The 275,677-nt window shown below is 45.2% G+C and overlaps 1 protein-coding gene across 1 annotated transcript; it reads left to right on the forward strand.

The window, feature by feature from the left end:
* Positions 1 to 53,747: 53,747 nt before the first annotated feature.
* LOC143924453 (forkhead box protein K1-like) lies at positions 53,748 to 170,764 on the forward strand. The gene is made up of 10 exons (XM_077448778.1): positions 53,748 to 54,201; positions 79,382 to 79,570; positions 83,156 to 83,312; positions 102,143 to 102,289; positions 108,586 to 108,779; positions 113,683 to 113,843; positions 122,368 to 122,637; positions 134,464 to 134,682; positions 137,497 to 137,702; positions 170,119 to 170,764. Exons 1-9 carry the CDS (start codon positions 53,834 to 53,836, stop codon positions 137,685 to 137,687), a joined length of 1,896 nt encoding a protein of 631 aa, XP_077304904.1. The 5' UTR covers positions 53,748 to 53,833; the 3' UTR covers positions 137,688 to 137,702; positions 170,119 to 170,764.
* The last annotated feature ends 104,913 nt before the right edge of the window (positions 170,765 to 275,677 follow it).

Raw genomic sequence — 275,677 nt, forward strand, 5'->3', positions numbered from 1 at the left:
GTCACCTGCCACAAGTTGTGGACTGTCACTTGCCACGTCACCTGTCACTCTTTGCCGATTGTCACTTGCTGCTAAGGTGGGGATTAGGGATGAGCTTCGTGTTCAACTCGAACATACGTTCGACTCGAACATGGGCTGTTCGCCCGTTCGGCGAATTCCGAACGTTATGGGCCGTTCTCGCCAAATTCGTGTGGCGCTCACAGCCCACAATGCACTGCGATGGGGCAATGGGGCAATTGCCCCGTCCGAGAATGCAGGTGAGTGGGCAGGCAGCTGACGCCGCAGGTGAGAGAGCCGGTGGGTGGCTCCACTGCTGAGAGCACGGGCGGCTCTACTGCTGAAAGCACGGCCGGCTCCATTGGTGAGAGACAGCAGGTGGCTCCGCAGGCAGGCCAGGCGACTCGGATGGTAAGCAGCTGTGCGGCTCAGTGACAGTGCATTGCTGGCTCATGATTGGCCAAGCATGCACTGTGACCCCCGCATGCTTGGCCAATCACAGCGCCGGCAGCGAGGAGAGCCATGATTGGCCACAGGCAGGATGCCTGTGGCCAATCATAGCTCAGGCTGTGTAGTACACGTCCCACACTATATAAGGCCGCCAGCGCGGCGGCCTTGTGTAGTGTGTTGGCATCTGTAGCAGTTAGTGGGTGTTCTGTGTAGAGACCTCTCCAGGGAGGAGAAGTTATTCCTGGTCACACAGTCTGAGTTAATGGACTGGACCTGGGCCCAGCCGGGAGAGGGCCCAAGCAAGCTCCAGAAAAGGAGAGAGAGGGTAAAAACCCTAATACAGAAGGCCGCGGCAGCTTATGTACAACGCTCAGAGCGACTGGCCGACCTACGAAATCGCAGGGACCGCTCAGCCAGCAGCAAACGTGGCGAATATAGGGAGACCATAGATGGCCTGAAGCATGAATGCAGGGACCTCTGACGGCTGCTGGGCGGTCTCTGCGAACGTGGAAAGGGTGAGAGAAGGTTTTTGGCAGAGGTAAAGAAAGAACTTCTAAAAGCCAGCCAGGAAGGAACCCAGGCGGTGAGACGAGGAAATACCCCCCTGAAGTCCCCCCTGAAACTCTCACTTGATGCAACAGTGCCACAGACCCCAGTGGAAGTAGCGTTTTCCAGAGACAACCAATCCATGGCCTGTCAGGAAAGTATGGCCCCCGGAGCTGTCAGTGCGGAGGGTCCCTGGATTCCTGTGTTAACACCTGCTATGCCTATGGCCGCAGTCCAGGAGGATCCGGGTAGGGTACCCGATGAAGCACGTAAAAGCTCCGGTGGAGATGCAAGTCACAGTCAGCGGAACAGGAAACTGTTGGTGGTCCTCACCAGAGAGCCGTCGGAGGGGCCAGTGAAGGCCAATAGTCAGAGGTCCCCAGCGGAGAATGCAGTCCGACCCCCCTCCTCCGGGGCCCCCCTGGTGACCTCGACGACTCCCGCCAGACCCATAGCGGTGCGAGGAAAACCGGCCATAATGGCGGCCCCCGCCGCGGCCGCATGGAGAGAGGGGGAGGTGCTGATGGGAACGAACACATGTGCAGTCTCGGATAGACATTGTGGACAAGCATCTTCTGCTGACACTGGGAGGAGTGGTGGGATGGGAGCGGGTGCGTCACTTCCGGTACCGGGAGACGCGACCGGAAGTGACCTCATCGACTTCCGGGAACCGGAAGTGACGCCAGCGGTGACCCCGGAAGTCCCGGGAGGGCCCAAAACGGAAATGGGGACACCTGGGGTTCAACTAGAGGGGCCGTTTGTGTCGCTCGTTGGGGGAGGGGAGGCGGTGGTGTCGGAGACCTCCCTGGAGATAACAGCTTTAGCGTCCTCTGGGGGATTTCTTCCAGCAGGACAAGTATGCTGGGGTGAGTCCCCGATGGGGGATTTAAGGAACGAGTGCTCGGCCCTGGAATTCATACGGGGTTTGGAGGGGTCACAGGAGCGGGGTCCTGAAGAAATGGAGGTGGCTCCCCCCCAGGATCATATAGCTGTAGGGGGTACTGCTCCTTCCCCCGCAGTAAGGAGTGAGATGCCGGTTGGTGGGGATGCGATGGGTAGAGGTACTGAGCCAGGGAGTCCGGTCCGTCAGGGGTCTGGCTCTTCCCCCACAGACCCAGTTTTCATCTTTGGCACACAGGAGGAGGCAAACCTCTTAGGTGCCCTGAAGGCTGGGCGCTCGTTTGCACAGGTGGCAGGTTCCTCTGTCCCCCTGGGTCCCCTGTACGGCCAGTTTGGCGCCCAGAATTTCCGGGCTCCCCCTGGGGATCAGCCCCAGGGTGCGCAGGCCTGGACGAGGGGTACGGGGGGCCCTGAGAGGCGCAGACGGAATGTGGTGCAGCTCAGGTGGGAAGGGACGTCTGCATGTCCCAGCAGGGGTCAGGTCATCGACTATCTGCTGGGGCTGCGCTTTAAAGTTTCGGACTTATTTGCAGTCATACATCCCACAAACTCGAAGGAGTTTGATGTAAGTTTCGTCTCCTTGGACTCCATGGAGCTTTTCCTGACACTGTACGAGCTCGTCAGGAAGTCAGATCCATGGAAAAGTTTCCGGGCGATACCTCTTTCGAGGCAGGAGGAGGTAAAGAATGTGACTGTACTGGTCAGGAACGAGTCCCTCCCACCTGAGGACATCGCGACCTGGCTGGCGCGGTACGGGCAGCTCCAGACAGGGCTGAGGAAAAGTTTGGATGAGTGCGGGGTCTGGACAGGTGCGTGGTTGGTCAGGATCCGGCTCAGGCGCCACAATAATACCATGGCGCATGTACCTGGCAGCGCCTTTATAGGTAGAGACCGGATCCTGGTCTTCTACCCTGGGCAGCCCTGTCGCTGTTTCAAATGCGGCAGTCCCGCGCACCTCAGCGCGGACTACACAATGCCCCGCTGTGTGAGGTGTAATGGTTTCGGCCATTCACCTGAGGGTTGCAGGCTTATTGTCTGCAACCTCTGTGGGGAAATGGGACACCCCTTTAGTCGGTGCCCCAAGGCGTTCAGGGGGTGCCGGGCTGAGGAGGGTGCCCCAAGCCCGGAGGGTGAGGGGGTCCCTAGACGAAGTGGGGATCCCAATCCCTCAGGGTCACAGAGGGAGGGTTCCCCCCTCCCTCAAAGGGTCAGACCCCCCCAGGCGCGGATCAAGGACAGGAACTGGTGTAGTGAGGGAGCCGGCGAGTTCTCCGGCCCTGTCTGACCCTGTGTCAGATGGGGTAACGGCAACAAAAACACCAGGGAAGCCGGCCAAGGCGAAAAAGCCCTCGCCCATAAATCACCCTCCCCCGTTTCCCCCCCGTCCTCCTCTCTCCCCCCCTGGTCTCCCCCCTCCTAGTTTCCCCTTCTCCTTTGCCCCCTTCCCCCTCCCTTCCCTCAGTAATTAAAACTGCAGGTAAGCCGCACCCGCCACTGGATCAGGCGGCTATACTAATGGACATCTCAGGGGCCGGTAAGGGGGTTAATAAGAGAATTAAGGAGATCTCCAGTGGGAGGTCCGATGAAGAAAATGGGAGGGAGCCTCCCAAGGTGGAATGGGAGAAGAAAACCAAAAAGAAGAGGAAGAGTTTGGGGAAGGAGGGTGGTGAGGACCCCCAGCCCAGTACTAGTTCAGGGGCAGGGGGGTGCTCCTCACTGGCCCTATGGAATAGATTCGGGATCCTTTCCTCCTCGGACTCCGAGGAGGATTGATTCTTTTTAGAAATGTAATATAGAGAGGAACGTAAACTTCAATCACTAAGGATGGCGGTACCCGCTCCAATACGCCTTGCGACCATTAATGTCGCAAGTGTGCGTTCTGCGGCGGCTAGATTTTCAGCCTTTGATTTTCTCGGCCGGGTTGAAGCCGACATTTTGTTTTTGCAAGAGACCTGGCTGGCATCTGTGGCAGAGATGCACCTAGCAAAGAGGGAGTGGAGACATGGGCCCTCCCTCTGGTCTCTTGCGGCTGAGCCCTGCAGTGGTGTTTCGGTCCTTTTTAAGACTGGTTCGGTGGCCTGTTGACGAGTGATTGAATTAGAAATCGGTAGGTGTTTGATTGTGGACGCAGTCGTGAGGGGGGAATCCCTCCGCCTCATCAATTTTTATGGACCTCAGTCCCAGAGGGGGAGGAAGGACCTTCTCATCCTGCTGAAACCATACCTGTTTACATCCCAGCAGGTGGTCTTTGGTGATGACTTTAACATGGTCACCAGGTCAAAGGACCGGGCAGGCACCTCAGGCCCTCTGGGATATGATGGTATCTTTTTGAATAGAATAGTGAGGGAAGCTAGGTTGGTGGATGCCACTTCCCCACCTCACTGGTTTTACATATTCCAGAGGTAGTTGTAGGAGTAGGTTAGATAGGTTTTTTTTGAAGGAGGATTCGTCCTTTGCAGCTCCTGCGCTGCATGCGGTTGAATTCTCTGATCACCGTATGGTATCGGTTACTCTGAATGTGGCGGACACCCCTCAGAAAGGAAGGGGTCTGTGGCGACTAAATGGGTCGCTACTTGAGGACCCTGAAATCAGATCGGCCTAGGACTTCTTTTTAGAACAAGCCTCGCTCCTTGAGAGCGGATGCTCCCGCCAGGAATGGTGGGAAGTGGTGAAGAAGAGATCGGAGGTCTTCTTCCGGGAAGTTTCGGGCCTTCGGGCAGCGTCTCAGTATCAGGCCTACCAGAAGTTACGCAGGCAGCTAGATCGCTTGGTTTCTGATGGTGGCCCTCAGGACCAGATCTCGGATCTGAAGCTCCAGATGAAGGAGTGTCAGTATGACCGTCTCGCCTCCCTGGTGCTGGAGAGGGATTACGGGAAGTTCACCAACCCGGATCCCTACAAAAGCTGTGGGGACGCGGTGAGTAGGAAGGTCATACATGGACTGAGCGATCCCTCGGGTTCCCTGGTAAGGTCCAAGCCGGGCATCTTGGGGATCATCAGAGCCCATTTTTCAGACATCCTTCGGAAGAAGCCGTTGGATCTGAGGAGAGCCAAGGAATTTCTTGACGGGACTCCACTTGAAGTGAGGTCTGACCCCCCGGACTCCTTGGTGGAAGAGATCTCAGTGGCCGAAATTGAGCAGGCTATTGACTCGTTGTCTCTAAAAAAGTCGCCAGGGCCTGATGGGCTCACGGCAGAATTTTATAAAGCCTTTAAGAGCCTTTTGGCTCCTTGTCTGAGGGAGGTGTTCAGTGAGTGTTTGGCGTCTGGCCTGCTCCCTCCCTCGATGAGAAGGTCGGCTTTGATCCTTCTGTCCAAGGGGAAGGATCCGTCCGTGGTAGAAAATTGGCGCCCTATCGCCCTCCTCTCCACGGATAGAAAGATTTTGGCAAAGATTTTGTTTACGCGTATGTCTGCTGTTGCAGACGAGCTACTGTCTGCCTCCCAGCACTGCACAGTTCCCGGCCGTAGCACCTTTAGTGCAGTCCTCAACGTCCGGGAGGCTGTGGAGAGGTGCAGGGCAACGGGTGACGGGCGGTATCTGCTGGCATTAGATCAGGCGAAAGCTTTTGATCAGGTAGACCACAAGTACCTCTGGCTTCTCCTGGGTAGATACGGCTTGCCTGATCAATTTATTGATTGGCTCAGGACTTTGTACAGAGGGGCTGAGAGCTTCCCTCTGGTTAATGGTTGGGTGGGTCCTACCTTTCCGGTGGACTCTGGTGTTAGGCAGGGCTGTCCGCTGAGTCCCTTGCTCTATGTCTTCGCAGTTGACCCCTTCGTAAGAAGGCTAGACTGTGGGCAGCTGAGGGGGGTCCTGACGGAGCCCGGCAGTGGCCCGGATAAGGCGGTGAAGGTGGTGGCCTACGCGGACAACGTCTCGGTGGTGGTGGCTAGCCGAGAGGCCCATTTTGTGGAAACACAGATTGGAGGCTACTCCGAGGCATCTGGTTCGTTGGTCAACTGGGACAAGAGTGAAGCTCTCTGGTTGGGAAGGGAGGGTGAGCAGTTCGCCCTCCCGGACGTTTTCCCCCCGCCCCGACCAGAAGTTAAGATCTTAGACATTTATTTCGGCCAGGGTGATTATCCCAAGCTAAATTGGGAGCGCAGGTTGGTAAGTGCCACCCAGAAAGTCAACGCCTGGAAAGGCTGGAAGCTGTCGTTGAGGGAAAGGGTGAGCTTGGTTAAAACCTATTTGCTTCCCGAGTTCCTCTATGTCAGCTACTCATGTCTGTTGCCAGAGTCACTCTATGCGCGGGTCTGCGGTCTGTTTTTTCTGCTTTTGTGGGGAAACAGACTGAACCTGATAAAAAGGGAGGTCACGTATCGACGGAGAGGGGAGGGCGGTTTGGACATGATCAACCCCACGGTTTTCTTTACTGTGGTGTTCCTGAAGTTCAATCTGCAATCCATTTTTGTGGACGAGCCCTCTCTGTGGGAACGTTCGTGTAAGAATTGGTTCCTGGTGTTCCTGAGCAGGTGGGAGGGGGGCGGTCACCCGGGTGACCTTCGGAGGTCCCATGGGTACCTCCCCGCCTATGTCCCAACCGCCCTGAAGGTACTAAGGCGGTGGAGGATAACGGCCTTAGAGGTAGGCTCCCTGGGCCGGCGAGAGCTGTACCAGAGGGTCATGGCCTCGGACGTTTTGAGACCACTGGCCTTAAGGGACTGTCCAGACAGGGTTCTCAGGGAGGGACTAGCCCTCCTGAATTCCAAGAGAATTCCTGCCAAGTTCTGGGATCTCGCATGGAGGGCGTTCCATGGACGACTCTATGTGAGATCGAACTTGAAGTACCGGAGCCCAGAGGACAGAGGCTGTCCTCGCCCTGAGTGTGGTGGGGTACTAGAGACCATGGACCACTTTTTGGTCGAGTGCCCTTTCAACTTGGGGGTTCTGGGGGAGGTTGGAGATGCCATTGGCTATCCCCGTCTCCGGGCCCTTGTCTATTCTGAGAGGGTGTACGGTGACTTTAGAGCCCGGAGGGGTTTTGTGTTATCATCACTGTTTTTAGTTAGTGTCATATGCCTTTACTACACTTGGCACGCTCGGTGTTTAGTGTCCACTAGGGGCAAGTTCCTGCCCATGCATGAGGTGGCGGGTGATATCATTCGGGAATTGGGTAAGGTGAGGTTTCTTGAGGGGGAAAGAATCGGTAGGGAAAGGTGTGCTAGGTTGTGGAGAGGGTTCTCTTTCCGGCCACCTTGATGATCTCCCCCTTCTTTTCCTTAGGTGGGGGTCTGTCTGTCCTTTCACCCCCTTTTTTTTTTAGCTTTTGGGCAACTTAATTTTAAAAACATGGTATGCACCGTCAGTTTCGTTACGTTCCTGCCTATAGGGGGTATGTAATATAAATGTATATAGTTTGAATAATGATTAGGAATTTTTTTTTTTTTCCCAGATGATCATGGGATTAAGGATCGTCTGATATGGGCAGTTTGAATAGATCCTGTCTGTCTAAAAGCATTTATGCAAGTTGTTCTTTAGTTCCTTTTTGCTCAAGTATGAGTTTTTCTTAAGTTCTTGATTATGCAAATCAGTAGCAGTTTTATTTTAATAAAAATTTCCACCTATATAGCTAAATATCTTGCTCGTTTTAAATAGAGCTTTCAGTCAGTGTTAGGAGATTGTGCGTGCTGTCTGCGTGCTCTGAACGCAGTATACACCGCTATATCCACCTATATAGCTAACTATCTTGCTCGTTTTAAATGGAGCTTGCAGTCAGCGGTAGGAGATTGTGCGTGCTGTCTGCTTGCTCTGAAAAATACAGACGGCAAAACAAATTATACAGGGGTGATAACCCTTCCCTATGTTTTCCAAAAAGCTTAAAAATCGTTTTTTTGACTGGAGCTACACTTTAAAAATGTACCAGTTGAAAATTACAAACAGATTCAACTTAACACAACAAACCTACACAGTCCCTGTCTTGTTTGCACCGCCTGTATACTGCTGTTCTGAGTATATAGGGCCTGGGGGCCACACGTATTTTCTTTTCTTAATATAGGTACGGGGTTCCCCTTAATATGCGTACAAGACCCAAAGGGACTGGTAATGGGCAGGGAGGGCTACCCATGCCATTTTTCTCAATGATTTTCAACCATATTGCAGGAACCAGATATAACATTAAAACCGCAAGCAGTTTTAAATGAAGTTATTTCCGTTAAATGTCATTTTGTGCAGGGACTGTTCTAAACACGGGAAACACGTGGCACTTCACAGGCATACTACAGACACCCCCCAGGCACCATATTTAAAGGAATATTTCACTTTTTTTTTTCACTTTAATCATCATTAACCACTTAATAACCGGCCTATAGCCGATTAACGGCTATAGGTCGGTTTGCTATCTCTGAGAGGCCGTTAATTAACGGCCTCCCGGAGAATCGTTCGTGCGCGCCCCCTGGGGCGCGCACGCCGGAACATCCAAGCTCGCCGAGTTCACGGGACCCGGCGCAACACGGATCGCGGTAAAGGACCAATGGCAGCGGTCCTTTACCACGTGATCGCTCCGTCCAATGACGGAGCGATCACAAATGTAAACAATTCGGCTTGCCGGGTCAAGCTAAGGTCATCAGTCTCCTCTCCTCACACCGATGCAGCGTGAGAGGAGAGGAGAACATTCCAGTGAAACTAAAACATAACCGTGAGTGCCCAGCAGTGCCCAGCAGTGCCCAAATAGTGCCACAACAGTGCCAGAACAGTGCCAGACCAGTGCCAGACCAGTGCCATCTATCACCTGTGCCACATCTGTGCCACCTGTGCGACCTGTGCCACCTTTGCCACCTCTGTGCCACCTCTGTGCCACCTATGTGCCACCTCTGTGCCACCTCTGTGCCAGCAGAGCCACCCCAGTGCATACCAGTGCATACCAGTGCCACTACAGTGCATACCAGTGCCATACCAGTGCCACACCAGTGCCACACCAGTGCCACCTGTGCCCAGCAGTGCCACCTGTGCCCATCAGTGCCACCTGTGCCCATCAGTGCCATATGTGCCCATCAGTGCTCATCTGCGCCACTGCAGTGCCACATCAGTGCCGTCTGTGCCCACCAGTGCCGCCTGTGCCCACCAGTGCCGCCTGTGCCCACCAGTGCCGCCTGTGTGCTAATCAGTGCCACCAGAGCCACACCAGTGCCACCAAAGTCACTATAGTGCCCATCAGTGCCACCTGTGCCCATCAGTGCCACCTGCGCCCATCAGTGCCACCTGCGCCCATCAGTGCCACCTGTGCCACTGCAGTGCCCCATCAGTGCCGCCTGTGTCCATCAGTGGCGCCTGTGTCCATCAGTGCCCACCTGTGCCCATCAGTGCCCACCTGTGCCGCCTGTGTCCATCAGTGCCCACCTGTGCCGCCTGTGCCACGACAGTGCTCTGCAGTGCAGCCTCACCAGCCACAAGAATAGCAAAAAAATATTTTACTAGTGAGGAAGCCTACAAGCTTCTAGGTGGTTGAGGTATTAGATGTGTAATTTATGCTCCTAGAACGCCTGAAGTTGCTACTTCAATGTTGGACTTGTGTATGTGGCCAGGCTGTGTAAAAGTCTAACACATGTGGTATCACCGTACTCAGGAGGAGCAGCAGAATGTATTTTGGGGTTTCATTTGTGGAATGTATATGCCGTGTGAGAGAAATAGCCTGGTAAAATGACAATTTGGTGTGAAAAAAAATTAAAATAAAAAAAATCTTTATTTTGCAAAGAATTGTGGGAAAAAATTACAACTTCAAAAAACTAACCGTGCCACGTACTAAATACCTTGGAATGTCTACTTTCCAAAAAGGGGTAATTTGGGGGGTTTTTGTACATTACTGGCTTGTTAGGGTCTCCAGAAATGAGATAGACTGTCAGTACATCAGCTGTGATCAAATTGATACATTTTCAGTGATTGGCACCATAGCTTGTAGACCCTATAACTTTCACGCAGAATAAATAATATCCACTAATTTGGGTTATTTTTACTAAAGACATTTAGCAGTATACATTTTTGGCCAAATTTATGAAGAAAAATTACTTATTTGCAAAAATTTTTAATAGAAATGAAGAAAAATGCTTTTTTTTACAAAATTTTCGGTATTTTTTCATTAATAGCACAAAAAATAAAAAACGCAGAGGTGATCAAATACCACCAAAAGAAAGCTCTATTTGTGGGAAAAAAAGGACGAAAATTTCAGATGGGTACAGTGTTGCATTACCGAGTAATTGTCATTCAAATTGTGAGAGCACTGAAAGCTGAAAATTGGTCTGGTTATTAAGGGTGTTTAAGTGCCCAGTGGTCAAGTGGTTAAAATCAGTGCTCCCGCCAAAACGGCCATTTTTAAAAACATTTTAGGCATTGACCCATGTCTCCTGGGGCAGGAGCCAGGTCCCCAAACCCTTTTTAGGACAGTATCTTGCATATTAGCCGTTAAAATTAGCACTTTTAATTTCGAACGTTCGAGTCTCACAGACGTCAATGGGGTTCTAAAGTTTGTTCGAATTTGGGGTCCGTTCGAAAGTTCTGGTGCGAACCGAACCGGGGGAACTCATCCCTAATCACAACCTTCAAACCATCAGCATAGTGAGTAAATTAAATGAATAAATAATAAATTATTGATTTCCCAAATAATTAAATAAAACTTTTTTGTATATGCTGATGAATTTTTTGGAAAATCAATCATTTATTATTTATTCATTTAATTTACTCACTATGGTGATGGTTTGAAGGTTGTGATAACTCTGATAAGAGTATGTAAAAAGAAAAAGGGAAAACAAGTTTTTAACCACTTCAATTCCAGGTACTTATACACCTTCCTGCCTAAGCCAATTTTCAGCTTTCATCACTGTTGCAATTTGAATGACAATTGCGCGGTCATGCTACACTGTACCCAAACAATTTTTTTTAAATTTTGTTCCCACAGATAGAGCTTACTTTTGGTGGTATTTGATCATCTCTGCGATTTTTTTTATTTTTTGAGCAAAAAAAAAAAAAGACTGAAAATTTTGAAAAAAAAAACGGAAAATTTATATCAAATACTTACCGTAATTTTCCTTTCCTGATAGGCTCCATGGCAGCATACGTGTGGGTAGCCCCGCCTCCACGATTACCCAATAGGACCCAACTCCCATAAATCTTTGCTCCCGGCTACTATCAGTGTTCCGTAACTAGCCAACTTCAGACATTTGGGAGGGAACTCCTGCTGCCATGGAGCCTATCAGGAAAGGAAAATTACGGTAAGTATTTGATATAAATTTTCCGTTTTCCTGAAAGGCTCCATGGCAGCATACGTGTGGGAAATAACTCGCCAAACACACCCGGGTGGGCAAAATGTCGAGCAAAGAACAAAAGTTTATTTTGCATTGTCAACCGACAGAACTTGCAAACCAAAATTAACAGAAGACAGAGCCGCTGGCTCTACACAGTAATGAGAAACAAAGGTATTAATAGAAGACCAAGAGGCTGCTCTACAAATAACTTCAGGCGCCACATGGTGAGAAGCTGCCCACGATGTTGAAATACTCCGTGTTGAATGAGCCGTTAATGCCTCAGGAGGAGCCAAGCCCTTTGCTCTGTATGCCCTCTGAATGATCTGAACGATCCAGGTAGAGATAGATCTAGTCGAAGCTCGCAATCCTTTATTCTTGCCATGAGGGAGAACAAAAAGAAATTTTGTTTGTCTAAAAGGAGCTGTGACTTCCAGATATTGTTTAAGCACGTGTCCTACGTCCAGAGGATGAACATCCTGACTCTGAGTTTTTGAAAGTGGGAAGCACAATTTCCTGATTCTCATGGAAGACCGAGGTTACTTTGGGATTCGATCCCAACATGGGAATCAATACTGCCCTATCTGGAAAGAAAGTCAGAAAAGGTTCCTCCGAACCTAGATTCCTAATCTCAGAAACTCTCTTGGCTGAGGTTATAGCTACCAAGAAGATGGTCTTGAGAGTGAGATCCCTTATGGACAGAGGCTCCGTAGAATCCTTTCCAAGGTTTGAGAGAAAATCCAGCACTAAAGGGAGGTCCCATTTAGGAAACCTTGGTTTTCTTTGGGGTCTGAGCCTGGAAGCTCCCTTGAAGAATTGTCGTACCAGTGCATGGTTTGCCCAGGAAATACCCGTAAAGGCTGAAATAGCCGACACTTGGACTCTCAATGAACTGATAGCTAGAGGTAAATCAAGGCCTGTTTGGAGAAAGCTTAGTATGTCTTGTATTGTTGGAGAACTGCAAGAATTTTCTCTGGAGGACATATGGGCTGAAAACTTGGACCATATGCGCTCATATACCCTATTAGTACTCCCGCGTCTGGAATTGAGAAGGGTTGGAATGACCTCTTCCGGACAACCAAGAGCTTCTAGCCTTTCCCTCTCAAAAACCATACCTTGAGGTTCAGACAAGATGGGCATGGGTGTAACCTTGTGCCTTGAGATAGCAAATCTGACCTGAGAGGCAGGGGAACTGGCTCTTGATAACTGAGGAGCAGCAGTAGAGGGAACCAAGGTCTGTTGGGCCAGAAAGGAATCACTGCGAGAATCTCCACCCTCTCTGTCCTGAGTCTCCGAAGGAATTGCAGGATCACCGGCACTGGAGGGAAGGCGTAAGCTGTCTGAAACTTCCAATGTTCTGTGAGGGCATCTATCCCATATGCCTGAGGATCCATGAACCTTGAGTAATATTTCGGGAGCTTCCGATTGCACGGGGAAGTGAACAAGTCGACTTCCAGGGACAATCCTAAGGTCAGGAGCCAATCGAATACTTCCCCGTGTAGGGACCACTCGTTGTTGTCCAACTCGACACGCGATAGGAAATCCGCCTGAACATTCTGCACCCCTGGGATGTAGACTGCAGAAAGGTTGGACAAATTCTTCTGAGCCCAATTCATTATTGGCTCCATCTCCTGTAACAGGGACCAGCTGCGAGTTCCCCCTTGCTTCTTTACGTAAGCCACCGCGGTTGTGTTGTCCAACCTTAGCATGACCGAGGCATTCGCTGTCAGATGGTGGAATGACCGAAGCGCCTGGAAGGCCGCTCTTAGCTCCAGAACATTGGAGACGACTCTTTGTGATGGAAATGTCCACCTGCCCTGAGCGACCTCCGAAAGACAGTGAGCACCCCATCCTCGGTTGCTGGCATCTGAAGTTACCGTGACCCATGAGATGGGAATGATCGAATGGTGGTTGCGCAGGTTCTTCCCCTGCAGCCACCAAAGAAGAGACGTCCTCATGGCTGGAGTGAGGAATATGCGCTGTGTCTGGCTGGATAAGTCCCACTGTTGTAGAAACCCCTTCTGAAAGGGACGAGTGTGCCACTGGGCCCACTTTACCATGGGAATGGTGGCTGACATTGTGCCAATCACCCTCAGACATTGGAGAGCCAAGAGACGGGATGCTGCAAGGGCTGCATGAATCCTGTCTCCTATGACTCCAACCTTCTCTTCTGGAAGGGCGATAGAACCTTCCACTGTGTTGAACTGCGCCCCTAGGAAAACAAGAGACTGAGTTGGATCTAGGTGACTCTTTTCTAAGTTCAGAAGCCACCCGAACTCCTGTAGAGTGGAGATGACTAAGTCTTTGTGCTCCAAGAGCTGATCTTTGTTCTGGGATAGCAGAAGAAGGTCGTCGAGATAGTGGTGGAGACGAACACCTTTGACTCTGAGAAAGGCCACAACTGCCAAAAGAACTTTGGAGAAGACCCGTGGGGACGTTGTTAACCCAAAGGGAAGACATGTAAATTGAAGATGTTGATTGCCTACTGCAAAGCGGAGGTATTGTTGAAACTCCTTTGCCACGGGAACATGGAAGTAAGCGTCCTTCAAGTCGACTGATATCATCCAGTCCCCCAGATACACTGACTGTTGGATGGTAAGCAGAGATTCCATCTTGAACTTCTCTTTGCGAATGAAGGAATTGAGATGGGTCAAATCTATTACCGGCCTCCATGTGCCGTTTTTCTTTTGAACCAGAAACAAAGGGGAATACATGCCCTCTCCACGTTCTTCTTCTGGAACAGGAACGGCTGCGCCTTGATCCAGTAAAGAGTTCACGTAGGTCAATAGGACTTGTTTCTTCTCTTTTGATTCTGGAAGATTTGTGGGAATAAATCTTAGCCTTGGGGTTCTGATAAAACCCCACTTGTGACCTGAGGAAACTGTTTTCACTGTCCAAAAATCCCGAATTGAGGCCGCCCAAACATGCCCGAAGTGGAGAAGACGAGCCCCCACCTGACAAGTTTGAGCGGGCCCAATTTCAAAAGGATTTCGCGGAATCCTGCTTGCCGGACGAACCCCCTTTTGAGGTATTTTTTCAAGAAGATTGCCTGGATCTCCATGACCTTGAGAATTCTCAACCAGGTCTATAGCTCCGTGCCTCCCTGGCACGATCAGGGCCTTGTCTTCTAGGAAATGGACGCCTTTGATGTTGAAGACGTCTGTCCTGGGGAAGAAACCCAGATTTCTCACCTGTAGCCCGGGATATGGCAGTATCCAGCTTGTTACCAAACAAAGATGACCCCTCAAAAGGAATACGGCACCAGGCCTGTTTGGATGCTGGATCCGCCAGCCATGGACGGAGCCATAACGCACAGCGAGCTGAGACTGCTGCTAACATATCCCGAGATATCAGGCGGATACATCAATAGATGCCTCCCCCAAAAAGGCAGACGCAAACCTGATTTCGTGAATAGGGGAGTCTTTTGCTGTTTCAATAGAAATACCCCTCAGGAATTCTTCTACAGAATCAGCCCAGGATTCTATGGCCTTGGATACCGCTGCCATTGCAAGCACTGGTTTGCAAGCCATCCCAGAAGTCAGGTATATCCTTTTAAGGTCTGAATCGATCCGGCTTTCCAAAGGATCTTTAACCACTTGCCGACCGCCGCACGACGATATACGTCGGCAGAATGGCACGGGCAGGCATATGGGCGTATATATAAGTCCCTGCCTGCCCGCGGGTGGGGGGCCCGATCGGGCCCCCCCCCGGTGCCTGCGGCGGTCGGCATTCCTTCGAGAGCGATCCGGGATGAGGGGGCGGCCATTCATTCATGGCCACCCCCTCGCGATCGCTCTCGACGAATGGAAATCCCCGGTGACATCACTTCCTCTCCTGTAATGTAAACACAGGAGAGGAAGTGATGTATTCTCTCCTCCGTGTCGGTATTTTTCGTTCCGACACGGAGGAGAGCGGATCGGTGAGTTGCACCAACACTCTACACACACAGTAGAACATGCCAGGCACACTCACACCCCCCCTTTACCCCCCGATCACCCCCCCAATTACCCCTGCCCCCCAGTCACAGTGACACCAATGTCATTTTTTTTTTTTTTTTTTTTTTTTTTTTGCATTGGTGTCATTTGTGACTGTAATAACTGTTAGGGCAGTTAGAGTTAGCCCCCTTTAGTTCTAATGTGCCCCCCTAACCCCCCCCAATAAAGGTTTAACCCCGTGATCACCCCCCGTCGCCAGTGTCACTAAGGCTGGGTTCACATTGCAGCGGTTTATGAGAACGAATGTGATTCGCACCGCACTGCAGTGCAAATCACATCCGATCTCTGTGCGATTCGAGTTCAGCCATTCGCCGCACCCGCCGCACCCGCCACACCCGCCGCACCCGCCGCAAATTCGCACGGGACCCTTTTTTTGGTCCGCAGCAGAATCGGATCGCATGGGTGTTCACACCATGCGATCCGAGTTTGCAGATCGCACTGCGATATGCGAACTGATCTGGGGGTGTCAGTAACATTTCACTGACACTCCCAGCAGTTCGCATAGGGCAGTGTGAACTGCCGCCGGGAGGCATGCGATGCGGGAACCCGCCGCGGATTCGCGGCGTTTCCGCATCGCTCCAGTGTGAACCCAGCCTAATAAGCGATCATTTTTCTGATCGCCGTATTAGTGTCACAGGTGACGCTAGTTAGGCAGGTAGGTATTTAGGTTCGCCGCAGCTTTTTATAGCACCAGGGACCCCCATATACTACCGCATAAAGCCCCCTGATTGCCCCCTAGTTAACCCTTTCACCTGTGATCACCATATAACTGTTACAGGTGACGCTGGTTGGTTAGTTATTTTTTTATAGTTTCAGGGCACCCGCCATTTATTACCTAATAAAGGTTTAACCCCCTGATCACCCGGCGGGTGTCATTTGTGACTAATAACTGTTAGGGCAGTTAGGGTTAGCCCCCTTTAGTTCTAAGGTACCCCCCTAACCCCCCCAATAAAGGTTTAACCCCGTGATCACCCCCCGTCGCCAGTGTCACTAAGGCTGGGTTCACATTGCAGCGGTTTGAGAACGGATGTGATTCGCACCGCACTGCAGTGCAAATCACATCCGATCTCTGTGCGATTCGAGTTCAGCCATTCGCCGCACCCGCCGCAAATTCGCACGGGACCCTTTTTTTGGCCCGCAGCAGAATCGGATCGCATGGGTGTTCACACCATGCGATCCGAGTTTGCAGATCGCACTGCGATATGCGAACTGATCTGGGGGTGTCAGTAACATTTCACTGACACTCCCAGCAGTTCGCATAGGGCAGTGTGAACTGCCGCCGGGAGGCATGCGATGCGGGAACCCGCCGCGCATTCGTGGCGTTCCCGCATCGCTCCAGTGTGAACCCAGCCTAATAAGCGATCGTTTTTCTGATCGCTGTATTAGTGTCACAGGTGACGCTAGTTAGGCAGGTAGGTATTTAGGTTCGCCGCAGCTTTTTATAGCGCCAGGGACCCCCATATACTACCGCATAAAGCCCCCTGATTGCCCCCTAGTTAACCCTTTCACCAGTGATCACCATATAACTGTTACAGGTGACGCTGGTTGGTTAGTTATTTTTTTATAGTTTCAGGGCACCCGCCATTTATTACCTAGTCTCACTAGTGTACCCCTAAATTTAGGGGTGTCTACTTTCCAAAATGGGGTCATTTGGGGGGGGTTTGTGCCATCTTGGCATTTTATGGCCTTCAAAACTGTAACGCCCTTAGAAAGCCTGAAGGCGGTGCTTGGTTTTCGGGGCCCCGTACGCGGCTAGGCTCCCAAAAAGTCCCACATATGTGGTATCCCCGTACTCAGGAGAAGCAGCAGAATTTATTTTGGGGTGTCATTTCACATATGCCCATGGCATGCGTGAGCAATATATCATTTAGTGACAACTTTGTGAAAAAAAAAAAAAAAAAGTTTGTAATTTTCCCGCAACTTGTGGCAAAATATAAAATATTCCATGGACTCAACATGCCTCTCAGCAAATAGCTTGGGGTGTCTACTTTCTAAAATGGGGTCATTTGTGGGTGTTTTGTGCCATCTTGGCATTTTATGGCCTTCAAAACTGTAATAGGTAGTGAGAAGTGAACTCAAAAATTTACGCCCTTAGAAAGCCTGAAGGCGGTGCTTGGTTTTCGGGGCCCCGTACGCGGCTAGGCTCCCAAAAAGTCCCACATATGTGGTATCCCCGTACTCAGGAGAAGCAGCAGAATTTATTTTGGGGTGTCATTTCACATATGCCCATGGCATGTGTGAGCAATATATCATTTAGTGACAACTTTGTGAAAAAAAAAAAAAAAAAAAAAAGTTTGTAATTTTCCCGCAACTTGTGGCAAAATATAAAATATTCCATGAACTCAACATGCCTCTCAGCAAATAGCTTGGGGTGTCTACTTTCTAAAATGGGGTCATTTGTGGGGGTTTTGTGCCATCTTGGCATTTTATGGCCTTCAAAACTGTAATAGGTAGTGAGAAGTGAACTCAAAAATTTACGCCCTTAGAAAGCCTGAAGGCGGTGCTTGGTTTTCGGGGCCCCGTACGCGGCTAGGCTCCCAAAAAGTCCCACATATGTGGTATCCCCGTACTCAGGAGAAGCAGCAGAATTTATTTTGGGGTGTCATTTCACATACGCCCATAGCATGTGTGAGCAATATATCATTTAGTGACAACTTTGTGTAAAAAAAAAATAAAAATTTTTTTTTTGTCATTATTCAATCGCTTGAGGCAAAAAAATAAAATATTCAATGGGCTCAACATGCCTCTTATCAATTTCCTTAGGGGGTCTACTTTCCAAAATGGGGTCATTTGGGGGGGTTTTGTACTGCCCTGCCATTTTAGCACCTCAAGAAATGAGATAGGCAGTCGTAAACTAAAAGCTGCGTAAATTCCAGAAAACGTACCTTAGTTTGTAGATGTGACAACTTTTGCGCAAACCAATAAATATACAATTATTGACTTTTTTTTTACCAAAGACATGTGGCTGAATACATTTTGGCCTAAATGTATGACTAAAATTGAGTTTATTGGATTTTTCTAATAACAAAAAGTAGAAAATATCATTTTTTTTCAAAATTTGCGGGCTTTTTACGTTTATATCGCAAAAAATAAAATTCGCAGAGGCAATCAAATACCATCAAAAGAAAGCTCTATTTGTGGGAAGAAAAGGACGCAAATTTTGTTTGGGTACAACATTGCATGACCGCGCAATTACCAGTTAAAGCAGCGCAGTGCCAAAGTGTAAAAAGACCTCTGGTCATTTACCAGCAAAATGGTCCGGTCTGAAAGTGGTTAAAAGATACCGTATCCTCTAAGGGTAGGGTTACATATCTCACCAAACGCATGAGCGCTGCATCCATCAGTGGTGCTGACTCCAGGTGCTTCACATCCTCTTCTTTAAAAGGGTATAACTTCAGGATTTTTGACTGCATGGAACCCTTTTTATCCATCTTGCCCCATTCCTCGGTAATAATGTCACCCAACTCTGAAAGGAAAGGAAAAAATTGTCGCTCCTTATTGAGCTGTTTAAAGAACTTTCTCTGCTTTGGTGGGGAAGTAACAGGGTCTTCCCACTTCAGAGCCTCTCTCACTGCTTTGACCAATGAAGGCACCAGTCCATAGTCAAATCCTAAACCAGGATCCTCACAGTCAGATTCACTGTCTGAGATGGGAGCAGATAGGTGGCTTGGCTGAGAGGATTCCCATGTCTCCTGCAATAGGTTCTCTCCAGGTGGAGGAGCCAATAATTCTGACGGGGATTCACACAGCTGTAGAGCGTCCCTCTCCTGCAAGGACTCCTTCACAACCCGTCTTACTAAAGACTCCAAACGCTGGTCTGCACCATCCCTCTCATCTGCAGCTATGGAGAAGCAATGATCGCATAAGGATTTGTCTGATGGAACAGGCATCCTGCACCCCCAGCATGATTTTTCCGTATGCTTGCTGGAGTGAGCAGCAGGGGGGGTGAGAATAATTCTTATCACGCTGTTCAGACCTTGACCTATGCTGGCTAGATCTTGAGGAGGATTTATGGCGGTGTGATCTTGATGATCCACTGCGTCTAGAGGTGTTAGGCTGTGGATCAGACCCAGAAGGGCTGTAAGGATAAAACAGACAGAGAGAGAAAAAGATACACAGTCAATCCTACCTATGCCAAAAACACTCTCCATTATATAAAAAACATGAATACTAAAGACCTACCTAACATGAGCGGGCTGGCCACTAGGAGGCAGTAAGGTGTCCATATTCAAAATAAACCCACAGTTTAAGAAACACTTAAACCGCCGCACTGACAGCCCCGGGAAGTCGCTGCGACCACTGCAAACATTCCCAGGGTTCTGACAGCTTCCAAAGCCTTTTAAATTTGGCGCCCGTGACGTCATCGCCGACGTCAGACGCGAGGCGCTCGCGCGCATGCGCGGGAACCAAGCCTCTGTCTCATACCGGGTTCGCACATGCGCAGAACGCCTGCATAACCCGGAAGTAGGAGAGAGGTTTGCTGGAACGCGGAAGCGAACGCAAACGGCATGGAGGAGACCGCTAGACAAACAAGAGAAAAACACACAAATACAATGCTGCCATGGATAGACAAAAGGCTCACCACTCGGACTGGAACACACACGCCGCACCTCCAAGCAGATAATGGTCACCCATAGCAACGGGACACAGACCGTGCGCACTCAGGTAGGAAATCCTTTCTTCAGCGCTACTCTGCAAATACACTCCATACCCTGCTTAACAGTCAGGGCCTATCGGAGGAAAAATTCTCAGTCAATCAGCCAATCGATCGTCGTGAAGTTTTGTTTCCAGGAAAGAAACCATCTGGTCCTACTGGGGAGGACAAAAAAGGAACACTGATAGTAGCCAGGAGCAAAGATTTATGGGAGTTGGGTCCTATTGGGTAATCGTGGAGGCGGGGCTACCCACACGTATGCTGCCATGGAGCCTTTCAGGAAAGTACGGTTTTCTTTGTTTCTGTTAAAAAAAATTGTAAATAACTAAGTTTTCTCCTTCAATGATGGGCACTGATATGGCTGCACTAACGGGCACTGATAGGCAGCACTGGTATGTGGCACTGATGGGCACTGATCGGTACTTATGGGTGGCACAGATAGTTACTGATAAGTGGGCACTGAGGGGCATGGATGGGCACTGAGAGGTGGCATTGCTGGTCATTACTTGTTTGATCTGCTGCATTATATTGCCAGTCAGGGCCCATTTGTGGGAACTGATTGGCATATATTTGGCATATTTTTGTATATGTGGATGGCCATGGGGTACGTACCTGGCTATCCACGTGTTGGGGGCTTCCCTGGTGGTCCACTGTGGACATCCAAGGGGGGGCTGCGCTTATTGTTTATCCCCCATCAGGAGAGCCGCCAATCGGCTCTCCTCTACTCGCACCTGTCAGTCGCAAGTGAGGAAAAGCCGATCAACGGCTCTTAGCCCTTGTACACATGGTTGGACATTCTGACAACCAAATCCGTTGGATTTTGTCGGACGGATTTTGTCCGAAACTGTTGCATACACACAGTCGGACAAAGTTGTTAGAAAATCCGATCGTACTTAATGTGATGAAGTTATTTCGTTAGGATGGGACTATGTTCAGGCTAGTAGCCAATAGCTTTGGTCTAGGAATTTGATCTGAGCATGCGTGACACTTTGTCTGATTGGAATTCTCTACACATGATCGGATCATGTTGTCGGAAAATTTTATAGCCCAGCTGGAAAATTTGGTCCGTCGGATACTCTGACGGAAACAGTCCGATGGAGCCCACACACTGTCGGATTATCCGACAACATGATCCTATCGGACATTGTCCATCGGAATGTCCGACCGTGTGTACAAGGGCTTACTATTTACATCGATATCAACTGTGATTGGACATGGCTAATCACGTGGTAAAGAGCCTCTGCCAAAGGCTCTTTACCGAGATCAATGTAGCACTGTGTCAGACTGACACACCGCACCACTGATCGCTGTGATGTGCACCCCCAGGGGCGCACGGCGGCTGTTATCCTGCTGGACATCATATGATGCCCAGTCAGGATAACTGAACCACTGCCCGGCCATCATTTTGCTATAGGCCGGGCGGCAAGTGGTTAAAGCGAGGTTCCCATAAAAAAAAAAAATTCAAAGTCAGCAGCTACAAATACTGCAGATGCTGACTTTTAATAATTACTCTTACACTTACCTCTCCCAGGGTCCAGCGATGCGGGGGATCCAAGCCCCACTCGTCTCCCCCTCCGTTCGTTGGCGCTGACACTGTAACTGTGGGCACCGGGCTGTGGCTTCACAGCTGGGCACCGACTGCTTATGCGTGAGCAGCGCGCAGTGCTGTGATTGGCCGCGCAATCATCTAGGACCTGTCACGTGTCCCAGATGATTGAAAAGAGGAAGGGGGCAGAGCTGAGCCCTTCCTGTGCGCCGAGGGGAAGTGGCGTCAAGAGCCCAGGCACTGAAGGAGGCAAACTACGAGGGACCCCCTAGCAACAGCCATTTAGAGGTGAGTTATTTATTTTTTTATTTTTTTAAGGCACATTCATGATTTTTTTTTTTTTTTTTTGTGTGGAACACCACTTTAAAGACTGAATAAAAAATTATTTACATTTTTTTTTAAATACTGTCACCAGTCAGTATTCCTGATCACTGCCAAACCAGTCATATGATATGATGTTGTACTGCACTGGTGACAGTATGTGAAATGTAAACAAATCTCCCTACATAAATTTTGCATGTGTATCTGCTGCCTTCAGCTTTATATATACTTTAGAAAGTCCACAACGCATCAAAGATTTTCTCTTCCTGTTCAGCACTGGGAGTGGATTATTGGCATAAGGCCAAAACAGCTGATTGGAGAAAAGGCACACACCCCCACTCCACATTGGCAAAGGAAGGAAGTGATGTGCAGAGCTGTGCTCTGAATCAAGCAGAACTTGATTTTTTTTGTATTGTTATTACCAAAAATTACAACAATGTTCAAAATACACAAGTATGGCATTGAGTAATAAAATGAGATAGTGAGTCAGCACAATGGCTATCGCCCCCCAGTTTGACTTGCATCATTAACCACTTGCTGACCACTGCATGCCGATATACGTCGGCACAATCGCAGCAGTGGGCAAATGGGCATACTTTTAAGAGGCGGGGATAGCAGGCACGCGCATATGCCCCCCACGTACATCGCGAGTGGGACCACCGGTCTCCCTACAATCGTTTCACTGAGCCGCAGAATGGGGGAGTGCCTATGTAAGCAAGGCATTTCCCTGTTCTGCCTTGTGGCATAACAGAGATCACTGCTCCCTGTCATTGGGAGCAGTGATCACTGTCATGTGAGTTGAAGCCCACCCCCCACAGTTAGAATCACTCCCTAGGACACACTTAACCCCTTCATCGCCCCCTAGTGGATAACCCCTTCCCTGCCAGTGTCATTTAAACAGTAATCAGTGCATTTTTATAGCACTGATCTCTGTATAAATGACAATAGTCCCAAAATAGCATAAAAAGTGTCCGATGCGTCTGCCATAATGTCACAGTCACTTTAAAAATCGCAGATTGCCACCATTACTAATAAAAAAAAAATAATGCCATAAAACTATCCCCTATTTTGTAGACGCTATAACTTTTGCGCAAACCAATCAATATACATTTATTGCGGGTTTTTTTACCAAAAATATGTAGACAAATACATATCGGCCTAAACGGAGGAAAAAAAATTGTTTTTTTGTATATTTTTGGGGGATATTTATATAGCAAAAAGTAAAAAATATTGCGTTTTTTCAAAATTGTTGCTCTTTTTTTGTTTATAGCACAAAAAATAAAAACTGCAGAGGTAAACAAATGCCACCAAAAGAAAGCTCTATTTGTGGTAAAAAAAAGGATGTCAATTTTGTTTGGGTGCAACGCCACATGACCACGCAAGTGTCAGTTAAAGCGACGCAGTATAATAAAAGTTCTCTGGTCAGGAAGGGGGTAAAATCTTCTGGGGCTGAAGGGGTTAAAGCGGGAGTCCGCCGGGAGTACGTGTTTTTTTTAAAAAGCCAGCAGCTAAAAATACTGCAGCTGCTGACTTTTAAAATAGTGACACTTACCCGCCCAGCGCGCCCGTGATGTCGGCACCCGAAGCCGATCTCTCGATTGTCTCTCGGGTGCTGCCGCCGCCATCTTGGGTATGGGAATCAGGAAGTGGAGCCTTTCGGCTTCATTTCCTGGTTCCCTACTGCGCATGCGCGAGTCGCGCTGCGCAATAAGGATAGTCCCCGCTGTCTCTGGGATCCGTGTGTTTCCCAGCAGGCAGCGGGGGACTTTCGGAAAGGGGCGTAGATTCTGTGGAAAGGGGCGTACCTTCTGCAGAATCTACGCCGGAAGTGGGTGCAGATACCTGTACTGTACAGGTACCTGCACCCCCCTCCCCCCTCCCCCCTGAAAGGTGCCAATTGTGGCGCCGGAGGGGGGGAGGATTCCAATGAGCGGAAGGTGTACTTTAGGATGCACCTCCGCTTTAAACAAGACAATGTAAGAGATATCAACTGTTGCACACTTCAGGAAACATTCTTAATAAAAAGGGGTGGGGGGGGGGGGGGGGTGAAGAAGTGAGCAAATCAAAGAAGAAAAAGGAAAAGAAACCTAAGAAAGGGCATGGACAAGAAAAAAGGGGGAAAAGAAGAGTCATAGAAAGAAGGAAGAGCTGCTGGGAAATCATGCATGTAAAGAGGTAACTAGAGAACAATATATCCGGAAATTGCCGTCTCTGCCAGCACTATATTAAAGTTAAGTTTATTGTGAGGGTAGCTGAAGAGGAGGAGCCGAGCCAAATGGACCACAATACCTTATATTTCTCAAAGGTGACGTCTAACGCCAGCATTTGCTCCATTCTTATAGTATCGTTCACAGTCGAGACCCAGATTTTAAATACCTGAGTCCAGAAAGGGCATATCCTCTCACATTCCCAACACACGTGTAAATATGTGACTAAAGCCGTGCCCAAGCTCCAGCATCGGGATAGGATCTTGTAATTATTTTCTTGTGAAAAACAATATAGTAGATCTGTTAGGGAAGACATCTGCAGACTACAGCTGCCAACCCCGGGTGCATACCAACCAAGAGTGGCCTGAGTGGGCACTGGCACTTCTGTGAACGCGCATGTGCGATCGCGCATCCGTGCACCTGTCGTTAGAACTGGCACCAGTTAGTCTATTTAAACTGAGCTTCAAGAGTGACAAGCTGCTGCTTGGTCTACAGCGTTACCTGAACCCTGATTTCTGTGTGTGTTACTTCTGATACTGAACCAGCTTGCTCCTGACTACCTCTGCCTGCCTCCTGCTCTGATCTCTGGCTTCCCACAGACTGAGCCCTGCCTCCAGTTCCCGTTACATACATCTGTTGCCGAACTTGCTTATGACCCTATTATGCCTCTGCCTGCTGTTTATGCCCGATCTGCCCGTCTGTTGCCGAAGCCTGCCTGTGACCCCACTACACTCCTGTTTGCTGTCTCTGCCTGATCTGCCTGTCTGTTGTCTACCCGGCCTGTCCGACTCTGCTCCCTGCCGCCTGCCTGCTTCCATCTCCAGTTCCCGGTGGTGCACCTCAGCCTGTCTTCTGCCAGTCTGCCAGCCATCTGCCATCTCTTCAGCCTGCTACCTGCTGTGTTCCATCCTCATGTTCGTGAGTTCGCGGTCTCTACTGGTACAGACTTCTGGACTGATCAAAGGCACCCTTACCCCGCTGTGCTCTTGAGCCTGCTGTCTCACTATCAGCTGCTCACGAACTGCAGCTGTACGGGGGCCTTCCTCCGCACGCTAGGCTCACCCACCAGGTACGTGACAGTACCAAGCAGCCATGACTGAGCCTGCGGGAGGAACCTATCTCGCATCTGAGGTCTGCCAGAGCATCGCCAGCCTTACACAAGCAATTAAGACCCTGCAGGAGAAGTTTGGTGAACTTGAGGAACGTGTACTGGTCCTGCCTTCCCCTACCATTCCTGCTGCTGCACCTGCCACAGTGATGTCTGCTCCTGAACCACGTGTACCCTGTCCTGAAAAGTTCTTGGGAGACCGCTCCAGGTTTAGAGCCTTTCGCAACGCCTCCCAGCTCTACTTTTCCTTCCAACCACAGACTTTTTCTGCCAAGACTACCAAGGTGGGGTTCATAATTTCTCTGCTCCAGGGTGAACCCCAAACCTGGGCTCATTGTCTGTTGGAGGTAAAGGACGCACAACTTAATACAATGTTCTCTTTCTTCCAGGCTTCATGTCCCGAATATACTAGGACCCCCTTCGGACTGTTACTGCTGAGTCCTCTCTCCATGCACTCCAGCAAGGCCGCAGAGCGGTCGAGGACTATGTTACGGACTCCAAAGCTGGAGTGAAGAGACGGGTTGGAACAACGCAGCATTGTGACATCAGTTCCGCCTAGGATTAGCAGAGGATCTAAAGGATGAACTAGCTCGTGTGGTGGTGCCAAGTTCTCTGGAGGATTTAATTTCATTGTTGATCCAGATCGACCGACGCCTTCGGGAACGCAGGCGAGAGAGGTCACCAAGGTCTTCTCGGCCTGTGGGGACGATGCCCAAGTTCTCTGTTCGCACCCAGCCAACATCTGCCAAATTGCCCTCTTCTGAGCCAGTAACAGGAACTTTCCCGACTTGGCCTGATCCGCCCTCCTCTCTCCCATGAAGAACGCTCACGACGCTACCAGGCCAACCTCTGTCTCTATTGTGGTGGGACCGGCCACTACGTACAGAATTGCCCAGCTAAGAAACATAAAGGTCTCACCGCCTCTTCAGTTACCCAGGCGGTCCTGCCTGCAACTTCTGCTCACCTAGCACTGCCTATCACGTTCCAGTTCCCAGGAAGAAGCATGTCCACTACAGCAATTGTGGACTCCGGGGCATGCAGTTGCTTCATTGATTTGGTATTTGCAGACCTACAATGTATTCCCCTTCAATCCAAGAAGCAGGGACTTGCTGTATTCTTAGCCGATGGCTCCTGTGTAAAGTCTGGACTGGTGACTAAGGAAACCCCTCCATTGCTAACTGTGACTCTTGCCAATCACAAGGAACTTTTACATTTAGACGCAATTTCCTCTGCCTTGTATCCTGTCATTTTGGGCCTACCATGGCTCCAGGCCTATAACCCGTTGATTGATTTGAGTTCCGGCAACATCAATTACCAGTCCTTATACTATCAGGAACATTGTCTGTCCGAACCTACTATGCCACCCACTGCCCTACTCTGTATGTCGAAGCTGAACTTTACCAAAAGGGTGCCTAGGGCTTATCATTAATTTTTGGACAGTTTTAGTAAGCGGGGAGCAGACACCTTACCCCCACACAGAGCCTATGACTGCCCCATCGAGCTCCTGTCTGGGGCTGCAATTCCATTTGGCCGAATCTTCTCGCTATCCGAAAAGGAACTGTGTGCTCTGAAGGATTACATTGAAATAGAGTCTTCAAAAGGGGTTCATCCACCCTTCTACTTCACCTGCCGAGGCGGGAATATTCTTCGTGAAGAAGAAAGACCATTCACTACGGCCGTGCGTAGATTACCGCAAATGAAATAAGATCACGATGAAGAATTGCTACCCTCTTCCCTTAGTTCCACAACTCTTCCAAAGACTGCGCTCAGCTTCTATCTTAACAAAATTAAACCTAAGAGGAGCCTACAATCTCATCCATATACGAAAGGGAATTGAGTACCTCGTCATGCCCTTTGGTCTGTGCAATGCGCCAGCCACTTTTCAGCACTTCATTAATGACGTTTTTAAGGACTATTTAGACATTTTTGTTATCGTCTACTTAGACGACATACTTGTGTTCTCAATTATAAAAAGCCTTAGCGCTGATATTATAAATATGTAGAGATAAAAAAATATAGAAAAAATCTGAATGATTAGGCTGCGACCGTATCAGTGTTCTGTCACTTTGAGCATAATATTATGTATGATGGTGCACTCAAATCAATTGTCTATTAATTCACTGCTCAAACTATAGGTGCTCCTCATGCAACTACAATTGCTTAAATTCCTCACAAGCATACATCAAGCAATGTTAGCTACTGTGCAAAATCTGCAATAATAATATCAAATATACTGTGCAAAAATTGCTATAAGCGTGCAAACAAATATCTAAAGTGCTTAATGCTGTGCAAATTGTGCAAAAATAATAATGGTATTAAATAATGTTCAAAGAAATTTACAAAGGGATTTGCTATATAAACTCAAATAAATTCCCAATACAAAACAATATACTTATAAGGTCCTTAATAGTACCTATACATTAAAGTGCAAATGAAATGTGCAATAATACTAATTCCTCATCATCACGCCTATAGTACAGCGCAAGATAAATGTGCAAATATTAACTGTGCAAAAATATATGTGCATAGAAATACCTGTGAAAATTGCTTGATTATATCCAAAATCAGCTATTAATTAAAGTGCAGAGTGCCTGGGGTATTGTCTGTGATCAAGTCATACAATCATAATACCACAGATTAACATATACAAAATAGTAACCACAAAGTCCATTTCCATGTATGGCTTCAAATACAGTTATATCACGATCAGAAAGGGTACCCCTTTTATCTATTCAAAGCACCATTTCAGACATTGTTGCTTACAATTATATTTCTCATTGGCATAGGCACTAAACAGAGAGAACTTTCATTGCGCAATGATTACCACTCCGGCGTATCACACACAAGACTGTTTCACTCACATAACCTGGACCGACAACAGCGCATTAAAACAATCAGCTGGAAGGAGGCATTCCCCACACAGTCTTCCCTGCTTGCTGTTTCACAGAGACACTACAGCGAATGACATCACTAGCTCCATCTGACGCGTTGCATCACATGTCACGTGACTTTATCAAGTGTAGCCATGTGATGGATTGTGCTGTTTATATAGATTGCAAACAACGTGCCGGTTGCCATAGTGACTTAAGTATCTCACTTGAAGCATCATATTGTTCAGCTCTTTTCCACATAAAAGTGACTTTTATTAATAACAAACATCAAACTTCTACCATCAATTAAAAACATTTAGTATCTTTCACATTTCCAAATTTAATAGCTGCATACTGCAATACTACTCATTAACTAATGCCCTCTGGTGGATTCCTAATAAATTGCATTAATCTAAAGCCCATTGATAACAAAGGTTAAATTCACTCACTATCTCCATCTAGTGGGCTGACATCTCATTAACATACAGATAATGTCATCTGAAACTAGCTAAGGTAAACAATAATTTATAATATTAATATAATTATTCCTTTCCTCCTCACTCTAATACATCTAATACATTGATAAAACAATATTAAATATCCTTTACATGGGGCGTATCCAAGATGGCGCGGGGAGCGGACGTGTGTTAACAGAGCTCCCGTCTCTGGCTGCTAATCCTCCTATGATCCTGGTGTAAATAGGCTTTCAGTACATCCACCCTGTGGCGGAGACTCTGCAGGGGGACTGGGCAATGCACGGGGGCAGAAAATCTGGCCAAAAGGAAGACCGCCACTACCGCTGTGAGTCCGCGACCTGTACAGAGGCCTAGAGCACATGCAGTGCACCACATGAAGTCCCAGACCGACCCTCCCATCCCTGACGGAGCTATACAGGCTGGCTTGCCGGCCTTTGATGCCCTAATGCAGGCCATAACTACCTGCCAGGCTATGCTCACAACCAAGATAGACCACGTACAGACTGAAACTGCCCTTATTAGAAGAGACATGGACAAGTTCTGAGACCGCATGGCAGAGGTGGAACGGAGGGTCTTTGAGACTGAGGACACCCAGAGGGATCATCGTGCTGACATCCAAGCCCTAAAATTGAAAGTCAAACACCTGGAAAACAGAGCTGAGGATGCCGAGAACCGGAGCAGGCGTAATAACCTGAGGGTGCTCGGCCTCCCTGAGGGTGCAGAGGGGGATGACCCTGTCGCATTCATGGAGGGGCTGTTACCATCCTTACTACCCAGGGTGAAATTCTCCCCGCACTTCTCTATTGAAAGGACCCATCCTATGCCGGCAACTAGGGATCCCCATGGCGCCCCACCCCGCACCTTCATATTCAAATTGCTGCACTACAGAGACCAGGACACGGTACTGCGGGTGGCACGTCTGCAAGGCAAACTAATGTTTGAAAATGCAAAAATACTCATATTCCCGGACTACTCGCTGGAGACCCAGCGCCAACGTAAGTCGTTCGATCATGTGCGGGGCCTGTTGCGCCAGAAGGGAGTGAAGTATAGCATGCTCTTCCCGGCCAGGCTAAGGGTACAGTATGGTGAGAGGATACAGTTCTTCTTTTCACCCAGGGAAGCCACGGTGTGGGCCAAAACACTCCCAAACTGAGCCCCCTATGATAAGCTGTTCCCTGGTACAATGATTTGGTATCCGTATGGGCTACTGCTACAACTCTTTCTCCTGACAAACACTGGAGCAGTCTTTGCTCACTTTTGAGGGGTTGGAGGGTGCTAGACTAGGAGCTGCCTGGATTAACCCCCGGGGGAAAACTGGGGTTCCCTCGTGTCTTTCTTCCCTCCTTGCACACTTTGGACGGGAGCTCCCGGGCGGGGAGGATCTTGTGGGGGTCTGGTGGCCGTTTCTCTCTAGCCTCTTGCAGAGTTTGAGATCTTGGTTTGAGGCAGTGACCAGGAGCGACTCTTAATCACAAGCTCCTCCTGCGCCCGTAGGCAGGTTGGAACACTTAGCTGAACTAAGACTTCTGCATCTATTGACTCGGAACCATACTACTCCTCTTTGCTAATGCTGGTCTGGCAGCACGGTGACCCACGTTTCGCTGCCAAGGCGATACATGATAGGGACGTGGGTGTTCCCTCCAGGTGCTACATGATGCAGCTTCTCCTGGATGGTACACGAGGGGGAGCCCCGCCTGTACCCTCACAAGGTTGGGTTGCAAACTCTCGTCCAGGCCACTGCTGTCCTCTTGGGGCTCGGTGGGGGGATGCAGTGGTGGCCATGGGTGCTCAATCTCCCCCTGTTCCCCCCTCCACCTCTCCCTTGCTGCTCTCCCTGGGGGGTCCCCGGAGGCTGGGGCCAGGGGTTGGGGATGCGGGACATGGGAGATGTCTTTACCCCTTGCACATAAACGCCCGGCCTCATCAACAATGGGACAGGTTGTGCAGCCATATGTCCTGAGATGGGACCAGGGATATGTTGTTATTATTTGTTCTTGTTCTCTCACAACCATAAAGGAACATAACTTTGTGCCCCCAGGGACCCAGGAGATTTACACTGAATATCCTTGCCGGACTGTAGAAGGACTGTATTGTTTTTCAGTTAGGCCTGAAGAAGGAGGCTGAGTACCTCTTGCACACTGCCCTCATGTTAGGCTACAAAGCCAACTTTTTTTCTGGGAGGGAGGCCCTCTTACCAGGTTGGCTATGTGGGACTGCTGTTGCTGTCCCTATGTTACTGTTTATGTCACATTCATTGTATTTCATAGTACTGCTGGTTATTACCCTGGCTGCTATTGCATGTTTGCTAATTACTTTGGGATGCCCATCCGAGTCCAGTTGCCCTGGTGGGGGAGGTCTCGTCTGCATGTTTGATCCTACAGTGTTTCTAAGAGACATTGATGTCTTCCCTTAAGATTATTTCCTTGAACATGCGGGGGCCTAAACTCCCCCATTAAGCATTCTTTAGTATTCCAATTTGTAAAATCTTACCGCCCGCACATATGCATGTTCCAGGAGACCCACCTGGTGGGTAAAAAGACCTTCAGCCTCAAAAAAACGTGGGTAGGCTATCACTATCACTCAACTCACTCTACATATGCGAGAGGGGTAAGCATTTCGATTTCAAAGATGCTCCCCTTCAAACTCCTTGAGCTGGCCCTGGACTCGGAGGGTAGATTTGTGGGGATATATGCTCTGATCCATAACATGCCATGGGTGATTGTGGGCCTGTAACTCCCACCGCTGGCCTCCCTTCAGATGCTAAACCAAATTACGACCAAGATACCTGAGTTCTCCACTGAACCACTGAACCAGGCTACTGGTAACTGGTGCAACCCGCCAGGGACTTGCGGAGCGGGCTGACACGTACGAACTGACTGATATCTGGAGATGGGAACGTCCCCAAGACACATGCCACTCTGCCTCCCACAGAACCTTCTCCTGTATCAACCTAGACTATGTGGGGGGACCGGTCCTCCCTAGAGTCCATGGGTGATTGTGGGCCTGTACCTCCCACCGCCGGCCACCCTTCAGATGCTAAACCAATTTACGACCAAGATACCCGAGTTCTCCACTGAAAATGTACTGTTGATGGGGGACTTTAACCTGGTCCCAGATGCGCGACTGGACAGGCTACTGGTAACTGGTGCAACCCGCCAGGGACTTGCGGAGTGGGCTGACACGTACGAACTGACTGATATCTGGAGATGGGAACGTCCCCAAGACAGGGCGTACACATGCCACTCTGCCTCCCACAGAACCTTCTCCTGTATCAACCTAGAATATGTGGGGGGACCGGTTCTCCCTAGAGTCCGGGACATCAATATCCTTCCCAGGGGTATCTCGGACCATGCCCCTGCTCCTCTTGGACTTTAATTTTTTGATAGCCCCCTCGGACAGACTTTGGGCCTGTCCAGATATTGGGTCTTAGATGTGGGAGTGGAACCGAGATACAGGAACGAGCTAGAAACATATTGGAGTGTGAATACCGACTCAGCTTCGGCCTCCTCGGTCTGGGATGCTTTTAAGGCGTATTTCAGGGGACAGTACCAGACCATTATAGCGGAGATCCTCAGGGATCGTATAAGAGAACTCACATCTCGGGGCTGAGGCGAAGAGGCAGGAGGCCTTATATGTCAGGACCTCAGACCCACAGACTTATGCCCTACTGCAGTCCATATTGCAAGATGTTCTTCTGCTGAGGACTTCTCTGACGCAGAAGAAACTACTCCATCAAACCCAGAGGATATTCAAGCAAGGAGAGAAAATGGGACACTTGCTGGCCTGGCTCTCCAAGGAACAATCTGCGGGTATGACAATATGACAGATTTAGGGGGCAGATGGCTCCCCCCATTACCACTCCGGAGGAAATTAATCGCAAATTCGCTGACTACTACCAAACATTATACCGCTCCCGGGCTGAGTATGACACTGAGGAACTAGCAGCTTACCTAGAGGACGTTGATACTCCCGTCCTCACCCCAACTTATACTAACAAACTAGATGCCCCTATAAAATTGAGGAAATCCAAATGGCTCTTAAAATAATGCAAACTGGCAAGACACCGGGACCGGACGGTTTCCCGGCGGAATTTTACAAAACCTATGCAGAGCAGCTGGCCCCAAGATTTCAAGCCCTTCTAGCTGGGTCCATTGAGGAGGGCCTCCTCCCTGACTCCATGCATGAGGCGGTAATAGTAGTTATTCACAAACCCGGAAGGGACCCGATCCTATGCTCCTCCTATCGCCCCATCTCCCTCCTTAACGTTGACACAAAAATCCTCTCAAAAATACAGGCCAATAGACTAAATATGGTAATCACGGCTCTGATACACCCCGATCAGATGGAGTTAATGCCCGGTAGAGGGACAGACATAAACATCCGTCGACTTCACACCCATATTGCGATTGCCTCGGCCGGTGGTCTGGGGGTGGTTGCCTCACTCGACGCCGAGAAGGCTTTCGACTCTGGCGAGTGGAGCTACCTTTGGGCGACCCTTTCCAAATTTGGGTTCGGGCCTAGGTTCCTAACTTGGCTCCAGCTGATTTATGCACAACCCAGAGCCCGAATCCGCACCAATGGGGTCCTTTCGGGGGCGTTTACTCTGGGAAGGGGAACGAGGCAGGGTTGCCCCCTTTCCCCAGCCTTGTTTGCCCTAGCCCTCGAGCCCCTTGCTATTCTCTTTAGAGCTGACGAGTCGGTTAGAGGGATATGGGTGGGCATGGTGGAAGAGAAACTCTCCCTTTATGCTGACGACTCACTCCTGTATCTAGCTGATGCCACAGACTCCCTTCGAGCTGCTTTAGCTGTGTTCGATAAATTTGGTAGATTTTCAGGCATCCAAATAAACTGGAATAAGTCAGTTATTTTTCCCCTCTCCCAGTCTCCCCTCTCCCTCGCCTCAGCTGGATACGGGCACTCCCTTAAAGTGGGTGGGAGAATTCACCTATCTGGGGGTGAGAGTAGGGAACGAGCTGTCAGGCTACCCGGATAAAAATGTGTACCCGTTACTGACCCAACCCCAACAAAAACGCTCCACCTGAAGATCTCTTCCCCTGACCCCGGTGGGAAGAGGGAATCTTTTAAAAATGATCTACCTACCGAAATTTCAAAACCCAGCTGTTACCCTTGAGGCGGCCCTCCTGGGATCATACGCCGCACTGTCCAATTTACCATATAGAGGGGCCAGGGCTAATCCTGCAGTGACAGGCCCTATGAAGGCAACCATTCAGGTTTGGCGAGCCTCCAGGGCAGCCCTACTGAAACAATCGCACATCTCACCTCACACCCCTCTCTGGGCCAATCCCATGCTCCCTCATCTATCCACCATCCCTGATCCGGCAAGTTGGGCCAAGAAGGGTATCTTGACATTAAAACAGTCATAGCCCCATTCAGGGATTTGCAACAAACACACAATCTACTGAGACATTTCCTTTTCAGATACTGGCAACTCTTAAAGCCCAATTCCCATCCCAAATCACACTCAAGCCAGATCCAATACAGCGCCTCCTGATTTCCGGGATGCTAGAAAAACCTCTTTCCTCCCTATACCTCCACTTAACGGTAGCTCACGAAGTTAAAAACAAAAAATCCATGACTAAATGGCAGGCAAATATTCCCTCTCTGGGATAGGAGAAGTGGGAGGAGTGTGTAGCTACTTTTATCCCGTCCATGATTGCAGCTAAGGATAGATTTGTACAATTAAAATTCATACATAGGGCATATTACACACCACAAAGATTGGCAGGTATCTACCCTGGTTTTAGTCCCAACTGTAATAGAAGCGAGGTAGGAATGGGAACTTTCTTTCACATGGTTTGTTCCTGTCCCAAATTGCTCCTGTTCTGGACTGCGGTGGCGGACAACCTGGGCACGGTAGGTGGTGTCACCATACCACTAGATCCCCAAACTCTGCTACTGAGTCACCTAGAAGACATCGAAGGAGACTACTATGGTAAGCTATGTCTCACCTACTCACTATTCTATGCTAGAAGGGAAATACTCCTCAAGTGGAAGCAAAAGGAGCCCCCATATGTAGAAGCTTGGAAAAAGGCGATAAACAATGTGTTGCCATTATACCGCATTACATATGAGACCAGGAATTGTCCTCAGAAATATGATAAAGTATGGTCAAACTGGGTCGACGCGTGCGGCTAACCCATCCCAGGGGGTGATGCCCTGGATGGACGCTAATGCCAAAGACCTATCTGGTTCTAGGAGAGTGACCGACTCAACTCCCTCCCCCTGGAACCAGGGGCAGTTCTCTGTGTAAAAAGTGGACCGGAGGAGGGGCCTTTCTTTCTTCCCATCCCTCCCCCCCATGCCCCTATGGCAGAGTGGGCGTGTTCTTCTCCTCATGGGTTGGCACACTCCAGACTCTTCCATTTACTTATACTTGTCCTATGACCACCCCAAGGTAATTCTTGACATATACTAGTAACCTAGAGTTGTGTACAGCCTACATCCTGGGGAAAATTAAAAGGTTGAAGAGAGTGACTATCCCCTGCACATGCAATATTGATGTTATGTAATTAATTACCTGATGTCAGCTCCTTTGTAACATACATGTATGTTTGTACTGTCTTGTTTATTGTAAGAAAAAAAAAAATTCTGTTAAAAAATATCATATACATAAATATATGTGATGTCAGCCCACTAGATGGAGATACTGAGTGAACTTAACCTTTGTTATCAATGGGCTTTAGATTGATGCAATTTATTAGGAATCCACCAGAGGGCATTAGTTAATGAGTAGTATTGCAGTATGCAGCTATTCAATTTGGAAATGTGAATGATTAAATGAGATGCTAAATGTTTTTAATCAATGGTTTAAGTTTGATGTTTGTTATTAATAAAAGTCACTTTTATGTGGAAAAGCACTGAACAATATGATGCTTCAAGTGAGATGCTTAAGTCACTGTGGCAACGGGCACGCTGTTTGCAATCTATATAAACATCATGAACGATCACATGGCTACCCTTGATAAAGTCACGTGACATGTGATGCAACGCGTTGGGTGGAGCCAGTGACGTCACTCGTAGTGTCTCTGTGAACACAGCAAGCGGGGAAGACTGTGTGGGGAACGCCTCCTTCCAGCTGATTGTTTTAATGCGCTGTTGTCGGTCCAGGTTATGTGAGTGAAACAGTCTTGTGTGTTATACGCAGGAGTGGTAATCATTGCGCAATGAAAGTTCTCTCTGTTTAGTGCCTATGCCAATGAGAAATACGATTGTGAGCAACAATGTCTGAAATGGTGCTTTGAAGATAAAAGGGGTACCCTTTCTGATCGTGATATAACTGTATTTGAAGCAATACATGGAAATGGACTTTGTGGTTACTATTTTGTATATGTTAATCTGTATATGTTAATTATGATTGTATGAATTGATCACAGACAATACCCCAGGCACTCTGCACTTTAATTAATAGCTGATTTTGGATATAATGAAGCAATTTGCACAGGTATTTCTATGCACACATTATTTAATACTATTATTATTTTTGCACAATTTGCACAGCATTAAGCACTTTAGATGTTTGTTTGCAATCTTATAGCAATTTTTGCACAGTATATTTGATATTATTATTGCATATTTTGCACAGTAGCTAACATTGCTTGATGCATGTTTGTGAGGAATTTAAGCAATTGTAGTTGCATGAGGAGCACCTATAGTTTGAGCAGTGAATTAATAGAAAATTTGAGCGCACCATCATACATAATATTATTCTTAATGTGACAGAACACTGATACGGTCGCATCCTAATCATTCAGGTTTTTTCTATTTTTTCTATATTTTTTTATCTCTACGTATTTATAATATCAGCGCTAAGGCTTTTTATAATTGAGAACACAAGTATGTCGTCTAAGTTGACGATAACAAAAATGTCTAAATAGTCCTTAAAAACGTCATTAATGAAGTGCTGAAAAGTGGCTGGCGCATTGCACAGACCAAAGGGCATGACGAGGTACTCAATTCCCTTTCGTATATGGATGAGATTGTAGGCTCCTCTTAGGTCTAATTTTGTGAAGATAGAAGCTGAGCGTAGTCTTTGGAAGAGGTGTGGAACTAAGGGAAGAGGGTAGCGATTCTTCATCGTCATCTTATTTAATTTGTGGTAATCTATGCACAGCCGTAGCAAATGGTCTTTCTTCTTCACGAAGAATATTCCCGCCCCAGCAGGTGAAGTAGAAGGGCGGATGAACCCTTTTTGAAGACTCTCATCAATGTAATCCTTCAGCGCACCCAGTTCCTTTTCGGATAGCGGGAAGATTCGGCCGAATGGAATTGCAGCCCCAGACAGGAGCTTGATGGGGCAGTCATAGGCTCTGTGTGGGGGTAAGGGGTCTGCTCCCCACTTTCTAAAAATGTCCAAAAATTCATGATAAGCCCTAGGCACCCTTTGGTAAAGTTCAGCTTCTACATACAAAGTAGGGCAGTGGGTGGCATAGTAGGTTCGGGCAGACAATGTTCCTGATAGTATAAGGACTGGTAATTGATGCTGCCGGAACTCCAATCAATGGGTTATGGGCATGGAGCCATGGTAGGCTTAAAATTACAGGATACAAGGCAGAGGAAATTGCGTCTAAACATAAAAGTTCCTTGTGATTGGCAAGAGTCACAGTTAGCAATGGAGGGGTTTCCTTAGTCACCAGTCCAGACTTTACACAGGAGCCATCGGCTAAGAATACAGTAAGTCCCTGCTTCTTGGATTGAAGAGGAATATATTGTAGGTCTGCAAATACCAAATCAATGAAGCAACTGCATGCCCCGGAGTCCACAATTGCTGTAGTGGACACGCTTCTTGCTGGGAGCTGGAACGTGATAGGCAGTGCCAGGTGAGCAGAAGTTGCAGGCAGGATCGCCTGGGTAACTGAAGAGGCGATGAGTCCTTCATGTTTCTTAGCTGGGCAATTCTGTACATAGTGGCCGGTCCCACCACAACAGAGACAGAGGTTGGCCTGGTAGCGTCGTGAGCGTTCTTCATGGGAGAGAGGAGGGCGGATCAGGGCAAGTCGTGTAGAAGTTCCTGTTACTGGCTCAGAAGAGGGCAATTTGGTAGATGTTGGCTGGGTGCGAACAGAGAACTTGGGCATCGTCCCCACAGACCGAGAAGATCCTGCTGACCTCTCTCGCCTGCGTTCCCGAAGGAGACGATCGATCTGGATCGACAATAAAATGAAATCCTCCAGAGAACTTGGCACCACCACATGAGCTAGTTCATCCTTTAGATCCTCTGCTAATCCTAGGCGGAACTGATGTCGCAATGCTGCATTGTTCCAACCCGTGTCTGCACTCCAGCTTTGGAGTTCGTAACATAGTCCTCGACTGCTCTGCGGCCTTGCTGGAGAGTGCATGGAGAGAGGACTCAGCAGTAACAGTGGGAAGGGGGTCCTCGTATAATTGGGACATCGCCTGGTAGAAGGAGGACATTGTATTAAGTTGTGCGTCCTTTACCGCCAACAGACGATGAGCCCAGGTTTGGGGTTCACCCTGGAGAAGAGGAATGATGAACCCCACCTTGGTAGTCTTGGCAGAAAAAGTCTATGGTTGGAAAGAAAAGTAGAGCTGGCAGGCATTGCAGAAGGCTCTAAACCTGGACTAATCTCCCGAGAACTTTTCAGGACAGGGTACATGTGGTTTGGGAGCAGACATCACTGTGGCAGCTGCAGCAGCAGGAGTGGTAGGGGAAGGCAAGACCAGTACACGTTCCTCAAGTTGACCAAACTTCTCCTGCAGGGTCTTAATTGCTTGTGCAAGGCTAGTGATGCTCTGGCAGACCTCAGGTGTGAGATAGGTTCCTCCCGCAGGCTCAGTCATGGCTGCTTGGTAGTGTCACCTACCTGGTGGGTGAGCCTAACGTGCTGAGGAAGGCCCTTGTACAGCTCCAGTTCATGAGCAGCTGATAGTGAAACAGCAGGCTCAAGAGCATGGCAGGGTAAGGGGGCCTTTGATCGGTCCACAAGTCTTTACCAGTAGAGGCCAGGAACTCAGGAACAGGAAGCTGGAACATGCAGGTAGCAGGCTGAAGAGATGGCCGATGGCTGGCAGACTGGCAGAAGACAGGCTGAGGTGCACCACCGTGAATCGGAGATGGAAGCAGGCTGGAGTCGGAAAGGCCGGGTAGACAACAGACAGGCAGATCAGGCAGAGACAGCAAACAGGAGTGTAGTCGGGTCACAGGGAGGCTTTGGCAACAGATGGGCAGATCGGGCATAAACAGCAGGCAGAGGCGTAATCGGGTCACAAGCAAGTTTGGCAACAGATATAGGTAACGGGAACTGGAGGCAGGGATCAGTCCGTGGGAAGCCAGAGATCAGGGCAGGAGGCAGGCAGAGGTAGTCAGGAGCAAGTTGGTTCAGTATCAGAAGTCACACACACAGGAATCAGGGTTCAGGTAATGCTGTAGACCAAGCCAGGGGCGTACCTAGAGCATTTGGCACCCGGGGCGGATCCTATATCTGGCACCCCCCCCCCACCATAAAATGTAAAAACACCCACCGTGTCCCCTGCATACCTCTGCATCCTTCAATATCTTTTTGTCACTACTGTGTACCCCCCCTCTCCACAACTGCACCTCTGGACCCCTTTAAATTACACAGCACCCTGCACCTCTGGACCCCTTTACATTACACAGCCCCCTGCACCTCTGGACCCCTTTACATTACACAGCTCTTGTACCTCTGGACCCCTTTACATAACATAGCACCCTGAACCTCCTGACCCCTTTACATTACACAGCGCCCTGCACCTCTGGACCCCTTTACATTACACAGGACCTTGCGCCTAAGGACCTCTTTACATTACACAGCAGCCTGCACCTCTGGACCCCTTTACATTACACAGCTCTTGTACCTCTGGACCCCTTTACATTACACAGCACCCTGAACCTCTGGACCCCTTTACATTACACAGCACCCTGCACCTCTGCACCCCTTTACATTACACAGCCCCTCACAGCTCTGGACCCTCTGCATGTTACACAGATCCCCTACAGTGCAGACCCCCCTCCCTACCATACAGACCCCCATCTACAGTGTAGACCCCCCTACAGTACAGAATTCTCCCCTACAGTGCAGACCCTCCTACAGTACAGACCCCTCCACCCTATAGCGCAGACCCCCCCCCCCCTACAGTGCAGACCCTCCTACAGTACAGACCCACCCCCCTACAGTACAGACTCCCCTACAGTGCCGAATCTTCCCCTACAGTACAGACCCCCCCTACAGTACAGTTCTACAGTGCAGGAACCCTTCTACAGTGCAGGAACCCTCCTACAGTGCAGACCCCCCCTACAGTGCAGGACCCCTTCTACAGTGCAGGACCCCTTCTACAGTGCAGGACCCCCCTACAGTGCAGGAACCCTTCTACAGTGCAGGACCCCTTCTACAGTGCAGGGCCCCTTCTACAGTGCAGGACCCCTTCTACAGTGCAGGACCCCCCCTACAGTGCAGGACCCCTTCTACAGTGCAGGACCCCCCTACACTGCAGACCCCCTACAGTGCAGGACCCCCCTACAGTGCAGGACCCCCCTACAGTGCAGGACCCTTTCTACAGTGCAGGACCCCCCCTACAGTGCAGGACCCCCCCTACAGTGCAGGACCTCCCTACAGTGCAGGACCACCCCTACAGTGCAGGACCCCTATAGTGCAGGACCCCCGTACAGTGCAGGACCCCCGTACAGTGCAGGACCCCTTCTACAGTGCAGGACCCCCCCTACAGTGCAGGACCCACCACAGTAAAGAACCCCCCTACAGTGCAGGACCCCTTCTACAGTGCAGGACCCCCCCTACAGTGCAGGACCCCCCCTACAGTGCAGGACCCACCACAGTAAAGAACCCCCCTACAGTGCACAGCCTCCCCTAAGGACCCATAGTGTACCTGGAGCCCAAGGCAGCGGCATTGCAGGGTGGAGGTGCGAGCAGCACCCGAGTGGAGTGCCACCTGTTGGCTCAGTGATCCGGGACCCGGCGCAATAATCCCCTTCTCTGTGGTCACGTGACTCACGTCGCGCTGTTCTGATCAGTCTCGGGCAGCGGCTGTCACTCACAGCCGAGCAGAGTGAAGCCGCCTCCCCCTCCTTGTCTACACAGTGCTGTGCATGGAGGAGGGGGAGGCGGCTTCAATCTGCTCGGCTGTGAGTGACAGCCGCTGCCCGAGACTGATCAGAACGGCAGCGCGACGCGACCACAGAGAGAAGGGGAGCCGGGTCACGGATCACTGAGCCAGCAGATGTCACTCCACTTGGGTGCTGCTCGCACCCCCCCCTGCAATGCCGCCCACTGCCAGTGCCTCGGGCTCTCTCTGTGTGGGCTGCGAACCCGAGGCACGGCTGTCTGACACTTCAGTTGCGGAGGGGGGGGGGCGCTGGCCTGACACCCCCCCAGTGTGTGGCACCCGGGGCGGCACGCCCCCCCGCCCCCCCACTTAGTACGCCTCTGGACCAAGCAGCAGCTTGTCACTCTTGAAGCTCAGTTTAAATAGACTAACTGGCGCCAGTTCTAACGACAGGTGCACGCAGGTACGCTGACACGTGCGTGGATGCGCAGTCACACGCGCGTGTTCACAGAAGCGCCAGTGCCCGCTCTGGCCACACTTGGTTGGTGCCTGTGCACAGATATGCGCCCGGGGTCGGCAGCTGTAGTCTGCAGATGTCTTCCCTGACAGATCTACTATCTCTTGTTTTTCACAAGAAAATAATTACAAGATCCTATCCCGATGCTGGCACTGTGGCACGGCTTGGGCACATATTTACATGTTTGTTGGGAATGTGAGCGGATACGCCCTTTCTAGACTCAGGTATTTAAAATCTGGGCCTTGACTGTGAACGATACTATGAGAATGGAGCAAATGCTGGCGATAGACAACGTCACCTTTGAGAAATATAAGGTATTGTGGTCCATTTGGCTCGGCTTCTCCTCTGCAGCTACCCTCACAATAAACTTAGCTTTAAAGCGGAGGTCCACCCTAAAATGGACCTTCCGCTCATCGGATTCCTCCCCCCCTCCGGCGCCACAATTGGCACCTTTCAGGGGGGAGGGGGGTGCAGTTACCTGGATAATCCAGGTAACTGCACCCACTTCCGGGCTAGCTCTCTGCGGAAAGGGGCGTACATTACGCCCCTTTCCGCAAGTGCCCGCCCCCTTCCGCAAGTGCCCCGCTGCCTGCTGGGAAACACACAGATCCCAGAGGCAGCGGGGACCGTCCTCATTGCGCAGCGCAGCTCGCGCATGCGCAGTAGGGAACCGGGAAATGAAGCCGAAAGGCTCCATTTCCTGATTCCCATACCCATGATGGCGGCGGCAGCACTCGAGTGTCGATCTAGAGATCGGCTTCGGGTGCCGACATCGCGGGCGCGCTGGACAGGTAAGTGTCACTATTTTAAAAGTCAGCAGCTGCAGTATTTGTAGCTGCTGACTTAAAAAAAAAAAAAAAAAAAACGCGGAGTCCCGGCGGACTCCCGCTTTAATATAGTCCTGGCAGAGACGGTAATTTCCGGATATATTGTTCTCTAGTTACCGCTTTATATGCATGATTTCCCAGCAGCTCTACCTTCTTTCTATGACTCTTCTTTTTCCCCCTTTTTCTTGTCCATGCCCTTTCTTAGGTTTTTTTTCCTTTTTCTTCTTTGATTTGGTCACTTCTTCACCCCCCCCCCCCCACCCCTTTTTATTAAGAACAACAATGACCTTTGTTTCTGAATGTTTCCTGAAGCGTGCAACAGTTGATATCTCTTACATTGTCTTGTTTAACCCCTTCAGCCCCAGAAGATTTCACCCCCTTCCTGACCAGAGCACTTTTATTTTCCGATTCGGCACTGCGTTGCTTTAACTGACAATTGCATGGTCGTGCGATGTTGCACCCAAACAAAATTGAATTTTTTTTTTTTTTACCACAAATAGAGCTTTCTTTTGTTGGTATTTGATCACCTCTGCAGTTTTTATTTTTTGCGCTATAAACAAAAAAAGAGCAACAATTTAAAAAAAAAACTAAATATCTTTTACTTTTTGCTATATAAATATCCCCCAAAAATGTACAAAAAAAACCCCGCAATAAGTGTATATTGATTGGTTTGCGCAAAAGTTATACCGTCTACAAAATAGGGGATAATTTTATGACATTTTTATTATTATAATTTTTTTATTAGTAATGGCAGTGATCTGCGATTTTTATACTGACTGTGACATTATGGCAGACACAACAAAAACACTTTTGATGCTATTTTTGGACTATTGTCATTTATACAGAGATTAGTGCTATAAAAATGCACTGATTACTGTGTAAATGACACTGATAGGGAAGAGGTTAACCACTAGGGGGCGATGAAGGTGTTAAGTGAGTCCTAGGGAGTGATTCTAACTGTCGGGGGGTGGGCTTCAACTCACATGACAGCGATCACTGCTCCCAATGACAGGGAGCAGTGATCTCTGTCATGCCACAAGGCAGAACAGGGAAATGCCTTGCTTACATAGGCACTTCCCTGTTCTGTGGCTCCGTGAAACGATTGCCGGGAGACCGGTGGTCCGCTCACGCTGTACGTGGCAGGCATGTGCGCGTGCCTGCTATCCCCGCCTCTTAAAGGTATGCCCATTTGCCCACTGCTGCCATTGTGCCGACGTATATCGGCATGCAGCGGTCAACAAGTGGATAATGATGCGAGTCACACTGGGGGGCGATAGCCATTGTACTGACTCACTATCCCATTTTATTACTCAATGCCGTACTTGTGTATTTGGAACATTGTTGTTGTTTTTGATAACAACAATAAAAACATTTTCAACTCTAAATAGATCAGTAGAGTTCTGCTTGATTCAGAGCACAGCTCTGCACATCACTTCCTTCCTTTGCCAATGTGGAGTGGGGGTGTGTGCCTTTTCTCCAATCAGCTGTCTTGGCTGTATGCCAATAATCCACTCCCAGTGCTGAACAGGAAGAGAAAATCTTTGATGCGTTGTGGACTTTCTAAAGTATATATATAAAGCTGAAGGCAGCAGATACACATGTAAAATGTATGTAGGGAGATTTGTTTATATTACACATACTGTTACCAGTGCAGTACAGCATCATATCATATGACTGGTTTGGCAGTGATCAGGAATACTGAATGGGGACAGTATTTAAAAAAAAAAAATGTAAATAATTTTTTATTCAGTCTCTAAAGTGGTGTTCCACCCAAAAAAAAAAAAAAATCATGAATGTGCCTAAAAAATAAATAAATAAATAACTCACCTCTAAATAGCTGTTGCTAGGGGGTCCCTTATAGTCTGCCTCGTTCAGTGCCTGGGCTCTTGACGCCTCTTCCCCTCGGCGAGCGGGAAGGGCTCAGCTCTGCCCCCTCCCTCTTGTCAATAATCTGGGACACGTGACAGGTCCCAGATGATTGCGCAGCCAATCACAGCGTGCGGTGCCGCTCACGCATGAGCAGTGGGTGCCCAGCTGTGAAGCCACAGCTCGGCGCTCACAGTAACAATGTCGGCGCCGCCGAACGGAGGGGGAGATGAGTGGGGCTTCAATCCCCCGCATTGCTGGACCCTGGGACAAGTAAGTGTCTGATTATTAAAAGTCAGCAGCTGTAGTATTTGTAGCTGCTGACTTTTAATTATTATTATTATTTTTTTTTATAGGAACCTCGCTTTAACCACTTGTCGCTCGGCCTATAGCAAAATGACGGCCGGGCGGTGGTTCAGTTATCCTGACTGGGCATCATATGATGTCCAGCAGGATAACAGCCGCCGCGCGCCCCTGGGGGTGCACATCACAGCGATCGATGGTACGGTGTGTCAGTCTGACACAGCGCTACATTGATCTCGGTAAAGAGCCTTTGACGGAAGCCCTTTACCACGTGATCAGCCGTGTCCAATCACAGCTGATCACGATGTAAACAGTAAGAGCCATTGATTGGCTTTTCCTCACTTGCGACTGACAGATGCAAGTAGGGGAGAGCTGATCGGCGGCTCTCCTGACAGGGGATAAACAATCAGCGCATCCCCCCCTTGGATGCCCACACTGGACCACCAGGGAAGCACCCAACACGTGGATGGCCAGGTACGTACCCCATGGCCACCAACATATACAAAAATATGCCAATCAGTTCCCACAAATGGGCCCTGACTGGCAACATAATGCAGCAGATCAGACAAGTAATGCCCAGCAATGGCACTCATCAGTGCCACCTCATCCATGCCCATCATTGAAGGAGAAAACGTAGTTATTTACAATTTTTTTTTAACAGAAACAAAGAAAACTGTAATTTTTTTCAACATTTTCAGTCTTTTTTTTTTTTTGTTAAAAAAATAAAAATTGCAGAGATGATCGAATACCACCAAAAGAAAGCTCTATTTGTGGGAACAAAATTATAAAAAAATTGTTTGGGTACAGTGTAGCATGACCACGCAAGTGACATTCAAATTGCAACAGCGCTGAAAACTGAAAATTGACTTAGGCAGGAAGGTGTATAAGAACCTGGAATTGAAGTGGTTAACTTTTTTTCCCTTTTTCTTTTTACATACTCTTATCAGAGTAGTTTAGTGTCACCATAGTAACACTGTACAACTCTAGAGGGGGTGATCAGAGATTTTTTTTACAGTTTTTTGCTTAATGACAGTGATGATCACTGTTATAAGCAATAGTTTTAACTGTCATGAATTGCTTTTATTCATGTCAGCTTGCTTACTGTGATGCTGTGATTGGCTACAGCTAATCACATTGTACAAAGTGCTGTGACTGGCCAGGTACCATGTGAAAGCCGTGTGCCAATCACAGCATCACAAACGTAAGCAAACAGTCATGAATGGAAGCCAATCACGACTGTATTGCTTACGTGTAATTGCTATGATCGGTCATAGTGATCACGATACCCCAGCCGCTCATAGTGGCTGGGTACCAAGCACCATGATACACTATGTCCACCGGATTGGACAACAGTGCTAACAGAAATACCAGTATGCCTACAGCTGCCGCCCACTCGCAGTAAATGTACTGCCTCTTTATTATCACTTTTGTAACACAAACCTCCCTGATCAAATTTTTTTACAGTTTAGTTTCACGTTAAAGCGGAGGTCCACCCTAAAATGGACCTTCCGCTCATCGGAATCCTCCCCCCCTCCAGCGCCACAATTGGCACCTTTCAGGGGGGAGGGGGGTGCAGTTACCTGGATAATCCAGGTAACTGCACCCACTTCCGGGATAGCTCTCTGCGGAAAGGGGCGTAGATTACGCCCCTTTCCGCAAGTGCCCCGCTGCCTGCTGGGAAACACACAGATCCCAGAGGCAGCGGGGACCGTCCTTATTGCGCAGCGCTACTCGCGCATGCGCAGTAGGGAACCGGGAAATGAAGCCGAAAGGCTCCATTTCCTGATTCCCATACCCAAGATGGCGGCGGCAGCACCCGAGTACCGATCTAGAGATCGGCTTCGGGTGCCGACATCGCGGGCGCGCTGGACAGGTAAGTGTCACTATTTTAAAAGTCAGCAGCTATTTGTAGCTGCTGGCTTTTAAAAAAAAAAAAAAAAACGCGGAGTCCCGGCAGACTCCCGCTTTAAAGTGGAATTAAAACCATAGATTTAACTGCTTTCCAAAACAGTTATGCTGTGAATGATAACTGTCAGTTACTTGATTTCTCAATTAAACTGTCAAACCATCAAGTGGCTTGTGTCAAAACCGATCACATGTGCAGCATGATGGCAACTGCAGGTCAAACAGAAGCCAAGATGGCAGCTTCCTTGGCTGTAAATCATAGGATGGTTTAGTTTTGCTTCATCCACTTAACCTTTGTAAGGTTTTACCCCCTTCTTGGCCAGGACTATTCGGCACTGTGCTATTTTAAGCCTACTTTCACACTGGGGCGTGGGGTGTTAGCGGTAAATCGCCAATAATTTTAGCGGGTGCTTTACCACTGTAATAGCAGGGCTTTTAACCCCCGCTAGAGGCCGAATCTAGTGTTAATAGCACCTGCAAAGAGGCGCTTCAGCAGTGGTGGCCATTGATTTCAATGTGTGCAAACAAGTTGCGCTTATAATGTGAGTAATCCTGTTTGAACAAATGAGAAAAACACGAAAAAATGCACTATTGAAAAAAAAAAAAAAAACTCTGAATAAACAAACTGTAAATAAAGTTTGAATATAAAAGTCTGTATGAAAAAATCTTCATCAATCAATAATACAAATAATAGTAAAAAATGGTAATTGAGTTTGTGAATGAAAAATGGAAAAAAAAAAGTAATCCCAAAAAATATATAGTGATAAAATCCAAAGTCCTTCCGCCTTCACCAACAAAGAAAAAAAGGGGGAGAAGCCAAGAAGGGGAGGAAGATCCTCAAGTCAAAGGGCACAAACACTGTCCCACTCGATGTGTGGGGACCCTTACCGGGACCGGTGGACCCCTTAAAGAGCAAGGTTGTTTGCACGAGCAGATTTACCCCTCTGCAGGGTCTAAAAGACGAACCTCTGTCCTCCTAGGGCACTCTGGACATAGAAAAATTCCCCCACGATATCCTGATTAGGAACAGAGCGTCCGGTCTGTGGAATGCACTGTGACAAAAGTCACCAATGCAAAGGAACAAAAACGCTCCCATAGTGCACTAATGTTAAAAGATCAAATAGCATTTATTGCTTAAAAAGCGGACACAGCCGCATAGGACATAAAAAATAGCTGGCAAGCTTAAAACATACAAATATGACACCTGTACATCCAGGGTCACGTGGGGCGTAATGACATCAGCGCGTAGCACCGCCCAGTGCCATCGATTTCAATGGCAGGGGGCGATGGAGGACCGGTGTATACACTCCCGCACTGCCAGAAAGATGCAATGCTATTTTTAACCCTTTAGCAACTGAAAAAGCTTCAGTGTGAAAGTAGTCTGAGAATTGTGCAGTCATGTAACACTACGCAAATTACATTTTATCATTTTTTTCACACAAATAGAGCTTTCTTTTGGAGGTATTTGATCACCACTGGGATGTTTATTTTTTATTATATAAATGAAAATGTGCAAACATTTTGAAAAAAAAAAAAACAATATTTTCTGTTATACTACATATCCTATAAAATCACATTTCTTCATAAATTTAGGCCAAAATGTATTCTGCTACACGTTGCAAGTGCTGGCAGCGATCGGGGTGGATCCTGCTAACACTGTATTTTTGGGGCCTAGCCAGTATCAGTTACCACCAGTTCTTGTTTGCCCTCTACACCATCACAGTCACACTATAACCACATTACTAGTATAGTTCTGATCATGACCAGTATACTGATTCGTACATACACTATATTAGTAATGTGCTCATAATGTGATTTTGATAGTGTGGTGGGCAAACAGAAACTGATGGTAACTGACCCTGGCTGGGAGGGACTCTAACACTATCAGATGTCACTAGTGACACTAATACAGTGATAATCCTGTACGCTGTCACTGTACTCATGACACTGGCTGGGTGAGAGGGGTGATCAGGAGGGCAATCAAGGGGTTAACTGTGGGCCTAACAAGTGTATGTGTGCTGCTTTCTCTCATGCCGTGTACACACGACTGGACTTTCCGGCAGACTAGGTCCGATGGAATCAGTCAGTTGGACAATCCAATCGTGTGTGGGCTAATCCAATCGTTTTTCACATAAAAAAATCTGACGGACCTAGAAATAGAACAAATCTGTCCGACAGACTCAATTCCTATCAGGAAAACCGTTTGTCTGTATGCTGGTCTGATGGACCAAATACGACGCAAGGGAAACTATTGGCTACTGACCATTGAACTTCCTTTTTTAGTCTCGTCTTATGTCATCACATTCAAAACGAACGGACTTTCGAAAGGACATAGTCCGTTCGTGTGTGGCCAAGTCTGTTCGTGCAGAAGGTCCGTTGGAACTCTGCCGAAAGTCTGTCAGGAAGACCGTCGGACCTAGTCTGCCGGAAAGTCCAGTCGTGTGTACGCGGCATCACAGCTTTGGCTGGATCTTGCTTTGACCTTCTGAATGAAACCGGGGAGAAAGAAGAAGCTAGATCCTGTGTGTTCCATGTACTAACACAAAGATCTCTGTGCTGTGATTGACCACACCGATCTGCAGGTTTACAGCCACAATGATTGGTTGTAGCCTGCTGACAAACTCGCAACCACAGCACAGAGCAGAAGGGGGTATACACGCCTGTAAAACAGGAAGTTCACTGTGATGTATGGGTATGTCGTGGTGCCCAGTGATCCAAACACTGCTGAGCTCATTCCTCCTGTGACTAGGGATGAGCTCAGGTGGTTTTGGACACAAGCCTAAAGCCTCATACACACAATCGGACTTTGTACAAACTTTCCTGTGGATTTTTGTACAAAGGGCGTCGGCCGAGAACTTGTATTGCATACACACAGCAGGACATTTTCAGCCAACTTTCACCAAATCACGTGGGTTTTCTGCTCCTTACCGCCACCTTTGGTCAACTTCTGTATTATTGTCTGATCTTTTGCATTGGTTCTGAGCATGCGTGTTTGTACTTTGTACAAAAGTCCTATGGTTTTCTGTACACACGATCAGACTTTACTCCATCTGACTTTTGTTGCCAGAAAGTTTGTCCGTTCGCACAGCCAACAACATTCCGATGAAAACCGAAAAAGTTTGTCCGATGGAGCATACACACGGTCGGATGTTGTTCCAAAACAGCTAATTTGTATGTTTGTTGTCGAAAAATCTGATCGTGTGTATGGGCCTTTATAGTGGTATTAAACCCCAAACCAAAAATATAATGGAAGAAAGAAAAAAATCCTGGATGGCCGCACACCGCTGAAGGCATCTATCTTGAAAGATTAAAATCCAAAACCGTCATATCTTGTGCATAGATAACACAAATATAACGTGCTGCAGCTTATCAATCATTAGATATGGTGGCTGCATTTGTTTTTTTAGGCGTTTCCCCTGTTTTCACCAATAACACAGCACCTGTATTAGAGTGATCCTACTGTGAATGAATGTGCACAGGAGGCACAGCAGGCAGAGGCTTTTTCAGTTTGGGGGGTGAAGGGGAGGGCAGGGGCAGATCTGGGGGGGGGGTGGAATATGGCAATCCCCCCCCCCCAGAAATTTGATGCGGGTGAGAGTGTGGGTGGGCCAGAGTTGTGCCTAGATTGGTTTCCCCAACAAAATCAGTTTCCCCTGGCTCTCGGCTGAGATCGGAAATCCGCCCCTCCAGCCCTCTGCACTGCTGCTCCTCTTACTCAGTCTCCTCCCAAAATGCTAATCATCCTTCTACCGCCCCAGTGCCCGTCCTCGGTTTTCTGGGGAAACCTATTTCGGTACAGACACAGGAAGTTCTCCCCGCAGTCCCTATTTATGTCATCATTATTATCTGACAATATCACCTGGAAGGTGGACACGCACGAGGGCAGTAGAAGGATGATTAGCATTCGGCGGAGAGTAGGAGGAGCATCAGTGCAGAGTTCCGATCTCAGCCGAGAGCCAGGGGAAACAGATTTTGTAGAGGAAACAGACATCATTTCTCACCACCTGCCCTGCAGTTCCTCCCTTACTGTGCAGGCAGCCGCGGGCAGCAGAGAGATTACATCATCTCTCTGCTGCCTGACTCTGGGAAACAGCAAGAGACAATCGCCAAAGAGTGACAAGTGACGTGGCAAGTGACAGTCCGCAACTTGTGGCAAGTGACAATCAGCAATGTGTGACAAGTGACGTGGCAATTGACAAGCCGCAACTTGAGGCAGGTGACGTAGTATGTGACAATCCGCATCTGGGGGAAGGTGACAGTGGCAAGTGGCTTGGCAAGTGACAATCCGCATCTGGTGGCAGGCGAATGGCAAGTGACATGTTCATGGCTCCCACTGATTCTGCATTATAGTGAGCTTAACTATTTCATATTATAGAACAAGGTAATAATAGAAATAATGCGCTTCAATCATCCTGATGCCATAACAACCATGGTGCTGGGATGATTGAAGCGCCAACACCATCCATTTCCCCAATAAATGGCCAACAAAAGAACGTATTTTCTGGCAGTGCCCCTCCCGAGACTAGACTCTGGATCCGCCCCTGGGGGAGAGTAGTGTTAAATGTATTAGAAAATGTAGAACTACTAACAGATTAAAGCCAAACTCAACCCACACTGTATAATCAGTTACAACAAACAGTTTTTTCTTTCATTTGAGCTAAAGGTTTTACTAGAATGAATAATAGCGGATCATTTTACACACCCCTCAGTAGTGAGCGGTCTGTCCCATCTTTGTAACTGAAGCATTCTACTGGAGAGCTTGTGATTTTAAAAAAAACAACAGACTTGCTGGCTGGATCACCAAATGAAAATATAAGAAAGTCTGAAACAGAAAACCAATGCAGCCATCACATATAAGAACCGAGACTGCAATATAATAAAGGTTTGCTTTTGGGTTTAACCCTTTCACTGCCAAGGCTGTACGGACCTACAGAAGTGCCCACAGGTGGCCAAGTCAGTACGACATACGGACCTCCTTTCTCCCTCTCCTATAAGCTTATGGTCACTTCAATAACCATAAGCTTATATCAGAATTGTTCAGCAGACTCTGCTGAACAATTCTATAATGCTGATCAGTGGATTACAACCTGCTGATCAGAGTTATTAACCCCTAATGTGACTCCCCCCTCATGCCACTGCTTCCCTGCCCCTCCACTCCCGCTGCAACCTTCCATCTAAAACTACCCCCCACTCTCCTCTACTCCTCACCCCCCATCTCCCCTCCCAGCACTGATGACCCCCTCCTCCACCCGATCTGACCCCCCTCCTTCAAACGCTTCCTGCAGCCACAATCATTAGCCAGCATCCCTCCTCTTCCACTCCTGCCAGCATCAGGTGCTGCATGGGGATTGGAGGGGTCCAGATGAGTCCCCCTGCCAGTCAGATCACCCCCCAAATGCCCCCCCATCCATGGCCACTCCGGGCGGCATCTCTCCTTCCCTTCCTCTGCCTACATCTTCTCCCTGCACAGATCTCCTAGGATCTGTCAGGCTGGGGAGCACGGCGGGGGGAGAGTGTTGCAGGTGGGGGTGAAGTAGGGGCTCAGTAAACATGCGTTTACTAAACTACCCTCTGTAGAAGAGAGGGGCGCATGCAGAGATCATTACTGATCACTGCTATGTGCCCACTGACAGCTGATATATTGTAACCGCGAGTGTTACACTGTATCAGACTGTCATTTTGTGAATGAATGGAATCAATACAGATGCTTCATTCTTTCAAGTAAAGTGATACAGAGAAAAGGGACTATCTTCAGTCTTTGTCTCTAAAAAAAGAGATATGGAGGTCTGTTTAGACCTCTGATATCTAACCAAAGAGTTTAGTGTATTTTTTGCAAATATATTGGTTTGATAAATATTTGCACAAATACTACAAGGTCTAAAAAATCACTAGCACCTTCTTTTTATTCTACTGATCGTGTGCTTTCAGAAAATATATGGTTTGGGTGGTCTTTCACAAACTCTGAAAGCTATAAGTGAGAAATAAAAAAGCAAAGGAAAAATTGCAAAATATGCTCTGGCCACCTGAGTGTACAAAATGGAGCACAGGGCCTGGCAGTGAAAGGGTTAAAAGAACGCCATATTTTCATGCACTTTACATAGTTTGTTTGGGCCAAGCTGGCCAAAACAAACCATATCCCTCACTACCATGTGAGTTAGATGTGTGGTTATAAACTGTATGTAGCTGAGGCTGCATACAGCATAGCACACTATGTCCTGGGTGCGAGCCGAGACTTCCTGTCTCATACCGGAAACACACTAGAGCCTACCACAGCGGTACTCAGAGTGAGCAAAGTATTCTATCAATGAACACAAAGCTTCCTCTGATTGGCTGAGTCAGAGGTTGTGACATCATCAGCCCTTCTCTCTGACTCAGCCAGAGGAAGCTTTATATTCATTGATAGAATACATCGCTCCCTTTGAATGGCCGAGTGCGGCTGCTGTAGACAGATCTGTGTTCCGGGTATGAGACAGAAAGTCTCGGCTCGCACGCAGAACACAGTGCAGGATATTGTATGAGGCCGCAGCTACATACAATTTATACTGCACATCCAGCGGCCTCGCAGTTAGTCTGTTTGGGCCAAGTTAGGCAAGGTGTGTGGAAAGATGGCGTTCTTCTTTAACCATTTGTTGACTGCCTACTGCAGATGTACTGCGGCAGGTTGGCTCTACTGTGTAAAACGATGTACCTGTACGTCATTTCATGCAACAGCCACTGGGAGGCACGTGCGTACTGCTCGGAAGCATTATCGCACGCTGATTGGACACAGGGGATGCCAATCAGCAGGTCTGGCAGACTTGATGTCCATTAGCCCCCCATGATCGCTCCCGGGAGAGGCAGAATAGCCATCTTCCTATGTAAACAAGGCAGATCGCTGTTCTGACAGGGGAGAAGATGGAGATCTTGTGTTCCTGGTAAGCAGGACACAGGTCTCTGTCTTCTTCTAGTCGATCCCCCACACAGATAGCAAGCACTCCCAGGGAACATGTAACCCTTTGATCGCCCCTGATGTTAACCCCTTCCCTGCCAGTGTCATTAGTACAGCAACAGTGCATATCTTCAGCACTGATCACTGTATCGGTGTATCGGTGTCACTGGTCCCCAAAAAAGTGTCAGTTAAGTGTCTGATTTGTCTGCCACAATGTTGAAGTCCTGATAAAATGTGATTATCCTCGCCTTTACAATAAATAAAAATATCCCATTTGTAGACACTATAACATTTGTGCAAACCAATCAATATACGGTTATTGGGATTTATTTTTACCAAATATATGTAGCTGAACACATATTCGCCTAAATTGATGAAGAAATTTGATTTTGTAAAAAAAAAAATTTCAAAATTGTTGGCCTTTTTCTATTTATAGCGCAAAAAATAAAAACTGCAGAGGTGACCAAATACCACCAAAAGAAAGCTCTATTTGTGGGAATAAAAGGATATAAATTTTATTTGCGTACAACGTCGCACGACCACGCAATTGTCAGTTAAAGTAACACAGTGCCCCATCGCAAAAAATGGCCTGGTCAGGAAGGAGGGTAAAACCTTCTGGGGCTGAAGTGGCTAATATAGCAAGAACCTCTTGAACTTTCCAACCCGCAAGCTGTCAAAGCCAACAGCCAATCATAGATGGCAAAGGCATTCCCTGCCCATTCCATATGTGTGGCTACAGGTGGAGAATGCCCCTCCTTCCTATGATTAGCTGATGGCTTTGACAGGACATAGGTGGGTTTGGGCTCCTCCCTATTGCTCTCACTTCCTGTTGTGGCTATGGGACAGGAAATGAAAGGAAATCTGCCCAATGGGGACAAAGCTTTTTAAAAAAAATAATAATAATAATAATAAACAAAACAAAAAAAAAACACAACAAAACTTGCCAGGGGTTGTAGGCCTCCCGATGTTGATTGTGCAGAGTGTCCCCCATGCTGTGTGTCCTGTACCTGAGCTCAGATCACACCCCTCCTCTCGGCCAGTCCGTCTCCCTCCGCTCCGCCCGAGTACCCGCCTGCTCTTACTCACTTTCCACAACCAAAACAATCCCACAGAGGAAGCCGCCATGGAGGCGACAGAGGACTCGGGGGTGATCGCCCTCCTGGCTCTACGATCAGCTCCCTGCAGCCCCGTCCATGGCCGGCGGTCTGTCCCTAACCTAGGGGCCCCTCCGAGCGACGGACCCGTGCTAGCCCGCCTGGAGGGCCGAGACTTCGAGTTCTTCATGAGGAACCCTTCGGTCATCATCGGACGGGACTCCAGCCAGGGCTCGGTGGACGTCAATATGGGCCGCTCCAGCTTCATCTCCCGCCGACATCTCCAGCTGAACTTTGTGGAGCCCAACTTCTACCTGAGGTGCCTGGGCAAGAACGGGGTGTTCGTGGACGGGGCCTTCCAGAGGAGGGGGGCGCCCCCGCTACAGCTCTCAAGGCAGTGAGTAGGGGGGCTGCAATGTGTGTGTCCGGGGGGGGATCCTTGTGTGTCCTGGGGGGTCAGCACCCCACATTTCTCCTCTACGCCTCACAACTTCTCAGACAACTCCTACAGTTATTGGCCTTCCTTCCCTCACAGCAACGTGTGCAGCTCAGAGGACGAGTGCTGCCTGCACCCTGCATGGAGTGCTTCCGCCCTGTGCACATGGAGGCTCCTCACCATACACCTCACTCATTGTACATGGAGGCTCCTCACCATACACCTCACTCATTGTACATGGAGGCTCCTCACCATACACCTCCTCACTCATTGTACATGGAGGCTCCTCACCATACACCTCCTCACTCATTGTACATGGAGGCTCCTCACCGTACACATACAGCTCCTCACTCATTGTACATGGAGGCTCCTCACCGTACACATACAGCTCCTCACTCATTGTACATGGAGGCTCCTCACCGTACACATACAGCTCCTCACTCATTGTACATGGAGGCTCCTCACCGTACACATACAGCTCTTCACTCATTGTACATGGAGGCTCCTCACCGTACACATACAGCTCTTCACTCATTGTACACGGAGGCTCCTCACCGTACACATACACCTCCTCACCATACAGCTCCTCACTCATTGTACACGGAGGCTCCTCACCATACAGCTCCTCACTCATTGTACACGGAGGCTCCTCACCATACAGCTCCTCACTCATTGTACACGGAGGCTCCTCACCATACAGCTCCTCACTCATTGTACACGGAGGCTCCTCACCATACACGTACAGCTCCTCACTCATTGTACACGTACAGCTCCTCACCATACACGTACAGCTCCTCACCATACACGTACAGCTCCTCACCATACACGTACACCTCCTCACCATACACGTACACCTCCTCACCCATTGTACACGTACACCTCCTCACCCATTGTACACGTACACCTCCTCACCCATTGTACACGTACACCTCCTCACTCATTGTACACGTACACCTCCTCACTCATTGTACACGTACACCTCCTCACTCATTGTACACGTACACCTCTTCACTCATTGTACACGTACACCTCTTCACTCATTGTACACGTACACCTCTTCACTCATTGTACACGTACACCTCTTCACTCATTGTACACGTACACCTCTTCACTCATTGTACACGTACACCTCTTCACTCATTGTACACGTACACCTCTTCACTCATTGTACACGTACACCTCTTCACTCATTGTACACGTACACCTCTTCACTCATTGTACACGTACACCTCTTCACTCATTGTACACGTACACCTCTTCACTCATTGTACACGTACACCTCTTCACTCATTGTACACGTACACCTCTTCACTCATTGTACACGTACACCTCTTCACTCATTGTACACGTACACCTCTTCACTCATTGTACACGTACACCTCTTCACTCATTGTACACGTACACCTCCTCACCATACACATACAGCTCCTCACTCATTCTACATGGAGGCTCCTCACCATACATGTACACCTCCTCACCATACACGTACACCCCCTCACTCATTGTACACGGAGGCTCCTCACCATACACGTACACCCCCTCACTCATTGTACACGGAGGCTCCTCACCATACACGTACACCCCCTCACTCATTGTACACGGAGGCTCCTCACCATACACGTACACCCCCTCACTCATTGTACACGGAGGCTCCTCACCATACACGTACACCCCCTCACTCATTGTACACGGAGGCTCCTCACCATACACGTACACCTCCTCACTCATTGTACACGGAGGCTCCTCACCATACACGTACACCTCCTCACTCATTGTACACGGAGGCTCCTCACCATACACGTACACCTCCTCACTCATTGTACACGGAGGCTCCTCACCATACACGTACACCTCCTCACTCATTGTACACGGAGGCTCCTCACCATACACGTACACCTCCTCACTCATTGTACACGGAGGCTCCTCACCATACACGTACACCTCCTCACTCATTGTACACGGAGGCTCCTCACTCATTGTACACGGAGGCTCTTCACCATACACGTACACCTCCTCACTCATTGTACATGGCGCCCGGTGCACACGGAGGCTCCTCACTCATTGTACATGGCGGCCGGTGCACACGGAGGCTCCTAGCTACTCCTTGTACATGGAGGCCGGTGCACACGGAGGCTCCTCATTATACACGCAGAGGCTCCTCACTTGTTATTGTACATGGAGGCTCCTCACCACTCCTACATAGAGGCCTGTGTACATGGAGGCTTCTACATAGAGGCCTGTGTACATGGGGGCTCCTCACCCCTCCTTCTACATAAAGGCCTGCGTACATGGAGCCACTTCACCACTCCTACATAGAGGCCTGCGTACATGGAGCCTCTTCACCACTCCTTCTACATAGAGGCCTGTGTACATGGAGCCTCGTCACCACTCCTACATAGAGGCCTGTGTACATGGAGCCTCGTCACCACTCCTTCTACATAGAGGCCTGTGTACATGGAGCCTCGTCACCACTCCTTCTACATAGAGGCCTGTGTACATGGAGCCTCGTCACCACTCCTTCTACATAGAGGCCTGTGTACATGGAGGTAGTGGTCTGTGTACACGGAGGCTCCTCACCACTCCTCCTACGTAGAGGCCTGTGTACATGGAGGCTCCTTCTACATGGAGGCCTGTGTACACGGAGGCTCCTCACCACTCCTCCTACGTAGAGGCCTGTGTACAGTGGAGCCTCTTTGCTACTCCTACATGGAGGCCCCTTACTACCCCTTCTACGTAGAGGCCTGTGTACATGGAGGCTCCTCACCACTCCTTCTACATAGAGGCTCCTCACCATTCCTACAAAGAGGCCTATGTACATGGAGGCTCCTCACTACCCCTTCTACATAGAGGCCTGTGTACAGTGGAGCCTCTTTGCTACTCCTTCTACATGGCAGGGTGTACAGGGTGAATATGATTTAAATCATCATTTTAAAGAGAACCTGTCATCTCTGTCCTGCAGCGGCTCCTCCTCTGACCTGCTGTTGACTCGCCGACAGTCCTATTCACTTTAATGGGACGGCTGGTGACACATCAGTGACATAACAAGGTGAGGGATGTGGTGGCAGCAGGTGAGTGATGCCTGCTAACAGGCACTGCAATGATGAATCAGAAATGACAGGTGCTCTTTAAATGAAGACTTATTCTTGCTGGTAGTTAGTCTTCAATATTTGCAAATAAAATGAAGGTTTCCTATTTAGAATGAGCTGTCAGGTTAGTAAAACGGCGATATCAGAACCGATTCAATCATACAGTTTTTAGTGTACATAGATTTGCAAAACAATGGGATAAAGGAATATTCCTGAACTTTGTTTTATCTCATGGTTACTGTGAAATTGAGTGACTGCATCAATGCAGTGCATGTTATCTCTGCTTGCAGAGCTTGGATTCATTGAATGAGTTTACCAAAAAAATGTAAATATTGCAGAATATACAGCCTTATGCCATATAACCAAGCTCCATTTCATGCTGAATAATTATTACTGTAAATAGAAAACTATATTTAGATGTATTTTAACAAAATGCTTTTAGAGTAAAAATCCATTTGATCTAAAACACTTGGAAAAAAAAAATTCAGTTTGTTTTTTGTTATTTTTTTTTAAAACTCATTTGATTTATATCCACCCTGCCTGTGTATAGTGGAGGCTCCTCGCAACTCCTCCTACATAGAGGCCTGTGTATAGTGGAGGCTCCACGCTACTCCTTCTACGTAAAGGCCTGTGTATAGTGGAGGCTCCTCATCATACATGTAGAGCTCCTCACTACACATTGTACATAGAGGCCTGTGCGCACGGAGGCTCCTCACTACTCCTACATAGAGCCCTGTGTACAGCGGAGGCTCCTCACTACTCCTACATAGAGCCCTGTGTACAGCGGAGGCTCCTCACTACTCCTACATAGAGGCCTGTGTACAGCGGAGGTTCCTCACTACTCCTTCTAAATAGAGGCCTGTGTACAGCGGAGGCTGCTCACTACACCATCTACATAGAGGCCTGTGTACAGCGGAGGCTGCTCACTACACCATCTACATAGAGGCCTGTGTACAGCGGAGGCTGCTCACTACACCATCTACATAGAGGCCTGTGTACAGGGGAGGCTCCTCACTACACCATCTACATAGAGGCCTGTGTACAGGGGAGGCTCCTCACTACACCATCTACATAGAGGCCTGTGCCATTCTTGTGGCTGTCAGAGACTTGCTATGCCTCCATGGGACTTGTAGTTCTGCAACAGCTGGAGGTCTGCTAATTGCATATCCCTGACCTAGAGGCCTGTGTACAGTGGAGGCTCCTCACTACTCCTTCTACATAGAGGCCTGTGTACAGTGGAGGCTGCTCACTACACCTTCTACATAGAGGCCTGTGTACAGTGGAGGCTGCTTACTACACTTTCTACATAGAGGCCTGTGTACAGTGGAGGCTCCTCGCTACTCCTTCTTCATAGAGACCTGTGTACAGTGGAGGCTCCTCGCTACTCCTTCTACATAGAGACCTGTGTACAGTGGAGGCTCCTCGCTACTCCTTCTACATAGAGGCCTGTGTACAGTGGAGGCTCCTCGCTACTCCCTTCTACATAGAGGCCCGTGTACAGTGGAGGCTCCTCGCTACACCTTCTACATTGAGGCCTGTGTACAGTGGAGGCTCCTCGCTACTCCTTCTACATAGAGGCTCGTGTATAGTGGAGGCTCCTCACTACACATTGTACATAGAGGCCTGTGTACAGTGGAGGTTCCTCACTACTCCTACCTAGAGCAGAGATTTGGAATTATCGGCCCTCCAGCTGTTGCAAAACTACAAGTCCCATGATGCCTCTGCCTCTGAGTGCCATTCTTGTTGCTTTCAGTCTTGCTATGCCTCCATGGGACTTGTAGTTCTGCAACAGCTGGAGGTCTGCTAATTGCATATCCCTGACCTAGAGGCCTGTGTACAGTGGAGGCTCCCCACTACTCCTTGTACATAGAGGCCTGTGTACAGTGGAGGCTCCTCACTACCCCACATATCCTCTTACAGGGCCCTGAGTTGACATGCTCCAGGTGTCTGACTGTTGAGGCCTGAGCTGGCCGTGTCCTGGCACATTTCTTGTTGATACAACAGAACAGCCAATATTTGCTCATTCTGCAAACACTCCGGGATGGTTTTCACTAGTGGCAGCCCTTGCTGTCTTTCTAGGAAGCGATCCACGGTGGATTTCTTTTCAGAGGGCAGTGGACCGACGTCTGGGACACAATATGTCACCACCTCCCCGCATGTTTTTACCCTGAAAAGCCAGCTCCACAATCACATGAGCTGCACGGGGGATGTAAAGCAGCCTCATAAGAGTGAATGGGTTGCATTTGGTGGAGTTACCATCTGCTGTATGCAACAGAGGGGTGAATGTGTACTACCCACTCTGGCTACTGTGTTGGGTTAAAAGATAAGTTCACCTTTTTATAGAAAAACATGTAAAAAAAAAGTGCTTTTTTTTTTTTTTTTTTTTTTTTTATAAACTCTGCAGCCTGTAAATCATTGCACCCATGATCACGGGTGCAACGTAGGGATCCTGCAGACCCTCAGCACACTGTCTTGCCCATGTTTGCAATATGGGCAGGCAATTGAATGGCAGAAGGAATCGATGAACTAGAATAGTGCTCCCCAGTTCTCATAATTCATTGATAACTACAAGCCATAGGCCACGGAGGCCAATGGTAGATGCAGACAGAGCTCTGCATGTCCACCATGTGTTTTTTCCCATTAAACATAATCTTTTATTGCGCAAGAAAAAATATAAAAGATATACATCAATAACGCTCTCGAGACAAACGTCCAGAATCATATACAGGATTGCATTAGGTGTTTTACCATGACCTCCCCTATGTTATAGGTGTTAACGCAAGTTATCCTTTATCGTACCATTGATATGCAATTATTCCGTATTGATAGCCAACATCGTTCACAGATTGAGTCAGCTATGCCAGCATAACCGCTGTTACTTCCCACCATACATATTTAGTGTGGAGGTATGTAGGCCCACACGTCTAGTTACGTCCATTTTCCAATCATAAACATGTTTCAGGCACTTTAATCCATCTGTCCCATATTTTTTTGTGCTCTGAAGGGCACCCTCAGTGAGAGTATGTAAGTTTCTTGTAGGGCAAGGTAGTATTAACTTCCGCTATCCAGTGTGTAAGCTCTGGAGGGTTAGGTCTCATCCAGATTTTAGCTATATGAAGAGCATTTCATGTAGAAATATCTTAGTAAATTTATTAATCATTGGGTCAGGGAAGATTCCCAGGAGCCATGTTTTGGTTTGAAGTGTTATAGGGGAGCCCATTGTCATGTAGGAAACATACCACCTGGATTTGAGGGCATTGCCATAGTAGGTGGAAGAAAGTGCCCACAGCTTTGTTGCACATTGGGCACATAGTGGGCTCACTGCGCTTGTATCTGGATATTCTGAGCGGGGTGAGATAAGATCTATGAATCATAAAAATTTGGGTTAAACGATCGGACAGTTTGGGGGAGACTAGTTTGCATGTGTCTAGGGCGTCACTCCATTTTCCAAAGTGCCCACCTCCCCCTCCCATCTAGACTTCAAGGCATATGCTGACGTGGTTCCCTGTGGGAGCGTCGGCATTGTGTAAAATTGAGAGATTTGTTTTGTTGGGGCGTTTTATTGCTTCCATTGGGGGTTGCTTGCTGGGGTGAGGTCATCTAATGGGAACTGTGTGTGAAAAGTGTGACAGAGCTGTATACAGTATACCTGAAAAACATTTGGTTCATTAATGTAAACTCAGATTTTAATTTGTCAAAGGCCTTCAACTTGGCATTATCAGTAATGTGGGACATATAAAATAGTACACCATGTTTTTAAATTCTTCAGTGGGTGTGGGGAGAATAACATTTGGGTGGAACGTGTAACCTGTTTCAAAAGTGAACCTAGCCTTTAAGAAGGGAAGCCAGGGGGCAGTAAAACAGAGGCTCAGTTGCCTACTATTACCCCCCCCCCCCCCCCCCCCAGACTGCGTGCGTGAACTGGCCCCTAGAGCTTGTTTACGCAAGCGGCACTCTCTCCTGCCACTCTGAAAAGGAATCTGCAGTGAATCCTTTGTGTACAGCCCTCTCTGGCTGCTATGTTGGGTAAGGCCCCTTTCAGATGAGCGGAATCTGTCAAGCGGATCTGCCTGCTCAGGGGGGGGTGGGGGGTGGGGGTGGGGGGTGTGGTAGAGATCTATCTGCTGATCCCCTGCTGAGCAGGCGAATGACAGGTCCATGTCGCAGGTTCGCTATGCAGAGTGGACACAGCCTACTGTCCTCTATTCGATGTTTGGATGGAAACTGCTTGTTAATTTCCATCCGACTGTCACCTGATCCGATCCGCTGGACGAATGGCATCTGTTTTTAGTAGATTGGATGCTGACGGGTGTCAGCTGACATCCTCTGCCCCATAGAATACAATGGATGGTCCAATCGGGTCTGCCTGAAAAACAGACAGACGGACCCAATTGAAAAGGGGCCTTAAAGTGGGGTACCCCCTAAAAAAAAAAAAAAAAAAAAAAAAAAAAAAAATTTTTTAAGTCAGTAGCTACAAATACTGCAGCTGCTGACTTTTAATAATCGGACACTTACCTATCCCAGGGTCCAGCGATGCGGGGGAACGAAGCCCCCCCTTGTTCCCCACTCCGCTCGATGCGCCGTCATGCGTACTGTGGGAACCCGGCTGTGGTTTTTTTTTTGTTCGTGGTTATAGCACGGCCTTTTTACTTGAATAGCTTGCAACTGACAGCAGTACTCCCTGCCAACATGACATACTGTTGAGTTTTTGCTGCAAAACAAATTGATGCCACAGCAGTAGTACTTTACCCTCCAGCCAACAGTTGCACAGAATAGGTGGACAGGTGAGGGACGGTAAAAATGCAGATCAGCCGCCTGTTTTTACTGCCTCTAGCTGCTCATGTGAACAAGGCTTTACAATTGCCATGTTGCAGCTTTGATTTTTTTTTTTTCCCTTCCTTTTGTGTTTTATCGAATGGTAGATGGGGTTTCCTCGTAGGTTACATAAGAATTAAAGCTGGTGTGGCAGCACGCAGGTAAAGTCACCTGGTTGTATCCAGGATGGGAAATATGTGTGCCCTAGATTCAGGCTTTATGCAGACTTTTACAATTAGAGGGGAAGAGTTAATGAGCCCGGCTGAAGTAAGTGGGCTCATTAAGACCTCTACAAAAAACCCCAGCATGCTTAGGGAGATGCTCCATCCTGGAACCAGTTTTGTGTTGTATAGACTGGGGAGTGTGATATCTGTTCTGTGCGGTGAGTTAACGCCTGTGTGGCAACCCTCTACAACAGAGACAGGTGCAGCACAAGGCTGCACTCAGTTGTTAGACAGGGAATCTAAGTGTGTAGTTAGAGGTCAAGCTGACCAGGATTTATTTTCATGTTTTATTTTTGTTTGGCTGTTATATGTATCACTGCATGTAGCATAAATAAACCGCATCTTTTGTTTTTTGCACCTACAACGCTGTCTGCTGTGCCTGATTTTGTGTTGTGAACCCATCCAGGGGGTCACACACACCCGCTGCCGAGCTAACCCCTCACACTGGTCATACACTGCTTTAAATTTTTGCAGATTTCTGCTGGCACCATCCAACAAATTTGATTGCACAGTTGACATTTGTTAAAAAAGCCTGTCCAGAGAAGAGTACCTGCAGCCGATCAGGAATCTAAACATGTATGGGCAGCTTAACCACTTCAATACCGAACACTTTCACCCCTTCCTGCCCAGGCCAATTTTTCGCTCTCAGTGCTGTCACACTTGGAATGACAATTCTGTGGTCATGCAACTCAGTACTCAAATTATATTTTTATATATATATATATATAATATATATATATTTTTTTTTCCACACAAAAAGAGCTTTCTTTTGGTGGTATTTAATCACCACTGAGGTTTTTATTTTTTGCTAAACAAACAAAAAAGTAATTATCTTTTTAAAAAATTTAGTAAAAAAGTCATTTATTTTTTCACTCATATGCATTATAGGCACTAAAGTGTAAACAATGTACTCGCTGTGACTCATACGGAGACAGCGTGTGAGGAAAGTAATGCTGATGTATCATCAGATTTGGTGACCCGTCAGAATTTGTAACAGAAGTGAAGTTCCTTCGCTGCCATCTAGCTACACCCCGCACTCTTCCATAGTAAGGATATACTGAGAAGGGGACAGTAGATATCTTGTTACACCCACCGGAGTTTTGCGCTTTACACTTATTTTTAACCATAAAGTGAGTTTATATAGTGAAAGAGTACTTAGAATTCCGTCTGACTGGTTAGATGTTGAATTCTAAAAGCAGCTGCAAGCCTGCTCATCTCATATTTATAAAACTATTTTTCAGATTTGGTTCGTTAGTTTACTTTTTTATATATATATATATATTTTTTTTTTTCTGTAATATTGGAAGGATAAATTATATAACTTACCATAGAAGCCATCATGTAATGTGTTAATAATTTGGATTTATGGAAATGTATGCAAAATGATCCTAACTAGTATGAAATATTAATTTATTAATTCTTAGTATTTCTATCCATGTGTGTATGTATGTATGTATGTATGTGTGTGTGTGTGTGTATGTGTATATATGTGTATATATATATATATATATATATATATATATATAGGCCCAAACTAGGGAATCACTTTGCATTTGCAGTAATTAATAGGTTAAAAGTTTGCAGCTGTGTTTCAACTCGATAGTAATTATTTTTTACTGCAATCGTTAGATGGCAGCAAAACTGGCCAGCACATTTTAAGGCTGAATACAGCCTGAGTTCCCCTAAGCTTGAGGAAGGAGCGCGCCTGTTTGTTTTCACGCAGTGTGCATGCTCCGAAACGTCGTCGCTATTTGCAGTGACGTCACCACGCTCGATGCCTGCGTTTCACTGTGGACTTGAGCCAAGCCTCAAACTCGGTGTACGCCGTCAGACAGGGAAGTTCTGCGGGTCGGGACCCTCCATCTGATGGGAAAAACATCTACAGGCTCTCCAATGCGTGCTGACGCTGCTGAGGAAATGCTGGAAATTCTCTATACTATATATAAGAGGATGTATGCACCTGTGTGTTTTCAAATAAATGCAACTGTTTTTAATCTGGTGGCGCCTTTCTTGTCTCTCTCTTTGCAGATAGAATTCTAGATACTGTATTTCACTATATAAACTCACTTTACTGTTAAAAAATATGTGTAAAATGCAAAACTCCATTGGGTGTAACAAGATGTCCACTTTGCCCTTCTCAGTGTATCCTTTACTATGGAGGAGTGCGGGGTGTAGCAAGACGGCGACGGAACGTCACTTCCGTTACACATTCTGAAGGAACTGCGATAACCATCAAGTCTGTTTTACATGTAACCAGTTGTGATTGGAGACAGCTAATCGCATGGTAAAGGACCCCTGTGATTGGCCCTTTACTGCGATCTGTGATCAGCTGTGTCCTAAGCAGATCATTTAGGGCCTGTTTGCACCATTTGTGTTGGGAATCTGCAAACAATCTTTACCAGTGCAGTCCTAATGCAGAGACAAGACAATCTGCCTTGTTTGATATGAAGTCAGTACTCAACTGTGTTGCAGTTATGTGCACTGAAAAAAGTACAGCTAGTAGTATTTTTTTTTTCTTTGTTTTTTTTTTCTCTAGCGACGGTTGTTTTGAAAGAAAACACTGCAGTGAATAGAACCAAACGAATATCACTTGTGACCTCTCAAAGTTGTGACAAAAAACGAAAGGTAAACATTGAGATACGCTGGAAGTTGCACAACAGCACTGTCTGTCCCAGCGTACACCCATAGCAAAGCTGCTGGTGTGAAAAAGTGCTTATATTTGATGTTGTTTAATAAATAATAATATGCTCCAGTTACACAAAAACAGCTTTTTATTTCAAGCTGTATTTAGGAAAAAAGCTATTTTTGGAAATGTTTCTATGTAAAAACTGATGACCTGATATTGCATAGTAGGTGAGGTTGAAAAGATACAAGTCTGTCAAGTCGAACCTATGTGTGTGTGATTATGTCAGCATTACATTGTATATCCCTGTATGTTGTGGTCGTTAAGGTGTCTAATAGTTTTTTGAAACTATCGATGCTCCCCGCTGAGACCACCACTTGTGAAAGGGAATTCCATATCCTCGCCGCTCTTACAGTACAGAACCTTCTACATAGTTTATTGTTAAACCTCTTTTCTTCTAATTTTAACCACTTCAGCCCCAGAAGATTTTACCCCCTTCCTGACCAGAGCATTTTTTGCAATTCAACACTGCGTTGCTTTAACTGACAATTTGTTTTTTTTCCCCCACAAATAGAGATTTCTTTTGGTGGTATTTGTTCACCTCTGAAGTTTTTATTTTTAGCTCTATAAACAAAAAAATAACGACAATTTTAGAGGGGAAAAAAAGCAATATTTAATTTTTGCTGTAATAAATAATCCCCCCAAAAAATATATATAAAAAATGTCTTTCTTTGTTCAGGCCGATATGTATTCTTCTACATATTTTTGGTAAATAAAAAAAAATCATAATAGGTGCATATTTGGTTTTTAGCGTCTAAAAAAATAGGGGATCGTTTTATGGCATTTTTATTATAATTTTTTTTATTAGTAATGGCGGTGATCTGCGATTTTTTTTTTTTTTTTTTTTTTTTTTTTTTTTTTATTGGAACTGCGACATTGGTGGACAGATTGGAACCTTTTGACATTATTTTGGGACCATTGACATTTATACAGTAATCAGAGCTAAAAATGGCTACTGATTACAATATAAATGTCACTGGCAGGAAATGGGTTAAACACTAGGGGGTGATCAAGGGGTTAAATGTGTTCCCTCAGCGTGTTCTAACTGTAGGAGGGATGGGCTACCTAGGATATGACAGAGATCACTGCGAACAGTAGATCCCTGTCATGTCACTAGGCAGAACAGGGAAATGCCTTTCTCCGTTCTGCCTCTCCTCATTGCGATCACGGCCACCATCAGACCTGGGCACGTGCCCGCTAGCCCGAGGTTACAAAGGGACGTACGGGTGGTACATCCTTTTGCGCACCCGTGCCATTCTGCCGACGTACATCGGCATGCGGTGGTCGGGAAGCAGTTAATGAGTTTTCACTAGTCTTGTTAAACTATCTTCCGCAAAAAAGTTTTATCCCTATTGTGGGGTAACCAGTACGGTATTTATAAATTTAAATCATATCCCCTCTCAAGCTTCTTTTCTCCAGAGAGGTTGCGAACACTCAACTTATTCTTTCTTCATAACTGATATCCTCCAGACTCTTTATTAGTTTTGTTGCCCTTCTCTGTACTCGCGCCATTTCCAGTACATCCTTCCTGAGAACTGGTGCCCAGAACTGGACAGTATACTCCAGGTGCGGCAGGACCAGAGTCTTGTAGAGTAGGAGAATTATCCCTTTATCCGTTTTTAATGCATGCCAATATTCTGTTTGCTTTGTTAGCAGCAACTAGGCTCAGCAATGGAATGCATTGCCAATCGACTACTAGGACTCCCAGGTCCTTTTCCATCCTAGAGTCCCCCAGAGGTTCCCCCCAGTGAGTAGATTGCATTTATATTTTTGCCACCCAAATGCGTTATTTAAATTTTTTCTGCATTACACCTCATTTAGTTGCCCACCCCATTTTATAAAATTTAGCAGAAAAGTTAGCTTTTTCACTGATATGCATGATTGGCACTGATGGGGCTGCACTGATGATTAGTTCCCTGATTATTAGTGTAAACTATTTACTCGCTGTTACTTGACAGACTTGCAGGTTATCAGCTCTCCTTTCCTCATACGGAGACATATGGTGTTGCAGATGGTGCTTTGTTGGGTAAAACTATTCATTTCGTTCTTACCAGACATTACTTTAAGCGCTGGACTTCCAGCACTGAAGCTGATAGTGCCCGCTCTCATACAGCGAATGATAGAGGGATGTTTGATTTCCTCCCCTTTTCTCCCCTGCACCTCTTGTATTCCTTTCACGGGATAAGTCAGTCTGTGAATGGATGAGGACAGAGCATATTATTCATCCACCTCTTCTATCCCCCTGTCCTTTAACAGAATGTCTTGTATCCTGTGAAAAGAATACAAGATGGACAAGGGGGAGCGGAAGGTTGAGAGTGGCAGTTTAGTGGTGAAAGTTTGTTGCTTTCGGTAGTGTCTGGGATGAGTTCAACTAATAGTTTTAACAATTTACCGTTCACACATGGGACAGCCATCAATACCTGTGACATTTCCCAGAAGATTGCTGGCAGGGAGGGGCTGCCTAGGGCGAGGGGAGGAGTTGCCTAAGTGGCTGAGAAGAGGAAGGAGAAAGTGGGACAGGAAGTCCCACTGAAAAGCAGGTACCCACTCTCCTCCCAAAATAATGACATGCCAAATGCGGCATGTAAGGGGGCAAAGAGTGCTTGGGTTGAACTCCCGCTTTTAAGGACCAGCCACCGTCGTTAGACTTAGGTACTTTGAAGCACAATACTAATGTTAGCTAGCTAGCTGCCATACCCTGTATTTTTTAAAACAGCTGGCTGTCCTCTTTCAGATAAAAGTGGTTTCCGCAGCGTATTCGCCGTAAGCTGGCTTTTATCGGGGGCTGGAGAGGGTCATCTCTGGCGCTTATCGGAGCGGTTGGTAGCGGTGGAGGGAATCGCATCTGCTCCCCTCACAGCCTGGATGCTGAGTGAGGGAAAGATGGCCCACCGCTCGGCTACATAGCATTGGAAGATGGAAGCATTTGCATTTTAGTGTAAATATGAGATCTGAGGTTTTTTTTATGCCAGATCTCACATTTTTAAGGGGTTCTGTCATGCGCTTTTTAATTTAATTTTATTACAAGTGATGTTTACATTAGATTTGAATCAGATCAAGTGCTATGTGCACTGGGTCTACTTTGGAGGAATCAACAAGACACTTAAACTTCTGGCCATACTACTTTAACCACTTGCATACAAGACTGTATATAGCCCTTCATTATCAGGCCATTTTCAAGTGCTATGATAGTTTGACAATTACTCAGTCATGCAACACTGTACCCTTATGAATTGTCTATACTTTTATGAGACAGTGCTTTCTTTTGTTGATATTTAATAAGCATTCATTTATTTATTTTTTGGGTTTAAAAAAAAATAAAAATCCCTAAAAAAAATTAGGGAACAAAGGTTTTATAACAGAAAGTAAGAAAAACCAATCAAATACAAATATATAGACCGCTTGAATACACCTGAAATTACCCCTTTTTAGAAAGTAGACACTTCAAGGTGATCTAAATATTTGCCACAATTTTTTGAAAATAGGCAAAAAACATGATGGTATTCAGGGGTTAAAAATGGTAGAGTTTGATAATGTGGCACTATATACTAACAGGATGGAGAGGAGTATAGGAAAGGAGACTGGGTGCAAGAGTTAAACGATCCCACAATAACCTTTATTGGAACCCCAAACCTTGTATCTGCTACCTGCTTAGGGTAACACTGTTCATAAAGTTTTCATGTCTGTTGTAAGAGGAAGGGTGAGGGCTCTTGCATGTAAATGGGAGTACTGTTTACATTTGTGACACCTTGATTGGCTAATATTGTGATCACAAGAGACAATCACTGCTATTGGCTTTAATGCATTTTGCCTTTATACCATATAAAAACACTCCAGAATACCACGCCCACCCTACTGCTGTTTTTTAAATGTACAACAGTAGGCAATTGATTAATCCCTGCACATCCATGTAACACATATAAGAGGTGTCCAGAAAATGGGCTTGGGTGCCACATATGTTTTCCTCTGTGCTGAAAGCGTGTTCCCAGCAATGAGAATTGGCTGTCAGTGACAGCTTGGGGTCTTGCACTAACAATTGAGATTACGCCTATGATTGGCTATCACAGTGATCATTCACTCTCTAGCAGGGTCGGTAACCCCTGCAACCCCTGACATGGCACACTGCAACATTTATGATGGCATAGCCTGAAACATTCACTGCTCACTCATCCACTCCATGGTTGTGGCTACCTACAGGGTATTTCTTTCTCACCTCAGCCTCTGTTTCCACCCACCTTCAATTGGCTTGCCTGCTGCCAACTTTGATGGTGTGTTGAACGCGGTCAGATCAATTGGGTGTTGCACCCCCCCCCCCCCCCATGGATGTTTTGCCCAGTCAGTAAGCTCCCTCTACCATCCCTGGACTGCATTCAACCACACCGCAAAGCTGCTTGTGCACCCAGATGGGATTGGATGCACCATCACACTTCAGATCTCCCCGTTCTGCCTAGCAACAAATGACACTTATCTCTGCTCCCTGTGATTGGAGCAGAGATCAGTGTTCCCTAACACACAGCCCAGCCCCCCACAGTTAGTAACACGCACCTAGGACACACTTAACCCCCACACTGCCACCCACTGCTTAACCCTTCACTGCCATTTACACAGGAATCGGTGCATTTGTATAGCACTGATTGCTGTATAAATGACAATGGTCCCAAAAATGTGTCAAAAATGTCCAATGTGTCCGCCATAATGTCACAATAAAAACCGATACTGAAAATGAAAAATACACTAGGCTGAAAACAGAAACCTATACAAGCCCGACGCGTTTCAACAACGTATGTCTTCAACGGGGGCATCTAACTGTGATAGACAGATCACCTGTCCAATCTGGAAGGGTAATCTGTCTATCATAATTCCCCGGACAAGGGTGAGGGGCTGTTGAAATTAAAGCTGTGATGTTCCCGTCGCTCTACTGAACCAGACGGCAGAGGCGGCTCTCCTGCGTTATAGATCTCCCATGATGGGCGGCACCAGGGGCGGGGCGATGCTCTGCCCCCGCCCAGGCCCCGCCCCATTTTTGGCTCCATTATCGGCCGTTTTTTTACCTTTCGGCAAATTGCCGAAAAGGGCATTTTCGGCCGATATGTCTCGGCGGCCGAAATTTCGGTGCATCCCTACTATAAATCAATAATCGCTTATTGCAATTTTTTTTTTTTTTTTTACCAAAAATATGTAGAAGAATACATATCTGCCTAAACTGAGGGAAAAAAAATGTTTTTTTTAATATATTTTTGGGGGATATTTATTATAGCAAAATGTAAAAAAATAATGCATTTTTTTTCAAAATTTACGCTTTTTTGTTTATAGCGCAAAATATAAATCGCAGGGGTGATCAAATACCACCAAAAGAAAGCTATATTTGTGGGGGAAAAAAGGACGCCAATTTTGTTTGGGAGCCACGTCACACGTGCAATTGTCAGTTAAAGTGACGCAGTGCCAAATCGCAAAAAGTGGTCTGGTCTTAAGCCAGCAAAATGGTCCGGTCTGCAAGTGGTTAAAGACATAAAAAAATAAACAAAGATATTTCAGATATAAAACGTGAAAGTCCAAAAGCGAACCTGATAGACTAGATCTGAGGGGACTTTTTTTATTTAATATTTCAGATTTTTTTTTACATTTAAGAAAAAAATTTATCTTGGTTTTTAGACCACATGCACAAGAAATTACAAATCTGCCAAGAAACTAATTTTAAGTTTTTAAAGCTACACTAATGTCCAAAAGAAGCGTTTACTTCAGGGCCACTCCATGCGTGCAGCCCGATGTGGGGCTTTAAAACATGTTGAGGTATCGCATTCATTTGAAAAGCTTTCCAGCACACCACAACTGGCCAATTGGACCTGCAGTAGTGCATTACTGTGCGTTGTGGTGTGTTGCAGTGCAGACATGTTGAATTGACCTTTCCTCCCCAAATGTGATCCTGTGCTGCCCCGTCTCCTTCCCTCCCTACCCCATCATAGGAACAGACAATATTATTTTATCGATTTTCTTTTACAGTGTACTTTATTTATGCTGCAAAGCAGCACTTCTGCATTTCTCGTTTGTCTAGGAAAAACTTTCTCCCCACCCCCTGCAGATGTGCTGCAAGCTTGAGTCCTGTGTGAGCTCTGTGACACATCTGCGCATGTGTAGGTTTCCCCAGCCATCCGAACATACATGGGGTTTCTCAAGCATGCGCAAAGACTGCTACCGGGGGGATGTCTGAAACCTTCCCTGTCTTTGTGCATGCGTGGAACATCTCCTGAATGTGCGCAGAAAGTGCCAGTAGGCTCTACCACTACCCAAAGGCTGTGTGGAGTCTGTACGCAGCAGTGCTAAAGTTATATCAAAATAAATAATTGTGTGATGTACCAGGCTAACATGTATTATGACAATGCATGTTGGCTGAGCCAAAATTAGTCTCTAATATGGCAGTTAGCCTAATCTTTCTGAAGTCTCTGACTAGTTCCATTCTTTTGGGCTATCCATTTGTTATTGTTTGGTAATTTATTTTTATAATCAAACTTAATAATGTTTCTTTGAAATATCAGAGAAAGTGGTTAGATATAAAATGAATGAACAGTGTTTTTATGTATTTTCCTCCAATCATGTTCCAGCATAGCAACCTGTGTGCGTGCGCGTGTGTGTGCGTGCGCGTGTGTGTGTGTGCGCGCGTGCGTGCGCGTGTGTGCGCGTGTGTGTGTGTGCGCATGTGTGTGTGTGTGTGTGTGTGGCGCGTGTGTGTGTGTGTGCCGCGCACACACACACACACACGCGGTGTGTGTGTGTGTGTGTGTGTGTGTGTGTGTGTGTGTGTGTGTGTGTGTGTGTGTGTGTGTGTGTGTGTGTGTGTGTGTGTTGCGGCGCGGCCGGTCCGACAGAAGCCAGCTGAGCATGTTAGAAAACCAGCAGTAAACAGACTTCTGATGAGCCATTGGCTGAGAGCGTTGACTGGAGTGTTCTGGCGGCAAGGTAATCCCCCTGTCAGAACGCAAAAGAACAGCAGGGGAGACTACTGTACTAATGTTGGGTCGGTTAGTACAGCGGCTCTGACTGGAGTGGAGCTGCACAATTAATCATTAAAAGATTGCGATCTTGATTCGACCCTCCCACACAATCTTAATTCAGTATTTCTATGATTCATGTAAAAAGGAAGGTATGGGAAGTGCCCTTATTAACCACTTCCCGCCTGCCATATAGCAGAATAATGGCCGGAAAGTGGTCATGTTATCCTGACTGGGCATCATATGATGTCCAGCAGGATAAGCCGAATTGTGGCGATTGATGTTGTGGTGTCTCAGTCTGACACCCCGTATCTCGGATCTTGGTAAAGAGCCTATGATGTAAGCTCTTTACCATGTGAAGCTGTGTCCAATCACAGCTCATCGCATGGTAACCAGGAAGTGCCATTTATCGCTGACAGGTGCGAGTAGAGGAAAGCCGATCGGCTGCTCTCCTGACGGGGGTCTGCGCTGATAATCAGCGCATTATTATCAGTGCAGACCCATCGAGGATGCCCACTGGAGACCACCAGGTATGCCTGCTAGAGCCCACCAGTGATGCCAACCAGTGCACATTAGGGATGGCACTCTGTGCCCATCAGTGCTGCCTGCCTGTGCCTCCTGACCAGTGCTGCTTATCAGTGCCACCTATAAGTGCCACCCCATCAGTGCCAATCAGTACCGTCTCATCAGTACAGCCTCATCGGTGAAGGAGCAAACTTACTTATTTAAAAAAAAAAAATTTCTTTCATTTTCTGACTTTTTTTATTTTTATTTTTTTTATTTGTAGCGCAAAAAAGGAAAAGCAGTGATCAAATACCACCAAAAGAAAGCTGTATTTGTGGGGGGAAAAAAATGATAGAAATTTTGTTTGGGAACAGTATTGCATGACCATGCAAATGTCATTCAAAATTCAACAGCTCTGAAATTGAACTGGGCAGGAAGGGGGTGAATGTGCCCTGTATTGAAGTTAAACACAGTGATGTATAAAAAAAATTGCACTCACATTTATTTGAAGAGTTAAAACCATGTATATCCTAATGGAAAAAACTTGCAGGGTGACAGCTAGGTCTCTTTTCCTGAGAGGGGTTGCCCGTCTGGCCCAAAAGACAGAGGGGTGGTGCTTGCCCTGAAACGCAAAGCCACGCCCCCACACCAACAGTATGTTCACTACCAGACAGGAAACCCCTATCAAGCAGCTGCCACAGTCTGAATCTAGAGACCCAGCCACGACCCTGCCGATGTATATTAGAATATACATGGTTTTAACGCTTCAAATATACAGCCCTGTATTTACTCATTAAATTATAGCGGCGCTTCCCATACCTTCCTGTTTACGTAGATTTCGAGGTCTTCCAATCCTTTTTTGAGACAGCTGCAGCCAGAATTTTGGTGCTCATTTACTGACCCTAATATAACTTAAAGAGGAAGTAAACCCTGATGGGTTTACTTCCTCTTTCATTCCCTGCAAAGGCAAAGCATAATGGACTACTATGCATCGCATAGTAGCCCATTATGTGTCACTTACCTGACACAGGAGCCAGCGAAGTTGCTGCTGTCCCCTGTAGTCCGCCGCATCCATCTTGCTGGTGGCGTCTCGCAGCTCCGCCGCTGTCATTCGGCGAAGCCGCGATGACGTCGCGCATGCGCATGGGAGTCGACACGCGCGGCAGCTCCATTCTTGGAAATGCCGCGCTCAGTGCGCCTGCGCGCCGCTGTCTACGGCGCATGCGCCGTAGACAGCGGTGCCCGTTTTCGGGCAAATATCTCCTAAACCATATAGGTTTAGGAGATATTGCTTGGACCTACAGGTAAGCCTTAATTTAGGCTTACCTGTAGGTCAAAGTGGTTTGTAAGGGTTTACAACCACTTTAAAGCGAAGTTACACCCAAAAGTGGAACTTCTGCTTTAAAAACTTTTAACCCCCTGACAGGTCCCAGAAGATTGCTCGGCCATTCAGGATGTGCACGAAACTCGCGCATGTGCAGTGCGCACCCGGCTGTGAAGCCGCAAGATGTCACAGCCAGATGCCCACACAAGTGATGCAGGGGATAGAACCGAGGTCTGGGGGCGGCCGCATCGCTGGACTGCTGAGTGTGTTAAAGATCAACAGCTACAGTTTTTGTAGCTGCTGACTTTTAATAAACACAGAAACTGCTGGAACTCTTTGATGGTAAGTATTTTTTTTCTTTACACATTACATTATGAAAAAAGAGTGGTGTGTACCAGACTTAGTCATTGTAAAGTCTTTTTTTTTTTTTTTTTTTTTTTTTTCCCCCTCTATAAAAATAATCATGTTATACTTGCCTGCTCTGTTGCAGTGGTTTTGCACAGAGCAGCCCAGATATTCTTCTTTTTTGGGTCCCCCTTCTGTGATCCTGGCCCCTCCCTCCAGTTCAGTGCCCCCACAGCAAGTAGCACCTGAGATGAGTTACAGCTCCCTGTGTCCACTCAGAGACACAGAGCCCCGACTCGCCCCCTCTCTCACCTGAGTGGCTAGCGGACTTTGACAGCAGCATGAGCCAATGGCACCGCCGCTGTGTCTTAGCCAATTTAGGAAGGAGAATCTCAGTTGGCTGAGTCACTCGTGGACATCGCTGGGCAGAGAGGGACCTCAGGTAAGGGGCTGAGGGGGGCTGCTGCACACCGAAGGCTTTTTATCTTAATGCATAGAATTGATGAAGAAATTTGTTTATTATTTATTTTGTTTTATAGCAGAAAGTAAAAAAAAAAAAAAAAAAAAAAAAAATATATATATATATATATATATATATATATATATATATATATATATATATATATATATATATATATATATATATATATATATATATATATATATATATATATATATATATATATATATATATATTATACATTTTTTTTTTTTTTTTATTGTTCGTCTTTTTTTTGTTCATAGCGCAAAAAATAAAAACCGCAGAGGTGATCAAATACCACCAAAATAAAGCTCTAATTGTGGGGGAAGAAAATACTTTTTTTGGGTACAGCGTTGCATGGCAGCACTGCATTGCTTTAATGGACAATTGTGCAAACACATATAAATGGCTAATAGAGGACAGCTGTAATGCAGCTGTGGCCCTAGAGGCTGCATGTGTGGGATCCTTATGAGTCATTAAAAAAAAATCAGGTTTATAGAGGTCCAACCGCACCACTTTCTCTGCCACCGGCGATGAAAGCAGTCCTGAATGCCCGGTAGATGGCTTGAGCAGAAAGACCCACTCCTTCACTGAGTGGTCAAAGACTGCTGACTTCTTCATTCTCGATCCTCAGTGAGCAGAGAGCCTGTGACTATCAGGAGCACCTGGCTCAGTCTCTCAGCAACATGCTGCTCAGGCATCTGGGAGGAGTGCAGCTCACAGGAGTGCAGAACAAAGTGTGATCCAGTGACCCATAGAGCTTTGGCCCTACTACTCTAACTAAAGTATTACATGCTGTATTTAGTATGTCGTCAAATGTCAATTTTCCATTATTGGTGGAAGCTTATTGTAGGATGAGATTTGAATTGCTTTGCAAAACACTTTAAAACCCCTCAACAAACATCTCTTCAAAACAATCCCACAATTATTGGTGGCCAACGGCACTTCAAAAAACTACAATCCCGCAATCATTGGTTGTCCATGGCATTTTGAAACCCAGAACCCTTTTCGCCAGTATTGGTGGACGTTGGCATTTTTAATAATGCGCCCCCCTAACAGCCCCTTTGGGCTGTTCAAACTGCATGTCTCTTCCCGCTTTTAGCGACGCTTAATAGTGGCTACTCTGGGGTTCAAACTGTGCAAATAGGCATTGTGCCCAGCGGCCTGTTCAAAATTCTGCATAACCTTATTTCCTATTATCATGTATTGCCCCCTTTAGCATCAATGATGACTTGCAGTTTCTTGTGGTTGCTGTGAATTGTCTAATGTGATAAAACTGCCAATTTCCCTTTTACAAACTTCCTGTATGTTTTTAGATCTACACAAAGTGGCTCAGTGATGTTGAGGCCAGGAGATTGTGATGGTACTCCAAAATCTTTTCTTCTGCTGTAGCTCCTGAAAGGACGATTTAGATTTATGTTCCAGGTTATTTTAAAAATCATGAGCAGATTAATGCAGATTTTGTACCAGTAATTTATAAACTAGTGTAGTTCATTTTGACAAAAGTCCCCTGTCACATGCCTTCTAGAAATGTTATTTTCACGAGATGTGTATTTTTCTACTATATTTTTTTATTTCACATTTCGGTGCATCTTTCCATTCAGAATCAGCACTTGCTGATGTGTGGGCAAGCATGGACTAACCTGGAGCAGTATTGATTTATTTTGCTACATGACGAAGTGCTTCCCCATGTTGTGTAAACTTAGATTTTCCAAAGTCTCTGAAATCTAATTGTTTATGCAGTACTAACTCAGATGATACTTTTTAGAGGTGTTGCTCAAATGTTTTTAAATGACATATTTAGATTGATATTTTCTAGTAGACCAAATATTCTATCTACCGAAGCTTCTCTTTTTGGTTCAGTAGCTGCATGTTTACCACTTGCAGACCTCCCAATGCACATATATGGGAGCGGACGCTGTGTGCACCCACCTCCCCACCTGTGCTGTGATTCAGTACATCACAAGCCAATTGGCAGGTCCCAGCTAATGATTTATTGCCAGGACCTGCTGATCCGCCAAAGCGAATCACAGTACCGGGGGATTTGATTTAAATCGCTAGTAAAAAGGCTTGATTTAAATAGTTTTTAAAGAGCAACTGTCATCTCTGTACCACAGTGCCTGTTAAACTGTTGACTCACCAACAGTCCCATTCACTTTAATGGGGCGGCTGGTGATGCGGCAGTGACACAACAAGGTGTGGGATGTGGTGACAGCAGGTGAGTGGATGCCCGCTAACGAGCGCTGCCATGATGGATCTGAAATGACAGGTGCTCTTTATATGTAAGGACTTATTCTTGCTGGTAGTTAGGAAACCTTTATTTTGTTTGTAAAGATTCTATTTAGAATAATAAGCTGTCAGGTTGGTAAAACCACTATATCGGAAACGGATCATTCATACAGTTTGTAGTGTACATAGATTTGCAAAACCATGGGATAAAGGAATATTCCTGAACTTTGTTTTATCTCATGGTTACTATGAAGTTGTGTGAATGCATCAATGCAGTGCATGTTATCTCAGCTTGTGGAGCTTGGATTAAAGGGGTTGTATGGGTTCATTTGTTGTTCGTTTTGCACAAAGTAGCCCCAATCCTCCTGTTTTGGGGTTCCTCAGCGGCTGTCTCGGCTCCTCCTCGCAATAGCTAACCCCCCCTCTGGGAAGCTCTATCCCGAGGGGGTAAGATAGACACAGTGTGTATGACTCGGTCCCAGCCCCCGGACATTGGATATGATTGACAGCAGCATGAGCCAATGGCTGAACTGCTATCAATCTATCCCATCTATCCAATCAACGGCCAGACTCCGCGGAGAAGAGGATGCTGGGCGGTGCGCACAGCAGGTGAATGGGCTCGGGTAAGTAAATGGGGGGGGCCAGAGGGGGCCGTCATTGCCAGGTGTTTTTTCACCTTAATGCATAGGATGCATTAAGGTGAAAAAACATGAACCTTTACAACCCCTTTTAATTGAATGAGTTTACCAAAAATGTAAATATTGCAGAATTGACAGCCTCATGCTACATAACTAAGCTCTATTTCATGCTGAATAATTATTACTGTATCTTAAATAGAAAACTATCTTTAGCTCAAATAAAAAAAAAAAATCTGATTTTATTTATTTTTATTCTTTCTGCACAGTATATGTGTACAGTACTCTCCCTGCTAAAAATCAGCCACATATAAAAGCAGCACACATTCCACGTTTTCAGCGTACGGTTAACCCTTTCATTGCCCCTAGATAAAAGAAATATGGACTTCTTCTTTTCTTTTTTCTCCAGAATCATACTTGCCTCAGTGGATGCAGCATCGGTCCCCCGCTGGCTCTAACACTGAGGACCAAGCATGAAACACGGGTGATCCCCTTGGTTCTCAAGACTCCCTGAGCAGAGAGCTGCTGACTGTCACTACTGTGGGCACTGAGTGGGAGCACTGATTTGTGGCACTGGCAGGCGGCACTTGTGGGCACATATGAGGCAGCTTCGCCTCTTCCTCTTTGAGATCAACGTCCCTTCAAACAGAAGCCGGTGATCGGCTTTTTTTTTCTTCTCATGCTGTCAGCGTGAGAAGAAGAAAAACTATCATCGATCCTCTGTTTACATCACGTGATCAGCTGGGTTCGGCCTCTTACTCGGATCTGTAATCACCCGAGTTTGACTCGGGTGATCACAATGTATGCCATGCACCCCCTTCAGGCCAGCTTTGAAAGGAGAGGACGTCAATAGACGTACTCCCGGCAAAGCAAATACACGCTGTAGCCGTCATTCAGCAAAGGAGGGAGATGCTTGGGACAAACACTCTAACTGTGGTACAGGTGGCTTTATTATTCCTCCTTTGACCCTCTCCTTAACGGGATATCTGCAAAGGTGGCATGACTACCTGGGTCTAGCTGTATAACACAAGTTACTTCCTCCTGAGGTCGACCGGTGAAGTCAGGCTAGAGTTTGGGATGCCGGATTCTGTGATTATACCTTGTACATAGTGTCTGTATTCCTCCTCTCCCCCCCCCTCCCCATTTCTCTCCTCCTCCTCCCCCCCCCTTCCCCCTTTTACACCCCCCACAACTGATTGTTCTTTTGTGCATTACTACCCATGATCCCAAGTGACATGGATATCAATGTGTGTTATTGAGAACTGTTATATACAAAAGTATGCAATGTTTTGTACACATTGTGGTATTTATTTACCACTACCTTCCTCCCCCCCCCCCCTTTTTTTTTTTTTTTTGTTCAATGTTTTATTTTTTATTTATGTAACCCCATTGCTTTATTTGAAAAAAAAAAAAAAATCAATAAAACATATTCAACCTTTAAAGCCTGGTACACACAGGCTGAATATAGTCCAACATAAGCAGGCCGAACATCCAATTTCTGTAGAACTGGCATGCCATAAAATCATCTGTTGATCAGTATCCAATCAGTGCTCACAGCCCATGGTTGCGGGCGCTGGCCAGTGTGTTTTTGGTAGGGGGGACAGTCCCCCTGTCCAAACACAATAGCTTAGTGGGAAGTTGCATTGCATATTTAGTACAGAGCCCTCCCTTGCAAGCTCCTCAACTCATTGTGTGTACCAGGCTTAAGTCTGGTGATCCGGGACAAGCCTTTAAAACAGGGCACTGGAAATTGGTGATACTTGAAAGTGCTACCTTGCTGCCTGTTAGAAGATCATGAAGATATTTGACTATTCATTTTTTTTTTACAGGTGCACATTCCGGTTCCCAAGCACGGTTATAAAGATAAGATTTACCATTCTTTACCAGGAAAAACAGGAGCGCTCTACCTTGCCACTCTCTCCTATATATCATCAAATTTCACCCTTAAAAATACATATCCCCGAGCCAGATGTGCCAAGCTTTATCAGTCCTTTACCATCACCTACAGGAACGATCAGGTAAGGGGAACCTGTTTATGCTGCTTACTTCACACCTGTTGCATTTGTTTCTGTGGTTGGAAATTTGTTACATCTGTGAGTCTTTCAATGGAAGGGTCGATGTCTGAGAACTTGGGAGAAGTGGAATTAATTTCCCGATGTGTTAAATATCTTGATAGGAAAGTAAATCTTGTCACACAATATTCTCTCCCAGTTCCCAGTCAAAGTGGTTGCAAGTGAAACCACTCATTGTCATTGTGTCTCTCATGAGCTTTAATATTTGGAATGATTGTCAAATTATGGCAGAAATTGTTTTGTGCAACCAACTCTGAAAACAGAATAAAGTATTCACTGTGCTTGTGAGTCAACCACACATTAGCTGAGTGCAGTAGACCCATAGGGGTTCCCTGTGTGATAGAACGCATTTGCCTTAATTGTCACTTTGTCAGACAACTGGCTTTCCTTAAAGCAGGGGTCTCAAACTGGCGGCCCTCCAGCTGTTGCAAAACTACAAGTCCCATCATACCTCTGCCTGTTGGAGTCATGCTTGTAACTGTCAGCCTTGCAATGCCTCATGGGACTTGTAGTTTTGCAACAGCTGGAGGGCCGCCAGTTTGAGACCCCTGCCTTAAAGGTTCTATCTGTATGTGTATCGTATGCATTGTCAACACAAGTCATAATTGTAATTGAATGGTTTTAAAAATTACCTTTCATTTTCAGTCTGCAGCTCTATAATGTTCTGTAAAATGCAATATGGTAACCTGGAGGTGTGCAAAACACCCTCCAGAAACCTCTTGTCCTGCTTGTGTGATTGGCTCACTGATTTTCCCAGAAGTCTGCACTATAATACAAGTCAGACTTCAGGCATCCCAACAACAATTTTTTTTGGGTGAGATACTCCTAATAGGAAATCACATCTAAAGGGATGGATGCAGGCCCACCAGCTTTCCTCATTCCTGCCCTGCAGGTGCATCAGCTGACTAATTATGAAACCACTCCCATTAGATTCACGTTCCCACACTGACACAGACAAACACACAGGGATTTCTTCAGAATAACAAAGTTTGTTAAAATCCTTGTACATAATCACTCAGAGGGGTATGTTTTTTTTTCTCAACAAAAGTGGAGTTACTCCTTTAGGGGGCAATAGAGCAAAGGAGGAAAATTACTGGTTTGCATCATTTTGTCAGATATTTGTTCTAATAGAGTGTTCAGGGCAAAATGAAAAGTTCTGTTAACCACTTCAATACACTTTCACCCCCTTCCTGCCCAGGCCAATTTTCATCTTTTCAGCGCTGTCGCACTTCGAATGGCAATTGTGCGGTCATACAACACTGTACCCAAGTTAAATTTTTATAATATGTTTGACACCAAGCTTTCTTTTCGTAGTATTTAATCACCACTGGGTTTTTTTATTTTTTGCTAATGCCCGCCTGCTAGCCTCCCTGCACAGACCGACGTACACCTACGGCGGGTTGCGCAGAAGAGCCGACCTGCCGCAGTATAATGACAGTGGCTGGTCGGCAAGAGGGTAATGCATTCTCTGCATTAAGATGAAAAAAATCTGTGTGCAGTTCTGTCCCCCAACCCAACCCCCCCTCATACTTACCTGAGACCTGTCTTGATTCAGTGCTGTGCTGAAGAGCAGCGACTCTCTCCCTCCTCATAGGTTCATAGACCGCAGCAGGAGCCATTGGCTGAGCCATGCCCTGTGTGGCAATGGACTCGGAAGCGAGCCAGCAGGAGTGCCACCATAGCACGTGGCTTGCTATGGGGGCACTTGGCGGGGGAGAGGAGCAGGAGCTCCAGGGAGGAGACCTGAGAAGAGGAGGATTGGGTAGGCTCTGTGCAAAACAAAGTAAGATGACGTGTTATGTAAAAAAAAAAAAAAAAAAAAAAATTTGGTCTACAATCCATTTATGTTGACTGACAATAGCTTCTACATCTTGTATCCTGCCACTATAATGTTTAGCAATATGAGGACATGGGGGAGGATGGGGTGGGATGGGATTGTAATTTACCACTATATATACACCCACATGCGTGGCGGGAGGAAATGAACAGCTTAGAGTACTGAACCTAATCATGCTCAGTAGATGTGGCAGTGGCTGTTCTACATAATCTCAGGTTGCAGTAGGGTCCCAGACAAGGCGGGAGGAACAGCAAACGGCAAGACCAACCAGTTTTTTTGCAATCTACAGAAAACAAATGCTCTAGTGGATGAATGAGTGTAAACACAATAGGGTTGATTTACTATTACTGGAGAGTGCAAAATTTGGTGTAGTTGTGCATAGAAATCAATCGGCTTCCACGTTTTATTGTCAAAGACTAATTGCACAGATGCACCAGATTTTGTGCACTCAAGTTTTGGTAAAACAACCCCAATGTAATGTAGCATGTATTGATATTTTGTGATGATTTGGGTTTAATGGCCCTACAAAGCAGAACTTCATCCAAAAAGATAAATTCCGCTTTTCGTCCTCCTCCTTTCTCATATTTGGAATGTCTGTCTTTTTTCTTCAGGGCGGGGGGGAGGGGGGGTTGCGAGTTCTTGATTTTTACAGGTAGGGAGTCACAGCCGGCTGCCCACAATTAAGATGTTGGCACCTGGACCTGAGGACTGGCAAAGAACTTGGTCGGGTGGGGACATCGCTGGATCCTGGGACGGGTAAGTGTGTATTTGTAGCTGCTGGCTTTTACATTTTTGTTTACTGGGTGAAGATCCTCTTTAAGTTATCATATGTTGTGTTTGTGACAAGTTTGTACACACTACTTCTTCCTAAAGGGGACTATGTTGTGACTTCATATTTATTTTCTTATGATCACTACAGAAAAATATTTTTTTTCGTGGAATATTACAGATTTTCTGTCTGTTTTACAGCTTTATTGTAGAACTGGCTAGAAGAACAGGATAGATAAAATCACAAAGATTAAGTGACTGAGGAGAGATGCACTCCTCCCTCTTTACTAAAAGAGATGGGACTGGCTATAGTTGGCTATGTACAGGCTGCTAACAAGTATAACTTGTAGGGTGCTGGGCTTTCTTATCAGAAAGTCCTTTTTTCTTTGCAAACCAAGTGTCCTGAATGTGTTTTGTTTTGTATAATTAGTTGTATAAAAACTAAATTTATAAACTTTTATGGTCTGTTCACACATATGGTGACTGTTTTTTCCATGCTGGAAGAACACCAATCACTGCTAGGGCACAATTTTTTTTTTTTTTTGTGTCTTCACACTGCAAACCAGCCCAGAGATGTGGTGCAGTGAAGTGCAATAAAAAAGACATGCTGAATCTTATCACAGTGCACAAGTAGGCACCACATGTCACCCACAGCAATGCAACACTTCAAATAAAGTTGACAACAAAAGGAACTGCGTGAAGCATTACAACGAACATCTCACCGCAGTTCTCTGCAGCCAAAACTGATAGCTGCCCACACACTAAACTGCTCCAGCGCAGTGCGAACTGGCCCTTAAACATACAGAAATAAAGAAAAAAAAGTTGTAGCTTACTTTTTATGTTTTATATGAAATGTAATGGGAAAGATTTTAGTTTTGGTTATTTGCAATCTTTTGTTTGGCTTAATCTGGTTTCTCCACTTCTAGTGTTCCCAACTCTTGTCCTGCCAGCCCACGGGGCGCTGGATCTTCAGGATTGCACTTCATTCATAATATTGCGTCAGAACTTAAGCTGGCCGCAGAGTGTGCAGCCAAAGCTGCCTCAGAACAGCACACGGAGACATCCGGAGGAGAATGTCCCAAGGTACACCAAACTAACTTTACAGCTTTTACTCATAGGTAGATATGTCTTAATGCATAGTGTTTACAATGGGTTTGATTATATAGTCATAGTGACAAATTAAAGTGAAATCAAACTTCTCACTATACTGTAATAAAGTGGGTAATACCTAACAAAAATTTGTTTTAGCAATTAGCATAGTATTGTGGCTAGTATGCCATCAACATAACTGCACCTCATTCCGTCTTCTCCCCCTCCATTGTCAAGAAAAGACAACTTCCACTGTTTCTGGCCAATGCAGTTGTGCTGCAGATGACAAACAACGGACTCTTGTAATATAAGCCTCCTTTTCTTCATGATCAGTAAATGTTTGTACAGTGGATATAAAAAAATACCCCTTTTTAACTTTCAAAAGTTTATGGTAAAGCAGAATTTTAACAAAAACATATGGGCCTCGCAGTGCCAAGTATGACAATACAAGATACATATGTATGTAATTCAAGGGGATGGACCTTCAATACTTATAGCAATCCAGCAATCACATTATGTAAGGAATCACCCCTTTTTAAAATAAATCACATTTTGTTGCTTGCAGTCTGAAATGAAGGCGGACACAGTTTTTTTTTTATCCAGCTGCATTTACTAGTGCAACTTATAACTGTTTGTGGACTGCAGTCTTCAAGTCATTCCACAGATTTTCAATGGGGTTTAAGTCTGGACTCTGACTAGGCCATGCAAGGACATTCACCTTTTTCTCCTTCCGCCACCTTTTTCCATGTGGGCTCAATTTAATTTTAGTTTCATCTGACCAACTTAAACTCGCCTTGATCTATCTAATACAGCTTGCCATCTAAATAACACCATTGATATAGTAAAGCATTGAGATGGTAATATCCTGTTATGGGGGTGTTTCTCTGTAACAGGGACTGGAGCACTTGTGAGGATAGAAGAAGAATGGATCTGGCAAAATAACATCAAATTCTTGAGGAAAATCTGCTGCTCTCTGCCAGAAAGTTGTTAATGGAAAGAAGGTTAAACTTCCAAAATGACAATGACCCAAAGCAGACAGCAAAAATTACCACACAGTGGTTGAAGGAAAAAAAGTTGATTTGTCCTTGTATGGCCTAGTCAGAACCCAGACTAAACCCCATTGATAATCTGGCAATACAATGACTTGAAGCCTACAGTCCAAAAATGGTCACCATCAAATTTAACTGAACTTGAGCAGCTCTGCAAAGAAGAGTGGGCAAATATTGCAAAATCTATCAATTAGTATAGACACATCCCAACAGACTAAAGGCTGTAATTTAAAGCAAAAGGTGGTCCAACAAAATACTGACATAAGGGGAGGGGTGATTCTTTTTCTAACTATGAGATTCTGTTTTTGAATTTTCTTAGTGTTTTTTTCCTGACATGTTGGTGTTCTATATTTCACTTGGATGTTATAAGTTGCACTAGTAAATACAGCTGGATAAAACACAAAAAAACTTAATTTCAGGCTGCAAAGCAACAAAATGATTATTTTTTATACTCACTGTATTGACATTTATTCTCGGGAGTTCAGAGGTGGATGGTGGGGTGGATTCCTGTGTGTATTCACTCTTCTTCTTTTTTTTTTTTTTTTTCCCTGGAAATTTTTTTTTATTTTGTTTTGTTACATTAGGTACTGGGAAGGTAAAATGCAGTGTATATAATAGTATTATGTTTAAAAAAAAAAAAAAAAAAGTACAATTTTTGCTTCACGTATAAAACAAAAAAGTTGCGCCAAAGAAATAATAAAAATGAATCTGTCAATTTCCAGCAGCAGTGTGTATGTGAACTAACTAGCAGACGCCGCTCTATTGCGGCGAGGGTCGGTTCCCCGTGCTAGTTTTTTTTTTTTTGGTGGACCTGGTTTCTGCCCAGAAAACGAGCACAGGGGTTCGAGCCTCAACGCAATAGAGCGGGGTCCAATGGAGCCTGGCCAGATTACCCTTTGACTAAATCACGTGCTGATTACTCCGGGTGACAGGCACCAATCCTTGTGAGTGCATCCCATGAGTTTTATATTGCATCTTTTTAATACATCACAGTTTTACACTATGGGTGCCCCCCCCCCCCTTTCTGTCATTTATTTTTTATTTTTTCACCTGTCAATGGAGGATCATTCTAAGTACAGCTGACCTTGGACTATACCATCTAGGGGTCTTTTCCCAATAGCAATAGGTGGTCAGCGCCTAGAGGTGAGTGTACATCCATGTGGGGCACCTCTGTCTGAACACTGAGCATTGGCGCACCAATTATTTAGGCTTCATGTACACCGCTGCGGGTAAACAAGCGTTTTAAGAGCAGTTCAGCATTTTTTTTTCCGCTGACCCTGAACTCTTCTCTGTTATCTTATCAGTACATGTGCACAGGGTCGTTTATAGTCATTTTTAGGCAGTTGAGTTTAGTAGCATTTTTTGGAAAAGGAAAAAAAATGCGTTCAGGACGAATGTTCAGAGGCATTTGAAACGCCAAATGCCTGTAACAGCTTGTAAAACGTCCTTTGTACATTAAGCCTTATTCGGTAAATAAATTAAACTTATTTTTTAAAACAAATGGAATAACAAGGATTGTATGTTAAGAATATTTCACCTATATGCTGTACATGGGAACAGGTCACCCCCATTTTCCCTCATAATAAGCTTCCTGCCAATATGCATTTTCAGTTATTGACAGTGCTGATCTAGAAGCATATATTGCTCATTTTACTGGGAGTAGGAAAAAAAAATAATATATACTGTCCAGACTGTAGTTATCCTATGATGGCGGAGAACATTACAGGCGGATTTCCGGTTACAAACAAGATGGGATCTGTAGGTTTAAGTTGAATCTGTAAGTCCGAACTGGTACATTTAAGTGTAGCTCCACCAAAAAAAAATATTTTCAAGCTTTTTAGATAGCATAGGGAAGGGTTAACCTCCCTGTAATTTGTTTTGCTGTCCGTGCCCCAGTTCAGAAGATTTCCCCTTACTTTCTGCCCCATGATAATTGGATTTTGAAAATTTTGGGTTGCTGTGGAAACAAGCCTTGGTGATAAAGCATCAGTGGAGGTACCTTTCCCATAATAACTCTTACAGGAGTGAATTTCCCTTCCTAAGGGTAGATTTCCTCTCGCTTCCTGTTTTCTCCCTCTGTTTGAATCATTGTAAGTCAGATGTTTGACTCTGTAGGAATCATTTGTAAGTCGGATATTTGTAACTAGGGGACCACCTGTAATAGGAATCATTTGAAGGTTAAAAAGATAAACGGATTAGTCAGATACATTTACCCACTTACCTGTCAATTTTGGCCTGGGGGGACAGAAACAAATCTATTGTATCTGTTAAATCAGGCTAGGGAGTATTAAAACAAGACCTTTCAGATGAGTCCAAATCGATAAGGGAATAGGTGAAATGTATTCCATACACTGCAGTGGCGAGACACAGCACACAGAGACCCAGTTCATGTGAACTGAGAGTGTCTATTTTTGAGCTGTCTTTTGGGTCCTTATCAGCAGTTAGATATTTTTGTTAATATTTTATTATCTTTTCATTTAGAAATTACACTTTGCTACAATGTAAAGTAGTAAGTGTACAGCTTGCATAAAAGTGTAAATTTGCTTTCCCCTCAAAATAGCTCAATACACAATGTCCCAATTGGGCCCATAGTGTCAATATTTTGTGCAGCCACCATTATTTTCCAGCACTGCTTTAATAACCCTCTTGGGCATGGAGTTCATCAGAGCTTCACAGGTTGCCACTGGAGTTCTTTTCCATTCCTCCATGATGACATCATGGAGCTGGTGGATGTTGGAGACCTTGCGCTCCTCCACCTTCCATTTGAAGATACCCCACAGATGCTCAATGGGGTTTAGGTCTGGAGACATGCTTGGGCACTCCATCATCTTTACCCTCAGCTTCTGTAGCAAGGCTGTGGTCTTGGAGGTGTTTGCGGTCGTTATGTTGGAATACTGCCCTGTGGCTCAGTCTCCGAAGGGAGGGGATCATGCTCTGCTTCAGTATGTCACAGTACATGTTGGCATTCATGGTTCCCTCAATGAACTGTAGCTCCCCAGTGCCGACAGCACTTGTGCAGCCCCAGACCATGACAATCCCACCACCATGCTCGACTGTAGGCAAGACATACTTGTCTTTGTACTCCTCACCTGGTTGCCACCACACACGCTTGACACTATCTGAACCAAATAAGTTTATCTTGGTCTCATCAGACCACAGGACATGGTCCAGCAATCAATGACCTTAGTCCGCTTGTCTTCAGCAATCTGTTTGCGGGCTTTCTTGTGCATCATCTTTAGAAGAGGCTTCCTTCTGGGATGACAGCTATGCAGACCATTTGGTGCAGTGTGCGGCGTATGGTCTGAGGACTGACAGGCTTACTCCGACCCCTTAAACCACTGCAGCAAGGCTGGCAGCACTCATACGTTTATTTCCCAAAGACAACCTCTGGATATGACGCTGAGCATGTGCACTCAACTTCTATGGTCGACCATGACAGGACCTGTTCTGAGTGGAACCTGTCCTGTTAAACCACTGTATGTTCTTGGCCACCTTGCTGCAGCTCAGTTACACGGTCTTGGTAATCTCCTTATAGCCTATGTCATCTTTATGTAGAGCAACATATCCCTTTTTTTTTTTTTTTGTTTTTTGTTTTTTTTCCAAATCCTCAGGGTTCTTTGCCATGAGGTGCCATGTTGAACTTCCAGTGAGCAGTATGAGGGGGATAACGCCAAATTTAACACTCCTACTCCCCATTCACCTTCTACCTTGTAACACTAACGAGTCACATGACAGGCGGGAGGGAAAATGGCCAATTGGCCCAATTTGGACATTTTCACTTGGGGGTGTACTCACTTCTGTTGCCAGCGATTTAGACATTAATGGCTGTGTGAAGTTATTTTGAGGGGACAGCAAATTTACATGGTTATACAAGCTGCACACTTACTACTTTTACATTGTAGCAAAGTGTAGTTTCTTCAATGTTGTCACATGGAAAGATATAATAAATTTATTTACAAAAATTGTGAGATAGTGTGTGTGTGTGTGTGTGTGTGTATAATATATATTTCACAGTTGTGCTCATAAGTTTACATATCCTGGCAGAATTTTATGATTTCTTGGCCATTTTTCAGAGACTATGAATGAGAACACAAAATATTTTCTTTCACTCTTGGTAAGTGTTTGTTTGACTGAAGCCATTTTATTATGAATCAACTGTGTTTAGTCTTTTTAAATCTTAGGCTCCATGCACACTGAAGCTCAAAAAAGCTATTTCTGGACGCCAGATTGCTGGCAGAAAACGCTGGTTGAAAAACCTGCTTTTAACAGCGTTTTATACTAGCGTTAATGAGCGTTAATGAGCGTTTTACAGCGTTAGCGTTAATGGGCGTTTTTATAAAAATACACAGAGGACACTCCAAAAATCCCACAATGCATTGAAAAATAGAATGCCGAACACTAATGAACGAGCGTTAATGAGCGTTTGTCGTTTTTTGCCGCTGAAAAACGGCACTTTGAACGCGAATTTCTGGCGTTCAGAAAAAAGCCCATAAACTCCACTGCTCATTAAAGCTGAAAAAATGTCCATGTGTGCATGGACACATAGGCTAACATAGAGTGGAGTTTATGGGCTTTTACAAAAAACGCCCAAACGCCAATAAACTGCAGTTTATCAGCTTCAGTGTGCATGGAGCCTTAATCACAACAAACTACCCAAATGACCTTGATCAAAAGTTTACATACCCCAGTTCTTCATACTGTCTGTGAGATACTGTCTTTTGCCCCCTTTAATATCAATGACAGCTTGAAGTCTTTTGTGGCATTTGTGGATGAGGCTCTTTATCTTCTCAGATGGTAAACCTGCTCATTCCTCTTGGCAAAAGGCCTCCAGTTCCTGTAAATTCTTGGGCTGTCTTGCATGAACTGCATGCTTAAGATCCCAGAATGGCTCAATGATATTGAGGTCAGACTAAGATGGCCACTCCAGAACCTTTGATTTATTCTGCTGTAGCCAATGATGGGTTGACTTGACCTTGTGTTTTGGATCATTGTCATGTTGGAATGTCCAAGTACATCCTTTGCGCAGCTTCCTGGCTAATGATTGCAAATGTTCCTCCAGTTTTTTTTACCATCAATACCTTTTATAGCTCACACATCCCAAAAACACCAGCGATCCACCTCCGTGTTTCGCAGTAGAAATGGTGTACCTTTCATCATAGGTCTTGTTGACCCCTATCAAAATGTAGTGTTTACAGTTGTGGCCAAAAAGCTCAATTTTGGTCTCATCACTCCAAATGACTTTGTGGCAGAAGATTTGAGGTTTGTCTCTGTGCTGTTTGGCGTATTGTAAGTGGGATACTTTGTGGCATTTGTGTAGTAATGGCTTACTTCTGGCAACTCGACCATGCAGCCCATATTTCTTCAAGTGCCTCCTTATTGTTCATCTTGAAACAGCCACACCACATGTTTTCAGAGTCCTGTATTTCACCTGAAGTTATTTGTGGGTTTTTCTTTGCGTCCCGAACAATTTTCCTGGTAGTCATGGCTGAAATTTTAGTCTACATGACCATGACCATGCTTGGTTTCAACAGAACACCTCATTTTCCACTTCTTGATCCCCATTTAATTTATTCATAAACGACGTGGAGGATGGGTTAAAAAGTTCAATCTCTGTATTTGCAGACTATACTAAGCTAAGCAGGGCAATAACTTATCCGCAGGATGTGGAAACCTTGCAAGAAGATCTGAACAAATTAATGGGTTTGGCAATTACATGGCAAATGAGGTTTAATGTGGAAAAATGTAAAATAAAGCATTTGGGTGGCAAAAATATGAAGGCAATCAATACACTTAGGAACAGAACCTCTGGGGGAATCTAGGATGGAAAAGGAAGTGGGGGGTCTTTAGTAGCCAAGCTGCTGCTAGCAAAGCAAACAGAATATTGGCATGCATTAAAAAAGGGGATTAACTCCAGGGATAAACCGACAATTCTCCCACTCTACAAGACTCTAGTCTGGCTGCACCTGGAGTATGCTGTCCAGTTCTGGGCACCATTCCTCAGGAAGGAAAAGGGCAACAAAGCTAATAAAGGCTCTGGAGGATGAAGATGAAGTTATGAAGAAAGGTTGCGAGCACTGTACTTATGCTGTCTGGAGAAGGGACGCTTGAGAGGGGATATGATTTCAATTTACATATAGCGTATTGGTGACCCCACAATAGGGATAAAACTGCTCAATGACCAGGCCATTTTTTGCGATCCGACACTGTCATTTTAACTGACAATTGCATGGTCGTGCAACGCTGTACCCAAACAAAATTGACCTCCCCCAAATAGAGCTTTCTTGTAGTGGTATTTGATCATCTCCCTTTTTTTTTTTTGTTTTTTTTTTTTGAGCTATAATTTTTGTGCAATTTTGAAAAAAAAAAAAAAAAAACAATATTTCGTACTTTTGTGCTATAATAAATATCCCCCAATTAAAAAAATAATAATTTTTCTTCAGTTTAGGCCGATGTGTGGTGTTCTACATATTTTTTTGTAATAAAAATTGCAAAAAAGCATATATTGGTTTGCACAAAAGTTATAGCGTCTACAAAATAGAGGCTAGATTTATGTCATTTTTATTATTTATTTATTTTTACTAGTAATGGCAGAAATTCTAAATGCCTCTCACCCAGAAGGGAGTGATGGGCTCTTTTCTTGTCAAGTTTCAATCACATTGTCTCATTCTTACCCGGTACTAAGAATGTAAGGGCTGACTCCTTCCCACGACAATTTTCCTCCACTTCCAAGTTTGAGTCTGTTCCGGTTCCCGTGACGCCTCCTGATCGTATTGTGGCTACGGTTCGCACCAGTCTCACTTCTCCTTTGGGTGACAACTATCTTGTTGCTCAGGTCCATGCTCCTCCTGAGAAATCTTGTGACCGCTGCTTTGTCCCAGAGAGTCTTCGTACTGCCATGCTCCAGACTTGCCATTCTCTCAAGGCACCTGGCCACCCTGGGAAGAATCAACTCATTTGGGCCATTTCCCAATAATTCTGGTGGCCTAGTCTACGTGCTGATGTAACTGCCTTCATAGCTGCCTGTTCCATGTGTGCTCAGAGTAAGAATCCACAACACCTGCCAGTGGGCCTCCTACATCCCATACCCAATGGAGAGAGGCCCTGGACCCACCTGTCTATGGATTTCATTGTGGAGTTACCCAACTCCCAGGGTAATACAGTTATCCTTATTGTGGTTGACTGCTTCTCAAGATGTGTCATTGTATTCCACTTAAGTTGCCCACTTCTAAGGAACTGGCTTCCATTTTTGTTCGGTAGATCTTGCGCTTACATGGGCTACCCATGGTGATTGTCTCGGGCAGGAGTTGTCAGTTTGTGTGCCGGTTCTGGCGTGCACAGTTGGGAATTCAGCTTGCTTTTTCCTCTGCGTATCACCCTCAGTCTAATGGGGCTGCAGAATGAGCCAATCGGTCCTTGGAGCAATTCCTACGTTGCTGTATTTCTGACCATCATAACAACTGGTTAGACCTATTACCGTGGGCAGAGTTTGTTCACAACAGTGGCTTGAATTTGCCATGTTGCCTGACTTGTTTGTTCCGCAGAGTATTCCTGTGTTAGAGAAGCATCTCTGTGGTCTTTGTTCCACTTGGGCACAAGTCATGGAGGCTTTGCATCATGCTAATGATAGGTAAGGACTCTATGCTGAACGCAGATGCCTGCATGCACCTTCCTACCAGGTTGGGGACAGGGTCTGGCTGTCCTCTCACAATCTCAGACTTCGTGTTCCCCCACTGAAGTTTGCACCTCGGTTTATTGGAACTTTCTGTGTTCTTCGCAGGATTAACCCAGTGGCTTACGCTTTAGACCTTCCTTCTAATATGCCTATTTCGAATGTATTTCATGTCTCCTTGTTAAAACCTTTGGTCTGCAACCGCTTTACTTCCTCTGTGCCACGTCCTCACCCTGTACAAGTTGAGAACCATGAGGAGTATGAAGTACACTCCATTGTTGACTCCCATAGGTACCGTGGGCACATACAGTACCTGGTGCATTGGAAAGGGTGCGGTCCGGAGGAACGCTCTTGAGTCTCATCCTCAGACGTACATTCCCCTGTCCTCATCCGTGATTTTTAGAAACCTTTTCCCCTCAAGCCTGGTGGTCCCACAAGGTGGGGGGGTTGTTGAGGAGGGTGTACTGTCAGGGCTGGGCTCAGTCCTTCATTCTCTGTGCTGGCCACTCAGCTGTCGGCTAATTGCCAGCTCCCATCTCTCTCCACAGTTATTCAGCTGCTGTTGATATCCTGCCAACTTAAGCCGTCCAGTCGAGCTCGGCCTTCGCCAAGTTTTTCTTAGTTTGTCAGTAAATTTTGTAAATAAGTAATATTTCTCCTTCAGTGATGGGCGCTGATAGGCTGCACTGATGAGGAGGCACTAATATGCCGCACACTGATGGGGTGCATTGATGGGCAGCACTGATAGCCAACACTGACTGGCATCACTTGTGGGTACTGATTTCTGGCATTTGTGGACAAAGGTGGGAACTGATTGCTGGCAGTGGTGGGCACACATTTCTTGCACTGGTGGGCACTTGAGGTCGTGCTCTGTTCTAGCAACACGGCCCGGCTGCGATCACCACGCTGCACTCCCCCCAAAATGGTCGTTCTGTGAAGCCGTCATGATGTCCACCCACAACAAAAGCTGTGCCGCCCAGCTGTCATTTGGTAAACAAAGAAAAATGTATCATAACATCCTACCTTGGGGAGGTAGTAAATCACAGGTACCCGGGGAGCAGCTGGAACCAAAAAAGACTTCTCCTTTTAAGGCTGGATTCACACCTATGCAGTTTTAGTGCTTTTTGCGTTTTGCAGATTTGCACTACAGTCCATTTAACATGGTTTCCTATGGAACATGTTCTGTAGTTCAAATCTACAAAATGCAAAAAGCACTAAAAATGCATAGGTGTGAATCCAGCCTAAGTGAGTATCTTGTTCTGATAACCCTTATCCACCAAGGATATAAGTTCCTTCTTAAATTTGGTTGTGGGGTTACCAGCAAGAGGGACATAAGTATCCCAATCGAATATTAATCTGGACAATCTGGATTTATATGCCCCAGAGTCCAGATTCTGGACAAGACACTCACTAGGAAGTCCTTTTTTTTTTTTTTTTTTTTTTTTTTTTTTTTGGTTCCAGCTGTTCCCCGTGTAGGACTCTAAGGACTCTGTGCACCCCCTGGGAAGGCCGATTATAAGGGTTATGAATTTGGTTACTTCCCAGGTGGCAAAATATATTGATCGTTTCTTACAACCGCTGGTTACCAAGGCTCCATTGTTCTTGAGGGATTCAATGCAAGTGATCAATATTCCTAAGACGTGGAGTGGAAGGACAGTTATATCTTGGCTACAGCCGACATTTCGTCCCTATACACAATTATATGCCATCAGCACGGTCAAGAGGCTGTGAGACATTACCTTGAATCTGACAATCTGGTGGTATCCCAACAGGGATTTGTCTTATCGCTTCTTGACTTTGCTATGGGGTGGAACTACTTTTGGTTTGGGGGGGGGGGGGGTCATATTACTTACAGGATAGAGGGGTAGCCATGGGAGGCAAGTTTGCGCCCAGTATGGCCAACCTGTTTATGGCTAAGTGGGAGGAGGATGCCATCTATGCGAGACTTAGACCAGAGTTGATCCTCTGGAAAAGGTACATAGACGAAGTTCTCCTTATATGGAAGAAATGCATGCTGAATGAGTTTGTCTCTGATACCTTCAAATTTAATTTTTTTACTACTTCCTCTACCCAGCAATACGCCATCAAAACGATTTTGCGTAATGATAGGGTCTTGGGACCTCTTCTTCGAGAGCTACCTGCAGTTGTGTTTAGGGGGGCTCTGCCGCTCAAACCTCAAGTCGCTCCAAATGTAATAGATCCCCCCCCCCCCCCCCCCCCAACAGATATTTTTTCACAATATGTTTTTTTTTTCCCATTTAGGAAACCTACCATAATCAGAATCTAAAGGGGACTGTATTTTGGGATATAGAGAAGTACATTGGTAATTGGAGGGGAAGCCATATGACCAGAGGGGTTTCCAAATTAGAAACCCAATGTATTTATAGGGCTAAAACATATAGACCCCATGGTATGAATATCGAGTGGGATGTAAATGCATTTATCAGCAATGCATAATTAATGGTGTGTTTCAGTCCTCTGTTTGGGTTTATTTAGACATTTTGTGGAATAAGCGTCATGTGGTTTACATCCTTTTTTATAATCCATGTAGGTGCATGTTAATTATTATACTGTATAAATGTTAGTGCTTTAGTCAAATTTGTTATTAATGTAATTACAATATATTATTCCCTTTGACCACAAGATGGTGCTACGTTCGAGCATTGTATATATTTTTTAATATATATATTTTTTTAATTACTTTTAGTTTATTTCCCGTTACTAATTTAAGGAATTCTATTCAGTAGACTCTCTTTTTACGAATTCAACTATAGAATTTGTTTTTTTATTTTTGCTGTGAAACACAATTTCTAAAGACCCATTGCTGCTGTCTAATGACCGTGATTGTTTTCATGACTTCCGGTGATTGGAATTCAGCTTATTTGCGCCATTTATCTACCTTGTCCCGCATATATAAAGCATCAGAGCGTCTGTCAAGCCATGCCCTTGATGTCATCAATCTATGACGAAACAACGTAGGGAGGAGTTGGTGATGTGACGATGTTGTATGCTGGGATGCAGCCATATTTCTGGAGGAGACTGTTGGATGTTTTGACTTGGATTTATTTCCTGTGGACTTATATAAGTGCTGCACCTTACCTATATATTTAGGTGTTTTACTGTGTGTGTGTTGCTTTTACTCACTCTTCTCACGCTGGAACCGAAAAGGACTCCAGGAAAGAGACCATGATTTCCTGTGCCTAGGTTTTGTAAAGGCAGGCACATGCTGATCAGGTCAGGTCTGGTCAGTGCTGGATTGTATCACAGCACAGTCGGGCAGGCACGCATGCCCATGTCCGGGAGTGCGGATTGCATCCCAGCTATGTGATCCGCCGCAGCAGAGCCACCTTGCCGATGTGTATGTAAGTTATACAGTTGGCTAGCGGTTAAACAAATAGTTATGCAATGATACCCTTTCTGGTTTTCTTGTATGGAAAATGAAGGTGGTACGCATGGTGAGACTAGAGATGGGCTCTGGCATCGTCGGGATCCTAGTCTCAACTCACCTGCCTGATCCCGCCAGGAAGCCAACATTGCACACCGCAAGCACTGAGACATTTCCCGATCCGCAACTGCACAAACTAGGAAATGTCTCAATGTCTGTGATTAGCGGTGTGCAGTTCCGGTTTCCTGGTGGGATCGGGCACGTGGGTTGGGACTAGGATCCCGAACACGCTAGAGCCCATCTCTAATGGGACCCACAATGAGAGATTGACCAGACATGCGTGTTTAGAACCTACCCTGTTTGTTTTAAGCTCAGGTCAACAATTTATGGTGGGTTTGGTCCTGGGAGGGCACTGGAGTGATGATGGGACACAAACATTGTGTTTTTTTTTTTTTTTTTTCCACATAGCACAACACTTTTTCCTTTTGGCTAAGGTAAGAGGAGCACATTGTTTTCAATACTAATTGCACTTTAAGGGACGATCATCATATTTTGAGCACTATTTGTGTTTTGATTGCATTCTAATAATTGTTCACTATAGGGGATAGCGCAGCTATTTTAACATTTTTTGTCAGTTCCAAAATGTGCCACTTTTACCCCCCCCTGCAAGTTTATGGCATAATGTGCTAGTATGCATTGCAAACACATGATGCTAATATGATCACATCGCATGTGCAGGAGCCTCAGCTGCTGCACAGAGCTCTGTGTTGACGACACATATCTATTGTGCCCTCAATTCAGAGTGCAGTGTGCATGCAAAGCAATCAACAATAAATTTTACTTACAGGTCAGCTTTATTATAAAATTACCTGTAGGTAAAAGTTACAAAGAGGTGTTTACTACCACTTTAAGGCCAACTCCCTTTTGATGTACAGAGAGAAATGGCTCTAGTAGATTTTACAAAATCATGCATTCGAAAAGTGGCGCAGCCTGAGCCAAATTCAAGTTCTAGACAGGTACATGTTATTGGCACAGGAAATATTTAGTGCTCTCCGCTGGCATGTATGTATTTGATATAATAAAAAGGAAGAATTGCACTTGCATACAAGGCACTTCCATTAAGCGCCAGCAAAAAAGCGTTCCGTCACATAAAACCACGTGGAGTCGGCATGAGGAGACTGCCGCGGATGACATCAAGCTCTCTTGCACGCGCATTGTCCCAAGGAGCAGGATTTCGTAAGTGTATGAAGACGGTTGCATGACGTGCTTCCCTATAAGCTGATGATCATCTTCTAACTTCAGATTGTTCAATTAAGCTTTGACAATAAGGACATATATGGCGCAGCTTATTTGGGAATAAATATATGGAGCTGCATCAATAAACAACAATTAATTATTAAAACATGAATAGTGAGTCCACATTAGTTCATCATCCATTAGCAGTGGTTAATCAGCCATTAATACCTCGGTGACTCCACACAGAAACCAAAAAGTGCCCACCACTCGGGCATTTTTTGGTTTTTGTGTGGCGTCACGAGGTATTAATGGCTGATTAACCACTGCTAATGGATGATGAACTAATGTGGACTCATTATTCACGTTTTAATAATTGTTTATTGGCGCAGCTCCATATATGTCCTTTTTGTTATTGTGTGTGTATCCCACATTTGCGCTGCAGTCTATAGATTTATTTATCCACTTTTATTTATTTAATTAATTATTCTTTTTCCAGGTCTAGCGCAGTTTTTTCTTTTTTACACAAGCTTTGACAGTAAGCCCTTGTTCACACCAGTACGGCTTTGAAGCCACGCTACTTCAGCACACCTTCAAAGCTGACTATTAGTGCAATTTCATGTGCAGCTTGCTGACATCTGTGTGATTTAATTTAACAGATGTCCATTCAAGTCACACTGAAATCACAGATAATGTAAGAACCCCCCCCCCCCCCCCCATAGTATACAATTTCTTGGTTAATGGGAGAAGAAGCAATCCCTGGAGTTGACTCTGAAGGAAGAAGGGATCTCCCCTCGAAATGCCTTAGCCATTTGGAAGGTCCTCTGGTTTTCTGGATATGGTCTCGGCGACCTGGTTCCTTTGTGTCCATCATGGACTGATATGCTTTGATTACTGATTTGAGTATACTTCTTTTTATCTACTATTAAAGATACCACTTGGGTAGTGCGCAAGGCTGGTGCGCTCTCATTTTAGTTCTACAGTTACTTTATCCCTATGTAAGCATGGCACACACATTAATTTTTCCCTCCACTGTTTTCTCTGTAAGGGTAGTCTTCCTGTCAATACTTTTAGTCACAAGGTTCAAGCAGTCTGCAAAGCGCTTCAGCAATGGTGCTTTGCGGGCACTTTTAACCCCTTCAGGGGGGTTAAAGGTGCACCACTAGCGGCGGCAAAGCGCCACTTAAACAGCAGTAAAGCTTTACCGCTACCACCCCCACCACCTCAATGTGAAAGTGCCCTTAGGGTTTCAACCTCTGTCTTCACCCTGCCTAACTTCCTCCAACCTTCCTGTGTCTCCACACAAGCTAACAGACCTCCATGCTTTTCTGCCAGACCACCTAAGTCTAAGAGCCATTCTTCTGGAAACAAACATTTCAAGGTTTCTACTGAAACCCGTTCAGTTCTCAAAGCGCCACCTAGGATCAGAAGGTAAAAGATGTTATACTTGCCTACTCTATGAAAGGGTATTATAACTAACTCGCGTAGTATGGCTGGATGTGACCCGTGAGACTCCTCCAATACAATCAGATCAACAGTGACTTAATTGCCACATAGTCAAGCAGATTGGTCAGTACATACATGCTATTCTGTAGCCAGGTACAGTGTTTCAAAGATCAGTCCATAATAGGTATGAACTTGCATCTATGTAACCTGATGCGTTTTGTGACGGCGTCGCTTCCTCAAGGGTTGATGAACACACAATTGTTTATAAAGTAGAAATAGTTTAGGAATATATGACACACATAATGCAATGTATTCAGTTATTGCAAACATTGGGTATCAACCAAAAGGGGACCCATACTTACAAATCTGCAAGACATCAGATGCTCAAGACCTAATGGTAGCTGCCTGAAAATGTCTGACCTGGGAACTGCAGGAAAGGCACGCATGGAGAGCAATCCAACAAGCCCTCCACTGTTTGAAAAAAGAAAAATGTATGGGGACTTTAGGACTTTAGAGGCACCAGTTATATACTCAAAAAAATGTTTTTTATATATAAATTTATTCAAAAGTTGAAAACATACAAAATTAGAGAGCTAAAAACTTGACACAAAGAACTTGTATCCGCACATATATGGGTCTACGTCAGCATTTACATCACAAATAGGAATAATACAATTCAAAATATATGTAATAGCTCCTATGAACCAAATATAATCAGAGTCAACATATATAGTCACTATAGTGATGAGCTAGTGACTATATATGTTGACTCTGGTTATTTTTGATCCAGGAGCCAGCATCTAAGGGAAACAGGCACTGAAGCCTTGTGGCTTTACAGCTGGCTTCCCACTGATCATACTGAGCTGTGCTGCGTTTTGTCTATGGTCCCACAGTCTTCTGGGACCTTAGATGTGTCCCAGAAGGCTGTGTGGAGGCGAACTTGCCCTCAGATTGCTGCGGTTATCTGACCGAAATTGGGAAGCGGGTACCTGTCAAAATCGGGTAACACCACCCTCAAAAGATAATTATGTGCCAAATGTAAAGGGAGGCGGGAGGCTGAAGAAGAGCGGAACTTCCCCTTTTGGGTGAAGTTCTGCTTTAAGGACATGAAAGGGTAATTTAGGTATTAGGAGCAACAGAACAGTTTTGATTGTATTTTAGTATCTAAGGTTTTGTGTGGATGGAAATGGCTTCAACCACTCACCAGATGTCCACAACTCACAGAGACACAAATAATCTGGATGTCGTCTCCACCTATTTCTTAAATGAGAGCAATTATGGCATCAGTAGGGTTTAGTAGATTCTTTTTTTTTTTTTTTTTTTTCATGAATGATTTATTGAGAAAAGAGGAAAGACATAACAAAAATGTAAGGATACAGAACAAAAAAAAAAGTAGATGGGGGGGGAACACAAAAGAGAAATAACTTCCATTGTTACATAGTATAAGAATTGAGGACAAAGGACATAAGAGATGCATCTTGTACAGGCTTATATTTCCATGTTCAGTAGCATGGTATCTAAACAAACATGTTCAGGGAACAACAAAACAAAACAAAGAGAATAATAAAAAAAAAAAATTGCATCAACATTAAGTATAACAGAAACAATATAAACGAACCCTTCCAGCCTGTCTTACACTTGACTTATTGTACTTGGCTTTTAGTCTATAAGGACATAACATGTGGGCGACGTAGCCCTAAAATTGAGAGTTGGAGCGCTAATGAAAGGTAAATGAAGGCAATAGACTATCCCCCTGTTGGCCAGGTCCTTACAAAGTATGACGGGTCGGGGATTTCACTAATACTCTTCGGCGCACTCTTTTATAGACAAAACATTTCTATACTCAGGGAGAGGACAGAGAAAAAAAAAAAGGGGGGGGAAGGGGGTGGGGGGTGGAAAAGGGTAGGGAGACTAGTGCTGAGGTGGTGGGGGCAGCTTCCCTGATTGGGTCAGCGACCCAGGCATAAATAGCGGCCTATTTTCTGGGTTTTAGAGCCTTCAGTCCGGGGTAGGGGGTGAGAACTTCACCATCTACCCTATCCTCTACCTGAGGGCTCAGCCCCACCTGCTTGATAAGGTTGGGCTACCAATAGATTTTTAGGGGATCAGAGAGCTGTTAATTTCTGCTTGTATGGCTTCCCTGTATTGTGCAGAGTTTCTAAAGGATAACCAAGGTCCCCAAATGTGTGCAAATTTATCTGCTCTGTCTGCGGAAATATGAATCAACTCCTCCATTTCCGCTATGCGGTTAATCCTCCGTTACCATTCCGTCACTGAAGGTGGCCGTGACGACCTCCAGTGTACAGGTACACACATTCTCGCTGCATTCACCATGTGCATCGCAACTGATTTGAAGTAGCGTTTCTTGGGGAGAGTAGACAAGTACAATAAGTATTGTGCCGGTGAGAAATTTAGTAGATTCTTATTTCCCTGATGTGGTCCCCAGACTTTATAAGAATCTGTCAGTATCCACCCAAATATGAGATATTGGTAGTAGATTTATTCTTTAAACTGAAAATTAAAAAAAATCTATTTTTATCTATCATCAACCTGATTTATTTTGATCTGCTACATATATTAAGGTTCACGTAAATGCCAAGATGTGTAATCACTATAAGGCCCCTTTCACACTGAAGCAGTTTTCAGGCGTTTTAGCTCTAGAAGTAGCACCTGAAAACCGCCTCCCATTCATTTGCATGAGTGCTTTCATACTCGGGCAGTGCGCTTGCGGGACCTTATAAAAAGTCCTGCAAGCAGCATCTTTGGGGAGGGTTTGGAGCACTGTAAAAAGCACTCCAAAAACGCCCCTGCCCATTGAAATGAATGGGCAGCGCTTCGGAAGTGCCACAAAGCATATGTTTTTTGGATTTTTTTTAAAGGTCACGTGACCTTAAAAAACCCGCCCAGCTAGTGCCCAAAAAGCTCTGCGAAAATGACTGGCGCTTAAGCGCTGTTTTAGCGGCCCTTCAGTGTTAAAAGGTCTTAAGGACTTTTTTATTATGTACATAGAATTTTAAAGGGGAGCTGTCTTGTTTATAACAAGCAATGACAGCCTAATTTTTTTCTCAATGGTTCCCTTTTCTTGCTCTGTTCAGATGCATACACAAGGTTCTTGAACTCCCTTTTTCATAGTCCCCGGGGCTCCTGGGTATGCCTAGGGAATAGGTTTCCCCTTTTCCCACTCTCAGGAGCTCATGGGGACAGCATCTGATGAGGCAGAAGTGGCTGTGCATGTGATCTGCAGCCAGATGTGTGGATCCCCACAGCCCTGACTTGCTGGCTGCCAGGCTGGAGCACAACATGCAATTTCTACCAAGACCCAGCCACTGCAGAGAATACTGGGAATTGCTACCAGTGTACGGTGCATCAAGTGGGGTGGACCTGCATCTCCAGCTGCCCACCTGTGGTACCAGTCCTGGACTTTTTCAGCTGTTAACCTGCGGTGCCAGCTAAGAGATCCCTCCACCTGCTCTCCAGTGTACCCAAATCTACCCTTGACTTTACTGTGAGAGGTGTTATCTCAGGGGCTAAGTGCAAGTAGCTGTTTATGTATTTTACGGTTTACTCAAGTAGTGTTTGTTCTCTAGTGTCTGAGCCTTTTGGAGACTGTTCTGTACTATAACTGTCTTCAGTTGCAGTAACATTGCTCTTATGAGCTCCTGTTTGTACATCTTAATATTCAGTTTAACATTGTTCTATACTTTATGGCACACTTTTTTGTCATTTTGACCTTGCTTGCATTGTTGTTTACTGGTTAGTAAAGTTCAAGTTAAAAGGATCCTCTGTGTGGTCATGTGGCTGATTCCTCTTGCCTGATACACTTGCTTGACTTATGTTTATCCCAAGGTTTCAGTACTTTAGGTCACTAACCAGTGTAAGGATGCAGAGCAGGAACCTTTCCTCTAACTACACTAGCTGCATTCCAAGTCAGGTCTGTTTCTCAAAGTATTAAAGCTAGAAACAGACAAGGAACTAACACTTTCAGCAGGCAATTTATTCTATGTCTTAATTTTTAATACATTCTTAATTTCTGTTTTCTCAGGATGCCTCTAAGCCCCCATATTCCTATGCACAGCTCATCGTTCAGGCAATCTCCTATGCACAAGATCGACAGCTCACACTGAGTGGCATCTATGCTCATATTACCAAACATTACCCATATTACAGATCTGCTGATAAAGGTTGGCAGGTAAGTGTAGCCAATACAGAATATTTATTTTTTCATACCACAAGAGATTGTATTTTATTTGTAATTGCCAATTATGAAATTATCAAATTTTTTGGGTAAAATATAAAAGCTGAGGTTGTACTAAGTAAATACCCAACATGTCAAGCCTTAACCTCTTGGGTCTGCCCTTTAAGGGGTTTGCTATGCCGAGGGGTGGGGCTTATGGCCACTTGACTGTTGTGATTGGCTGTCACAGCGGTCAATTGATCGAAAAGTCCAGATCGCAAACAGCGATCGGGAACTTTCCGTGAGCCGCTGGTCACTAAGCCGGGAGCATGCAAGGTGCGCCCTCTGGGCACAACACTGTCGGCGTTAATGCACGCAAATATGCAGCTTCTCTGCGGCAAAGCCTGGCCGCCGAGAGTCTGCATATTTGCATGTGCTCGGTGTGAAGAGGTTAAACCTCCTGTCACAAATAAAATAAAAAAGTACATTCGAAGGGCAGATTTGCAGAGCACGGTTCCAGGAAGAAGCTCTGAAGTTTCGTCACGATACGCCAGACCTTCAGGGCGCATTCGCCACGGACGTCAGCGGCTTCATGCCGGGTGAATATCTCCTAAACGGTGTACATTTCAGGAGATATTCATTTTACCTATGGGTAAGCCTTATAGGCTTGCCTGTGGGTAAAAATGACAAACCGGTGTATACAACCTCTTTTTTACGTTTTTGGTTTTCATGCCTAGGTAAATGATGTCAGGAAGGGAGGAGGGGTTTTAAGCACACCCTCCTGCCTTATTGCCTGAACTACAGGCATATGATTTCTAAGAAGTAAATGCTGCATGAATCATCTGCCCTTACTCAAGATGGCCATGGCCAGAAATGCTGGGAGGTGTTTTTCAAAGTGATTTCTTTGCAAAATATAGTATGGAGACATAGCTGGATGTTTGCTTTGAATATTCTAAATTAAATAGCATTTTTGGTTTGTGGTGTTCAGATTCAGCATAGTTCAGTTTTAAGAACTTCACAAATGCCCATGGCCTGTTCATTAGTAACCTCCATAAGCCCTCATATCTCAGTGCTTGTAAATCCAACTTTGTGTGGCTGCTGCAACCTGTCTATTGTTCCAGGAAATTTTAGGCAAATGACATGCAAAAGAGGATAATGGGGAACTGTCAAAGAAAACAATGGCTGCCAGAAAATGCACAAAGGTGCAGACAGTAACTGCTAATGCTCACTATGACAGAGCCATGTTATCAGCCTAGCACACACATTGGTCAGTGTAAGTGGAATTTAGCTATAAGGGGAGCACAGACTTTAGTGGCTTTGAGAAACGCTGTTCAGCAAAGAGTTGGGGTGAGAAACACAGAACAATCTGGGACATCGTATGAAATGGGAGAAGATGCAGGGAGGTTGTTTGTGAAATTCTTTTACAAAGGTTTTTATTGCAAATGAAGTTTGTGAAATTCTTACCAAAAAAACCCCCATCATGAGACAATATGGGGCTTCTGTTGATCTTTCTGAAAATGGTAATGGCTGTTTATGGCTCTAATGCATTTCAATCCCAGGTCTGGGGAACAAGCCTACTTTAAACAAGTATAAAAAGTGTTGCAATTCAATATTTCTATACTTGTTCCAGGTTAAAGACTACATGCTTTAATATGACAGAACAGGAACTAATATTATTACTAATTAGAGGTCGACCGATATGGGTTTTTCTCTGGCCGATGCCGATATTTTGAAATCATGGTGGCCGATGGCCTATATATGATGCCGTTTTTTTTTTTGGGGCCGATTTATGTTAGGACGATTTATTATTTTTTTTATCCCCCTTCATCTCATAAAATCTAACAGACACCTTTCCCACTGGGGTGTTTTTCAGGTGCTTTTGGGCTAAAAATAGCGCCTGTAAAGTGCCTGCAAAACGCCTCCCCTGCAGTCTATGTGAATGACAGAGTGCTTTCACACTGAGGCGATCTGCTAGCAGGATGTTAAAAAAAAAAAAAAAGTCCTGCAAGCAGCACGTTTGGAATGGTGTATACCGCTCCTCCACCACTCCTGCTCATTGATATTAATGGGCACCACTGCCGAAGCGCATGCAATGCGATTTGGCAGCGGTGCTTCACGGGCGCATTTAACCTCTTCCTCGGCCGCTAGCTGGGTTATATGCGCCCCACTAGCAGCCGAATTGCACCGCTAAAACTAGCAGCGTTTTACCATCAACGCCTGCCCGCTCCAGTGTGAAAGCAGCCTTCATAAATGATACAGAAAATTTCTTACATTTTAAACATTTATTAAACAAAACAAACCTCCAATCAGTTTACTTGTATGTATGATTTAGATAAAAAAACAAAAAACTATAAAATAAAAACAGGTAGTCAAAACTTTTGGACGAAACAAAAAATGGGCTAACTTTACTGTTTTTTTTTTATTTTTTTATTTTATTTTTTTAAATCATTAGTGTATTTAGTGTATATATTTTCCCCAAAAAATTGCATTTGAAAGACCTCTGCGCAAATGCCGTGTGACATAAAATATTGCAGCAACCGCTATTTTAGAGGATCTCTGCTAAAAAAAATATATATAATTTTTGGCGGGTCTAAGTGATTTTCTGGCAGAAAATACAGGATTTTTACTTGTAAGCAACAAGTGTCAGAAAAGATTTAGTCTTTAAATGGTTAAACTGAGAACTCTGCACACTGAATGGAGTTCATTCATTCAAGTGTAAACATTGTATCTCTTTACTCTTTTCTTGGTGCTTCTATGAAGACTCGGGCAACTTGCACTGACTTCTATTACAGAAGTCATTTGCAAGTCGTGCTGTAGTTCTAAATCGGCCTTTTTATCAGCATAATCGGCCGATGCCGATTAATTAAAAAACTGCAAATATCAGCCGATATATCAGTCAACCTCTATTACTAATTACGAATATTATTGAGAGGTGTGCTTTAACATGCACATACAATAAACAAAACATTTGACATGTAAAACGCCTCCCCGCATATTTTTTATCTGTGTATTTAGCTTTGTGCTTGGATTTCAACTTTGCAAGAAAATTTTGAGTATGGAGGCTGATCTCTTGTGTATGTTTATTTGGAGTCAGCTTCTTGGAAACAAATGATGGCATGAACAACCAGACTTGCATTTTATGAGGTCAGCAATGGCAGTTGTGGTATTCCTTGCAAAATAGGTTTCTTTTTTATTGAAATGATGCAGTGATCTGTCAACTGTTTGCGTTGCCTTCAACCACACCTGCAGGTTTGATTGTCCTTTTAAGGTCTATGGCCTGTCTAATTTGTGCTAAGATGCTCATTGGTGTGGTCTGACCTGTTCTAGGCACCTGCTTGAATGTTGAGCCTCGTACACACGGTCTGATTGTTGGACGACCGAGTGTCTGATTTTTGTCAAAAGGACCTGTGCAGGATTTTGTCCAGTATACTAACTATCCGCAAATTGTCATTTGACAAACGCGAACGTAGTGACGTACTGTGAGAGTATAAAGAGGAAGTTAATTTCTCAAGCGCCACCCTTTGGGCCCCTTCTGCTAATTTCATGTTAGTAAAAGTTTGGTGATTGAGTCGTGATTTTCAGATCGTACAAATGAAATGCCCTTTAAAATACATAACTACATGCCAAGCAGCTTCATTATTATCCCATTAAAGAAGATGAGAATTTTGACATTTCATCAATTGCCACATCACGAATGTTAATTCTAGATTACGAAAGGTAATTTACAAGACCAAACTCTTCCCAGTCGTTCCTTGATTTCCGAGCATGCGTGTTTGTACTTTGACTTTTGTGTGACTGATTTCTGTACTGACCATCCAAAAATCAGACGTTGAGTTCACATCAGACAAAACTGTTATAGCCTGTACATCCAGATTTTGTCTGATGTAAAAGTCAAATCTGTCGAATGCACTGTGCTAACGATCCGAAAATCCGCAGACATTTCCCTTCTGAACTTCATACCGTGTGTACAAGGCCTTAGGATGAGTGATGGTTAGACACAAGCAGGTGCCAGGTTGCCATTGTGACCAGAAGATTGGACACCACAATGCCCCCCCTCCGCTATCCTTGGCTCCACTTGATCGTCTGCAGGCACGGGACTGGGTAGAGGGGGGAGGGAAGAGAGCAGACACATGTTCGGTCTCCTCCCCTTCTAGTTGTTGACCTGGAAGTGACCTTCTGGGTCCCCGTTAAGTTTCCCCGGCCATCAAGGTCAGGAAAGAATGTAATGCAGCGCGATGTGCATTGCATTCCGTTCAGTGCACAGGGGAGACATGCAGGGTCACCAAAAAAGAATCATCACATAAAGGACTTTTTGTCTCCCATGTGATGGGGGAGGGGGGGGGGAAACTTTAATGAAAGAAAATTAAGATTACACCCAAGCATATAAACCCCCAACCCCCCCCCCCCCCCCCCCAAAAACTAAAACAAATTGAGGCCCCCTCATCTCCACATGTATGCACGTTCAAATGTAAACCTGCTGGGTGCCTGCACCTGTAAACGTTGATTGCAATACACATGTTGCATATCGCCGCACATGCTGGAATGAGAGTAGCAATTCTAGCTCCAGACCTTCATATCGCTAAACTGATGAGTTGTTATAGGGAGTTTTTAAAGTGTCGCCTATGAAAAAAATACTGACATGTTTAAGGGTTGTCATATTGGGTATATATTTTCTTGCAGCCTCTGCTTTTATATTTTACCCAAAAAATTGTTAATTTTATTGTGTTTTTGTGCCCTCCTACAATTAATTTTTAATTTATTTTTTTTGCGGCAATACTGTGTGACACAAACAAAATTGGAACTACCACTGTTTTATTCTCTAGGGTGTCTGCTTTCAGAAAAGATAACATTTTTGGGTGTTTTATGTAATCTTCATGCTTAAAATGATTTTCTAACCACGTCCGGGCTGCCCACTGTACATGTACTGCAGCAGGGCAGCTGCTCTGTACCTGATCACGTACCTAATTCGTGATCTGACACTTTGGGGTTTGGGGTGCACTGCTGGTGACCCGCTCCCGCTGTGATTAGACACAGTGGGAGCTGATCTGCAGATAACGTGGACTCTGTCTGCCGGCACCCACTTATCATTAGGCAGATTGCCCGTTATGGCTCTCTGCCTATTTAAGCACCTCCCACACAATGCACAAATACCGGCTAGGTACATAGTTAACCCTCTGATCGCCCCCTGATGTTTAACGCTTTCACAGCCAGGGTCATTATTACAGTGACCGTGCATTTTTAGCACTGGTCCCCAAAAAGTGTCCTGACTGTCTGCTGCAATATCACAATCCTCTATAAGTCGCTGATTGCTACCATTACAAGTAAAAAAATAAACAAAATGATCCCATAATTTTTTTAATTAAAAAAAAAAAAAATTATTTGGTATGTTTTATAGCAGAAAGTAAAAAAAATATATATTTTTAAATTGTCGGCCTATTTTTGTTTACAGTGCAAATAATAATAAACGCAGGGGTGCTCCAATACTGTCAAAAGAGAGCTCTATTTGTGGTAAAAAAAGAACATTACATTTTATTTGGGTACAGCGTTGCACTTCATGCAATTATCAGTTAAAGTAACACGGTGCCGTATTGCAAAAAAATTGCCTGGTCATGAAGGGTGGTAAATCTTCCGGAGGGCAAGCTGTTAAACGTGTGCAAAAAATTACACTGCCAGCAAAAGGGTCAAAAGAGAATTTCAACTTCGGGAACATGTTACATGTTTCCCCCATAAGATTTGTTAGTTAAAAAAAACTCTCCTATATTCAAAGCACATTTGTCAAGTCCTGATATAAAGCAGTAGGACTTGTGAGTTTCTGACATTGAACTTTGTTTCATGTAGTTGTAGAAAATGGCTTTGCTGTATTTCATTCATTATTTTCAACATTCCTGTATTCTTAAAGCAGAGTTTCACCCATTTAAAAGTCAGCATCTACAAAAAGAGTAGCTGCTGACTCTTAATAATCAGACACTCGCCTGTCCCACAGTCCAGCAATGCGGCCACCCAAAGCCTCGCTTCTCCCCCTCCTCTCTGCGGAGCCGTCATTGCGAGCATGGCTATGAATTCACAGCGGCACGTGCACTGCGCATTGTGAATAGCTGGGCAGTGAGTGCTGGAAGGGAGGGGGGAGAGGTGATGTCCTACTCGGCAGGAGAGGAAGTGGGAGCTGCGTACCTGTAGAAACTAGGTACCCCCCAAAAAATGACATGCCAAATGTGGCATGTCAAAGGGTCACAAGTACTTAAAGCGGAAGTTTCATCTTTGGGTGGAGCTCTGCTTTAAAGCTGATAATTTTTCCTTATTTTTTCTTTCAGAATTCAATACGGCATAACCTGTCACTAAATCGTTACTTTATCAAAGTACCACGTTCTCAAGAGGAGCCCGGAAAAGGTTCATTCTGGAGAATTGACCCAACATCTGAAGCCAAACTTATTGAACAGGCATTTAGAAAACGCAGGCAGAGGGGTGTTTCTTCCTTTCCTACTCCTTTTGGTCCACTTTCTTCAAGGTGAGTTAACATATCCTTCTTTATTTTTTTATTTATTAATCATATCAATACATTTTTAATCTTGTTAAATAGGATGTAAATATTACTTTCATTTTTAAATCCCTGCTGTAAAAAATAAACCGGATCAGTATTTTGAGACAAGTGCGTTATGCTGCTGGCTACAGAAGGTGGGACACTACCAAACAAAGCTGTTAGTCATAACCCCTCCCACTCCCATCCTGCTCTAGTTTTATGCTAGTGTCTTAGGAGAGTGGACACCCCTCTCTGCTAAGAGAAGCCAAAACTTTCCAATAGGCTTTGTTCTGCTTTTATCAAGATGTTTGTCTTCAGTCAAGCCCCTTGATTGATTTGTCAAAGAAAAATGGTGCAGTGCTCTAAAGTAAAATAAACAAACAATTCCTCTTAAAGCGAGAGTTTGGCCGCAGCTGCTGACTTTTAAAATAAGGACACTTACCCGCCCAGCGCGCCCGCGATGTCAGCACCCGAAGCCGATCTCTCGATCGTCTCTCGGGTGCTGCCGCCGCCATCTTGGGTATGGAAATCAGGAAGTGGAGCCTTGCGGCTTCACTTCCCGGTTCCCTACTGCGCATGCACGAATCGCGCTGCTCAATAAGGATGGTCCCCGCTGTCCCTGGGATCCGTGTGTTTCCCAGCGGACAGCGGGGGACCCGCAGGAAGTGGCGTAAATATCCGCAGATTCTGCGGAAATTTATGCCGGAAGTGGGTGCAAATACCTGTACTGTACAGATATCTGCATCCCCCTCCCCCCTGAAAGGTGCCAATTGTGGCGCCGGAGGGGGGGGGGTTCCGATGAGCGGAAGTTCCACTTTAGGGTGGAGCCCCGCTTTAATATCAAATTATCAAATTCAAAACATAATGTGCTCAACTTGCAACCCCAATTCCAAAAAAGTTAAGACACAGTGGAAAGTCTAAAACAAAATGCAATGAATTGGAAATCCAAAAAAAATACATATTTTATTCACACTAGAAAATAGAAAGTACATAAAATGATTTAAACTGAGAAAATGCACCATTTTAAGAAAACAAAAATAAGGTGATTTTGAAATTGGCAGCAAAACGTCTCAGAAAATTTGGGACAGGGCAGCAAAAACCTGAAAAGTAAATGGTACTAACAAGGAAGAGAACGTTGGGTGCTACTCCATTTTTTTGAATTGTCACACATGCCCACCTTACTGCGCCTGCATGACTACCTCATTGCGTGCCTTCACTGTAAATGTGCTGTGCCACCTCCTATATTGCACACATGCACCTTTCCCACCTTTTATGCAACGCCTACACCATTACCATCTTGCTTCTCTGAAAGTGTTCTGTCAAGGTCTCTCTGCTACTGCCTTTCGGGGACAAAGTTGCATACCTTCCCTGCTTCTACAGATGGTTTGTGAGTACCCCCTTGCAAGCAATCTGCATACTTGGATGCTTGCAGTATGTTGGATCATAAGAGCAGAGAGAGTTTGTCCTGTGGACCCTCCCAGTTCACGTTCTACTAACAACTTGACAGCTTGCAGCATCACTGCCCAAGGGCCTGACGAGAGAAATTGTCCCCTTATCTGAGGAACATGGGATTGCACCTGAGGTAAATAGGACTGTAATAGTGCAGATTTGTTTTTTGTTTTTGTTTTCGTTTTCTAGGAATTCCCCCCTACCATGTCAGATTTTTAACACTAGACCTCTCTACCGCAGGTTCATCTAACCCACATTCATTTGAACAATGCCACAACAATGGCGTACATCAGAGGCCGACCCGATTCTGGTTGGGTGGAACCTCACGCTTCAGTCCTGTCTGTCATGCACATTTCCAATTTTTTGGCAGATGGATTTCGATGTTGCCAATGTCTGGGAGAATTGATTGTTTCACTTACAGGTGTTTTGAGACCTCTGCAGGTGGGAAGTGCAAGACATGGATCTCCTGGCTTCCAGATTCAACAGCAAACTGAGCAGGCTTGTTTTTGGAACCAGTGAGCCTCTAGCCAGAGCAGGGGATGCCCTGGTGACTCCATGAGATCAGTATAAATTGATCTACACCTTTCCACCCCTGAAGCTCCTGCCTCGTCTCCTTCACAGATTTGAAACAGGACATTCTGATGCTACTCGTGCACTGAACTGGCCCAGGTGTTTGTGGTACTCCAAACTTCATCAGACTCCTGGTGGACTCTATGTGGGCCAGAGGACCCAAGGACCAATTTACCTGCCTGCTTCAGTCCCTGGTTTGTGACATGGCTGATGAAGGTCAGCTTTTAAAAGATAGGGGCCTATTTGATTCTGGCTTTCTATGCTAGCTCCAGCACATAGAATGGGTACTTTGGTTGCAAGACCAGCAATTTTCCATCCCAGGGGGTACTCCATGGGATGCATTATGGCCTTATTTCTTTCTGGTCCAGAAAAACAATTTGGCTTTCAAAAGTTCGGTTTCTACCATTGGGTGCCTTTCTTTTCATGCCACATGCTTCTCATTCTTTGGGAAGTGTCTTCATCCAGGGTGTTGCTTACATTGCTCTTCCTGTATATCCATTTGTTATTCTGTGGGATCTGAACCTGATTCTGTTGGCTTTTCTAAGATACCCTTTGAACCTGTCAGAGGGATTTCCCTTTCTACAAAGTAACTTCCTTGTAGCATCATCTGTGAGGTTAGTTTCTGAGTTAGTGGCTTTATTTTGTACAGACCCCTTTCTTGGTGCTACAGTGAGGGGGAAAAAAAGTATTTGATCCCATGCTGATTTTGTACGTTTGCCCACTGGCAAAGAAATGATCAGACTATAGTTTTAATGGTAGGTTTATTTTAACAGTGAGAGACAGAATAACAAACAAATCCAGAACAATGCATTTCAAAAAAGTTATAAATTGATTTGCATTTTAATGAGTGAAATACGTTTTTGACCCCTTCGCAAAACTTGACTTAGTACTTGGTTGCAAAACCATTGTTGGCAATCAGAGGTCAGACATTTCTTGTAGTTGGCCACCGGCTTTGCATACATCCCAGGGGGGATTTTGTTCCAGTCCTCTTTGCAGATCTTCTCGAAGTCATCATGGTTTTAAGGCTGACGTTTAGTAACTTCGAACCTTCAGCTCCCTCCGCATATTTTCTATGGGATTTAGGTATGGAGACAGGCTAGGCCACTGCAGGACCTTAATGTGCTTCTTCTTAAACCACACCTTTGTTGCCTTGGCTGTGTGTTTTGGGTCATGGTCATGCTGAAATACCCATCCATGAGGGAAGGAACTTCTCACCCAAGATTTGATGGTACATGGCCCAGTCCATCGTCCCTTTTTGATGTGGTGAAGTTGTCCTTTCCCCTTAGCAGAAAAACACCCCCAAAGCATAATGATTCCACCTCCATGTTTGATGGTGGGGATGGTGTTCCTGGGGTCATAGGCAGCATTCCTCCTCCTCCTCCTCCTCCTCCTCCTCCTCCTCCTCCTCCTCCAAACACCGTAAGTTGAGTTGATGCCAAATAGCTTGATTTTGGTCTCATCTGACCACAACACTTTCACTCGGTTCTCCTCTGAATCATTCAGATGTTTGTTATCAAACTTCAGACGGGCCTGTACATGTGCTTTCTTGAGCAGGGGTACCTTCCGTGCGTGGCAGGATTTCAGTCCCTTGTGGCGTAGTGTGTTACCAATTGTTTTCTTAGTTACTATGGTCCCAGCTGCCTTGAGATTGACAAGATTCCCCTGTGTAGTTCTGGGCTGATTCCTCACCGTTCTCATGATTATTGAAACTTCACGAGGTGAGATCTTGCATGGAGCCCCAGACCAGGGGAGATTGACAGTTTTTTTTGTTTCTTCCATTTGTAAATAATCGCACCAACTGTTGTTGCGCTTCTCACCAAGCTGCTTGACTACAGTCTTGTAGCCCATTCCAGCCTTGTGTAGGACTACAATCTTCCTTGGACAGCTCTTTGGTCTTGGCCATGGTGGAGAGATTGGAATCTGATTGCTTGCTTCTGTGGACAGGTGTCTTTTATACAGTTAACAAGCTGAGATTAGGAGCACTCCTTTTTAGAGTGCTTCTAATCTCAGCTCGTTACCTGTATAGAAGACACCTGGGAGCTAGAAATCTTGCTGATTGTTAGGGGATCAAATACTTCACTCGTGGCAAACCTGGTGGAAAAACTACAAGAAATGTACGTAATGAAGAAAATGTAATTGCCAGCAAGGGTTTTGCCACCAAGTACTAAGTCATGTTTTGCAAAGGGGTCAAATACTTCACTCATTAAAATGCAACTCAATTTATAACTTTTTTGAAATGCATTTTTCTGTATTTTTTTTGTTATTCTGTCTCTCACTGTTAAAATAAACATCCCTAATAAAATTCTAAACTGATAATTTCTTTGTTAGTGGGCAAACATACAACATCAGCAGGGGATCAAATACTTTTTTCCCCTCACTGTATGTCTTTGCCCTGCTCTGGAATGTCCCAACTCTGGAGGTATCCCTCAATTGTTTAGATATTATGTGGCTGTTCAACTTTTCTCTTGGGCGCAGATTCCCTCTAATCCTTTTCGTCAGCCCTAAAGTTTCCCACAAGGGACAGCCTGTTTCTCCTTCCTCAGTTGCTAGGTGATGTAGGCAACGGGACAATGATGGGAGTGGGAAGGGTTATATCTGGCCGACAAACAGATTTATTTGCAAGTGCCCTATCTCTAGGCAGCAGTATAACCCACTTGTTTCAGAATCAATACTGATCCTTTTTGTCCCTTTTTAATGAATGGTAAGAAAAGTTATGTACAAAAATCATGTTTTTAAAGAGAACAAATAAATATGTTTGATAAAATGTTGACCTCCTATCTTGTCAGATGTTAGGGGTGCTCTTTTGTCATTACATAACTACATATTGGTTGACTTCAAATTAACACAGTAAATATTTTTCCTTTGCTTTCAGAAGTGCTCCTGCTTCTCCAACATACCCTGATCTGTTGACCTCAAATTCCAGTGGCTTGCAGACTCCTGAGAGCATGTCACGAGAAGGATCTCCTATTTCACATGAGTTTGGTTTAAAGATGGCATCTGTGTCCGAGTGTCGCTATTCCCAGAGTGCCCCAGGTTGGGAAAAACTACTACATAAACTAGATTTATAGTCTTGGGCACTTTAGAAAGTTCACAAAAATGTATGCCCGCAATGTTATTTATATGTTTTCTGGATTAGAGTGTCAGTAAAAGAGAGCATATGTTATAGTCCAAAACATTCTTTCTGCAAAAAGGGAATGTTGAACTCCAAGATCCTGCCCACTGTCCATTTCTAGATCTCTCCCCATGTACAAAAAAAATCACTGCCTTATTTTTCTGTCTTAATTTTTATTTTTGTCTTAATTTTGTTCCCTGTGATGCCATATTCTCTGAAAAATGCTTTGTTTCTGGGCTCCAGGGAAAGGCTTTATGCTGGAGTTACTAAGCACTACATTTCCCATGATTCAGTGGGAGATGCAAAACTTGGCAGGCAAGTATGTGGGTGGAGCTTGGGGAAGTTCCTTGATTTTATTTCAATTTTATATTTATATAAATATCATATTTTTGATTATGTAGGATTGTGCAGTTTATGCTTCTTGTGCCCTAAACCTTTTGGTTGATTACATTTTCCCTGATCTATGTCAGGAGAATGCAGGGGAACACAAAGACACTGAATTTCAAAAGAGCAAACTTCCCTAAGCTACGAATCTTGTTAGAAGGTATGAATTGGAATAAAATCTTAGGAACAAAGAACATGGAGGAGAGATGGATTTGCTTTAACCACTTCAGCCCCAGAAGAATTTACCCCCTTCCAGACCAGAGCACTTTTTGCGATTCGGCACTGTGTTGCTTTAACTGACAATTGCGAGGTCATGCCAAGTGGCAAAATTGACGCCCTTTTTTCCCCACAAAAAGAGCTTTCTTTTGGTGGTATTTTATCACCCCTGTGTTTATTTTTTGCTCTATAAACCAGAAAGCAGCAATTTTGAAAAAAAAAAAAAAAAAACATTTTTTACTTTTTGCTATATCTAAAAAAAACTATTTTCTTCCTCAGTTTAGGCCGATACGTATTGTTCTACATATTTTTGGTAAAAAAATCGCAATAAGCGTTATTATGGTGGACACATCGGACATTTTTGACACATTTTTGGGACCATTGTAATTTATACAGCAATCATTGCTATACAAATGCACTGATTCCTGTGTAAATGACACTGGCAGTGAAGGGGTTAACCACTAGGGGCCAGTGTTTGGGTTAAGTGTGTCCCAGGGGTGTGTTCCTAACTGTGGGGGGGCTTGGCTGTGTGTGACAGGTTATTGATCTCTGCTCCGATCACAGGGAGCAGAGATCAGTGACACTGTCACTAGGCAGAATGGGGAGATGCTTGTTTACATTAGCATTTCCCCACGGTGATGGAGTCCGTGGGACCCGCGACCGGTGTAAGGCGGTCGGCAAGCAGTTAAGAGCATATTAAATAAGGGCATTAGCCAATGCATCCCATTGGGTAATACATTTGAAAAGAGCCAACAAAAGTCCTGGATGTCTTAACTTCAATGTAAAAATGCATATAAAAGCAAAGGAGAAGGCCTTCAAAAAATACAAGGCTGAGGCATCATCATCGGCATTCAGACATTATAAAGACTGCAACAAGAAATATATGGGTGCAATAAGGACGGCTAAGATAGAACATGAAAGACACATAGCGGAGGAGAGCAAAAAAAAAAAAAAAAAATCCCAAGAAATTCTTTATATAAACAGTAAAAAAGAGGACAGACCATATTGGCCCCATAAAGAATGAGGAAGGGCATCTGGTTACAAAGGATGGGGATATGATAAAATGTATTCTTCTCCTCAGTCTTCACTAGGGAATCGGGGGGGGCTTCAGTAACCAAAACTGCTGTGTTTATCCTAATGACACATCAAAGGAAAAGCACCTCCATGGTTAACAGAGGGCAGAATTTAAATTAGACTTGGGAAACTTAACATTAATAAATCCCCGGGACCAGGTGGCTTGCACCCGAGAGTACTTGGGGAATTCGGTCAAGTAATTGTCAGACCATTGTTCCTAATTTAATCCTAATAAGACATTCTGACTGGACTTGGTACCAGCTGACTGGAGAAAAGCCAATGTAGCACCAATATTTAAATAAAGCCCAAAATACATCCCTAGGAATTATAGACCAGTTAGCCTAACATCAATAGTAAACTCTTGGAGGGGATGATAAGGGACTATATACAAGATTTTAGTAATGAGAACAGTATCATTGGCAGTAGTTGGCATGGATTTGTGAAGAATCGTTCTTGCCAAACTAATCTATTAACCTTCTATGAAGAGGTGAGTTGTCATCTAGATAAAGGAAGGCCCGTAGACGTGGTGTATCTGGATTTTCCCCATAAACATTTACTGTGCAAAGTAAGGTCCATTGGCATGAACCATAGGGTGAGTACATGGATTGAAAACTGGCTACAAGGGTGAGTTCAGAGGGTGGTGATAAATGGGGAATACTTGGAATGGTCAGGGTTGGGTAACTGGGTCCCCCAGGGTTCTGTGCTGGGACCAATCCTTTTTATTTTGTTCATAAACGACCTGGAGGATGCGGTAAACAGTTCAGTTCAATCTCTGTATTTGTGGGCGATACTAAGCTAAGCAAGGCAATAACTTCTCCGCAGGATGTGGAAACCTTGCAAAAAGATCTGAACAAATGAATGGGGTGGGCAACTACGTGGCAAATGAGGTTCAATGTAGAAAAATGTAAAATAATGCATTTGGGTGGCAAAAATATGAATGCAATCTATACACTGGGGGGGGGGAGAACCTCTGGGGGAATCTAGGATGGAAAAGGACCTCTGGGGGTCCTAGTAGATAGGCTCACCAAGCTGCTACTAACAAAGCAAACAGAATATTGGCATGCATTAAAAAGGGGATTCATTCCAAAGATAAAATAATTCTCCCACTCTACAGGACTCTGGTCCGGCTGCGCAGAGTATGCTGTCCAGTTCTGGGCACTAGTCCTCAGGAAGGATATACTGGAAATGGAGCGAGTACAAAGAAGGGCAACAAAGCTAATAAAGGGTCTGGAGAATATTACTTATGAGCACTGAACTTATTCTCTCTGGAGAAGAGGCGCTGGAGAGGGCATATGATTTCAATTTACAAATACTGTACTGGTGACCCCACAATAGGGATAAAACTTTTTTGCGGAAGGGAGTTTAACAAGACACGTGGCCACTCATTAAAATTAGAAGAAAAGTGGTTTAACCTTAAACAACGTAGAGGGTTCTTTACTGTAAGAGTGACGAGGATATGGAATTCCCTTCCACAGGCTGTGGTCTCAATGGGGAGCATTGATCGTTTTAAGAAACTATTAGATAAGCACCTGAACGACCACAGCATACAGGGATATACAAGGTAATACTGACATATAATCACACACATAGGTTGGACTTAATGGACTTGTGTCTTTTTTCAACCTCACCTACTATGTAACTATGTCCTTCACTCTTTTTGACACTAAGGTTCTGTGTCCTACTTCATACTCTAGCTCTCCCTTTAAGGGCTCATTGTTTCCATTGCACACGTTTGTATTTGCTTCTTTTGAAACTATTGATGGGGGAAGCTGTTGAGATCACTCTCACAGATTTGCTTATAGCATTTGCAACACTTTTTTTTTTTTCTTTTTGTTTTCTACATGTACTATGCGCCCTGCATTCCATGCTTTTAGCGCCACCATTTAGTTTCTGCCTTTCCCTCCTTATCCTGCTCTGTTTATTTTCATAGTAGTCCATAAATCCCAGGGCAAACTGAAAATGGATACTCACAAGCGTTAGATTGTACCGGACATTAAAACCTCATCGCTGCCCGCCCAGCAGTGTGTGTGATGACATCGCAAATAGGCTCCTCCCAATGCGTTTTGTGTAAGAACACGTCTTAGAAGTCATTTGTGATCTCTTCATGATTTATATGGTGCAGTTGCCAATGTGCTCAACTGAAAATCATACTGGGTAAAGAAAACATGCCAAAAACTATACTAGCGTCAGCTGAATTATTAAAAAAAGAAAACGCAGCGAGCTGGCAAATGTAATGCAAGTCATGAACTTACAAACTGAAAACTGTATATTAATGTGCTAAAACCGTGGGCTCTAATAGTTTGCGCACATTGCCGACCAAACCATATAAATCATGAAGAGGTCAGGAATGACTTCCTGTCCCCTAAAGATGCATTCTGACAGAAAACACTCTGGGAGGAACCCATTTGTGACATCATCACACATGCTGCTGGTCGGGCTGCGATGTTTTAATGTATGATGCACTCTTATGCTTGTGAGTACCCATTCTATTTTATTTTAATAAACCTACATTTTTGGATGATAGTGGACCATGGAGTTTGGTTTGTTTTTCTCTTAAGTGATAAAAGCACATCTGGTGGAGATACATTGGAGCATTAAGTGGTATTGAGAATTATCTAGTGAGGAGGCACTGTTGCTTCTGAAATTGTGTTTTTTTTTATGCTGCATTAACCTTATAATTTTGAGGTTAAAACTTGGTAAGCAGCTGGCACAGCTGTAAATGGTTAGTCACATGGACGTGCATGGTAGTACCTAGAGATTCCACAGCACCAGTCTTCCCTGGAATGTATGGACTTTTGATGGCCTTTCCTATGAATCTTTTTATATCCTGAATAGTGTGCGTGTGTATGTGTTTCCCCTGAGCTTGTCTGCCAATTTTAAAATGTGTTTTGTCTCCGTAGAGCCACAAATCATAGAGAGCATTGCTAGCCTTTTACCTTTTTTCTTTACAATTTCAAGCCCTAGCATGCTTGACTCTAATTTCCCTAAAACCCTTACCTTTCTCTCCAAAATATACTTAATAAATCACTTTACTAAACCTCCATAACCTATGTTACTACAGGTTGAGATTCCCTTCAACTTCTTGAAACTTAATACTCTCACCCTCTTCGTATACCGTATTCTGACAGAGAGTGCAAGAGGATGATTTCTGACATACATAAAGTGGTTCTGAAGGCTGGCCATTTTTTACCTTAATGAATTCCCTGCTCTCGCTTTCACTCTCTCTGCTCACAGAGACAGCAGCGGGAGCCATTGGCTCCTCCTGCTGTCAATAAGATCCTGTGAGCGGTGGGTGGGGCTGAGCCACACCGTGTGTGTGTGTGTGTCTGTCAGGAAGCAGCTTCCTGTGGTGGCGCAATGAGAAGAGGAGGAACCCAGAGTGCCAGTGAGGGACCTGAGCAAAGTATGACAAGGGATTTTAATACACAAAAAAAAGCTTTCAAACAGTCACTAAAAATTATATATAAATAATAATTCGATATTTTACACCTCAAACACAGCTAACACTACAGTATATATTATAAAAAGGAAAACAATCTAGCACTTTGGAGCATAAAATATGCAACCACAAAAGTGATCCAGTGCAATTCTATCCTATGCAAACAACAAAAACAAGTGTAGCACTCCTTTTAAGCACATTAAATAATGATCCCCAATATACTCTCTATTATTAAAATAACGTGCTAAGTGCAAATCAATCAGTTTGCAATCCAGTAGAGTCCATATATAGTCAAATCAAAAGATCCCACTGTGCTGTTCGATCCTAGTGTAAACATATGCAGATCCTCCACATGAAAGCAATCGGGTGAAATCGGGTGTCCTCCGCAATAGTTATTGCTCCACCACCTCTGTGCCCTTTTCAAGTGGAATCTCACCTCTTTTGGTGGACCTACTTTTACAAGTAAGGCAGGGCTCGACAAATCCCAGGTGCCAGGTCACAATGGCGACAAGAAATTGTGTCCTGGCATCTGTGACAGTGTGCCTTCCTTGCTGCTGATCGCCGGGGGGAGTTGGGATCCGGATTCAGCCTGCCTATTGCCTTACCGAAGAGATCCATTCGAGACCCCAGAGAACGAGTTAGTCAACTTTGCTGAAGGGATCCAGCTGCACAAGGTGAGGGGGGGGGGGGGTAAAAACTGGGGGAGTGAAATGCTGCGGTGGCTCCTGCACAATGTCAGCTAGGTGAGCCGCTTATCAGTGGCCATCAGTGCCGCCTATCGGGCCACATCATCATGCTACCTCATCAGTGCCCATGAGGGCCACCTCATCCGCGCTGCCTATCGGTGCCCATCAGTGCCACCTCATCAATGCAGTCAGTGTCTAAAAAAAAAAAGAAAAAAAAAGTGTATAAATATCTTAAAGGTACAGTGTTGCATGACTGCACAATTGTAATTCAAAGTTTGACATTGCTGAAAATTGACTTTTCAGGCAGGAAGGGGTGAAAGTGCCAGGTACTGAAGTGGTTAACCTCTAAAAACAAAAGAGAGACTTTAGCTTTGCTGCTTACCCAGAGCAGAGCTATTTTTTTTGCTTTTTCACATACCGGCACCTCCCTGTGTACAGCTTTGTTGTGTATCTGCAGAGATACACATCAGGGCAACATAAGAGAACGGTCTTTGCAGCTGAAAATAATGTTTTGTTTAAAAAAAAAAAAGATGGCTCCTAACTTTTTTTTTTTCGCTGGCTCCAAGATTCAAAGCAAATTTGTCAAGCCCTGAAGTAAGGTCAATCTGAGCTTGATTTTTTTTTTTTTTTTTTACTGGCGATTTCATTCACTCCACTATAATACAGCTCAGACGGTCTCCTTCAGACTCATACAACCCATGCAATCCATACATACTTAGAAACCAAACCAAAACAAATAAGTTCTGTGTAATAACATGGATTGTTCTTTCCACTTCTGGATTATGGCCCCAACAGTGCTCACTAGAGCATTCAGAAGTTTAGAAATCCTTCAATAACCAATGGCATCAGTAAGTTTTGCAACAATAAGGTTCCGAAGGTCTTAAGACAGCTCTTTGCTTTTACCCATCATGAGATATTTCTTGTGTGACACCTTGGTAATGAGACACCTTTTTATAGGCCATCAATTGAGACTGAACCAGCTGATATTTGCACTGACAAGGGGCAGGATTGCTTTCTAATTACTTATAGATTTCAGATGGTGTCTTGGCTTTCTTACTAATCGATTATGAAATTGATTACTATTTTCATAATCGATTAATCGGCCAGTAACATAATGGGGTTAAAAAAAACTAAAATTAGCTCTTTATAGTACAAAAAGAGCAAATAATCACTACTGTAAATATTACTTTCAGTTCTACAGTAAAAATGAACCCCTTACAGTAGTGATTATCTGCTTTTTTTTTTTTTTTACTATAAAGGGCTCATTTTAGTCTTATGTTACTAAATGTCTTAGACCTGGTTCACATCTATATGTTTGTTGGTGCTTTTTGCAGAAACGCACTACAGTTCATTTACATGGTTTCCTGTGGGACACGTTCATATCTGTGCTTTTTTTTTTTTTTTTTTTTCAGCCGCTGCATATTTGGAAAGGGTTAGGGACTTTTAAACACAAAACAGTGCTTCTTTGAGTCAATATACTTCAACGGAGAAGCTGCAGAAAAGCATGTAATGCGTTTTTGAAGCAATTTGTGTTTTTTAATCTGCCCAAAAAAAATGCAAAACCGGAAATTGCAGTAAAATCACGTGCACAGAAATTAAAAACGCACAGCAAAAAGCACTGCAGAAACCGATCAAAAGCAAACTGCATAGGTGTGTACGGAGCCTTATGCTGGCCTCACGGATCAATTTTCAGATGAGAATATTCAGACAAAAAATATTTGTAAATTCGCTGAATGAAAGAATTTGTTTGAAATTTTCACTTGTTTTTAACATTCTGTTTTTAAAATGAATGTAATTTCTGAATGAAAACCACATACACTGTCTGAAAATTCCTTTGACCAAGCAGTTTTCTATGATTTGCAAATTTTCCCGTCACTGTGGTTGAAAATGAATGTCAATTTGACCCCCCCCCCCCCCCCCTTTTTTTATTTTTTATTTTTTTTAAGGTTATTAACCAATTAATCGAAACAATAATCGGCCAACTAATCGATTATGAAAATAATCGTTAGTTGCAGCCCTATGGCTTTCCATGCCTTTTTGCACCTCCCTTTCTTCATGTGTTCAGTACCTGTGTCATTCCGTTTTATTACACATAACTTCATTTATTAACTTATTTGTTTTGGTTTCTTTGTATGTATGGGTTATTAAAAGAAGGGTGGTTAAAAGCAGGTCCACCAAAAGAGGTGACATTCTACCTGAAAAGGACAGAGGTGGTGGAGCAATAAATATTGCGGATGATGACTGATTTCACTTGGGTGTATCTGTGTCTGCATGTTTATACACACCAGGATTGTACAGCACAGTCAGATCTTTTGAACTATATATGGACTCTATTGGATTGTGCATTTTATGGATTTGCACTTTTTATTTGCACATACACAGATAGGGATCATTATTATTTAGAGTGCTTAAAGAACCACTGCAGTTGTTTTTGCTATTTGCTCCAATGATCTAATTGTACTGGATCACTTTATAGTTAAGGGGTGTTACATATTTTTATGTTTAGGAGTGCTACACTTTTTTTTTTTTTTTTTTTTGGTTTTTATGAAAATGCTTTTGTTTTAAACCGTGATCATTGTGTTTTAATGTGAGGTTCAGAATGAGAAAAGCTTATTTCAGTAACGTACTCCATTTTCTCAATTTCAGGTTCCCCAGTGAGTTCTCAGCCACTCATTATGGCCAAACCTGCACAGACTGCAAGTTTTGTGGCAAAGCCTTTGACCTACATGTCTGCTTCAATCATGACCTCACAGCCCACAAGTCATGCTATACATGTTGTGCAGCAGGTTCCCACAGTCACTATGGTCCAGGTAGTAACAACACCCACCAATTCTGCAAATGGATACATTACTGCAAACCAAAGACCTATTAGTGAGGTACATGGAAGAGTAATGGATTGTGGTGTTTCTACCAGAGGTTAGTAAACAGGTTTTATTTTGTATTGTTTTCTAGTGTGTTTGATTCTTTGAGATTCACACTGTCTGACATCGCATGTGATTTGCACCGCATTGCCGAATTTGCATTGCAAATGATGCAGGACCCTTTTTTTGGTCCGTACTGGAATCGAATTGCGGGTGTTCACACTAATGCAATCCGATTCCTGTTCAAATGCACAGTTCGCACTGCGATCTGCGAACCGATCTGGGGGTGTCATTAACTTTGTATTGACACCCGCAGCGGTACGTAGAGGGCAGTGTGAACCGCCTGCGATTCAGGTGCGATGCAGGAACCCACACTGGATTTGCAGGGTTTCCCGCATCGCACAAGTGTGAACCAAGCCTGAAATGTGCAAAGCTATTTTAAAATCTGTGACTGAGCAGTAAAAGATTCTCTTTTCCTTGTTTGAGCATAATACCATATGGACCTGTTGCAGTGTTCTGTCCAACTTGTTTGGTAGTATAAGTTGGCAAGCTTGCACCAATCCCGTTTCTACATAGTAGTGAAAGAGCGTTTCACAGATGCACAGAGGTTTTGTTAGACATGTTAAAAAAATCTGTTTAAAGTTGGTTGCACTGCTTACTTTTAGTGAGCCAGCTTTGGCTATCCATTGAGAAATTAAGTTTATACAGTAGTGCATCAACAAAATAAATCAGGGTACACATGCCTGGACACTTTACCCTGTATTTGTTCTTCATTTTCTTCTCCAAAATTTTGTCATCTCTATGGTCGTTGGGATCATTGGAATGTAGCTATTGTTCAAATTCAATGTATTGCTGTTTGTATTTCAAGTAACATTCTGTGGAATCCTACTTGTAATACCCACTTGACTCCGTTCATAAAGAAATTAATTTAAGTCTCTACAAACATAACACTTGAGGAATTTATAACCCAATTTAAAAAAAAAGTTAGGACCCTGTTTAAAATCGACATAAAAACAGAATGCAGTGATTTGCAAATATCATAAACCCATATTTTTATTCACAGTACAATAAATATCAAATGTTTTAACTTGTGAAAATGTAACATAATAATAAAAAAAGAAAAAAAAAAAGTAATTTTGAAAATCATGGCAGCAGCATGTCTCAAAAGATTAAGGGGAGGGCTATGTTTACCACAGTGTCTCCCTCAGGCTCTGAGGACCCTCCCTCTGCAATGCCATCTCCCCCTAAAAAACCTGGGGAAGTTGGTCAGTGAGCCGTTGGGGTTTGGGGTTGCAACTGCTTTTGTCATTTCAGCTACTATATATATTACTCAGGAGGTTTTCTCCTCAGCCATGAGTGCATTAGAGGAAAGATTAGTGACCTTAATCGCATCTTCACAAGTAGAAGAAAACGCATTAAGGCCCCTTCTATCACCCAGGACCCTCAAACAGAAACTCTGGGAGAAGGAAGATGATCCCCCTCAGGGGACCGGGAAGAGACTGATGACTCCTCTTCTGAGGAATCAAGTGGAGAAGGACCCTCTTCAGCCTCACAGGCTGAGAAATTGCTAATTCAATCTCCTACTGAAATGGTCCGCTCCACATTTGTTACCCGTAACTGAGTCAGTTGAAAAGCCCACTTCTGGTTTGAAGCCCCCTCAAGCTGTGCATGCCTTTCCTTTTAATTCATTGCTGGGAAAGCTTATTTATTCTGAGTGGGATAAGCATTCTTTCCCTCCTAAAAAAAAGTTTTCAACACTTTATCCTATGGAGGAAAACATTTACTAAGCCGTGGAGTATACTGTCAATTGACGCTGCTATTTCCCCTGTGAATTAAAATTTGACTTGTCCGGTTGACAATGCTCAAATGCTTAGGAATCCATCTGATGAAAAATTGGAATTCCCGTTAACAAAAATATTTTCTCTTTTGGCATATCCGTAGAAACTTATGGTTGAAAAGTGGTCAGCCGAAGCACCATGCAAAGCTCCTGGCTGTTTTTTCCTTTCCGAAGTGAAAGGCTGTTGGATGGGAAAGGGTATCCTTTTGCCAGTTAAGAAAAGGAGTAAAACGTCCCTCATTTAAATGGGCTCTTTTCTCCAGTGCAAGGGGCGTCTGCCTTCAGGCAGTTGCGACGGCCTCCACCGTCGGGTTCAAGGGGACCTCAGGGTCAACCTCAGAGACAAAGAAGCCCTGGGGGGAAAAAAATACCCACAAAACAGAACGCTAAAGCCTCTTATAATGGGGCTATACCGCTCGCTATAGTAGGGGGGAAGACTTCTGCAGTTCTCAAGGGTCTGGCAGGAGGAGTTTCGAGACGGATCAATAGTCTCCATAATAGCTCTAGGCTACAAACTAGAGTTCAGAGATTTCCTGTCTCGTTTTTCTCAGGGCAAAGGTTCATAGATCCAGAGAAAAAGAAGTCTCCTTTTTGCAATCATTAGTCCGAATTTTGTCTCAAAAAGGGTCATGGCGGTCCGCACCATGGAGCAGGGGTTGGGTTTTTTTTTTTTCAAACATTTTCACGGTGCCAAAGACCAAATGGGGATGTCAGACCCATGCTAGATCTCAAGGATCTAAACCAGTTCCTGAAATATCCACTTTTTCCACGTGGAATCAATCTAATCTGTTGTCTCTACCCTATAAGGAGGAGAACTTCTGGCATCAGTCAACATCAGTGATGCATACCTGCATGTGCCTATTTTTCCCTGCTCATCAAAAATATCTTCGTTTTGAAGTAGAAAAACGTAACTTTCAGTTGTAGCATTGCCTTTTTTCGGTCTAGCTACTGCACCTCGGGTGTTTTCAAAAATTCTGGCCCTTGCTTTGGCCAGATTAAGGGTATAACAATTGTAGTATACCTAGATGACCTGCTCTGAATAGACAGATCAGTAGCCCGCATGGTCTCCACCATTGGCTACCTGCAATACCTAGGTTGGGTCCTCAACCTGGAGAGATCTTCAGATCTTCTTTAAAACCATTAAGAAGACTAAGAATACTTGGGTCTGGTTATAGATACAAAAATATATAAATATGGTGCTCGCAATCATAATATAGGTGAAAAAGTAACAAATTGTATGAATAAAATGAACAAAAACAAAGTCAAGATAAAGTGGCCAAAAAAGTGCTCCAATCCAAGGTGGGTGTCATCAAAGACCTCCAAAGACCAGGAGGTCTTTGACGCCCTGTGGGAGGGCGAAACGCGTTGACGCTATTTCTGGTATTATTGACGTCCCTTCTGGTCTCGTGGAATGCACTTGCGGTTTTGTGGAACGCACGCTGGTAACTGCGTTTTTTTTCCCTATCTACAGCTCTGTTTGTACCCTTTCTGATTTTAAATTTTCTAAGTACCCATTCCCCTGTGCAATACATTTTTTTAATGGTACTTCACTGTCAGTCCCAGTTTTTTTTTTATTTATTTTTTATCTGTTTGGGTACCTGTTTGTCTGGCTGAGAACCTTCACCAAAGAATTTTTGATCTGATGATCTGATGTTTAATCCACCTGGATATTACTACCAAGTTTGAAGCAAACACTAGACTGCAAAGCTGGGGTCATCTGGATCCAGTGAGTGGGTACACATGAGGGGATGTTGCACACCTGAATTTTTCTGAAGCGCTTCTTGTATTTCCTTCACCTTGGATTGGAGCACTTTTTTGGTCACTTTATCTGGACTTTGTTTTTGTTAATTTTATTAATACAATTTGTTCCTTGTTCGCCTATATTATTATTGCGAGCCCCATATTTATATATTTTAGCATTTTTTTTCAAGCGATTAGCACCTTGCGTATGGCAGCTGCTTTTATTTTATTTTCGTGTTTTGTATACCACTAGCGCGAGTTTATATGTAGTATTTTTTTTCACATGGTTATAGATACTGCCCAGAAGAGAGTGGCTTTTACCTCCAGGCAAAGATCAGTTCCATAAAGGAGCTGGTTCAGGTGGTCAGGCCAAAGCAGGGCCCTTCTATTCGTCTTTGCATAAGATTGTTGGGAAAGATGGTGGCTTCATTCAAAGCGATTCCCTATGCTCAGTCTCATTCAAGACTCCTGCAAAACAGTATCCTGTCTACCTGGAAGAAGATCCAAGCGCTGGATTTCCAAAGTGTCTGTTGCCAAAGGGTGCGCCAGAGCCTTAGTTGGTGGAAGATATCCAAGAATCTGCAGAAGGGGAAAGTCTTCTTACCAGTTACCTGGGAGATGGTAACAGCTGCCATCCTTTCGGGTTGCAGAGCAGTCCTGGAAGAGGCAACTGTCCAAGGGAAATGGTTCAGAATTGAAAGGACCTTGCCCATCAACATTCTAAAGATTTGGGCAGCGCACCTAGCCCTAAAGGCCTGGACATTCAGGTTGCGGATCTGTCCTGTCAGGATTCAATTCGACACTGCCACAGCAGTGGCTTATGTGAATCACCAAGGGGGCACTAGAAGTCATGCAGCCCAGGGAGAGGTAAACCATATCCTAGCCTGGGCAGAAAAGCAGGTGCCGCGGATTTCAGCAGTCTTCATTCCAGGGGTAGACAATTGGCAGGCAGACTACTTGAGTTGCCAGTAGTTGTTCCCGGGGGAGTGCTCCTTTCACCCCGAAATCTTTCTACCTATATGCCAAAGATGGAGGATTCTGGACGTAGGTCTGTTTGTGTCCAGGTTCAACAAAAAAGCTGCCAACTTTGTGTCAAAAACAAGGGATCCACTCACATATGGAACAGATGCGTCGGTGACCCAGTGAGATCAGTTCTCATTGATTTATGCATTCTATCCTATTCTGCTGCTACCACGACTTCTTCGCAGGATCAAGCAGGAAAAGAAGTCGGTGGTTATTGTGGCCCCAGTGAGGCCTAGAAGATCTTGGTATGCAGAGATTGTAAAGATGGTGGTAGGGGACCCATGTTACTAGGGCTTAGTGCTTTGTGTGTGAGTACCTGTCTTTTGAAATAAATTAGAATTTTATCTATACGGTCTGCACTATATACTTTTTTCCATTCTATGGCATCATGTTTGGAGAACAAGAGCAACTATTGGTGGCAGTGTTAAACAATAAGAAGTCGTAGTTCATCTATCTGTCTACTGAGATCCTGGTTTGTGACCTCTGTCAGTGGTGAAATGCGCATTTGACCCACCTTGTTAACTCGGGTCTATGATTTGAGGAGAGCGGTTTGGTTGGCTGGTGGTGGAATCACAGATGAAGTTCGTACCATAAGCATATCTGCATGTATCTCTATCATCAGAGGAGAACAATCCAAAGACATGCAGTTAGGTTAATTGGCTTCTGTCCAAAATTGGCCCTGGTATATGAATGGGGACCTTGGATTGTGGGCTCCTTGAGGGTAGGGACCGATGTGAGTGTGTAATGTACAGGGATAGGGACAACTGTAGACACTCAGGTTGAACTGGATGGACTGGTGTCTTTATTCAACCTTACTAACTATGAAACTATGAAACATCACTATCAACTATCGCTATAAAAATCTTTACCTCAGTCTTTTATGTTTCTTATCTTCTGAGAGACTTTCAACTGTTAGTAGGTTTATCATCAGCGCTGCACAGTTCACACCATAGAAACGCAGTCCAGATGCATTCCTGGTGCTTTTCTACATATATAAATAAAGACAAGTGTGTTGCAGTGCATTTTTGATAACCTACTTTCCATGCGTTTTTGATGCAGAAAAAAACGCACTGGACTGCATCTTGTGTGAACTGGCCCTAAGTGTCATTTTCATGAGATCATTTATGAGGGAGTGTTGCGGGGCGTGATTAAGGTGGGGTAGGGCAACTGGTGGTAAGTAACCCTTAAGGCCCTGCTGTAGATAATTTATTTAATATCTTTGCAATTTTACATTGAGGAACATTATTCTGAAATTGTTAGACAATTTTTAAACACTGCTTTTTATAGATTGGTGAACCTCTCTTTACTTCTGAGATACTCTGACTCTATAAGATGCCCTTTTTTATACCCAGTCATGTTACTGACCTGTTGTCAATTAACCTAATTAGTTGCAAAATATTCTTCCAGCTCCTCAATTAACCTAATTAGTTGCAAAATATTCTTCCAGCTCCTCCTTGTTAATACCACTTGCTTTGCCTGCTTTTTGTTGCCCTATCCAGGGCCGGATTAAAGCAGTAGTAAACCCGATGACTTTTTTTTTTTATTTTAATTTTTTTTACACTTGTAAAGGAAAAGGCATAATGAGCTAGCATGCACCGCATACTAGCTCATTATGAAATAATTACCTTAGAACGAGGCGACGGCATCTCACCCGGTCCATGCAGAGGGAGCTGACATGTTCCCTCGGCGTGTCTTCCGGGTGTCGCGGCTCTGGCGCCGTGAGGGTCTTGCGTCTGCTGGACTTTCAGCTGAGAATCCCCGGTGCGCATGCGCCACTGAAGTCAGAGGCTCATTGCGAATATCTCCTAAACCGTGCTTCAAAAAGCTCCCTGCAGCTTTTTTTTTTGTTTTTGTTTCTTTAACTGAGCTAAAATGCAGCCCATTAATTGTATTGTGCCAATGCACACAAGTGCATAAACAAGTGCCGTGCATTTTTAAGTATAAACAAAAAATGGAAAAATCTGCATTTTTGGTCAGTAATTTACGCCTGTGTAAAAATACATGCATTGTGACAGAAATGTGTGCAAATGCCTATTTACGTACTGCAGGACAAGATTGTGAGAATGCGTTCGTGTGAAAATGCATACAAATGCATATGCGCGAAAATAGGCAAATGCATACAAAAAGAGTATTGAGGCCTTGTAGGTAAAGTTGGTCCAGGGAATATCTGATTGCCTCTCGGGGATCAGGAAGGGATTTTTTTTCCCCTGCTGTAGCAAAATTGGTTCATGCTTTGTTTTTGTTTTTTTGCCTTTCTCTGGATCAACTGTGGATAAAGGATTGTGTAAACAGGACTGTATGATTCCCCCACCCCCCCCCCCCCCCCCCCTTTTTAGTGGTTGAACTAGATGCATTTGTTTTTTTTTTGTTTTTTCTACCAGACTAACTATGTAACACGCACGCACGTAGTAATCCATTTTGTTTTATCAGCAAAGCTATAACCGCTGGTGCTTAACCCTTTCATGACTAAGCCTATTTCTGACATTTGGGGTTTACAAGTTAAAATCCCTGTTTTTTGCTAGAAAACTACTCAGCCCATATCGTATTTGAAGAGAGAAATATATCCAGTGAAATAAAGCAACCACCGCCACCAATGTATAGATTGGATTGAATTTTACAGCCACGAAGAACGGGGAGCTTAAATTCAATGAAAGTAGAAAATAGGCTGGCAATCTATATATAGAGCTAGCCAAAAAGGTCCCCCACACCGATCTTGTGTGCTATCAGAATTATACTCTAAAAAAAAAAATTCTGCTATTGTAGCTGGAAGCCATCAGCAAAGAATGGCAAGATGCCGAAAGGAAACCTTTCTTTTCAAGGGCTTTGAAACTAAGGTTTCCCTTTGCGGAAGGGGAGGCTCTAGTCTGGAATAAATCTCCTAGACTAGATGCAGCCTTTTCTCAGGTTTCCAGGCATACGGACCTGGCCTTTCGAGGACATGGGAGCACTCTCAGACCCCATGGACAGAAGAATGGACTCGCCTTTGAAGAAGTCCTGAGACTTGTCACAGGGAAACCTTAAGCCTGCCATGGCGGTCACAGTGGTGGCACGCAACATGGAATATTGTTTTACTCAGATGAATGTGCACATTGAAGCAGGGATGCCAAAAGAAACTATTTTGTCTTCCTTCCCCGTGCTACTTAAGGGGGTCACATATATTGTGGACGCTTCAGCCAAAACGGTGCGTATGTCCTCAAAGTCCTCAGCCCTTACCAACTCAGCACAAAAGGCCTCATGGCTTAAGAAGTGGCAGGGAGACAGTGCATCCAAAGTTAAACCCTGTGGGATTACACTCACAGGGGATCTTTTGTTTGGACCAGGGTTGTAGGCCGTTTTGGATCGGACGGCCAATGAGAAAAAAACCTTTCCCATTAAAAGGAAATTTGGAGAGCAGACTAAAAAGTCTCACCCTCCGAGAAAGTTTGAAGCCCCAAAAACTGAATAGCAAAAGAAGGTTTGAGGGCAAGGGGCAAATTTATTATTATTATTTTTTTTTTGCCCTCCTGAACAGCCCTAGAAGACCCAATGATGGGTTAACCACCGTGGGAGAAAGATTGGCGGCTTTCCTCCCACAGTTAGAGATGATCACCTCCAGATTTCTCAGAACCTCCTCCGCACAGACTTCTTGTCACCAAGCTGCCAAAATTCACAGAAAAATCATCAGCTCTTCTATCCTATCTACAGGAGTTGGAGGAACAGGAGGTGGTGTTATGAGTCCCAAGCAGAAGAGACTGGCAGACATCTTTGTGGGCCGCAAACCTTTGGAAAAGTTCAGGCTCATCATGAACCTAAATCCTCTGAATGTCTGTTACATACAGGAGATTCCAGATGGACTCTGTCTACTTGGTGAGGGCGCCTCTTCCCCCGAAATGCTTCATGGCATCGATAGATTTGAAGGGCACCTATCTGCACATTCCAGTCGCAGAGGGCTATCAGAGGTTTCTCAGGCTGGTGGTTAAAAACAGGGAGGGGACATTCCATTTACAGTTCAGGGCACTCCCCTTTGGGCTAGCCTCTCTTCCCCCCCCCCCCCCCCCCACATCTTCACTAAAGTCATGGTGGAGGTCATGGCCCTCCTGCGGCTCAGAGGCATCTCAGGAGTGGCATACTTGGACGATCCACTTCTGTTTGCCTCTTCCCTGGAGCAGTCGTCCTAGGAGCTACAGGTAGCAAGAAACATCCTAGAAAACTTGGGGTGGCTCTTGAACCTGAAAAAAAATCCAGTTTTGGTTCCATCCCAAAAGGTCACCTTCCTGGGCTACGTGTTAGATTCAACAAAACAAAAGGTTTTCCTTCCCTTAGAGAAGATCTAGAAGGTGGACAAAACAATGTTGTTGCTTCAGGGCAGCTGTCGGGGCTCAGAAAAGCGATGTCAGCTTTTGGCTTACTGACATCCACAATCCCGACAGTACAGTGGGCAGGGCTGCATTTTCGTCCTTTACAACTTATCCTTTAGGGTTTGAGACCACAGTCCCGGGTCCCTGGACACTTTGATTTCTGTATCAGAGGCCAAGAGGTCCCTTCGGTGGTGGAGGAAGGTGTTCAATCCTTCACAGGGCCTGGAGTGGGTCCTACCAGTTTCCAGGATGGTCACAACCGATGAGAGCGGCACAGGTTGGGGGGTGCACCTAGATTCTGGGATGGTACAAGGTACTTGGGGAAGAGAGGATGCAAAAGTCCTTGAACTCTTTTTACTTTGTGATCCAGCCAGTAAAACACTTCTCATCTTAGGGTGGCAATGCTCATTCACTGCACTCTTGTGGAGGATGTGATGAAGCAATGTTGTCACCTCTGGCTGCTCTCCTAATATAAAGATCAAACACTTCTCCCTTTCAGTATTTAATTTACTGAGTTGTTTGTAGTTCTTAGCAGATAACGGGGAAATATGATAATTTTGTTTGAAATAGAAGTTCAATACAAAGGAAACAGAGCAGTGTTTCTCAACTCCAGTCCTCAAAGTGCCCCAACAGGTCATGTTTTCAGGATTTCCTTTTGCAGCAGGACCCTAGCAGCTATCTATTGAGATCTAAATTTTTATTTGACCATTTGTTGAGTGGCCAATCTATTTATTGGTGGCGGTGGTTGCTGGTTGTTTCTTTGCTTCGTTGGCTATATTTCTCTCTTCAAATATGATATGGACTGAGCAGTCATCTTTATATTCTTTGCACTTGGACTTTATATTTTTATTCACAATTTTTTTCCTTTTGGACTTTTTTGTTATTCATGTCTATTCACTATGTGTTTTAAACTTTGTTTATGTATAGATAGTTAAATGCGCAAGAACACCATTCTATACACATTACTGCTATCCCATACTGTATAGTAGGCATTGTCACCCTATACATGAAATGTGTTTTTGGCAGAATCCTACGATTATAGGGGAAGAAAACTGAAAGCAAGAACCACATCTAAGGACTGGCTATCTGTTAAATTTTTTAATTTTGGGTTTAGATGCGCTTTACATTAATAAGGGTTTGTTCAGAAATAGCTCATCAGCATAGACTAAAATCTGAATGGTTTCCAATACTGCAGTGTGCACATTATCAGTTGGTCTTGCACTACTTATGGTCAAAATGTAAAATCATTTATTCATTTCCGCATTGAATTTGAATAATTTCTAGTCTATATCTGTTAATCTGAATGATGTTGCAGTTTGTAAACTTTTTGAAGATCCCCACACATTTATTTTCTTAAATTCTGACACGCTTATATGTGTTGCACTTGGAGTAAGCACTGGTGTGTCACAGAATTCACAGAAGAATCACTGCTTGCAGGCAGCAAGGTACCATGGAATATGTAGTCCCATGAAACTGAAAGTAACCAGCAGAGGAAAAGCTGCAAAGTATGCAGATAATCCAGGAAGTTGTAGAAAGAGATTGCCAACAGACTGGCAAAACTTACAACATTAACCACTTCAATACAGGGCACTTAAACACCTTCCTGCCCAGACCAATTTTGAGCTTTCAGCGCTGTTGCACTTTGAATGACAATTGCGCGGTCATGCTACACTGTACCCAAATGGAATTTTTATCATTTTTTTCCCACAAATAGAGCTTTCTTTTGGTGGTATTTGATCACCTCTACGGTTTTTATTTTTTGCGCTACAAATAAAAAAATACTGAAAATTTTGAAAAAAAAATGTTTTTTTTTGTTTCAGTTTCAAAACTTTGTAAATAAGTACGTTTTCTCCTTCACTGATGGGCACTGATGGGGCTACACTGATGGGCACTGATAAGGCGGCACTGATGGGCACTGATAAGGCGGCACTGATGGGCACCAATGAAGTGGCACTGATGAGGTGGCATTGATGGACACTGATATGTGGCACTGATAGGCGGCACGGATGGGCGACACGGATGGGCACTGATAGGTGGCACGGATTGGCATGGACGGGCGGCACGGATTGGCATGGACGGGCGGCACGGATTGGCATGGACGGGCGGCACAGATGGGCATGGATAGGCAGCACAGATGGGCATGGATAGGCGGCACAGATGGGCACAGGTGGGCACTCATAGGCGGCACAGGTGGGCACTCATAGGCGGCACAGGTGGGCACTCATAGGCGGCACAGGTGGGCACTCATAGGCGGCATTGGTGTTATACTGTACTAATGGATGCCAATCAGTGCCAAACAATAATGCATGCCAATCAGTGATGCCCATTGTGGGCACTGATTGGCATCCATTATGGGCACTGATTGGCATCCATTGTGCTGACTGGCATCCCTGGTGGTCTAGGGAGGATTACCTTTTCCCTGGTGGTCTGGTGGCATCCCTGGTGGTCCAGTGTGGACATCCTCGGGGGGGGCTGTGCTGATAATCGATCAGCACAGACCCCCCCTGTCAGAGGAGCAGCCGATCGGCTCTCCTCTACTCGCGTCTGACAGACGCAAGTGAGGAAAAGCCGATCACCGGCTCTTCCCATTTACACTGTGATCAGCCGTGATTGGACACGGCTGATCATGTGGTAAAGAGTCTCCGTCGGAGACTCTTTACCGAGATCGTAGTTGCCGGGTGTCAGACTGACACCCCGCAACAACGATCGCCGCGATGCGCGCCCCCGGGGGCGCGCAGCGGCTCATAATCCTGATCACGTCATAGGACGTCCGGTCAGGATTATGAAACCACTTTGCCACCGTCAATTCCCTATAGGGCGGGCGGCAAGTGGTTAAAGCTTCTATTGGATTGCCAAAAATAACTATTGTTTGTATTGCTATTACAAAACTGATGTTAAAGTGTGTGCTGTAACCATCCTGACACTCTCTTCTATAATTTTGCAGGTGCAAAAGAAGATGTAAACACTATAACCTTTCCTACAGTTCCTATTCTTCCCAGCAGAGTTATTCAGACAATGGCAAGTCAGCTGTCTCAAGGCATTCCGGGGCAAAAACTTACACTCTTACAACCTGCTACCCCTCTCAGTTTAATGCAGAATCCGGCATCATTGAACACAAGTGGAAGAGAAATAACTACTGCCAGTCTAGCCGGAAGTGTTTATGGTATGAATCTGAAAAATATGCAGTTCTACTGACAAGGAAATGAAGACTCGCACACAGGCTATATACAGTAAAATATGTTACCATGGCATGACAGCTGATTATATATGGATTATGTGCCCCCCTCCTCAAACTCCAACCTGGTAGCTAAAATATATATATTGGAAAGCCACGCAAAGCCTTTTAGACTGCTCTTTGGTTCACCTTCATTCTACAGTGCCTTGCAAAAGTATTCACCTCCCTTGGCATTTTTTGTGTGTTGCCTCACAACCTGGAATTAACATGGATTGTTTGAGGATTTGCATCATTTAATTTACAGAATATGCCCACAACTTTGAAGATGTTTTTTTATTTTTATTTTTTTTATTTTTTTTTATTGTGAAGCAAACAACAAATAGGACAAAATAACAGAAAAAGTCAATGTGCATAACTATTCGCTCTCCTAAAGTCAATTCTTTGTAGAGCCACCTTTTGCGGCTTTCACAGCTCCAAGTCGCTTTGGATAAGTCTCTGAGCTTGCCCCATCTTACCACTGGGATTTTTACCCATTCCTCCTTGCAAAACTGCTCCAGCTCCTTCAAGTTGGATGGTTTGCACTTGTGAACAGCAATATCTAAGTCTGACCACAGATTTTCTATTGGGTTGAAGTCTGGGCTTTGACTGGTGTTTTAGTAGTGTGTTTGGGGTGATTGTCCTGCTGGAAGGTGAAACTCCATCCTATCCTCAAATCGCACACAGAGTGGTACAGGTTTTGTTCAAGAATATCCCTGTATTTAGAACCATCCATCTTTCCCTCAACCCTGACCAATTTCCCAGTCCCGACTGCTGAAAAACATCCCCACAGCATGATCCTGCCACCACCATGTTTCACTGGGGACGGTGTTCTTTGGGTGCTGTGATGTGTTGGGTTTACTCCAGACATAGTGTTTTTTTTTGATGGCCAAAAAGTTACATTTTAGTCTCATCAGACTAGAGCACCTTCCTCCATACGTTTTGGGAGTCTCCCACATGCCTTTTCGCAAACTCAAAACATGCCATTTTGTTTTTTTGCTGAAAGTAATGGCTTTCTTCTGGCTACTCTGCCATAAAGCCCAAATCTATAGCTAGACTTATTGTCATCATATGTACAGATACTCCAGTGTCTGCTGTGAAACTCTGCAGCTCCTCCAGGGTTATCTTAGGTCTCTGTGCTGCCTCTCTGATTAATGCCTTCCTTGCCCAGTCCGTGAGTTTTGGTGTGCGGCCGTCTCTTGGCAGGTTTGCTGTTGTGCCATGTTCTTTCTATTTGATTATGATAGATTTGATGTGCTCCTAGGGATCATCAAATATTTGGATATTTTTTTATAACCTAACCCTGACTTGTACAACATTGTCCCTTATTTGTTTGGAGAGTTCCTTCATCTTCATGGCAGTGTTTGCCTCTTGCTTAGGTGTTGCCTCTGGGGCCTTTCAAAAAGGTGTGTATATGTAATGACAGCTCATGTGTCACTTAATTGCACACAGGTGGACATCATTTCACTAATTATGTGACTTCTGAAGGTAATTGGTTGCACCAGAGCTTTTTATGGGCTTCATAACAAGGGGGTTGAATACATACGCACATGCCAATTATCAGTTTTTTTATTTTTGAAAAATAATTTTATGTATGTTTTTCTAATTTTAATTCAACTTAGACTACTGTGTTCTGATCCATAACATATCATTCAGATTAAAAAAAAAACTCTAAAGGCTGTAATGTAACAAAATAGGTAAAAAGCCAAGGGGTTGAATACTTTTGCAGGGCACTGTATGTGTAAAGTTTTCTGGTTTTCATTGACTTTTTTCAGTGTCTGCCTAAGCATGTTTTATATGTTGCAACACCTGGTGGGCTTGGAAAAATAGTAGATGGCTAGGGATGGTCTATTTCAGGTGCAAAAGACAATGAACCAAATACTTCCTGACCAAATTTTAGAACTTTTGTTTCACGCAATTGTTCTGTGTTTTATTTAGTATATTATAGACGGGCCGGTGCTACCACTAGGCAAACTAGGCAGCTGCCTAGGGCGCACTGCTACCTAGGAGCACCCAGCCGCTGGTTTCCCTGCATGTTTGCATGCTCTACAGGCTGCAGAATGTAACTAACTCAGTCTGACTGGTAGTGTAATTTGAGGTGCAGCACAGCACTGGAGCCAGCTGATGCTTGCTGTATAGCGACCCCTTCTGTCACATGGGCAGGGCAAAGGGGTAGGAGCCAATGGGGCGGCAAAATTAGGTTTAGCCTAGGTTGTCAAAAATCCTTGCACCAGCCCTGATTATAGACATTTTTTTGTAATTAGAAAAATATTTTTAATAAGCAGATGTTAAAATTCATGTAAAGCCAAAACTTTAGTTTAATCTTATTTGATTAACCATTTCAATACAGGGCACTTTCACCCAGGCTAATGTCACTATGCTGTTAACTATTCTACTTGCTGAAGATAAAGCTGCAATATCAGCATCTCCCTGCTATTTCTCCACTCATTTTGTGCCCCTGTGATTTCTACATCTCTTCTTCTACTTCTAGAACATTACCCTAACAGGTCAATAGATCACCATTAATTAGGTGCAGCTTTTACAAGCCCTGCTCTTTTACTAGGATGATCACCTCCACACACAAAAAAAAGCAGAACAATGTAGGGTAGGTTAATTGGGAAAAGATCATTGCCAAGGAGGACCTTCTGCTTGTACTTTTTGTGCATAGCTTCTACACTTTAGGTCCTCTTTATGAAAGTATTTACAAGTGTGTGATGTATTTGTTTACTGTTTGTCTAATTTGTCTTTAATGCTACTTTATTTCAGCTATTTCGAACCCACTGCAGCTTCTTGCAACTCAAGCAAGCACTTCCCTTCCTGTTGCTGTGTCCAGTGTTCTTAATCAAGATAAGCAAAATGAGCCCTGCCAAAAAAAAGCTCGCCTAGAGGAGAGTTGTGCAGTGCAAGCTGAAGTAATCACATCTACATCCGCACAAGCTGATGGGACTGGAGAATGAGAAGAGATGAAATGTGTTAGTAGGGGTGATTTTTTTTGGGGGGGGGGGGAACCCAAATGCAAGTAATTTGTAAACTAGGTTTATTCCTATCAATATATAGACAAAGTACAATTTCTGTACTAAATATTACACAGTTGACAGCTGTACATCACATTCAAGGCAATAAGTGACCGATCATGTACTGTACATTTCCTTGCTGCTTTGCAGCCTTCAGCTACCTGAGAATTTTTAAATAGATGCAAAGCTATTAATCAGCCTGTCAGTTTGGTATTTATTGCTTTGCATCCACCTGACGTAGCATAGCCAATGACCAATATAAACTTTCTTCTAGTTAGGTTATTATTTATTGATTCATGGGTCCAATGGACCCAATAGACAGATCTGCTTCTCCATAGCTGTGTATTTTTCTTGGTCTTTAGGTGCCTTGCTTCAATGTAACAAGTGATGTTCAATCAGATGTCTTATGACAAAGCTGCTGCTTATCCAACACTTATAGCTTCTACTTATTTCATATTTCTATAATGAGTTAACACGCTGAGACCAATTTTAGACAAGAGCCATTTAACCTAGCAGCATGTCTTTAGAGTGTGGGAGGAAACCCATGCTTGGAGGAAAGCAATACAAGAACATACACGTCCTACCAACAACTAAGCCACTGTGTTATACCACAAGTGATTTTTTACTGTTCAGGAAACTAAAATCGACTATATGCCCATCAATATAAATGTAAGACCTATAAGAGCTCTTTCACACAGGCGTTGAATTGGTCAGCAGACTTAATGAGTGTTTTGGTTGTCTTGCACAGGCATTAATGTTGCATCTGGCAAAACTCTTCAAATGCCCTGTGAGTTTTTTTTATTTATTTGTACTCAAGTCTAACATGATAAATTATTTTTTTTTTTTTTTTTTTTTTAGCTTTTACAGTACATTCATGGTGTTTGTGGTGCATTTCAATAGAAATTAATGACTGTGGTTGTGAAGCATCAATGCGTGCTGAGCTCTGTAGGCAGTGTTAATTTTGCCTCAAGGCAATGCTAACGGTTCAGTGTGAATATCTCCCTATTTTAATGATTTTGAGTGGCATTGATGGGTGATCAGGAAGCAGAAAAATGCAACCCAAATGTTTGTGTGAAAGAGCCCTAGGGTAGTATAGATTCTTGCTGTCTATTCAATGATTATAGAATCCTTGTGTGAGGTCTCTATGTGGACCAGCATTAGTTTGATGTTTGGAATGAACCTCCTGTAACATCCTCACAACCTCTGTCTGTCTTATAGTATTCCCCTACTTGAGAATGCTCTGATTTGTTTCTTGCAAACTCTTAGGCCGCGTACACACGGGCAGATTGTCCGCCCAACTAGGTTCGTCAAACAGTTTGACAAACAGTCCGTTCAAAATTAGCATGAACGGACTTGACCACACACGACGAACGAACAGTCCGCTGAAAACTTGCGCGATGACGTGAACGGCACGTGCGACGGGACGAGAAATTCGAAGTCCAATACACTGCAATGCAACCTTCGCCGTGTAAATTCTTTCTGAGCATGCGCGAGACTTAGTTTGTCGAACAAGCCTACACACGAGCGGACTGTCCGCTCAAACCAAGTTTCAGCGGACAGTCTTACGGAAATTCCGAAAAACTTTGTTCGTCAAACTGTCCGCTGAAGCCCACACACGAGCGGACTGTCCGCTGAAACACTGTTCAGCGGACAAAGTTGGGCGAACAGTCCGCCCGTGTGTACGTGGCCTTAAGGAAGTCAGAGGCTTAACTTGCTTGATTTTATTGTCAACAAAACGGTCACTCTCCTGACGCCAGGTGAAAACACCATTAAAAAAAAAATGTGATCGAAAAGTACCACAAGGCAATTTCCAGACGGGAAGGGTGTCGGTAAGCTTTAATGAACAATACAATGCATAAGTGGTATAAAATATTCTCTCTCAGGTATGGGGATCCGAAAGGTTTATAAATATTTTCATTTTTTTTCAAACTCGACTAAGACTATGCTATATTGATATGAAGAATGTCTGTCTGGTTTAAGCAGACCACGCCTGAGGAGGCATAGGTAGCTGGGCAAGTGAGCTGCAGCCTGGTAAAAGGCCATCCACTGTCAGAACCAGGGCTTTTTTTTCACAGAAAATAGGTACAGGAACTGAATCACGACCCCCCCCCCCTCTTACACACACCCTCCAAAACGTATCAAATAGTGGGTGTGGTCAAATTTCACTAACAGTGGGAGGGTCTGAGGGTCTTAACTGGGTCATTAAATGCATACAGAGTGCAGAGTTTAGCAGTGCGCTACACACAGAGTGCAGAATTCAGCCTTCTTTCACAGCTGCTTACCTCTGTATCCCCCATCCACATCTCACAATTACCCCTCTTCAGCTCTGACCTCTGTATACAACCCCCCTCTACTGCCCCCATCTTCTTAAAAGCTCCACCATCTTCCACATGTCTTATTTTTGTTGCTGTATTGAGCTGAAGCACCCAGCCAACTCTAGTACCTCCCCGCATACTATAGTTGGCTCCAGCTCTCACTTGTGGGGAGGTCATCCAGTGGTGGTGATGGCATTTGCACTGCCCCCCATGTACCTGCATCTGCCTTGTCCCTATCCTTCACTCAGTGGGAGCCACTTGGGAGATCTGATCTGTGGGAGTTGTTGGGGAACAAGCTGTCACTTGTAAGCATAGAAGCTGGACTTTTGTGTTTTCAAGTAATAGTGGTCAGCAGGGAACAGAGGGCCTGAGCTAGAGGTGGTGAAACTGAGTTCCACCAAGTTCCAGCTGAAAAAAAGCTCTGGTCAGGACTAATGTGTGAGCAGCCAGCTTGGAGCCTATTAGCATGCATCTTCACCAGCGTGTATTGGCAGAATCCTAACACTAAGGTGGACCTGCCCAATATTAATTACTCCTATGGGGTTGTGCCAGTTCAAATGGATGCCCTTGAGGCTAAACAATGTGCCCACCCTATTCCAAAGGATAGTGGAATGCTGCATTGGGGCCATTAAGCTGGATAGTATCCTGGTCTACCCCAGACAAAGTTTTTGTGTTTTGTGTTTTTTTTTTTTTTTTTTTTTTTTTTTTTGCCACATTCAAGGACCATCTTGCACATTTTCATGCTGTGTTGGCTTGAGTGCACCACTATGAGCTGAAGCTTCAACCCAAGAAGTGACATCTATTTAAAGTAGAACTATAGGCAAAACTTTAAAAAAAAAATCATTTTCCCATTTTGGATAGAGCAGTGGAGGCTTATAACTGTCAATTTTTTTTTTTTTTGCCATCTGTCCCATTGGGGAGAGTTCCCCTTCACTTCCTGTCACATAGCCAACCAGGAAGTGAGAGGAAATTCCTGAAAACTAAGCAAATTCTTTGGAGACCCCCAGCTAATCAGATCTAGTGTCCCCATTGTAAGATTTCCCCTCTTACTTTTTTGGGATCATCCCAAAATGTGGGATTTTCTTTTACTTTCACTGATGATGGTAAACGGGACAAATAGAGAGGGTAAGTTTCCTTAATGGGGTCATAGACAGCAATACAAACTGACAAGCATTCTAATCCCTCTGGACTCAAAAGATCCAAAACTAAATGTTTTTTGTTTGGCCTTTTAGTTGTACTTTAAGTGCGAGATCCCAGGCCACATCTCCAGACAAGCTGTACTCCCCAATCCTGAGAAAGTGAAGGCTGTACAGCAACAGAGGCACCCAATGACCATCTTTAATGTCAGAACTTTTCTGATGTTTGCGTTTCATCAGCAATTTATCAAGCATTATACCCCATCACTCTGTTCCGATTCAAAATTTCCCACGCGGTTGACACAGACTAATGTGACCGTTAGCAATCCCGGGAATCTAAGACCCATTTCACACTGGATTGTTTTCACACTGGATTGTTTTGCAGGCGCTATAGCGTTAAAAATGGTGCTTGCAAAATGCCCTAAAACAGCTGCTCCATTCACTCCACCGTGAAAGCACGAAGGCTTTCACACTGGAGCAGTGCGCTGGCAGGGAGTCAGAAAAAGTTCTGCCAGCAGCTTCTTTGAAGCAGTGAACTCACCGTTGCTCCCCATTGAAATCAATGGGGCATTTGCGGACGGATTTGACCCCTTTTTTGGCCGGTAGCGGGGGTTTAAAACCGTGCTGCTAAAACAATGGTAAAACAGCGCTAAAAATAGCGCCACTGACCCTGTGGCGGCTCAGTGTGAAAGGGGTCTAACTGTTTTTTGAAACCCTTAAACCAAACATTTTAGTTCCGTAAAATGACAGAATCCTGAAAGAAGAAACTAACAATGCTTGAGGCAATTTGCAGCACACACTAATTTTGGTAGCGTAAATATTCTTGTGGAATGTATGTTCCATTATTTTTATCAAGCTCCATCTGGTGCTGGACCTTGCTGACTTCTCCTTTCTACTCTGGCTAAGAACTGACACCAGTATTCAAGGCTTGGGGGTTGCATTCTTTCATGTACAAGTCAGTCAGCAGAGGGTCATTGCCCTCTGTTCAGCAGTAGTCGATCAATAAAATGGCTTTTGTTGAACGAATCTGCTGCAAAAAACAGCATCTGGCCTTTGGCTGATTAGGGGGGAGTCCCTGCATCAGAATACAATAGCAAGAGGGGTGAGAAATCACTGCATTTACATTCTACACTACTCGCGTGGATGCAGGAATTTGTGAGGATTTTTTTGTTCAGACTGCTGTTTGAATTAAAAAAACTTGGCATATACCCAGCTTTAGAGAGACTCTGGGACAAGTGCAGAGCGGTGCCGTTGCTAAAAAAAAGTGGAAATAGAATGCCATGTAACACACTGTAAAAAAAAAAAAAAAATAGAACACAAACGATGTAACTATAAACCAAATGGCTGTATGTAATAGGTACAGATATACAATACACCCACAAAACAAAATAAAAAATAGTTGCAGAATGGATTGTGCAATACAATTTATATATATTTATATATATATATATATATATATATATATATATATATATATATCTATATATATATATATATATATATATATATCTATATCTCTCTCCCATGTGCAAACTTGTATCAACGGGAAGTCTGTGCCCAAAACCCTAAGTAAATGTGCAACAAAGTCCACTCTGTAAGGCAGGCCATACACAGTTCGAATCCCAGCTGGTTCAGAATCGACCGATTAACTTTCTTTACCTGGAGAAGACAATAGCCCAGCAGGAGGGATTCCTGCATAAACCCTGTCTGTGTTGATGGGGTAATCCTGCAACCAGTGTATGGCCACCCTAAAGCAGTTTCAAGTTAACCACTTTGGGACTGCCCACTGTTGTACGTCACTATTTTGAAGAGGACTATCGTTGGTATGGCAGCTAGCTGCCATAACCCCGGTATCTTCTTCAGTGGGCAGTCCGCTTCAAGATAAGTGGTCTCTGCGGCGGATTCACCACAAGATTACTTTTATTGGCGACAGGAGAGGGCCCCCATTCCGCTTCAAGATAAGTGGACTCGGTTCCCGGGAGAGGTCCTCCAGTGCCGTCTGCAGTTTACTGGAGCCATCGGCAGGCACCGAGTCCACTTTTATCTTGAAGCGGAATGGCTGCTGAAGAAGAGGATACCGGGCCATACCCAAAAGATGGCTACAGCGCGGTTGGCTTATTCTGGCAGGGCGTTTATGCACGTCCTCACAGAACACCCCCCCCCCGGTGCGCACCCAGAAATATCCGTGACCGCCGGGTCTACCGGACGGATCATGGTATATGGCCGCTGTTAGTGGCCGTTTACCACCTGATCGCCCTGTCAAATGACAGAGCGATCACAACAACAGAGTGGCGTCATGTTCAGTTGATCCCTCCCCTCTCTGTCCCCATCGGAACAGTGTGAGCGGAGAGGGGGAGAGATCATTTGCAGCAGCGCTGTGGGCTGGATGTATAGTGCCCACAGCGCTGCTCAGTGCCCATTCCAGCCACATCCAGACTCTGCAATACTCTGACCATACCCCGCCATACGCATCCATCCATCCATATTCTGCAATACTCATCCTACCATACCCAGCCATCCCACCCACACTCAGCCATACCCAGCCATCCATGCTATTACAGTGCCTCAAAGTGTAATTCGATTAATAGTATATAATAGTAATTAGAGTCAAAGTAGACTTGAAATTTATGCCCCAAGAACGCCTGCTGGCGCTCTCTGCATGTTGGGCCTCTGTATGTGGCCACGCTGTGTCAAAGTCTCACACATGTGGTATCGCCATACTCAGGAGTAGCAGAATGTATTTTGGGGTGTAATATGTGGTATGCATATGCTGTGTGTGAGAAATAACCTGATAATGACAATTTTGTGAAAAAAATTTAAATAACTTGATTTTGCAAAGAATTGTGGGAAAAAAATACAACTTCAAAAACCTCACCGTGCCTCTTTATAAATACCTTGGAATGTCAACTTTCCAAAAAGGGGTAATTTGGGGGGTATTTGTACTTTCCTGGCATGTTAGGGTCTCGAGAAATAAGATGGTCCATCAGTACTTCAGTTGTGATAAATTTTCAGAGATTGCCACCATAGCTTGTGGACTCTCTAACTTTCTCACCGACCAAATATACACCAATTTTGATTATTTTTACCAAAGATATGTAGCAGTATAAATCTTGGCCAAAATGTATGAAGAAAAATTACTAATTTGCTAAATTTTAACAGAAACAAAGACTTTTATTTTATTTTTATTTTTTTAACAGAATTTTCAGTATTTTATTTTATTTTTTATTTATAGCACAAAAAATAAACCCAGCGGTGATTAAATACCACCTCAATTTGTGTGGAAAAAAAAGGACAAACAAAATTTCATATGGGTACAATGTTGCATGACTGAGTAATTGTCATTTAGAAGTGTGAAAGCACTGAAAAAGCTGAAAATTGGTCTGGTTAGGAAGGGGGTTTAAGTGCTTAAGAGGCTAAGATGTCCTGTCATGCTTTTTTTTTTTTTCTACTACAAGGGTTGACTGTTTACATTCCTTGTAATAGGATTAAAAGTGACACTTTATTTTTTTTCCACCCTAAAAAAATAAAAAATAAAATGTATTGACAATTTCACAGAAAACACAGTAATCAACATGAGAAATCACAATCCAGGCATTTTTTTTTTAAAAGAACAGTGTAAAAATAAAAGGTAAAATAAATGAGAAAAAAAATGTCTTTTAATGTAAATGTGTCCAGTTCCAACAAGCTCACGTGCAGCAAATGTATTCAAACCACACACATGAGATATTGCCGCGATCAGTAGAGCGAAAGCAATAATTCTAGCCCTAGACCTCCTCTCTAACTCAAAACGTGCAACCTGTAGAATTTTTTAAATGTCACCTATGGAGATTTTTAAGGGTATAAGTTTGTCGCCATTCCACGAGTGGGTGCAATTTTGAAGCCTGACATGTTGGGTATCAATTTTATTCTGCGTAACATTATCTTTCACAATATAAAAAAAAATTGGGCTAACTTTACTGTTGTCTTATTTCATTCAAAAAAAAAAAAAAACTAACAGCAGACTGCAGCCAACAATACAAATATAGGTAAGTATAGAGTGATATAGCAGTTTTGGCTTGCTGTAATGTGATGTATACTGTATCATTTGACAAATTGCTGATAAATCACTGCTGCAGTCTATTGCTAGTATTTCTGGCTTTTCACGTTTTTCTGTGTTGCATTAACGCTAATTCAGTGCTAGATATTCTTGACTTTTTGTGATACTGTGTATAATTGTTCACTGTTTGTATAAATATACACAAGGAATAGTAGCATATATAACATTCCTGAGCACCAAGATCAATTTTTTTGAGAAAGCTAATAAAAAGCCAGTCATTGTGAACAGTGAAGGTAAAAGCAGCAGCAGACTGCAAGAGCAACCCCCTTCACTTTAATGTTACAGCCTGATACTATAGTTCAAATTATTTTTCTCTTTCGTTCATTGACGGACACAGCATCTTCATCTTGACTTTAGGGTTATATCATCCTTTTAGGAGAGGACTAGGCAGAACATGTTAAAAACCACACAGTACCGCCCAGGGGGGCGGTCCTACTGGCTACAACCCCTCACACTGCATCCAGTAGCTCCGTTTTTTTTCTGCCTAGTGTAGAAGGACCTGGCTCCCGGTGGGACCATTGGTCCTGGGAATTTTTTTTTTTCTTTTTTTTTGCATTTTTTCCTGTGATCTACAATCAACAGCCAGGCTGGGTGACAGGCTGGATAATATAGATCCTGGTAGTCTCCCCAGCCTGACCATCGAGCGTGAGCAGACCTTAGCTATGCGCTGGGTTGGCCATGACATGCCCCATCTCATCCAGGGGCGGCCGGTGAGCTATATGCTCCGGGGCACACATATGACCGGGCTACTGCTGTCCGTGTCGGTGTGCCATGGCCGACAGCCACCCCGTACTGCTCCGGTGATGAGTCTGTCTTTGGAATGCATCCAGCAGTCCATGCAGGAGGGGCAAGTATGGTTCCACCTGTCTCGGCAGGATGGAGCAGCTGGGAAGCCAACTGGGTGGGGGGGTCTCTAAATCTCCCTTTCTTCTCTTCCTGTCCCTTCCTCTTCCCCATGCTATGAGCCGCTGTGTGACTGGGCACGTGGGGGTGCGGTTCACGTACCTGGACGGGTGTCCTCCGGGTCCTGGTAGGGGGCTGCGCTGGGTGTTGGGGGTCCGCTTGTCCTCTTCCCTGTTTCTGGGCCATGGTGTGGTGTTTTGGTGTGTATGCCATGTGGGGAGGCTGCCACACGGATCGCAGCCATTTTTCTGTAGCCACAGCCAGTTTTTTCCTTTTTGGACATTTTCTGGAGGTCCGGCGGCCGTTTTCCCCGGTGCCCTCAGATGTTTTTTTTGCTGAGGTGGCCGGCAGCCATTTTCCTGGGCCTCGAACACTGGGTGCTTGTTTCCTTCTAGAATAGCGTGCTTTTTACACAGAACACGCTCTCCCCTTGTGGCTGACACAGGGGAGAGCGGACAACAGCAGCACAGTGCAGTACCTGGGTCAGGGTGGTGAGTCCTGCTGGGGGCCCCTCAGTCTGTGGCAGCTAGGAGGGTGGACATTTTGTGTGACTTGCTTTGGGTCCCTAAGTGGTGGCAGGCAAGTGTGGGTCAGCATGGAATCAGAAGCTGGCGCTTCTTCCCCAGACATCCCTGTTATGGCAACCAGTTCCCCTGCACCTGCAGTGCCTATAGACGCTCTGTCAGCGGTCCTGGAGACCTTTATTGCCAGTGTGGAAGTGGTGTGCTGGCGCAAGGAGGGTAAACGCCCCCTTCCCTCACCATCTTCTGGGGAAAGCTCTGATTCAGACTCTGTTCTTGCTGTGGCAGGCGGCCCCTGTTCTGACATGTCAGAGGATGCGGACCAGGACCGTTAAGACAGTGAGAATGTCTCCAGGTCAGTGCAGGTAAAAGCGCTTGTAGGAGCACTTATCACAACGGGGGCATCTACAGAGGTGTCGGTCCCTTTCAGGTCCCACACGCCAGCTGGCACGGCTAAGGTGTATCCTTACCTAACTTGTTTTGATAAGTTTATTACAAGGAGTGGAGAAGACCGCAGCAGGTCTTTTTATTCCCGAAACGCACGGCAGCGCGTTACCCCTTTGAGGAGAGCTTCCTGAACAAACTGACATCTCCTTCGATTGTTGACCCCCCCCTGGTATCCAGGTTAAACAAGGTAACCACGATTCCCGTGAAAGGGACCCCTGCCTTCAAGGACCCTGCTGACAGGAGGGCCGAGGCGGTTGTATGTCTGTGATGCAGCCTTAGATACGGCCCCCTTGCTCTCTAGAGCCTCAGTATCAACAGTAGTGCTAAATTGCCTGATTTGGCTGAAATGCTGGTCTGCAGACCAGCCATCTAAGAAGGCACTGGCAGATTTGCTCTTCCAGGGAGAGAGGCTATTTGGAGCCTCTCTGGATGAAATTATTAAGAATGTTACTGTACAGTACATTGCTCCCACAGTCCCGGAAAGGTAAGGAGCCTTGCTGTGGGCAAGGGCCCTCCTTTACCGCTCAGAAGCGGATTTTTCGTCTGTCCAGGTTGGGCAGGTAAGCTCTCCCAGTCCGACAAGGTGCCCGCTGAGGGACTAAAGCGCCCTTGGTTTCGCAAGCCTGCGAGCAAATCTGTTACCACATGAAGGTTTTCCCCCCGTCCAACTCTCAGGTGGGGGGTCGCCTTTGGGAGTTTGCAGCTCGGTGGACCTCCCTACTTTCCGACCAATGGGTCTGCGAATTGGCTTCATCAGGATACAAGATAGTCTTCTTTCTTGTCCGCCAAACAGATTTTTTTTTTTTTCCCTCCAACCTTCATCTTCTGGCTCATCGGGAAGCCCTGTTTGGGGCAGTACAGGACCTGCTGCTGCGCTGGGGTGATAGTGCCTGTACCGACACCGGAAAGGTTTCAGGGATTCTACTTCAATCTGTTTGTAGCCCCAAAGAAAGAAGGGGTCTGTCCAGTCCTGGATCTCAAGGCCCTCAACAGCTTTGTGAAAGTACAAAGGTTCAGGATGGTATCAGTTCCCTCAGTGGTTGCTGCACTCAATCAGGGGATTTTCTGGCATTTCTGGACATCAAGGATGCATACTTGCATGTCCCCATATGCATCAGAGGTTTCTGCGATTTGTGGTCGGGGACGAGCACTACCAATTTGTAGCTCTCCCTTTTGGCCTGGCGTCGGCACCAAGGGTCTTCACCAAGGTGCTAGCCCCAGTTCTGGCTTTGCTAAGGCAATGAGGGATCACAATCGTGGGTTACCTGAACAACCTTCTTCTGAGAGCAGCTTCTGCCTCAGAATTAAGGGAGGATGTGGCAATCGCCATGCAGTCTCTTCTGGAGTTTGGTTGGGTACTGAACCTCCCAGAAGTCAGTGTTGGTGCCGACTCAATGCCCTGAAGTACCTGGGCTTGCTTCTGGACTCCTCAGAGGCGAGAGTCTTTCTCCCTTTGGCCAAGCTGCAAACTCTTCAAGCTGCAGTGAAGTTGTTGGTGTCCCACAGGTGGTCGTCGCTTCGTTTTTGCATGAGAGTCCTGGGTCTCATGGTAGCCACTTTCGAGGCAGTACCGTATGCTCAATTCCACACTCGAGTCTTGCAAAAGGAAATCCTGTCCATATGGGACAAATCTCTGTTGTCCCTGGATTGTCAAATTCGGGGGGAGTCAGCTAGCTAGGGATTCCCTGCTCTGTTGGCTGAGGTCTCTGGCCCTTCGGTCCGGGAAGTCGTTCCTTCCCCTTCATTGGAGGGTGATCACAAGTCGGCCCAGGGTCGCTTCACACAGGAAGAATCACGCCTGCCAATCGATGTGCTGGAAATTCGGGCGAACAGGTGGTGCCTCTCCACATAGTCACAGAGGCTGGAGGGGCGTCCGGTCAGGATCCATTCGGACAACGCCACGGCGGTGGCGTATGTCAGTCATCAAGGAGGAACAAGGAGCTCAGCTGCAGCACTAGAGGTCGCTCGCATCTTGCGGTGGGCAGAGTCGGCCACGTACATTCCGGGCGTAGAAAACTGGCAAGCGGACTACCTAAGTCGTCAGATGTTGGATCGAGGGGAATGGCCCGGATGTATTTTGGTTCCTTTGCCTAAGGTGGGGCATGCCAGATGTGGATCTCCTGGCCTCTCGACTCAATCCGAAGGTACAAAGTTTTGTGGCCAGGTCAAAAGATCCCTGGGCGGATGCGGCAGACGCGTTGGTGGCTCCATGGGGGCATTATCAGCTGATTTATGCCTCCCCCCCCCCACTCAAACTTCTACTAAAGCTAGCCATACACCTATAGATTATCTGCAGATTTTCTTTGGTTAGATGGAAAAAGTGGGAGATTAATCCATCCACACGGTTTAGCGAACATGGAGAAATCTGTTGCACTTTTTCCATCTAACCATAGAAAATCTGCAGATAATCTATAGATGTATGGCCAGCTTAAGTCTGCTTCGCAGAGTGGAGGCCGAGGGGATTCCGCTGATTCTGATTGCCCCAAGTTGGCCTCAGTGTCTGTGGTACTCCGACATAGTACAAATGGTGGCGGATGTTCCTTGCCGGCTGTCGATGCGAGAGGACCTTCTGTCGCAAGGTCCAATACTTCATCCTGCTTTACCGTCGCTGGCTTTAACGGCATGGCTGTTGAAAGCCAGGTGCTAAGGGCCGAGGTCTATCGAATTCAGTAATCTCCACTATGCTGAGGGCACGGAAGTCATCTTCTCTGAAGATTTATCGTCGTACTTGAAAGGCCTACATCTCCATGTGTGAGGAGTTGGGGTAGCGTCCATGCACATACTCGATTTCCAGGATCCTGCTGTTTTTGCAGCGAGGAGTGGATCAGAAACTTGCCTTAAGCACTATTAAGGGGCAGGTATCGGCTTTGGCTGTCTTTTTTCAGTGACCCTTGGCGACTCATTCATTGGTGAGTACATTTGTTCAGGGGGTTCGGCATGTGGCCTCTCCAGTTCGACCACCACTGCCTCCGTGGGATTTGAACCTGATGCTCTCGGTGCTTCAGAAACCGCCATTTGAAAACATATCGGGAGAGATCCCCTTATTGACACTCTCTGAGAAAGTACTCTTTCTAGTGGCTATTTCATCCGCCAGGAGGGTTTCTGAGTTGGTGGCCTTGTCATGCAAGTCTCCCTACTTGATCCTCCACAAGGATAAGGCAGTGCTGCGCCCGCAGCCTTCGTTTCTTCCAAAGGATGTTTTGGCCTTTTATCTAAATGAGGACATTGTGCTTCTGTCCTCGGCCACCACACCCCAAAGAGGTTGCTTTGCATTCCCTGGGAGTGGTCCGGGCTCTGAGACTGTATCTGTCTGCTACAGCTCCTTTGCGGAGGTCAGACTCGCTGTTTGTATCGGTGACTGGTCTGAAGAAGGGCCCGACAGTCTCGTTGGCCACCATTTCTCGGTGGATCAGACAGATTGTGGTTCAGGCTTATGCCATAAGAGGGCGGCGCCCCCCTTTCCTGTCACGGCACATTCTACCATGGTAATTGGTGCCTCTTTGGGTTTCCGACATCAAGCATTTTTCAGGTGTGTAAGGCAGCGACCTGGTCGTCCGTTCACACTTTCACAAAATTTTACAAGGTTGATGTGAGCGCATCTTTGGATGCTTGCTTCGGCCGCAAAATTTTGCAGGCGGCTGTTTAAGTTTGCGGAGCTCCGGTTGTTATGGGTGGAGTTATTTTCTTGCTCTTCCCACCCCTCGTTTCTTTGACGCTCCTTGGGGATGTCCCTAAGGTCAAGATGAAGATGCTTTGTCCATCGATTAATGAAAGAGAAAATAGGATTTTTGTACTCGCTGTAAAATCCTTTTCTCTGAAGTTCATTGACGGACACGGCACCCACCCCTCCTATTTGTACTGCTTTTGATGAACTGAGCTGCTGGATGCAGAGCGAGGGGTTATAGCCAGTAGGACTGCCCCCTGGGCGGTACTCTGCAGTTTTGCTGTTTTTAACATGTTCTGCCTAGTCCTCTCTTAAAGGAGCGATATAACCCTAAGGTCAAGATTAAGATGCTGTGTCCGTCAGTGAACTTTAGAGAAATGGATTTTACGGTGAGTACAAAAATCCTATTTCATACATCGGGGGACACAGAGCCATAGTAGTTACTATGTGGGTTAATAGGCCACCTTTAGGTGATGGACACTGGCATGCCCTAAGACAAGAAGTGTGCTCCCTAATATAACCCGTCAGTTTTTTCGCCAGTGTCTTAGGTGTTGGTCACAAGTAAAGATGTGCTGTGCTGAGCTCCACTGGAACAATCCTTGCTGGGGCCAGCCATGCTGACCGGATCCGTTCAAAGTGTCCTTTTCCGGGCCTAATGAAATGGTACCCGAGCATCGTATCCAAAGAAAACAATGTTTTGGCTGCGAATGCTTCTCTTTTTAGAGAGGTGGACCCTGGGATCCAGTACTTTTTGGTAGTAAGGCCATAAAGTTTTCCTGCCAGGGTGCTGTTGCAGGTCCAGGATTGTGGGTTACCTCTAGGTTCCCCTGCTCCTGAAGGTTACGGAGCCCACCGTGAAGGGTAAAGATTGGGTTTACCTCAGAAACCCTGTGGCAGGTAGATAAGTGGAGTTTTCTAAGAAATATCTTTGTATTTTCTTATGAATGTCTCCTTTAAGTAACCACTGGGGGTATTGAGCACTCACCACCTCATGCTGGAAACGGCGCTGTGTCAGGAGCCGATCACTTCATCCTTTTCCGGCCAAAGCAGCAGATCCTCTGGTAAGAGAGGGAGGACTTGTCTCCCCACCTGTGGCCCCCCTATGCTGGGATTCTCGGGGGGGGGGGGGGGGGGTCTGAAAGCCCAAATTTCTTTCTTTTTTTTTTTTTTTTTTTTTTTTTAAAGAAAACAAAACACAGCGGCTTTGTCATATTACTACCCCCCCCCCCCCCCCCCCACCATGCTAGCTCTGGGTATTAAGGTACCTATAGTCTGCCGCTCACGTGGGGAAAAACCCTTCTCTTAAAAATGGGGGTGGGTGCCGTAGACAGTGCGGGGAGCGGGGCTAACGGCATTGGCATTTTCCGATGCCAGATGCAAGTGGAGGAAGCTTATAAAAGCACACTGTGTGCTACTGCTGGTCGTGGAGGGACACTAGCAGGGAGGTTGCACTATTTCAGGTTTGGTGACACAGGCATTTCCTTTGACACATTATTACTGCTTCAGGCTTGGCATTAATAGCGGGATTATGTTGCTGCACTATAATCTGGCAGTGTGCATTCTTCTGGTAGTGCCTCTGCTTTGTGAATCAGGCTATGAGTGGAAGAGGGACCAGGAACTCTTTAAAGGGTTCTAGGGGTTCGATTGTTTTACAACAACCTAAATCCATTTCCAAAAGAATGTCATCCTCCTCTGAGAGTGATGCGGCTGGTCAGATTGAGCCGTCAGGGGAGACTGATGTTGCAGCAGCACTGGACACTTCAGCCCCTATATATATCACACAGGAGGATTTTTCTTCTACCATTTCTAATTTGGAAAAGAAGATTGGTGCTATGATCACTCTCCATAGTGGGTCCAAGCGTAGCAGATCCCCATCCAGTGATCAGGACCCTCATACTGAGGTGCAAGGGGCAGGGAATCAGGAAGTTCTTCCAAAAGATCTGGAAAATACTAATGTATCCTCTTCCGAGGAACCTAATATGGAGGCAGTAGTGTCACAAGACTGTTTGCTTGTACACTCCCTTACTAAATTGGTTCATTCAACCTTTTTGTTGCGTAGTCTTTTGATGAACCCACCTCTGGTTTGGGATCACTAAAGCCTCCCCCATCTGGAGATGCTTTTCCTATTCATTCATGGCTAAAAAAAGCTGATGTATTCGGAATGGGAACACCCGGATAAGCTTTTTTTTTTTTTTTCTCCAAAAAAGTTTTCTACACTGTATCCTATGGAGGAGGAATTCTATAAGAAATGGGGGGTTCCAGCAATTGATACTGAAATCGCCTCGGTGAATAATGCGCAGATGTTAAAGGCTCCAACAGATAAAAAGTTGGAATTCCTTTTTAAGATCAACATGTCTCTGGCAAGTTCAATAGCACAGCCAGTTCTTGCTGCAATTGGTGTATCTCAGTCCATAAAGGATCAGTTTGTGGAGATACTTAAGATTCTTCCTGATCAGCAGGCCCAGCAGTGGGCTGGCATATCAGATGCACTATGTTTTACGGTAGACGCTATGAAAGATTCTATCATTCAAGCCTCACGGCATACTCGCAGAGTCCTGTGGCTGAAGAATTGGTCAGCCGAAGCACCCTGTAAGATGCTTTTGGCCAGTTTCCCGTTTCATGGTGAACGGTTATTTGGGGACGATCTGGATACATACATCCAAAGAATCTCTAATGGGAAAAGCTCTCTTTTACCAGTAAAGAAGTTTAAACATTTCTCCCTTAAGCGTGCTTCTTTTCCAGTACCAGGGGCATCTGCCTCTAGGAAGTCTTGACGGCCTCCACCGTCAGGTTCAAGTGGAAGACCTCAAGGGCAGCCCCAGGGCCAAAAGAGGACTTGGGGCAGAAAGCCTGCAAAACAGAATGCTAAAGCTTCCTTATGAAGGGGCGCCCCCACTCGCTCAGGTGGGGGGGAATTCTTCTGCAATTTTCAAAGATCTGGCAGGAACAATGTAAAGACAAATGGCTTCCTCAGTTTCTCTAGGTTACAAACTAGTGTTCTGAGAATTCCCGTCTCCTTGTTTTCAAAGATCAAATGTTCCCAGAGATCCAGAGAAAAGGAAGTCTCTCTTTTTGGCTCTGGATCATCTCTTATCCCAGGAGGTGATATCAGAGGTTCCCTTAGAGGAACAGGACTCAGGGTTTTATTCAAACCTTTTCACGGTTCCAAAACGGGGAGGTAAGACCGATTCTAGATCTCAAAGATCTGAACCGGCACTTAAATATCCAGTCCTTTCGCATGGAGCCAATCCGATCGGTTGTTTCAATTTTGCAAGGAGGGGGGTTTTTGCCATCGATCGATATCAAGGATGCATATCTCCACGTGCCGATATTTCCTGCTCATCAGAAATTTCTACGCTTCGAGATTGAAAATTATCATTTTCAATTTGTGCCTCTGCCATTCGGTCTAGCCATTGCACGCGGGTGTTCACAAAGATTCTGGCACCTCCTTTAGTCAGGCATAACTGTCCTAGCCTATTTTAGATGATCTGCTTTTAGTAGATCGATCAGTCTCTGGTCTAAACCAAAGCTTAACCGCAGCTGTAAGCTACCTGGAATTTCTAGGTTGGATACTCAATCTAGAAAAATCCTCCTTAAAACCATCAAGGAGATTACAGTACTTGGGGCTGGTCATAGATGCCATACAAAAGAAGGTATTCTTACCCCAGGCAAGAATCCGTTCCATAAAAGGACTGATTCAACTTTCAAAGCAAAGAGAAATCCTTCCATTCGGCTGTGCGTGAAGTTGTTAGGGAAGATAGTGGCCTCCTTCGAGGCCGTCCTTTTATGTGCAGTTTCATTCAAGACTGCTACAAAACACCATTCTGTCGGCCTGGAACAAGAAGATTCAGGCTTTGGACTTCCCAATGCGCTTATCCCCAGAGGTGTGTCAGAGCCTCAATTGGTGGTTGATATCCAGCAACCTCCCAAAAGGAAAATACTTTTTACCAGTATACTGGAAAGTAGTAACAATGGATGCCAGCCTTGTAGGCTGGGGAGCAGTCCTGGAAGAAGCTTCTGTCCAGGGGAAATGGTCCAAGTCAGAAAGCACCTTCCCCATCAACATTCTAGAGATTCGGGCAGTATGTCTGGCCCTAGAATCCTGGACAGTCAGGCTACGGGATTGTCCTGTCAGGATTCAATCACCGGGGGGGGCAAGAGAAGTCGTGCAGCCCAAAAATGTATTTGAATTATGTCCTAGCTTGGGCAGAAAGCAACATTCCTTGCCTATCAGCGATTTTTCATTCCAGGGATAGAAAAATTATTTCCGGGAGAATGGTCTCTTCACCCCGACATCTTTCTATTGATATGTCAAAGATGGAGTATTATAGATGTGTCAAGGACGAGGGATCCGCTAGCGTGCGGAACAGACGCCTTGGTCTTCCCATGGGATCAGTTTTCACTGATCTATGCATTTCCTCCAGTTCTGCTACTTCTGCGCCTTCTCCGCAGGTTCAAGCAGGAACGAAAGGAGGTGATTCTGGTGGCCCGGAAGAACTTGGTTTGCCAAGATCATAAAGATGGTGGTAGGAGTCCCTTGGACCCTGCCATTGTGGCCAGACCTTCTTGTGCCAAATCGGTAAGCGGACAAAAAATTTAACAGGTTTGACTGTTGAATACCACTTTATAAAGGATCGTGGGTGATCTCCTTTGGTAGTGTCTACAAATGGGAAATGCAATGGGATTGAAAATGAAGCTGGCTTTGAGTACTATTGAGGGCCAGGTCTCGGCCTTATCAGTATTTTTCCAATGGTCTCTTGCTTCTCATTCTCTGGTGCGTAGTTTTATTCGGGGGGTAACACAAATCAATCCCCCTGTCGGGGCACCTCTAAATCCTTGGGATTTGAATTTAGTCTTATCGGCTTTACAGAATCAGCCTTTTGAGCCTATACAGGAAATCCCCTTGGTTCTTTTCACAAGGAAAATAGTATTTTTCGTTGCCATTTCCTCTGCTAGAAGAGTATCGGAATTGGCGGCTCTGTTTTGTAAAGACCCATATTTGATCATGCATAAGGATAAGGTGGTTTTGGGTCCTCATCCTGAATTCCTACCAAAGGTGGTGACAGGTTTTCATTTGAACCAGGATATTATTCTACCTTCTTTCTTTCCAGAGCCTCGATCTAGGGAAGAGAAGGCACTACATTCCCTTGATGTAGTAAGAATGATCAAAGTGTATTTAAAGGCAACAGCTCAGGTTCGCAAAACAGGTGTTTTGTTTGTACTGCCAGAAGGTCCAAAAGAGGACAGGCAGCATCAAAATGTATTTCCAAATGGATTCAAGTGATTGTTCAAGCTTATGATCTAAAGAAGAAATTTCCTCCTTTTCACCAGGGCTGTTAGTGTCTCTTGGGCAGTGCATCATCAGGCCTCTATGGCTCAGATCTGCAAGGCCGCAACTTGGTCTTCAGTTCATACATTTACCAGATTCGATCAAATCGATGTTAAAGGTCATGAGGATTTTGCCTTTGGGCGTAGTGTACTGCAGGCTGCAGTATAAGTCCTCTAGCCTCTTAATGCCCTACTTTTTTGTTGTGTCTCCCTCCCTTCAGTTACTATATGGGATGTCCCATAGCAATGGCAACTACTATGGCTCTGTGTCCCCTGATGTATGAAAAGAAAACAGGACTTTTAAAATGCCTTAGCTGTAAAAATCCTTTTCATTGAGGTACATCAGGGGACAGGGGTCCCTCCCTTCTTTGGTATACACGTGTATTGCTTGGCTATAAAACTGTGGTACTCCCAGTAGTGGGAGGGGTTATATAGGGAGTGCACTTCTTGTTTTAGGGCGTGCCAGTGTCCATCACCTAAAGATGGCCTATTAACCCACATAGTGACTACTATGGCTCTGTGTCCCTCGATGTACCGCAAAGAAAAGGATTTTACAGGTAAGCTGTTTTTAAAAATCCTGTTTTTTTTTTTTTCCCCCTCAATCTACACTCAGTACAACAGAATGACAAAGCAAAACATTTTTTTTTAGAAATGTCTGAATTTATTAAAAATAAAAAACTGAAATTTCACATTGACATACGTATTCAGAACCTCAAGAATATACAGCACTGAATTCACATTTATGCAACACGGTAAACATTCTCAGTGAAATGTCTGCAATTATGAACAGTGCAGGGAAAAGTTGGTAATTACTAACATCAGTGATTGACTTAAGCAATGCATCAAATACTTTGATAATAATAAAAAAAAAATACACATACACACACTCACACTCTCTAGGTGAGTGTATAATGATATAGCAGCATTGAATTTTGCAGCTATGGCACTATACACATTCCAACAGTTGTTTCCATCTTTGCATTGTACATATGTTTACTTTACATTGGGTATAGTAAAGAATCACTCCATTTTAAAATCACATTTTGTTGCTTTGCAGCCTTAAATGAAGACAGGCACAGTTTGTGTTTTTATCCAGCTGCATTTACTCAGTGCAACGTAGAACATCCAAGTGAAAACTATAACACCAACCTGTCAGAAAAAAAAATCCATAACAGAATCACGGAGTTTAAAAAAGGATCACCCCCTTGTCAGTATTTTGTTGAACCACCTTTTGCTTTAATTGCAGCTTTTAGTCTGTTGGGATACAGTGCACCCGAAAAGTATTCACAGCACTTCACTTTTCCACATTTTTTGTTACAGCCTTTTTGCAAAATTGATTAAATTCATTATTTTCCTCAATTCTACAAACAATACCCCATAATGACGTGAAAGAAGTTTGTTTGAAATATTTCCAATTTTTTTTTTTTTTTAAATAATCACATGTACATAAGTTATTAGAGCCCTTGCTATGACACACATGTCAAAATTGAGCTTAGGTGCATCCTGTTTCCACACTTGAGATATTTATACAACTTGGAGTCAATCTGTGGTAAATGCATTTGATTCAACAGGTTTTGGAAAGGCATACACTATATATTGTCCCACAGTGAACAGTGTGTTGTCAGAGCACAATTCAAGCCATGAAGTATTGAGGCACAGATCTGGGGAAGGGTACAGAAAATTTTCTCCCAATGACCACAGTGGGCTCCATCATCTGTAAATTGGAAGACGTTTGGAACCCCCTAGAGCAGGCCTCCCGTCCAAACTGAGGGATTGGGGGAGATGGTCACTCTGACAGCTCCAGCGTTTCTCTGTGGTGAGAGGAGAACCTTCCAGAAAAACAACCATCTCTGCAGCACTCCACCAATCGGGTCTGTATGGTAGTGGCCAAACGGAAGCCACTCCAGTAAAAGACACTTGACGGCCCACCTGGAGTTTGCCAAAAGGCACCTGAAGGACTCTCAGACCATGAGAAACAAAATTCTCTGGTCTGATAAAACAAAGATTAAATCTTTGGCCTGAATGGCAAGCGTCATGTCTGGAGAAAACCAGGCACCGCTCATCACCTGGCCAATACCATCCCTACAGTGAAGGATGGTGGCGGCAGCATCATGCTGTGGGGATGTTTTTTTAGCAGCAGGAACTGGGAGACTAGTCAGGATCGAGGAAAAATTTAATGAGTGCTTTAGACCTACAGACTGGGGCAAAGGTTCATCTTTGAACAGGACGACCCTAAGCAACCAGCCAAGATAACAATGGAGTGGCTATAGGGCAACTCTGTGAATCAGCCAGAGCCCAGACTTGAACCTGATTGAACATCTCTGGAGAGATTTGAAAATGGCTGTGCACTGACGCTCCCCATCCAACCTGATGGAGCTTGAGAGGTCCTGCAAAGAAGAATGGGAGAAACTGCCCAAAAATAGGAGTGCCAAGTGTGTAGCACCACACTTTAAAAAGACTTGAGGCTGTAATTGATGCCCAAGGTGCTTAAACAAAGTATTGAGCAAATGCTGTGAATACTTGCGTACATGTGATTTATTTATTTTAAAATTTGCAAAGATTTCAAACAAAGGTATTTCACGTTCTCATTATGGGGTATTGCTTGTAGAATTTTGAGGAAAATGATGAATTTAAACCATTGTGGAAAAAGTGAAGCACTGTGAATATGTTCTGGATTCACTGTATGTCTCTTCTAATTTTGCACATCTAGAATTTCCAATATTTGCTTTGGGTCATTTTCATGTTGGAAGGTAAACCTTCCCATTGACAGCTTTCTGGTAGAAAGCAGCAGATTTCCTCAAGAATCTGACAGTATTTTGCCCCATCCATTCTTCCTTCTACCCTAACAAGTGTTCCAGTCCTTGCTGCAGAGAAACACTCCCCTAACAGGATATTACCACTTCCATGCTTTACTGTGGGAATGGTGTTATTTGAATGATGAGCTATATTGGATTTCCGCCAGACATATTGTTTGGTGTTGAGGCCAAATAATTTAATTTTATTCTCATCTGACCAGAACACATTTTTCCATGTGGCCTCAGAATCTTCAAGGTGCATTTTAGCAAAGCTGCCATGACTGCACGTGGCCTTTTTTTGAGGGGTGGCTTTTTTCTTGCAACCCTCCCATTCAAGCCACATTTGGGGAGAATTTGTGATATTGTTGTCACATGCACACAATGACCACTCTGTCATAAATTCCTGCAACTGCTTCAGGGTTGCTGCAGGCCTCTTGGTAGCCTCTATAACCAGTTTCTTCCAGGCTCTTTCATACAGTTTGGAGTGATGTCCTGATCCAGGGAGGGTCTGTGTTGTACCAACTACCTTCCACTTCTTAACCACTTTCAGACCGGACCATTTTGCTGGCTTAAGAACCAGACCACTTTTTGCGATTCGGCACGGCGTCGCTTTAACTGACAATTGCGTGGTCGTGCAACGTGGCTCCCAAACAAAATTGGCGTCCTTTTTATTTTCCCCACAAATGGAGCTTTCTTCTGGTGGTATTTGATTACCTCTGCGTTTTTTTATTTTTTGCGCTATAAACAAAAATAGAGCGACAATTTTGACGCATTATTTTTTACTTTTTGTTATAATATCCCCCAAAAATGTATAAAAAAAAAAAAAAAATTTCCCTCAGTTTAGGCTGATACGTATTCTTCTACATATTTTTGGTGAAAAATCGCAATAAGCGATTGATTGGTTTGCACAAAAGTTATAGCATTTACAAAATAGGGAATAGTTTTATGGCATTTTTATTTAATAATTTTTTTTTTTTTTACTAGTAATGGCAGCGATCAGCGTTTTTTTTTTTTTTATTGTGACTGCGACATTATGGCGGACACATCGGACATTTTTGGGACAGTTGTCATTTATACAGCAATCACTGCTATACAAATGCAGTGATTCCTATGTAAATTACACTGGCAGTGAAGGGGTTAACCAGTGGGTGGCAGTGTAGGGGCTAAGTGTTCCTAGGGGTGTGTTACTAACTGTGGGGGGCTGGGCTTTGTTTTAGTGAACACTGATCTCTGCTCCAATCACATGGAGCAGAGATCAGCGTCACTTGTTGCTATGCAGAATGGGGCGATGCTGTTTACAAGGCATCTCCTCGTTCAGCCGCCCTGTGAGATGATCGCAGGTATGCTCACGGGGGTCCCGAGCGGCACGCTCGCGATGGCAGGGCGGCATTTAAAACTGGATGTACCTGTACGCCAATATGCCTGCCCGTGCCATTCTGCCGATGTACATCGGCGTGCGCCGGTCCGGACTGTGCTTCTAGGCATTGATAAGGCCTTTGATTTTTATTTATTTTTTCTTTTTTTGTGTTTTGTATCCATCTCCTGACTTGTCCACAAATTTATCCCAGAGATCTTTTGGCAATGACGTGCCACCCATAGTTGATTGTTTGCTTTAGTTAGTCAAATGGATTTGTGTGCCTTTTGAAAAATGTGATTAGCTATACCTGATTAAGTTTAAATTACCTTTTTAGGAGGGGGGTGATCCTTTTTCCAACTCGTTGATTCTGTTTTTGAATTTGATTTATTTTTTTCTGACATGCTGGTGTTATATCTTTCACTTGGACGTTATAAGTTGCACTGAGTAAATTTAGCTGTATAAAACAAAAAGCGTGTCTGTCTTCATTTCAGGCAGCAAAGAAACAAAATGTGATTATTTTAAAGCGGGGGAGGGGGTGATTCTTTTTTTTTTTTTTTTTTTATACCCACTGTACTTGCCAAGTAACAAAACAAGTACATATAAGAAATATGGGAGCTCCCTATGCAGATTTGGAAGCTGATTAAAGGAGAAGTTCACCTTTTAGCAAAAAATAATAAATGCACATTTCTTTGCAGGTAAAAAAAAAAAATGTCATTTACTTTTTGTTTTAGGAGCCTGGAAATACCCATTGCATGTGATGAACACTATCAATTGCTAGACTGTGTCTTTTGATAATAAAGTTCTCTCGTGACATAGGTTGAATACATGGCGATTAGTTGCCTAGATAACAAAAAAGCCACTACATCTCATGTTGGTTACACACTATACAATTTTTATACAACTTTCTTGTAGATTTACCAAAACCATATAATATGAGGTCAAACCTAAAAACTTTCATATTATATGCAATCAGATGGGCCCTTGCACTACATGATTGAAGGTAAATCTAAAGGAAATGTAACAACAAAAATTGTATAATGTGTATCCAGCTTTACATTTCAAACAGCTTTGCACCTCTTGTGGAAATACCTTTTATAAAATGGCAAGCACAGAAATCTCATTGCTGTGATTTATTATTGTTTACAAACATAATTTTAATATTGGGGCCCCATTCTAACCTGCGCCTTCCCAGAATGTGTGCAGAAGTGTGAATAAACGTGCTACAAATGCATGTAAGAAAACGTGTTTCCGCAATGCCTAGTATGAATGGGGCCTAAGGGACGGATGTCAACAAATCGGACTGTTAAATTTTAGTTTACAGTCTTCAGTGCTCCGTGAATGGGAAGTTTAAGCAGGGGAGGGATATCTTGTAACCTGAGAATCAGAAACAGATGTGGTGATGTGTTACTATGGTTACCAGATGCAGTGAGGGCAGTATGGCATCAGGCTGATATTTGACATTTCGTATCGTGAGAGGTTTAGCAAGTGCAGGACACTAGGAGATAGCATAAGACCTCACGCTTCTGAGAGATTGTCAGCACTAGAAGTGTGACAGAAATGGATATACAACAGAGCATGCCCAACCAGAGTGAGGGGAAACATTAAATATTACATGAGCATGGTATATCATTTGATGAACTGTTTAAGGGCAGTTCAACTTTTTTTTTATTATTAGCATTGAAATGAGCAGAAGTTCTCTGTTATAGAGTCATATTGAGACACTGCCATGCAGCGTCATGTTACCCTGTTTGGGTAACAGAGACATTGCTGTAAAGAGTCCATGTTTGTGCAGCTTTCCACAATCGGACTGCATGTTTGTTTTTGCCATCCCAAACCTGTTTTGTATTCTTTCTTCTAATGTTGCTCCTGTTAAGTAAACTACAAATTACAGCCCCCCCCCCCCCATCTGGCCAGTCTGCCAATTAACTATTGTGTTAAATAGCTATATCTGGTTTCCTGTGAGTTGTTAGTGCAAAGAGCAGAGCTGAGACTTCCCTAATCAGCTGCTCGAAGCACATGTGTCCCGTGTTGCACTTTTTTGCAAGTTAGTTGGGGAACCTATGCTTGCAACTGCTGGAATAATAAACAACCTAAAATGATTGTAAAGGCTATTACTGACCTTCTCTGTGCAACCATATTGCACAGGGTGGCATCCTGCCTGCTCTTCTGGAGTCCCCCACCAGTGCTGTCCGCTCCTTTTGCCTCCTGATGCCCCAGCTATTGGGGTATCAGTGCAGACATGCTCCCAAGCCAGGCTGTGTTTGTCCATAGACACGCACACAGCATGGCTTGGCCACACCCCCTGCTACCTCCTCATAGAATTTGACTGACCGCAATGGGCTGCTGCCGTGTTTCCTGTGAGACCAGGAATAGAGCAGCGGTGCTGCAGCCGGGACAGTGCTGGAGCATGAAGGGAGTCAGTTAAGTGTTAAAGGAAGAAAGGAGGGGTAACAGGCATTGGAAGTTTGTTTTATACCTTGAGTTAAAAACCTTTTTGAGCTTAAAACCACTTTAAAGGCTGTGTTCACCTTTTGTATAAACTGATCAATGCAGATAAAGGGGCTTTGGTAACTTTATCACTTCCTGACCAACATATGAATGTGTCCTGGGGAAGTGGTGCTGCTTTCTGGATGATGGCTGCAGCTTCAGTCATTCAGATATCGATAAAAAATAAAAATAAATGTTGAGATCGGATGATGGACTTTTTAGGTATAAGAGTGGTCAGAGTGTCTAAACAGCTGCTATAGCACTTTTACAATTGGTGGAAGAGGGCCCCCTTTCTGCTGCCATGCTCCACCGTTTGAGCTTTCCCATCCCACTGGGGAGCCTGTTATTTCTGACAGCAGTCGAACCAGCTGACCATAGACCGGAAAGGAGGAACTTTAATTTCCCGATCGTTTCTATGATGTATGAAACCGGAAGCGAGGAGGATTTGGTTACTTCCGGTTTCAAGCTTTTGTTTACCAGCCATTACTGGCCAGTAAAGCAGATTATGAAACCAATCTTGGTTTGAGCAGTTGCTTTGGATGCCAAAGGCTAGATCTGGGGTCTAATAGACTTCAGATCACTCTATAAAGAGGACCTGTCACAGCCCATGCTATCACAAGGAATGTTGTTCATCCACACAATCCATTTACCTGGCGCAATATCATCATTTATATTTTAAGAATTGGGTATTGTGTTTTGTGTGCATTAATATTCTTTAAAGTGTAGTTTTTGTGTTTTGATAAACCACATTGTGCAACATTGAAATATATATAATATATATATGTATATGTTTGGGGGCTCTAAGTAATTTTATATATACAATGCGTATTTTTTGGTGGTTAATTGCATGTTGCTATTTGTAAAAGTTTTTTTTTTTTGTTTTTTTTTTGTTTTTTTTGTTTAATGCAAATGCCATACCTGTAAGCCTTCTCTGTCACCCATGAAGATTTTCACTACTCTGTTTACATTCCTCTGTCCTGACTTCTTTCCAGTACACTTCTTTCGCAGTCATTGGGCGCTTGCCTCCTGCATTGCAGGAGTGAGTACTCTTCCTGATTCAAAAGACTCTCATCTGTAGTGCGCTCTGTTCTGTCCCAGAAAATACTCTTTATTTTGTACATGACTTGTTAGAACAGTGGTACAATCTCAGCAGTGGTTATGCATAACATGAGCAGAAAATAAAACCAAAAAGTTGCCCGCCAACAGATCAGACAATATAAACTAGTCAGTAACATGCATTGTTTCCTAAACATTAGAAGATATATAGACAGGGTGAAGTCAGTATTAGCGAGTTAGGACTGAAGGTAGGATGCATCTGTCTCGAGACGGTGAGGATTCTCCCAGGTGCCCCATGTCCTCCAGGATAGAATCCTATGTCAGAGAAGGGGTAGGAGTCACCCCAGTGTGGAGGTCAGGGCCCCGCCCATTTCCAGACATGACACTGTTTCACCCTTAGTTCTTACGGTAGGATAGCTTGTCTCTCTCCGGTCCAGGGTGTCCAAATTTTCTCACATTTCTTCGAGCAGTTTCGCCCCAGGTATGTCAGTTTATAAAGTGGTAAGGCCGCGTCGACCAGGACCCTCTACTGGTAAACCGTCGGCTGACCGGGGTCCTTCCATTTAAAGCGGAGGTCCACCCTAAAATGGACCTTCCGCTCATCGGATTCCTCCCCCCCTCCGGCGCCACAATTGGCACCTTTCAGGGGGGAGGGGGTTGCAGTTACCTGGATAATCCAGGTAACTGCACCCACTTCCGGGCTAGCTCTCTGCGGAAAGGGGCGTACATTACGCCCCTTTCTGCAAGTGCCCGCCCCCTTCCGCAAGTGCCCCGCTGCCTGCTGGGAAACACACAGATCCCAGAGGCAGCGGGGACCGTCCTCATTGCGCAGCGCGGCTCGCTCGCGCGTGCGCAGTAGGGAACCGGGAAGTGAAGCTGAAAGGCTCCATTTCCTGATTCCCATACCCAAGATGGCGGCGGCAGCACTCGAGTGTCGATCTAGAGATCGGCTTCGGGTGCCGACATCGCGGGCGCGCTGGACAGGTAAGTGTCACTATTTTAAAAGTCAGCAGCTGCAGTATTTGTAGCTGCTGACTTAAAAAAAAAAAAAAAAACGCGGAGTTCCGGCGGACTCCCGCTTTAAGGAGGACAACTAGTCATGCATCTCCACCAGGATTCTCAAATTGTTCTGCTTTTCGATCTGGTTTTGGGCAATTGCACAGCATAGAAGCCACCTTGGTCAAAGTCACTAACAACCTTCTGATTCTGGATCATAGTTCTGCCTTTGATACTGTATAAAATAATAAAAATAGTGTAGCGCTTCAATGATAATAGATGTAGTCAACATAAATTATAAGGATAATCATATAACAGAGATCATATAAATGATATAGATGCCTAGAGAAAAAAAGTCCAAAATTGGGCACACATTCCACAATGTAGCTGGCACGGGGGTGACCGAACCGTCACAAAAGAGGAAGGAATCACACTAGGCGGATGTATTCATGTGAATCTGCTTGACTGTAAACATCAGGGAAAGTAGATAAATACTTCTTACCAACTCTGTTGGACTCACACAGTCGTATGACAGTTGAGTCTGAAAGGCTTGAGGTCACAATCTGGGACCAAGGAGTATAAGGAGGGAGGTCTGTTGAGCTGATGGAGGAACTCCAAACGGCTGTATGCCCGATAATGTATTTCTCAGATGGAACGTCAAGGTTGTTTGTAGTCCAGCTCAGATGCGGCCCGTTGCACTGATACTCCAATCTCCCCCGAATGGGGAGGAGGATATTTGGGGGTTTAGACCAAAGAAACGGAAAAAAAGAAAAAGAAAAAAGGGCTCCACATGGTGCGGGTCAAACGGTATAAAAATGGTATTTATTAAAGTCAAAAGGTTTGATACTGTATACCAGTCTTCTACTCTCTCGCCTTGAAACCATATTTGGAATCTCAGAATTTGCTCTGAAATGGATTAAGTCCTATCTCACTGATCGCTTTCACTTTGTTTCTCTTGGCAGATTCCAGTCTGCAGTTGTTCCAGTCAAAGTACAGTGTTCCTCAGGGCTCAATCTTGGGTCCCATACTTTTTAGCATTTACACGTTTCCACTTGACCAACTGCGTAGATCGCATGGGCTCAATTATCACTTCAATGCTGATGGCACTGTGATATACAGTTGTGCTCATAAGTTATATGCAATATAAAAACTTGGATGGGACATCATTTCCTTTGATTAAACCATGAAAAGACTGAAATGCTTATTGGCACCCCTATCAATTATATAAGGCCAGTCCTAATATCTTATCTATAGGTGGCACTGCACTTGAGCTTCAGTCTAAATTAAAACATCTAGGGGTGATATTTGATGATAGATTAACCTTTGATCCACATATACAAAATGTGGTCAGATCATTTTTTTCCCACTTGGAAACATTGCTAGGCTGCGTCCTATGCTATCATACACTGTAACTGAAAAGCTGATCCATACATTTGTATTCTCCCAACTTGACTACTGCAATGCTCTACTTGGTTGTGTGCCTAAATCCACCAATAATTGACTTCAATATGTTCAAAATGCTGCAGCCAGAAACCTGACTAGGTCTGGTACAAGTGATCATATTACCCCTTTCTGGAAATCCTTGCCCTGGTTACACATCAGGTTTTGCATAGACTTTAAGATCCTCTTGCTCACCTATAAGGCTCTTCATGGCTTGGCAGATGGCTACCACTACAGCAGATGGCTTCTAGTTCTCAAGGGAGTGAGAGCGCGCTGATCAGCATACTTGTAGTCCATTCACTCTTCCTGCAGGTCTGAAACTTTTTTTTTTTTTTTACTTCAAAATAACAAACATGTTATGCTTACCTCCTCTGTGCAGTTGGTTGTGCACAGAGCTGCCCAGATCCTCCTCTTCTCGGGTCCCTCTTTGGTGCTCCTGGCCCCTCCCTCTTGACGATTGCCTCCACAACAAAGTTTTTTTTTTTTTAAATCGTCAGACTGAAATACAGAATCATGAATTTTTATATACGCTAATCATGCATATTAAATCCACAGATTCTCAAGATGCCCTTATGTATTACACCTCAAACTTCTGACCATAAACAATAATACATATCAAATAGAAAAATTATTGCATTTACCTACTACGTCTATCGTACCGATAATAAATGTATGTTCACCTTGTTTGTTTTTTTAGGAAAAACCTAACAAAACAAGATAAAAACACCAAAAACAAAAATAGAAACCAGAAAGAAAAAAGAATAACAAAGGATAAAAAAAAGGACAAAGGATAAAAAACAAAATGATTTGCCACCAATTTATCGCTAATGCAAATATAGGATCAACAAGGAGCACCTGATATATCTCCGATGCAGTAAAACAGGCTTCCTGTCTATTTACTGATGAATAAAGTTCATCCATATGCATTATATCATTTACTGCTCTGATCCAATGTTCTACAGTAGGGGAGGGGGATTTCCACTGCAATGGTATACAAGCCTTTGCCCCATTGATGTCTCACTACTAAATGGTGATATCTACTTTTAGAGAGAGGGCGAAGATGCAACAAGCAAGCTGCTGGATCTTGGTCAAGCGCAAGGTCTGACAGAACTTTAGGGAGGCACCCCATTCATTTTTAACAGGCTGGCAGCACACATTAAAGTGGTTGTAAACCCACAAAAAAAACCTACAAGACAAAGGCATAATGAAATATTCACCTTGGATTGAAGCCCCTGCAGCGGTCCTGGCACATTGTTCTGCCTGGGGACATGACTTACAAAGTTATTTCCGGGTATCGCGGGCTCCGACACTGTGATTGGCCGGCGCCGTGATAACGTTACTCTCGCGCATGTTTGTGGGAGCCACCGATAATGGCATGTCAGCTGAAGCAATGGTACCAAAGTGCCGTTGCTTCAGTGTGCATGTGCCAATGACGTAGGCACATGCTGATACAGGTGATATCTCCAAAATTATGTGGGTTTAGGATATATCCACAGTAGCTACATGTAAACCTTATAGACTTACCTGTAGTAAAAAGTGGTTTGTAAAGGGTTTACAACCAATTTTAAGCACAGGAATTGGGCAAGAGACTTTTTATTTATTTATTTTTAAATATAGAGCACCACAACATGTGCAACACGTGTTACATTGCCTGCCATTCAGGTGTGTTGTCCACTGCTGCAATAGAGCATTGGGGATTCCATTCAAAATGTTAATGTGCGTTACCAAAAATACAAAGATTATGTGGTCCTTTCCACTACTGCATAACCAATGCATCTGTACTTAGTTTCTCAATGATTCTCATCTAATTTATTTAACTCTGACTGCAATGCTCTCAAGTACTGTTCCACAATCATTAAAAGGAACTGAAAAGGTAAGCCAGGGCAATGTAAGAAGTCAGCTCTTGTCCTGCATATTTGTCCTTCAGTAAATCATTAGGTAATGCCGATTACCATAACCCTGCAGCTTTTTACACCAAGAGGCTGATTTACTAAAGCAGTTGAGAATGTTCACACAATAAATTAAATATTTGCTCCAATTATCCATTTATGTGAAAAGTAAATCCCTATTTGGATAGTGAAAGTAAATATGCAACTGTGAACAGTCTCAAATTCTTTAGTTAACCACAGTTCAAAACTGAGGTACTTTAACTGGCAATTGTGTGATAACGCAATGCTGTACCCAAATGGAATTTCTATATTTTTTTCCCCACAAATGGAGCTTTCTTTTGCTGGTATTTGATTACCACTAGGTTTATTTTTAGTTTATATTTATAATTTTTTGTTAAACTAAAATTTTTACCAAAATGTATTCTGCTAAATCCCAAGTGTATATTGACTGGTTTGCGTAAAAGTTATAGCGTCTACAAATAATGGTATACATGCTGGAATTTGTTTTTTTGAACTACTAATGGCGGCGATAAGTGACTTCTAGTGCGTCTGCGTTAGTATGGCATGCAATATGATGATACTGACATCTCCAGTGACACTAATACAGTGAACTGTGCAAAAAATATAAATAGTCACTGTACTAATGACACTGGCTGGGAAAGGGTTAACATCTAGCATGATCAAGTGTTTAAATGGTTGCCTAACCATGTTTAGTGTGTTTACTGTATGGTGTTTTATTAAGCAATGTGCTGGGAGAAAAAAAAATGGCACATTGCTGCTGTATGAAGAGAGCCCTGTGTTGTTTACCATAAATCATTGGCCAGAACCCACCGATTGGCTTGTGCTGCAGTGAACAAAAATGGCAAATGCGCTTTTTTTTTTTTTTACCTGCAAAACGCATCCTTTATTCAGATTCCAAATCTGCATAGGCCGCTTCCATATTTCTGATGTACAGGCTTGTTTTGAGACTTGGCAAGTACAGTGGGTAATAGAAAAGAATCACCCCCTTTAAAATAATCACATTTGTTGCTTTGCAGTCTGAAATGAAGGCAAACATGGTTTTTGTTTTATCCATCTGTATTTACTCACTGCAACTTATAACATCTAAGTGATATAACACCATTCCTACAGTAAACCATGGAGGTGGTAATATCCTGTTATGGAGGTTTGTCTGCAGCAGGGTCTGGATCACTTGTCAGGATAGAAGGACAAATGGATGGGACAAACTTCCATCAAATACTTGAGGAAAATCTGCTGCCCTCTGCCAGAAAGTTGTGAATGGGAAGAAGATTTACCTTCCAACATTACAATGACCCAAAGCACACAGCACAAATGACCACACGGTGGTTGAAGGAGAAAAGGGTGAACGTCCTTGCATGTCCTAGTCAGAGCCCAGACTTGAACCCCAATGAAAATCTGTGGAATGACTTGAAGACTGCAGTTCACAAATGGTCACCATCAAATTTAAGTGAACTTGAGCAATTCAGTAAACAAATATTGCAGCCTAGATGTGCAAAGTTAGTACAGACATATCCCCACAGACTAATAGCTGCAATTAAAGCAAAAGGTTCAACAAGAAACAATCCTTTTTTCCAACACAGTGATTTCGTTAATTTTTGATTATTTAAATTTGTTTCTGTTGGTGTGATATCTTTCACGTGGATGTTATGTTTTACTGAGTAAATATAACTGGATAAAACAAAAACTGTGTCAGTTTTCATTTCAGGCTGCAAAATAATAAAATGTGAATATTTTAATGAGGGTGATTCTTTTCTATACCCACTGTAGTTAAGGAAAAAAAAAAGAATAGTAGCCCCCACAATCAGTAATGAAAGTACCCAAAGTTCTAGACTGCTAGATTTATTTTAAGATTTTTTTTTCCAAATCCATAAGCAATCAAATATTAGCTGTTGCTGTAATTGGTGAAATGTCTTCTTTTCACAGGTTCTGCACAACAGAAGCGGACTACTAAAATAACGAAGTATCATTTTCCTGATGGATGTGTAGAGACTGCATTGCCAACTACTACATGAAGATGATCTATATCAAAAGTGCTACGTTTTCAAACATGCTAAAAAAAATGGTGTAACTTTTGCAAGACACGTCCATGTACCGTATAATGCAAGAGTGTTTCGGATGTAGCTTTATACAGTAGCAGGAAACTGCTTGTATGGTCCCTCCTTTTAACAGGAGTGTGCTGTAGAGAACAAAAGCAGTCTTGAGAGTGCATTCTTTTGGTGGGGGGGGGGGGGAGTTATGACAGTGGGATGTACAAGCTAGTAGGTAGTTCAGTGCAGTTGTCATATGCTGTGTGCTAGTCTTGTTTTGTACATCATGAAAGGGAAACGCATAATAAATTCTGCTAGGCCTACCTGATCATTTCAGCCTGTAAAACAGTGCCCTGCTTCCCACAGTGTCTTCAACTGATCTTTGTGAAACTTGGAATTTGCTGGCCATATCTCATCCAGTAGATTTTGTTTCACTCGTAAAGCTTACTGGTCTTTTGTGAAGCCTTTAATGGATCCATTTCTATCAGCTATTTTAAATAGCCGTAACAGAATAATCAAAAATGAATTTATTATTTATGAAACACTTGTGTTTTAATTTCATTTAATTAACTATTTTGAAAGCCAGAATTGGTGCATGCAAAAGCTTCAATGTTTGTAAAATAGTTGAAGAAAGATTGAATTTGATTTCATTAAAAAAAAAAAAAAATTAGAATGCAGTCATATCACTTGCATTCTTAATTCTAGTTTACACTTGCTTCAAAGCAAGCCTTCGAACACGCTTTGTTAAATCTCTCTGAATGCCAGTCAAAGCTCCTGTCACTAAATAAAAGGGTTAGCTTACTGGCCTGTTAACACTTGCTTTTGCCTGGTGCTTCGGTGGGATTTTAAGTGAGCTTTGCCATATACTTCTATGGAGGGTTTTGAAGACGCTTTGAAGCACCACTAAAGCTACATGGGGTATCATTTTTGAAGCAACGCAAAAGCAGGTGTAAACAGGACTGTAAGCTAACCATTTTATTTAGTGACGGGAACTTTGACTAGCGTTGAAAGCTTTAACAAAGCCTGTCCAAAGCCTTGTTAAAGCCGAAACAAGTTGAGCCCTAACGGTTATGTGCCATACTAGAGATGATCACATTAATCCGCTGGGTTTTCAGTTTTCTACAGTAGATCAAGCTTGATTTGCAGTTACCCAAAATTCAAACAATCTGCAACCTCAGTCCATTAACTTTAAAGGAAAACTCAATTTTTCTTTCATAAAAGTAATATAGCATATACGATTTCTACATGTTATTTTAATTAAATGTTCTTAAATATTACCTTGCCAGTTAAATTGGCGGCCACTGTAATTTACAGTTGCTAGGAAAAAAATGCATTATGCCACCTGGAGGTGTTCTGTTTAATGTTGTTGGTGTTTGAAATGCCCTCAGAAATGTCACTTTGCTTTGTGTGATTGAATCGCTGATTTTCTCAGAAGAGACAAGAAAAACTTATGGACTGATACTGTAAAAACAGAGAATCTAAGGACAAGTAACAGACATCTCAGGGGGTGCTTTGCAAAACATCCACAAGGCCAAATAAATACATGGGACTGTCAAACACAGGAGAGAAGCTGGAAAACTCTGAGTAATCTAGTGATCCTATATGCAGCCCAAGTGCTGAAAAAAACTCAGAAGGATCTTTAACAAACACTGCATCCCTGTCTCCTGCAAGCCCAGCATTACACTGAGGTAGAAGCTTGTACATCCAAAAAACAGATCACTCAATCTCGAGCAAAGTAACTTGGTAAATGCAAAATGGTGTATTGATAGTAAAAAAACACCTGTGAGTTGGGGAGACAAAACAACCTCTCCACAAATGAATGGCCCAACATAGCAGAGCAAATTCTACAGGCCTAGATGTTTCCTACACCTTAAGGAAAAGGGACATTCTTTTAAGGACAGTGTAGTGCATTGTCCGAACAGAGAAGACAATTGGTTCGCAAGAGGCATGAAAAAGGCGAACTACGTCAAAATGGAACAACCATGCCTGAACAGATGTGGGAACCTTCAACATATAATACTGTTTTAACATCTCTGATTTGACAATTCTCTTCTTTAGCCATGTAAGTCAAGAAACTCTTATGGAAACTTACTGACAGAAAAAAAAAATGGGATTATCTAACTAGAATAGGATGGTTCCCCTCAACATTCAGGCCTTCCATCCTGTTCTCGGACAATTAAGACATGCACATTCCATGATCATTGGATTAAGGTGTGGATATAATGCTGGGCTATATTTCTGACACTTATTGGAACTGAAGAAGTGAATTGAATAAGCTACAAAACATCTTCAACATTACAGAACAAGTCCAGTTGAATGTGGCTAACTTATACTAGCTATCCCCTGCAATAGGAATTTATGTACTCTTTTGGCTTGTCTACCGAAGGGATACAGAAACTGCAGCTTTCTTTATTAGACACAGACATTTGCTTAGGTGGTTAATAATGAAGGACATGGTGAAACAAACCGCAAGTTCTTTATAACAGAAGAGGTATACACTTGCAACAAAATTTGGTAAACCTTTCATTATACATAGATCACCCAGAGGGAATTGGTTTTCTTCAACAAAAGTGGAGTCTTGCTTTAAATTAGTCCTGCCCTGCCAGACATTATGAACTGCTGTCCCCATGGCTGGGAGCGCCAGAAGCATCATGACTTTGCTACCTTTGCATCTGAGAAACTGATAAAAGGGCCTCTTCAAGGTACTTTTACCATTAGAAGAAAATATAGGATAAGTGGAACTCCTTTCCATTTCTTATATGGTTCTTCCAGTCCCAGAATAGCTTATTCCTAGTATCAAATTACAGTGGTAGCTAAATTGTGGGATTCACGTGGTCTGTTTCCCATGCTCTTCTTAATTACTTTTTTTAAAATACAGTACTGGATCCTCTATTTAAACTAATAAATAGATGGAATTGTTTTAACAGTGTGGAACTTTTACTGTGGAAATGCACCTGCATTCTGCAGTCCAGGTCCTAGTGTCAGTCTTTCCTGAGATTCATTCATTCTGGAATTGGAAACATCATAATAAAACACTCTAGCACCAACTTTAAAAATCGCAGGTTAAACCACAAATCAAGTATTTTAAATGCTTATTTGCAATGTTTTTCTATTGCATATTTGTATCCCTTTGTAATATGATTTTGAAACTTGCTTAATAGAAATATTAACTGTTCCACAATACAGTCTTCTCTCTCCATGCCTCCTTCACTCCTGGGAGTGTGTACTTTTCAGTGCTGGCAGTTTCTCTACCCCACCCCCCCCACCTATGTGCATGACTTTATGTAGATGCTGGGGTAGGAGGGAAGGGGAGCAGAAGTCTCAGGTCTTTTGGATGTACAGTAAACACCAGAGAGGCTTTTACAGGTAAATAACATGCATAAAATATGTTAAACGCACATATAACCTAATGGGAAAATTGTTTGTGAAGACTTGCCTAACTAGTTATAACCATTGATCTTGTGTTTTTTTTTATTTTTTACTTTAAAGAATAGGAGACCCAGTGCAGGACTGGTACCTGTTAGGATCATCTTAACACATTTTCCTGGCACCTCCATGGCAGCATACAGATGATAGAGCTCCACCTCAACTCCTCCCTCAGGACTAGTGAATACCATAAAAGAAAGACATAACCCTTCCCCCGGCATTCTCTTCCCCCCCCTCCTCATTTCCTCTTGACTGGTAAAGAGTATCAGTATGTCCTATTCTCTGCTCTAAGCAGCTTCTGCCAGGTTCAGCCTCTCCCATGCGCAGTCCCTGTTCTTCGGCTGCTAACAGTGCTGATAAGACTGGGAACCCCTTCTGTGGATCTTTTGGGGTTTTGCAGAGTTTCCTCACAGGAATGCAGTCTGCCTACCCGATTTGGTGTATGCTGTGGGTTATACAGAAGGATAGGTTGCCTTTCTTTTTTTTTTTTTTATCTTTTTACAGGTTTTCACTGTCTTTTATTTTTTTTCATTGTTTTTCTTTCCTTTCTATTTATTTTATCCCAGCTTGTATCTGGCTGGTCCTCTGTGCATGCACGGCGCAGCCATTTTCCAAGCTCCCGGGGGATGTGGATGCATGGCTTGGATCTCGTGGGCGCAGTGTTATCCAGTTTCTTTCCAGAGCTAGCAGCCAACTCCTCAAGCTTCTGAAGCAGACCCTAACATTCATGGTTTGTCACCAATCAGTACCCATTTGCCACCACAAGGGCATACAGCCAGAGGTTCACTACCAAAGGACTCTTCGGAGGATTCTTCAGAAGATTCAGAGCCCTCTGGGTTCGGTTTTTCCTTTGTGCAACCCTTCATTCAGTCATTCAGTGGTTTAGAGTACCGATACATGGGAGGACCCAGAAGTACCCCCCCCCCCCCCCAAAAACCAAAAAGATATTTTCCGTTTCTTAAGAGGAAACAGGTTATCTTTCCCTTGACTGGCAAAATTAAAGAAATTATTATTGAGGACGGATGGAAGAAAACGTATAAGAAGTTCTTGCTAGGATGGCTTAGCAAATTATGTCTTTTAGCAGAATCAGATACACACGTTTTAAGCTTAATGCCATTTGTGGATGCAGTGGTTGTAAACCTAGCGAAGAACATAACCCTTATGGAAGATTCTGTTTTATTCAAGGATCCCCTAGATAGGAGAGTTGATTTAGAATTTAAAAAGGAGTTACTTGGCCTCGGGCACCTTGTAAGCCTGCCATTGCCCTTCTCTCTGTGTCCAATGCCACTAGGATAGAAAATGTTGAGATGGCCCTACACCAGGATGGTCCAAAAAATGACATAATCAAGGCCTTAGAGGAGCTTAAGTTGTCAGCAGTCTTTGTAGGTGATGCAGCCATTGACACAATTCATTCGGCCAAATCTATGCTACATACTGGTATGGCAAAGCAGGCCTTATGGCTGAAACCCTGGATGGCCAATTTGGCATCAAAACAAAACTGGTGCAAAATTCCATTCGATGTAAAGGCTCTGTTCAGAGATGACTATTTCCAGAGTTATGGTAGGCAAGTTGCTTCCCCAAGATAGAAGAATGTGAAGATCCAGAGTTCAAAATTCCGTCATTCAGGTTGAAGAAATTTCAGACAATCCCGGGAGTGCAAGAATAACAGGAGATCTTGGAAGGGCACTCAGGCTTCCTTCTTAGCTGCCAGAAAAAGCAAGGCTCTTACTGCTCCCCATGAGGGAGACAGGCTAAAACATTTTGTGCCAGTCTGGGCAATGTGATGTCAGGACCCGTGGGTTCTGTGAACAATCTGATATGGTCACTTCTGCACTTTTTCTTGTCAGCCTCCTCTAAGGTCTTTCATAACAACAGAGATTCCAACCTCCTCACAAAAAGCACAAGCCTTGATACAGTTCATATCTTCACTCCAGCTCCAGGGGGCAGCTGCCTCAATTCCTTTTTTGGAGCAATTCACAGTTTTGTTTTGTTTTTCCACCCTGTTCCTGCTAGAAAAGAAAACAGGCGGTTGGAGACCTGTGATAAATCTAAAAAAGCTCAATCAGTACATCCACATAGAGAGCTTCAAAATGGAGTCACTGCAGACAATTATTTTTCAAGATGCATACCTGCATGTTCCGATCCTCCCTCCCTTCCTTTCAAAAGTACCTGAGATTTGCGGTGGAGCAGATTTACTTGCAATTCCAATGTCTGTTTAGCCTTTGCACCTCTCCCAAATGTTCACAAAGGTATTGATTTCTATACTAGCCCTCTTGAGAGAGAAAGGACTGAGGGTTAACCACTCTTCTCCTGGCACACAACCCCATCCAGCTCATCTCCCACAGGGAGATACTGTTGCAAATGCTAACGGAGGTCAGGTGGCTTATAAATCATGAGAAGAGCCAGCTATCTCCAATACAGCGTATGATTTATTTGGGGTTGATGTTCAATAAGCAACAGGGTACAGTGTCATTGCCTCCCCTGAAAGCAGAGATTATCATTCAGCGAAGGATCAGGGTCATCCAGAGTTCACACTTAACAGCTTCACAATGCCTGAGTCTCATTAGCATAATGTCCTCCTATATTGCCCTGTATCTAATCTGGGTTTTTGGTGCAGTGGAAGAGACAATTGGCAATATCTCTCTGTCAATCCTGTTGACAGCGGTAATGTGCAGGAGCCTGCATTGGTGGACAAACCAGAGACCCTCTCCAGACCTCATATTTGGGTTCCCTCTCCTGGACTATAGTTACATCCATCGCCAGCAGGCAAGCTTAGGGTGCCCATTGTGGAGAGGTCAGAGTACAGGGAAGATGGTAGTTTCCCACCGCAGGGGCGGTGTCCAACATTCTGGAGATGAGAGCAACATTTATAGCCTTGACTTCACTAAAGCTTCAGGTCAGAGGCCAGAGAGTGCTGTTGCGTATGGACAACAGGGCAGTGGTCTCATATTTACAAAAATGGGGGCACTCGCAGCAGGACACTTCTAAGGGAGGTAGAACCAATAATCCTCTGGGCAGAGAGGAATGTAAAGTGGTTGTAAACTCTCCCCCGCAACTTTATCCCGTGTAAATCAGCATAAAAAACCCTAATTAACACTGCTTGTAGATGTCGCCTTACTTGTCTAGTATTGCTGTAATCCCTTTCGTTCTTTAGAATGACCTCGCTGATGCATGCTCATATCTCCCCTTATTCATGGCACACTCTGTATGCTTGTCTGTCCATTACCAGGCCTCCCTGTGGCACAACAATCAAATCCCATGAGACTGCAGAATCATTCAGAGCTTCCTTCTACAACCCATGTGAACGTGTGTTATCACATGGAGTGTAAACCTGGGCATCAGACTGCATACTACAGTCTTATCAGCTGAAGCAGATAATGCTGACACAGGCAAACAATAGATAATCAGCACAAGTACACACTGTAGAATAAAATAAGTTGGCTATGAGCAGGGAAGCAGAGTTGCCATAGAAACGTTGGATCAAGACGAAGGCTTGGTTAACAGTACAAGAAGGGCTCCATGCAAGGGGCAGAAAAACACTCTAATGTGGACTCAGAAAACAAGATGGCACTGCCTTACCCCTGGAAACAATATTTTTTGTATAGTTTGTTTAAAAAGGAAGTAATATGCGAATTGGGCTGGATTAAATTGGCTATAGTTTGATAATTACTTACTATAATGGACTAAATGAAAAGAAGCATCAGAGTGGGAGAGTTTACTTCCTCTTTAACCGCTACCCGCCTACCAGCCGTCATATGATCTTGATTTTGAGTGGTGATATCTGAATGATCCCTGCAGTTAGACATTCAGATATCTTCTTTTTCAGCCGAGCCAAGCTTGTTTTTTTTTTTTTTTTTTTTATTTCAGGCTTCCCAGCCTAGAGGTGAGATGTGGGAACTTTACATCCCTTGTAATAGGAATAAGAGTGATAAAAAAAAAAAAAAGTGTCAAACTAAAAAAAAATTAACATTAACAATAAAAAAAATATATAAATATATATATATATATATATTTTTTAAGTGCCACAGACGTGAACATACGTCATGCCCACGTATGTAACCTGTGTTCAAATCACAGATGTGAGGTATCGCTGCGAACGTTAGAGCAAGAGCAATAATTCTAGCTCTACCTCTGTAACTCAAAATATGTAACCAGTAAAAAAATTTAGAAAGACGCCTATGGGGATTTTTAGGTACCGAAGTTTGGCGGCAATCCATGAACGTGTGAAATTGAGCCAACTTTACGGGGTTTTTTTTTTTTTTTTTAAAGCATGAAACCTTTTTTTTTTTCCCCAAAAAAAAGAAAATGGAAAAATTGCTGCGCAAATGCCGTGCGAGATAAAAAGTTGCAACAGCTGCCAATTTATTCTCTAGGGTATCTGCTAAAAACATATAATGTTTGGGGTTTCTATGTCATTTTTAGCAAAAAAAAAAAAAATGATTTCTACATGTAGGAGAGAAATGTCAGAATTAGCCTGGTAGGCAAGTGGTTAATACATCTCAGGGCAATGTATAGATACATACATATTAATAGATCTTCTGGGCAGACTGAACAAAGAAGGCAGACTCCTTGTCGAGATTTCCAGGACCGTTCCCCCAGGTGGATTTATTCGCAAGTCCGGAGTATGCCTAGCTCATCCGTTTATTTTCTCACCTTCCTCATCCCCAGGTGGAAGGGGTAGATGCTCTGTCTTGCCCATGGAATTTCATCACGGCATATGCCTTTTTCCCCTCGCACACTCATATCGAAGTTCCTCCTGAGACTCCTGAAGGAATGAGTACAGATCTTGGCAGTACTGGCCAAGGAGGCCATGCTTTCCTATTTGGCAATGAGCCTCAATGTTAACCCTCCAATGAGTATCCCTTGTTTTCCCCAACTTCTGACTCAGGGCAGATTCTCCCATCCAAACCCGCAGAAGCTGGAGCATCGAGTATGGAAATTGAGAGGTGGAGGTTTGAATCTTTAGGACAGTGATATGCAATTAGCGGACCTCCAGCTGTTGCAGAACTACAAGTCCCATGAGGCATAGCAAGACTTTGACAGCCACAAGCATGACACCCAGAGGCATGATGGGACTTGTAGTTTTGCAACAGCTGGAGGTCCGCTAATTGCAAATCCCTGCTTTAGGATGTTCCCCTGAAGTAATTTCCACCCTTCTTTAGGCAAGAAAAACAGCAACGAAGGCCGTCTATACACAAGAATCTGGGAAACGTTCTTGTCATGTGGCTCCAGAAAAGGTTTTGTTCTAACCTCCCCTTCTACATCCAATGTTTTGGGTTTTCTTGAGACTGGTTTTGACCTAGGTCTCGGTCTGAGCTCCCTCAAGATTCAGGTGGCAGTTATATCAGCCGCAACTAATACAAAATGGGCAGAAGACCCTCTAGCCATCACATTTGTTAAAGATCCATCCACTTTTTAGTCTCTCTTTTCCTAAATGGGAGCTCTCCTTAATACTAGAGGTCCTCACCAATCAGTTATTTGCATCTGTGAAACAAGCCTCCAACTGGAATTTATCTCTGAAAATGGCTTTCCTCTTGGCCATTACATCTGGCAGGTGAATTTCTGAACTTCATTCTCTAGGGAAAGGTGATGACCTCATCTCCTCTTTCCCAGACAGAGTGGAGCTATGTCCTCCAAGGATTTACACCTAAAGTCACCACTCTAAATCATTTAAGGGAACCCTGGGCACTGCCAGTGTTCAGACTCTGAATCAGATTCCTGCCATGACCTAGACATCACTAGGGTGCCCTGGGCCTGCTTAGCTGCAACCGAAAGATTAAGGAACTGTGAAAGATTATTTGTCATCCCATGAGGAAAGAACAGAGGAAAGGAAGCCTACAGCAGAACTCTGGTATCACGGATGGTCAAATTAATTCAAAAGTCTTATAGGGCGAAGAACATGGAACTTCCCTCACAGGTGACTGCTCATTCGACTAGAGCAATCTCGGCTTCATGGGCAGCGAGAGCTAATGTTTCCTTGGAAACAGTTTGCAGGGCCGCCACTTGGTCTCCTTGGCACACATTTCTCAAGCACTATTGTATTGATCCAGGAGCCCTGATGTCTGTGGAGTTTGGAAGGAGGACAATTCATGCGGCTCTATCTTTGTCTCAATATATGTTTTTTGTTAGCATCAACTCACCCTTGTGAGCTAGTTATTTATCATCTGTATGCTGCCATGAGGGTGTCAGGAAAACGAAAAATTGTATCACTTACCGTAAAATTTATTTTCCTGGCGTAAGGCAACTTACGGTAAGTTACCTTACCTTGCGGTAATTTTCCTTTCCTGGCATATGGTAACATACGCTCCCACCCTCAGTATTTTATATTTACAGAGAATGCTGGGGGAGGGGTTATGTCTTTCTATGCTATTCACTAGTCCTGATGGAAGAGTCGAGGCGGTGCTCTATCAACTGTATGCTGCCATGGATAGGCAAATTACGGTAAGTATGATCCAATTTCCCGTTTTGTCATCAAATGAATAAGGAGCATTTTGTTTTATCTGTTATAAATATTTGATAAAAGCCAGTGTGCGCGTGAACTATGGGCAAAATAAAAAATGACATACATAATGTAGTCTTCCAGTAGCATTAACAGTTTGTTTTTCTCAGCCCTTCTGTAACATAGCTGTATTACCTGTTAATTCTACCAGTAAGACTGTTATTTCCCTTTCTTTAACTGCTTACCAGCCAGCCGCCGTTGTTATACGGTGGCAGGTTGGCTCTCCTGGGCGATTCGCCATAGCTGTACGGTGGCTCGTGTGGGTGGGCGTGCGATACCACACCCACTGCGCGCTGCGGGAGTGTGCCCACGGGTCAGGGCGGACTTGATATCCGCGATCACCCAGTACAGATTCAGAATGCGGATCTGCCTTTGTAAACAAGGCAGGTCCCCATTCTGACAGATGACATGTGAGAGATCTTCTGTTCTAGTCGTCGGGAACAGCGATCTGTCATGTCCTTAGCAGCTCATCCCCCCTTACAGTTAGAACACACCTAGGGAACACAACCCCTCGATCGCCCCTAGTGTCAACCCCTTCACTGCCAGTGTCCTTTTTACATTGATCAGTGCATTGTTATAGCACTGATCAATGTAATATTGTCACTGGTCCCCAAAAAGTGTCATTTGGGATCAGATTTGTCTGCCGCAATGTTGCAGTCCCATTAAAAATTGCAGATCACTGTCATTACTAGTAAAAACAATATATATAAAAAAATAAGTCCCTAAATCTTTCCCATAGGTTGTAGACGCGAAATCTTTTGCGCAAAGCAATCAATATATGCCTATTGCGATTTATTTTTTGACCAAAAATAAAGAAGAATATATATCGGCCTAAACTGATAGACATTTGTTTTGTTTATATATATATATATATATATATTTTTTTTTTTTTTTTTTGTATCTGTATTAAAGCAAAATTGAAAAAAAAATTTTTTTCAAAATTGTCGCTATTTGTTTATAGCGCAAAAAATAAAAACCATAGAGGTGATCAAATACCACCAAAAGAAAGCTCTATTTGTGGGGGGAAAAAAGATGTCAATTTTCTTTGGGAACACTGCCGCATGACTGCGCAATTGTCAGTTAAAGCGAAGCAGTGCTGTATTGCAAAAAATTGCCTGGTCATTAAGGGAGTCAATTCTTCCGGGGCTAAAGTGGTTAAAGGGAAACTTGGTTTTTTTTTTTTGTTTTTTTTTGTATTTACTTCCCTAGGGGGACCATGTGTATATATAGCACTTGGTCCTGTTCTAATTTGTCGCTCATTGCCCCATAAACACACCACTTCATGCTGGCTGTAGCTCCACCACCTTTTGAAGACCAAAAGGGCCACAGAGCCCTGCCCTGTTGTAAGCTGAGTGATCTTTCATAATAATAAAAGATCACTTAGAGCTTTGACTCTGTGTATGTACAATCAGTCGCAGATACATTATACAGAGCTGCAGCTCTGCACGATGTTTAACTATTATGAATGAATGACTAAGCAGCCACAAGTGTTCATTCATTATAGTGACAGCTCACTCCTCAGTATGATGCTGTGTGTATATTCGTGGCTACTTTTACACATACAGTACACAGCCCAGCTGATGGATGACACAGCACTGCAGTGCCATATGATTTTTCTTCACTAATGAATGAGTGATCAGTGATGTCAGGATGGTGTCGTGTATAACAGCTCAACATCACCGCTTGCTCATTCTTAAAACTGAAGTATCACATGGTGTTGTGTCATCCATCAGCCAAGATACAGTGCATCTGGAAAGTATTTACAACGGTTCACTTTTTCCACATTATGTTAGTCTTATTGCAAAATGGATTAAATTCATAATTTTCCTTAAAATTCTACAAAGAACAACCCATAAGGACAACGTAAAAGACTTTTGTTTCAAATATTTGGCAATTTATTAAAAATAAAAAATAAAATCACATGTATATAAGTATTCACAGCCTTTGCCACGACACTCAAAATTCATCCCGTTCCCACTGATCATCCTTGAGATTTTTATACAACTTGATTAGAGTCCACCTGTGGTAAATCCAGTTGATTGGACATGATTTGAAAAGGCACACACCTGTCTATATAAGATCCCACAGTTAAAGTGATTGTAAAGGATCGTTTGTTATTTATAAAAAAAAAAAAAACATATACTTACTCCGGAGTGACCCTGAACATCTTCTGGGGTCCCCTGGTGGCTCTTGCAGCTCCTTCCCCCATCAGATAACCCCCTAGGAGAAGCGCTCTCCCGAGGGGGGTTACCTTGCGGGCATGCTCCTGAGTTCAGCATTTGCGTCCACAGACACAAATGCCGGACTCGGCCCCGGCACCGCATCATTGGATATGATTGACAGCAGCGGGAGCCAATAGCTGTGCTGCTATCAATCTATCCAATCAAGAGTTTGAACCCCGTGGAGAGAGGGACAGTGTATCCCCACTGAGGAGATGAAGGGGCTCAGGTAAGTAAAATGGGGGGCTGGGGGACCGGTGACTTCCAGGTGTTTTTTCACCTTAATGCATAGGCTGCATTAAGGTGAAAAAACACAAGGGTTTACAACCCCTTTAACAGTGCATGTCAGACCACAAACCAAGCCATGAAATCCAAGGAATTGTCTATAGATCTCTCACAGAAATGTTTTGAGGCACAGAGCTGGGGAGGGGTATAGAAAAATTTGGGCAGGATTAAAGATCCCAATGAGCAGGGGGGACGTGGCCTAGGAGGACATGTGAGCGGACATCTTCCCGCGCAGCTCTGACATCTGCATTAATCCTGCTCAATGCTGGGTTGATCTCACCTGAAGCGCCGCACAACAGATACTGCTGGAACCAGAGGACAGCCCTGTATCACCGACTGGTGGAATTGGCGTATGGGCAAGTGGAGAAGACAGCCGCCGGCACGAATCAATGTCCACACGCGCTCGGGCCAAGATGGCCGCCGCACCGCCAACACAGCACCCTTTGTATCGCCTGCTTCCACACCAGATCTCTTTGGGGATGCTTCGGGTGCCTCTCCACCATCCTCCCCGAGACTGCCTGACCCCCCGATCCTGATATCGCAAACATTGGTGGGAGAGGAAGTGGTGGAGGAAGAGAAAGAGCCTATGCTGATGGAAGTGCTGCAGACCATTAAGGTAAACCACGCTGCTTTAATGGGGACAGTGCCTGAAATAAGTCATTTTACACTACTAAGACAGGATGTTCAAAAAATGTATGGACGGGTTACTGAGACTAAAAGACACATTAGCGACATGGAGTACACAGTTAACCCTCTGCTACCTAAGCTCATTGCCGTGGGCGGGAAAATAGCCACCCTAGAGGAAAAGGTAGACGACCTTGAGAACTGCCTTAGAAGAAACAATCTGAGGCTGGTTGGTCTCCCTGAGCGGGTGGAGGGATCTGACCCGGTTGCCTTTATGGAGAGCTGGCTGGAGCAGGAGTTCGGTCGCGATCTCCTGTTCCCTTGCTTCGTGATTGAACGGGCGCATTGGGTCCCGGGCAGACCTCTCCCCGTAGGAAATCCTCCATGCACAATGGTCCTACGACTGCTGAACTACAGAGACAGGGACTCTATTTTGCGTGCAGCCAGACTGAAAGGAAGCTTGAAGATCAACAACGCAGAAGTGTCACTATACCCTGATTATTCGGTGGCCATCCGCAATCAAAGAGCGCAATTCCAGTCTGTTAAACAAAAATTGCAGGACCATGCTGTTCAGTACTCCATGATATTCCCAGCTACCCTACGCGTTTTCCACCAGGAGAAAGTTCATTTCTTTCAGTCACCTAACAATGTCATGGCGTGGTGGAAATCTCTGCCACAACCTCCACGTGAACCTACCTGATGAATGCCTGCCCCGATGGATGACGGCTTTTACTTTTCTTGTCCCCACCTATGTTTTGTGTGATGAATATTACAACACCTTTACCAATTGAAATGGGATCAACCACAATTACCTCTCTTGCAGGAAAACTCCCACCCCCCCCCCCTTCGGATGAGTATGCAGAAGCTGCTCTGGGAGAACGATGATAAGCCAGCCAGTGGTGGAACTGCCTTGTTGAAGAATAACATATGGGTATCATTTCATGTGCCCCATGCATGGCCCTAGTTCTGGGTGTAAGCCTTCTCCGGTTCCGTGGGAGCAGGGCAGGGTTGTTGCTGCCTATTGACAGTTTATTGTTATATGTGTATAGTTTAGTATTGGTATGTAAGGTGTATGGATGGATGAATGTTTGTGTCACTTTGTCCCACTGGTAATGCTGTGGCTCTGGCTGGCTCAAGGGGGAATGGCCCGGGGCTCCTGGACAAGCTGCACCCGCTCTATCTCAGCCTTGTGATGAACCTAACCCTCCTATGGCTGAGGTAACCATTTGCTCGTGCAACGTGCGCAGGCTGAATTCCAAATTTAAGCGTGCATTGGTGTATAAACAACTAAAAAGGTTACGCCCCCATGTTCTTTGCCTACAAGAGACCCATTTATGGGCTCAAATCGTTGCACTAAAAAAGCAGTGGGTAGCTCAATTTTCACTCCACATACTCCAACTATGCCCGTGGGGTGGCCATTTTGATTCGTAAGGGACTCTTTGAATGTCACCAGGTAATCTCGGACCCTAAGGGCCAGTATCTGGTGTTACATGTTACTATGCAGAAAAAGCCAATTATTTTGGTCACGATATATGTTCCCCTGCCAGTCGCGACCACAGTATTTTCAGACCTGAGTGCTAAACTATCACTCCTACCTGTTTCTCCTACGTTTATTGTTGGGGATTTCAACTTAGTGTTGCAGCCCACTAGGGATAGACTAAAACCTCAAGTAACTGAGTCAAAATTGTTTAGTAAATGGTGTGGGGCATATGGATATATGGCGTTGGAAGTTTCCTAATGAAAAAATATTCTCCTGTCAATCAAATACCTATGGTTCTCTCTCTAGGTTGGATTATGCACTTGCCACAAAAGACCTACTACCGGTTATCAGGGCAATTAAATATGTTCCACAGACCGTGTCGGACCACTCACTTATACAGGTAACCCTCACCGTATGACACAAGCCTCCGTTTCGGGTGTGGAGACTTAATCCATTGTGGATATCCACGATATCCACGCCCGAGATACAGGAGTCTATCCCAGTGGACATGGTAAATTACTGGTCCTCCAACCTTGATACAACACCGCCGAGCCCCACATGGGATGCCTTTAAGACAGTACTGCATGGCTCATACATATCTCGTATTAAGCACTATAGACTAACTGGGAGGGCCTAACAAGCTGCACTTGAGCGAACCTTAGAGGAGGCAAGGTCCAGACACACACTAAATGCTTCGGCTGTGACTCGAGGGGATCTAACAAACGCCCATAAGGCATTACAACTACACCTAGTGGACATGACCAAAAAGCAACAACTATATCAGATGGCTAAAATACACGAACATGGGGGGAAGAATGGGAGCTTGCTTGCCTTTCTTGCCCACACAGAATATCTAGACGGCTCAATTTCTGCTATACGATTAAATGACGGCTCTACTACCACAGACCCCTTAAAGTGGAAGTAAACTCCCCTATCGTTTTCACCCAAGGAAGCTGCCATCTTTGCCTCTGTTTAATCTTCAACTGCTATGGTGCTGCACATGTGATTCGTTATGACACCAGCCATTGGATGGTTTGATAGTTTGGCTGAGAGCACAGCCAATGTGCAGTTAGCATTCCCGGCATGCCTTTTTTTTTTTTTTTTTTATTGTATTTTTTATTGAGAGAATTTTTTTTTACAGAAAATGAAAAGATACAGAACTGACAATAGACAAAGAAAGTCTGGAGCATACCATATTGGAGAGACTGATATAACCGCATTGTGGCTACAGATATACAGTAGCAGCCCAAGGATAAAAACAAATAACTAAAAGAAAACAAAGCAAAACAGAACGCATAAAGGAAATAAACAACAGAAAAATATTACGTAAAACAATATAAAAAAGAAAGACTGAGAGACATCATATATGTCGTAATGCAGGGGTTGGGGTCTTGAACTGGAGCTTTAATAACATGACTAACATCTGACAAAAGAGGGTTACATACCACTATAAATTTCCTCAAGAGATAAGGTAAGCTTCGGGTGGCCGATGGGCCAGCATAAAAAGACCCAAAGTACCGACAAGATACAAAACATTGGGGAGTGAGAAGGTCAGGGAACACTAGGAGATGGACACCGACCGGGTGGCTAGGGGTACCAAGGGCACCTGTGGGAGTCCAAAGGTCGAGGCATCCCATGGGGTCCAAATCACGCCAAACCGGTCAATCCCATCCTCCACCATAGCCGTCAAATGTTCCATCCTGCGTATGTCCTTGATGGTTTGTATCAGCTGAGTCTGCGTTGGGGGCTGAGTAGACAACCAATTAGAGGGGATAGCTCTTTTAGCAGCAAGCAGCACATAGGAGGCTAATTTATTAGCTGCCTTCCCCAACTCCGGGAAGGGAAGGCCTAGGAGAAGGTGGGCAGGATCTAATGGAATGGGGGTGTCAAAGATCTGCTGGAGCACGTGAGAAACCATGGCCCAGAAAGGAGTAATTAGAGCACATTGCCAAAAGATATGATAATGCGTTCCCTTGGTCTTCCCACACCTCCAGCACATGGGAGAAAGAGAGGGGTCATACCGATGAATAACCTCGGGGGTCCTATACCAGAACAGTAGGACTTTATATGCTGTCTCTCTCTGCCACGCATCTGGAAATTTTAGAGGTGGAGGACCAAATTCTGGACCATTGTGGGAGGGTGATTTGTTGATTAAGGAGCTGCGTCCATTTATCCATGTAGGAGTGGGATAGGGCAGTGAGAGAGGACCTCTGCTGGAGTATATGGTAAATACTAGAGATAAGCTTTGCTTGGTAGGGGCCCTGGGAGCAGAGCAGCTCAAAAAGGCGTCGGTGTGGCGAGGGAGAGAGAGGGGGAAAGAGTGGAAAAGTAGTGAGTTATCTGGAGGTACGAATACCGCACGTGGTTTGGGAGTTGACTGTCAGTTTGGAGGACCGAAAAAGGCTTAAGTTTACGCGTGACAGGGTGAACGAAGTGGCGGAGTTGGAACAATCCCTCTTTAGCCCAGGGGAACATACGAACATGTGATAGACTGTCAGGAACTAAAGGGTTAAACAGCACGTTAGAGAGGGGGGGACAGGGTGATGACCATGCAAATTTGGAAGAGCAGGAACGCCACAGTCTAAGCGTGAACAACATGGGACCCAGGCAGAGATCCAGCAGCCTGGGGTCCCCCATTGTCCCCGGCGACCACGCCAAGGAGCAAGGATGGGTCGGATATAGGGAACCCATCTCAATCTCCGTCCAGCGATTCGGAGGTCTCAGGCACGACCAAGACACTATCGGGCACAGATGAGATGCCAGATAGTATTTGTAGACGTCCGGGGCACCCATGTCCCCCTGATCCTTGGGGGCAAAAACCACCGACCCGGCCACTCTATGGGCCCTGCCATTCCAAATAAATTTCAAGAACCAGCGCTTAAGCAACTTAATCTGTGACATCGGGATGGGGACAGGCAAGGTTTCAAAGTAATATAACAGTTTGGGCATGATGGACATTTTTAGCACATTAATTCGGCCTATCCAGGACAAAGGAAGGGAGGTCCATCGAGATAACATACTGTTGATAGACTTAAACAAAGGGATGTAATTGGTCGGATAAAGGGCGGCGTAGGAAGTCGTTAGCTGAACCCCAAGATATTTGAGGGACGATGCGCACCATCGGTAGGGGAATGTATTTTGCAGACACAGAAGTTCCTCCGGGGGAACATGGAGGGGGAGGGCCTCCGTCTTCGCCGTGTTGACCTTATAGCCTGATAGGGAGCTAAATTGAGTGAGTAGGGCATGCAGGGAAGGGAGGAAAATGTGGGGACTGGTCAGAGTAAGGAGGACGTCATCCGCAAATAAGGATAATTTATACTCCCTTTGCCGCATGGGAACCCCCTTGATATCAGGGTGAGATCTAATAGCCTCTGCCAGGGGCTCTAGGCAGAGTATAAAGAGGAACGGGGAGAGAGGGCAACCCTGTCTCGTCCCGTTTGTCATAGGGAATGATTGGGAGGTGAAGGACAATAATCGGACCTGGGAAGAGGGGTTGGAGTATAGGGATTGTAGTGCGGAGAGAAAGGGTCCCCGTAGGCCAAATCTAGTGAGGGTCGCGAACATGTAGGGCCAGCTTAACCTGTCAAATGCCTTTTGGGCATCCAGACTGAGAATCAGGGCGGGGCGACGAACCCTGTTCAGCATGTCAATTAGGTCTATAGTTCGCCGGGTGTTGTCACCCGCATGCCTGGTTGGAACGAAGCCCACCTGGTCTCTGTCTATGAGCTTCGTCAGGAATTGGGACAAACGGTTTGCAAGGATTTTTGTAAATAGTTTGTAGTCTGAATTTAAAAGGGCTATAGGTCTGTAGTTGTCTGGTAGGGTCGGGTCCTTGTCCTGTTTAGGAATGACCGTGATGAAGGAGTGAATAAAATGTTGGTGAGGTGACTTACCTAGAAGCAGTGAGTTATACAGGGTCACTAGATGAGGCGACAGGATGGGGAGGAAATGTTTGTAATAGGAGTATGGGAGGCCATCCGGACCTGGGGCTTTGTGGGAGGGGAGAGCCTTAACAGTGTTATCCACCTCATCCTCTGTAACGGGTGCGTTTAGTAAATGCAGATCCGAATCTGACAACTGGGGGAGCTTCAGGCCCGACATGAACTCCTCAAAAGCAGCCAAATCAAAAGTTGGATGTTGTGCTGGGGTTAGGCAATTATAGAGTTTGTTATAGAAGTCGCCAAACACCTGGGTCATTGTCTGGGGGCAGAAAGTGGGGGACCCGTCAGGGAGTTTGATGTGGTCCGGGAAGGCGTGATAAGGCCTAGGGTTAAGTCTAGAAACCAACATCCTGTGGGGCTTATTCGAGTACTCATAGAACTTTTGTTTAGCCCACAGGATTGATTTGTCTACGTGAGACATGTCTAGGGATTTTATACGGTTCCGCAGGCCCGTGACCGTGCGCAGCCGATCCACCGTGGGGGAGCGCAGCAGAGCCCTTTCTGCTCTGTGAAGTTCTAGGAGCAAAGAAGTTTTCAAGAGAGCCGCATCTTTTTTCCTTCGAGAACCGAGAGCAATACATTGCCCCAGGAAGAAGGCCTTGTGGGCCTCCCAGAGGGTGGATGGGCTGGGCACGGAGCCCTTGTTCAGGAGAAAATATTCGGTCAGGGCCGCCTCGAGTTTAGCATTGGTTTCAGGGTGCTTGAGCAGGGACTCGTTGAGTCTCCAGTGACATTTCTTGGGGAAAGCAGCAGAGAGGCATAAATCTAGAGTCAATGGGACATGGTCCGACCAGGTTATCGCACCCAGGTCAGAGGACACTGCGTGAGATATCAAGGGGGCCGTAATAAAAAAATAATCCAATCGAGAGAACATCTTGCGAGGAGGGGAGTAAAATGAGTACCCGAGGGATGTTTCAGCCGCCAAGCGTCGAACAAGTGGTGTGTACGAATACGTTTCCTAAAGGAGGTAGCCAGGGTGTGAGAGGCCGGGGGAGGAGTGAGATTAAATAGAGATCGTCTGTCCTGGGCGGGAGAGAGCACAGCATTAAAGTCCCCCCTAGAACTGTAAAGGGGGTAGAAAGCTTTTGCAGACGTGCCAAGGCATCTGTGAGAAATTTCACCTGGCCTGAATTGGGGGCGTAGACGTTCATGATCGTCATAGGGTTAGAGAGATAGGATCCCTGCAAAATAATATAACGACCATGAGGATCCACTTGAGAGGACCTAACCTGGAGAGGGCATGAGTTTTTTATTAAAATTGCTACTCCAGCCTTCCCCGAGGGGTCCGATGCCACATAAGACACCGGAAAATGTTTCGATGCAAATCGAAAGGAGCCTCCGGCCCGGAAGTGCGTCTCTTGGACTAATATCACATCCGCGCCGGAGGCCCTAAACTCCCTCAAGGCCAGCCATCTCTTCCTGACGGAGTTCAGGCCCTTTACGTTATAGGAGACCAGTTTCAAAGCCATGTCGCGTCGGGGCAGTCAGGCCAGCGAACATGCAGGTCAAAGGGCCAAGGCCCAGACACAACACGGCTCAATAGGGGGCCAGGGAGGGGCCCCAACCTGCCTATCAGCTCATTATAATTAAAACAGATATTGCTAACAATAGAGTTAATTGCAACATGGAAAGAAACACCCAAGGACATATATAGACATAAAATGCACATAACAGTTATCGGCAAATGCATTAGAGGAAAAACCCCAATAAAAGCAATAAAATCAAAAAAATTTATGAAAAGAAAAAACAAAAAATAAAAACCAAAACACCAAGAAGACATCAGAGCAATAATATGAAAAAGAGAAGACACGTATCAGTCCCCAAAAAAGGGGGTACGCGTGAAGGCCCAAAAAGGGGGCCACTGAATATAGTGATGCGGAGCAACCATAAGGCCAGGACGGCCTAAAAAAAACAAAAAAGGTCAGCAAAAAAAAAACCTGAGAGAGTCAAACCCCTCAGGGGTCCTTGGCCGCAGCCCAAGGACTTGGTGGGGAGCATGGCAGTTCCCAACATGGAAGGGGGTCCTTGACGTCCCGCCCCGACGATCCAGAGAGGTCGATGGCGTTGTAAGGGCTCCCCATGTCCTCCGTAACAAAGTCAGTAGCCGAGGGAAGCAAACATAAACTGAAGTATAAAACAGAACCGTAGAAAAAACAGCCCAACTGGGATCTCTGAACCAGCGGTGGAACCGCGCAGGGCCGAAAGCCAACTGTAGAGGCATACCTCACTCCACGGGGGGGGGGGAACCATCAAGAAGGTCGCAACCCCCAGTGTAAGGCAACAAAAAAAAAAGGGGGCAAATCCCGAGGGGACCCCGACAGGTCTTCAGGTGGGGGGTCTGGAGCGTTGAGAGCGTTGGGGTGTGGAGTAGGCCCTTGATCCTCTTCCTCTCACCAGGGTCCAGATCCTGGGAGGAAGAGAGCTGTGTCTTGGGGTAGTCGGAGGAGCTTGGTCAAACTCTGCAGGGAGCGGGGGAAGGCCCAGCTTCTTGAGGAAAGCCTCCCCCTCCTGGGGGTCCCGCAGGGTGTGCTGGGCCCCCTCCATGGTGACACTCAAACGGAAGGGAAAGCCCCAATAATAAGGGACCTTGAGCTCCTGAAGGTGGGATGTGATGGGTCTCAGAGAGCGACGCTTGGCCAATGTGATGGGAGAAAGGTCACTAAACAGTTGAATCTTATCCCCCTTGTACTCGATGCTGGACCTGTTGCGCGTAGCCTTGGTCAGGGCCTCCTTACTTTCATAGAAGTGGAAACGCACCACTATATCCCGGGGCCTGGCCCCCGCAGGGGGTTTAGGAGCCAGGGACCTGTGGGCCCTGCCCAGGCGCCAGTCTATGTCCGGGGCCAGGGTGTTGAAGAGGCCTAGAAGATACGGCCTGATGTTATTGTCAGCTATCTTCTCAGAGACACCGCGGATCCTGAGGTTTTGGCGTCGTTCTCTGTTCTCGAGATCCTCCTGTTGGAGTTGTAGTTGGGAGACAGAATTTTTAAGAGTAGCGTTTTCCTCTTCCAGGGCCTGCACATAATGCAGAGTCTCGTCAAATTTTGTTTCCAGGGTCGCCGAGCGTTCCCCTAGGGCAGTGATGGCGAACCTTGGCACGCCAGATGTTTTGGAACTCCATTTCCCATGATGCTCCACTACACTGCAGAGTGCCAGAGCATCATGGGAAATGTAGTTCCAAAACATCAGGGGTGCCAAGGTTCGCCATCACTGCCCTAGGGCATCTATTTCCCCCCTAAGTTCTCTGGAGATCCTTCCCATCTCCTGGGCTATGTCCCTGGTAACTTGCTGCGCCAGGGCCTGGAGCTTGAGATCCATCAACTCCGGTGTGAGGGCCTGCGGAGGGGGGAAGGCGGGGGCTGTCGGGGTGACCGCTGCGAGGAATCCTCCGCCATAAGCGCACTGACATCGGATCCCCCTGCGGACCCCCCTGCGTAATCGGGGCCGGGGATGAGGGCCTAGTTAGAAAGCGATCCATATTGGAGGAGGGCTGCGGGGGACGATACGCCGATCGCTGATCCCCGATTTTTCCCATGAAGCGCCTGGGAGAGATGAGGAGGGTCGGAGGCTTGCCCCTGGATCAATCTTGTGCTAGCGTTAGCGTTACAGGGGCCGCGGATCACGGGACGGGACCGGAACTCACGGGTTAAACATCCGCCATCTTGGAGAGCCGCGCTTGCGACCTAGTAGAGATGTTTAAGGCATAAATCAGGTTGGTAGAAGGGCGAACGAAGGCCTTTGAGTGTAGATGAAGGGTTTGGGTGGGCCAAGATGGCCACCGGCTAGGCCAAGGCCTCAGTCCCAAAATGGGGAGGTGACCGTGGGGCGGGTAGGAGACCTTCCTGGGGAGCCCAGTCCCCGCTGTGGCGGGGTAATATGTCCTTTCCCCTGGGGACAGTAGTACTGGTGCTGTAGGGGAGTCAGACAGGAGATCCTGGGTGTAGCAAGATGGCCGCCGGAATACCCCTTACTAACCTCCGAACCGATTGCCGCTCCGGTGTCCTCTAGCTCGGCTCCCGTCCTCCAGCGGGGGGGCCCCGAGGGTCGAGCGGTGCTGTGTGGTGCCGAGATGGCCGAAGGGCGGCCCGGATTCCGCCGTCCAGCGGTCGCGGGGACTGAGTAGGCCGCAAGATGGCGGCGCCCGGCCTGTTGTGTAGCTCGCGGCCGCGGGCCGGTGCACGATGCCGAGACCGGCCGAATACCGCCCCAGCCCGAAGCAGAGGTGTCCCGCAAGGGAGATGGGTGGTCCAGCGGGCTCCCAAACTGTGTCCTGAAAGAGGATGGACCCGGATTGCAAGAGGCGCCAGCGGAGCTCCTCTCTAACACGTCCCTCTTCTTCCGCTGCCGGCCACGCCCCCCATGCCTTTTTTTTTAACTGTTTAAATCGATGGGTTTACTTCCACTTTAACTATCAATCAGGAATTCGCTTCATATTACAGTAAACTCTTTGACGATCCAGCGCCTCCCCCGGAGACTACCTTTAGGGGTTTCTTCTCGTCAATGGTTTTCCCCGTATTGGATGACACTCAGAGGGACCTCTTAGAAAGAGAGATAACTATAGAGGAAGTGGAAGCGGCAATAGGTTCCCTATCATCCTCAAAGACCCCAGGCCTGGACGGTATCCCTTCAGCATGGTATCAGACATATACTGAATTAATAGCTCCTAAACTTCTGCTCACTTATCGTGCATCCTTGGACCAGGGAATTCTCCCTGACTCAATGAATGAAGCCTTAATTGTGGTCCTACCTAAACCCAGGAAAAACAAGCTGCTATGTGAATCCTACCGACCTATTTCACTCCTGAATAATGATGAAAAAATTTTGGCTAAAATACTGGCACTTCGCCTGCAGAAGGTCATACTATCACTTATACCTTCAGATCAGGCTGGTTTTATGCCTGGGCGAAACAGATTTGATAATATATGAAGATTATATCTACATATCCATAGGGCATGCAAAGACAAAAGCAGTGGTTTGGTTTTGTCATTAGATGTGTTAAAAGCTTTTGACACGGTTCGTTGGTCATTCTTGTGGGAGACCATGTCACACATGAGATTTGGCCCGCAGTATATGAAATGGGTCTGCCTACTTTATGCAAACCCAAGCGCAAGGGTCAGAACCAATAGAGATGTCTCTTCACTTTTCTTATTGAAAAGAGGGACTAGGCAGGGGTGTCCCCTCTCCCTGCTCCTGTTCGCTCTCGCCATTGGCTCTGGCGGTACGGCAGGCCTCGGGGATAAGGGGGCATCCGGTTTGGGGCGCTGGAGGAGAAGATATCTTTGTATGCAGACAATGCGCTAATTTACTTAGATGGCAAGGAAAGCTCTTTTAGGGGTCTCATGCAGGTGGTGGAGGAGTTTGGGAAGGTGTCTGGTCTGCGGGTCGGATGAAACAAATCCATAGCCTTTCCCGTTGGCCTCCCCTGTACGTATGATTATTTGAAAACCTCCAATCTCCAGACAACTCAATCCTTTAAATACCTGGGTATCCAGATCCATAACAAATTTAACGGTCAACACTCCCTCTCAATCTAATAGGACGCATTCATATTTTCAAAATTATCTACTTCACAAAAAGTTATTCCTGGAAATTTAATCCGCTTTATCCTCATCTATATGGCAGAATTCCCAACCACAGATAGCCAAGGCATCCTTACAATCCTCTAAACAAAAAGGAGGTCTAGCCCACCCAAATTTGGACAATTACTTTATTGTTTCCCAACTTATATATGTCTATGAATGGCTACACTCCGACCCTCAGACCCCCATCTACTGCTCTTATGTCATCTCTTCATGTACCGTCTGTTACAGCTAATGATGTGCTGCATAGGGCACTTAACTTCAGGTGTTCTAGGTTCTCCCCTGTGGATGTGGGTTTGCTGGCATGGAGAGAGGGGGGAAAAATGCTCTCAAACACCACTCCAGGGAGGTCACCTCAAACCTCGCTCTGGGATAATCTTAGTCTTCCTGAGCTCTATGGGCACCCAGACTCCCAATGGTGGACCCGGCTGCATATTACACATCTTTCTCATATAATTAAGGGGAATGTATTTGAATCCTTTGAAAGTCTAAGGAGTAGTCATGCAATTGATCACAAGTTCTTTTACAAATACCTGCTCCTCCGGCATGCCATCTGGGCTCAGTTTGGCTCCCTGACCATAGAGCTCAAGGAATCTCCAATGGAGGATCTATTATCCTACCCAGATATTACTAAGCTGGTCACAACATTCTATAGTCATCTCTCCAGGGCAGGGGCGGACCCATTTCAAAACTCATATGCAAAAGGCCAAAGGTTGATATCCGAGTTAACATAGGAGGGTTGGAAGGAGGCTACGGAAGCCTGTTTTCAGGATATCATAAGCACAGCAGATCAATATTTTAAATGTATACATCATCTGCACTATACCCCAGCTACACTGGCACATATGGGCTTGAGAGTTAATGCAACCTGTGCTAGATGTACCTTTGATAACGCTGATCTATACCATATGTTTTGGAGTTGTCCAGGACTAGACTCTTACTGGAAGGACCTGTTCAATTTCTTTGAAGACCAACTTGCCCTGCCATTACCCCGGACTCCAGAGGTGGGACTACTGGGCATCCTGAATGATTTAATACACAATGCACCTGCTCGGATTTTACTCCGTACCATTTTATTCTATGCACGTAAAGTGATTTTGTTGAACTGGAAAGAGAGGGACTCCCCAAAAACCCAATCTTTGTATGGCATTATTAATGGGGAACTTCCCAAATTCAAAATTATATATAAGAATAGAGCTTGTCTTAAAAAATTCAATAAATTGTAGCAACCGTGGTTGGATGTTGCCGACTCCTTCTGGGGGGCAGTCCTTTCCTCGCAACTATCCTAGTTGGGATTGCTGGGGTCTGGCTGGGCCTGGCGGCAGCTGGTATTGGCTGTATGATGCTAACAGGAAGTATAGCTAAAAAAGATAACCGGAATATTAAGAAAATGCATTAATGATGAGTATTATGGTACTTTGACATAAACAGTGGGACGGTGATGTGTATGAACGTTGTGTGTATGCTTGGTATGTTTGTTTTGTCTTTTGGTCCATTTCTGTTGTTTTTCAGTTACCTTATCTCTGAACTACTCTTTTGGTGGAGTCGAGTAGCATTCTTGCCCTTGTTGCCACGATTCTGGTAGAGGGGAACTGTATGACAATGCTCAGAAGGGTAGCATACAGTTACTCGTACCAAGTTACACAGTACACCGTATATAAGCATAAAGGGTATATAACACAGTCTGTATGTATTATGTAATAATGGTATATATTATGTATACTGCTTAACATTTCAGTTGTAATGTTGAAAACCAAAATAAACACCTTTTTAAAAAAAAGATCCCAATGAGCACAGTGGCCTCCGTCATTCGTAAATGGAAGACGTTTGAAACCACCAGAACTCTTCCTAGAGAGCTCCGTCTGGCCAAATTGAGCGATTGGGGGAGAATGGCCTTAGGGAGATGGCCAAGAACCCGATTGTCACTCTGACAGAGCTCCAGTGTTTCTCTGTGGAGAGAGGAGACCCTTCCAAAAAAACAACCATCTCTGCAGCATGCCACCAATCAGGCCTGTATGGTAGAGTGACCAGATGGAAGCCATTGCTCAGTAAAATGCACATGATAATCTGCCTGGAATTTGCCAAAAGGTACCTAAAGGACTCTCAGACCATGACAAACAAAATTCTCTGGTCTGATGACAAACAATTGAACTCTTTGGCCTGAATGGCAAGTGCAATGTCTGGAGGAAACCAAGCACCGCTTATCACCTGCCCAATACCATCCCTACAGTGAAGCATGGTGGTGGCAGCATCATGCTGTGGGAATGTTTTTCAGTGGTAGGAACTGGAAAACTACTCAGGATCAAGGGAAAGATAAATGCAGCAATGTACAGAGACATCCTTGATGAAAACCTGCTTCAGAGCGTTCTGGACCTCAAACTGGGCAGAAGGTCCATCTTCGAACAGGACAATGACCCTAAGCACACAGCCAAGACAAAAAAGGAGTTTCTATGGGACAACTCTGAACTTGAACCCGATTAAACATTCTGGAGAGACCTGAAAATGTTTGTGCACCTACGCTCCCAATCCAACCTAATGGAGCTTGAGAGGTACTGCAAAGAAGAATGGGAGAAACTGCCCAAAAAATAGGTGTGTAATATAAAAAATATTATTGCGCTAACCTGTGCAAAACTAAGTGTAACAGCTGCTACAAACGAATGTGACAAAATTCATATACAAAGAAAAAAACTATAATGTAGCGCTAATAATATGCTGTAAAAAATACAATAAATATTGAAAATGTGTGCAAAAACAATACTGTAGTGAAGTGACTAGCACCTAAACAAGTGCAGCTAAAGAGTCCAAAGAATAAAGTGAATCAGTCACCAGAATCTATGAGTGAATCACAGATACAGTGGTTCATATGATAAATAAGCAGAAGATGATCCAAAGGGCATCTGAGGACAGCAACATCCGACGAATATAAGAAAAAGTTGGGTACTCTTACCAGAGCCACGGGACCTGTGTGTGAGCAACACCAGGTCTAACGAGCATAAACCGATATATTCTCGACCCCACAGAAACCATACGGCAGGTCACAGATGGTCCTTCAGCCAATGGAGGGGCTGTAGATCTTTCAGCCAATGAAGAAACTGTCCGCACCACATGAGAAGCTCCAATCTTCCCTCCACTGGTTACGATGACGGAAAATGGTCTCCAACCAGTGACTCAGCAATGGGGAAAGGCTCACAGAGAAAATCATATGTAAAATAAAAAAGAACAACGACTTCCCATAGTGTAGATCAAAAAGGGTTTGGTAAGAATACCCACCTTTTTGTTTATATTCGTCTGATGTTGCTGTCCTCAGATGCCCTTTGGATCATCTTCTACTTATTTATCATATGAACCACTGTATCTGTGATTCACTCATAGATTCTGGGGACTGATTCACTTTATTCTTTGGACTGTTTAGCTGCACTTGTTTAGGTGCTAGTCACTTCACTACAAAAAATTGTTGTGCCAGGCTTGTAGTATCATACTCAAAAAGACCAAGAAACAAATGCTTCTGTGCTCAAAAGGTTGCCGTAGGGTAAATTGAAGAAGAGCGATTCTTCACAAATCACGACACTGAATCCACTGTGCTGCCACTCTCAACAGGTCAGAGGGAACCCAGGAGTAACTGGGGAAAAAAAAAGACAGAGGGCACACCAGCCTTGCGCATTACCTTTGAAACACCGAAATGTATTATAAATCAGATATACTCACAAACAAATAATAAAATCAAGCAAATAATGCAGAGTTCATCATTGACCTCATCCAGCGGGATCTGCTGGGCAGTAGACTTGAGTGGGAGGAAAACAGTGCAAAGTAGGCTGACGGATTTCGAGGGTGGCCCTTCTTCCTCAGAGCTGGGTTTGAACTGAAGGTAGATGGTTTTTTAAGTGATTCTGGTCAGATGGGTTAGTTTAAAGCAATAAGAAATGTATCTGTGATGTTTTAACTGGTTGATCTCATCGTGGACAATATGCTACAATCTTAAACTTTCTTTTCCATTTTATGTGCATGCATATCAGGATATATACATTTGCATATGAGGGAATTTCGGTGTTGCAAAGGTAATGTGCAAGGCTGGTGTGCCCACTGTCCATGTTTTTGTTTTGTTTTTTCAAAAAGATTTGAGGCTGTAATTGGTACCAAAGGTGCTTCAATAAAGTATTGTGCAAAGGCTGTGAATACTTGTATGTTCTTGCGTTTAGCAGCATTTTGTTTACAGACGTTTTTCATTTTAACCAAAAAAAAAAACACATTTTTTTTTCTTTAAATGTGCTTCTAGATGCAAACGCGGCATGTAAACGCGGCTAAAGGGACATTTTTAGACATCGGTTTCTAGCTGTCAATTTCAATCTATCAGGAAAGGTTAAATAACGTCCTGTGTACATGAAGCCTTAAGGCCTGTACACACTATACGAAAATCGGATGTAAAAATTCATATGACCACCTGTCTGACAATTTTCAGATCGTTGGTACGGTGCTTTCGACAACCAATTTTGCTTTTTCGTCAGACAAAAGCTGGATGTGCAGACTACAAAATTTGTCGGATGTGAACTCCACGTCCAATTTTTCATTTAGTACGGTTTTCATACGAAAAAGTTGTAAGAGCAGGACTACACATGCTCGGAAACAAAAGAATACATACAAAACTATTGAACACATTACGTCACTTCTGACGCACGAAAATTTTCACATTGTGAAAGTTCGTTCGCCAGAAAATCTAAACGTGTTCGAGGATTAAGAGGAATGTGTCAGACAATTTCAAGGAGATCTAACGTTACAGAATAATGTTTGCATTTATACCATCAACGCAATGCCTGCAATGAAATATGAGGTACTTTTGAGATAAAAGTACTGATTTACTGTAAAAGAAAAAAAACCCTCTCCCAGGTGTGATTGTTGATCCTCATCGCTTTCTCACACTTCCTGGGCTCAGGGTGCATTTGCCACGCCTGTCCAGCAGCTTCATGTAATGCACGCAGGCCTGTGTACTACAAATCCCTGTGTGCACTGTGCCCAACAATGATGATGTTACATAATGGAACTCCTGTACTTCTACTGTATTAATCTTGTATTCATTTACTATATAAATCAGCTACCAGAACTGACTGTGATCTCCGAAAATGTTGCTGCTGTCTAAACTGGGGATAAGATGATGTGTATTCACATGATCGGCATATCTGGTCTTTTCTACAGGTGGAGTTTTACAGGTAACATTTAAAAAGAACGCATAGAACATATGAGTCTATCTACTTTGTTAATGTGGTGCACAAAGCTCACGCCAGTTTCCTTTGTCATCAGATGGCTTTGTTACTCCCCCCAACGTGGCACAAAAATGGCTACATGCTCAGCATCACATACCTGCTGTGTTGTTTAAGCTCATATTACAAATAGGCCGATAACGCACTACTCACCCAGTAAAATTGGGTTTGGTCAGCCTGATTTTTTTTTTTTTCATCTCCAAGTCACAGGGTGGACTTATGAATAAAATCAGAGCAATGATCTTGAATACAGTGCCTTGCAAAAGTATTCGGCCCCCTTGAACTTTTAAACCTTTTGCCACATTTCAGGCTTCAAACATAAAGATATAAAATTTTAATTTTTTGTGAAGAATCACCAACAAGTGGGACACAATTGTGAAGTGGAACGAAATCTATTGGATATTTTAAACTTTTTTAGCAAATAAAAAGCTGAAAAGTGGTGCGTGCAAAATTATTCGGCCCCTTTACTTTCAGTGCAGCAAACTCACTCCAGAAGTTCAGCGAGGATCTCTGAATGATCCAATGTTGTCCTAAATGACTGATGGTGATAAATAGAATCCACCTGTGCGTAATCAAGTCTCTGTATAAATGCACCTGCTCTGTGATAGTCTCAGGGTTCTGTTGAAAGCGCAGAGATCATCATGAAGACCAAGGAACACACCAGGCAGGTCCGTAATACTGTTGTGGAGAAGTTTAAATCCGGATTTGGATACAAAAAGATTTCCCAAGCTTTAAACATTCCAAGGAGCACTGTGCAAGCGATCATTTTGAAATGGAAGGAGTATCAGACCACTGCAAATCTACCAAGACCTGGCCGTCCCTCTAAACTTTCAGCTCAGACAAGGAGAAGACTGATCAGAGATGCAGCCAAGAGGCCCATGATCACTCTGGATGAACTGCAGAGAACTACAGCTGAGGTGGGAGAGTCTGTCCATAGGACAACAATCAGTCGTACACTGCACAAATCTGGCCTTTATGGAAGAGTGGCAAGAAGAAAGCCATTTCTCAAAGATATCCATAAAAAGTCTCGTCTAAAGTTTGCCACAAGCCATCTGGGAGACACACCAAACATGTGGAAGAAGGTGCTCTGGTCAGATGAAACCAAAATCGAACTTTTTGCCCACAATGCAAAACGATATGTTTGGCGTAAAAGCAACACAGCTCATCACCCTCAACACACCATCCCCACTGTCAAACATGGTGGTGGCAGCATCATGGTTTGGGCCTGATTTTCTTCAGCAGGGACAGGGAAGATGGTTAAAATTGAGGGGAAGATGGATGCAGCCAAATACAGGACCATTCTGGATGAAAACCTGTTGGAGTCTGCAAAAGACCTGAAACTGGGATGGAGATTTATCTTCCAACAAGACAATGATCCCAGACATACAGCAAAATCTACAAAGGAATGGTTCACAAATAAACGTATTCAGGTGTTAGAATGGTCAAGTCAAAGTCCAGACCTGAATCCAATCGAGAATCTGTGGAAAGAGCTGAAAACTGCTGTTCACAAACGCTCTCCATCCAACCTCACTGAGCTCGAGCTGTTTTGCAAGGAAGAATGGGCAAGAATTTCAGTCTCTCGATGTGCAAAACTGATAGAGACATACCTCAAGCGACTTGCAGCTGTAATCGCAGCAAAAGGTATTAACGCAAGGGGGCCGAATAAGTTTGCACGCCCCACTTTTCATTTTTTTATTAGTTAAAAAAGTTTCAAAAATCCAATAGATTTCGTTCCACTTCACAATTGTGTCCCACTTGTTGGTGATTCTTCACAAAAAATAAAAATTTTATATCTTTATGTTTGAAGCCTGAAATGTGGCAAAAGGTTGAAAAGTTCAAGGGGGCCGAATACTTTCGCAAGGCACTGTGTGTGTATATATATATATATATATATATGTATATGTATGTGTATGTATATATATTTACTATTCAGAAATAAAGTGAGGTTTTAAAGCATGAAAAGCTTTTTTAGGGACTGATAATGGAGGCCACGCCTTTGAAATGCATCGTCCTGCCAACCACTACCCAATTAGACTCTTGGGTGTCCTTGCAAGGTGTGTTGTACTGACTCCAGCCATGCCCGTGCCGACAGCTTGACAGCTGGAAGAACAGCCACTCCTAGCTCAGCAAAGTGTTCCCTGTTCAACAGTGCTCTAGGCCATGGACAAAAAAGCTGTGCTGATGCCAGTCTGTGCTGCTCCATCCCCTACAGCAATGTTTCTCAACTCCAGTCCTCAAGTACCCTAAATAGGTCATGTTTTTAGGCTTTCCATTATTTGGCACTGGGGATTTGATCAGTTTCACTGCCTTATTAATTAAGACAGCCGTTTTCATCTGAGGGAAATCCTGAAAACATGACCTATTGGGGGTCATGTAAAAAAAACAGTAAAGTTAGCCCAATTTTATTGTATAATGTAAAAGATGATGTTACGCCAAGTAAATAGATACCTAACATGTCACGCTTTAAAATTGCTCACACTCGTGGAATGGCGCAAAACTTTGGTACTTAAAAATCTCCATGGGCGGCGCTTTAATTTTTTTTTACAGGCTACCTGTTTAGAGTTACAGAGGAGGTCTTAAGCTAGAATTGTTACTTGAGGATTGGAGTTGAGAAGCATTGCCCTACAGGACCAGGGGATGTCTGTGTGGACTCATTTCTGTGATTCGTGTGGCACAAGACTTTCCATTGTGAGTGCATTTGTTCATTTTATTTTTTATATATTAAAGGCTTATTACACTAGGGCCGGTTCACTCTCTTCTTTGGTTCTGCTGTATCCTCTACTGTTCACTTTTAGGTAAAGCTGTGTGTATAAGTGTTAAAGTACGTTATTTTTTTTCTTCTTACATTTTGTATTAAGTTAAGGAGAGTTGTCTCATAGCCAAAACAGGAAATGAGAACAAAAATGTCTCCAATGTGAGGGAGTATCTGGTTGTCATCAGAACAAGTGCCTCCATTGGAGGATTTCCCCTCTATTCTATTGACAACCCCAAATTTTAGAGTTGCTTTCAGCCTTGATGATGACAGTTGACAGGACAAATAGAGAGGGTGATTTTTCCCTAATGCGGACCACGGTAGCAATAAAAGCCTGATGGGTGTTAAACTCCCTCACCACTTTAAAAAAAAAAGAAAAAAGTTTTCTTTAGTTATACTTTAAGCTAGCCATACACTATTAGATCTTTTTCCTTTAGCCTGTAGGGACCACTGAGGTATATGCTCTGCCAAAAGGAGACTGGACACTAAGAAGTTAGAAAACTTGGTTCCACTGCATGAGCTATATTTTCCTTAACAGGCAGCCAGCTTTAATTTAACTTGGTGTCCTAAGGAAGAAGGAATTTCATACTGGGGACAGTCACTGCAGCTCACATTGAGAGGTTTTAGCAGCAGAGGCAGTAAATCCAGGAAGCACTGGGAAAGGCTGGATGTGGCCAGCTACTAAATTACAAGCTACAGGCAATTTGCAGTGACTGTGCTGATAGCCATGCCCCCCTGCAACAACTTCTCATCCCACTGTAGCACAAACAAGCACAGCCAACATGAGGTTGACAATGGTGCTCTGAGTTCATAAGCAGGAAATAGGAAGCTACAGGAGGTTCACTGGCAGGATTAGCGTTTGTCTGAAGAAACTGTGTACATATGTACTAAGTAACTTATTCTACACAAAAATGGAACTTCTGCTTTTTGGAACCCTCCCCCCCTCCAGTGTCACATTTGGCACCTTTCTGGGGGGGGGGGGGGCGCAGATACCTGTCTAATACAGGTATCTTACTCCCACTTCCGTGCATAGCCACCCGTGGGTATCTACGACACCCCTCCCCCGCATTGCCTTCTGGGAGACACACGGGTCCCAGGAGACAGCAGGGACCAGTGGGAACACGAGGCAGGGAACCAGGAAGTAAAGCCGCAAGACTTCACTTCTTGATTCCCCTACCGAAGATGGCGGCGGCAGTACCCGAGAGCCGAGGGACAGATCAGCTTCGGGTGCCGACATCGTGGGTGCCCTGGACAGGTAAGTGTCCATATTTTAAAAGTCAGCAGCTCCAGTATTTGTAGCTGCTGACTTTAAACAAAAAATAAATAAATGGTGGGACTCCGCTTTGACCACTTCCCATCTGGGCCAATTCTGGCACTTCGCTCCTACATTTAAAAAAATTTATAAAATTACTCAGAACCCCCAAACATAATATAATATATATATATATTTTTTAGCAGAGACTCTGGGGAATAAAATGGCAGCCATTGCAACTTTTTATGTCACACGGTCTTTGAGCAGCGGTTTTTCATGTTTCATAAATTTAAAAAAAAACTGTAAAGTTAGCCCAATTTTTTTGTATAATGTGAAAGATGATGTTTTGCGAAGTAAATAGATATCCAGCATGTTACGCTTTAAAATTGCACACACGTGGAATGGCACAAAATTTGGTACTTAAAAATCTCCATAGGCAACGCTTTAAATTTTTTTAGAGGCTACCGCGGCGATACCTCACTTGTGGTTTGAATGCCATTTACAAATGTGGGTTTGACGTATGCTTCTATGCACGAGAACGTGCTTTAAAAATTATTATTTTGTAAACATTCCTTGTAATAGGAATCGTGCGTAACAGGTCCTCTTTATAGAGAGATGTGGGGTCTATAAGACTCCACATCTCTCCTCCAGGGAGGAAAGACAGAGATAAAAAGAAAAAATAAACGATCTTGGCCTTTCCAGCCGAGTCCCATTTATCCCTTGGAAATCTGTATGCTCAACTTCTGGCACCAGTGGATTCCTTCTCCGGCTCACCGCTCGCACAGGCGAATTGGTAGAGTCACTGGAGGGAGCGGGAGGGGGGAATGTCCCCTCTCACTGCCTGTAAGAATGATCAAGCAGCTGAACTGCCACTATGATTGGTCTTACGGTACAGGCAGAGGCGTATCCAGGGTATGGCACATAAGGCAAGTGCCATGGGTGCCATATGAAGGGGGTGCTCATGGGGAGGGAAAAGGGGGCTATGACCCCCCAACATTATCCTGTGCCCCCCCCACCAGTTAAATGAAACTGACACTGGGATCATTGCGTCCGCAACTCAGGGGCGATAATGGGCAGAAATTAGGATTATTTCACTACTTCCGGGTGCAGGCGGAGTAATCCACCGCACTGCGGCTCCCGACAATTAAATTAAAGTATGACCCTTTCTAAAAACCTGGATGATGGGGCGTGAACGGAGGTGGATGTGAGAGGACGGCTCTTCCTCCCCCTGCCCCAGACACCTGAGAGGCTGATGGGGATATGGAAGCCAGCAGGGGATGTGTGAGAGGCATCAGGCTGTGCTAAAGATATCTCCTAAATGCTCCTCTCTCCAACACAATCCCACTAGCCTGGACAAGCTATGCTGATGATGACAGATCCATTCCTCCCTTGCAGGTCAGAGTACTACGAGGAATCTAGTTCCAGCAATCACAGCGTGTATGTCAGATAAACAGCCAAGAGCAGTGATCGGTGTCTCTGAGGATCATCCCATGTGTGCTGGATGCAGGTGAAAAATCAATTTTTTTTCCTTCCCCACTCTGCTGCTTTCTCTGACTTTTTTTCTTTTTTTTCTCTTGCACACTGTCAGCCTGGACTGTGTTTATCATTGATATGCTAACAGCGCTGAGCTGCTGACACACTAAGCCATTGTACACACGGTTGGAGATTCCGTCGGAATGTGTCCTATCGGACCGTTTTGTCGGATATTGCGACTGTGTGTGGTATGCATCGGACTGTTTCCGTTGGAATATCCGTCGGACCAAATTTTCCAACTTGCTGGAAATATTTTCCGACAAACTGCTCCGATTAGACATACTCCGATCATGTGTAGAGAATTCCGATCGGACAAAGTGCCACGCATGCTCAGATCAAATTCCTACATCAAAACTATTGGCTACTAGCCTGAACGTAGTCCCATCGTAACGAAATTACGTCGTCACGTTCTGAAAGATCGGATTTTCCGACAACTTTGTCCGACTGTGTGTATGCAACAGTTTCGGACAAGATCCGTCGGACAAAATCCGTCGGACAAAATACAACGGATTTGGTTGTCAGAATGTCCGACCGTGTGTAAAAGGGCTAAGGGAACAAACCTTTATTATTGAGTGTGATATCCCCAAGAAACAGTGTGTGATAAGGAGCTGGATGATGGGACAGATCTAACTACAATTTAAATGTATGCAGAGAGCAGAGGCTTGGAGGATTAACCCCTGCAGCACTGGATGAGAGGCAAAAGCCTGTTTTTTTTTTTTTTGTTTGTTTTTCATTACCACTATCTCCTGCTTATCAGCCATGCAAATTGAATCTGAGCCAAAGTGGAAGACAAGCAGATGCAGTTGGTAGCTTTAACCACTTTCAGACCGGACCATTTTGCTGGTAAATGACCAGAGGTCTTTTTACACTTTGGCACTGCGCTGCTTTAACTGGTAATTGCGCGGTCATGCAATGTTGTACCCAAACAAAATTTGCGTCCTTTTCTTCCCACAAATAGAGCTTTCTTTTGATGGTATTTGATTGTCTCTGCGATTTTTATTTTTTGCGATATAAACGTAAAAAGACCGCAAATTTTGAAAAAAAATGATATTTTCTACTTTTTGTTATTAGAAAAATCCAATAAACTCAATTTTAGTCATACATTTAGGCCAAAATGTATTCAGCCACATGTCTTTGGTAAAAAAAAAGTCAATAATTGTATATTTATTGGTTTGCGCAAAAGTTGTCACATCTACAAACTAAGGTACGTTTTCTGGAATTTACGCAGCTTTTAGTTTACGACTGCCTATCTCATTTCTTGAGGTGCTAAAATGGCAGGGCAGTACAAAACCCCCCCAAATGACCCCATTTTGGAAAGTAGACCCCCTAAGGAAATTGATAAGAGGCATGTTGAGCCCATTGAATATTTTATTTTTTTGCCTCAAGCGATTGAATAATGACAAAAAAAAAATTTTTTTTTTTTTTTTTACACAAAGTTGTCACTAAATGATATATTGCTCACACATGCTATGGGCGTATGTGAAATGACACCCCAAAATAAATTCTGCTGCTTCTCCTGAGTATGGGGATACCACATATGTGGGACTTTTTGGGAGCCTAGCCGCGTACGGGGCCCCGAAAACCAAGCACCGCCTTCAGGCTTTCTAAGGGAGTAAATTTTTGAGTTCACTTCTCACTACCTATTACAGTTTTGAAGGCCATAAAATGCCAAGATGGCACAAAACCCCCACAAATGACCCCATTTTAGAAAGTAGACACCCCAAGCTATTTGCTGAGAGGCATGTTGAGTTCATGGAATATTTTATATTTTGCCACAAGTTGCGGGAAAATTACAAACTTTTTTTTTTTTTTTTTTTTTTTAACAAAGTTGTCACTAAATGATATATTGCTCATGCATGCCATGGGCATATGTGAAATGACACCCCAAAATAAATTCTGCTGCTTCTCCTGAGTACGGGGATACCACATATGTGGGACTTTTTGGGAGCCTAGCCACGTACGGGGCCCCGAAAACCAAGCACCGCCTTCAGGCTTTCTAAGGGCGTAAATTTTTGAGTTCACTTCTCACTACCTATTACAGTTTTGAAGGCCATAAAATGCCAAGATGGCACAAAACCCCCACAAATGACCCCATTTTAGAAAGTAGACACCCCAAGCTATTTGCTGAGAGGCATGTTGAGTCCATGGAATATTTTATATTTTGCCACAAGTTGCGGGAAAATTACAAACTTTTTTTTTTTTTTTTTTTTTTCACAAAGTTGTCACTAAATGATATATTGCTCACGCATGCCATGGGCATATGTGAAATGACACCCTAAAATAAATTCTGCTGCTTCTCCTGAGTACGGGGATACCACATATGTGGGACTTTTTGGGAGCCTAGCCGCGTACGGGGCCCCGAAAACCAAGCACCGCCTTCAGGCTTTCTAAGGGCGTTACAGTTTTGAAGGCCATAAAATGCCAAGATGGCACAAACCCCCCCCAAATGACCCCATTTTGGAAAGTAGACACCCCTAAATTTAGGGGTACACTAGTGAGACTAGGTAATAAATGGCGGGTGCCCTGAAACTATAAAAAAATAACTAACCAACCAGCGTCACCTGTAACAGTTATATGGTGATCACTGGTGAAAGGGTTAACTAGGGGGCAATTAGGGGGCTTTATGCGGTAGTATATGGGGGTCCCTGGCGCTATAAAAAGCTGCAGCGAACCTAAATACCTACCTGCCTAACTAGCGTCACCTGTGACACTAATACAGCGATCAGAAAAACGATCGCTTATTAGGCTGGGTTCACACTGGAGCGATGCGGGAACGCCACGAATGCGCGGCGGGTTCCCGCATCGCATGCCTCCCGGCGGCAGTTCACACTGCCCTATGCGAACTGCTGGGAGTGTCAGTGAAATGTTACTGACACCCCCAGATCAGTTCGCATATCGCAGTGCGATCTGCAAACTCGGATCGCATGGTGTGAACACCCATGCGATCCGATTCTGCTGCGGGCCAAAAAAAGGGTCCCGTGCGAATTTGCGGCGGGTGCGGCGGGTGCGGCGAATGGCTGAACTCGAATCGCACAGAGATCGGATGTGATTTGCACTGCAGTGCGGTGCGAATCACATCCGTTCTCATAAACCGCTGCAATGTGAACCCAGCCTTAGTGACACTGGCGACGGGGGGTGATCACGGGGTTAAACCTTTATTGGGGGGGTTAGGGGGGTACCTTAGAACTAAAGGGGGCTAACCCTAACTGCCCTAACAGTTATTAGTCACAAATGACACCCGCCGGGTGATCAGGGGGTTAAACCTTTATTAGGTAATAAATGGCGGGTGCCCTGAAACTATAGAAAAATAACTAACCAACCAGCGTCACCTGTAACAGTTATATGGTGATCACTGGTGAAAGGGTTAACTAGGGGGCAATCAGGGGGCTTTATGCGGTAGTATATGGGGGTCCCTGGCGCTATAAAAAGCTGCGGCGAACCTAAATACCTACCTGCCTAACTAGCGTCACCTGTGACACTAATACGGCGATCAGAAAAATTATCGCTTATTAGGCTGGGTTCACACTGGAGCGATGCGGAAACGCCGCGAATCCGCGGCGGGTTCCCGCATCGCATGCCTCCCGGCGGCAGTTCACACTGCCCTATGCGAACTGCTGGGAGTGTCAGTGAAATGTTACTGACACCCCCAGATCAGTTCGCATATCGCAGTGCGATCTGCAAACTCGGATCGCATGGTGTGAACACCCATGCGATCCGATTCTGCTGCGGGCCAAAAAAAGGGTCCCGTGCGAATTTGCGGCGGGTGCGGCGGGTGCGGCGGGTGCGGCGAATGGCTGAACTCGAATCGCACAGAGATCGGATGTGATTTGCACTGCAGTGCGGTGCGAATCACATTCGTTCTCATAAACCGCTGCAATGTGAACCCAGCCTTAGTGACACTGGCGACGGGGGGTGATCACGGGGTTAAACCTTTATTGGGGGGGTTAGGGGGGTACATTAGAACTAAAGGGGGCTAACTCTAACTGCCCTAACAGTTATTACAGTCACAAATGACACCAATGCAAAAAAAAAAAAAAAAAATGACATTGGTGTCACTGTAACTGGGGGGCAGGGGTAATTGGGGGGGTGATCGGGGGGTAAAGGGGGGGTGTGAGTGTGCCTGGCATGTTCTACTGTGTGTGTAGAGTGTTGGTGCAACTCACCGATCCGCTCTCCTCCGTGTCGGAACGAAAAATACCGACACGGAGGAGAGAATACATCACTTCCTCTCCTGTGTTTACATTACAGGAGAGGAAGTGATGTCACCGGGGATTTCTATTCGTCGGGAGCGATCGCGAGGGGGTGGCCATGAATGAATGGCCGCCCCCTCGTCCCGGATCGCTCCCGGACGAAAACCGACCGCCGCAGGCACCGGGCGGGGGCCCGATCGGGGCCCCCGACCCGCGGGAGGCAAGGGACGTACATGTATGTCCTTATGCCTGCCCGTGCCATTCTACCGACGTACATCGGCGTGCGGCGATCGGCAACTGGTTAAGGATGATAAGCTAACAATATATAGCACCAAAACATGATCCAGTCTGTTCTTTTAGTGTACAGGTAGCACATTGCATTACTGGTGTTTCATATCCAACGCTTAAAGCGGGAGTCCGCCGGGACTCCGCGTTTTTTTTTTTTTTTTTTAAAGTCAGCAGCTACAAATACTGCAGCTGCTGACTTTTAAAATGGTGACACTTACCTGTCCAGCGCGCCCGTGATGTCGGCACCCGAAGCCGATCTCTAGATCGACACTCGGGTGCTGCCGCCGCCATCTTGGGTATGGGAATCAGGAAATGGAGCCTTTCGGCTTCATTTCCCGGTTCCCTACTGCGCATGCGCGAGCCGCGCGGCGCAATCCGGACGGTCCCCGCTGCCTCTGGGAACTGTGTGTTTCCCAGCAGGCAGCGGGGCACTTGCGCAAAGGGGGCGGGCAGTTGCGGAAAGGGGCGTAATCTACGCCCCTTTCCGCAGACAGCTATCCCGGAAGTGGGTGCAGTTACCGATGAGCGGAGGTCCATTTTAGGGTGGACCTCCGCTTTAAGCTTGAGAGACTTTTTGAGGTAGCTCCTCAGCTGTATTTCCTATTGCTAACCTTGTCATATATACGCCACAGGTTAAATATACCAAACCTAGTAAATCCAACATGTGAGCATTGTCTCCCTCTATTACCCTGAACTTAGCGGACTTATTCTATATAATTTCCACCCTATTCTCAGTACATCTAACAAAACACATGTTGAGAAAAGAGCCATTTTACTCCTCTCCCCACTATCTCCCGGCATAGATTTTGGAAACTGGACTGTGAAGAGTAATCCTCTTGAACTGTGGTGGATCGCTTTTTTCCCCTCTCCACCTTGGAATTTTTATTTATTTTTTCTTGTCTACTGGTCCAGCGTATTACGTTATTTAGGTGGCAGGCTTTAGGAGACAGCGGAGGAGGGGAAAAAGGGGGATTGAGATAAATATTTTTCGGGAATTAAACCACCCGACTATATGCTATTATGCCATCGCAGCGCACCACAAAAGTAAGCCAGGCAGCAGCAGCTAAACTGGGGAAATTTGCGCATTCACAAGGTCATCTTTCTGAGCAGAGCTCCCCTAAAAAGAACAGTCGAGAATTTAGCATGTTGTCCAAACCACTGACCGGGGCCCCTGCTACCATCACAAGAAAGAGTCAGGGGCATGGACAGGTAACTCCTGTGAAGGCAGTGCACCCCCCTGCAGGAAACCCTTTGTAGGAGAGGATGGAGGATGCTCAAAAGTGGTCATTATCACCAACTAAAATGGTAGCTTTGGGGGAAGCAGAACCATCATTGAGGGAAGTACTAAACGCAATTAACTCTTGTAAAACTTCCATAAATGAAATATCTACCCAGCTTCAAACTATTCAGGAAGATATATATGTCCCTCGTTAGGTACGACATGCAAAAAGTATGCGAAAGGACTACCGCCCTCGAGGGGAGGGTCAGCCTATTAGAGGACGACATGAACCCTCTTAAACAGGAGATAAGGACTATAAGGGAACAAATGGCTAACTACCAGATAAAGATCGATGAAATGGAGAACAGGATGTGAAGGAAGAACTTGAGGATAGTGGGACTCCCAGAACGTAGTGAGGGTGCAGATCCCACTACATTTTTTGAAAAATGGTTTAAAGACTTATTTGGAGAACAGTCCTTCTCACCCTTTTTTGCGCTGGAGAGAGTTCATAGGACCCCCTCTAGACCTCCCCAATCAGGAGCCCCTCCTAGACCCTTATTGGTAAAACTGATTTACTATAGAGTAACTATATTAAATAAAGCCAGAGAAATGGGTAATATTCTTCACAATGGCAATAGGATCTCTATGTACTCAGATTTCTCACCTGATCTGCAAAAAAGAAGGGCTAAGTTTGGAGAAGTCAAACGCAAATTGCAACAATTAAAATTGAACTATGCACTGCTATACCCGGCAAGACTTTGTATAAACACCCCGGGGGGGACTGTGTTTTTCGATACCCGGTGGGAGTGGAGAACTGGATAGTAACCTATAGTGGGAGACTGTAGACCAATCTGACTATATTGCCCTGGACTTTTATTAGCAATATGATTTTGTTTAAGACACAAACCACTACACTGTTGAATAATTTAGGGAGAGAGGAGGGTGTTGGTGGTGGAAAGGGGGAGGGAACAACATAGCATACCACCCCATGTGTCTAAGGGGTGGAGCGAAGAGTTCTCTCTATTTGTGTTGTCTGTTTTGTTACGTTTGTCTTGTCTTGTTTATTTTATTAAATGTGGGTTGTATGGTTTTCTGAGGGGGGGGTTGGGATAGGGAGGGAAGAGTGTGAGAACACAAGTTTAAAGTTGATAACACTTAAATTGATGAATGTAAAGGTCACATTAGGAAGCCCCAAAATAGGCCCAGTGGGCAGGTGAATGGTGTGCATGGGTGTATGAGATGGAACAAGTGGGTTGCTTGGTACAAAAGACTGTGAACACAATTATAGGCATGAGAGGAGGTACGGATGTATGGGATGGAATGAGTGGTGGGTCTGGCACGAAAGTTTGTTCGATTTAAATCACAGGTATGAGAAGAGACACTAGGGAGTCACAAAAAATGAGAAAACCATATACATTTGAAAAGGCACTGGTTAGATTCACAAAAAAATTAAACTATGATGGTTATGCGCACCCAGGTTAAAAAATTCATTTTGTGCTTATGGAATGTCCGGGGAATGGGAGATACAGAGAAAAAAGCAGCAGTCCTCCTGATTGCAAAGACATACGAGGTGGCTATCCTCTGTTTGCAGGAGACACATCTTACTAAAATCTCTATTCCCCAATTGAGATGGAGAAACTACAGCACACAGTTCCATTCAGTACACACCTCCTATTCTAGGGGAGTGAGTATATTTGTTAGATCAGGGGTGGCTTTCTCTTGTATGCAGGCTAAGGTTGATCATTATGGGAGATTCATTTTTTTATTTTGTAAGATTGAGAACAGAGTCTGTGTATTGGCAAATGTGTACCTCCCTCCACCCTTTAACGTTTCAATCCTTTGTGAGCTTGCGGAGTTTGTTGTGGATAAGCCGAGAGTGCCGGTGATCGTAACGGGGGACTTCAATATGGTAATGGACCGGAGACTGGATAGGTTCCCCCCGGGGACACTAACGGGTGGTGTCACGGATAGCCGGCTCCCCGATTTTTTTAGGGGAGACAGGATTGTGGGACATCTGGAGAATACGGAACCCAGAGGCCCGACAATACTCGTGCTTCTCCAGGACACATTCAACACTCTCCAGGATCAACCTAGTGCTGGGAAATGACGAAATGATGTCTATCATAAAGAATGTGAACTACAGACCAAGGGGTCTGTCGGACCATTCCCCAGTGACAATATCACTAGAGCTGGGCGAGTGTAACCATCCTGGGGAGTGGAGGATAAACCCATTTTGGATCGAACTGATGGGGGATCCGAACGAGATATTGGCATCAAGGGGGGAGTTTCTCAATTTGAATAGAGGTACCGCCTCAGAAGGAATAGTGTGGGACACTCTGAAGGCTTTCCTAAGAGGCATAATGATCCAACAAATCTCAAAAATTAAAAAACAGACTAAGGACTGGGAGAGACTACCCTGTTTCCCCTAAAATAAGACCTAGCGTGAGTGTCGGTGATGGCTGCAATATAAGCCCTACCCCCCAAATAAGCCCCACCCTCTTTCCCCAAAAATAAGCCCTACCCGGAGAATAAGATATAGAAGGACTTTAACTAGGGCTTATTTGGGGGGTAGGGCTTATATTGCAGCCATTGTCAACAATCACGCTAGGTCTTATTTTAGGGGAAACAGGGTAATAGGGGAGAGGGTAACTACAGCAGAGGAACAGTATATCAATGACCCAACACCGGATAGACTTAGGAAATGGATAGAGGAACAACAAAATTATCGATTAATGACTCTTAGAAAAATAGAGAATAAACATCTCTTCTAGAATCAATTTGCCTTTGGAGAGGGGGAAAGTGCAGGACGTATGCTGGCACAATTAGTTAGGGTGAACTCCCCCCCATCCGTTATACCCACGATAACTATAGGAGATGGAAGGGTATCCTCATATACTCCAGAAATAGTGGGCAAGTTTAAAGAATATTATGAGGACTTGTATAGATCACAACAGGAGGAAATGGACAGCTTTTTCAGGGATCTGAATTTCCCCTGTCTTGATGAAACAGATAAAACTGAGTTAGATAGGCCTATAACGATAGAGGAAATACAAAGGGTCATTATTGAGATGGCGCAACATAAATCCCCGGGCCCAGACGGACTCCCGACCGAGATATATCGGCAGTATGGGAAGGTATTGCTTCCCGAGCTGTTGAGGGTATTGAATTGGTCATTAACCACTTCAGCCCCGGACCAATTAACAGCCTAAGGACCAGAGGTCTTTTTACAATTTCGCACTGCACTGCTTTAACTGGTAATTGCTCGGTCATGCAATGTTGTACCCAAACGAAATTTGCGTCCTTTTCTTCCCACAAATAGAGCTTTCTTTTGGTGGTATTTGATTGCCTCTGCGATTTTTATTTTTTGCGATATAAATGGAAAAAGACCGAACATTTTGAGAAAAAAATATATTTTCTACTTTTTGTTATAAGAAAAATCAAATAAACTCAAATTTAGTCATACATTTAGGGCAAAATGTATTCAGCCACATGTCTTTAGTAAAAAAAATGTCAATAAGCGTATATTTTTTGGTTTGCGCAAAAGTTATAGCGTCTACAATCTAGAGTACATTTTCTGGAATTTACACCGCTTTTAATTTATGACTGCCTATCTCATTTCTTGAGGTGCTAAAATGGCAGGGCAGTACAACCCCCCCCCAAATGACCCCATTTTGGAAAGTAGACACCCCAAGGAAATTTCTGAGAGGCATGTTGAGCCCATTGAATATTTTTTTTTCTGTCCCAAGTGATTGAATAATGACACAAAAAAAAAAAGTTTACAAAAAGTTGTCACTAAATGATATATTGCTCACACATGCCATAGTGTTATGTGGAATTGCACCCCAAAATATATTCTGCTGCTTCTCCTGAGTACGGGGATACCACATATGTGGGACTTTTTGGGAGTCTAGCCGCGTACGGGACCCCGAAAACCAATCACTGCCTTCAGGATTTCTAAGGGTGCAAATTTTTGATTTCACTCCTCACTACCTATCACAGTTTCGAAGGCCATAAAATGCCAAAATAACACAAAACCCCCCCAAATGACCCCATTTTGGAAAGTAGACACCCCAAGCTATTTACTGAGAGGCATGTTGAGTCCATGAAATATTTAATATTTTGCCACAAGTTGCATGAATATTAAAAATGTTTTTTTTTTTTTTTTTTGCACAAAGTTGTCACTAAATGATATATTGCTCACACATGCTATGGGCATAAGTCAAATTACACCCCAAAATAAAGTCTGCTGCTTCTCCCGAGTACGGGGATACCACATGTGGGGGACTTTTTGGGAGCCTAGCCACGTACTGGACCCCGAAAACCAAGCACCACCTTCCGGATTTAAATATAAAACGCTACCAAAAAAAACTGTTAGCGATCGCAGGGATCAGGCATGACTCTGCGATCGCTGTAGTTATGTGTTTAGTGTTTTGTAAGTGACAGTGATCAATCGATACTGCACTTGGGTGGGCTGGGCGGAGGGGCAAAACGCAGGTGCTAGCAGGTATCTGGGCTGATCCTGCTAACAATGCGTTTTTTTGGAACGCTAAACTGCTGGGGACGCTAGTATAGATCTGATCAGATCAGATATTGATCTGTTCAGATTCTATACCACTACGGGAGGTGTATGCTTTGCGCGTGGGTGTTAGCGGTACTGGCACTAACCTAGCGCTGCCTGGGGCGACGCAGACCCTGACCCTAAAACCTAATTGATATCACCCGCCGGGTGATCAGGGGGTTAAACCTTTATTGGGTAATAAATGGTGGGTGCCCTGATGCTATAAAAAGCAAACTAACTAACCAGAGTCACCCGTAACACTTATACGGTGATCACTGGTGAAAGGGTTAACTAGGGGCAATCAGGGGGTTCAAATTTTTATTAGGTAGTATATGGGGGTCCCTGGCGCAGTGATCAGTAAATAAATGATCACTGCAATCAGTGACACTATGACTGGGGGGGGGGTTGTGTGCCTATGTGTTAGTTAGTGTCAGTGTAGTGTTTGGTGCAGACTTACTGTGTCCTCTCCTCGTAGTCCGGTCAATAAGACTGCCCCGAGGAGAATGACATCACTTCCTCCCTGCCTGTGTATACAATACACAGTGGGAGGAAGCTTCTCATTCGCCAGGAGCGATCGAGAGGGGATGGCCAGAAACCAACGGCCATCCCCTCATCCCGGATTGCTCCTGAAGCGAACCGGACCGCCGCATCCAGCGGGAGGGGGTCCGATCGGACCCCCCACCCACTGGAAGGCAAGCACGTACATGTACGTGCTTGTGCCTGTACATGCCATTGTGATGACGTACAATGGCATGCGGCGGTCGTTAAGTGGTTAATGAGGGGAGAGTTCCCCTCATCGATGATGAAATCCACCATAATCACCATACACAAGGAAGGTAAAGACCCACTTGATCCTGCCTCATATAGGCCTATCGCTTTATTAAACACTGACATAAAAATACTGGCAAAGGTTTTGGCGGCTAGGGTGAACAAGGTTATACTGAAACTCATCCACCCTGATCAATTAGGTTTTATACCCGGAAGAACTACTAGCACAAATATAAGGAGGATATACTTCAATCTTCAGGTCCCTACGGATGAGAGTGGAGAGAGGGCTATTTTGTCTTTAGATGCCGCCAAGGCCTTTGATAGTCTTGAGTGGCAGTTAGGGATGAGCCGAACACCCCCCGGTTCGGTTCGCACCAGAACTTGCGAACGACCCCCGCGTTCGGTACGAATGTTAGAACCCCATTGAAGTCTATGGGACTCGAACGTTCGAATTGGAAAGTGCTAATTTTAACGGCTAATATGCAAGATAGTGTCCTAAAAAGGGTTTGGGGACCTGCCTCCTGCCTCAGGGGACATGGGTCACTGCAAAAAAAAGTTTTAAAAACTGCCGTTTTGGCGGGAGCACTGATTTTAATGACGATTAAAGTGAAAAAAAAAGTGAAATATTCCTTTAAATATGGTGCCTGGGGGTGTCTGTAGTATGCCTGTGAAGTGCCACGTGTTTCCCGTGTTTAGAACAGTCCCTGCACAAAATGACATTAAACGGAAATAACACCATTTAAAACTGCTTGCGGTTTTAATGTTATATCTGGTTCCTGCAATATGGTTGAAAATCATTGAGAAACATGGCATGGGTAGCCCTCCCTGCCCATTACCAGCCTATTTGGGTCTTGTACGCATATTAAGGGGAACCCCGTACCCATATTAAAAAAAGGAAATGCGTGTGGCCCCCAGGCCCTATATACTCAGAACAGCAGTATACAGGCGGTGCAAATAAGACAGGGACTGTGTAGGTTTGTTGTGTTAAGTTGAATCTGTTTGTCATTTTCAACCGGTACATTTTTAAAGTGTAGCTCCAGTCAAAAAAACTATCTTTAAGCTTTTTGGAAAACATAGGGAAGGGTTATCACCCCTGTATAATTTGTTTTGTCGTCCATCTTTTTTCATCTCACTTGCTGCTGTCTCCTTGCGTTTGCAAGTAGGAGATGTTTGTAAGTTGGATGTTTGAAAGTAGGGGCCTGCCCTATATTATAGCGGTATGTACTGGGTACAGAGCACGCAGACAGCACGCACTATCTCCTAACACTACTGACTGCAAGCTCTATTATTAACCACTTGTTAGCCCAATGTTTGCATAAAGTGAAAGATGAAGTTATGCTGAGTAAATAGATATCAAACATGTCACTCTTCAAAATTGCACATGCCCGTGGAATGGCGCCAAACGTCGCTACTTAAAAAATCCCCATAGGCGACGCTTTAATTTTTATTTTATTTTTTTATTGTTCATTTTACTTTATTTATGTTAGTTTGACATTTTTTTCCCCAAAAATATATTTTTGATCACTTTTATTCCTATTACAAGAAATGTAAACATCCCTTGTAATAGGAATATGGGGTGACAGGTCCTCTTTACAGTGAAATCTGGGGGGGTCAATATGACCCCACATCTCACCTCTAGGCTGGGAAGCCTGAAATAAAAAATAAAAAATAAATTCTGGCTTTGACCGTACTGGCGAGTTGGTAGAAGCACCGGAGGGCGGTGAGGGGTGGGGGGCGTCTATGGCTGGGTATTTCAGGGTATCACCGAGTATGGCTGGGTATCTCTGAGTATGGCTGGGTATGGCAATTTATGGCAGGGTATTACAGAGTATTGGCGGGGTATTGGCGGGGTACTACAGAGTAATAGCAGGGTACTGCAGAGTATTGGGGGGTACTACAGAGTAATGGCAGGGTACTGCAGAGTATTGGGGGTACTGCAGAGTAATGGCGGGTACTGCAGAGTATTGGGGGGTACTGCAGAGTAATGGGGGTTACTGCAGAGTAATGGGGGGTACTGCAGAGTAATGGCAGGGTACTGCACTGCAGAGTAATGGCAGGGTACTGCACTGCAGAGTAATGGCGGGGTACTGCAGAGTAATGGCAGGGTACTGCAGAGTATGCACTGGTATTGCAGAGTATTGGCAGGGAATTGAGGGGTTAAATTCGGTGAGCAGCGATGTGGGCACTGCAGATGCAGCCCACATCGCTGCTGACACCGATCTCTTTCCCCTCCGCTGTACCGATCGGTACAGAGAGGGGAGGGAGAAACAGGCGTCATAACATGACGCCGGTTTGTTTCCAAGTGATCACTCCGTCATTTGACGGAGCAATCACGTGGTAAACGGCCGCTATGAGCGGCCGTTTACCGTGATCCGTGATGCGACCCGGCGGTCACGGATGCTCTCGAGTGCGCACACCTCGGGGCACGCGAGAGCAGAATTCTGGGAGGCCGTTAATTAACGGCCTCTCAGAGTTAAACAACCCCCCTGAAGCCGTTAATCGGCAATGGGCAGTTGTTAAGTGGTTAAAGCTAGATCACTAGCTATATAGGTGAGGTGAATATAGTGGTGTATACTGCAGTCAGGGCACAGACAACAACCACTACACAGCAGCAAGATAGGAAATCAGCCAAAAACGATTGGTGTGTACTGTGTTGAAGGTACACAGAACACCCACTGCTTCAGATGCTAAGTAACACACTACACGAAGCCGCCTCAAAGGCGGCCTTATATAGTGTGGGGCGTGCACTACACAGCCTGAGCTATGATTGGCCACAGGCAGGATGCCTGTGGCCAATCATGGCTCTCCTCGCTGCCGGCGCTGCGATTGGCCAAGCATGCGGGGTCACAGTGCATGCTTGGCCAATCATGGGGCAGCAATGCACTGCGCCACCGCAGTGCATTGTGGTCCGCGCGCGCGTCACTCGAATTTTGACGCGAACGGCCCAAACGTTCGGAATTCGCAGAACGGCTGAACAGCCAATGTTCGAGTCGAACGTACGTTCGACTCGAACACGAAGCTCATCCCTAGTGGCAGTATCTCTGGAGAGTTATGGAGATGGCCCAATTTGGACCGGGTTTCATGAAATGAGTAAAAATGCTTTATAGGGCACCAGAAGCCAGAGTAAAGGTGAATAATGAAAAGTCCAATAAATTTAGACTGGGGAGGGGGACAAGACAAGGGTGTCCCTTGTCACCCCTCCTCTTTGCCATTGCAATTGAACCTCTGGCCATTGCCCTGCAGTCTTCTGCTCAGGTGAAGGGTCTTAGAAGGGGAGACTTGGAAGAAAAAGTGACATTATACACGGATGACCTACTGTTATTCCTTGGCGATACACAGGATTCCCTTCAGAAAGCTATGGACATTATTAACAAATTTGGCCAAATTTCCGGACTTAAGATAAATTGGGAAAAATCTAGCCTTCTGCCAGTAGATCCTCTGGGAAGCACCTTGCCTGAGGAGGTGACCCAGATCCAAGTAGTAAGTAAATTTAAATACCTAGGAATAAACGTATCCAGAGACCCTCAACAGTACACTGCAGATAATATAATTCCGTTACTGAATAAATTTAGGAGGAAGACAAAAGTGTGGAAACGCCTGCCATTATCTGTGGCAGGTCGCTGTAATTTAATCAAAATGATATGGATGGCGCAGCTTCTCTATGTATTGCATAACTCCTCAATTTGGTTATATAAAATGTGGTTTCAAAAGATAGATATGGTGTTCAGGGAACTGATTTGGATGGGTGGGTCGGCAAGAATTCGATTGAGTACTCTCAATCAGTTACAAAAACAGGAAGGAGGAGTAGCACTCCCACACCCCTTTAGCTACTTCCTCGCGTCACAACTCCAGTATATGGGGGGGGGGTGTAATTTAGAAGGGGGAGAGGCAGGGAGAAAAATGCTCCTACAAAATACACCACATGACTCAATAGTGGAGGCAGGATCCTTCCCATTAGGACTCCCTACTTTGAGTTTAATGACGAGAGTATGGGACACAGCGAAGGCCATATTAAAATACAGAGGATTTAATGAGTATACCCCCTTATGGAAGAATAGTAAATTGGGAGAACTGCAGAAGATGGGGACAGTAAGAGAATGGGAGAGATGTGGAATAAAATTTATCGCTCAGCTATACCAAGATGGTGCCCTGAAAACCTTTCAGGAACTGAGAGATTATTTTGCTCTACAAAATAAATCCTTCTATAAGTATTTACAGGTCAGGCACGCACTGGAGGAGCAGTTTAGAGGGAGGACCTTAGAATGGAGTGCAATCCCAGTTCTTCAAAAAATAATTAATGCAGAAACAGGAAAAGGTTTAATTTCGAAAATATACCCACATATAAACAAGGGGAGAATGGGAGGGATAGGGGCCCCTATGTACAAGAGGAAGTGGGAAAAAGATATGGGAGATATCTCCAAAATACAATGGAATCGATTTCTTGAACTGGCTCCGTTGGTATCACTCTCTCCCTCTCAGAGGATGTCACATCTGTTCTTATTATATAGAACCTATTATACTCCTCGTAAACTTTTTCAATTTGGCCGGCGGCCGGATGCAAGCTGCCCCCGGTGCGGGGACATGGAGGGAGACATGATTCATATGTTTTGGAGATGCCTGAAGTTGATCCGCTACTGGATGGAGGTGACCGGAACCATTGATCGGGTTTTTGGAACCTCCACCAGGATGGAGGCGAAGTATTGTCTCCTGGAATTAGTTGAGGGAGTTGGAAACCCAGGAAGCAGCCAGACGGCAGTCCTGAGATGCCTATGTCCGGCAAGGAAATTGATTGCCCTAAGATGGTTGTCGATGTCGCCTCCCTCCGGTAGAGAATGGATAAATAGCATGAATGTGGTAATTCTTAAAGAGAAAGCGTTATATATAAAACAAGGGACTTTAAAGAAATATGACAAGATGTGGAAACCTTGGTGGGATGCCAGAGGGATTGATATGTGAATAATAATAGTGTGAAAAATAAATATTTTAACGATGAAATGTGACCCAATAAGAATTAAAGTAAGAGGGCAAATGAAGAGGGTGGAAGTGTGCGAGAATGGGGATGGGAGGGAAGATTAATAGTGGGAATCTAGATTACATGGAACATCAGCTAGGATGGCCCTCATGATACCAATCCCCTCTTAGGTCACCCAAGATATGAATCATCCTTTTTTATATTTTTTATCTGATAGGGTGATGGGAGGGGGGGACTGAGGGGATGTTCAATTTTGATGTATTTTGTAAACAAAATAAATATCTTAATAAAGAAATAAAGTAAAAAAAAAAAAGTCCGGCCCTTTCTATATCAATACGCTGAGGCAGGCTAGGGCTTTATTTAATTGTCGGGAGCCGCAGTGCAGTAGATCACTCCACCTGCACTTGAAAGTGATAGTGTCACACACTGTGCGGTCAGTTGCCCAGCTTGGTTCTCAAGAGGAAGGGACACCACCAGTTCCTGGCTCTCAGCTCACTCAGGAGAATGCTGCAAAAGGAGAACTGCATCCAGTTCTCCGGCTCCAGGTAGAAGAAGTTGGCCGGACCGGGTGTGGAGGGAGACAGGGTTGGCCACCTGTCTTGTTTCATTCTGCGATGGCTCCCTCCAGAACTGATAGCTTTCCCTCTGTCTTCTCCAGTCAGTTGCTGCGGGAGGTTGCTATGATTCAGTTTGTGAATGAATGGTAATTTGCTTAGCACAGAGCAGTTCCCATTCATTTATTGTCCAGTGCAGCTGAAGCTACAGAGAAAGGGACTGGGGAATCTGTTCTCTGTCTCAAAAGTGAGATATTAGGGGTCTCTTTAGAACCCTGATATGTCACCAACCCCCCCCCCCCAAAACAGGGCTAGACAGTGCCACCTATATTGGTGCAGCTCATTAGTGCCACCTATCAGTGCAGCTCATCAGTGTTGCTTATTAGTGCCCATTAGTCCCGCCTATCAGTCTTAGTGCTGCCTCATCAGTGCCCGTAAATGCTGCAATCAGTGCCAATCCATAATTTTGTTAATTAACCACTTTCAGACCGGACCATTTTGCTGGTAAATGACCAGAGGTCTTTTTACACTTTGGCACTGCGCTGCTTTAACTGGTAATTGCGCGGTCATGCAATGTTGTACCCAAACAAAATTTGCGTCCTTTTCTTCCCACAAATAGAGCTTTCTTTTGATGGTATTTGATTGCCTCTGCGATTTTTATTTTTTGCGATATAAACGTAAAAAGACCGCAAATTTTGAAAAAAAATGATATTTTCTACTTTTTGTTATTAGAAAAATCCAATAAACTCAATTTTAGTCATACATTTAGGACAAAATGTATTCAGCCACATGTCTTTGGTAAAAAAAAAGTCAATAATTGTATATTTATTGGTTTGCGCAAAAGTTGTCACATCTACAAACTAAGGTACGTTTTCTGGAATTTACGCAGCTTTTAGTTTACGACTGCCTATCTCATTTCTTGAGGTGCTAAAATGACAGGGCAGTACAAAACCCCCCCAAATGACCCCATTTTGGAAAGTAGACCCCCTAAGGAAATTGATAAGAGGCATGTTGAGCCCATTGAATATTTTATTTTTTTGCCTCAAGCGATTGAATAATGACAAAAAATAAATTTTTTTTTTTTTTTTACACAAAGTTGTCACTAAATGATATATTGCTCACACATGCTATGGGCGTATGTGAAATGACACCCCAAAATAAATTCTGCTGCTTCTCCTGAGTACGGGGATACCACATATGTGGGACTTTTTGGGAGCCTAGCCGCGTACAGGGCCCCGAAAACCAAGCACCGCCTTCAGGCTTTCTAAGGGCGTAAATTTTTGATTTCACGCCTCACTACCTATTACAGTTTTGAAGGCCATAAAATGCCAAGATGGCACAAAACCCCCACAAATGACCCCATTTTAGAAAGTAGACACCCCAAGCTATTTGCTGAGAGGCATGTTGAGTCCATGGAATATTTTATATTTTGCCACAAGTTGCGGGAAAATTACAAACTTTTTTTTTTTTTTTTTTTTTTTCACAAAGTTGTCACTAAATGATATATTGCTCATGCATGCCATGGGCATATGTGAAATGACACCCCAAAATAAATTCTGCTGCTTCTCCTGAGTACGGGGATACCACATATGTGGGACTTTTTGGGAGCCTAGCCGCGTACGGGGCCCCGAAAACCAAGCACCGCCTTCAGGCTTTCTAAGGGCGTAATTTTTTGAGTTCACTTCTCACTACCTATTACAGTTTTGAAGGCCATAAAATGCCAAGATGGCACAAAACCCCCACAAATGACCCCATTTTAGAAAGTAGACACCCCAAGCTATTTGCTGAGAGGCATGTTGAGTCCATGGAATATTTTATATTTTGCCACAAGTTGCGGGAAAATTACAAACTTTTTTTTTTTTTCACAAAGTTGTCACTAAATGATATATTGCTCACGCATGCCATGGGCATATGTGAAATGACACCCCAAAATAAATTCTGCTGCTTCTCCTGAGTACGGGGATACCACATATGTGGGACTTTTTGGGAGCCTAGCCGCGTACGGGGCCCCAAAAACCAAGCACCGCCTTCAGGCTTTCTAAGGGCGTTACAGTTTTGAAGGCCATAAAATGCCAAGATGGCACAAACCCCCCCCCCCCCCAAATGACCCCATTTTAGAAAGTAGACACCCCTAAATTTAGGGGTACACTAGTGAGACTAGGTAATAAATGGCGGGTGCCCTGAAACTATAAAAAAATAACTAACCAACCAGCGTCACCTGTAACAGTTATATGGTGATCACTGGTGAAAGGGTTAACTAGGGGGCAATCAGGGGGCTTTATGCGGTAGTATATGGGGGTCCCTGGCGCTATAAAAAGCTGCGGCGAACCTAAATACCTACCTGCCTAACTAGCGTCACCTGTGACACTAATACAGCGATCAGAAAAACGATCGCTTATTAGGCTGGGTTCACACTGGAGCGATGCGGGAACGCCACGAATGCGCGGCGGGTTCCCGCATCGCATGCCTCCCGGCGGCAGTTCACACTGCCCTATGCGAACTGCTGGGAGTGTCAGTGAAATGTTAATGACACCCCCAGATCAGTTCGCATATCGCAGTGCGATCTGCAAACTTGGATCGCATGGTGTGAACACCCATGCGATCCGATTCTGCTGCGGACCAAAAAAAGGGTCCCGTGCGAGTTTGCGGCGGGTGCGGCGGGTGCGACACGAATTCAGCCATACTATCTGTATAGCTGAACTCGAATCGCACAGAGATCGGATGTGATTTGCACTGCAGTGCGGTGCGAATCACATCCGTTCTCATAAACCGCTGCAATGTGAACCCAGCCTTAGTGACACTGGCGACGGGGGGTGATCACGGGGTTAAACCTTTATTGGGGGGGTTAGGGGGGTACCTTAGAACTAAAGGGGGCTAACCCTAACTGCCCTAACAGTTATTAGTCACAAATGACACCTGCCGGGTGATCAGGGGGTTAAACCTTTATTAGGTAATAAATGGCGGGTGCCCTGAAACTATAAAAAAATAACTAACCAACCAGCGTCACCTGTAACAGTTATATGGTGATCACTGGTGAAAGGGTTAACTAGGGGGCAATCAGGGGGCTTTATGCGGTAGTATATGGGGGTCCCTAGCGCTATAAAAAGCTGCGGCGAACCTAAATACCTACCTGCCTAACTAGCGTCACCTGTGACACTAATACGGCGATCAGAAAAATGATCGCTTATTAGGCTGGGTTCACACTGGAGCGATGCGGAAACGCCGCGAATCCGCGGCGGGTTCCCGCATCGCATGCCTCCCGGCGGCAGTTCACACTGCCCTATGCGAACTGCTGGGAGTGTCAGTGAAATGTTACTGACACCCCCAGATCAGTTCGCATATCGCAGTGCGATCTGCAAACTCGGATCGCATGGTGTGAACACCCATGCGATCCGATTCTGCTGCGGGCCAAAAAAAGGGTCCCGTGCGAATTTGCGGCGGGTGCGGCGGGTGTGGCGGGTGCGGCGGGTGCGGCGAATGGCTGAACTCGAATCGCACAGAGATCGGATGTGATTTGCACTGCAGTGCGGTGCGAATCACATTCGTTCTCATAAACCGCTGCAATGTGAACCCAGCCTTAGTGACACTGGCGACGGGGGGTGATCACGGGGTTAAACCTTTATTGGGGGGGTTAGGGGGGTACATTAGAACTAAAGGGGGCTAACCCTAACTGCCCTAACAGTTATTACAGTCACAAATGACACCAATGCAAAAAAAAAAAAAAAAAAAAAAAAAAATGACATTGGTGTCACTGTGACTGGGGGGCAGGGGTAATTGGGGGGGTGATCGGGGGGTAAAGGGGGGGTGTGAGTGTGCCTGGCATGTTCTACTGTGTGTGGGATGTGTTGGTGCAACTCACTGATCCGCTCTCCTCCGTGTCGGAACGAAAAATACCGACACGGAGGAGAGAATACATCACTTCCTCTCCTGTGTTTACATTACAGGAGAGGAAGTGATGTCACCGGGGATTTCCATTCGTCGGGAGCGATCGCGAGGGGGTGGCCATGAATGAATGGCCGTCCCCTCGTCCGGGATCGCTCCCGAACGAAAACCGACCGCCGCAGGCACCGGGCGGGGGCCCGATCGGGCCCCCGACCCGCGGGAGGCAAATCACGTACATATACGTGCTTATGCCTGCCCGTGCCATTCTGCCGACGTACATCGGCGTTAGGCGGTCGGCAAGTGGTTAAAAGATTAAAGAGGTTGACTTTTAGTTTTGTTAGCTGTTTTTTTGTTAAGGTTATCTGAAAGATGGGTTTCAAATGTTTTGACAGGGGCGCAGTTTCAGTGCTTGCCATATGTGCCATTTTCACTAGATACACCTCTCCAGCTGAAATGTTGATATCTGGATAATGTCTGTACTGTAGCTACAGGCAGGGCCGCTGATAAGCCAGTAAGACTGGCCCTGTTGTACCGGGCCTGGCCACCAGGGGGGGCCCAGGCAATATAAACAGGGATGAAAGAATGCATAGTAACTAATTAAAAAAAAAAAAAGTGTAGCCCTCCCCTTCTTCAGCCTGCTCACCTTTAACTGTAAACAATGCTGGAGTGGGGCTGAATGGGGGAGAGCCAGGAGGGAGACACAAGGAGGTATGACTACAGCAATACAAGTTCTGCAGGAAACAGGATCGTCTGGAGCACAGTTACACGTAACTGGCTGGCTGCAGTGTCTTCCGTGGGATTAGCCAGTGTACAGGTTATCGTTCAGCCTCCCCTCCCTCTTGTCTTGCTGGTTACTTTTTTTTTTTATCTGCCTAACCTGACCTGCACATTGTCTGATCACACTGATAAGATTCCTGGAAGACTCTGTAGCAGCTTTTAACCATTTCAGCTTATAATCAACTATTTAGCCAGAGCTCTGTGTGCTGCACAGATTGTTTGATATTTTAATTCTTTTTTGGAGAAGGATTTACTTCTAAATCAGGCTAGAAGCTTCACAGACCCATTAACTGGTTACTGTCCTCAGTAATCCTGACCAGTTCACTGTTTGTAAGAAAATTAGTATTTTGGAAATTGTATGTGAAGCTGTCTTCTGTCACTTGGTTGTACTTTCAAAGGAAAATCACTGACTTGATCTTGCAGAGGTGGTTTAAATAGAGTGGATCAGCCCTGTGATACTATATACTTGTACACTGGGTTCAGCCATAAACGGAGTCTCTGACCATCTCCTGAATCAATCATGTCTGCGATCCCTAACCATCTCCTGTACTATGTCTGCAGTCTCTGATCATCTCCTGTACCATGTCTGCAGTCTCTGATCATCTCCTGTACCATGTCTGCAGTCTCTGATCATCTCCTGTACCATGTCTGCAGTCTCTGATCATCTCCTGTATTATGTATGCAGTCTCTGATCATCTCCTGTATTATGTATGCAGTCTCTGATCATCTCCTGTACTATGTCTGCAATCCCTAACTGTCTCCTGTACTATGTCTGCAGTCTCTGATCATCTCCTGTACTATGTCTGCAGTCTCTGATCATCTCCTGTACTATGTCTGCAGTCTCTGATCATCTCCTGTACTATGTCTGCAGTCTCTGATCATCTCCTGTACCATGTCTGCAGTCTCTGATCATCTTCTGTACCATGTCTGCAGTCTCTGATCATCTCCTGTACTATGTCTGCAGTCTCTGATCATCTCCTGTACTATGTCTGCAGTCTCTGACCCTCTCCTGTACTATGTCTGCAGTCTCTGATCATCTCCTGTACCATGTCTGCAGTCTCTGATCATCTCCTGTACCATGTCTGCAGTCTCTGATCATCTCCTGTACCATGTCTGCAGTCTCTGATCATCTCCTGTACCATGTCTGCAGTCTCTGATCATCTCCTGTACTATGTCTGCAGTCTCCGATCATCTCCTGTACTATGTCTGCAGTCTCTGATCATCTCCTATAGTATGTATGCAGTCTCTGACCATCTCCTGTACTATGTCTGCAGTCTCTGACCCTCTCCTGTACTATGTCTGCAGTCTCTGATCATCTCCTGTACTATGTATCCAGTCTCTGACCATCTCCTCTACTATGTCTACAGTCTCTGATCATCTCCTGTACTATGTCTGCAGTCTCTGACCATCTCCTGTGGTATGTCTGCAGTCTCTGACCATCTTCTGTGGTATGTCTGCAGTCTCTGATCATCTCCTGTGGAATGTCTGCAGTCTCTGATCATCTCCTGTAGTATGTCTGCAGTCTCTGATCATCTCCTGTACCATGTCTAAAGTCTCTGACCATCTCCTGTGGAATGTCTGCAGTCTCTGACCATCTCCTGTACTATATCTGCAGTCTCTGACCATCTGGGGAGGGGTGGGGCTGGAGGAGGGACCAGGGGAGAAAACAGGGTGGAGCTGAAGGGGGCCCCGTCAGGTAGGCTGTACGGGGCCCCATGATTTCTATCAGCGGCCCTGGCTACAGGCATCATTCAGATATCCCCACTCAAAGTCCAGGACGTCATGTCACATACTTTGGGCAGAAAGTGGTTAAATTGAATATTTGTATCAATAAAGAATTACATGTTTTAGGTTCTTTTTGGGGTCTTTTCTGCCACTTTTAAGCAGCATTTTTTCTCTCCTTCTTTCAGCCCAGGTTCACACTGAGCTGCGGGAATGAAGCTGTGCGAGTTCAGCTGAACTCACATGATTTCACTCCCACATGTCAGTCCCAATTTCGACCGTGATATCAGAGACATCTGTGTAGGTTTCTACACAAATGTCAATGTAAATCGCAGCCCGAAATCTCAAAAAGTAATACAGAAACTTCTTTTTGAAATCTGTGTGGAATCGCACCGATTAGGATGATTTCATTGCCACCGATTTTACACGCTATTTGACATGTCAAATCGTACCAATGTGAATCAGGGCTGAGACTACTAATTAAGGGAAGTGGTTAATTGGTCACAGGTGCTTGAGGTCCTATATAACTTACTGTAGAGCACATCTGAATTTGCTAAATTTGCTGGTTGGAAGCTGAAGAGTGGGAGATTTGAGTGGAGAGTGAAAAACAGTTTTGCTTTTGACTGCTGGTGATTGCTGTGTTTGCACTTTTAGGTTATTTTTGCAGTCTAACCTTGCAGCTTTTTAAAGTGGTTGTAAACCCTTACAACCAACTTTGACCTACAGGTAAGCCTAGATTAAAGCCCCGTACACATGAGAGGACTTATGTCCGACAGACTTCCGAAGGAGTTCCGTCGGAGTTCTGCTGGAATTCCGACGGAGTTCTGACAGACTTTTCGGCTGAGCGGAATTGGCCACACACGATCACACTAAACTCCGACGGATTCGAACGTGATGACGTACGACTCGGCTCGAATAAGGAAGTTCATAGCCAGTAGCCAATAGCTGCCCTAGCGTCGGTTTTAGTCCGTCGGAGTAGCATACACACGAGCGGATTTTTCGAAGGGGACCGGGTCCGGCGGAGTTCCTTCGGAAAAATTTGAAGCATGTTCCATATTCTAAAGTCCTTCGGACTTTGGCGAGTCAAAAGTCCGTTGCAGCCCACACACGATCGGATAGTCTGACGGACTCAGTCCTTCGGACTTTGGATGTTGAAAAGTCCGCTCGTGTGTACGCGGCATAAGGTTACCTGTAGGTCCAAGAAATATCTCCTAAACCTATACGGTTTAGGAGATATTTACCCGAAGACAGCCACCGCTATCTATGGCGCATGCGCCGTAGACAGCGGCGCGCAGGTGCACTGGGCAGGCCGCAGATCGCGGCGATATGCCGCGAGTGTCGGGTCCCGTGCGCATGCACGGGAGTGACGTCATCACGGCTCCGGCAAATCACAGCGCCAGAGCTGCGAGACCCGGAAGTCGCTCCGGGATACATGGCAGCGGCGAAGAGGAAGACGGAGGACCGCTTCGGGGGCTTCGTTCTCAGGTAAGTTATTCATAATGAGCTAGTATGCTATGCATACTAGCTCATTATGCCTTTGCCTTATAGGGTGTGTTTTTTTTTTTTTTGCCTTTACTTCCTCTTTAACACCTTTTCTGTCACTTTTTAAACAGACTTTTTTTTTCTTTCCTTCTGACTACTAATTAAGGGGAGTGGCTAATTGGTCACAGGTGCTTCAGGTTCTATATAACTTTCGCCCGGGTTCACGCTTGTGCGCACCCAGACATTGCATGTGATTCGCACCCATACTACGGTGCTGATCGCATGCGATGTCTGTGCAATGTGAGTTCAGCCATAGAGTTGTATGGCTGAACTCGCATTGGATTTGCAGGAAAATAGTGCAGGGACATTTTTTTCCCCACAATGGAATCGGATCACATGAGTGTTCTCACCCAATGTGATCTGATTCCTATGCGAGTTCAAAGTTTGCACTACTATCTGTGAACCGATCTGGGGGTGTCATTAACATTTTATTGGCAACCGCAGCGGTTCGCAAAGGGGACTTTGAGAATTGCCTGTGGCAGAGATGCGATGTGGGAACTGGCGCTGTAATCGTGCTGGTTCCTGCATCGCTACAGTGTAAACCTAGGCTTCTGTAGAACTAATTTCTGAGCTTACCACCTTTTTGCTTGCTGGGACTTAGACCAAGTCGAACTGGACTAAGTGATGAGTTAAAAACCAGAGTTGAAAACAGGAGATTATAACAGGAGTCAAACCTGTAAGTAACATCTGAAATTTCCTGTTAGTAATATTATTGTAACTGGGAAAATGTTTGCTACCAAGATTGAAAGTTCGGTGCAGTGCACAGTGCGCCAGATTTATACAACAATGGAGCAACAGCTCCAGGATGGATACCGCTGCGGCAGATGTGAGCAGGTTGCCTTCTGGAAGCTCGCATTAGAGATCTAGAGGAGCAAATTGCAACACTGGGCAGAACTGACAACCTTGAAAGGGTGGCTAGTATGGTTAATGGGGAGGGTGGAGAAGTCAGGATTATCAGGTAGGAAAAAGGTTTATTGTAGTTAGAGGGAGTGGTAGGGGTTCAGAAAATAAAGGCCAGCCCCTAGCAAAGCTCAGAGGTGGAAGCCCTAGATGTCACTGCTCCCCCTAACAGCCAGGAAAGCAACCCATCTAGTAGGGGTGGTGAGGGGAGTGCAGGTAGGACTGATTTGTTGTCAGGGTCACCTCAACAAAATGGTTTGCGGTCTCCCTGGTGCCAGACTTCAGGATGCAGCGGACTGGGTTGAAGCTGGGCATGACCTAGCTGTCTTGGTCCACGTTGCGACCAGTGACAGAATATATGGAAGGTGGAGGCTCCTCAAGAACCAATTTAAAGAACTAGGTTGCAAGTTGAAGGGAAGGACCGCCAAGGGGATATTCTCTGAAATATTGCCTGTGCCATGCACAACACAGGAAAGGCAGTGGGAAATTAGAGAGCTGAATGCATGGCTAAAGACCTGGTGTAAGAAGGACGGATTTGTATTTTTAGAGCACTGGCCTGACTTTTCATTGGGGTGCAACCTATATTCTAAAGATGGTTTGCACCTAAATGAAAGGGGGTCTACTGTGCTGGGGGAGAGGTTTTTGGGAAGGCTGGAGGTGTATTTAAGCACTTCAGCCCCGGAAGGTTTTACCCCCTTCCTGACCAGAGCACTTTTTAAAATTTGGCACTGCATCTCTTTAAGTGCTAATTGCACGGTCATCCAATGCTGTACCCAAACAAAATTTGCATTCTTTTTTTCCCCACAAATAGAGATTTCTTTTGATGGTATTTGATTCCCTCTGTGATTTTTATTTTTTGCGATATAAATGGAAAAAGACTGAAAATTTAGAGAAAAAAAAAGATATTTTTTTTTTTTGTTATTAAAAAAATCCAGTAAAAACCCCCTCCCAATGACCCCATTTTGGAAAGTAGACATCCCAAGGAAATTGATGAGAGGCATGTTGAACCTATTGAATATTACATGTTTTTGTCCCAAGTGATTGAATAATGAAGAAGTTGTTATTAAGTGATATATTTCTCACACAAATGCCATGGTTATATGTGGAATTGCACCCCAAAATTAATTTTGCTGCTTCTCCTGAGTACGGGGATACCGCTATTTGCTGAGAGGCATGTTCAGTCCATGGAATAGTTTATATTTTGTCACAAGCTTGTCACTAAATGATATATTGCACAAAGTTGTCACTAAATGATATATTGCTCACACAGGCCATGGGCATATATGGAATTACACCCCAAAATATATTCTGCTGCTTCTCCTGAGTACGGACATACCACATGTGTGGGACTTTTTGGGAGCCTAGGTGCGTACGGGGCCCCGAAAACCAATCACTGCCTTCAGGATTTCTAAGGGCGTAAATTTTTGATTTCACTCCTCACTACCTATCACAGTTTCGAAGGCCATAAAATGGCAGGATAGCACAATACCCCCCAAATGACCCCATTTTGGAAAGTAGACACCCCAAGCTATTTGCTGAGAGGCATGGTGAGTATTTTGCAACTCTCATTTGTTTCTGAAAATGAAGAAAAGGAAAAAAAAATGTTTGTTTCTTTTTTCAAATGTATTTTGGGGTGTAATTTCACATGTGCCCATGGCATGTTTGAGCAATATATCATTTAGTGACAACTTTGTGCAAAAAAATTAAAATTATCTTTTTCACGCAACTTGTGTAATATAAAATATTCCATGGACTCAACGTGCCTCTCAGCAAATAGCTTGGGGTGTCTACTTTAAAAAAATGGGGTCATTTGGGGGATGAACTGTCCTGGCATTTTATGCACAACATTTAGAAGCTTATGTCACACATCACCCACTCTTCTAACCACTTGAAGACAAAGCCCTTTCTGAAACTTTTTGTTTGCATGAAAAAATATTTTTTATTTTTTGCAAGAAAATTACTTTGAACCCCCAAACATTATATATTTTTTTTAAAGCAAAGGCCCTACAGATTAAAATGGTGGGTGTTTCATTTTTTTTTTTCATACAGTATTTGCGCAGCGATTTTTCAAACGCATTGTTTTGGGAAAAAACACACTTTTTAAAATTTTAATGCACTATAACACACTATATTGCCCAAATATTTGATGAAATAAAAAAAGATGATCTTAGGCCGAGTACATGGATACCAAACATGACATGCTTTAAAATTGGGCATAAATGTGCAGTGGCGTCACAGGATGTCTGCTGCTAAAATTACTGTGCTTGATTTGACCTTTGCGGGGATAACTTGCATGTATGGTGCAATTGCTGTTTACATTTGACGCTTGTGTTAGTTTTTGTGGGGGGGGGGGGGGGTGCAGGGAATCTCAGGGAATGTAAATATCCCCTAGGATAGCAATAGGTAGTGACAGGTACTCTTTTTTTTTTTTTTAATGGGGTCTATTAGAAACTAGATCTCTCCTCTGCCATCAAAGCATCTGACCACACCAAGATCGGTGTGATAAAATGCTTTCCAAATTTCCCAATGGCGCTGTTTACATCCGGCGAAATCTAAGGGCTCTTTCACATGGGGCATATCTGTGGACATCCACTTGCTCAGCGGAGATTGCTCAGTTGATCTCCGCTGAGCAGGAAGATGACAGGTCCGTCTCTGCACACTGCGCAGGGACGGACCTGTCAGAGCGCCGCTCTCCCCTATGGGAGATCGGATGACGACTGACAGCAGAGTCCATCGTCACCCGATCCGATGATGGATGCAAAAGTAGGTTTTTCCTCTGTCACACTTTTTCAGATCGGAGTGGGTCGGATGTCAGCAGACATGTCACCACTGACATCCGACGCTCCATAGACCTCTATGGAGCATCCGTTCAGGTCTGCCTAAAAAACTGACAGGCGGACCTGTGAAAGAGGCTTAAGTCATGAAATGCTCGTAGCTTCTGGTTTCTTAGGCCATAGAATGATTGGAGCCATTCTGGTCTCTGATCAGCTCTAGGGTCAGCTGGCCGAATCACCAGCTGCATTCTCAGATTCCCTGTCGGGACAGGAGAGCCAGAGAAAAACATGGAAGACGATGGGGGGCATTCCCTCCCACTGCTTGTAAAAGCAGTCTAGAGGCTAATTAGCCACTAGGATTTCTTTTACATGAAAGCCAACAGCTGGCTGAAAAGAATGATACCAAGATGATACCTAAACCTGCAGGCATCATTCTGGTATAACCACTCAAAGTCCAGCAACATACCAGTACGTTGTTGGGCATATATTGTAATCTTTTTTTTTAATGCAGCCTGTGGGCTGAATAAAAAAAAGAGATTGATCGGTGGGTATGCCCACCATTTAAATACTTCCCTTCATCCACCCACTTATAATGATGGGCATACATGCACCATTTATATATTCTGAAACATGGGGGCATCCGCCTCAAAAGTTAGGAGCAAACCGCTTCTCTGTGTCATGGTACTACTTACAGTGAGCCCACAGGCGAGCAGGTGACACAGGATCCCCCAGGGCGTGGAATCTAAGGGCCAGCCGGTATTCTGCCAGGGACCCCCTCACGAGGGTTTGGGCTTAGCTGCGTGCTGAATCCACGTCACGACCCCCGGGTTCACCCTGCTCGCTAGGGCAGTATCAGAAGACACTGTTAGACAAGGATGGATGGATGAAGCAAAGGACAGTTGCTGTCAAGATATATAAATCCGCGCTGCAACTGAATGGCGTACCTGCTAAGCAAATGATGGTTAACAATAAAACAAAGTAGCATTACAGTATAACAGTAATGCCACGTACACATGATCGGACTATCCGGTGGACTTAGTCCGGCGGACAAACCTCCGAACGTTGAAGTCTAGGAGCGGATTAGGTGCGTTGGACAAACCGCTGGACTATGGCCGGACTTTTGAAATGAACAGACTTGCCTACACACTGAGGAAACTCCGTTCATTTTGAACGCGGCTCCAGGCTGCTCCTTCGGCGGCGAGGAGTCAGGCCCCGTCACCTGGTATGGACTTAGAGGAAGCCCTACGCAGGAAAAATGGTGTGGGGGTCCCCCCCCCCAGGTCCATATCAGATCCTTATCCGAGAACGCAGCCCGGCCGGTCAGGAAAGGGGGGGGGAGATGAGCGAGCGCCCCCCTCCTGAGCTGTACCAGGCCGCGTGCCCTCAACATGGGGGGGTGCTTTGGTGGAAGGGGGGCCCTGCGGCCCCCCCACCCCAAAGCACCTTGTCCCCATGTTGCTGAGGACAAGGGCCTCTTCCCGACATCCTCCGGGACTGTGACATCATAAGGGGCGGGGACATCACCCGGTGACCCCGCCCATTGTCCCTATATAAGTCGCCGCACAACGCGTCCCTGTCATTGCAGCCAGAGACAGCGTTGAGTCAACATCTCAAGGAAGAAGAGAAGGCGGCGGCGGTGACGATGACGACAGAAGACCGGGCCACCACTAGTAAAAGAGCTAGAAGAAGGAAGTGGAGGCCCGACAAGAAGAACAGAAGAAAGGGACAAGACCCCCAAAGTCGCAAGAAGAGGCGGCAGTGACAGAAGACTGGGCCACCGCTAGTAAAAGAGCTGGGAGAAGAAAGCAGAGGCCCAGCAAGAAGAACCGAAGAGGGGGACAAGACCCCCCGGGCTCCTCCACTAGTAAAAGAGCTAGCAGAAGATAGTGGAGGAGTCCGGCGAAAAGACCCCCCCAAGACAGGAGAAGACCCCCGGAGCTGTGCAATAAATTAATTTAAAACCTTGTGTTATGTTTTACTTACATTTTTTTCACCAGGTGAATGGGTAGGAGTACATTGTACCCCATACTCATTCACATAGGGTGGGGGGCCAGTATCTGGGGGGCCCCCTTATTAAAGGGGGCTCCCGGATTCCGATAAGCCCCCCGCCAGCAGACCCCGACAACCAACAGCCAGGGTTGTAGGGAAGAGGCCCTTGTCCTCAACAACATGGGGACAAGGTGCTTTGGAGTGGGGGGCTGCAGGGCCCCCCCTTCACCAAAGCACCCCCCATGTTTAGGGCACGCGGCATGGTACAGCTCGAGAGGGGGGCGCTCGCTCTCCCCCACCCCCTTTCCTAACCGGCCGGGCTGCGTGCTCGCATAAGGGTCTGATATGGACCTTGGGGGGAACCCCCACACCTTTGTTTCAGTGTAGGGCTTCCCCTTTAAGTCCATACCAGGTGACGGGGCCAGCGAGGTGTCAATCTCGCCGATGGAGGCGGCGACATTGACCCCCTTCGCTAGTCCCGTCTACCTGCAGCCGTGTTCAAAATGAACTGACTTTTCTCCGTGCGCGGGCAAGTCCGTTCATTTCAAAAGTCCAGCGGACAATTTTGAGTCAAAACTTCTTTCTAAGTCCGCCGGACTTTTGGGGAAAAAAAGTCCGCCGGGGCCGACACATGGGCGGATTGAGTCCGCCAGATAGTCTGATCGTGTGTACGGGGCATAAGACATACCATACCTGCTAAGCAAATACAAAAAAAAACAGTAAAAAATAAAAACTTTTTTAATGCAATATCTAAAATATATATATATGCTGAAGCATGGGGGCTTCCGCCCCAAAAGGTAGGAGCAAATCGCTCCTCTACCCCTGCTGCCCCCATGCTTCGGCATATATGCCCTTTTTTTAACTGTGGTGGTGAAATCACCTCCTACAGCGCTGGCGTCACGGCGTTATGTATCGTGGGAGAAAACGCTGCTGCTGTCAAGATAAATAAATCCGCACTGCAGCTCAATGGCGTACCTGAAAACCAAAAGAAAATGGCTAACAATAAAACACAGTAAACAGTAAAGTATAAAAAAAATTGCATACCTGAAAAGCAAACCTGATAAAACATAACAATAAAACATTGCAGAATAGAATACAGTAAAAAAAAAAGCAGAACAATAGAGAGAGAGTGTGAACAATAAATCGACAACTATTTTTGTTTTTTGTTTTTTTTATATATATATATATATTTTTTTTTTACACTTTTATTTTGTAACTGTAACTGTTGTAACTGTAACGGTTCCAGGTTCAGGTCTCTCAAAATGCGATGGCATCTTGGGAGACCCTGTGAAAGTGTGCCTAGTCTGTGCACTGCTGTACCCTATGCTAATACTCCACTAGTAGTGTATGGTAGCGTTCAAAACATTCACCAATGCAAGGACCAGGATTGTCAAGACAGGAGGGACAATAATAGCGGGTGTCACGACTATATCAGCGCTTGCTGCAGACACGACATCTTTGGGGGGCTCATTGGGTAAATGTACTTGAGAGGACATAAGGAAAATGCCTCTCATGCAGCCGGCTTACTGCATTTGGTTGGGGATGGTGAGGTGGAGCACTGTCTGGAAACAGAAGGGCTCTGACGATCTCATCCTGGAATTTAAGAAAGGATCCAGTCCGTCCTGAAGCTCTGTATAGCACATGAGCACTTGGCAAAGCCATTTGTAATAAATAAACAGACACTTTCTTGTACCAACGTCTGGCCTTACGGACAACTAGGTATGGCGCCAACAACTGGTCGTTGAGGTCTACCCCTCCCATGTTAAGGTTATATTCATGGACACAGGGGTTTCTCCACAACATGAGTCGCTGTAGTAATTTGGACCGTCGTGCCTGCATGAAGGGAGGTAAGAACGAAAACATTCTTATTATCCTTCCACTTCATAGCGAGCAAGTTATTACACTTCAAGCAGGCTCTCTTCCCCAGCCTAAGACGGGAATCTACAAGCCGCTGGGGAAAGCCCCGGTGATTAGGTTGCAGAGTGCAACATGCTCCAATCTGATGATCAAACAAGTGACTAAAAAGTGGCATGCCCGTGTAATATTTGTCCACGTACAAGTGGTACCCCTTTCCAAATAAGGGTGACACCAAGTCCCACACAATCTTGTCAGCGCTTCCTATGTGGTCAGGGCAGTTTGTCGGCTCTACGTGACTATCTTTGCCCTCCTAAACCATAAAACTACATGTATAGCCTGTGGCCCTGTCACAGAGCTTTTACATCTTGACCTCGTATCTGGCACGCTTGCTGGGAAGGTACTGTTTGAATGACAAGTGGACAGAAAATGTAATCGGGGACTCATCAACGCGGACAACTTGATGGGGAGTAAACAAGTCTGCAAAAGGTCGGTTGAAGTGGTTTACGAGGGGCCGAATTTTGTAGAGCCGATCTTATCCAGGGTCTCCTCGAGGATGACGGAGTTCATTGTTGAAATGCATGAACAGCAAAATTTGCTCATATCGTGCCCTGGTCATGGAGGCAGAGAACACCGGCATATGGTGACATGGGTCAGTGGACCAATATGACCGCAACACACTCTTTTTTGTGTTATGCCCATGAGGAGGGATAGGCCCAGAAAGAGCTTAAATTTGGAAACCGTAATTGGTTTCTAATCTCTGGCAAGGGAGGACAGGGGAATAGCGGCGATGTGTTGACCAGCATACAAATTGCTTTGGTCCACAATAGATCTATAGAGATCTTCGGTGGAAAACAACAAATAAAAATCAAGTGACGTAAAATCAACTGTTTCCATCTGAATGCCAGGTTGGCCAGTGAATAGGTGTGACAGGTCACCTTGAGGCCAGGTGACAGATGCACCCCGTACTGATCAGGAGTGCACCGCAAGGTTGTGGACCCTATGGCTGACTGCTGCGGATGGGGGTCAAGGTGATAGGAAGGCAGGGCCGCCAGAACACCAAGATGGATCCCACCGGGGTTAGAGCGTAAGATTCCCTGGGGCGCGGAGTCTAAGAGCCAGCAGGTGTTCACCAGCGCCTCTAGTGGTGAGGATGGACTTGGCTGCAACTGGCTCCAGGTCGCGACCCCCAGGGTCCCCCAGCTCACACCCACAGTAGGCAACAGGAGGATAGGGATGGTGAGGGACAAAGCCAAGGTCGGGGCCACAAGCAGACAGGAATAGTCAGGGACACGCCAAAAGGTCAGGATCACAGGCAAACAGGGATAGTCAAGGACACGCCAAAGTCGGTAACGGAACAACAGCAGAGCACACGGCAGGTAACAGGAAGCTAACACACAAAGGTTGATCAGCAGGGTTGGCCTGCAGCGCACAGGTTAATATAGAGTTCTCTGATAGGAGCTAGGGTGGAGTCATGCCAGAGGATGGATACAAAAGCAGTCAGGTGAGGGCCGGCTGGTCTCTAGAGATGAACACATGGAAACAGGTAAGCAAACTCTATTGCAAAACCATGACAAGGTGAAGTACGGGTGCTGCAGAAGTGGTGGGTTCCCAATTAGAATTGGCAAATGCAGAAGGAAGGGCACTATGGGCATGACGGGCCTGTGTTTGTCTTCTTGGTGGCAGCAGGACACTACTTGTGCTTGCCACCTTACCAGCTTGAACTGCACTTATGGGACTCGCCACATCACCACCTGATACAGCAGTGCTGGTTTGACTACGACCAGGGCGTACTAGGCCGCTGGTGCTTGCCAGTTTACCAGAAGGATGAGCAGCACTAGTACTTCTCTGCTCCATATGAGGGACCTATGATTCTTGCATCTCAACGACAGAAGATGATTGGGGTCTGATACGCCTGACCTTGGCAGGGACCACAACTCTGTCATCAGAGCTATCTGTCATGGAGCCGCTGTTGTCTACAGGATCGTATTCTGAGCCTGAATCTGACAGATGAGTGACTTCCTCTTCACTATCCGTCATGCTGATAAACGTGTAGGCCTCTTCACTAGTGTACCTTCGATTTGCCATTTTAGGCTCTAAATTTAGTGGTACACTAGTGAGACTCACAGGTAAAAAAGCTCCTGATTGTTAGCGACCTGTATCAAAATGCTACCAAAAAAAAACTGTTAGCGATCGCAGGGATCAGGCCTGACTCTGAGAATGCTCCAGTTATGTGTGTTTTGTAAGTGACAGTGATCGATCGATACCGCACTTGGCTGGGCTGGGCGGAGGGGCAAAACGCAGGTGCTAGCAGGTATCTGGCCTGATCCCGCTAATACTGCATTTTTGGGAATTCTAAACTGCTGGGGACACTAGTATAGATCAAATATCGATCCGTTCAGATACTATACCACTAAGGGAGGTGTATGCTGCATGCATGGGTGTTAGCGGTACTGGCGCTGCCTGGCGATGCAGACCCTATCTGACCCTAAAACCTAACTTATATCACCCGGGCGATCAGGGGGTTAAACCTTTATTAGGTAATAAATGGCGGGTGCCCTGACACTATAAAAAAACAAACTAACTAACCAGCGTCACCCGTAACAGTTATACAGTGATCACTGGTGAAAGGGTTAACTAGGGAGCAATCATGGGGGTTAAAACCTTTATTGGGTAGTATATGGGGGTACCTGACTAAAAAGCTGACAGCGAACCTGAATACCTACCTGGCTAACTAGCGTCACATGTGACACTAATACAGCGATCAGAAAAATTATCGCTTAGTGACACTGGTGATGGGGTGATCAAGGGGTTAAACCTTTATTAGGGGGGTTAGGGGATACTAACGAACACTAACTGCCCTACCACTTATAACAGTCACAAATGCAGTAATCAGTAACAAAAAAAACTGCTATTAATGTCACTGTGAGGGGCTGCAGGGGGGTGAATAGTGTGCCTGCGTGTTCTACTGTTATGCCCCGTACACACGAGCGGACTTTTCGACATCCAAACTCCGACGGACTGAGTCCGGCGGACTATCCGCTCGTGTGTGGGCTGCAACGGACTTTAGCTTCGCAAAAGTCTGACGGACTTTAGAAATGAAGCATGCTTCAAATTTTCCCGACGGAACTCCGCCGGACCCGGTCCCCTTCGAAAAATTCGCTCGTGTGTGTGCTACTCCGACGGACTAAAACCGACGCTAGGGCAGCTATTGGCTACTGTCTATGAACTTCCTACGTCGAATCCAGTCGTACGTCATCACGTTCGACTCCGTCGGAGTTTGGTGTGATGGTGTGTGGTCAAGTCCGTTCGGTCGAAAAGTCCGCCAGAACTCCGGCGGAACTCCGCTAGAACTCCGTCGGAAGTCTGTCAGACTTAATCCCTCTCGTGTGTACGGGGCATTAGTGTAGTGTTGGTGCAAACTTGCTTGATGTCTTCTCTCCTCGGAAGCCGGAATGAAAGGCTTCACGGGAGCGATGACATCACTCTGCTACTGTTTACAGTTTAGAAGCAGAGGAAGTTTCTCATTCGCTAGGAGCGATCGCGAGGGGGTGGTCATGAATCAGTGACCACCCTCTCAGCACAGAACGCCCCTGCAGCGACGCCGACCGCCTCGGGCACAGGGAAGGCGCGATGCGCCCCCCGCCCATGGGAGACAAGTAACGTACCCATACGTTACTTTGCCTGCCCGTGCCATTCTGCCGCAGTATATCTATCTAAAAGGCTAAAAATAAAACCTATATGTCACACAGCCAAAGTTAAAATGGCTATAATTAATAAGGAAAAAACTTTTAAAAAAATATAAAAATGAAGGAACACTATCATCATTTAAATGCTACAAAGAATATAACAAAATATATAAAAAGAAAATCAAGGATGCATAAATTCAAAACTAACAACAGATTGCAAAAGATAGTAGGATAACCCCCCAAAAAAAATCTTCATATATTTTAATAGTAAAAAGGTCAGCTCTGGGGCGTGGCCTGACTGAGACCTGCACAATAGGAGCTCCACAATAAATCCTGCCTTTCAGTAATCCTCCACTCTAACAATCCCCTCACTCGAGTGGGCAGCCTGTCTGGGACCCCTCCGCACACCCCACGCATCCTGTGGCCCTCCGGTGATCCGATCGGAGCGGCGTTCTCCCGCGCGGCGGCGGAGCTCAGGTGAGTCTTCGGCTTCGGTCTACACACAGAGGCCGCGGCCATCTTGGCACACCCATCCCCGGGACCAACGCTGAGCCCTGAGCGGACTGACAACCTCCCGTCCTGACTAGCCCCTCGGCGTTGCTGACCATCCGCCCCCAGATTGGAGGGGTGACCCTGTTGAACGGGCTCTACCCAGCGGCAGCACCCAGGCGAGATCCTGGCTTCGGCCTACCCACGGAGGCCGCGGCCATCTTGGAACACCCGTCCTCGGAACCAGCACAGGGCCCTGTGCGGACCGACGTCCCTATTTCCTGCCTGGACACCCTACATTACTGGCCATCCGACCACAGAGCGGAGAGGTGACCCTGTGGACCTAATTCTCCACTCAGGCAGGGCCACGGCTTTGGCCTGTACACAGAGGCCCACCGCCATCTTGGTACACCTGACCCTCAGGCAGGCTCTGGGCCTTTTCTCTGTTACCCTCTCTCCATCCTCCCTGGCCTGCTTTGACGTGCCCACACCATTACCGAACCTGATATCATGTCCCCTCCTCAGAGCCTAAAATCATCCGCAGCAAAGCTTGCGCAGTACCGCCGGAACGAAGGAGAGGAGCCGGAGGAAGATGGCGGTGCTGAGAGGACCGGAGGGGGGCGAGGGCAGGGAGACAAGGATTAATTACTGGAAGCGATCACACTCTGCAGGACATCCCTCACCGCCCAGATTGAGGGGGTTAAGATGGACGTGTCTCTGATTAGACAAGATTTTCAGAAAATCGGCGATCGGGTCACAGAGACGGTAACCCGCATCAGCACAATTGAAGATGTCCTCCCGCCATTGCAGGCCGGATCTGAATACATGCAGCGACAGATTAACCAGTTGCTCGCCAAGCAAGACGACATGGAAAATCGTCTGAGGAGGTGTAATCTCCGCTTCATCGGTCTCCCGGAGGGAGCGGAAGGCAAAGACCCAACATTGTTCCTGGAACAGCTGCTGGTAGCCACCTACGGTCACGAGGCCTTCTCCCCTGTGCTGGTGGTGGAGAGGGCGCATAGGATGCCCGCTAAACCCCTCCTAAGGGGGCTCTCCCCCGCACACTTATTGCAAAGCTTTTAAACTACAAGGATCGAGATGCCGCGTTGCGACTTGCGCGAGAGAGAGGTAACATCCCAGTGGGAAACGTAAAGGTGGCAATATTTCCTGACTTCTCAGCCGCAAATACAGAAACGTCGTCGGAGCTTCATGGAAGTCAAACGCAGGCTACGCGACCGTCACCTGAAGTATTACATGCTCTTCCCTGCACGCCTGAAAGTGGAACATGACGAGTGTCGTTCTTTGAGGATCCTCTTGAAGTCATCTCATGGCTGAAACGTGGGCCTGCGCATGACGGGAGAGACCGGCGACACATCCAGTGAATGGAATGGTGAGATCACCTTGCTTTATGTTTCCGCCGACACTCGACCTTCCTAATTACCCTGGCCACATTTCCAAATGGTTTCCCTTTTTTCTTTTGGATGTTTAGAGTGGACCTGCTATATTTTATTGCTCCCCTCATGGGAGTCCCTTTTTTTTTTTTTTTCTATACCCCTGATCTTATCCGCCACACGGAGATTCAGAGGTGTGTTGGTCTTACAAGCCGCATGCATAGTGCAGCGAATTTATGCCCCACTAGCTACTGGGAACCATGACTTTGTAGATGAACGGTGGATCTGGGCTTTGCTGCCTCCTTTTTATGCCAACTTGCAGGGGCACGCAACTAGGCCCCATTTTCATCCTCCTTCGCGGTGGTGGGCCCGGGACCACTGTTTGATCCAGCGACTAAAACTGTTCCTCATCTTCGTTCTAGATGTGCAGTTACTGTTTTTCCCAGCTGACAGTTCAGAGTTAAGGGATAATGCCTACACAAGTTGGGGTGGGTGTAAGGCGGGGAGAGGGTTGTTCAACAGTTGATTTTGCAATGTTTAAATGTGCATATGGTGCCTCAGGAACTGGCTATCGGAAAATGTTCAAGTGCTGAAGGGGTGCTTGATATGGTGAAGTATGTACCTCGGCCCTACTATATAATATATTTCCCATTAGCCCATGAGATGCAGCGAGGTTCAGCCTCACCAAACCCTGGAGTTCACCATCACCGAAGCTATGGAAGGACAGTTAGTTTACAACTGTCAGAGGATGAGGCCCGCACATGTGGGGGTAGGTGTAGCGTGGGGAGGGGGGAGGGAAGCGTTATACTGTTATTTTTTCAATATCTCAGTGCACATGTATTATCGCAAGAGGGGACCACGACAACAGGTATGTCTCCTCACTGGTTGTCACATGTATTGTACGATCTATACCAGTTTCTAATGTTACTCAAGCTCTGGATACTCCATGCTGCTTTACTAGACGATCCGTGGTGTTATTTTTCACAAGCCATGCTATGACATCTATAAAATTCCTGACATGGAATGTGAGGGGCCTGCATGAGAAGGTTAAACGCTCGGCAGCCCTCTCATTCCTAAAGAAGCAGAGGGCAGATGTGGTGGCATTGGTGGAGACCCATATAGAAGGGAGGCTGCAGATGTCCCTCCGACGCCCGTGGGTGGGGTGGGCATACCATTCCATGCACACTACCCACGCCAGAGGTGTCTCAATATTAATTGCTAATTCGGTGCACTTTGAGCTATGTGAAGTAATTACAGACCCTCAGGGCCGATATGTATTTCTTCATGCCAAATTATATGGCGAGCAGTTTCTCCCCATGGCCTTTTACATACCCCCACCATTCAGTATGACTGTGATCATCGAGGGACTCGCCCTTATGACCCGACATCCCACAATACCAGTGATCTGGATGGGAGACTTCAATACCACCCTACGGCCGGCACTAGATAGACTCCAGGCTACACAGGGGACGGATGCGGCTAACAGGGAGACAAAATTCTCAAAACTGACCTCCACTGTCCACTTAATAGACACTTGGCGCTACAAATTTCCCCTTGCAAAAGCCTATTCCTGCTTTTCACCTTCCCACAACTCCATGTCCCGCATTGACTTTATTCTTGTATCAAGCACCCTAACGCCACGGATACTAGAAACAGCCTTTTGCCCAAGACTACTATCTGACCACAGCCCATACTGGACCTCACTGAGCATCCCCGTGGGTAAACCCCCAAAGCCTTGGCGCCTAAACCCATTTTGGTTGTCCCTGCTACCGGACGATGACGAGCTCCCGAACCTATGGAAACAATACTTCGCGGAAATTGACCAAACTGCCTCTATTGTGGCAATTTGGGACTCATGCAAACTATACGCGCGCGCGACCCTTACCTCCCACATAAATGCAATTAAGACAAAATCCGCAGATATCTTTGACAGGGCGCTAGCAGAACTATCCTCCACGGAACGAGAGTATGCCATTAATCCTACCTCAGAGATAGCAGCTCGACTCAAGCTGCAATCCAGAGTGGCAACTCAACTTCAGTTTACAAAGGCCAGACAAAAACTTTTTTTCATGAAGCAGAAATTCTTTGAGCATGGAGAAAAGGCAGGCAAGCTGTTGGCTTACCTGGTACATAGTGAGGATAGACCCCCAGTGGTCATCACGCTACATGGACCAGAGGGCCATCAGATAACAGATCCTCAAAGAGTAACTGCTAGATTTAGAGACTTCTTTGTAGATTTATACAAGACAACGACTACAGACCCAACGGACCAGAGAACGGCCTTCTTACATAGCATTACCTTCCCTCAACTGACGACAGACCAGCTTGACCTTCTTGAGGCACCCCTCACTACAGACGAAATAGCCACGGCTATAGCCAGTTTTGCCAGATCCAAATCCCCTGGTTCAGACGGTCTTCCAATCGAGTTTTATTCTCAGTACAGTGAACTTCTTACCCCAAAACTGCTCATGCTATACAATCACCTGTTTGAAACCTTTTCCTTACCACCATCCATGAGAGAGGCAATAATAGTGCTCATTCCCAAACCAGGGAAGGACCCGGGATATCCGGAATCATATCGTCCAATCTCCCTACTCCAGCTGGACATAAAAGTTCTCGCCAAGGTACTATCCTTGAGATTGAATAAAGTTATCCTTTCCTTAATACATGTCGACCAGGCGGGATTTATGCCGGGTCGCAACACATCCTTTAACCCACGCAAATTGTTCATCAACCTACAGGCTACACACATGGAGGCAGGATCTAGGGTGGTGGTGACTTTAGACACGGCGAAAGCCTTTGACTCGGTGGAATGGGAGTACTTGTGGAAATGTCTGGAGGGGTATGGCTTCGGCCCTAAATTCATTAAATGGGTACAACTGCTGTATCAGTCGCCCACAGCCAGGGTGACGGCAAACGGATGGCCCTCCGAGCAGTTTGACCTCATCAGGGGCACAAGGCAGGGCTGCCCTCTCTCGCCGTTGTTATACGCCCTGGCTGTTGAGCCACTAGCCATATCCATCCGGGATAATCCAGAAATCAAGGGACTATGCTCATGTAATCTGATTGAAAAAAATCAGTATGTACGTGGATGACACCCTTTTATACCTGGCAGATCCAGGATCCTCCTTGCGGGTGGCACTACATACAATTGAACAATTTGGTACTTTCTCTGGTTTAAAAATTAACTGGGAAAAATCGCAAATATTACCAATAGACAGTTTCCCACCAACCGAGTCACAGGCCAGTCTGCCACTTCAGAGAGTTAGTACCATCAAATATCTCGGAATCCATGTATCCAGAATGTCGACAGACTTTATACATCTCAATATTGAACCCCTTATGTCCTATGTAAAAACTAAGCTGAGGACCTGGGCTCGTCTGCCACTGGGGGTATGGGGCCGAATAAACTTAATTAAAATGGTTCTACTTCCCAAAGTATTATATGTTATATGGCACTCCCCAACATACTTACCTTTGAAATACTTCAAGACTCTTGAAGCCCTCCTCAAACCTTTCGTATGGGGTCCTAACAGACACAAACTGGCATGGCAGACGCTAAAAAACCCACCTGACCTGGGAGGTATGTCACTACCGGATTTTAACCTATACTATATTTCGTCCCAATTATCACAACTATACCACATTGACAAGACAGACAGGGAGAGGTTCCTCCAGCTGATGTGCCCCAAGTGGGCCAGATACACTAAAGACCCTATTTATGCAATAACAATAAACACCGGAAATACTGGTTTGAGGACTGGTGAGCTGGCCCTACTGCATCAATATAGACGCATATGGGACATTGCCTCTGCCAAACTGGAGATTCCCCAATATAACGACTTCACCCCATTATGGCACAACAAGGCCCTACTTGAATTCTGGCAAATCCCTGATGTAGATTGCTGGTCCACCTATGGAATCTTCTATCTCCATGATTTATTTACCAATGGGACTCTAAAAACCTTCCACACACTCCAAGAGGAGTACAATCTTCCCAATCATATGTTCTTTAGATATCTGCAAGTCAAACATGCAACCCGTACTCAATTCCCATTGTCCCCCCCCAAGCCCACTTCAAATGTCACTATGGCAATCATCAAAAACACTGATCCTCAAAAACGAATTTCAGCCTTCTACAACCTACTCTCCACCCCAGTAGCAACTAAAATAGCTTATGGACTTAAGCCTCGCTGGGAAAGGGCGGTGGGACCTATCGAGGACGGGGAATGGGAAGCAGCTCTGGAATTCTGTAAGGCGGTTTCGCCAAAACTTTTGGACAGGCTGACCCAAATTTACATAATCCATCAAGCGTACCTTACCCACCCCAAGGGTTGCCAGGTACAGAGGCTCCCAGTCCACTTTGTGCCAAATGTGTGGAGGGGAGACAGGAACATTCATTCACTCACTCTGGGCATGCCCCAAAGTACAGGGACTATGAACACAGATAGTAAGATTCCTCCATGACGAAATGGGCTCTCCGGTCACGCTAGACCCAAAAATGTGCCTTTTGGGACTCTTGCCAGACTCGACCGACAGGTACATGAAGACATTTTTACACGAGACGCTATTCACAGCACGAAAGACAATAGCTAGGAAATGGATGAGGACTTGTCCCCCGAGCATTGCAGAATGGAAAGCAGAAATAAACAGCACCTTCCCCTACAAAAAATTTCTATACATAAATAGAGGATGTCCTGAGAAATACTACAAAATCTGGGACAGGTGGCTGCAGGAGTCTAGCACTTGTTCATAGGTCTGAGCATGTAGGCCCTTTACAAAATAATCTAGAGTGGGTGACGGGGACAAAGAGAAGGCTCATTTATTAAATATTTTCTTCAGCTCTGTGTATACAAAGGAGCATGGGGGAGCTTATGTTGATAATGGGGGTGGTATTGGCACGGCCCCAAATGCTCCACAATGGCTCAAAAGTGATATGGTCCAGAAATATTTAGACAGAATTAAAGGGGAAGTAATCTCTGATGGGTTTTACTTCCTCTTTATTCCTCTGCAAAGCAGGGCTGGACTGGGACAAAAATTTGGCCCTGGACTTCATCCAGACTGCCCCACTTTAATTTTGCAAACACGCAAAAAACAGTATATAAACTGTACGCAATTGCGTAAAAAAAAGACCCTAGAGAGCCCCCTTTACATCAGGGTCCCCAGAGAGCCCCTCCTTACATCTGGGTCCCCAGAGAGCCCCCCCACTTACATCAGGGTCCCCAGAGAGCCTCCCCTTACACCAGGGTCCCCAGAGAGCCTTCCCCTTACATCAGGGTCCCCAGAGAGCCCCTCTTACTTTAGAGTCCCCAGAGATCATCCGCCTTACATTAGGGTCCCTTACATCCGGGTCCCCACAGAGCCCTCCCTTACATCCGGGTCCACAGAGAGCCTCTCTCTTACATCAGGTTCCCCAGAGAGCCTCCAACTTACATCTGGGTCCACAGAGAGCCTCTCTCTTACATCAGGTTCCCCAGAGAGCTTCCGGCTTACATCAGGGTCCCCAGAGAGCCTCTCCTTACATCAGGGTCACCAGAAAGAGAGGGCAGGTAGTGGGCCCGGGACCCTCTGGTTGGGGACTCCTGGACTGACTCTGGGCTATGGGCCCCAGATTCGGGGCTATAGCCCCAAAAGTCCCCCTCCCCCAGCAATGCCACTGGCTGTCACTGAAACCGGCCCACTGAGCCATCGGCCCACCGGGAAACTCCCTATAGTCCCTATGGCCAGTACATGCCTGCTGCAAAGTAAAAGCATAATGGGCTAGTATAAACTCATACACAAAGATATGTATAATCTTCAGAGCTAAACCATCTGGTGATTAGGAATAAATAAGAAAGCATGCATCTGCATGCTGGTACATGGAAGTGCAACAATAATAAAAACGTTTTTTAAGGAAAGATAACATTTTTATGTATGAACATGGTTCAACACCTTAAAAATAGGAGCGAGAAGAAAAAATTCTGGGAGATGAGCCCTTATAGATTGAAGTCTCTTGATAAAATCTCTGAAAGGATGCTGCAGAGGGAGTGGGGCTGCTTCAGGCACAGGCTGGACCCGATTACTGTGGGGAGAGAAAGGCAGAGAAAGGAGAGAGAGGCGCCAGGCAAATCCTTAAGCAGCATACAATGTATTCAATAAAAGCACAGGTAACTTGAACAATGTAGGGTGCACTTACAGGGTGCTAAAATGGGTGGGTGCTTCCACATGCAGCTTCACAGGAGAGCTGCCATAATGTCTTTATGGAGAAGTCCACGAGTGCTGTATCAGCTGACAGCTTAAGCCCTGGAGGGACGCCGACTGAGTGTCGGGGTAGTCCAGAGCTGTCAGACTCCAGCTGTCAGACTGGGGAGCCACCTACTGCTGTGTCTGGCCATTTAGAATGTGTTTCGAAGGCACAGCCACACCTCCTTTATCAGCTGATCCTCTGACTTTCACATCACGTTTAGAGGATACAATTAACCCACACTGAGCCGCAATTGCGGTATTGGCTGGGATGATGATTAGAGCATAGTAATAGAGGTGTTCAAAGCATTATGCTGGGATTCATAAAAAAATTAGACACAATTTAAAGTGCACAAGTGTAAGAAAAGAAGATATATATATATATATATATATATATATATATATATATATATATATATATAAAGATATGTAAAGTATATAAAAAAGATTGTGTGTGTACAGTATATAGAGATGATAGATTATATATATATTATATAAATGATGGGTTTTGATGAAAGGAACGATTTTGTTGAAATACATTTTGGAGGGTGTATACCTAGTATATTTCAAGGTACCTGTAGTAGGTAGTGTCTGAAGTGGAAATTGTATGTTGAGGATTCAGATGAAAACATAGTCAGGCAGGTCAAGTCGGCAACAGATCAGGTTAAGCAGTATAAAATAAAAATCCAAAGAATGGTCAGACAGGCGGAGGTCATACACGGGCTGCCGGTGAAGTACCAAATCAGCAGGCTGGAGAAAGGTCAAGAATTCAGGCAGAAGTTCAATACACAGCAGTCCAAATCACAGAGGTATCAATACACCCAGAGAGCTAGTCCAAACAAACAGGCACTGAGCAACAGGAAGTGCTGCTATTTATGGGCTGCTTGATTGTACATTGTCCGCAGGTGGGGCCAGTGATTGCAAGGCAATGCATCAAGCTGGGAGAACATTGCAATAACACCAGAGCTCCTTCGTGGCACAACAGGTAAGATTGCAGCTTTGGGACCAGGAACATACTGGTTTTGACACCCAGGTACATGACAGGGTCCCCTACCCAGTGGACCCCACTGGGGACCCAGCGGGGCTTAGTGGGAAAGGGGGCATGGAAGTCTCGAATAAGAGAAGGTGCATGCAAATCTTTGGCTGGGACCCAGGAATGGTCTGTGCCAGGATATCCCTTCCAATAAACCAGATACCGTAGGCCACTATCCTTCCTTCTAGAATCAAGAATCCTAGAGACTTCAAACTCATTTTGTCCATCAACAAGAACAGGAGGAGGCAGCTGTTGCCTTCTGGAGCAAATTCAAAAGATAGGAGACTGGTTTGACTCAAGCAATAATTCTGTAAGGACCGATGAATCGAGGGCCCAATTTGGTAGAAGGTTGTTTCAGTCTCACGTATTTGGTTGATAGCCAAACTCTGTCCCCCACCACATATGGAGGTATATGGCATCTTTGTTGGAGAAAGCGCATACTTGCCTGCTGACTTCCATAGTAATAAGCAAGTCTTTTTCCAGTGTAGCAGAATATTTTTCACCCACTGATCTGCTGCTGGTACACCAGAAGAAGGCTGAAGTAGGGAAAAAGTCTGAGGGTGATAGCCTAGGGCTGTGTAGAATGGTGTGGTATGAAGAGCACTGTGCCAACGGGAGTTAATGGCAAATTCAGCCAAGGGCAAATACTCAGACCAGTTGGAGTGTAACACATTGAAATAATGTCGAAGAAAGGTTTCCAGGGTCGGATTCATGCGTTCTGTTTGACCATCTGTTTGAAGGTGATGTGAGGTAGAGAGTGAGAGCGTTTCTCACAGTTTCTTGCAGAACCCTCTCCAGAATCTGGAAACAAACTGGGACCAACAGTCTAAGACAACATTGGTAGATTTTCCATGATGTTTCACAATATGGGAAAGGAAGAGGGTAGGCAGTGCTTCCGCTGTAGGTAATTCAGGGAGCAGTACAAAATGAGACATTTTGGAAAAGCGATCCACTATGACCCATAGCAGTCATGCCCTCGGACTTGGGTAAGTCTGTAATGAAGCCCATAGTTAAATGGGTCCATGGCTGGCGAGACACAGGAAGTGGTTGTAACAGTCCAGTAGGCAATGTGCAAGGTACTTTATTAGCAGCACAAGTTGGACAGGCAGCCACATAGTCAGTAACATCTTTTTTCATATGAGGCCATCAGACATGACGCTGCAAGGTCTTAAGAGTGATGGTCACACCAGCATGACCGGATAACACATGTGCCTAGAGGAGTACAGGATTTCTGAGGCTAGGGGCTACGAACTGGCGACATGGTGGTATCTTCAAGCCTTGGGGGTTTCCTGTACTTGTTGGGAAAGAGCCGTAGAGATCCGTGCGACAATTTTGTGAGGTGGGATTATTTACTGCTCGGTAGGTCTATCTTCTTCAGAAGTTGCGAACTGTCTGGAAAGAGAATCGGCTTTCTTGTTTTAGGGACATAAGAAAGATCAAAATTAAAAGGGGAGAAAAACATAGCCCATTAAGCCTGCCGTGAATTCAAATGAATGTTTAGCAGTCTGAAGATACAGTAGGTTTTTATGGTCAGTCAGGATAGAAAAAGGCTTGGGGGGCGTGGCCTGGCGCCGGAGCAAGATGGCAGCATAGATAGAGAGCTCTGCCGTCCAGAACTCCAGACTAACCTCTCATCGGCGGGAAAACCTCAGCAATAAGGTGATAAGATGGCTGGGAGAAGCCAGTCTGCCACCCGGTCTCCGTTGGACTTGTCCAAACAGCTGAGCAAAAATATATCGGCGATGTTCCGCACACAGTACGCTAATTCACAGGCCGCATCTCAAGCCGCGGACCATAGTGTGAGTCACACCACTGCCACTGACCCTCCAATCACCTCTCCTCCAGGTAGGGATGCCTCATATCCCTCCCCTCTCCTGTGTCTAGCCAACCTCCAGCAGGTGGCCATGGACATCATAAGCTCCTTGTTTGCCACGATCTTGGACACAAAAAAGGGACATCAGAACAGTTGCCTCCCGGCTAGAGCACATGGAATCAGCCGCCATGACACATGGGGCAGCCATCCAAGTACAACGTGCCTCCACTGTGCAAGCCCAACACCTCATAGACATGCATGGAGGACCTAGATAATAGGGACCGAAGATGTAAGGGATACCGCAGTCGGTAGAGGGTCCCCATTTTCAAGCTGCTGTTTGGGCAATCTTTAATACACTACTGAGCAGCCCGCTCAATGCCCCAGTTGAAATGGAGAGGTGTCACAGAGTGCTTAGACCTAGAGGCAGGGACACCGACCCACCAAGAGATGTGGTATGTTGCCTAGTGAACTTTATCCAGAAGGAGGAAGTACTTAGATTAGCCTGCAATCATGCTAATCTGGAACATGAAGGAGCGCACATCCAGATATTCCAAGATTCTTCCTCCAGCACAGGAGGGACCTGCATCCTCTCCAAGTCCTGCAGGAAAGATGCATCCCGTACCGCTGGAAGTTCCCCTTTTGCCTCCAAGCCACTACTGGAAATCACACAGCATTGCTGAGAACACCAGCAGATCTCCAGCAGTTTTGTGATGCCCTCAGCATCCCGGCGATCAGTGTTCCTGACTGGTATGGTGCATTTCTACAACCGGATCCCTAGATCCCAACCCAGCCTTATGACACCCCAAGGTCACAAAGAAGCAGACAAAGGCGTCGCAGACCTTCAGCTACCACCCCGCCAAGAATGCGCGGAGACATGGAAACAGATGAGAGTCCACGAGTCTCGTCATCTTCCACACGCCGCAGTACTGAACAGTGCAAACACAGAGATTGGTGCGGTAAGCTGATCCTTTGATTTCCCCTGCATTTGCCACCACTTCTTCATAGATACTACCTGTCGCTTTTGTCTACTTGAGTACCCTTGTGCCCTGATATGTAAGCTGACCCTTATTTTGAGTCTGCTGATACACGGTGGTTGTACCTGAAGTTACTTTTGCCCTGCTCTGTGACTCCCGGAGCCTTACCCCCGAAGACTCAGAAAGACATCTCTGGTTCTGGGGAGCACGCTTGCAGGAACGGGACCTTTTGCAGCCTGATTACATGGCAGGTGCTTACATCCCGCGACCCTGTGACACTAAGGAACAGAAGTAGTCTTTTACTTCCCAGGCTCTCACGCTGTTCATGCTGTATGCCTGGTGTTCCTGCAGTGACTACTGGAAACTGACTCACACAGGGTCACAAATGAACAAGCAATGGGGGACGCTTATTCTCTCCACCCTGCTACAAGAGTATGCCCACATGCTACCAGACAGACTGCTCCAGCGTGTGACAAAGGTCCTGCTCCCCTCCTTACTTGCTCTATGTTGTAGCTGACCCACTGAGCACTCATGAAAGACTATGAGTATCTTAGGGAATAATAGCCACCAAGGTAATAGAAGTCTTGTACTTTTTTTTTTTTTTTACCAGAACATAAGGGAGCATTAGGTGAGCCCTAAACGATCAAGGCTCACTCTCATGGTCATATTGACAACTTGCCACAGCAACTGCGGTTCATACTTGTATCTACATAAGCTCTAGTGGAAAGGAGACTAATATACTAATGACCAATACTTTTATATGTCTCATAGTAATGCTAGTGACATACCTCCTGGGCCCCCGTGAGGCTGTTCCTTGGCTAATGCTGGGAATAGGTCGGTGCTGACCAGGAGGTAGAAATGTTAAAATTCCATCTGTCACAAATGGAATTCCTGCTGGTTATTTGTTTCTGTTCGTAGGAGAGTCTAGCTCATTCAGTCCCTTCCATGTTACACGGGAGGCAGGCTGAAGGGGCAGGAGACCCATGAGTTAGGAAACACTCTTGTTAAGTCAGGTTAGAAAAGTTCTGTATGTTTTTCTGTTTTTTATGTTTTGCAGTTTATTCCTTTTTTTGCAGCTACTCTTATTGGATGAGCAGCCCCGAGACTTTAACCCGGGCAAGGGGTGGTGCGCTGAGGCCCCCGTCTCCTGGACTTACATTGGAGTTTGAGGTTCCAGGACACGGGGACCCACGCAGACTGGTGTAATGCACACAGAGGGGGTCACGCCCACTGTTTTATGTTTTCTTCTGATCCTGCTTAGAGCTACGGCTCTGTTCGTTGGGGCTGTGCTGAGGGGGGCCTTACTCCCATATTATGGGCGGACCTGATCAGTACACCCCCCACTTCATGCTGAGGTTTCTTCCCTGAATGTCTTTACCTAAAGTCTGGAATCTCTGGATGGTAGAGTGCGTATGATCGTTTTGGTGCTAGACTTCACCTCCACCTCAAAAAAGCAGGTTTCCACTTTGAAAAAAACTGCCATAGTATCCCCAATATCTCAATATCACTGATCACCTTCTATTAGGTTTTATAGCAGGACTAGGACTACATATGGTACATTTACCACGAGCCCCATATCTGGGGTATTCACACTACAAGTGAAGTAGACCCCACTTAGATCAATAGGCATTTTAAATGCCCTCTCAGATTAGATTAATTCTAGTGTCCCAACCTCCCTCCCTCTCTTCTCACTCCCCCCTTCTCACTCCCCTCTTCTTTTCCTACTCTCTACTCCCTCTAGCTCATCCCCTCCTTCCCTCCCTCCTCCCCCGTGGACCCTCTCCATCTACAACTCGGGTTTGAAAAAAGACACTGAACCCCAGCCACTGATTATGCCTTTGAGGGTGCAGTGCTCAGCTCCTTTATCCCTCAAGGTGTACTCCTTGAATGCAAAGGACCTTAATGTCCCGGAGAAGCATAGTAGTCTTCTAGCTGAAGCACACAGGCACAAAGCCCAAATTATATTTGTACAAGAAACTCACTTTAAATCAAGCTCCATACCCCGCTTTTCCAACAATCGCTTCCCAGTGGTATATCATGCAACCTGTACTGAATCCAAGACAAAGGGGGTAGTAATACTGATCATCCCTTGCGTTTTGCCTTACTGACCAGATGATTGACCCGGAGGGTAGGTTCATCTTTCTGAAAGGGCACTAGAAAGACAAGCCAGTGACTCTGGCAAATATATACTGTCCTAACTCTAAACAAGTATCTTTCTTGAAAGATACTCTCCTGAAACTAACGTCATTTAAGAGGGGCCTCGTCATTTTGGGAGGTGACTTTAATTTGGCCTTAGACCCGCTCCTGGACACATCGACAGGCACTTCATCACTTCCATTTTGCTCTTTGCGAGAAGCAAAACTCCAGTTAGCCTCTCTCACTCTCCATGATACATGGCGCACCTTGAACAATTTAATTCGTCCTTGCACAACCGCTATTCGAGGCTAGATTACCTTTTCATACCCCAAAAGGATTTGGCCTACCTCTATGATGCGACAATAGAAAGCATGTTGCTTTGTGACCATCACCCTGACCCTACGATTCCCCCTGGGGGAAACGTTCACCAAGATCTGGAGACTGGATGCCTCCCTTCTTACCAATCCTGGTGATTTGGCCACCATTAAACAGACTATTGGTGATTACATTCACCACAATGACACACCAGATGTGTCCCCCATGACTCAATGGGAGGCTCATAAATGTGTTGTGAGAGGACACCTGATGGCCATAGCAGCAAGGAAAAAGAAAGAACACCAGACTTTGGTACGGTAATTAACAGATAAAATATCTAAATTGGAAGCGCAACATAAATGTTCGCTAGCTGTTAAAGTAGCAACCGACCTTGCTGACACATGGGCACTCTTGCTAGAAGAACTGTTTAAAAGGGTGCGGAAGCAACAGGTGATATCACAGAAATTATTCTATGAGCACAGTAATAAACCTGGGAGTCTTCTGGCAAGGTTTACGCAAAAACACCCTCGCCTTTACTGTCCATCATATAGTAGATAAATCTGGGGTGATACACTCTATAGCGTGCCAGTTCCACGCTTTTTATAGCCCGCTGTACAATATCCAATTGAATAAATATAATCCAGCAACATCAGATACAGGACCAGACTTGACAAGGGACTTTCTTCATATGTATAGCCGTAGTGCGCTATCGACTGATGACCGGCAGGCTCTTGAAGCCCCCCTGTCATCAGAAGAATGGGAAGAAGCCTTAAAGGCCACAAAGCCGGGCATGAGTCCAGGGCTGGATGGCTTCACGGCACAATACTATAAGAGTTTTGCTGACCTCTTGGCCCTGGGTTTCCTCAAGGTCTTCAATTTCCTATCAAATATTCCTAGCTCTTCAAGCAACCTACTAGAGGCATATATCTCAGTGATCCCAAAAGAGAACAAAGAAACCGCTAATGTAGCCAATTACCGACTGATCTCTCTTCTGAATGTGGATGTCAAACTATTTTACAAGATCCTTGTGACCCTTTCCTACCATGTGCCTGCCTGAGTGCGTCTCAACCAAGTTGGCTTTGTTCCTGGCAGAGAAGCCAGGGACAATACCATTAAAGATCTAAACCTACACGATTGGCTTACCTCCACCCAATGCAAAGGGTTTTTCCTAACAATGGATGCTGAGAAGGCCTTTGACTTAGTGGCCTAGGACTGGGGAGCTGTATACAAGCTTTTATTAGGGCACTATACACTAGTCCAAGAGCTAGAGTTTGGTTCAATGGCCACTTGTCGGACGCCTTCTCCATCCATGATGGAACCAGGCAGGGCTGCCCCCTTTCTCCCTTACTAATACATCCTTATGTTGGAACCTCTCTTGCGCTGCATCCAAGCAAATCCAAACATAAAAGGCATTGATGTTCATCGTCAGGAGTATAAGCTTGCAGCCTTTGCGGACGACATCCTACTTATCTCAAATTTGAAAATGAATTATTCAAAATCATTTGTGCTAAACATCTCTCTACCCCCTAAACTAGTACATCAATGCTAGACAAATGTCCCCTTCTGTTGGAAGAAAGATGCCATTAGCTACTTGGGTATCCATCTACCTAGCAGGCTAACGGACTTATAGGATAAAAACGTTGTCAGAACTAAAAATTTTACAACAAGACCTCCTTAGGTGGGATGCACCCCCACCATCTCCTGGTTTGGACGAGGCTCCATCCTAAAAATGAGGGTGCTCCCCTGCATTCTGTATAAACTGCAGACTATCCCAATCCGCCTACCACCTTCCTTCATTGTGGTGTATAAAAGAATGTGCAATGCCTTCCTATGGGGATCCAAGGTGGCACGAATTAGATGGGCGAAACTGGTGCTGCCAAAGTCTTGTCGTGGCATTAGCCTCTAATGCTACGGGGCTCCCCAGTAGACATGTGCAAAAGGGAAAAATTGTTTTGTTTGGTTTAGTTTTAATTCGTTAATTAATTAATTTTGTTTAGTTATATTCATTAAATTCGTTTTTAGATTTCGTTTAGTTTTCTACCGAATTCGAAAAATTGGTTGCATTCGAAATTATTTCAACCAAATTCGAAAATATTTATACCGGATTCAAAATTATTTCAACCGCATTCGAAAATATTTTGCGACCTGACTTTGGAGCCACGTATCTCGGGGTCACTTGTAGCTAGAGACCCCAAATTTGGTATGCAAACACTGTAGAACTAGCACTACAACATCTTTGGGGTTTCTAGCACCAAGTGACCATGAGGTATGGGGCCCCAAAGTCGGGTCGCAAAATGTCAAGTACTTCTGCAGCAGAGAATGACATTTTGTGACCTGACTTTGCAGCCACGTATCTCGGGGTCACTTGGTGTTATAAACCCCAAATTTGAAGATGTTGTAGTGCTAGTTCTATTGTGTGTGCATAGCAAATTTGGGGTTTCTAGCTACAAGTGCCCCTTAGATACATGGCCCCAAATTCGGGTCGCAAAATGTCATTCTCTGCTGCAGAAAAGTGCTTGACATTTTGTGACCCGACTTTGGGGCCACGTATCTCCGGGCCACTTGTAGCTAGAAACCCCAAATTTGGTATTCAAACACTCTAGAACTAGCACTACAACATCACCAAATTTGGGAAGAAAAGCACTTGGGTCACTTGGTGCTAGGAACCCCACATCTTGTGGCAGGTGACGTGGCAAGTGGACAATCCACAACTTGGTCATGTGGCACTCGTGGCCGGTCATGTGGCACTCGTGGCAGGTCACGTGGCACTCGTGGCCGGTCACGTGGCAAGAGGACAATACACAACTTGTGGCAGGTGACGTGGCAAGTGGACAATACACAACTTGTGGCAGGTGATGTGGCAAGTGGACAATACACAACTTGTGACAGGTGACGTGGCAAGTGGACAATTCCAATTTATACTATTCAAAATTATAATTTCAGAAGAAGGCCATATTCTTCTATTGTATTTTATTACATTCTATTAAATTCTATTCTGTTCTTTACTATTCTTTTATTTTCATTCTATTGTGTTATTATTTTATATTCTATTTCACTTCTTTTTTAGAAATCGATTTATATTTTTTCGATTTTTATTCAATTCAAATTGTTTTCAAATGCGATTCGTCTAGAATGGTTTTCGAATTCGATTCAAATTGTTTTCAAATTCGAATTTTTTCTAATTCTATTCGAATTTCGTCCAAATTCGGTTGAATTCGTTAGCATTGTAATTCAGTAATTCGGATGCATCTGATTGTCCGAATAATGAAAATTCGTCCGAATTTCGATTCGTAACGAAACAAAATGCACATGTCTAGTAGGAAGCACGGGGTGAGGTTTGTTTACATACCTCTCCTCGTTCTTCAGCTCTGTGACACGATCGCGGGACACCAGCGGCGATCAGGGTCCGTGGGTCCCGTGGTCACGGAGCTCAGGACCGGGTACGTTGATTTGCTCAGCCGTGCCATTCTGCCGATGTAAATGTGCAGGAGGCGGTCCTTAAGCGGTTAAACCGTACCATTTGAAAGTATTCAGACAGGCCCTTGCACTACATGCTTTGGTGAATTCATCCATAAATCTGACCACAAAAGAGGTAGGTATAGTGTGTATGGGTTGCCAAAGTCAGCAGATAGAGGATTGCTATCAGCTGACTTAGCGGTTGTGGGGGGTTCCAAATGAGTTTGGGCCACCCAAAAAAAAGCCTCTGGCACTCTGCATGAATTTAAGGTCACAAATAACATTTGTACACATTTTAGGGGGTGTTTAGGGTAAGCACTACTATGGAGCTGACAAAATACCTTTTTTAAGTGACTAGGCTAGGTGTATATGGGCACAGAAGAGCATGCTGGGGAGGTTAGTGAAGGCAAATATGTATGGAAGACAAAAAAAAGAACTTTAAAAGCTTCCAGCATGCATGAGGACAAAGGGGACATTCACAGCATATTACAATCATGGTAATTAGGGAATGATGAAAGAAATACAATACATTAGCAAACATTAAATACATAGAATGTGATGTTAAAGGATAAATCTTACTTAACCACTTAATAACCGGCCCATAGCTGAATGACAGCTACAGGGCGGTTTGTTAACTCTGGGAGGGCGTACAGTACAGGGGCGCGCACCTGAGAACTTCTGTGAACTTCTGTGATCTCGGATCATGGTGAATGGCCGCTGATCGTGGCCGTTTACCACGTGATCGCTGCGTCAAATGACAGAGCGATCACATGTAAACAAACTGGCATAATTTCCAGTTCCTCCTTCCCCTCTACGTCCAGTGTGAGCGGAGAGGGGAGAGATCGGTGCCAGCAGCTCTGTGGGCTGCTTGTGTAGTGCCCACAGCACTGCTCTGTGACAGATCCATCCATCCATGCTCACCCATCCGAATTCTGCATACTCAGCCATACCCAGCCATACCCTGCATACCCAGCCATACTCTGCATACCCAGCCATACTCTGCATACCCATCCATACCCAGCCATACCCTGCATACCCAGCCATATTCTGCATACCCAGCCATACTCTGCATACCCAGCCATACTCTGCATACCCATCCATACCCAGCCCTACTCTGTATACCCTGAATACCCATCCATACTCTGCATACCCATCCATACTCTGCATACCCATCCATACTCTGCATATCCATCCATACCCATCCATGCTCTGCATACCCATACATACTCTGCATACCCATCCATCCATACTCTGCATACCCATCCATCCTCAGCAATACTCATCCATCCATCCATGCTCAGCCACCCCATCCACCCCCATCTGTAATTAGCCATACTCAGCCGTACCCAGCCATCCCATCTATACCCATCCATACTCAGCCGTATCCATCCATACTCAGCCGTACCCGGCCATACTAATTCATGCTCAGCCATCCCCATCCACGGCTCATCCATCCACATTAATGCTCATCTATCCCCATTAATGCTCATCCATGCCACATCCATGCCACTACAATGCCTCACAAAAGTGTAATAGGTAGTCAAATTAGATTTGAAACTTATGTCCGTAGAACACCTGACGGTGCTCCCTCATGTTGGTCCTCTGTATGTGGCCACACTGTGGAAAAGTCTCACACATGTGGTATCGCTGTACTCAGGAAGAGTAGGAAAATCTATTTTGGGGAGTAATTTTTGCCATGTGCATGTTATGTGTTAGAAATATTGTGTAAATTGACAACATTGTGTAAAAATAAAATGTGTTTTCCTTTTCTTTACACATTTTTCAAAAACTTGTAGGAAAGAATTACATGTTCAAAAGACTCGATATGCCTCAGATTATACATTGGGTTGTTTTCTTTCCAAAATGGGGTCATTTTTGGGGCTTTTCCATTGTCCTGGTACTCCAGGCCTTCAAAAGTGTAAGAGATAGTCAAGAAATTAAATGTGTAATTTATGCTCCAAGAACGCCTGATGGTGCTCCCTGCATGTCAGGCCTCTGTATGTGGCCACGCTGTGTAAAAGTCTCACATATGTGGTATTGCCATACTCAGGAGGAGTAGTAGAATGTGTTTTTCACTTAGGGGAGTACTCACTTTTGTTTCCAGCGGTTAGACATTAATGGCTGTGTATTGAGTTATTTTGAGGGGACAGCAAACTTACACTATTATACAAGCTGTACACTCATTACTTTAAATTGTAGCAAAGTGTCCTATCACAGTTTGGAATGGCGGCAAGGATAAGAAGTGTCATTATAATGGGGGATTTTAATTATCCAGACAGAGACTGGGCCACAGGAACCATGCATTCGTCTAAGGCTTCCCATTTCCTAAATGCCTTACAGGTCAATTTCATGGGTCAGATGGTAGATGCACCAACAAGAAACAATGCGTTACTAGACCTACTAATTACCAACAATACAGACCTGATCACAGGTGTGGAAATATGGGGCAACTAGGAAACTGTACCCACAGGTCAATTAGCTTCAGTATAAATCGCACAAATAGGAAACATAAGGGGAATACAAAGACACTGAATTTCAAAACAGCCAACTTTGATAAACTACGCTCCTTGTTAGACAATATTAAATGGGATAAAATCCTAGGAACAAAGAACAAGGTGTGCTTTAACCACTTCCTGACCGGCGCACGCCGACATACGTAGACAGAATGGCATGGGTAGGCAAATGGGCGTACCTGTACGTCCCTTTTAAATTTGCTGCTGTGCCCTCACGTGCACGCCTGCCGGGGCCTCCATGAGTCAGGTTACGGGTCGCATGGACTCGATCGCCGCTGGGACAGTGTCACTGATCTCTGCTCCCTGTCATCGGGAACAGAGATCAGTGACGTGTCACACACAGACATGCCCCCCCACAGTTAGAAACATGCCCCAGGACACACTTAACCCTTACCCTGCCCCCTAGTGGTTAACCCCTTCACTGCTAGTGTCATTTACACAGGAATCAGTGCATTTGTATAGCACTGATTGCTGTATAAATGACAGTGGTCCCAAAAATGTGTCAAAAATGTCCGATGTTTCCGCCATAATGTGGCAGTCACGATAAAAATCAATGATCACTGATGATTTACTAGTAAAAAAATAAAAATGCCATAAAACTATCCCCTGTTTTGTAAACGTTATAGCTTTTAATCACTTATTACATAGTTACATAGTTAGTCAGGTTGAAAAAAGTCCATCCAGTTCAACCTTAAAAATAATAAATAAATAAAATAAAAAATATTGTACAATCCAATATACCCAATTTATACCCACAGTTGATCCAGAGGAAGGCAAAAAAAAACATTTTTACAGCTCTTACTGTGAAGAAACCTTTCCGTATTTGAAGATGAAATCTCTTTTCCTCTAGACGTAAAGAGTGCCCCCATGTCCTCTGGGTAGACCATAAAGAGAATAACTCAACACCAAGTTCACTATATGGACCCCTTATATATTTGAACATGTTGATCATATCCCCCCTTATTCCCCTCTTCTCAAGAGAGAATAAATTTAGTTCCTCTAATCTTTCCTCATAGCTGAGCTCCTCCATGCTTCTTATCAGTTTGGATGCCCTTCTCTGCACTTTTTGAGAACTGGTGCCCAAAACTGAACTGCGTATTTCAGGTGAGGTCTTACTAATGATTTGAACAGGGGTAAAATAATATCTCTCTCTCTGGAGTCCATACCTCTCTTAATACAAGAAAGGACTTTGCTCGCTTTGGAAACCGCAGCTTGGCATTACATGTTATTATTGTGCTTATGATCTCCCAAAACCTCCAGATCCTACTCCACCACGGATTCCCCCAGTTTTACTCCTCCTAGCATGTATGATGCATGCATATTCTTAGCCCCCAAGTGCATAACTTTTTCATTTATAAACATTAAACCTCATCTGCCACATAGTCACCCAATTAAACAGTGCATTGAGGTCGGCTTGCAAATTGGAGACATCCTGTAAGGACGTTATTCCACTGCATAGCTTGGTGTCATCTGCAAAAACAGAAATGTTACTTTTGATCTCAGACCCAATACCATTTATAAAGATATTAAAAAGTAAGGGTCCCAGCGCTGACTCTTGGGGTACACCACTGATAACCTTAGACCATTCAGAGTAACAACCATTAACCACTACTCTCTGAATTCTGTCTTTTAACCACTTTTCTATCCATTTACAAACTGATATTTCCAGGCCTGTAGACCTTACCTTACACATGAGCCGCGTGTGGGGAACTGTGTTGAACACTTTTGCAAAATCCAAGTATACCACGTCCACAGCCTCTATCCAAGGTTTTACTTACCTTTTCATAAAAAGAAATCATGTTTGTTTGACAACTTCTGTCTTTCATGCTTATTGCATTTTTTTTGACCAAAAACATGTAGAATACGTATCGCCCTAAACTAAGGAAAAAAATGTTTTTTTTATACATTTGTGGAGGAGATTTATTATAGCTAAAAAATATATAATAAAAAATAATGCGTTATTTCAAAATTGTCGCTCTTTTTTTGTTTATAGAGCAAAAAATAAAAACCGCAGGGGTGATCAAATATCACCAAAAGAAAGCTCTATTTGTGGGAAAAAAGAACATCAATTTTGATTGGGAGCCACGTTGTACGACTGCGCAATTGTCAGTTAAAGTGACGCAGTGCCGAATCGCAAAAAGTGGTCTGTCAGTAATGAGAAATTGAGAGATTGTTAGTATAAAGCAGCACACTGTGCACACATTACACCTAGGAACATATTTAACCTCTTGATCACCTTAGATGTTAACCCCTTCCCAGCCAGTGTCATATTTTTAGCACTGATCACTGTATTAGTGTCACTGGGGATCATTGATCACCTTAGATGTTAACCCCTTCCCAGCCAGTGTCAAATTTTTAGCACTGATCACTGTATTAGTGTCACTGGGGATATCAGTGGTAATTAGTCAGATCCCCCAAGCGGCAGTTAGTGTCAGATTGCACTATCACAGTTCCACTATTAGTTATCTCCGCTATTTGTATAAAAAAATAAAAATTATAGTACATAGTTTGTAGGCTCTATAACTTTCAAGCAAACAAATCAATATACACTTATTTTTATTTGTATCAAAAACATGTAGCAGAATACATTTAGGGCAAAATTTATTAATAATTTTTTTTTTGGTTATGTTTTTTTGAGCAGAAAGTATTTTTATTTTTTTTTAACAGGGGATAATAAGGTAGATTTTAACGTTTAAGTCTACAAATGTGCACACTGAGAAAGTTGTACGAATTGCTTATATTTTATTTGCAGTTTAATATGTTCTCTCTATTACAGACAAAATCATATGCCGATGCAGGCTTCCATGCTGGCCAGTGGGACATCATCACTGTCAATTTTGTAAAAGAACAATTATATGCAGGGTGGATATGGAAAGGTGTTTATTGCTGTGTGAAGTTTCTGCAGTTCCAAAAACGCCACTCCCTTCACCCTCTCCAGTGCCGATCCCATCATCCACTGTACCCTCTCCAGTGCCGATCCCATCATCCACTGTACCCTCTCCAGTGCCAATCCCACAATCCACTGCACACTCTCCAGTACTGATCCCATCATCCACTGCACCCACTCCAATACCGATACCATCATCCACTGCACCCTCTCCAGTGCTGATCCCATTATCCACTGTACCCTCTTCAGTGCTGATACCACCACCTGCAGCATCCCCTCCAGTGCAGATACCACTACCTGCTTCATCCTGTCCAGTGTCAAGTCCACTGTCTTCCACATCTTTGCTAGAACATACATATGCACTGTCATCTGTACCGGCCACATTCAAAATATATAGGAAATTTGTGAAAAGCCCTCAGTGTAGCCTTCGTCTTTATAGGAAAAAAATGAAAGTACATATGTTGAGAGCATGCAGATGTGGCACAAGATATTACCCAGGCCTGTCATCTACACAGTGTAAATGTTGATGAGACAAATGGCATATTTTCTGTGCAGAGAAGTAAGCATGTATTTTCCGTGCCAGTACATGTGCAGAGGAAGAACTGGGGGAAGACTCTTGTAGTCCAATGTGAGTTGGAGGAATTTCCGCAATATCAGTTGTTGGCTCAGCGTAGTGGACTGAGCTACAGTTTATGTGAGCACCTCTGCTCACTAAATTATTGTACAGGAACTCTTGCAGAGGTATTCCTTCAAGAAGACATCCTGAGGGAAATGGTGCTCCTCAAATTCTTTGGAGAGGCAAAGGCTGTTAAATGTGAGGCAAAAAGCTGCTCAGGTGGTGAGTGTTCAACTTTGTGTGATTGTGGATTTTGGTGGCTGACTATCATAGATATGTCTCTCCATTCATGAGCCTGAAATGCACAGTTTTTGCCATCTATCAGAATAGTTGTGACCTACAATAGACAAAAGAAAACTTGGCATTGTGCCTGTGAAAAGCTGGGAACATCATGTCCTCATAAACATATTTCAAAATGGCATATATTTCAAACAAAGAAAGATGTCTTTAAGGGTATCTGGCTACTGACTGAAGCTCCACTCTCAACAGGAAACGTGACCTCCACTCCACACAACTCCAGGATGTAGAGGTCAAATGTTTCCTGTTTAGAGTGGAGCTCCAGTATTTCCAATCTGTGACATTAGCATAACTAGCACATTCTTTCAAAAGTTATGAACTGTTGTGGGTATTCCATTTCACTTTTTTGTGCTATGACATCTTTTGGTAGTGTATGCAGGAATTTTTTTTCTTTAAATATGTAGCGCACACTTCGCTCTACATTGGTATTGTACATAAGGCCTGAACCCTCCTTAGGCATCAACGATGGTGGGACCTTTGTTCTGAAGACTCTTTGAAATACTGTATATGCCATTTTGAAATATTTTTGTGACGCCGTGATGTTACCGGATTTGCACAGGCACTACTTCAGGTGTTCTTTTGTCTATTGTAGGTCACAGCTATTCTGCCAAGATGGCAAAAACTGTCCCATTTACCCAATTACTATAAATGTGGTTGGTACTGATGGCAGTGCATATGTGTGTTCTAGCAAAGATGGGTAGGACAGTGGGCTTGACACTGGACAGGATGCAGACGGTGGTGGTAGCAGCACTGGAGAGGGTGCTGCATGTGGTAATATCAGCACTGGAGAGGGTGTAGTGAATGATTGGGTCAGCATTGGAGAGGGTGCAGTGGATGATGGTATCAGTACTGGAGAGGATGCAGTGGATGATGGTATCGGTACTGCAGAGGGTGCAGTGGATGAAGGGATCAGTATTGGAGAGTGTGCAGTGGATGGTGGGATCGGCACTGAAGAGGGTGAAGGGGGTGGCAATTCCTTTCCATTTCCACCCTGCAACAACTTTCTGCTAAAAAACATGACCAAAAAAAATAATAATAATTTGATTCATAAGTTTTGTCATAAATGTATTCTGCTACATGTTTTTGATACCAAAAAAATCCCAATAAGTGTCTATTGATTGGTTTGCTTGAAAGTTATAGTGCCTACAAACTATGGGATATGCACTAGAATTTTTATTTGTTTTATACTACAAATGGTGGAAATAAACAACTTATTGTGGGACTATGGTGTGATCTGACACTAACTGCTGCTGGGGGGAAATGACTAAGGCTCTATTCACACTAATGATTTTTTGATGCATTCTGCAGAAATGCAGGGACATTTTTTTAACATGGGTTCCTATGGAACATGTTCACATCAATGCAATTTGTGCCTTTGCGTTTTTGGAAAGGGTTGGGGACTTTTTTCCCTCAAAATGCATGTAATAGACTTTAATGGACCATTATGCATCCAAAATGCAAGTATCGTGTTTTTGTCATGATTTGTATTTTTTTTAACACTGTATATAGCTGGTTGCTAAGGAGGGGGTCGGGAAGCCGGCCCGCAGTGTCCTTGACAACCGATGAGTCATCAGCCGTCACCGGGTTTCCCCGCTGAATGTAAAAAAAAAAAAGATTTGCAAAGAATTATGAAAAAAAACAGGCCCTTGGGTCTAGTATGGATTCGGAGGGGAACCCCCCCCCCCCCCCATGGCAACATTTTAAAAAAAATGGCGTGGGGGCTCCCCCCAAAATCCATACCAGACCCTTGCAGGCATGCAGCCAAGCAGGCCAGGAAAGGGAGGGGACAAGCGAGTGCCCCCCCCCGAACCATACCAGGCCACATTCCCTCAACATGGGGGGATAGGTGCTTTGAGGCAGGGGGGGCTCTGCACCCCTCCAACCCCAAAGCACCTTTCCCTCATGTTGATGGGGACAAGGGCCTCTTCCCGACAACCCTTGCCTGGTGGTTGTCAGGGGCCGAAGGGCGGGGAACTTATCATAATCTGGGAGCCCCCTTTAACAAGGGAACCCCCAGATCCCGCCCCCCCATGTGAATGAGTATGGGGTACCCCTACCCATTCACCAAAAAAAAAGTGCTGTAGTGCTAAAAAATACAGTAGACAGTTTTTGACAAGTCTTTTATTAAAAATATCTTCTTCTTCACCCTGGTCTTCCTCCGTCTTCTCCCACATCTTCCTCCTCCGGGCTTTTCCTTCTCCCACTGCTTCTTCTTCTGCTCTATTTCTTTCTCTTGTCTTCATTGTCTGGTTTTCTTCTTCCTCTACTGATGCTCCCACCGTTGACCCTCCCTCCGATGCTGTATCCCACTGATCTGTCAGCGCCAATGTCAAGCATTTCTTAGATAACTATGGGGACGTCACGGACCCATCATGCCCCGGCAAGTGACGTCACAAGGAGGGCGCAGTCTCCGGATTACCTAATCCAATGATCACACCCTCATCATTATCTAAGAAATGCTTGACATTGGAATACATGGAAAACACTGCATGCATTTTTAGTGTAGAAAAAAGCACACAGAACTGCATCTGGTGTGAACTAGCACTTATTGCCACTGACATCACCAGTGACACTGGTGATCAGTGCTAAAAACATTACACTGGCTTGGAAGGGGTTAACATCTAGGGGGAGCAAGGGGTTAAATATATTTCTTAACTAGGTGTAATGTGTGCACCAGGGGCGTTGCTATGTTTACAAAAGTCATACGCTTGGGCAAGCATACAAATGTATAATATATACTCGCGTGTGTGTGTATATATATTTATACTATCATTACATCAAGGTCCCCAGAGAGCCCCCCTTACATCAGGGTCCCCAGAGAGCCTCCCTCTTACATCAGGGTCCCTGGAGAGCTTGTCACGTTACATGCTGCAAGATGCAGCTTGTCATGTCACCTGCCACCAGATGTGGATTGTCACATACAGACAGGCTGGGGTAAATAGAAGACAGGCTAGTGTATACAGAGAGGCTAGTGTATACAGAAGACAGGATGGGGTATATAGAAGCTGGGCTATACACACAGGCTAGTGTATACAGAGAGGTTTTGGTATATAGATAAGAGGCTGGGGTATACAGACAGGCTGGTGTATACAGAAAAGAGGCTGGGGTATACGGAAGACAGGCTGGGGTATAAGGAAGACAGGTTGGGGTATACAAGAAGAAAGGCTGGGGTATACGGAAGAAAGGCTGGGGTATACGGAAGACAGGCTGGGGTATACAGAAGAAAGGCTAGGGTAGTACAGAGTTTCTCCCCTCCCCCCCCTCCTCCTCCATGGTCTGCACTCACCTGCCGCCTCCCCACCTCTGGAGCTCATGTGAGAAAGTTCCTCCCGACTCTATGTTATGGGTGGAACAGGGGAGGAGGCTCGCTCTCACACTCATCTCCTGGCTCTGGCTATCAGTGAAGCTTGGAGTGCAGACTCAGTGAGAGTGCCGCGACTGTGCAGCACAGCACAGTGTCAGGCAGCCCGGGACACACTCGGGGCTATGGGCCCCAGATTTGGGGCTCTAGCCTCAATAGCCACCCTTAACGACGCCATTGGTGTGCACAGTATGCTGCTTTATACTAATGATCTCTCAGTTTCTGACAGATCACTTCCTCTGTACAGAGCCCTGTGTTGAATTTCAACACAGAGCTCTGAGCTGCGATTGGACACATCAGCTGGTTCAGGATGTGAATAATTCGCGGGGACTTGCTGAGCTGGGTGGGGCCGAACATGTGAGTGATCTAAGCCTGGGAGTAGGTAGCAACGTACCAGTACATTGCTTTGCCTACAGTGCCACCCTTCCGTAGTACAATGCGGCCGGGTGGCCGTTAAGTGGATAATATTTGCACGCAACCATATATCATTTTCAAGATAATGTAGTCTTAGGCCTCTTTCACACTGGGGCAGTGCGGCCGTTGACGCTTTACTGTCATTTTAGCGGCGGTCTGCGACCACTGGGGGGGGTGGCTTTAACCCCCGATAGCGGCCGAAAAAGGGTTAAAACCGCCCAAAAAAGTGCTGCTGCAGCGTCGCTTTGTCGGCGGTACAGCCACGCTGTCCCATTGATTTCAATGGGTAGGAGCGGTTTAGGAGTGGTGAATACACCGCTCCTTTCACCGCTCCAAAGATGCCGCTAGCAGGACTTTTTTCACCGTGCTGCTCGTGCACCGCTCCAGTGTGAAAGCCCCTCGAGTGAAAGGTGCCGTTTTTTTCAGGCACTACACAGGCGCTATTTTTAGAGCCGCAGTGCCTGAAAACCGCCCCAGTGTGAAAGGGGCCTAAATACCGACATACCATTGAACCATAAAACATTTTTTGCATGGAGATCCATTAGTTGGCATGAACCAAAAAAATAAATAAATAATAATAATTTGATTCATAAGTTTTGTCCTAAATGTATTCTGCTACATGTTTTTGATACAAACAAAAATCACAATAAGTGTGTATTGATTAGTTTGCTTGACAGTTATAGAGCCTACAAACTATGGGATATGTACTGGAATTTTTTATTTTTTTTTATTTGTTTTATACTACAAATGGTGGAGATAGATAACTTATAATGGGACTGTGATAGTGCTATCTGACACTATCTGCCGCTGGGGGAACTGACTAATTTCCACTGACATCAGCAGTGACACTAATACAGTGATCAGTGCTAAAAATATGACACTGGTTGGGAAGGGGTTAACATCTAGGGCAATCAAGGGGTTAAATATGTTCCCTAATGTGGGTTTGAGTTTTTTTCCTCAATCATACTTACCTAGGTCGATGCAGCATCTATCTGAATATCACAGATGGCTCGGTTCTGACAGAGAGCTGCTGACTCTGAATGTCAATCAGCAGCTCTCCGCTCTGCTCCTCCTCCCTCACTGGAGCACTGAGCTGTGGAGCGGCCCTCTCAGGCTCTCAACAGCTTGCTGAAAGGCTGAGACAGGCTTCAGTCCAGGCATCTGGCGGATCCAGACTTCCATTGTTGGGATGACGCAGTGCCAGGACTGATATCCATGATGCCAGCCAAGAGTGGACTTCAGACCGCTAAATCTTGCTCGTCTTGCAAGACGACGCTCGCAAAGCAAGGCGGGATTTTCTTTTTAAAATAGCTTGTATAAGTAACTACGTTACTTGCAATCCGAGGTTCCACTGTATTGCATTCTTCTTCCAACATAAACACGAGCTTCCATCATCACCAAAAATGTAAATTGGTAAATGTTAACCACTTTAAGACCAGGCCCCTTTTTTTTGTTGTTTACAAGTTAAAAACATTTTTCTTTGCTAGAAAATTACTTAGAACTCCCAAACATTATACATTTTTTTTCTAACACCCTAGAGAATAAAATGGCGGCCGTTGCAATACTTTCGCAGCGCAGCGGTCTTACAGGTGCACTTTTTTTAAGGCTATGTTTCCACTATTGCGGCCCCAAAGTCGCACGATTTTGCCACAGTTTGAAGCAATGCCTGTGCAAGTCGCATCAAAGTGGGGCCAATAGTGCAGTGCAGGGACAACTTTGAAGTTGCTGCATCTTGAAGTCGCACAGATATGAACGGTACTTATTGAAAATCATAGGGTACGACTTGTCATGCGACTCTTCAGTCCCAAATCACATGAAGAGTGGCACTAGTGGAAACCTAGCCTAAAAAATACACTTTTTTTAATAAAAAAATAAGACAACAGTAAAGTTGACCCAATTTTTTTTATATTGTGAAAGATAATGTTACGCCAAGTAAAGGAGGTCTAGTGCTAAAATGAATGCTCTCGCTCTACCAATTGTGGCAATATCTTACATGTGTTCTGTGAACACTGTTTTCATATGCGGTCGCTACTCACGTATGCGTTCGCTTCTGCACATGAGCTCGGCGGGACGGGCTGCAGTGTCATGGAGATGGGTGGGGGCCATCTTCCCCTCACTCGTCTCCATGCACAGCCACAGGAAGGATCCAATTGTCTCCACCGCTGCTGACGCCTCGGGTAAGTGGCGGAGGGCACTGGATCGCAGCGGGAGGGGGGTGCTCCTCTCCCGCCACCGATAAAAGCGATCTCGGGGCGAATCCACTGCAGAAACTGCTTTTATTTTGTACCGGACCGCTGGCCAAACATGGGAATACCGGGGTTATGGCAGCTAGTTGCTGCCATAACGATATCCGTCCTCAAAGTAGGGACGTACATCGGCGTGTGGTGGTCTAGAAGTCGTTAAAAAATTGCTTTTACAAACAAATCCAGTTTACAAAGTTAACTTAAGGACAGCACTTTAACAGAAAGTACAAAACCTCCCAAAAATATCTTGTATTTCTGAAAATTCCAGGCTCAATAAATATGAACAGAATAGCTTAGGATCTGCTGCAGACTGCAGTAGTGCAGTTACTGGAGCTCCACTCTACACAGAAATCATTTGATACTTCCTGTAGTATTTTCTATTTGTTGCAATAACGTTTTGTTACATTAACTATTTGCTGACCAGCCGCCGCAGCTATACTGCGGCAGGTTGGCACTAGAGATGGATGAACTTCCGACGGGACGTTTCGCGAACACGGCCAAAAGTTCTTGAACCTCAAAGTTCGCTGCGGGCCCCATTGACTTCAATGGCAGGCGACCTTAAAAACCTACAGGTCATATTTTCAGCCACAAAATACTTACTAGCTGTGCACACACAGTCCCACCACATGGCCACTGACATAAAACATGTATGAAGTGAATCTGGGATCGACAACTACAAGCATTCTTTTTTTATCTGTGAAATTTTGACAATTCAGGACTCAGGAGCACATGAAGGCAATGGAGGAGAGGAAAGGTCAGGGTAGGCTATGAAGAGGATGCAGGAGATGATCACCAGCACCGTGATAGAGAGCACTGACACCAGCACCGTGATAGAGAGCACTGACACCAGCACTGTGATATAGAGCACTGACACCAGCACCGAGTTATAGAGCACTGACACCAGCACCGAGTTATAGAGCACTGACACCAGCACCGTGATAGAGTGCACTGACACCAGCACCGTGATATAGAGCACTGACACCAGCACCGTGATATAGAGCACTGAGACCAGCACCGTGATATAGAGCACTGAGACCAGCACCGTGATATAGAGCACTGACACCAGCACCGAGATAGACAGCACTGACACCAGCACCGAGATAGAGTGCACTGACACCAGCACCGTCATATAGAGCACTGACACCAGCACCGAGATACAGAGCACTGACACCAGCACCGTGATATAGAGCACTGATACCAGCAACGTGATATAGAGCACTGACACCAGCTCCATGATATAGAGCACTGACATCAGCACCATGATATAGAGCACTGACACCAGCACCGTGATAGAGTGCACTGACACCAGCACCGAGATAGAGATCACTGACACCAGCACTGAGATAGAGATCACTGACACCAGCACCGAGATAGAGATCACTGACACCAGCAGCGTGATAGAGTGCACTGACACCAGCACCGTGATAGAGTGCACTGACACTAGCACCGTGATATAGAGCACTGACACCAGCACCGAGATAGAGAGCACTGACACCAGCACTGTGATAGAGTACACTGACACCAGCACTGTGATAGAGTACACTGACACCAGCACCGTGATATAGAGCACTGACACCAGCACCGAGATATAGAGCACTGAAACCAGCACCATGATATAGAGCACTTACACGAGCACCGAGATAGAGAGCACTGACACCAGCACCGATATAGAGAGCACTGACACCAGCATCGGGATAGAGAGCACTGACACCAGCACCGTGATAGAGAGCACTGACACCAGCACCGTGATAGAGAGCACTGAGACCACACCAGCACCAAGATCGAGAGCACTGACACCACACCAGCACCGAGATAGAGAGAGAGCACTGACACCAGCACCGAGATAGAGAGCACTGACAGCAGCACTGATACCAGAAACTCGCTGCTGGGCACCAAAAATATGACACCGCTCAACCTCTTCAAACAGGAGGGTATGGGCATATAGTACGGAGTGCTTTTTTTGTACAAGGAATGTAGAAAAAAGGTCTGTGTGCTCGATTAAATAAATCGTTTATAGAGATATACATGGTCTACTGGTCACGTGTTGAATTCCTCCGAGATCCATGCCTCATTCATTTTTATAAATATGAGGTAGTCAATACTGTCGTGAGCTAGGCGACTGCGCTTATCGGTCACGATCCCCCCTGCTGCGCTGAACGTCCTTTTGGACAGGACACTGGACGAGAGGCAAGCCAACAGTTCCATTGCAAATTGGGCAAGCTCTGGCCAGAGGTCAAGCCTGCCCACTCAGTAGTCCAGGGGTTCATCACTCCTCAGAACGTCCACATTGGCCGTTAACCCGATGTAGTCGGACACCTGTTGGTCTAGGCGTCCCCTAATGCTGGATCCGGATGAGACCTGTCGATGGGTCGGCTGAAAGAATGACCTCATATCAGAAGTCACCAACACATCTTCAAACCGCCCCCTCTTCTTGCAGGTGCTGTTGGATTGGTACCCGCAACTCTTTCTCTGGGAGTGGGAATTCCTCCTCAGCGCACGCAAAAGCAGAATGCAGCATTTCTCGAAGCAAGGCCTGGAAGTGCTCCATTCTGACAGCCCTCTTTGATGGTGGTAACATTTCCACCATTTTGTGTTTGTACCGGGGGTCAAGTATGTTGCCACCCAGTACTGGTCCTTGACCCTTATGCTTTTTATACGGGGGTCCCTGTTAAAACACTGGAGCATGAAGGCCCCCATTTGCACTAAACTGGAAGCGGTGTGGTGGCCTGGCTCCTGCTCATCATCCAGGATAATGTCATCCTCCTCGTTCTCCTCTTCCCATCCACGCACAACAACAGGGATCCCAGAAAGGTTTAAAGCATGCTCTTCTTGCTCCTCCTCATCCGCCCCGGCACAATCCTCCTCTGACTCCTCTTCAGACTCCTGTTGTTCACTTCTCTCAGATACAGTAGCCCCCCCTGGGAATTCATCCAGCATTGCGACTGCACGCTCCATAAAGAAGGCATAAGGTACCATGTCACTGATGGCGCCATGGCTGCGACTGACCAGTCTTTTGATCTCATCAAATGGCCGCAGAAGTCTGCATGCGTCGCGCATGAGCAGCCACTGGCGCGGTGAATAAAAAAAACAAGCTCCCCAGAACCTGTTCTGCCACAGAGTTCGTACAGGTAAACGTTAACTGCACGTTTCTGCTGGAGCAGCCTATCAAGCATATAGAAGGTTGAGATCCATCGCGTCGGGCAATCACAAATAAGACGTCTGACGGGCAGATTGTGTCGCCACTGAATGTCAGCAAGGCGAGCCATGGCCGTGTAAGATCTTCTGAATTGGGTTGAGATTTTCCTTGCCTGCCGCAAGATGTCCTGGACCCCAGGGTATTTGACAGCGAATCACGAATGCACGAATGCATGACCAAGTTTAAGACGTGTGCCATGCATGGCACGTGCGTAATTTTGCCCTGTTTCATTGCGCTAAGCAGATTGGCACTGTTGTCACACACCACTTTACCAACTGTCAAATTGAGTGGTGTTAGCCACTGATCTGCCTGTGAACGCAAAGCTGAAAGGAGTGCAGGGCCAGTGTGGCTCTTGGCTTCCAGGCACAACAGATGCAGCACAGTATGGCAATGTCTCACCTGGCATGTCGAATGGGTTCTGGGGAGCTTGGGCGGCGTAGCGGAAGAGACGCTAGCAGTGGAAAAGGAGGAGTCAGCCGAGGAGGAGAGGGAGGAGGATAGAGTAGGAGGAGGAGAAGAGCCAGGCCTGCATGCAATCCGTGGCGGTAAAACCAAATCTACACGGGTGCCACGGGTTACATGCTTGACAGCCGTCAGAAGGTTCACCCAGTGGGCAGTAAAAGTGATATACCGTCCATGCCCGTGTTTGCTAGACCACGTGTCTGTGGTCAGATGTATCTTGGCACCAACACTGTGTGCCAGAGATACATTCACTTGCTGCTGAACATGGCCATATAGCTCTGGGATGCCCTTCTGTGAGAAATACTTCCTTCCTGGGACCTTCCATTGTGGTGTTCCAATGGCCACAAATTTTCGAAAGGCCTCCGAGTCCACCAGTTTATATGGCAGTAGTTGGCGGGCTATCAGTTCTGACAAGCCAGCCGTCAACCGTTGGGCAAGAGGGTTATCCGGCGTAATTTTTTTACGCTCAAACATTTGACCCACGGAAGCCTGTCTTTTTGCAGAAAAACGTGAGGATGGCGTGATGGAAGGTGGAGTGGAGGACAATTGTGAGGAGAGAAGAGAAGGAGAAGTAGAAGACGAGGCTGGACTGTGAGAGCCTGGAGTGTGGCTTTGTGTGTTCCGTTGCTCCCACTGGGCTCGGTGATGGCAGCTCATGTGCCTTCTTAAGGCGGTCGTCCCTAGGTGAGTGTTGGGCTTACCGCGACTTATGTGTTGACTGCAAAAATTGCAGATGGCAACACTATTGTCAGCAACGGACACGTTAAAAAAAGCCCACACTGCGGAGCCATGTGCCGGCATCCTGGGAGCGCCAGATGTGACCGTACATGGTTGATGCCTCGCTCCTGATACATTAGCAGTCTGCTTTGCACCTCCTGTGCAATGTAAGTTCTTCCTGCTTCTCCTCCCTATCTGCTGGTCCATATCTTCCTCTGAACTCCCCTCCTCTTCCTCTCTTGTGGGCACCCACGTGACATCACTAGACACGTCATCATCCACGTCACCTTCCCCACCGCTATAATTAGAGATCTCGGAGTAGGCAGCAACAGCGGGCCCAACCTCCTCCTTGGGCTGATCTGGGTACTGTCGTCAGACTGCTGAGTGGCGGTTGTTGCTA

This window comes from Lithobates pipiens, unplaced genomic scaffold (genome assembly GCF_037356315.1).
Source record: "Lithobates pipiens isolate NorthernLeopardFrog02 unplaced genomic scaffold, aLitPip1_a1.2 Scaffold_22, whole genome shotgun sequence".
NCBI classification, from domain to species: Eukaryota; Metazoa; Chordata; class Amphibia; order Anura; family Ranidae; genus Lithobates; species Lithobates pipiens.

Excerpts from the sequence above, each read along its gene's own strand:
- LOC143924453 (XM_077448778.1), top strand. The coding sequence starts at position 53,834 with ATGGAGGCGACAGAGGACTCGGGGGTGATCGCCCTCCTGGCTCTACGA. Across the intron at positions 54,202-79,381 it reads CCGCTACAGCTCTCAAGGCA|GTGCACATTCCGGTTCCCAA; the intron begins GTGAGTAGGGGG and ends TTTTTTTTACAG. Across the intron at positions 108,780-113,682 it reads TTTGGTCCACTTTCTTCAAG|AAGTGCTCCTGCTTCTCCAA; the intron begins GTGAGTTAACAT and ends CTTTGCTTTCAG.